Source organism: Oncorhynchus mykiss, chromosome 9, assembly GCF_013265735.2.
Source record: "Oncorhynchus mykiss isolate Arlee chromosome 9, USDA_OmykA_1.1, whole genome shotgun sequence".
NCBI lineage: Eukaryota > Metazoa > Chordata > Actinopteri > Salmoniformes > Salmonidae > Oncorhynchus > Oncorhynchus mykiss.
The window spans coordinates 48,271,098-48,559,455 of NC_048573.1; the positions used below are offsets into that span (position 1 = coordinate 48,271,098).

At 43.2% G+C, this 288,358-nt stretch overlaps 12 protein-coding genes and 1 non-coding gene across 25 annotated transcripts in view; 2 read left to right on the forward strand and 11 right to left on the reverse strand.

The window, feature by feature from the left end:
- The window catches only part of LOC110532251 (syntenin-1), a 12,954-nt gene extending 7,417 nt beyond the window's left edge, over positions 1-5,537 (reverse strand). The window contains exons 1-3 of the mRNA XM_021615979.2: positions 5,352-5,537; positions 796-847; positions 189-282 (exon numbers count right to left, since the gene is read on the reverse strand). Of these exons, the coding sequence (XP_021471654.2) occupies positions 189-282; positions 796-846 (145 nt within the window). The 5' untranslated portion in view covers position 847; positions 5,352-5,537. The remainder of the gene's footprint in view (positions 1-188; positions 283-795; positions 848-5,351) is intronic.
- A 1,704-nt stretch (positions 5,538-7,241) lies between these two features.
- Positions 7,242-15,356, reverse strand: LOC110532252 (peptidyl-prolyl cis-trans isomerase FKBP1A). The gene is made up of 5 exons (XM_021615980.2): positions 15,200-15,356; positions 15,031-15,078; positions 13,370-13,482; positions 9,814-9,980; positions 7,242-9,663 (listed from the first exon to the last, which is right to left on the reverse strand). The coding sequence occupies exons 1-4, from the start codon at positions 15,234-15,236 to the stop codon at positions 9,852-9,854; spliced, it is 327 nt and encodes a 108-aa protein (XP_021471655.1). The 5' UTR covers positions 15,237-15,356; the 3' UTR covers positions 7,242-9,663; positions 9,814-9,851.
- Positions 15,357-20,314: 4,958 nt separating this feature from the next.
- LOC110532253 (NSFL1 cofactor p47) lies at positions 20,315-29,226 on the reverse strand. 2 transcript variants are annotated; one of them, XM_021615982.2, is made up of 9 exons: positions 29,041-29,226; positions 28,212-28,318; positions 27,947-28,024; positions 22,943-23,108; positions 22,717-22,812; positions 22,485-22,594; positions 22,137-22,274; positions 21,343-21,513; positions 20,315-21,252 (listed from the first exon to the last, which is right to left on the reverse strand). In XM_021615982.2, exons 1-9 carry the CDS (start codon positions 29,140-29,142, stop codon positions 21,090-21,092), a joined length of 1,131 nt encoding a protein of 376 aa, XP_021471657.2. In that variant the 5' UTR covers positions 29,143-29,226; the 3' UTR covers positions 20,315-21,089. The 2 variants fall into 2 exon arrangements, with proteins under 2 accessions (XP_021471657.2, XP_021471656.2); XM_021615981.2 differs by having other exon boundaries at positions 22,485-22,597.
- Positions 29,227-71,507: 42,281 nt separating this feature from the next.
- Positions 71,508-91,098, reverse strand: LOC110532255 (protein FAM110B). Of its 7 annotated transcripts, none has more exons than XM_021615987.2 (4): positions 90,952-91,094; positions 82,779-82,966; positions 74,645-74,953; positions 71,508-74,488 (listed from the first exon to the last, which is right to left on the reverse strand). In XM_021615987.2, the coding sequence occupies exon 4, from the start codon at positions 74,478-74,480 to the stop codon at positions 73,098-73,100; it is 1,383 nt and encodes a 460-aa protein (XP_021471662.2). In that variant the 5' UTR covers positions 74,481-74,488; positions 74,645-74,953; positions 82,779-82,966; positions 90,952-91,094; the 3' UTR covers positions 71,508-73,097. The 7 variants fall into 7 exon arrangements, with proteins under 7 accessions (XP_021471662.2, XP_021471660.2, XP_021471661.2 ...); XM_021615985.2 differs by having other exon boundaries at positions 90,948-91,089; XM_021615986.2 differs by having other exon boundaries at positions 82,779-83,014; positions 90,948-91,079.
- A 24,571-nt stretch (positions 91,099-115,669) lies between these two features.
- On the forward strand, positions 115,670-123,002 carry LOC110532257. Its single transcript, XM_021615992.2, has 5 exons — positions 115,670-115,893; positions 120,044-120,146; positions 122,240-122,404; positions 122,487-122,618; positions 122,737-123,002. The coding sequence occupies exons 2-5, from the start codon at positions 120,044-120,046 to the stop codon at positions 122,868-122,870; spliced, it is 534 nt and encodes a 177-aa protein (XP_021471667.1). The 5' UTR covers positions 115,670-115,893; the 3' UTR covers positions 122,871-123,002.
- A 6,537-nt stretch (positions 123,003-129,539) lies between these two features.
- Positions 129,540-132,906, forward strand: LOC110532258. The gene is made up of 5 exons (XM_021615993.2): positions 129,540-131,060; positions 131,171-131,273; positions 131,758-131,922; positions 131,994-132,125; positions 132,330-132,906. The coding sequence occupies exons 2-5, from the start codon at positions 131,171-131,173 to the stop codon at positions 132,461-132,463; spliced, it is 534 nt and encodes a 177-aa protein (XP_021471668.1). The 5' UTR covers positions 129,540-131,060; the 3' UTR covers positions 132,464-132,906.
- Positions 132,907-132,908: 2 nt separating this feature from the next.
- On the reverse strand, positions 132,909-157,339 carry LOC110532256 (bcl-2-like protein 1). 3 transcript variants are annotated; one of them, XM_021615989.2, is made up of 3 exons: positions 157,031-157,339; positions 153,264-153,994; positions 132,909-135,767 (listed from the first exon to the last, which is right to left on the reverse strand). In XM_021615989.2, exons 2-3 carry the CDS (start codon positions 153,819-153,821, stop codon positions 135,624-135,626), a joined length of 702 nt encoding a protein of 233 aa, XP_021471664.1. In that variant the 5' UTR covers positions 153,822-153,994; positions 157,031-157,339; the 3' UTR covers positions 132,909-135,623. The 3 variants fall into 3 exon arrangements, with proteins under 3 accessions (XP_021471664.1, XP_021471666.1, XP_021471665.1); XM_021615991.2 differs by lacking the exon at positions 157,031-157,339 and adding an exon at positions 156,150-156,403; XM_021615990.2 differs by lacking the exon at positions 157,031-157,339 and adding an exon at positions 156,154-156,397.
- trnag-ucc lies at positions 146,092-146,163 on the reverse strand. Its single transcript has one exon. It is a non-coding gene; the product is annotated as a tRNA-Gly (tRNA).
- A 3,698-nt stretch (positions 157,340-161,037) lies between the features above and the next one.
- On the reverse strand, positions 161,038-197,631 carry arfgef2 (ADP-ribosylation factor guanine nucleotide-exchange factor 2 (brefeldin A-inhibited)). The gene is made up of 39 exons (XM_036988199.1): positions 197,280-197,631; positions 185,088-185,118; positions 184,712-184,835; positions 181,298-181,444; positions 180,685-180,864; positions 180,107-180,362; positions 179,797-179,994; positions 179,562-179,677; positions 179,242-179,375; positions 177,653-177,887; positions 177,408-177,507; positions 175,691-175,830; positions 175,456-175,564; positions 174,224-174,413; positions 172,504-172,615; positions 171,767-171,972; positions 171,472-171,556; positions 171,193-171,364; positions 170,652-170,803; positions 170,207-170,335; positions 169,859-170,017; positions 169,501-169,648; positions 168,585-168,681; positions 168,410-168,450; positions 168,148-168,317; positions 166,889-167,040; positions 166,550-166,722; positions 166,276-166,436; positions 165,955-166,085; positions 165,713-165,842; positions 165,419-165,554; positions 164,674-164,812; positions 164,307-164,364; positions 164,031-164,148; positions 163,722-163,861; positions 163,385-163,562; positions 163,131-163,269; positions 162,694-162,811; positions 161,038-161,676 (listed from the first exon to the last, which is right to left on the reverse strand). The coding sequence occupies exons 1-39, from the start codon at positions 197,443-197,445 to the stop codon at positions 161,512-161,514; spliced, it is 5,535 nt and encodes a 1,844-aa protein (XP_036844094.1). The 5' UTR covers positions 197,446-197,631; the 3' UTR covers positions 161,038-161,511.
- Positions 197,632-198,121: 490 nt separating this feature from the next.
- On the reverse strand, positions 198,122-235,795 carry LOC110532261 (partitioning defective 6 homolog beta). Its single transcript, XM_021615995.2, has 4 exons — positions 235,637-235,795; positions 235,403-235,538; positions 231,073-231,295; positions 198,122-201,960 (listed from the first exon to the last, which is right to left on the reverse strand). Exons 2-4 carry the CDS (start codon positions 235,463-235,465, stop codon positions 201,074-201,076), a joined length of 1,173 nt encoding a protein of 390 aa, XP_021471670.1. The 5' UTR covers positions 235,466-235,538; positions 235,637-235,795; the 3' UTR covers positions 198,122-201,073.
- A 4,731-nt stretch (positions 235,796-240,526) lies between these two features.
- adnpb (activity-dependent neuroprotector homeobox b) lies at positions 240,527-248,053 on the reverse strand. 3 transcript variants are annotated; one of them, XM_021615997.2, is made up of 4 exons: positions 247,904-248,053; positions 245,126-245,241; positions 244,706-244,798; positions 240,527-244,569 (listed from the first exon to the last, which is right to left on the reverse strand). In XM_021615997.2, the coding sequence occupies exons 2-4, from the start codon at positions 245,231-245,233 to the stop codon at positions 241,654-241,656; spliced, it is 3,117 nt and encodes a 1,038-aa protein (XP_021471672.1). In that variant the 5' UTR covers positions 245,234-245,241; positions 247,904-248,053; the 3' UTR covers positions 240,527-241,653. The 3 variants fall into 3 exon arrangements, with proteins under 3 accessions (XP_021471672.1, XP_021471673.1, XP_021471671.1); XM_021615998.2 differs by having other exon boundaries at positions 247,897-248,020; XM_021615996.2 differs by lacking the exon at positions 247,904-248,053 and adding an exon at positions 247,348-247,810.
- A 3,030-nt stretch (positions 248,054-251,083) lies between these two features.
- On the reverse strand, positions 251,084-258,394 carry dpm1 (dolichyl-phosphate mannosyltransferase subunit 1, catalytic). Of its 2 annotated transcripts, none has more exons than XM_021615999.2 (9): positions 258,218-258,394; positions 257,188-257,287; positions 257,052-257,085; positions 256,829-256,953; positions 256,580-256,605; positions 256,322-256,417; positions 253,175-253,243; positions 252,136-252,250; positions 251,084-251,657 (listed from the first exon to the last, which is right to left on the reverse strand). In XM_021615999.2, exons 1-9 carry the CDS (start codon positions 258,346-258,348, stop codon positions 251,553-251,555), a joined length of 801 nt encoding a protein of 266 aa, XP_021471674.1. In that variant the 5' UTR covers positions 258,349-258,394; the 3' UTR covers positions 251,084-251,552. The 2 variants fall into 2 exon arrangements, with proteins under 2 accessions (XP_021471674.1, XP_021471675.1); XM_021616000.2 differs by having other exon boundaries at positions 256,877-256,953; positions 258,218-258,392.
- A 5,060-nt stretch (positions 258,395-263,454) lies between these two features.
- The window catches only part of LOC110532264 (collagen alpha-1(XX) chain), a 36,066-nt gene continuing 11,162 nt past the window's right edge, over positions 263,455-288,358 (reverse strand). The window contains exons 2-41 of the mRNA XM_036988201.1: positions 282,548-282,664; positions 281,087-281,191; positions 279,017-279,160; positions 276,731-276,901; positions 275,602-275,811; positions 274,965-275,132; positions 274,360-274,644; positions 273,999-274,157; positions 273,718-273,887; positions 273,425-273,554; positions 273,110-273,255; positions 272,892-273,021; positions 271,701-271,840; positions 271,030-271,156; positions 270,763-270,902; positions 270,514-270,646; positions 270,250-270,395; positions 270,044-270,173; positions 269,810-269,926; positions 269,513-269,659; positions 269,103-269,159; positions 268,963-269,001; positions 268,739-268,877; positions 268,506-268,648; positions 267,968-268,077; positions 267,601-267,759; positions 267,438-267,515; positions 267,179-267,265; positions 266,981-267,034; positions 266,698-266,793; positions 266,414-266,467; positions 266,167-266,220; positions 265,970-266,023; positions 265,805-265,876; positions 265,545-265,580; positions 265,386-265,452; positions 265,093-265,281; positions 264,911-264,988; positions 264,635-264,796; positions 263,455-264,537 (exon numbers count right to left, since the gene is read on the reverse strand). Coding sequence (XP_036844096.1) covers positions 264,509-264,537; positions 264,635-264,796; positions 264,911-264,988; positions 265,093-265,281; positions 265,386-265,452; positions 265,545-265,580; positions 265,805-265,876; positions 265,970-266,023; positions 266,167-266,220; positions 266,414-266,467; positions 266,698-266,793; positions 266,981-267,034; positions 267,179-267,265; positions 267,438-267,515; positions 267,601-267,759; positions 267,968-268,077; positions 268,506-268,648; positions 268,739-268,877; positions 268,963-269,001; positions 269,103-269,159; positions 269,513-269,659; positions 269,810-269,926; positions 270,044-270,173; positions 270,250-270,395; positions 270,514-270,646; positions 270,763-270,902; positions 271,030-271,156; positions 271,701-271,840; positions 272,892-273,021; positions 273,110-273,255; positions 273,425-273,554; positions 273,718-273,887; positions 273,999-274,157; positions 274,360-274,644; positions 274,965-275,132; positions 275,602-275,811; positions 276,731-276,901; positions 279,017-279,160; positions 281,087-281,191; positions 282,548-282,644 — 4,752 coding nt within the window. The 5' untranslated portion in view covers positions 282,645-282,664 and the 3' untranslated portion in view covers positions 263,455-264,508. The remainder of the gene's footprint in view (positions 264,538-264,634; positions 264,797-264,910; positions 264,989-265,092; positions 265,282-265,385; positions 265,453-265,544; positions 265,581-265,804; positions 265,877-265,969; positions 266,024-266,166; positions 266,221-266,413; positions 266,468-266,697; positions 266,794-266,980; positions 267,035-267,178; positions 267,266-267,437; positions 267,516-267,600; positions 267,760-267,967; positions 268,078-268,505; positions 268,649-268,738; positions 268,878-268,962; positions 269,002-269,102; positions 269,160-269,512; positions 269,660-269,809; positions 269,927-270,043; positions 270,174-270,249; positions 270,396-270,513; positions 270,647-270,762; positions 270,903-271,029; positions 271,157-271,700; positions 271,841-272,891; positions 273,022-273,109; positions 273,256-273,424; positions 273,555-273,717; positions 273,888-273,998; positions 274,158-274,359; positions 274,645-274,964; positions 275,133-275,601; positions 275,812-276,730; positions 276,902-279,016; positions 279,161-281,086; positions 281,192-282,547; positions 282,665-288,358) is intronic.

The window sequence follows — 288,358 nt, forward strand, 5'->3', positions numbered from 1 at the left end:
GATCTAGGATCAGGTCCCGCTCTTATTATGATTTAAAAGACAAAACAGATGCTAAATAAGCACTCCTACTCTGAGATGCTTTGTGAATATGGGTCCTGGTCTGCAGGAAGGCAACAAACAGGGAATCTATAAAATAAGGTATGTGATCTTTAACGTGTGATACAGGCCTCACAGAGCCAGGGACCTACTTGTTGATGGCATCCCCAGGCCAGCAGCCTGTGGCTGGTAGGTCCCCTCAGCGATGGCTGGGGTAGCAGTGGTATGGGCAAATTGGGCTTGGGCCTAGGGAGAAAGACAGTAGAGCAGTGTATTAAGTTGTCATACTGAAACTCAATACAACTCTTACAGTATAAGAGGACTTCTCCCCCGGCTATCCATCCACACACACAAACAATACCATTAAGCTAGCAAATGCAAATCAGTACAAATCTTTGTAAGAACAGCCACTTCATTCTTCTTGGAAGTGAAAAAACAGGAAAGGTAATAACGTTGTCCCACCTTACAATAATATGCAGCTGGACTGATCCATTAGAACATTTATTTGGAAGACAAAACGTCACTAGTGAGTGTAATGGACCCTAGAACACCTTGGCGTAAACTTCAGAGTACTGCTCCAATTTGTCTTCCTCTCTTTTTAACAAAGAGCAAGGCCGATTTAATTAAAATGTTTATTTTGGTTTTAGTCTCCCGCTAGCTTCATTGTTATCAGGAAGAGAACTTGATCAGCCGAGAGGAGCTCAGAGTAGGCTACTTCAAAATGGTTGAATATTCTGTCTGATACTTGGTTTGCCTTACCTTCATGACCTTGTCCACCTTAAGATCCTCGAGAGATGGATACAGCGACATTCTGTGTGGGGAAAAAAACAAAATAAACTGTTTAAGTGTTGGCATGTGAGGAGTAAAAACTGCATCAATACAAATGGGAGCTCACCCATCAACTGCTAACACTTTGATGAGAATCAATAGATGAAATTTAGGGTGAGGACAGGTCCAGAGGGGGAAAGCCTATTTGAGATAACAGCCCGATGGAGTCTCGACCACACAGACAGAATTGTTGGGAGGGCACAGCAGTTGGTCTGTCTGTCGATAGACCGTGACCATACACAGCTCTGACCGTGTGACAGACATGGAATGGCATTGGGACTCCAGAACCATAAAGTTCTTAATGAGATTCCTGTTTTTCAATTAAGTGTTTCACCACTAATCCACCATGATCTGTTTCTGCCCATCCAGCACCCATTTATCATTGCACATCCTTTCATTATTGTGAGATGAAAAATAGAGAGAAAGGTAGCTAATGGCAACAGAAAGATGTGATGTAGGCTAAGGAGTAGATGGGTGGTCAGAAACCTCACAGCCTACAAGACCAAACAAACAAGTCAGAGAAAGCCTTATTATCCACATAGTTTCTAAATGGTTAGTTCTAGAACTAGCCCAGCTTGACAGTAGCCTATAAGCTAAGGCTAAAACAGTCAAAACATACACAGCAGGCAGAATGTGTCATCGTTCACACACAGCCATCCCTCAGGCACTTCCTTGGTTAGAAAACATGTTATGCAAGCCTCAGCCTGCTATCTGCCTTGTCCCCACTGAACGAGCACACTGCCAAAATATCTCAATGAGCCGCGTTTGATCTCTGGTCGTCTACAATCAAGAAAAAAAAACATTGACGGGCATAAAAAAAAGTTGATAGCAACTGTACTAAAACCAAGAAAGGTAAACTGAAACCTATTAGCAAACACTGAAAAATATGAGGAAGCTTGTTGTGGTATCTGCTTGGTATGTGAAAGGCCTGATGTGTGGTCTGGGATACAACATACTGAGAGTGAATAAAGACAAAGTACTTGCGCTCTCAAAGCTGGAAAACAAATAACACAGAAATGATCATGGAAAACCACCATCACATGGCTGAGGAAGACAGAGATAAACTAATGGATCTAGGCCTAATTGAATAGCGAGGGAAACAGGATGACAGTGCAAATTCCCTTTTACTAGAAGTGGTACAGCCAGAGGTAATGAGCAACTAAGAGCTCACTTATATTACACTCATTAGAAAGAAAGGAAAAGGTGGGACATGAAACTCAGAGAAAGAGGGAATGACATCATGACTGAGTACACACTTTCAGTATACAGAGTAAATAGAGATCAGCTGTAGCACAGGGCATAGCAGAAACTCAACAAACCCTGAGTTTAAAGCAGATACCATGCCCAAGAGTGCGAGCCCTGTCACTTATGAATGACTAATCATCACGCAACGCAACACACACACACACCTTGCCTTTAAGGACAAAGGCTTAACGCTGGGCCAACTGTGCGACGCCCTATGGGACTCCCAATCATGGCCTGATGTGATACAGCCTGGATTTGAACCAGTGTCTCCCGACCCATCCTGTCTCAGCCTCCAGTATTTATGCTGCAATAGTTTGTGTCGGGGGGCTAGGGTCAGTCTGTCATATCTGGAGGATTTCTCCTGTCTTATCCGGTGTCCTGTGTGAATTAAAGTATTCTCTCGCTCTCTCTGAGGACCTGAGCCCTAGGACCATGCCTCAGGACTACCTGGCCTGATGACTCCTTGCTGTCCCAAGTCCACCTGGTCGCGCTGCAGCTCCAGTTTCAACGGTTCCGTCTGCGGCTATGGAACCCTGACCTGTTCACTGGACGTGCTACCTTTTCCCAGACCGGCTGTTTTCAATTCTCTATAGACAAGAGGAGCGGTAGAGAAACTTTAAATGATCAGCTATGAAAAGCCAACTGACATTTACTCCTGAGGTGCTGACCTGTTGCACCCTCTACAACCACTGATTATTATTTGACCCTGCTGGTCATCTAAGAACATTTGAACATCTTGGCCATGTTCTGTTATAATCTCCACCCGGCACAGCCAGAAGAGGACTGGCCACCCCTCATAGCCTGGTTCCGCTCTAGGTTTCTTCCTAGGTTCCAGCCTTTCTTGGGAGTTTTTCCTAGCCACTGTGCCTTCTACACCTGCATTGCTTGCTGTTTGAGGTTTTAGTCTGGGTTTCTGTACAACACTTTGTGACACCACCTGATGTAAAAAGGGCTTTATAAATCAATTTAATTGATTGATTTACTATTGTGCTTTTCTGATGGTGTTGGTGTATGCGTACATTGAACAACTTATTCATGAGAATATGGTTGAGAAAGGAAAAGTCCAAAAAGTGCTGTTCCTTTGTCACTTCTCTATTACTGACAGTGACACCATATTTTGTGAAAAGATCACAAGATCTGCTGTATGCTAGGAACAGGAAATGGGAACTTAGAGGTAGGCAATGATACACTTACCATGACCACAGATCACACACGACTAAATGAAGAAAAAAAACGATGCAACACACAGCTTACTTAGAAGGAAAAAAAACACTCCTACACATGTATAAACCATATCCCACAACATTGATGCAAATTACACTTACTCCTACATGCATAACACTGCCAAATGAATACAACCAAATCCTTGTTCCACTAAAAGACCATTATACAAAAAGAACACAATTGTGAAAAGACATAACCCTACTAACTAGTTGACACTACTACACAGTAATACGGATAAAAATAAGCACAACAATGTGAACATTCAGCACAATCCCAGAGCCAATCTAAACATGCCGACCACAATTACATTACTGAGAAACTTCCTGCTCAGGCCCAGACTACACTACGCATCCCATTCACAGACGAGGGAGACAAACACTCCATTATGTCATTGAGCACCAAGGCACTTTCCAGGTTTTCATCTCAACTGTTCCTTTTATCTCCTTCACCCATTCAGAAACATGGCCTGGGTTATTCCCAGGTAAGCTTGGAAAATAACATTTATCCTCCTCAACTAGGATCTACAAGGTTTTTTTTTAGGACTGATGTGGGTGGAATTCCTTAACAAGAATAGACTAACTTTGAGACTCAAATAGGGACAGAAGAACAATGTGTTTCTGACAAAAAAATATCCTGAGTGATGCAACTTCCGTCGCTCTGCAGGAAATACCAACATCCATTTTTGTAAACTGGCTTTTGGTCTAGCCACTACCCCGATATGTCCAGCAGCAGCAACAATCAGAGGGGTAAATTTCAGCACTTCCTTGAGCCTGAACGAATTGGCAAGATACATGAGGAATGGTATCCCCTTGGCAACGTATTCTGGTCTATTGACATGGTTGAGAAAGGGAGCTGTGGTAATCATGGCTAGAGAGAGCAGGGATGGTGGGGGAGGAGGAAAACTATGACAATGATCACAAGGTCTGTTATAACTTATGTTTGAACTGTTATGTCCAGTGCACCACTATGGCAGCACTCACCCTCTTTTTCAACCAGTATATACCAAATCTTCTCCTTCAAAGCCCTACTGCACCATAGCATAAACATATCAATAAACCTGTTTCAGTGTCTAGAGGGTGAATGATATTATTCTAAAAACAGAAGGTAGACATTGTGCCAAACTTGAACCTATTATTAACCACATTTTCCTAAACCTGGTTACAGCTAGCTCTAGTTAGATCCCTGTAATATATGGATATGTATTTAGAGTTGAGCCAATGCGGTTTCTGGATGATACATTTCAACATTTTATGGCAGCCATGTTAGCTCCCCATTAACATTACATGGGGGATATTTAAACAATGCTATGGAACCAAATGTCTAGAATAATTACAATATTCAACATTCTAAAAGTTGTCCCAACTCTCTTAACGTTAATATGGCTCTGGAGCTAGGTTACAGCTCTACACACATCTCTAATGTGACATTTTACATTCTCCAGAATGTGTCAATAAATCAGATAATATCACGAGTAGGGGATTGAAACATTGAGTTGAACAGTTGTAAACATCCAGTTATCGTTAGCTAACTAGCTAGTTATCTAGTTTGTTAGCTAGCTAGTTAGCTACTTCACTGGCTAGGCTAACTTTAATAGCATTACTTAATATGACTAACAATTTGACACCATATAGACGGCACATATATTAGCTGGCTAGATAGCAAACGTGGTTAGTTAGTTAACTGTTATATGCTAGCTAAACTATAGGACTTAATCAGCTAAAAAAAAACAAAGTTGTGGCTAAACAGTAACTAGTAGTAACTAGCTAGGTTTGACAGTTAGCTAACTAAATCAACGTATCAAGACAACATTCTTTGTTCATCTAATCTTGGCTAACACGTCGCTGGTAAACTAACTTGGCTATACCAATCACAACCTTGCTTCGATAACAGGTAAAGTTAGATAGGTAGCTCGCTATATTATCCCTTATTCATGATTTAAATTCGATTGCAATTACATTAGCTAGCTAAATTAGATACGCTAGCTAACGGAAGATGTGGTTAGAAATATGTAAACTCACCTTAAACGTTTTGGTTGTCAATATATTAGAAAAATCTCCGAATATAGTTCCAATACACTTCTCCTTTTCTGCTGCGTACTTTGGACGACACCACTGCTGCTGAGAAGTGATATTCCTGAGCGATAGAGTGATATTCTGAGTCACCTCACCGCTCATTTCCTGGTCGACAAACGCAAGTCAATCACTTGTGACGTAAACCAATGACCGCCTAGCAGCTGCTGTTGATTTTGTCACAAGATTATTACTTACTCGACGCAATAGTTAGCTACATAATGAATGTATGATGAATATCTTTGCAAGTACAGCATGTTGAAATTGAGAAATCTGGGGAGGTTATAGACAGAATATGTGCAGGAACTATAAATGGGTGAAAAATATGAGCATAGGCTAGAAATCAGTGGTGTAAAGTAACTAGCTAAGCAAAAAATACATTTAAGTACTACTTAAGTAGTAAGTGGTAGTATCTGTACTTTACTTTACTATTTAGATTTTTGACAACATTAACTTTTACTCCACTATATTACTAAAGAATATATATACTTTTTTACACCCATGCCTTTTCCCTGACACCCAAAAGTACATGTTACATTCTGAACGCTTAGGCAGGACAGCAATATGGCTGTCCATAAAATAAAATAAAAACTAGAACATTGTGCCGTCTGGTTTTCTTAATTTAAGGAATTTCATGTATAGCATTGACTTTTACTCAAGTATGCCAATTGAGTACTTTTTCCACCACTGTACTTGAGTACATTTAAAACCAGATAGCCTACTTTTACTCAAGTAGTATTTTACTGGATGACTTTCACTTTAGTAATTTTATATTAAGGCATTTTTAATTTTACTCAAGTAGTATGACAACTGAGTAATGCACAGTGGGAAAATGATGCCACCCTCTATGGCTGTGTTTACACAGGCAGTCTAATTCTCATATTTTGCCAAGAATTGGTCTTTTGACCAATCAGATCAGAAATGTTGCCAGTAATTGGGCAAAAGATCAGAATTGGGCTGCCTGTGTAGCCGTAGGCTTGCTATGACTGATAGTTTATACAGGTAACTGCCAAAATAAATGAAACCCCAACATAAAGTGCCATAATAGAGCATTGGGTCACCAGGAGACACCAGTCTGTCTGTAACACCATTCTTCCACAAGAAATTACATAATTTGGTGTTTTGTTTATGGAAAACACTGTTTTAGGCACTGCTCCAGAATATACCAGAAATGTTCAATTGGGTTAAGATCTGTGCACGCACGCACTTTTAGCCATTTTAGGCATTTTTATACAAGACCCTAAGCATGATGGGACGTTAATTGCTTCATTAATAACTTTCAATATACTTTGTTTCCCTCATTTACTCAAGTGTTTCCTTTATTTTGGAAGTTACCTGTATATTTTATTCCCCTCAAACTCAACTCTGGACATTGAAGCCAATGCCACTGCTTGTTTGCATTGTCTCTCTCTATAGCAAAATAGACTAATTCAACACTGATACTTTAAAATTGTTTTATCCTTGATGCCAGATAATCCATTAATTGACTCAGGATAAATCAAATGTATGCATACCCATATATCAGCGCAACAGTATAGTCTACCACCAATGTCCCACTTTTTCCTGACAACCAGATACCCAATATCCCTCTATGCCCTACCATTGACATCACAGAGACCTAAAGGGGGAAATATATATATAGTTTTTCCCAAAGCAGCTTAGAGATCACTGTTGCAACGGCACATTTTTTTTATTTCATCATTGGTTTTGCCTGCGTATGTAACTCGGCACACAAATAGACAATACATAGGAGGACCATTTGTGCCACACACCTAGAAAGCTGTAACATCAAGAACAATGATGGCCAGCATCTGAAAAAGTGCTTTCTGAATAATAAAATTAACATTATTTCAACAGGCTTTATTTAATGTGATACAAAACATGGATGCCTCTGTCACCAGACTACAACAACACAGCATTTCATTTAGGCAGTGTGGTCAGTCTTACTAATGACACTGACAAAATAATTACTTTACATTACAGGTACAGTATAAGTAATTCAGATGCCAATTAAGTTGGCACTGGAAAAATATAATGGCAATTTGTGAAACAAAATAAGGTGACAATCGATTCAGGCATTTCACTTCTAAGAAAAGCATAATCACTACTCCAACTAATGAGAGTATACTACAGAGCCATTTTCTGTTGACCATCAAAGGTCACTTTCCCGACATATAAAAAAAAAAAACTAGCAGAACAGCTAATGCCGATGTCGGGACCTTGGAAAACTTAACAGCGGGTGAGTGATGACCATGAAAAACACACAAGACTGATGCTTATAGCTGTTTAAGATTAAGAAGTATATTATTTTTCTGCCTTTATCTAGCTTTATTTGTGATATTTTACCTTGCCTCCCTGACTCAGTATTCTTGCCTCCAAGCAATGTTGTAGATGATAACCATCTAGTTACATGTTAACTTGCACTAGATGTTAACTTGCACTACATGTCAACTTGCATTTGATCATATCCACTGCTAAGTAAACTAAGAGGTTTCTCTTCGAACTGCGCACGCCCGAGAACTGGATCAATACAGTTCCCCCATCTTTGCACTAATATGTTTAAAGCTCTCAGTGGGTTTAAAGATTTGACTTGGAAAGAAAAAGTGAGTCAAATGCAAGGCATTAACACCTATAGATCAGGATATTATTAACATGCAGACCAGGCTAGTTTGTGGTTGTGTGTCTGGTAAAGAGAGGCACACATAGGATACAAGAATTGTCTACTGTACTAGTTCCCCTGTGCAGAATGCTCACTAGCTCCTAATAAAATTAACAATCAAAATCAAAGAATCACTGTGAAAGGTCTGGATAAATTACGTATCAAACAAAGTTCTTATTTTAGGTATCCCACAACTCAATATTTTACTACACTTATCCCACTCAACATTACACTAAACCAAATCAATTAATATTTGTTATACTTTCAGCTGGGAGAGGTGTGGATGCAAATATGTGCTTTTCATATTCTTTTAATTTTGTTCCTCAGTCAAAAAAAAAGAGAAAATCCACTCAAAAACAAATCTAAGCATTTTCATAATCATGATATGCCCAGTGACACTTTGTTTCTTGAAAGTCCAATATCTTGAAACTTGACGTCCAAAACATTTTTGGGACTGAATCAACAATGGACTAAAAAAATAAATACCAAAAGATCGTTTAAGTGCATTTTCCCCTTTAAGATTTACTCAAGCACCAGCCCTCCATGTTAGTAATAGGTACTCTTACAAACAGATGAATGTCACTGCTAATATTTCATTGGTATTTTGTATTACTCATAACCATGCACAAACAGTAATTTGAGAAACAAAGAAAAGTAAAGCACAATTCAAAAATTCAAGAATAAGAACATCAAGATGTTTAAGGTTATGGCTCATAGGTGTTTAAGAGGGTGAATTGAAAGAAAAAAATAACTGAGTAACAAGGTTTCCATCCAACCTTTTTATGTTGGTTAGAAAATGTCACAGGCCTGGTGGAAACAGTACATTTTTCTGTGAACTTTCCAAATGTCGACAAAACAAAATACACTACACAAGGTGGGATCTTTATGTGTCAGTAAAATGTATTATGCGAGAAATGGCAATGGAATTGCTTTTATGCGCAAATATTGATAACTATCATCTCAAAGTCACGTGATGATATGTTGCGTGGTCCTCCCACTACGACTCGGGAAAGCATGCAGTTTATTAGGCTACAAATAAAATCAGTTATATTGAACTTCACAGGGTGGTGAAAGTGCACGGTGATTCTCTTGATGCTCCTTTCAATAAATATTGAGGGTCTAATTCTGGTGACATGATGATCGATGCTTGGCTGCTGTTTGAAAAATATATACATATAATCTAGCTCTTTTGTAGGCTATACCCACATTGTATCTGTAAACTGTTGGCTAGAGCACATGTGCCAATACCAGAGTGGGCACATTTACTATAATGCAACATTTGTGGAAAAAAACAGAGTTACAAATGCATGGAAACCCATTTTTTTCTTAAAAAAAAAAAGATTGGTATATGGGAAATTAGCTGCAACAGTAATTATGTGCACTACGTCATCACGCATCTCTGGTGAGTAAATCTAGATTTTAGAATATTCGCATGAAAATCTGTCACCAATTGGATGGAAACCTAGCTACTGACAAAAACACAGATTTTGTATACATGGATAAAACATTGACCAAAGTGTTGGAACTATAGACTCAAGCCTCTTATAGAATCAAGTGTAGACTCTCCTATCTTCTCTATATGTTTCCAAGGTAGGAAGTGACCTGCAAAGGCAGAGGAGAAAGGAATGAGATTGAAACCATTGCTAAAACCATACCAGATGTTTGCGTGGTTCAGTCCTGTATACTAGATGCATTTGTACTATTACCTCAACTGAGAATAACATAACAATTACAAAATCTTCAAGTACTTACAATATTTTTAAATAAAGAAAATAGGTAGTGGGGATGCTTCATTCAATGCTTAGTAGCTCAACATCAAAGAGGAGGGTGGCGTTGGGTGGGATGATCCCCGGGTGGCCCTTCGCCCCGTAAGCAAAGTCAGGCGAGCAGGTCAGCCTGGCCCTCTGACCGACACTCATCTTCAGGACAAGGGAGAGAGGACATAGGCAGAGATAAGCTTTGGTTCATTTGATTGAGAAACATTCATTGACACTGTTGACAACTTTTTGCTCAAATCTTATTAATTATGCATCACTTTTTGGTTGGACTTAAGCAGCAATTCACCCAAGCCCAGATGCTCACTGTTTGAATACTAAACAGAGGATTGTGTGTGGGAGGTGTTTGTCATGCTGTAAGTGTGGTGACTCTGGTGAAAATGCCAAAGGCTCTTGTGGAAGAGTGCCATTGCTGGGAGAATACCTATCCCTCACAACGAAGACTAATATGGGTACGTCTGAATCTGTTTCCCTAATCAACTTCCTGTCAAAAGCCCAGACGAAATGCTTTGAGGTACGCAAGGTCTCAGTCTCTCCCTCCTGTTGCACATATCTCCCTTTTAAATCTGTTGCAGCTATACATCACATGGCTGTAAAACAGAGGGCAGACTGTGTGCACTGCCCCATGGTGCATGAAACTACTTCAGTGTTTTATAGACCCCACCAAGCATGTCATTTGTTCAGATGACACTATGTATCAGTGGTGGAAAGATTACCCAATTGTCATACTTGAGTAAAAGTACTTTCATAGAAGTGAATCAAGTAAAAGTTAGTGTCCCAGTAAAAGTATTTGTTGTTAAATATAATTAAGTATCAAAAGTAAATGTAATTGCTAAAATATACTGTACTTGAGTATAAAAACAAAGAATTTCAAATTCCTTATATTAAGCAAACCAGGCAGCACCATTTTATTTACAAATAGCCAGGGGCACACTCCAATATAATTTACAAAACGAAGCATGTGTGTTTGAGTCCATCAGATCAGAGGGATGTTCTCTTGATGAGTGCGTGAATTTGACCATTTTCCTATCCTGCTAAGCATTCAAAATGTAACAAGTATGGAGGGAAAAAAGTGATTTTATTTTAGGAATGTAATGAAGAAAGTGAAGTTGTCAAAAATATAAATAGTAACAAAGATACCCCCCAAAAAAACGACTTAAGTAGTACTATCAAGTATGTTTACGCCACTGCTATGCATGAAAACCATCTTCCTACAGAAATGGAAGGCTGTACCTGGAACAGAGAAATTCATCAAGCAATTTCAAATGTGTTTCTTCTGGATAATCTATTCACACCCCTTTTCCACATTGCGTTGCAGCCTGAATTTAAAATTGATGACAATTTTTTTTTGTTACTGAGCCCCAACACACACACACACAGACAGAATACCCCATAATGTCAAAGTGGAGTTGTTTATAGAAATGTTTACAAATGTATTAAAAATGAAAACCTGAAATAAGTATTCAACCCCTTTGTTATGACAAGCCTAAATAAGTTCAGGAGTAAAAACTTGCTTATAAACAAGTCACAAAATGTGCATGGAGTCGCTGTGTGAAAGTGTTTATCATCTCTGTACCCCACACATATCTCTAAGGTCCCTCAGTCAAGCAGTGAATTTCAAACAAAGACCAGGGAGGTTTTCCAATGCATCGCAAAGAGCACCTATTGGTAGATGGTTAAAAAAAAGCTAACAAATATCCCTTTGAGCATAGTTAAGTTATTAATTACACTTTGGACGTACACCCAGTCACTACAAATATACAGGCGTCCTTCCTAACTCAGTGGCCAGAGAGGAACACCTCAGGGATTTCACAATGTGGCAAATTGGGACTTTAAAACAAACAGTTAGAGTTTAATGGCTGTGATAGTTCTCCTGAGGATGGATCAACATTGTAGTTACTCCAAACTACTATCCTAAAATGACAGAGTAAAAATAATGAAGCCTGTACAAAACAAATATTCCAAAACATGCATCCTGTTTGCAACAAGGCACTAAAGTAAAACTACAAGTAAAACTACAAAAAAGATTTGGTAAAGCAATTCACTTTTTGTCCTGAATACAAAGTGTTATGTTTGCGGCAAATCCAATACATTACTATCACTCTCCATATTTTCAAGGATAGTAGTGGCCGCATCATGTTATGGGTATGATTGTAATCGTTATGGACTGGGGAGTTTTTTCAGGATAAAAAATATATATATGGAATGGGGCTAAGGCAAAATCCTAGAGGAAAACCTGGTTCGGTCCGTTTTCCACCAGACACTGGGAGATTAATTCACTTTTCAGCAAGACAATAACCTAAAACACAAGGCCAAATCTACACTGGAGTTGCTTACCAAGACAGTGAATGTTCCTGAGTGGCGGAGTTACAGTTTTGATTGAAAACCTATGGCAAGAACTGAAACTGGTTGTCTAGCAATGATCTTGAAAATTAAAGAGAGCCGCACACTCTAGGAGCTCAGATGCAAAAATGTAATTACCAACGTTTCGACAGCCAAGCTGTCTTCATCAGGGTATAATCACAAACACTGCGGGATGACTCGTTAATGTAGTGTCAAAAGACACAGTAGTCTGTAATCACGACCAAGAGTGGCCTAATATCATTGGTTAATTATCAAATATTAAAATGGCATACAAAGAACAGCATGCAAACAACAAATGGATAGCATACGATCATAAATTAATTTGACTACAAAAGCTTACAAACAATTACAATGGCACAATAATCTTTTATTTTTATTTTACTAGGCAAGTCAGTTAAGAACAAATTCTTATTTTCAATGACGGCCTAGGAACAGTGGCAGAACGACAGATTTGTACCTTGTCATCCCGGGGGTTTGAACTTGGAACCTTCCGGTTACTAGTCCAACGTTCCAACCACTAGGCTGCCGCCCTGGCAGAATGACTTCAGATCAAATTCTACATTGAGACCGAAGGGAGCAAGGGTCTTTAAGTTGAAGATCCAGGCAGCCTCTCGTTTTAACAATAAATTATCAAGGTCACCCCCTCTGCTAGGGAGCAATGATCAACAACCAACAACCAATTTGACAGATCTTGACATTTAAAAAATAATTAAAATGTGCAAATATTGTACAATCCAGGTGTGCAAAACTCTTAGACTTACCCAGAAAGACTGACCACTGTAATCGCTGCCAAAGGTGAATCTAATATGTATATCAGGGGGTTGAATACTTATGTAAAATAAAGATTGTTTTATTTTTTATGATTTTTTTTTACAAAATGCTACATTTTTCACTTTGACAGAGTAGTGTGTACAGACAAAGACCATTAAATCAATTTTAATCCCACCTTGTAACATAAGATGTGGAAAAAGCTAAGGGGTGTGAATACTTTCTGAAGGCACCAAGTGACTGCATTGCAAATACATATGGGATTTTCTGTGTTACAGTATGTCTAAATGGAAACCTCTCAGTTACAAGGAGATGTAGTCATTTCAACACAAAACCCTTCTCATGTACTTCCTAGAATTAGAGGCAGACAGACACCAGAGACATCTGCACAGTACACCCACCTGCACGACTCCCTCGTCCCAGCCACGGATCACTTCCTGTTTTCCTATTTTAAACCTAAAGGGCTTGTCACTGTCACGGGATGAGTCAAACTTGCGTCCATCTGTCAGGGAGCCTGAACAGGAAGGAGGAGGAAATGAGAACAGAGCAGAAAGGATTTATTTTGACAGTCAGTAACAGAGGTCTGTCTATTACGTTTTAAAGCAATAACTTCAGGACTGCACTGGGGGTGCAATTCCTGTACTAAAACCAAAATGAACTTGAGCTTAAGCAGACAGACAAATACTGTCCCCCAATGGAGATCTATCATTGTTACAGTTGTAAATGTTTTTTTTTTTTAATTAATTTCTCTTTTTGACCTGAACTGTTGGAGTTCAGCACTTACAAATGTCACCGCACCCTGCAATCACATGCTCCTGAGTGGCGCAGCAGTCTAAGGCACTGCATCTCAGTGCAAGAGGCATCACTACAGTCCCTGGTTCAAATCCAGGCTGTATCTGGGAGTCCCATAGGGCAGTGCACAATTGCCCCAGCGTCCTCCAGGTTTGGCCAGGGTAGGCCGTCATTGTAAATAAGAGTTTGTTCTTAAGTGACTTGCCTAGTTAAATAAATAAAAACAAATCTGCGACTGACAATCTAATCAGGTCAGTAGAAGAGATTCCAAGTATTTCAGAAATAGCCCCTGCAGCTGTCTGAGGTGGGCAGAAAAAAAGACCTGCTATTAGGAATGGAATTCAACAACATTTTCAGTTGTATTTTGACTTAGGTTGCCACAGTAGATGAGTATCAGATGAGTCTACCTTTAACATAACATGAGGGTACAATTTATGAAAAATAAACGATGATTCAATAAAATGGGAACTCAAATTTACTATTGTTGCTATAGCAAAGTAGAACAGGTGTACTCTTGACGATTGCTTACACATTTTGCATTGGCATGAATCCGAGTATAATGTCAAAATTACATAATCCCATTTGTGTTACAATATCAGCTGCCAATTGAATAGTCTCAATCGTATGAGAACATGTCAAGTAGCAATGTCAATCTAACTGAAAAAAAATAATCCAACCCCTGTAGCTATTATCCTATTGGGTTTGTTAAATTGTTCCATTAAACTAATTAGTAAACAATTAAAACGAAACGAGTCACTCCAGACAGCGATAATCAGTTCTATCCAACTTCAACAAAAGCAGGAAATCTGACAAGGTTAAAATCGCTCAACGTCTTGTCTGTGTCGGACTTAACTCTGTGGTGGCTGACGTCTGAAGGCATTCAAGACAGACACATTAAATTGCTTTTACCATACTATAACCACCGATGGCGACAGGTGGCAACAACGTAACAAAGTAGTCGAGACTTCTTGTACGCGATGTTACAATGTTCCTATACAAGAAAGCAGCCTCCATGTACAGAAAGCTGTAATGCAACACATGAATGGATGGGTGGCCAGCTACAGTTCTACTTGCAATTGCATCCTAATGGAATTCCCTTGAATTAACAAAATATAGTATTCCTACACAGCCAATAGAGGCTGAGCCAAAAATGCATCCATCTGCCAAGACTACTGATACAACATGCGGCCTATCAAAATTATGAATGAATCAAAGAAACGATTGGAATTTGCAGTGGTGCATTCATGTCTCAGAAAATATCCAAACTCACCAACATAATGCACGACACACGTCTGTCCTTTTTTAGGGAAAGTCCTTCCTGTGGAAAAAAAGGCGCATAGAAAAACAGGATAACGGTTGAGAAGACGATTATTAATTCATTTGAAAGAACGGAAATCCACCATAAATCTGAAGCGAAGATATGCATAAAAACATTTTACCATCGCCAGGGGTTATTGTCTCAATTTCGACTCCCATTTGTTCGTTACACCCTGTCAAGAAACTCGCCTCCCGCAATATGGTACTTCAGTTGCTGTTCATAACTGTCTCCGTGCAGCGGCGTGACCCAGTGATGCCAACTCCTCAGTAAGGAAAGTAGCTATTGGCAGTCCCAAAAGTCGCTGAATGGCGTCATCGCCTAATTTGCATATTTTGCGTATAATTGTGATGCATGTTGTAGGACAGAGGAGTAAAGTCGTGGGAGAGACAAAAAAAGTTTGTAAAAACACCTTAAATATTTTTAGAACTACAAATAAACTTTCTTCTGTCGATTCTTGTTTTTTTTATGTCACAATTCCAACCCTTTATCTGGGCTTGGGTTCGGCAAACGTGACCCAAAAGAGACACTCTGGCGGAGTTACTTAGTTTTTTAGCTTAGTTTTCTTAATTTGGTTTGGTTTTTAACCTTATGGTTCATTTAGGAGCCTACAACAAGTCACAGTAAAAACATGAACATTTTTAACCATAACATTGTTAATGTAGAATGTATACAAAAACAAATCTAAATGGACCAAAAAGAGATAATAGAAAAAACTGTCAATTGCAATGTGAGACAATTATGCTAACTAGTCTGGCCCTAATTCAGGTTAATTTTTTAAAATATATTTTTTTATGTAAACCAGGGCGGGATCAGCCAGCGGCGGTTTCCAGCATGCGCGATTCATTTGTAGTCTGGAGGCGTGAGCATCTCCTGCTCTGACTGCAGCGCGAGGACTGGGCTGCCTGTTTGTGCTTTGGGACGGGGCCCACCGCAGCACTCGCTGCTCGTTGAGAAGAGTAAGAACGATACCTACTTTCACGTCAGTCTCCAATAACACAAGAAAAAGTAGCTAGATTTGTCGCTAGTCGCTTTTTTGAAAATATGTCGCTAGAGGGGTCTGAATACTCGCTAAATATAGCAACGAAGTCGCCAAGTTGGCAACACTGAGTCTACCATGTATGTGCACGTAGCCGTTACGGCGGAAAAAGTGGGGATTCTCGTCACCAATCGTTTTATAATGATTGACTCAAATTGTCCTTTGTAAAATGATTAAATATTGGTGTCCAGAAAAAAAATTCGGAGTATGCTAACAGTCCCGAAAGTTAAAACAGGGCATGTCCATTTCATATTGTCAGTGGCGACTGTAGCATGTACATCTTGGTGGGGCAAACTAAAAAAAATGTTTTAGATGCATGCCAGCAAAGTCACTACACTTCACAACACTAAACAATACACACATTTTACTATAAGTGACAAACTGTACACACAAACTGTTAGGGCCTACATAAAGCTGTCCCAACAGCAGAGTCCCAACACCTTACCACTGTCACACCTGGCAATCAGCAGAGTCTTGTTTGGCAGCAAAATAGTTCATTAAGCCTCATTTACTGCGTTTAAAAAAACCCCCATCTATGGCTGACTTGTTAAACAAATGTGCTTCTACTGACAATTGATGTACAAACTATGGCATTAGGGGATGACGAATGGATAAGAAGCGAGCTAGGAAAGCAGTAGTCATAACTATTTGTTCAGCACTTTTGAAATGTACGACAGAATTCAGAAAATGGGCCGTTCTTACAATATTCTCCCTGTTAACCAAGTCAGAACCGTAGAATAAAAAGGCGGCATATAAGCAGACAATGAAAGCTCTTACAATATTTGATGACATTTCTCTAGAACAGGCTATAGGCTACATGTGCACCACCAAGTCAGAACAATAGGATAAATAAGGAGAAAAGGGACCAAATTATTAGGGTGAGGCACATGAGCTACTAACAGTTATACTACACAATATACTAGAGGTCGACCGATTAGGACTAACGCCGATACCAATTATTGGAGGACCAAAAATAGCAGATAATCGGGCCGATTTTTATATACTCTGCTCAAAAAAAAAAGGGAACACTTAAACACAATGTAACTCCAAGTCAATCACACTTCTGTGAAATCAAACTGTCCACTTAGGAAGCAACACTGATTGACAATACATTTCACATGCTGTTGTGCAAATGGAAGACAACAGGTGGAAATTATAGGCAATTAGCAAGACACCCCCAATAAAGGAGTGGTTCTGCAGGTGGTGACCACAGACCACTTCTCAGTTCCTATGCTTCCTGGCTGATGTTTTGGTCACTATTGAATGCTGGCGGGGCTTTCACTCTAGTGGTAGCATGAGACGGAGTCTACAACCCACACAACTGGCTCAGGTAGTGCAGCTCATCCAGGATGGCACATCAATGCGAGCTGTGGCAAGAAGGTTTGCTGTGTCTGTCAGCATAGTGTCCAGAGCATGGAGGCGCTACCAGGAGACAGGCCAGTACATCAGGAGACGTGGAGGAGGCCGTAGGAGGGCAACAACCCAGCAGCAGGACTGATACCACCGCTTTTGTGCAAGGAGGAGCAGGAGGAGCACTGCCAGAGCCCTGCAAAATGACCTCCAGCAGGCCACAAATGTGCATGTGTCTGCTCAAACGGTCAGAAACAGAATCCATGAGGCTGGTATGAGGGCCCGACGTCCACAGGTGGGGGTTGTGCTTACAGCCCAACACCATGCAGGACATTTGGCATTTGCCAGAGAACACCAAGATTGGCAAATTCGCAGAGGTAGCGTGACTGCCATTAGGTACCGAGATGAGATCCTCAGAGCCCTTGTGAGACCATATGCTGGTGCGGTTGGCCCTGGGTTCCTCCTAATAAAAGACAATGCTAGACCTCATGTGGCTGGAGTGTGTCAGCAGTTCCTGCAAGAGGAAGGCATTGATGCTATGGACTGGCCCGCCCGTTCCCCAGACCTGAATCCAATTGAGCACATCTGGGACATCATATCTCGCTCCATCCACCAACGTTGCATCACAGACTGTCATCAGGAGCATGCCCAGGCATTGTAGGGAGGTCATACAGGCACGTGGAGGCCACACACACACTACTGAGCCTCATTTTGACTTGTTTTAAGGACATTACATCAAAGTTGGATCAGCCTGTAGTGTGGTTTTCCACTTTAATTTTGAGTGTGACTCCAAATCCAGACCTCCATGGGTTGATAAATTTGATTTCCATTGATCATTTGTGTGATTTTGTTGTCAGCACATTCAACTATGTAAAGAAAAAAGTATGTCATAAGAATATTTAATTCATTCAGATCTAGGATGTGTTATTTTAGTGTTCCCTTTATTTTTTTGAGCAGTGTATATATTTGTAATAATGACAATTACAACACTGAATGAACAATGAACAGTTTTATTTTAACTTAATGTAATACATAAATAATGAAACATGCTCAATTTGGTTTAAACAATGCAAAAACGCAGTGGTGGAGAAGTAAAAGTGCAATATGTGCCATATAAAAAGCTAACGTTTAAGTTCCTTGCTCAGAACATGAGAACATATGAAAGCTGGTGGTTCAATATTCCCAGTTAAGAAGTTTTAGGTTGTGTTATTATGACAGGTCGACTATTTCTCTCAATACCATTTGTATTTCATATACCTTTGACTATTGGATGATCTAATAGGCACTTTAGTATTGCCAGCCTAATCTCAGGAGTTGATAGGCTTGAAGTCATAAACAGTGCTGTGAAGCAAGCATTGCTAAGAGCTGCTGGCAAATGCAGTAAAGTTTGAAAGAATGCTTACAAGCCTGCTGCCGCCTACTGCAGCTCAGTCAGACTGCTCTATCAAATCATAATATAATAAAACACAGAAGTACAAGCCGTTGGTCATTAATATGGTCAAATCCAGAAACTATCATTTCGAAAACAAGACGTTTATTCTTTCAGTGAAATACGGAACCGTTCCGTATTTTATCGAACGGGTGGCAACCCTAAGTCTAAATATTGCTGTTACATTGCACAACCTTCAATGTTGTCATAATTATCTAAAATTCTGGCAAAATAGTTCGCAACAAGCCAGGCGGCCCAAACTGTTGCATATACCCTGAATCTGCATGCAGTGAACGCACACAATTTCCCTAGTTAATATTGCCTGCTAACATTAATTTCTTTTAACTAAATATGCAGGTTTAAAAACAATATACTTCTGTGTATTGATTTTAAAAGAAAGGCATTGATGTTTATGGTTAGGTACATTCGTGCAATGGTAGGCGTTTTCCCGCAAATGCGCTTTTGTTAAATCATCCCCCGTTTGGAGAAGGCTGTGATTCGAAGATAAATTAAAAGGCACTGCATGGATAATATGCAATGCAGGACAAGCTAGTTAACCTATTAATATCAACAACCATATGTAGTTAACTAGTGATTGTGAATATTGTTTTTTACAAGATAAGTTTAATGCTAGCTAGCAACTTACCTTGGCTCCTTGCTGCACTCGCTTTACAGGTGGTCAGCCTGCCACGCAGTTTCCTCGTGGAATGCATTGTAATTGGCCATAATCGCGTCCAAAAATGCCGATTACGAAAACTTGAAATCGGCCATGCCGATAAATCGGTCGACCTCTACAACATACACTTAGTATTACTGTCTTAGCTACAGTATACCTGGCATATTGCAGCATACAATACATTTTTGGACTCACCTTGTTGGGCTGTGCTCACTTGAACAGGAAGGTGGAGCGGGGGTCCATCGTGGGCAAACTTTGCCATCAAAGTGTGGCATTCTAAGTTTATGGTGCTTTCAAGACAACTGGGTCGAATCATGACGTTTAGGTTCTTCAGGTCGAAGCTCCAGAAAGAGGCCATGGTTCCTGACTTGGAATTCCGAGTTGGATGACCGTTCAAAACTTATTTTCCCAGTCGAAGCTAAAAAAAAGTTCCCAGTTTTCTTGGAACTCACTGAATTCTGAGATTTCAAAAAATAAAAACGTTTTAATGGGTCTACTCTATTAAAGCACTACAATATAGTGATAGACAAACAGCATTCCATATTCCAGCAGATTGGTTTGACCGACTAGGCTATGGTTCAAACCTAGGTCTCAAGCATACCAAGACCGTTAGCCCGCTGAGCAAAAGTCATTTGCTTGGGGAGCTAATGCAATTTAGTTACCAATTTCGCAGTCACGGGTCAATGAACCATCTCCAACACATTAGCATATCATCAGACTGCCTTGCTGAAAAACAAAGCACACATTTTTTTCAAGAATGGATTTAATATCAATTTGAAATCATATGTTCTGTAACTCTTCATAATAGAAAATAGCAAGACTAGGAATTCCATATACATCAAACAAATTTATTGAATTACCTTCCAGAGGTCCAAACAATCATTCCAACTGTCCTGTTTTTGTCCAAGGCTGCGAAGCGATCAGTGAGATCAACCTGCCACTAAAACCCATTGTCTACAAGTTATAAAGTGAGTTTCTGTTCAATCATTAGTTTGATAGTAAAGCAATAGCTATTACATGTTACGCATCTAAATCCCACTTCCTTAGTGTTGGGACTGTTTTGACGCTTTGTTGAGATTCTGAATATGATGGGAGCATAAGGCTACTGGCATACATTGGGTACATTTGCGGTTGGGTTGACCTGATGGTAACTTGTGGAAAAAGCCAAACTAACAGGCAAGAGTTGAGCCAGAGAGATAAGTGGAAGATAGAAAGTGATGAACAAAACAAATGACAGTATTATGAACATCTAAAGCAATCTCAAACTTAAGAAAGCTTTATTGTTACTGTGCGTGTTCACCTAATACTTTCTAAACAGCTTTTACCACCAAATCCACTGTTTCTTCTGCCTTGCTTTGAAGCCCTATCCGTTCCCCACATTTGCCCCTCAACTGCTGAAGAGGGAAAACGTATCACTATAGAACAAAAAAAAAAGGAATTAGAAGTCCATAAGTCCATGGTGTCTCGTCCCTCGGGGGGATCAAAGAGCTGTGAACCAGCCAGGCCACCAGGAGGCTCCATCACTTTAGCCGCTGCACAATGACTGCGTTGAGCAGGTTGGCATCCCGCAGCGTCTGGCTCTCGTCAGTCAGCTCCTTGTTGGGGAAGGTTGTTATGAGCACAAACTCTGTCGCGGCCATTAAAGGTCGAGCTCCCACCACAAACTGACGCACGTCCGACACCCTGTGGACAAGAGAAATAATGGATAGAATATTTAATGTTGTTTGTAATGGTGGGAGTAAGGCGCTGTAGAGCTTAATGGTTCAAACTGACCTGTGAGTGTGGTTGAACTTCTGCACCAGTCTCCCCCCGTCGGCCAGTCTGATCTGGATGTTGGTCACGGGCTGGGAGGCGTCCAGGTTCACAGAGGCGATGGCCTGGGCCTCACTGGTTACCTGGTCCAGGTCCCCCATACGCGGAGCAGACACCAGTTCAGGGGTGGCACTGAGGCGGGAAAGAGACATTTATTGTGATTACTGTGTTTTACAGTTACATATCTAGAAAACACAACAAAAAAACGTAATCAAATACTTAATCACATTGTGCCATAACTTCCTTTTCTACCCCCTTGTGGTAATAAGGTGTAACAGCCACCCTATTCAATCAATCACACTTATTTATAAAGCCCTTCTTACATCAGCTGATGTCAAAGTGCTGCACAGAAACCCAGCCTAAAACCCCAAACGGCAAGCAATGCAGATGTAAAAGCATTTAATCTGAGAATCTTTGGTCTGTACCCAAATCTAAAAACCAGTGATGAAAAGCAGGTTATTTCTTCCATGGCAGGTGGACAGACAGGCGAGTTAATACAATTTACATTACCCTTCTAGAACAGTATTTCCCAACTTTGGTCTTCCAGTACCCCCAACAGCACACACTTTTGTTGTAGCCCTGGACAAAAACACCTGATTCAACTTGCCAAGGGCTTGATGATAAATTGACAAGTAGAATCAGGTGTGCTTGTCAGGGGCCACAACAAGTTATATGTACTGTTGGGGGTACTGGAGGACCTGAGTTAGGAAACACTGTTCTAGGTGATGCATTCTTTCAGAATAGAACGAGCTCACCTGCCCAGTTTCTGTCCTTCCCCGCCGAAAGCCTTGAAGGTAACCTTGGGTTTGGAGAAGTCCTCATCCCGATGGTCCTCCATATCCAAGTTGACCTGACCCCCCCGGGAGCGCTGTCTCAACTCCAAAGGAATTTCCCTGAAAGGATGAATGACTTCTTATGACAATGCTTTAGCAATGAGGAAACATACTTCAGAGGGAAACGTGTCCCCCAGCTGTCCAGTGCTGATCAGAATGTGTATGCCATAAATTCATTTCTAACTTAGTAAATGGATTTAGGAACATGTGACATGAGCAGCCAAGCATATAAACCGTATGACAAGCAGACCGTATGGACAGTGTACTCACCCCCTACGGATCGACTCCAGGAAAATGGCATTGCCAGGATCACTGTAGTTTCTGAGTTCACCGTCGCCCAGGCTGAAACCTGTCTTCCACAGCTTCAGGACTACATGCACCTTCAGCACGTAGTAAAAAAAATAGGCTACATCAAGTATACTAATGTAAATGTACTCTTCCGAGATCAAATTTATACTAGCAATACAAAATATCTAAAATAAATTCACTGTCAAACACTAACATCCTGCTGGCTGTTAGCAGCTCTTCTCTCTCCAGCCACATAAACAGGCTCCTCCTCAGGCGCTGCACCAAGCCGGTAGCCACCGCCAATGAACGGCTAGAGGGAGGGTTAGAAGAGAAAAAGAGTAAGTAAAACATTGTATACCTTGATGATTTAAGGTCAATTCCAAAACACAGGGATAACAACACATAGGTGCAGGACACAATTACTGAGAAGCTTTTCTTACCCTGGCTCGACTAGGCTCTCCTGGGCCTCTCCCAGCCTTCTCCACAGGTACGGCCCCATGCTCCTTAGCCCCCTTGAAGAGGTCCTCCACCACCTCATTAGAGCTCTTCTTCTTGGGGGGGCCCACAATCTGCTGCCCACTGCGTTCAGAACCCCCAGCAAAGAACCTAGAGGGTAGCAAAGGAAGAATGTGGATACAACACAATCAGAATTTTGGATCAACATCAATGCTGTGATTCAAATAAATCTAATCTTATTTGTCACATGCTTCAAAAGCAACAGATGTAGGCTAACAGTGAAAGGCTTACTTATGGGCCTTCCCAACAAACCAGAGAAATAAAAAATAATAAGATGAGGAGTGAATGAGTAATGATAACTTGGGTACACGGGGTACCTGAACCAAGTTAAAGTGCAGGGATACAAGGTAATTGAGGTACATATTCGTAGGGATAAAGTGACAAGGCAACAGTATAAACAAACAATAGCAGCAGCGTATGTGATGAGTCAAGAGTTAGTGCAAATAGGGTCAATGCAGATAGTTAACCAATAATAAATAGTTAGTTAACCCAGACTAACTAGCAGTCTTATGGCTTGGGGGTAGAAGCTGCTCAGGATCCTGTTGGTTCCAGACTTGGTGCATCGGTACCGCTTACCATGCAGTCGCAGAGAGAACAGTCTATGACTTGGGTGTCTGGAGTCTTGACAGTTTTTAGAGCCTTCCTCTGACGCTGCCTGGCAGGTAGCTCAGCCCCAGTGACGTACTGGGCCATACGCACTAGACTCTGTAGCACCTTGCGGTTGGATGCCGAGCAGTTGCCATTTCAAGTGGTGATGCAGCCAGTCAAGATGCTCTCAAATGGTACAGCTGTATAACTTTGAGGATCTGAGGGCATATGCCTAATCTTTTCAGCCTCCTGAGGGGAAAGCGGCATTGTCAACTGTGTTGGTGTGTGTGTGGACCATGATAATTCCTTAGTGAGGAACTTTATGCTCGACACACTCCACTACAGCCCCTCGTTTCTTGGTCACCTCCCTGACCACGGCCCTTCTCGCCCGATTGCACAGTTTGGCCGGGTGGCCAGCTCTAGGAAGAGTCTTGTTGGTTCCAAACTTCTTCCATTTAAGAATGATGGAGACCCCTGTGTTCTTGGGGATCTTCAATGCTGCAGAAATGTTTTGGTTCCCTTCCTCAGATCTGTGCCTCGACACAATCCTGTCTCGGAGCTCTAGGGACAATTCCTTCGACCTCGTGGCTCGGTTTTTGCTCTGACATGCACTGTCAACTGTGGGTCCTTATGTAGACAGGTGTGTGCCTTTCCAAATCATGTCCAATCAAATGAATTTACCACAGGTGGACTCCAATCAAGTTGTAGAAACATCTCAAGGATGGTCTGAATATTTGTTAATAAGATATGTTTTAGTTTTAACTTCTTGCGACTCTCAAACCCGGATCCTGGAGCGTAATCATCGCCTCAAACTAATTAGCATAACGCAGCGGACATAAATATCCCTAGAAAATCTTCCTATTCATGAAAATCACAAATGAAATATTGAGACACAGCTTAGCCTTTTGTTAATCACACTGTCATCTCAGATTTTCAAAATATGCTTTACAGCCAACGCTAGACAAGCATTTGTGTAAGTTTATCATAGCCTAGCATAGCATTATGCCCTGCTAGCAGCAGGCAACATTTTCACGAAAATAAGAAAAGCAATCAAATTAAATCGTTTACCTTTGAAGAACTTCGGATGTTTTCACTCAGGAGACTCCCAGTTAGATAGAAAATGTTCATTTTTTCCAAAAATATTATCTTTGTAGGCGAAATAGCTCCCGTTTGTTCTTCACGTTTGGCTGAGAAATCGACCGAAAAATGCAGTCACTACAACGCAAACTCTTTTCCAAATTAGCTCCATAATAATCGATAGAAACACGGCAAACGTTGTTTAGAATCAATCCTCAAGGTGTTTTTCACATATCTATTCGATAATATATCCGTCAGGACAATTGGTTTCTCATTAGAAGCGATTGGAATAATGGCTACCTCAGTACTTTACGCAAGATTTTCTGCCGGAGCCATCATGTGACCACTTGCTCAATGTGGTCCCTTACGGCTATTCTTCAACATAAATACGTAAAAAGACACCACAATGCTGTAGACACCTTGGGGAATATGTAGAAAAAGTAAGCTCATTCGTAGCCCATTCACAGCCATATAAGGAGTCATTGGCATGCAGTGCTTTCAAGATATGGGGCACTTCCTGATTGGATTTTTATCTGGGTTTTGCCTGTAACATCAGTTCTGTTGCACTCACAGACAATATCTTTGCAGTTTTGGAAACGTCAGTGTTTTCTATCCAAAGCTGTCAATTATATGCAGAGTCGAGCATCTTGTCGTGACAAAATATCCCGTTTACAACGGGAACGTTTATCCAAAAATGAAATACCGAGTTCCAAGAGGTTTTAAAAGATTTGCTAAAATATTGAAACCTGTGTTTGCTTTGTCATTATGGGATAGTGTGTAGATTGATGAGGAAAAATATTTAGTTTAGTTTAGAATAAGGTTGTAACGTAACGATGTGTAAAACGTCAAGGGGTCTGAATACTTTCAGAATGCACTGTAGGTGTTCCTCTTGGCCAGGTGTGAGAGGGAAGTGTGGAGTGCATGTGCATAAGAGAATGCATCATCTGTGGATCTGTTGGGGCGGTATGCGAATTGGAGTGGGTCCAGGGTTTCTGGGATGTCGTTGTTGATGTGAGCCATTATCAGCCTTTTAAAGCATTTCATGGCTACAGATGTGAGTGCTACGTGCCGAGTCATTTAGACAGGTTACCTTGGCGAACTTTGGCACAGGGACTATGGTGGTCTGCTTGAAACATGTAAGTATTACATACTGGGCCAGGGAGAGGTTCATAATGTCAGTTTAGACACTTGCAGGTCAGCGCATGGTCCGAATACACGTCCTGGTAATCCGTCTGCCCCCGCGGCCTTGTGAATGTTAAACTGTTTAAAGGCCTTACTTACATCAGCTATAGAGAGCGAGATCAGTCATCCGGAACAGCTGGTGCTTTCATGAATGGTTCAGTGTTGCTTTCCTCGAAGCGAGCATAGAAGAAACTTAGCTCGTCTAGTATGCTCGCGTCACTGGGCAGCTATCGGCTGGGTTTCCCTTTGTAATCCGTGATTGTTTGCCAGCCCTGCCCCATCCGACAAGCATCAGAGCCCGTGTAGTAGGATTCAAGCTTAGTCATGTATTGATGGCTTGGAAGTCGTAGCGAGATTTATTTTATACGTGTCCGGAGTAGTGTCCTGCTCCTTGAAAGCGGCAGCTCTAGCCTTTCAGCTCAGTGTGGGTGTTGCCTGTAATCCATGGCTTCTGGATGGGATATGTACATGCGGTCACTGTGGGGATGACTTTGTTGATGCACTTAACTTTTTAGTGACGGGGCAGTATTCGGAAATTTGGATGAATGACGTGCACAAAGTAAACAGCCTGTTACTCAGGCCCAGAAGCTAGGATATGCATATACTTGGTAGCATTGGATAGAAAACACTTTCTAAAAAACGTCAGGCGAAAACCCGAGGAAAATCCATCCAGGAAGTGGGATTTTTTTTAATGTGAGTGGTTTTCCATTGAATGCCTATTGACTATGTAATTGGTTAGGGCCCAGATTGCAGTTCCTGTGGCTTCCACTAGATGTCAGTCTTTAGACATGGTTTCAGGCTTGTTTTCTGAAAAACGACAAAGAAAAATACCTTTGGTCAGGGGACTGGGGAAGCATGCAGTACTGGTTTGCACGCCCTTGTTTTTTTCCCCTTTCTATTGAATATGCTATTGTCCGGTTGAAATATTATCAATTATTTAGATAAGACACCCTGAGGATTAGTTATAAACATCGTTTGACATGTTTCAACGAACTTTACCGGTACTATTAGGATGTACTCGTCTGCACGTTTTGACCGCCTTTGAGCCAGTGGATTACTGAACAAAACGCACCAACAAAAGAGTTTTCGGGATATAAAAAGGACTTTATCAAACATAACAGCCATTTATTGTTTTCCTGGGAACACAATAAATGTGATTGCAACCAGATGAAGCTCTTCAAAGGTAAGTGATTTATTTTATTGCTATTTCTGACTTGCGTGACTCCTCTGCTTGGTTGGAAAATGTTTGTATGCTTGTGTGTGGGGCACTGTCAGATAATTGCATGTTTGCTTTCACCGTAAAGCCTTTTGAAATCTGACAAAGCGGCTGGATTAACAAGAAGTTAATCTTTCAACCGATGTATAACACTTGTATTTTCATTTGTTTATTATTACTATTTCTGTCATTTGAAATTGGCGCTCTGCAATTTCACCGGATGTTGTCGCGGTGGGTCGCTAGCGGCACACCTGCGCCAAACAGGTTAATGAAGGCGGTGACTGATGTGTCCTGAAACAGTCCTTGACTTAGCATCCACTTCATCGGATCACCTCCATATTGAGCACGTCACTGGTACTTCCTGTTTGAGTTTTGGCTTGTAAGCCGAGATCAGGATGATAGAGTTATGGTCAGATTTGGCAACGGGAGGGTGGGGAGACCTTTGTATGCGTTTGTGTGTGGAGTAAAGATGATCTAGAGTGTTTCACCTCTAGCTGCACAGTGACATGCTGGTAAAAATGAGGTAAGATGAATTTCAGTTTCCCTGCATTAAATTCACTAGCCACTAGAAGCGGCGCCTCTGGATGTGCACTCTCTCGTTTGCTTATGGCCCTATACAGCTCATTGAGTGCGGTCTTAGTGCCAGCATCGGTTTGTGATGGTAAATATACAGCTACTGTTGACACCCAGCAGAATCTGTTGTGGCAGAAAGCAATACCAGCCTAGAGAGAACTGAATAGAGAAACCAAAATAGTTTTGGTACATTCTGGAGGCACCCTATACTGTCCAAAATACACACAGCCTAGGCCTACATGCAATGTGAAATGCATACACGCTAAAGTCATTGAAGTAAAGACAGACTTACCTTTCCCCTTCCTCCTCGTCACTGTCATCTTCTTCCTCGTGCATCATATCCCTGAAGGAGGTCACTCTATTTTCACTCCTTTACACACACAAAAAACAATGAATGACAATAGGGTGAAACATTAATCATGTAACATGAAATGTTTCATAGAATAATAATTTAAAAAATGACAAAGGCAACACTGAAAGGATATGGGCATCCTGTTTTAATGGTACATAGAATGACAGTGTAACAATAGATTTACATAGGTCAGTTAGCTATGTACCTGCCAGGCCCTGTGGAACGAGGCACAGAGGATCCACCACTCTCTGGCTGAGGTAATGTCACTATGTCATCCTCAGCACCATCTTCAAAGAAACTGGCCAGGGCAAGCTAAGGAAAGAGACCAAGATTCCATGTCATTCAAACGTCAAGATCTCAATGTCTAGTCAGAGTCTAAAGCTGATTACTAGCTATCTAAAGTTGGCTAGTTAGAGCTTAATTGTGAACTTGCCGAATTAAGTAGTAACTACCTACTAGTAGTTAGCTGAGAGGGATGTTCTTATACATATTATACTTGCTAGCAATTAACGTTAGGATGGGAAACATCTGATACATTAGCCATCATCTCAGTGACTAGTTGGAATATGTTGTTAGGTAGTTGTGAGGTTGGCTTACTGCTGGACCATAATATATGCCAATCTGATAGTTAGCTAACGCGTTAGTTACAATAGTTAGCTAAATTAGCCCCCCTAGCTAATCTGCTAGCTAGCTTGTTAGCCAGATAACATTAGTTAGCTAGAACGCAGTGAGCCATTCATAAATGAAACGGATTTGTTAGCAAGTTAACATTAAACTCGCTACTAGGCAGTGGTAGTAAAACATTGGTATCTGTGTGAAACGGATTGGTAGATAACTAGATACCAGGGAATATGACCGCAATGGTCACTCGATCTATTGTTGTGAGAAAGAGTGACTTGCAGAAACTAGTACAGTAGCTAGCCTGCTAGTAAGTGTTAGCTAGCTAACTAGATACTGTCATTCATATGTTGTTGTGAGTGAACTTCAAATATCACATGTAGTACAACTGGTAGGTCGATGTGACCAGCATGTACCTGCAAATCCCAACCGGCAGACTCCAAGAAAAAACGGGCCCTCTCTTCATCAACATCAGTAACAGCAACGAACTCCCTCACCGAGGATTCTTGGTCCGCCATTTTGATATGCCCATTCAATGACTGTTCCGACTCCAGTTGAGGAATCACCTACCAACTTGGTTCCTATCTCAGCTAAATGCAGTAGGCTACAGGAGGGTAAGGCAAACAGGCCTACATGTGAACAATGTTTATGACGTGTTGTATTTTCCTGACAAAGTTAATACATTTTATTTGGAGGAATAATATTTCACATAGATTTGACATTTATATCTAAAATTGTATTATCTGTAGGCTATTACCATAGTTACTGCTTCCAGGCCTCACAAAGATGAGGTGAATAAAGCCTAGTAGAGGCTACTATTACCATAACAAATATAGCAGTATTTTCTGCCATAACAAAGGGGCAATCTGGGATTTGAATAATCAACAAAGCAGTCACTGCCGCTTGTTTTTCTAAACAGCTGAGGGGTTGGACTGGAGCACTAACTACTCTCAAATTCATTGACAGACCATGAATGGGATCAACATTTTAGTTTTAACCACGTTTTTTAAGTCTATATTGGTGTTTGTTTACAATCAAAGCAGGCTTATATTTTGGGTTCTGATGGGTATATCAGTTCTACTATTAAATACTTTTTTGGGCATTTATAAGTTATATTCTTCAAGAATTCCCCTGGACTATCTGATAAGATTTCTATTTGAATTGTTTCTTCGTCGCTAATAGAGCTCGCCAGTTTATAGTCCTAAAAAACAGAAATTAGTTACCTTTGTTTTGTTTAGTCATTCCTATGCGGAAAATGAATGGGGATAAACGGCGAAAATAAGGTCAGAGTTTAACACAGGCTTAGGAGATCTTATATGTTTTGTTTTATAAGATAATATCAGTCAGTTAGCATGACCTTTATGAATTATGAAGCCTTTTATGTGCTTTGTGTTTCATTTTATTACGGAAATGCATCAAAATTCACAAGTGACGTTAGCTGATGAAGATTCTCATAGATGAAACTGTATCGGATCTCCTAAGCCTGTTTTTACCACAGACCTTATTTTTAGCATTTATCCAAAAACTCTACAAAACTCCATTTACTTTCCCATAGGCTTTGTCCAAAGAACCATGGCAGAGTTAGTCCGTACAAAAATAAGCCTTCACTATTGCTCTCTATAAAGAGGGCATTTAAACACTAACCATCTAATATATGCACTGAGTATGCCAAACATTAGGAACGTCTTCCTAATATTGAGTTGCAACAGGACCTTGTGAAGATGCTAGAGGAAACAGGTACAAAATGATCTATATCCACAGTACAATGAGTCCTATATCAACATAACCTGAAAGGCCACTCAGCAAGGATGAAGCCACTGCTACAAAGCAGCCATAAAAAAAGCCAGACTACGGTTTGCAACTGCACATGGGGACAAAGATCGTACTTTTTGTAGAAATGTCCTCTGGTCTGATGAAACAAAAATAGAACTGTTTGGCCATAATGACCAACGTTATGTTTGGAGGAAAAATTAGGAGACTTGCAAGAAGAACACCATCCCAACCATGAAGCACGGGGGTGACAGCATCATGTTGTCGTTGTGCTTTGCTGCTGGAGGGACTGGTGCACTTCACGAAATAGATGGCAACACGAGGAAGGAAAATGATGTGGATATGTTGAAGCAACATCTCAAGACATCAGTCAGGAAGTTAAAGCTTGGTCGCGAATAGGTCTTCCAAATGGACAATGACCCCAAGCATACTTCTAAAGTTGTGGCAAAATGGCTAAAGGACAACAAAGTCAAGGTATTGGAGTGGCCATCACAAAGCCCTGACCTCAATCCTATAGAAAATTTGTGGGCAGAACTGAAAAAGCGTGTGCGAGCAAGGAGGCCTACAAACCTGACTCAGTTACACCAGTTCTGTCAGGAGGAATGGGCCAACATTCACTTGTGGAAGGCTACCTGAATCATTTAACCCAAGTTAAATTTAAAGGCATTGCTACCAAATACTAATTGAGTGTATGTAAACGTCTGACCCACTGGGAATGTGATGAAAGAAGTAAAAGCTGAAATAAATCATTCTCGCTACTATTATTCTGACATTTCACATTCTTAAAATAAAGTGGTGATCCTAACTGACCTAAGACAGGGAATTTTTACTCTGATTAAATGTCAGGAATTGTGAAAAACTGAGTTTTTAAATGTATTTTGCTAAGGTGTATGTAAACTTCCGACTTCAACTGTATGTGTTAATTAGTTTACGCACACTGTTTGTCTACTGTTGTGACTAAGATGAAGATCAGATAAAATTTTATGACTAATTTGTGCAGAATTTATTATTCTTGCTACTGTACAGTGATTGAAGTGGATTTAACTAGTGACATTAATAAGGGATCATAGACTGACCAGGTGAATCCAGTTGAAAGCTATGTCATGGAAAGCAGGTGTTCTTAATGTTTTGTATTATCAGTGTAGATTCATGAATTGACCATAGTGTGTGGCCATAAAAAACACTAATTTTCCTGTTTTCTTTTGCTCAGGTGTGAAAACAGCTTGGCCAGGGCATTTTTGTTTATGTTAAGATTTCAAATAGCATTTTAACAATTTAATTAAGACTAGCTTATCAAAACTATTAGCATAGTCAATATATCAATGTTTTCACTAATAAATAAATATAATACATTCTGGTTCCTTGATTCCTGGAGTTATGCCTCCAGTTCACCTAGAATCAAACTGATGTGCCGCACATAAGTAGACTAATTCATTGTCATATTGCGCCACTAGATGGCAACAAAATATACAAATTGGTTTAGACCTGGAGCACCTGCTACCTCACATTGGAAATACCGCTTGCAGCTTCAATTGCTGGTCTTCATAAAAATATTTTTAAAAGGTATTGTACATCCATACTCTCTTTCTAAGGGAGATGCTCTGTGACTCCTCACAAGGTCACACTGATTACACCTGTCATGTTGCTTACCTACTCCAGCAGCCATAAGTTAGCTCTGGACTGAAACTCCTCTGTGTGAAATGAAATGTACACAAAGAAAATCTATCACGTCACCACAGATCCCCGTTTCTGAAAACGATTATCCTAAACCAACATTCTAAAGAAAAAATATCTAATTTGTGATATAGCTCACCTTTGTTCCCAAACATCTATGTTCCAGACATGTAATACGTGACCTGTGTAATGCAAATGTAGTGTAATGAAAATCTGTTGATGTGTCCTTGAGCACAGCACTTAACCCTAATTGCTCCTGTAAGTCACTGAATAAGAGTGTCTGCTAAATGACAAATGTGTAACATCACAGAGCACCCACAGGGAGCCAGACAGCTAAGCAGGCTTTAGATAGGGAGCTTCTTAAAAGCAGGCTTTAGATGGGGAGCTTCTTAATTGTTTCTGGAGGGAAATAAAAAGATGGATTTTTAATGTGCTCGTAGCCGTTTGATCTTCAAGGCTAATTAAATGTAAAAAATCCTTGCTGTCACCAAGTAACTCTCAGCCCCCGTCCCTCAACATCCTTTATGCACAAACACACACACGCACGTGTACACACACACACACACACACACACACACACACACACAGAGAGACTGATTAAGTTGTTTTGCATACAGAAATAACTATTTAACATTTCAGGAGTGGTTTCAGTGACGACATTTTTTTGTTTTTCCCGCCTCAGTTTTTCTTATTGCCCAGGGTCTGAACAATGAGGCAACAGTGCATAGATACAGAGCAAGAGAGTGAGCGCCAGACCCCTGAGACATAAGGATTCATAGACCTATGATTCAAGAATAAGACAACAATGTGCACTGTAGAATTTTTCATTTAATAAATTGGTTTATTTAGAAGATCGCCTTGAGAGAGGAGAGTTTATGATGAGTGAGACTGTAGCAAAGGCAGACATGGAAGCAAATACCATTATCAGTGGTTGGGTTTATATTCCTGATTAACAGTAAGGCGATTGTACAACCTTTGATTTTGGTAGTATAATGTAATTAAGTAACGTTAAAAACAGCATGAGTGGCTTGTGGGAGTTGATACGGGCATCTGCCAAGCACCATAAACCAGAGAAAAAAGAGACAACACTCACAAAAGTGGTAAAACACTCACAGGAGTGGTGAATTTACCCTGCTCTCAATTCCTACCTCAGGCAATAGCACCATGTCGTAAAATAACCGTTGCGTCTTTTATGACTCCTGATAGTTTAAGACGGGTGGGTCCTCTTTCCTCCCTTCCTCCCTCTCTCTTCCTTCCACACCCTACTTGTCAGTTGATGGAAAAGGGGTGACCTTATGACCTGCGGGGCACATAGGATTTGTTTCAGAAACATAAAAACATTGTCAGTGGCGTAAAGTACTTAAGTAAAAATACTTTGAAGTACTAATTAAGTAGTTTTTTGGGGTATTTGTACTTTACTTTACTATTTTTTGGGGGGGGACAACTTTTAATTTTACTTCACTAGATTCCTAATGAAAATAATGTACTTTTTACTCCATACATTTTCCCTGACACCCAAAAGTACATTTTGAATGCTTAGCAGGACAGGAAAATGGTCCAATTCACGCACAAGAGAACATCCCCTGGTCATCCCTACTATGGCCTCTGATCTGGCAGACTCACTAAAGACACATGCTTTGTTTGTAAATTATGTCTGAGTGTTAGAGTGTTCCCCTGGCTATCCATAAATTATAAAAACAATCAAATCATGCCGTCTTGGTCTGCTTAATATAAGGAATTTGAAATTATTTATACTTTTACTTTTGATACTTAAGTACATTTTATCAATTACATTTACTTTTGATACTTAAGTATACAGTATTTAAAACCAAATACTTTTAGACTTTTGCTCAAGTAGTAATTTTACTGGGTGACGTTCACTTTTACTTGAGACATTTTCTATTAAGGTATCTTTACTTTTAATCAAGCTTGACTAATTGGATACTTTTTCCACCACTGAATATTTTTACAGACGTTCGAGTATGATTTAAACATTTGAAAGAGATTGAACTGTCTGCCCAGAACAATTTATCCACTGTGCTTGAATTTGTGTTTAATCATTTTCATCTCTCATTCTGAATCTCCATCCTTGTTGTGCATTCCCCATGTGTGTGGCTGTATGCAGATAAGGTCATTATATATCTCCCTGGTTTGGCACTGAGTGAGGAAAGATCTGTGGTAGGGAAAGCAAAAACAGTAGCATCCTCTGAAATTACTGTGATGTAAATCTTCAGCCCTAATGACCTAAATACGGAAGGGCTTGTCCCCCAAGTTATTCCCTGGGTTTTAACATTTTATTGTGCTGCTGCACGGGCTCAGACATAGAGATGGTGTGGTATCAACAGGAAGGAGTCAACTAAGGGGCTGGAGATGTGCTGGAGACACAGGAGATGAACTTATCTCCCTGTTTTGAGTGTCCCTTCCACTCTAGTTTAGACCCCCCCATTCCCCCCCCCCCCCCCCCCCCCCCCACACACACACACACACACACTGACCTTGCTCATTTGTAACTCTGACATTTTAATCAGTAAGTCAAAACTGCATGCAATGGCACCCCTCCATCCACACGCAGTCTCTTTCTTATCTTCCTCCCTCACTCCCTCTCCTATCTATCTACCTCCCTATCTACCTATCTTTTATCTACCTCCCTTCCTCACTCACTCCCTCTATATCTATCTACCTCCCTATCTACCTATCTTTTATCTACCTACCTTCCTCCCTCACTCCCTCTCCTATCTATCTTCCTACCTTCCTCCCTCACTCCCTCTCCTATCTATCTTCCTACCTACCTTCCTCCCTCACTCCCTCTATATCTACCCACCTCCTTATCTACCTATCTACCTTCCCACCGAACTACTCTACACCCGTAGAAAAAAAAGGCGCTATCTAGAACCTAAAAGGGTTATTTGGCTGTCCCCATAGGAGAACCCTTTGAAAAACATGTTGGGGTTCAAGGTACAAGAACCCATTTGGTTCCAGCTAGAACCGTTTTCGGTCCATGTAAAACCCCTTCAACACAGGGTTCTACATGAAACCCCAAAGGGTTCTCTTTTTGGGGACAGCTGAAGAACCCTTTCGGAACCACCAAAGTCTAATTAACTAACCTACCCGTCTGTTCTTCCTTCCTTCCGTCCATGCGTCTCCCCACCTCTCGGATAGCAGAGATGCACAACAGTCTATCTTCACACCAAACACGACATCACCAACACAATCTCACACCTGAGAGGAGGTCTGTTCTATTCTCATCTCCATGGCAGCAGGATATAACATGTCCTCTTGTATATCCTGGTTAGCAGAACTAGACCACATAGAATGGCTCTTTATAGAGATTCCAACCATATCACCTCTTGTTCTAAGGTTATAGGGCCATAAGGACAATGTACCCCTTGACTTTAGCTAGTTCTATGTCTCCTCATGATTTGATTAACAGACAATGAGAAACAGCCGATCCAGGCCCTCTGGGAGGTTTCAAGTGTTTGAGGGGATAGGAGGATCCATTCAATTCCAGTCAGACAGCCATAAATCTGAGACACTCAGCCCAGATTTAACACAAGTCACAGTGTTCATTTCACATTCTGCTCCCTCCAACAGCAGGGAAGGTCAAGCACTAGGCACACACCATTGTTCCTGAAGGACACACTGGCCTTCCATCACTGCCCTGTAAAGTTTAATTAAACATGGTGATTTACGGTGAAAGAGATGGACGAAAAACCACAATGATATGTTAGAAACAGAAAATTAATTCTGTTCTAAAAAACATATTATCCTCGAATTGAATTTCCTTTTAATCATTCAGAATTGTATGAACGGTGTTATTGGACCAATTAAACTGTATAAAGAACAGTTTCCATGTACAATATCTAGTCTGCTGCCCTTAATTGGTTCATGTGCATTTCTGGTTCAATTGTTCTGTATTTAAAATGCATTATAATTTACACACCCTCCCCCCTCAAAATAATCGCCTAATATGCTCATCTGGATTCATAGCCGCTCGTGGCATCTCAGAATAATATAATTATTTAACCATGTTCGGAAACAAAGGGAGTCAATTGGTGCTATAAAGCCTCGAGCTCTCCCTTGCACAAGCCAATGCCCTAGATCTCAGCTGACATTTGGCTGTCTTTATTGTCTAACTGTCTGTGTGCTGATATGCGTTTGGGGAAGGGGTCTGTATGGCAAAGCAGTGATGATAGTTCACCTGGGCCACATAGCAATGATGTCTGTCTTGCGTTTTTGTTTTGTTTCCCTGGCAAAAAAAATACATAATTGAGCTGAACTAATGAATATAGAGCAGATGATGGTGTGGCCCAAGGCTCACCTGTGTCTGTGTCCTCCTGCTACTCTCTGATAGCTCTGTTTTGGGATAATGATTTTCTTGGATCGATATCTGAGAAACGGATTTGGTCCTGTTGGCTTGTTGATGCTGGAAATACGGAGGCTAATTAAATATTAATGTCCCTCCTAGAAACGGTGCTCCATAGGAGAACCATTTGAAAAAACTTTTTTGGTTCCAGGTAGAACCCTTTTAGGTTCCATATAGAACACGTTCCACAGAGGGTACTACATGGAACTCAAAAGAGTTCTACCAGGAACACAAAAAGATTATCCTATGGGGACAGGAGAAGAATCAATTTAGTGGATTCGGCTATTTCAGCCACACCCGTTGCTGACAGGTGCATCAAATCGACCACACAGCCATGCAATCTCCATAGACAAACATTGGCAGTAGAATGGCCTTACTGAAGAGCTCAGTGGCTTTCGACATGGCACCATCATAGGATGCCACCTTTAGAACAAGTCAGTTTGTCAATTTTGTTCCCTGCTAGAGCTGCCCCGGTCAACTGTAAGTGCTGTTTTTGTGAAGTGGAAAAATCTAGGAGCAACAACGGCTCAGCCGTGAAGGGATAGGCCACACAAGCTCACAGAAAGGCACCGGCGAGTGCTTAGGTGCATAACGCGTAAGAATTGACTCCTCGTTTGTAACATTCACTACAGAGTTCCAAACCGCCTCTGGAAGCAACGTCAGCACAAGAACTGTTCGTCAGGAGCTTCATGAAATGGGTTTCCATGGCCGAGCAGCCCCATACAAGACTGCTACTTGCCTGAATGCATAGTGCCGACTGTAAAGTTTGGTGGAGGAGAAATAATGGTCTGGGGCTGCTTTTCATGGTTTGAGCCGAGGTTCCAGTTGAAGGGAAATCGTATGACTAAAACAAATCAATTCTAAAAGCTTTAACAAGAGCAAGGTATTGTGTTTCACTTGAAAACAGCATAACATTTTGTAAAAGCAGAATATTTCAGGTCATCCTAGACAATTCTGTGCTTCCAATTTTGTGTCAACATTTTGGGCAAGGCCCTTTCTTGTTTCAGCATTGCAATACCGCGGTGCATGAAGCGATGTCCATGCAGAAATTGTTTTTTGAGATCGGTGTGGAATAACATGACTGGTCTGCCCAGAACCCTGACCTCATCCCCTCAACACCTTTGGGATGAATTGGAACGCCAACTGAGAGCCAGGCTTAATCGCCCAAAACTCACTAAAGCTCTTGTGACTGTATGGAAGAGAAGTCCCTGCAGTAATTTTCCAACATCTAATGGAAATCCTTCTCAGAAGAGTGGAGGCTATTCTAGCAGCAAAGGCGGGACCAACTCCATATTAATGCCAATGATTCTGGAACGAGATGTTCGACGAGCAGGTGTCCATAAACGTTTGGTAATGTAGTGTGTGTGTGTGTGTGTGTGTGTGTGTATATATATACACACACACACACACACACACACACACACACACACACACACACACACACACACACAGTGGGGCAAAAAAAGTATTTAGTCAGCCACCAATTGTGCAAGTTCTCCCACTTAAAAAGATGAGAGAGGCCTGTAATTTATCATAGGTACACTTCAACTATGACATACAAAAGGAGGGAAAAAAATCCAGAAAATCACATTGTAGGATTTGTAATGAATTTATTTGCAAATTATGGTGCAAAATAAGTATTTGGTCAATAACAAAAGTTTATCTCAATACTTTGTTATATACTCTTTGTTGGCAATGACAGAGGTCAAACGTTTTCTGTAAGTCTTCACAAGGTTTTCACACACTGTTGCTGGTATTTTGGCCCATTCCTCCATGCAGATCTCCTCTAGAGCAGTGATGTTTTGGGGCTGTTGCTGGGCAACACAGACTTTCAACTCCCTCCAAAGATTTTCTATGGGATTGAGATCTGGAGACTGGCTAGGCCACTCCAGGACCTTGAAATGCTTCTTACGAAGCCACTCCTTCGTTGCCCGGGCGGTGTGTTTGGGATCATTGTCATGCTGAAAGACCCAGCCACGTTTCATCTTCAATGCCCTTGCTGATGGAAGGAGGTTTTCACTCAAAATCTCACGATACATGGCCCCATTCATTCTTTCCTTTACACGGATCAGTCGTCCTGGTCCCTTTGCAGAAAAACAGCCCCAAAGCATGATGTTTCCATCCACATGCTTCACAGTAGGTATGGTGTTCTTTGGATGCAACTCAGCATTCTTTGTCCTCCAAACACGACGAGTTGAGTTTTTACCAAAAAGTTCTATTTTGGTTTCATCTGACCATATGACATTCTCCCAATCTTCTTCTGGATCATCCAAATGCTCTCTAGCAAACTTCAGACGAGCCTGGACTTTACTGGCTTAAGCAGGGGGACACGTCTGGCACTGCAGGACTTGAGTCCCTGGCGGCATAGTGTGTTACTGATGGTAGGCTTTGTTACTTTGGTCCCAGCTCTCTGCAGGTCATTCACTAGGTCCCCCCCGTGTGGTTCTGGGATTTTTGCTCACCGTTCTTGTGATCATTTTGACCCCACGGGGTGAGATCTTGCCTGGAGCCCCAGATCGAGGGAGATTATCAGTGGTCTTGTATGTCTTCCATTTCCTAATAATTGCTCCCACAGTTGATTTCTTCAAACCAAGCTGCTTACCTATTGCAGATTCAGTCTTCCCAGCCTGGTGCAGGTCTACAATTTTGTTTCTGGTGTCCTTTGACAGCTTTTTGGTCTTGGCCATAGTGGAGTTTGGAGTGTGACTGTTTGAGGTTGTGGACAGGTGTATTTTATACTGATAACAAGTTCAAACCGGTGCCATTAATACAGGTAACGAGTGGAGGACAGAGGAGCCTCTTAAAGAAGAAGTTACAGGTCTGTGAGAGCCAGAAATCTTGCTTGTTTGTAGGTGACCAAATACTTATTTTCCACCATAATTTGCAAATAAATTAATTAAAAATCTACAATGTGATTTTCTGGATTTTTTTTTTCTTCTAATTTTGTCTGTCATAGTTGAAGTGTACCTATGATGAAAATTACAGGCCTCTCTCATCTTTTTAAGTGGGAGAACTTGCACAATTGGTGGCTGACTAAATACTTTTTTGCCCCACTGTATACAGTATGAAATGCTTGTAAATATAGTTCAGTATTCCATAGTAACATCTGACAAAAATATCTAAAGACACTGAAGCAGCAAACTTTGTGTGAAACTCGAAATTGAGTGCAGGTGCATCCTGTTTCCATTGATCATCCTTGAGACGTTTCTACAACTTTACCAAATTTACCTGTGGTAAATTCAATTGATTGGACATTATTTGGGCACACACCTGTCTATATAAGGACCCACAGTTGACAGTGCATGTCAGAGTAAAAACCAAGCCATGAGGTCAAAGGAATTGTCCCTAGGGCTCTGGGACAAGATTGTGTTGAGGCACAGATTTGGGCAAAGGTACCAAAACATTTCTGCAGCATTGAAGATCCCAAGAAACACAGTGGTCTCCATCATTATTAAATGGAAGAAGTTTGGAACCACAAACTCTTCCTAGAGCAGGCCGCCCGGCCAAACTGAGCCAAAAACTGAGCGGAACAGATATGACAGCTTGTTACACAAAAGAAAAGGGCTGGGTTTGAGTGAAAGAGCGGGAAGACTGAGGAACAAAGGGCGAAGCTGTGCTATCGTAAATACAGTATCTTGTGCATTCTAAATTACCGCCCATTTGCAAAAGGAAAATGCAATAAATATTTACTTTGTCTGTTCCTTCCTAACCTGCGTTTGCAGCTGCTGTTGCAAACTCAACGGCTAGTAGTGACTTCACTTCTGTAGTGAATAAGAGTTAAAAGTTCATACCATTCGCAACCAAAGCTCACGCTGATGTTGGCTTCGTTCTGTAGTTATTATCTGAACCATTCTGACATCGGACCATCGTCCTCACATCGTCGGAGCAGATGGTTCTGTTGCCGTCAAGGCTTTATATAGGAAGGTAGAGGAGGGCGTGTTTGAAAAGGTTTTATAGCCCATGTCCCTTCACAGGGGAGGGCCACTGATTGAGCAGTATGAAAACCCAAATCTTACATTTTAGAAGCTAAAATCACATTTCATCCCATCACGAATAATTTCATATTCAAACAGATAACTGATGTGTAGACTTTACACTGTAGAGTTTGTCATCTTATCATTGATGAGAATGTCTCAGATGACAACCAAACTTACATCATATTCATTAAGTACCACCACATATGTTCAATTGGTCGGATTACCAGAATATAGTTCATCCCCCCCCCCCCCCCCCCCCCCATCCTCCCCCCACCTTCTGATGTTCCCAGAATCTCTATGTTAACCAAGGTGTTTGCAAATGTAACATCAGTAGGGTAGAGAGAGGAAAAAGGGGGGAAGAGGTATTTATGACTGTCATAAACCAATCCCCAGGCCAATGTCATGACAGTAGAGTGGCCAGACGGAAGCCACTCCTCAGTAAAAGGCACATGACAGCCCATGATTAACAAGATTCTCTAGTCTGATAAAAACCTAGATTGAACTCTTTGGCCTGAATGCCAATTGTCATGTCTGGGGGAAACCTGGCACCATCCCTACGGTGAAACATGGTGGTGGCAGCATCATACTGTGGGGATGATTTTCAGCGGCAGGGATTGGGAGACTAGTCAGGATCAAGGCAAAGATGAACGGAGCGAAGTACAGCGAGATCCTTGATGAAAACCTGTTCCAGAGTGCTCAGGACCTCAGACTGGAGCGAAGGTTCACCTTCCAACAGGACAACGTCCATAAGCACACAGCAAAGACAACGCAGGAGTGGCTTCGGAACAAGTCTCTGAATGTCCTTGAGTGGCACAGCCAGAGCCCCAACCTGAACCCAATCAAACATCTCTGGAGAGACCTGAAAATAGCTGTGCAGCGACGCTCCCCATCCAACCTGACAGAGCTTGAGAGGATCTACAGAGAAGAATGGGAGAAACTCCCCAAATGCAGATGTACCAAGCTTGTAGTGTCATACCTAAGAAGACTCTTTGCTGTAATCACTGCCAAAGTTGCTTCAGCAAAGTACTGAGTAAAAGGTCTGAATGCTTATGTAAATGTGATATTTCAGTTTTGAAATATCACATTTTTAGCAAAATTGTCTATAAACCAGTTTTTGCTTTGTCATTATGGGCTATTGTGTGTAGATTGATGAGGGGGAAAAACACAATGTAATCCATTTTAGAATAAGGCTGTAATGTAACAAAATGTGGAAAAAGTCAATGGGTCTGAACACTTTCCCAATGCACTGTATGTGTGTGTGTATATGTGTGTGTGTGTATGTATGTATATATATATATATATATATATATATGTGTGTGTATATACCGGATAGGTGCAATGAAATATGTTGTTTTACAGGGTCAGCCATAGTAGTACGGCACCCCTGGAGCAAATTAGAGGTAAGTGCTTTGCTCAAGGGCACATTCACAAATGTTTCACCTTGTCAGCCCAGGTATTTTAACCAGCGACCTTCAGTTACTGGCCCAATGCTCTAACCCCTGGGTTACCTGCCGCCCAAAATAAAACTTTTGATTGTCACAGGTTCTTACAACGATTGTAGAACTGGCAATGAGTGGTGAGGAACTGTTTCATCTCTTAGGGAGGGGTGGTTGAGAATGAACAGAGAAAGATAAAGAAAGAGAGGGGGGGGGGGAAAGGAGTGGAACAGCAGCTACGTGACCAAAAGTGTAGCTTTCCCCATCACTGTCATGTAGATCACTGAGTCAACCCAGCAACTTAATCAATCCCTGATCAATACATCAGCAGGTGCAGGGTTTCATTCAAATGAGGTTTGTGGTTGAGAATGAGATCCACCCTCTGTACAAGGTACTCCCCATCTCAAAGGGATAACAACCTAATTCTTGTAGGTAGCACATGCAGATGAAAGGTGTTTTTGAGACTGTGGTTCCGGCTTGTTCCCATGAGCCCACCCCCTCTCATCAGCTTTTGATTCTCTTCCAGACAAAACAAGGCCTTGGATCTAATGCTATCTCTACGCTATCTCTGTTTTTCTGTCTTGTTTGGGCTTTTTTTTTCTCAATCTGCCAACCTTTATAATCTCTATCATCTTTCTCCCCCATCCCTCTCTTCCCCTCTGTGACTGATTGGGCACATCTTTGGCAGGTACTGTCTCTAGGCTCCCCTGACCTATTTCAACGACAGGAAATACATGTTTTGATGTAATTTCATCAATTCCGTAAGGCAGTGTCTTCTTCTGCTCCTTCTTAGCCTCCGTTTCCTTCCGTTTCTGATTTTCTGCTATTGCTCTAACAATTCCCCCAGTTTCATTATCTCCTCTGCCCTCTAGCTCTCAGATGTCTACTTTCCTTTTTCTCACCCAGTCAGTCTCAGCTTTTAATCCTTTTTCTCTGCATCTTCCTAACTTTCTTTTTTTGTTCTCTTTTCTATCTCTCTCTCTCTCTGTACCTCTCCTAATCTGTCTTTTTCCTCTCCTCTGGTGGGGTTTCCTCACGGCTCTTATAGCTCTATTTTTCTCTCCTTTATCAAACAGGAAGTGGCTCAAAGTGGCATCCTGTCCCACATACACCAGGCATGATAATACTCAAGAAAAAAGGTTGACAACTATTTATGAAATATTCAGCGGACACTGCCAAGAGCTCACTCTAACACGGATTCAATATTTAAGAGCCATGTGTTACAATTTTTTTGTAGAGTTGCACAACTCTACAAATATTGTCTGTTTATACTACTCTGTTGTGGCTGACCAAAGTTTGAATGTTTTATAGATTTTTGATAGGTCATGACGTGTTTTAAAATTCAATAGCCGAAAATTCAACAAAGACAACCTTATGGGAAAAATGTGGATTGATCAGGGAACTATTCTCTGTGCTGCTGCGTGAAATCAGACAGATGTACCATTCAACAAGAGGTAATTACTTTGCCCATTATCAATTCCATCTCTGTTCCCATAAACCAATATTTGTCAAATGCTGGGACCACACAGGCACGCACAGACCAGCTACAGGCTGAATCAAGCCCAATCAACACACTCTGGCAGCAGGAAATAAAGAGTGAGGAGAAAGAGAGACAAACAAAACAGAAATTAGGAGAGAGTACACCTATAAGTACACAGACAGAAAACAGAGACATTGTGAAAAGCAAAAATAAGGGAGCAGAAAAAATGTAGTGGTTCGCTGCTGATTCAACATGCATGGTATTTTGTGCCTAAGAGGAGTGCAGAAAGTAAAAAGGGTTGTGTGGGAGGAGGACTGTGGTTGATAAGGAGGAACAGAGACAGAAACCAGACCTCCTTCATCAGGTGGAGATAGTTGGAGACAGAAGGCTAGTCATGCCAAGGAACAAAACAAAGTCAGCCCATATCTAATGCAATTGGGATTCGTCTTTCCTTCCAGCTATTCTTACGTCAGAGTGACGCTGGCCAACAGGTGAGTCAGGTGACCCATGTCAGGATGAGTCTAAGGAGTGTGTGGGGGGGGGGGGCAGTTATGGTAAATGTTGACTAAGCAGGATATAGAACAAATCTATCACCTGGCTAAAGTGACGTTGGACTAAGAGAGAGAAGAAGAGATGAGTTGCCTGTGATGTAGTCAAATAAGTTCCGACCAGGAAAAAAAAATCCCACAGTGATTAAAATGACATTTGGTAGTCCTCCTTTGCCTTGGGAGATGAACATGATTACTGTAGCACAATCCTTTCATTCTGTCCCTCTAACACACACACACACACCCTACCTGGTGAAATTCCACACCGTCCCTCTTTTTCTGCCTCAGGTTACACTGCAGCATATGAATAGTCTTTCCAGTAAAAGCTGACGACAAAAACAAATTAAATGTGCACATTAAATTGCCCTCACTTCGCCAATAAGCAATAAACATTTCATAACTTGTCATGTGGATGTAGTCTGACAACATAGTACAGCTCAATGTCTGACTAATCTACAAGAGGAAACATACTAAATGTATTCCACAATAATGATTGAGCACTTTATCCATCGTTTCTTCATTATTGTTGTGTAGACTCAACATGATCTGTGTTGTGACCAGAGAGGAGTGCTTACTGGGACTGCACCAGCAGCAGACATACAAACACACACAGGAGGCGCATATACACACGGGACTGGTATCGCTGGACTATTATTTCAGCCTCTTTCTGTCTCTCTGTCAACACCTGACCACATGACCCCTGACCCCACAGCCAGCTTCCTGCTTCATGGATTAGAGCCCAAAAGGAGTCCATCTGACCCACAGCTTAAATTTCCCTGTGACATTATGAGATGGGGAGGGTATTAATTCTATTCTGATGTTCGACCCTGAGACGGGAACAGTATGTAAGTCTCTTTACAGTATCTTCTGTCATATCAAGGACCAACATTAAGAAATATGCAACACCAACTGAAAGATTTCTATAGAGGATGAGATGGAAAGCCTCCCTGATCTTTGTGGTTGAATTTGTATTTGAAGTTCACTGCTCGACTGAGGGACTTTACAGATAATTGTATGTGTGGGGTACAGAGATGAGGTAGTCATTCTAAAATCTTGTTAATCACTATAATTGCACACAGAGCGAGTCCATGCAACTTATTATGTGACTTGTTAGGGAAATGTTTACTTAATTTAGGCTTGCCATAACAAAGGTGTTGGATACTTATTGACTCAAGACATTTCAGCTTTTCATTTTTTGTTAATTTGTTAAAACAAAATCAAAAAAAATTCCACTTTGACATTATGAGGTAGTGTGTAGGCCAGTGACACAAAATCACTGTTGAATCTATTTCAAATTCAGGCTGTTATACTTTCTGAAGGCACTGCATTTCTATTTTCCTGGTGGGACAGGGCAGTGTGCAGTGGAATGGCAATTATGTGGTCCGTGGATCTGTTGGGGAGATATGCGAATTGTCGTGGTTCTTATGTGGAAGAACAGCTGAGATTACTGGTGGGAGAAGAGAAGGAGAGATTATGGTATTGGTTGACTGTGCAGCCGCCTGTTTGTCCTTCTGGCTAATAAGGGGTGCTAACCCCGCTGTACCAATCCTCTTACTGGCAACCCTATGTAATACTCACCACCCAGCACAGCACACAACAACAACAGCAACCAAAACTGGAGCATGAACACCTCCAGAAAAACCATAGTACTTAGTCAGCTCTGGTGAAATGCCTACATTTCCATCAGGAACACTCATGGTTTGGTTAGTGCTCTGACCACGTGACTGTGGGGTTGTACATAGTCTACAAAACTCCAGTGATTCACAAACGGGGATTTCTTTTTTGAATTTTTGTTTTTTTACATAGGCTCATTTTAATCAATAATAGCTGAATCATTGTTGTTTGAGGCGTATTAGTAATTCAATGACTCGCCCTATGCTGTCACTGATTGCTTATGATGTATGAATCAATGAGGGGGAACGGATGTTTATGTCTAATTCATGTAACTGTTTTCATAACTAACTCAGCCTCTGGTGCAGTTTGAAATAGCAGAGGCCCAACAGTATTTCAGAATATCTTCAGGAGCGGCAGCACAAGAAAAATAGACCATCTCCATTGCCTCGCAAAAAAAGGCACCTATTGGTAGATGGGTAAAATACAAAGTAGACATTGAATATCCCTTTGATCATGGTGAAGTTATTCATTACACTTTGATTGTTGTATCAATACACCTAGTCACTACAAAGATACATATGTCCTTCCTACCTCCATTGCCAGAGAGAAAGTAAAGGGATTTCACCATGAGACCATTGGTGACTTTATCCCATTAGTACCCATAGCAGCTGTTACCGGCCTTTCTTGAAATTACTGAACGGCCTTGTTTTTTTTAACTATAATACACTATATATATAAAAGACACCCCTTCAAATGAGTGGATTCAGCTTCTTCAGCCACACCCTTTGCTAACACGTATACAAAATAGACAGTGGTGTAAAGTACTAAAGTGAAAATACTTGAATGTACTACTTAAGTAGTTTTTTGGTGGGTATCTGTACTTTACTTTACTATTAATCTTTTTGACAACTTTTACTTTTACTTCACTACATTCCTGAAGAAAAGTATATGCTTTTTACTGCATACATTTCCCTGACAGCCAAAAGTACTCATTACATTTTGAATGCTTAGTAGGACAGGAACATTGTCCAATTCACACAATTATCAAGAGAACACCCCTGGTCATCTCTACGGCCTCTGATTAGGTGGACTCACTAAACACATGCTTCAATTGAAAATTAAGTCTGTGTTGGAGAGTGTCCCTGGCTATCTGTAAATAAAAAAACATGAAAATGGCACATTCTGGTTTGCTTAATATAAGGAATTTGAAATAATTTACACTTTAACTTTTTAGACGTAAGTATATCTTAACAATTATATTTACTATTGATACTTAAGTATATTTAAAACCAAATACTTTTAGAATTTTACTCAAGTAAAAGTCAAAAGTTTGGACACACCTACTCATTCCAAGATATTCTACATTGTAGTAACCAAACAAGTGTTAAACAAATGAAAAAATATATAATATAACAATTCAAAATATATTTTAGATTTTAGATTCTTCAACGTAGCCACCCTTTGCCTTGATGACAGCTTTGCAGCTTTGTTGATAAAGCCATCTGTATCATCAGGGCAGTAACTCGAGTCACTATCAGAGGCCTCATAATGGCATGTCCTTTTCATAGGAGTTGAGGGAGACTGCCAACAACGGAGGAGGTGTCACAAGGGTACCTTTTATTCTAAGGTCTTGCCTGAGAAGATGTGAAAATAGCAAGTGAACAGTGAATCAAATTATTTTTGGAGGTCGCTAAACCATTGCAATCATATTGCTGGACATGATACCCACCTTTGCTTCTTCTGGTAGGTCCTGACATCCGTTCATGACCAGGGGATCAGTCTGGCACCCAACTGTGCACTTTGTTTAACAGTAAAACAGGGTCAACAATTGTCATCATCCCACAATTATAAACATAGCTTGAGAAATAACATAATCTTGTTTGGAAGTTAACTTGATGCTTTACAGATGTAGACTGACTGACTCCAGAATGGATTAGATTCAGGCAAGTGACGCCATTACAGTATGCAACCAACTGTGACATGTTTTTCTATGGCCCTGGGTTGGTTTGAGTTTGTTGCTGCTAGTTAGTACACTGTTGTAGTCAGACATGAGTTAACTAGTACCACCATTGCTGCATCTAATATGTATTTGTGCCCTAGACATGGGTTGCACCTCAGAGGCTAATGTGACTGTTTCGTCTAAATGACACTAACTTACAGTGGCATGGAAATACGATGACATTGCTAAAGTAGGGAAATAATTAGTAGGAAACAACTTTGACATTTTAGGATGTCGTCAAATGGCATTGTTGCCAATGCTGTTACTAGCAAAGTTAGTTGGCTTAAGTTATACTGCATTTAAAGTCAATCATAGCAACAGCACAATCATGACTAAAGGTTTACCCTACGAAGTAGTTCCCTGGGGTGACTACCTCATGAAGCTGGTTGAGAGAATGCCAAGACAGTGCAAAGCTGTAATCAAGGCAAAGGGTGACTACTTTGAAGAATCAAAAAAATGTAATATATATATACAGTGCCTTGCGAAAGTATTCGGCCCCCTTGAACTTTGCGACCTTTTGCCACATTTCAGGCTTCAAACATAAAGATATAAAACTGTATTTTTTTGTGAAGAATCAACAACAAGTGGGACACAATCATGAAGTGGAACGACATTTATTGGATATTTCAAACTTTTTTAACAAATCAAAAACTGAAAAATTGGGCGAGCAAAATTATTCAGCCCCTTTACTTTCAGTGCAGCAAACTCTCTCCAGAAGTTCAGTGAGGATCTCTGAATGATCCAATGTTGACCTAAATGACTAATGATGATAAATACAATCCACCTGTGTGTAATCAAGTCTCCGTATAAATGCACCTGCACTGTGATAGTCTCAGAGGTCCGTTAAAAGCGCAGAGAGCATCATGAAGAACAAGGAACACACCAGGCAGGTCTGAGATACTGTTGTGAAGAAGTTTAAAGCCGGATTTGGATACAAAAAGATTTCCCAAGCTTTAAACATCCCAAGGAGCACTGTGCAAGCGATAATATTGAAATGGAAGGAGTATCAGACCACTGCAAATCTACCAAGACCTGGCCGTCCCTCTAAACTTTCAGCTCATACAAGGAGAAGACTGATCAGAGATGCAGCCAAGAGGCCCATGATCACTCTGGATGAAATGCGGAGATCTACAGCTGAGGTGGGAGATTCTGTCCATAGGACAACAATCAGTCGTATATTGCACAAATCTGGCCTTTATGGAAGAGTGGCAAGAAAGCCATTTCTTAAAGATATCCATAAAAAGTGTTGTTTAAAGTTTGCCACAAGCCACCTGGGAGACACACCAAATATGTGGAAGAAGGTGCTCTGGTCAGATGAAACCAAAATTGAACTTTTTGGCAACAATGCAAAACGTTATGTTTGGCGTAAAAGCAACACAGCTGAACACACCATCCCCACTGTCAAACATGGTGGTGGCAGCATCATGGTTTGGGCCTGCTTTTCTTCAGCAGGGACAGGGAAGATGGTTAAAATTGATGGGAAGATGGATGGAGCCAAATACAGGACCATTCTGGAAGAAAACCTGATGGAGTCTGCAAAAGACCTGAGACTGGGACGGAGATTTGTCTTCCAACAAGACAATGATCCAAAACATAAAGCAAAATCTACAATGGAATGGTTCAAAAATAAACATATCCAGGTGTTAGAATGGCCAAGTCAAAGTCCAGACCTGAATCCAATCGAGAATCTGTGGAAAGAACTGAAAACTGCTGTTCACAAATGCTCTCCATCCAACCTCACCTAGCTCGAGCTGTTTTGCAAGGAGGAATGGGAAAAAATTTCAGTCTCTCGATGTGCAAAACTGATAGAGACATACCCCAAGCGACTTACAGCTGTAATCGCAGCAAAAGGTGGCGCTACAAAGTATTAACTTAAGGGGGCTGAATAATTTTGCACGCCCAATTTTTCAGTTTTTGATTTGTTAAAAAAGTTTGAAATATCCAATAAATGTCGTTCCACTTCATGATTGTGTCCCACTTGTTGTTGATTCTTCACAAAAAAATACAGTTTTATATCTTTATGTTTGAAGCCTGAAATGTGGCAAAAGGTCGCAAAGTTCAAGGGGGCCGAATACTTTCGCAAGGCACTGTAACACTTTTATGATTACTACATGATTCCATATGTGTTATTTCATAGTTTTGATGTCTTTACTATTCTTCTACAATATAGAAAATAGTTTTAAAGAATATAGAAAAAAAACCTTGAATTAGTAGGTGTGTCCAAACTTTTGACTGGTACTATAAGTTAATAAAATCAATGATGAGAGTAGTCAGTTGAATCGATACCTGACACGGACATGGTGGTGCAGCGGGAAGATCAGAGTATCCTGAACCAAGAGGTTATGAGTTCAAATCACAGGTGATTATGTTGAATAATAATTACTGTTTAAGTGAACATGCACATTGTAAGCTCTATGTCAAATGTCTAAGTTAAAAGCACTGTGTGTGTGTCCCTAACCTTTGCCACTAGACAAAGAGCTATGAATGGATCAGTGGTTCACCAATCAGGGCCTTGATTGGCTTGGCAACAGGTGGGAAAACATTTCTTTCGGACCATCAGGCAATGTCCTGACAACTGATACACAGAAATGTTCCCGCAACATTCTCATGAAACGTGTCTAGAACATTAATATCTATATTCTGAGAACATGGCAACTGTGTTCTGTGTGTGTGTGTGTGTGTCTGGTAGGATGTTGTTGGAATATTCTCCTGACCTCAGACAACTGGACACATGAATGTTCTTGCAACGTTCCCATAAAATTGTTCTAGAACATTAATATCTTAGGTTCTGAGAACATGGCAACCATGTTCTATGTATGTTTGGGGGGACGTTGATAGAATATTCTCCTAACCCGCAAAAAACTGGGCACATGAATATTCTTGGAACGTTCCCATGAAACGTGTCTAGAACATGTATATCTTAAGTTCTAAGAACAGGGTAATGTTCTGGGTAAGTTCTATTTGACAATAAGTGAAGTCTCTTGGAACTTGTCCTTGCACATCATTCCTATGAAAACGGTAGTTTTTTTTAAGACTCTTAATAAAAGGAATGTTCTCTAAAGTTGTGGGAATGTTTGATGTTAGCTGGGAAGACTCATTCACAGGATCCCAGTTCACCTGACCTGGTTCCATCACATCAGCCAACCATATGCATGCAGAAACAATGCATTCACAGCATTTCCCCGTCTCCAGTTTTCAGACGCTACTCACAAGTTATGCCCTTCCCCCAACACACACATGCATGAGAAGACAGATTTTATCACGTGCTCTAGCTCTCACCCCATATAATCTACCCCCATTGTGTAGTCAGTCGCCTTTACATTTGAATTAAAAAAATAAACACTTTTTTTTCCACATTTTACAACATAATAAATTAATTAATGCAAATACAAATCTGTTTTCACATCAATACATGGCTTCATTATTAGGCTACTAAACAAGAGTTACATATTTAATAGTGTCCTTGGAAGTTTGTAGTAGCTTTCTTTTTCTTTTTAATTCCGTTTTGATTTGTTTAAAAATAATGTTCTTAGGGACTGGCCTTTACCATGCCCATATGAACCATAGTCTGTTTCTCTCCTCCCCTCCTCAGATCCCCTAGTCTGTTTCTCTCCTCGCCTCCTCAGATCTCCACTGCTTCCTTACCTTACATAAACCTTACATATTTCATATTTCTCTCTCTCTCTGATATTTTATATATATATATATATATATATATATATATATATATAAATATCAATCAGTAGCTTGAGCATTGGATTTAGGCTATTATTGCATGCTGTTATGTTCACATGTTAGAGAAAGCCCATAACTCTCAGACAGGCTGGGGGACGCTTAATGGTGTGACACCTTCATTAAAAGGGACATTAACAAAGCCATGTTATTACCCTCCAGATCCAGAAGCCTCGGGTGCATTTTGATTTCTTTTCCTCAACATTCAAGGCATTACATACCTGATAGTCAGCCATGATAAGGACAGTATAATTCAAATGTAAACCAATTAAATGTTGTCCTCTTCCCATTTCCTTGGTGACTCTTTACATTGAACACTGTGAGCCTAGAGTATATACAGTACCAGTCAAAAGTTTGGACACAACTACTCATTCAAGGGTTTTTCTTTATTTTTACTATTTTCTTGATTGTAGAAGAATAGTGAAGAAATCAATACTATGAAATAACACATATGTAACACACAATTTTTTAAAACAAATCAATATATATTTTATATTTGAGATTCTTCAAAGTATCCTCCCTTTGCCTTGATGACAGCTTTGAACACTCTTGACATTCTCTCAACCAGCTTTATGAGGTAGTCACCTGGAATTGATTTCAATGAACAGGTGTGCCTTGTTAAATGTTAATTTGTGGAATTTCTTTCCTTCTTAGTTTGTTTGAGCCAATCAGTTGTGTTGTGACAAGGTAGGGGTGGTATACAGAAGATAGCCCTATTTGGTAAAAGACCAAGTCCATATTATGGCAAGAACAGCTCAAATAAGCAAAGAGAAACGACAGTCCATAATTACTTTAAGACATGAAGGTCAGTCAATCCGGAAAATTTCAAGAACTTTGAAAGTTTCTTCAAGTGCAGTCACAAAAACCATCAAGCACTATGATGAAACTGGCTCTCATGAGGACCGCCACAGGAATGGAAGACTCATAGTTACATCTGCTGCAGAGGATAAGTTGCAGCCCAAATAAATGCTTCACAGAGTTCAAGTAACAGACACATCTCAACATCAACTGTTGATAGGAGACTGCATGAATCAGACTGTAACGGTTTTCTTGATGAGAAGGAGAGTCGGACCAAAATGCGGCGTGTCTATTGCAATCCATGTTTAATGAAGTAACACACTAAACACAAACACTACCAAAACAATAAACTTAACGAAAACCGAAACAGCCTATACTTGTGTAACCTAACAAAGAACAATGACATCAGGACACTAAGGACAATCACCCACGACAAACTCAAAGAATATGGCTGCCTAAATATGGTTCCCAATCAGAGACAACGATAAACACCTGCCTCTGATTGAGAACCACTTCAGACAGCCATAGACTTAGCTAGAACACCCCACTAGCTACAATCCCCATAAATACACACCACATACAAAAACCCATGCCACACCCTGGCCTGACCAAATAAATAAAGATAAACACAAAATACTTTGACCAGGGTGTGACAGAACCCCCCCCCCCCTAAGGTGCGGACTCCCGAACGCACCTCAAAACAATAGGGAGGGTCCGGGTGGGCGTCTGTCCATGGTGGCGGCTCCGGCGCGGGACGTGGACCCCACTCAATCAATGTCTTAGTCCCTTCTCCTCGCGTCCCTGGATAGTCCACCCTCGCCGCCGACCATGGCCTAGTAGTCCTCACCCAGAACCCCACTGGACTGAGGAGCAGATCGGGACTGAGGGGCAGCTCGGGACTGAGGCAGCTCGGGACTGAGAGGAAGCTCAGGAGTGAGAGGAAGCTCAGGAGTGAGAGGAAGCTCAGGCAGGTTGATGAATCTACCAGATCCAGGCTGGCTGGTGGTTTCGGCAGATCCTGGCTGACTGGCAGATCCTGGTCGACTGGCAGATCTGGAAGAGTCTGATCGACTGGCAGATCTGGAAGAGTCTGGTCGACTGGCAGATCTGGAAGAGTCTGGTCGACTGGCAGATCTGGAAGAGTCTGGTCGACTGCAGATCTGGAAGAGTCTGGTCGACTGGCAGATCTGGAAGAGTCTGGTCGACTGGCAGATCTGGAAGAGTCTGGTCGACTGGCAGATCTGGAAGAGTCTGGTCGACTGGCAGATCTGGAAGAGTCTGGTCGACTGGCAGATCTGGAAGAGTCTGGTCGACTGGCAGATCTGGAAGAGTCTGGTCAACTGGCAGATCTGGAAGAGTCTGGTCGACTGGCAGCTCTGGCTGCTCCATGCTGACTGGCTGCTCCATGATGACTGGCAGCTCTGGCTGCTCCATGCTGACTGGCTGCTCCATGCTGACTGGCAGCTCTGGCTGCTCCATGCTGACTGGCTGCTCCATGCTGACTGGCAGCTCTGGCTGCTCCATGCTGACTGGCTGCTCTGGCTGCTCCATGCTGACTGGCTGCTCCATGCTGACTGGCTGCTCCATGCTGACTGGCGGCCCTGGCTGCTCCATGCTGACTGGCGGCCCTAGCTGCTCCATGCTGACTGGCGGCCCTGGCTGCTCCATGCTGACTGGCGGCCCTGGCTGCTCCACACTAACTGGCAGCTCTGGCGGCTCCTTGCAGACTGGCAGCTCTGGCGGCTCCTTGCAGACTGGCAGCTCTGGCGGCTCCTTGCAGACTGGCAGCTCTGGCGGCTCCTTGCAGACTGGCAGCCCTGGCGGCTCCTTGCAGACTGGCAGCTCTGGCGGCTCCTTGCAGACTGGCAGCTCTGGCGGCTCCTTGCAGACTGGCAGCTCTGGCGGCTCCTTGCAGACTGGCAGCTCTGGCGGCTCCTTGCAGACTGGCAGCTCCTTGCAGACTGGCAGCTCCTTGCAGACTGGCAGCTCCTTGCAGACTGGCAGCTCCTTGCAGACTGGCAGCTCTATGCAGACTGGCAGCTCCATGCAGACTGGCAGCTCCTTGCAGACTGGCAGCTCCTTGCAGACTGGCAGCTCCTTGCAGACTGGCAGCTCTATGCAGACTGGCAGCTCCTTGCAGACTGGCAGCTCCTTGCAGACTGGCAGCTCCTTGCAGACTGGCAGCTCTATGCTAATTGGCAGCTCTATGCTAACTGGCAGCTCTATGCTAACTGGCAGTTCTGAACAGGCGGGAGACTCCAGCAGCGCTGTAGAGAAGGAAGGCTCTAACAGCGCTAAACAGGCGGGAGACTCCGACAGCGCTGGAGAGGAGGAGGGCTCCGACAGCGCTGGACAGGCGAGGCGCACTGTAGGCCTGATGCGTGGTGCTGGCACTGGTGGTACTGGGCCGAGGACACGCACAGGAAGCCTGGTGCGGGGAGCTGCTACCAGAGGGCTGGGGTGTGGAGGTGGTACTGGAAAAACCGGACCGTGCAGGCGCACTGGAGCTCTTGAGCACCGAGCCTGCCCAACCTTACCTGGTTGAATGCTCACGGTCGCCCTGCCAGTGCAGCGAGGTGGAATAGCCCGCACTGGGCTATGCAGGCGAACCGGAGACACCGAGCGCAAGGCTGGTGCCATGTAAGCCGGCCCAAGGAGACGCACTGGGGACCAGCTGCGTAGAGCCGGCTTCATGGCATTAGGCTCGACGCTCAATCTAGCCCGGCCGACACGCAGAGCTGGAATATACCGCACCGGGCTATGCACCCGCACTGGAGACACCGTGCGCACCACTGCATAACACGGTGCCTGTCCGGTCTCTCTAGCCCCCCGGTAAGCACAGGGAGTCTGCCCAGGTCTCCTACCTGGCGTAGCCATACTCCCTGTTAGCCCCCCCCCAAGAAATTTTTGGGGCTGCCTCTCGGGCTTCCTTGCCAGCCGTGTTCCCTCATATCGCCGGCTCCTCTCTCCGGCTGCCTCTGCTCTCCTAAGTGCCTCCACCTGTTCCCATGGGAGGCGATCTCTTCCAGCCAGTATCTCCTCCCAAGTGTAACAGCCCTTGCCATCTAAAACGTCCTCCCATGTCCATTCCTCTTTACGCTGCTGTTGCTGCCTGTTGACACGCTGCTTGGTCCGTTGGTGGTGGGTGATTCTGTAACGGTTTTCTGTATGTGAAGGAGAGTCGGACCAAAATGCAGCGTGTCTATTGCAATCCATGTTTAATGAAGAAAACACACTAAACACAAACACTACCAAAACAATAAACTTAACGAAAACCGAAACAGCCTATACTTGTGTAACCTAACAAAGAACAATGACATCAGGACACTAAGGACAATCACCCACGACAAACTCAAAGAATATGGCTGCCTAAATATGGTTCCCAATCAGAGACAACGATAAACACCTGCCTCTGATTGAGAACCACTTCAGACAGCCATAGACTTAGCTAGAACACCCCACTAGCTACAATCCCCATAAATACACACCACATACAAAAACCCATGCCACACCCTGGCCTGACCAAATAAATAAAGATAAACACAAAATACTTTGACCAGGGTGTGACAGAACCCCCCCCCCCTAAGGTGCGGACTCCCGAACGCACCTCAAAACAATAGGGAGGGTCCGGGTGGGCGTCTGTCCATGGTGGCGGCTCCTGCGCGGGACGTGGACCCCACTCAATCAATGTCTTAGTCCCTTCTCCTCGCGTCCCTGGATAGTCCACCCTCGCCGCCGACCATGGCCTAGTAGTCCTCACCCAGAACCCCACTGGACTGAGGAGCAGATCGGGACTGAGGGGCAGCTCGGGACTGAGGCAGCTCGGGACTGAGAGGAAGCTCAGGAGTGAGAGGAAGCTCAGGAGTGAGAGGAAGCTCAGGCAGGTTGATGAATCTACCAGATCCAGGCTGGCTGGTGGTTTCGGCAGATCCTGGCTGACTGGCAGATCCTGGTCGACTGGCAGATCTGGAAGAGTCTGGTCGACTGGCAGATCTGGAAGAGTCTGGTCGACTGGCAGATCTGGAAGAGTCTGGTCGACTGGCAGATCTGGAAGAGTCTGGTCGACTGGCAGATCTGGAAGAGTCTGGTCGACTGGCAGATCTGGAAGAGTCTGGTCGACTGGCAGATCTGGAAGAGTCTGGTCGACTGGCAGCTCTGGCTGCTCCATGCTGACTGGCTGCTCCATGATGACTGGCAGCTCTGGCTGCTCCATGCTGACTGGCTGCTCCATGCTGACTGGCAGCTCTGGCTGCTCCATGCTGACTGGCTGCTCCATGCTGACTGGCAGCTCTGGCTGCTCCATGCTGACTGGCTGCTCTGGCTGCTCCATGCTGACTGGCTGCTCCATGCTGACTGGCTGCTCCATGCTGACTGGCGGCCCTGGCTGCTCCATGCTGACTGGCGGCCCTGGCTGCTCCATGCTGACTGGCGGCCCTGGCTGCTCCACACTAACTGGCAGCTCTGGCGGCTCCTTGCAGACTGGCAGCTCTGGCGGCTCCTTGCAGACTGGCAGCTCTGGCGGCTCCTTGCAGACTGGCAGCTCTGGCGGCTCCTTGCAGACTGGCAGCTCTGGCGGCTCCTTGCAGACTGGCAGCTCCTTGCAGACTGGCAGCTCCTTGCAGACTGGCAGCTCTATGCAGACTGGCAGCTCCTTGCAGACTGGCAGCTCCTTGCAGACTGGCAGCTCCTTGCAGACTGGCAGCTCTATGCTAATTGGCAGCTCTATGCTAACTGGCAGCTCTATGCTAACTGGCAGTTCTGAACAGGCGGGAGACTCCAGCAGCGCTGTAGAGAAGGAAGGCTCTAACAGCGCTAAACAGGCGGGAGACTCCGACAGCGCTGGAGAGGAGGAGGGCTCCGACAGCGCTGGACAGGCGAGGCGCACTGTAGGCCTGATGCGTGGTGCTGGCACTGGTGGTACTGGGCCGAGGACACGCACAGGAAGCCTGGTGCGGGGAGCTGCTACCGGAGGGCTGGGGTGTGGAGGTGGTACTGGAAAAACCGGACCGTGCAGGCGCACTGGAGCTCTTGAGCACCGAGCCTGCCCAACCTTACCTGGTTGAATGCTCACGGTCGCCCTGCCAGTGCAGCGAGGTGGAATAGCCCGCACTGGGCTATGCAGGCGAACCGGAGACACCGAGCGCAAGGCTGGTGCCATGTAAGCCGGCCCAAGGAGACGCACTGGGGACCAGCTGCGTAGAGCCGGCTTCATGGCATTAGGCTCGACGCTCAATCTAGCCCGGCCGACACGCGGAGCTGGAATATACCGCACCGGGCTATGCACCCGCACTGGAGACACCGTGCGCACCACTGCATAACACGGTGCCTGTCCGGTCTCTCTAGCCCCCCGGTAAGCACAGGGAGTCTGCCCAGGTCTCCTACCTGGCGTAGCCATACTCCCTGTTAGCCCCCCCCCAATAAATTTTTGGGGCTGCCTCTCGGGCTTCCTTGCCAGCCGTGTTCCCTCATATCGCCGGCTCCTCTCTCCGGCTGCCTCTGCTCTCCTAAGTGCCTCCACCTGTTCCCATGGGAGGCGATCTCTTCCAGCCAGTATCTCCTCCCAAGTGTAACAGCCCTTGCCATCTAAAACGTCCTCCCATGTCCATTCCTCTTTACGCTGCTGTTGCTGCCTGTTGACACGCTGCTTGGTCCGTTGGTGGTGGGTGATTCTGTAACGGTTTTCTGTATGTGAAGGAGAGTCGGACCAAAATGCAGCGTGTCTATTGCAATCCATGTTTAATGAAGAAAACACACTAAACACAAACACTACCAAAACAATAAACTTAACGAAAACCGAAACAGCCTATACTTGTGTAACCTAACAAAGAACAATGACATCAGGACACTAAGGACAATCACCCACGACAAACTCAAAGAATATGGCTGCCTAAATATGGTTCCCAATCAGAGACAACGATAAACACCTGCCTCTGATTGAGAACCACTTCAGACAGCCATAGACTTAGCTAGAACACCCCACTAGCTACAATCCCCATAAATACACACCACATACAAAAACCCATGCCAAACCCTGGCCTGACCAAATAAATAAAGATAAACACAAAATACTTTGACCAGGGTGTGACACAGACCTTCATGGTCGAATTGCTGCAAAGAAACCACTACTAAAGGACAAAAATAATAAGAACAGACATGCTTGGGCCACGAAACACAATCAATGGACATTAGACTGGTGGAAATCTGTCCTTTGGTCTGATGAGTTCAAATTTGAGATTTTTGGTTCTAACTGCCATGTCTTTGTGAGACACAGAGTAGGTGAACAGATGATCTATGCATGTGTGGTTCCCACTGTGAAGCATGGAGGAGGAGGTGTGATTGTGTGGGGGTGCTTTGCTGGTGACTCTGTCAGTGATTTATTTAGAACTTGTGGCACACAACCAGCATGGCTAACACTGTGACGATACACCATCCCATTTGTTTTTCCAACAGGACAATTTCTTATTATTTTTTTTAATTTCACCTTTATTTAACCAGGTAAGTTCTCATTTACATCTATGACCTGGCCAAGATAAAGCAAAGCAGTGCGACAAAAACAACAACACAGAGTTACACATGGGATAAACAAACGTACAGTCAATAACACAATAGAAAAAATCTGCATACAGTGTGTGCAAATTAAGTAAGGAGGTAAGGCAATAAATAGGCCATAGCGGCGAAGTAATTACAATTTAGCAATTAACACTGTAGTGATAGATGTGCAGATGAGGATGTGCAAGTAGAATACTAGTGTGCAAAAGAGCAGAAAAACAAAAACAAATATGGGGATGAGGTAGGTAGGTAGGTAGTTGGATGGATGGGCTATTTACAGATGGGCTGAGTACAGCTGCAGCGATTGGTAAGCTGCTCTGACAGCTGACGCTTAACGTTTGTGAGGGAGATATACTGAAAGTCTCCAACTTCAGTGACCCAACACACCTCCAGGCTGTGTAAGGGCTATATGACCAAGAAGGAGCGTGATGGAGTCCTGCATCAGATGACCTGGCCTCCACAATCATCCGACCTCAACCCAATTGAGATGGTTTGGGATGAATTGGACTGCAGAGTGAAGGAAAAGCACCCAACAAGTGCTCAGCATATGTGGGAACTCATTCAAGACTGTTGGAAAAGCATTCCTCGTGAAGCTGATTGAGAGAATCTCAAGAGTGTGCGAAACTGTCATCAAGGCAAATGGTGGCTCCTTTGGAGGATGTAAAATATAAAATATATTTTGATTTGGTTGACACTTTTTTGGTTATGACATGATTCCATGTGTTTTTTCATAATTTTGAAGTCTTCATTATTATTCTACAATGCAGAAAATAGTAAAAATAAAGAAAAACCTTTGAATGAGTAGGTGTGTCCAAACATGACTGGTACTGTATGTTCAAGGTAAAGGAACAAGGCCAAGGAAAAGAGAGCACTAAAAGGCGCTGCATGGTCAATCAGGTGTCGACAATGGCCGTGCAGCATTTATGGTGATGGGTCCCGCAGAAGTGAGGTCATTCATATTTCTTGAGCTTTGCGTTAGCAGCGCAAAGATGTTGAGCAGAGCTGTTGTCAAGGAAGTTAGTTTATGTTCATACAGGACCTCCCGCCCTCACCTACTGTCAACCAATCATGTCAATGCGGAGTTATACTGAGCCCTCCGCAATGTTGCAAAATTTGAGAGACGCACGCCGATGCAGTACGGACCTCAATGTGGCCTCTGCCGGGCTTCCGGAGGCTCCGCATTTGCATCACATACCATCCATACTGCGCCTCCAACCACATTTTCGGATCAAGCACAAGTTGGCTCTTAGATTATATTTACTGAATGCAGACATACCATAATCATCAGGCTGTGTCATGTCCTTTCATGTCCCCTCGGACCAAATGATACAATTATGCACCCGGGCAAGCCATTATAAATTAATGTACTTGTTCCAGTTCTACCCCCAAACTTTTCTCTTGTAAAATCCTTTGCTTACGTTGGCAACCCAGTTTAGTGGCATTGCCGCAGACATGAGCTTTTCCTTTTCAAGATGCGTTGAGCTTCACAGCATGACATCCACATTATAGAGCAGCGAGATAAATTACTGCTGCTTATTCCAGTGGAAGAGTGAAGATGCGATATTAATTTGACTAAATCAGACATACTATATGAATAGATGTTTGCATAGTGTAGAAATATTTAAGGTCTATTATGTTCCATTGTTTTCTAGTAGGTGCTCCCACGTAACATACGACAGTTTACTATAGAAAACTATAGTACTTACTATAGAATTCTGTAATAAACTGTAGTATACTGTAGAATCATATACCTCACACTCTAGTATCCCTTTAACCATGTGTAGTACTTTAACATTTTGTAGTATACTGGAGACTTCTATACGACACACATATTGTGTAGTACTTACTATAGAATTTTGTAGTATACTGTAGAACATCATACTGCACACTGTTATCTCTTGATCATGTAGTGCTTACTTTAGAATGTTGTTCTATAATGTGTTTAATACTATACTACACACTGTAGAATCCCTCATATATGTAGTGTTTACTTTACTACTAACTGCTAGCTTTGTCGATGCTGTTTTGATTTGAACGTGAGGAGCTCATGCCAGGGATTTCCTCTGAAGTTCCCCCTCGATCGTGTAGTACTTATTATATAATTTTTTTGTAGAATACTATACTCCATATTGTAGTATCCCTTGATTGATTTTATATATACAATACAACCACAAATGCATTTGTACATTTCCATAACACAAAAAAAGTTTACAATTTATTTCCATTGTGGTCCTAGTTCAAACATCAAACATGTTACACATTTACAGCTAACCCACATTAAAAAAAGTATATAGGACACTATGGTCTAAATACTGTTGTATTACTATATTTATAAACTCTAGTATTCACTGTAGTGTTTTTGTGGACAAATCAAATCACATTTTATTGGTCACACACATTTTTAGCAGATGATAAATGCTTGTGTTCCTAGCTGCAACAGTGCAGTAGTATCTAACAATTCACAACAATACACACAAATCTAAAGTAAAAGAATGGAATTAAGAAAGATCTAAATATAAGGACGAGCAATGTCGGAGTGGCATTGACTAAAATACAGTAGAATATAATACGGTATATACTTCTGAGATGAGTAACTCAGAACAGTATATACACATTATTAAAGTGACCAGTGATTCCATGTCTGTGTTCAGTGGCTTGTGAAAGTATTCACCCCCTTGGCAATGGAATTCAAATAGATTTTTGGGGGGGTTGTATCATTTGATCTACACAACATACCTACCACTTTGAAGATGCAAAATATGTTTTATTGTGAAACAAACAAGAAATAAGACAAAAAACTGAAAACTTGAGCATGCATAACTATTCACCCCCCCCCCCCCCCCCCCCCCCCCTCTACTTTGTAGAGCTACCTTTTGCAGCAATTACAGCTGCAAGTCTCTTGGGGTATATCTCTGTAAGCTTGACACATTTAGCCACTGGGATTTTTGCCCATTCTTCAAGGCAAAACTGCTCCAGCTCCTTCAAGTTGGATGAGTTCCACTGGTGTACAGCAATCTTTAAGTCATGCCACAGATTTGAAAATTGGATTGAGGTCTGGGCTTTGACTAGGCCATTTCAAGACATTTAATGTTTCCCCTTAAACCACTTGAGTGTTGCTTCAGCAGTATGCTTAGGGTCATTGTCCTGCTGGAAGGTGAACCTTCGTCCCAGTCTCAAATCTCTAGAAGATTGAAACAGGTTTCCCTCAAAAATTTCCCTGTATTTAGCGCCATCCATCATTCCTTCTGTTCTGACCAGTTTCCCAGTCCCTGATGATGAAAAACATCCCCACAGCATGACGCTGCCACCACCATGCTTCACTGTGGGGACGGTGTTCTCAGGGTGATGAGAGGTGTTGGGTTTGCACCAGACACACCTTTTCAGTTATGCCCACATATTTTCTATTGGATTGAGGTCAGGGCTTTGTGATGACCCCTCCAATAGCTTGACTTTGTTGTCCTTAAGCCATTTTACCACAACTTTCGAAGTATGCTTGGTCATTGTCCATTTGGAAGACCCATTTGCAACCAAGCTTTAACTTCAAAAGCTGATGTCTTGAGATGTTGCTTCAATATATCCACATCATTTTCCTACCTCATGATGCCATCTATTTTGTGAAGAGCACCAGGCCCTCCTGCAGCAAAGCACCTCCACAACATGATGCTGCCACCCCCGTGCTTCACGGTTGGGATGGTGTTCTTCGGCTTGCAAGCCTCTCCCTTTTTCCTCCAGACATAACGATGGTCACTGTGGCCAAACAGTCTTCTTTTTGTTTCATCAGACCAGAGGACATTTCTTCAGAAAGTACGATCTTTGTCCCCATGTGCAGTTGCAAACCGTAGTCTGGCTTTTTTATGGAGGTTTTGTAGCAGTGGCTTCTTCCTTGCTGAGCAGCCTTTCAGTTTATGTCGATATAGGACTCGTTTTACTGTGGATATAGATACTTTTGTATCCGTTTCCTCCAGCATCTTCACAAGGTCCTTTGCTGTTGTTCTGGGATTGATTTGCACTTTTCGCACCAAAGTACGTTCATCTCTCGGAGACAGGGAAGTCAGGAACCAAAACACCTTCTTCAGGGAAGTCAGGAACCAATATACTCAGCCTGTTAGGAAAGCTAAGGCTATTTTTTTCAAACTGAAATTTGCTTCCTGTAGCACTAATTCCAAAAAGTTTTGGGACACTGTAAAGTCCATTGAGAATAAGAGCACGTCCTCCCAGCTGCCCACTGCACTGAGGATAGGAAACACTGTCACCACCGATAAATCTACGATAATCAATCATTTCAATAAGCACTGTTCCATGGCAGGCCATGCTTTCCACCTGGCTACCCCTACCCTGTCCAACATACCCCTACCCTGTCCAACATCTCAGCACACACCCCCCCCCCCCACACACAAATCTGGATCCCTACAAATCAGCTGGGCTAGACAATCTGGACCCTCTCGTTCTAAAATTATCCGCTGCAATTGTTGCAACCCCTATCACTAGCCTGTTCAACCTCTCTTTCGTATCGTCAGATATCCCCAAAGATTGGAAAGCTGCCACGGTCATCCCCCTCTTCAAAGGGGGAGACACTCTAGACCCAAACTGTTATAGACCTATATCCATCCTGCCCTGCCTTTCTAAAATCTTCAAAAGCCAAGTTAATAAACAGATCACCGACCATTTCGAATCCCACCGTACCTTATCCACTATGCAATCTGGTTTCCGAGCTGGTCATGGGTGCACCTCAGCCACGCTCAAGGTCCTAAACGATATCATACCGCCATCGATAAAAGACAGTACTGTGCAATCGTCTTCATCAACCTGGCCAAGGCTTTCGACTCTGTCAATCACCGCATTCTTATCGGCAGACTCAAGAGCCTTGGCTTCTCAAATGACTGCCTCGCCTGGTTTTCTCTGTATATATCAATGATGTCGCTCTTGCTGCTGGTGATTCTCTGATCCACCTCTACGCAGACGACACCATTCGGTATACATCTGGCCCTTCTTTGGACACCTCCAAACATGCTTCAACGCAATACAACACTCCTTCCGTGGCCTCCAACTGCTTTAAATGCTAGTAAAACTAAGTGCATGCACTTCAACCGATTGCTGCTCGCACCCTCACGCTCGACTAGCATCACTACTCTGGACGGTTCTGATCTAGAATATGTGGACAACTACAAATACCTAGGTGTCTGGTTGGACTGTAAACTCTCCTTCCAGACTCACAATAAGTTTGTTGAGAATGATCAAGGTGTGTTCTTGATGCAGACAGTATCATGACAGATCCCTGGCCTTGGTGTGTAAAAACATGACCCATCCCCCATTTAAAACAAACAATGGTGATACTGTATATTACTGTAATCCTCACTCACAGCAGGGCTCCACCTCCCTGGCACGGAGGGGCAGGACAGAGACTCTATGCCCATCAACTGGCACAGAGAAAGGGATGCTCGGATCCCATGGTGTGGGTGGAAGCCGTGGAGAGAGTCAGTGAACCACCGGCCAAGAATGGTATCTAAAAATTGAAAAATGGGCACCACATCTGAGATGGGATGAATCAACTAGCCAAGCTTGAACATTATCATAACACACTGAGGGTTCTCTGAGCTACCATATTGTATAACCCCAGCCCAGTGTAGAAGTTGTTCTCAGTACTAAGTTGCATATATGATGCATATGTATTTCAAGTGTTTATTCTAAAGCTAAGCACATGCAAATCAGGACATAACTCTGTGTGTGTGTGTGTGTGTGTGTGTGTGTGTGTGTGTGTGTGTGTGTGTGTGTGTGTGTGTGTGTGTGTGTGTGTGTGTGTGTGTGTGTGTGTGTGTGTGTGTGTGTGTGTGTGTGTGTGTGTGTGTGTGTGTGTGTGTGTGTGTGTGTGTGTGTGTGTGAACGAAAGAGACTTATACACACAAGCCTTCTATAGAAGAAGAAGGCAGACCAGCTTTAGAAGCAGTCTTACGGACATTAGCTGGAGCTGAAAGTGGGGTAGATTTTGCAGCTTTAATTACTAGAGGGATTTACCCCTGAAAGGCTCCTGCATGAATTGAAAAGAAGGAAACAAAGAAGAAAGAAAGAAACAAAGAAGTTGTTTGTTGATGTTGCTGTTACTGTATTATTAGTACTCGCTAGCACGTAGTACCCTGTGCATGTTGCTCTGTATGTCTGTCTGCTTGTCCTCTTCCTGTGTGTCTGTCATTTTTGTTTTTCTATTTCTCTGTTTCTCAGCATATCACAGTCCCCCAGTTTGTGTGAGTATCTGCCAGTGTCTCAGTGTTTATCAGACTCCAAGATGATATTCACTCACAGTTCAGAGTCCGACCAAGTGGGCAGCTGCTCACGCCTGTCTCAGTCCTGGGCACCAGCTGTGTTCCAACGGACCACTACCCTACTAGGACAACTGGCTCCAGCAAATCAATGGAGCTAACAAGCTAAGGCTCTCATCCAGCTGCAACTCTGCACACATGCTGTCCTCTCCATTGCCATTAATTATTCAACACACTCCAGTCTTTTTAATTCAGCTTTTTTCTATTTGATCCAGCATGGGGCGGCAGGTAGCCTAGTGGTTAGAGCGTCGGGCTAGTAACCGAAAGCTGACAAGGTAAAAATCTGTAATTCTGCCCCTGAACAAGACAGTTAACCTACTGTTCCTAGGCTTTCATTGTAAATAAGAATGTGTTCTTAACTGACTTGCCTAGTTAAATAAGAAAATATTCAGTGTTTATTGAAATCTGACCTCTGGAGCCTTGTTGTTCATCAACTCAGTCACTAAGGGCTCATTGGGAAATTACTATACTACTTCTCAGTAGTTGGTATTCAGATTTACCTTATGAAGGTTCGTAATGGCATTTGCAGGTGTGGTTCCCTTGCGCACGCTGAATAAATGTAATGCAACTGTTGAAAACCCTCCCACTTGCTGGCCAACAGATTTTCTCCTGGAGTTCTCATTCAATATGTTTTTCAGTACATTTATCTTAAGTAATCCCTTTAAATATGGTGTACCTTTAATTAGAATTTTGACGACAGACATTGAGCTACATTGAGAGAACGGGTTAAAAAATATAGGGATCAATGAAAGAATGTCATGTATGCATCTTCATCTCAATTTCAGCACCAACTGATTTTAAAATACTCTGATTTGTTAGATTATTTAGGAACATTTTAGGGTTAGGAAAGTATGTATGTATCATTTAAAAAAAACTGGTTTGGAGAGCCTTTACGCTCTAAATATATTGATTAATAAAAAATACAGTGGTTTGATTCATCCTGAAAGTTCTCATTCAATTTCAATCCATTAAATATTGTAAGGTGGAAAAAAGTGTAGGTGTTGAGCAATTGTCCTATGAATCTACTCTAATCCTCACTAATCATGGAACTGTGATGACAACGGTCCAGTCGTCTTGAACCATATTGATTGAAATAGGATACAAGTTGTTAACCTAATATGATCCACTAATGCTAGCGACCCTCAGGAATAATTAACACAGACCTGACAGAGGATGTAAGATACAAATTGAAGAGAACTAACACTAAAGTGACAGTTCTAAATGTATGTGGGTATTACTGATGGTGGCTCCCAATAGTGGCTAATATTTCCCATGATACAAATTGTAAAATAAAATGGAAAAAAGCCCAGGCATAGGCTATAATTAAAACATTATAAAGTACATACATCAACTCAGCATGTTCAGCCCTACAGAAGCTTTGATGTCCAAATTTCATCCATGCAAAAAAATTCAGGCATAAAGATAACGGCACACCTATTTATTGTCTATTTCACTGCGGAAAAGTTCATGTCATGTTGATATGATTTTCTGTTTGCTTCCATTTAACTGGTTTCACATTCCAGGGATCATAAGGGAAAATGATCTAAAACATTTGCTATGTGTATTTACAATCCCCTTCTCCAAACGGATTGCTCATTTACCTAGCTCTTATCAATAGCTCTTATCAGTTTAGAAATGACAGCGCATGGAGAATGCTGTTATTTTTAGCTATGGAACCGGCAGGTTTGCATGACCTTATTCATGGTTTCCTCGGGCATAAAAGTGCTGGAATTATGAGAGAATTAAGTAAAAATCTGAATACGGTTTATCTGTACACTGTTTTAAAAGGGTTCTTCAGCTGTCCCCATAGAAGCACCTTTTTTGGTCCAGGTAAAACCCTTTTTGGTTCCAGTTAAAGCAATTTTGGGATTCATGTAGAACCCTCTGTGGAAAGGGTTCTAGATGGAACCCCAAAACAGCTATACTTGGAACCAAAAATAGTTATTATATGGGGACAGCCGAAGAACCCTTTTAGGCCGTAGATAGCACCTTTCTACGGGTTCAGACACACCTTCATTTCTTTGATCTCCACCCAAACGAACAGTGCTATTCTCATGCTTCAGTTCAAGATCAGAATACGCATAAAGAGAGAAGTGCGCGCTTAACTCGGGTCGAAATCGGGGCATGATTGATCTATTGAGTCTGCTTTAAGTCAATTACCCCGTTGAAAGACATAGCGACACACACACTGACCTATATTTCAGTGCAATATCTTGGAATTATGGTTCAAGAGTATATCACATACATCATTTTTTTTTTCATGTGCTGTGACAGTCCATCTGTGCATATCTACAGTGCATTATAGTGCACTACAACACCATAATAAACTATGTGGTAATCATCACTATAAAATACAGTAGAGCATATTACATCATTATTGACATGCTTGTACTATGATTTGGGTGACCAACAGTACTGATAGGTTGGTCACTCCCAGCCTGTGTTAAAAAGACAAACCCTGTCCACCTTTGGCGAGAGAGTAGTTCATTACAGGACATAGAAGGTCAGGGTTTGCAATAACAACAGGGTGGGAGACTTCCTATCAAACTTGTGATGTCAGTCAAGGGATTTTTCAATGAAAGAGGTTAGGTAAACACAAGCAGCCCTGGAATTGCCCAACTCTGGCCTGAGGTACTCTCAATATTTGGCATCCGTCGTGGGAGGGTAAATCCGTTGTTTCCGTTAATTACGGCTCCTGGCCTGACATTGTTATTGTCAGACAGTGTAGGGTTGTGAGGCAGACAGGTGTGGTTGTGTTTGGCCATGTGCAGCAGACAGATCAAAGTGCAGAGGAAGACACATCTCATCTGATTGGCTGGCTGGCTTTCTCCTTATCTCTGTGATTTAATGCCTTTTACAGTACATATTTCCAAACTGAAAGTCTGAAAGTTTCCCAGAAAACAAAATGGAAAGACAAGCACCCGAACCGATAGACACATACACTCACTCATTGACCCTCACTGAAATAATAAAATACCTCCAATGACCTGATAAACAAAAGCTCATATGGTTTAGCAATTGAAGTGATAGGACCATTTTTCTCAAGTGATGCTCTACCAGCCCAACTAGTATTGTTTGAGTGTGTCTCCGGTGTTTTTTCTGCATTCACATGTTCGTTTACGAGCTTGATACATTATTAAAGGAGTTGCTTTGCACGCCTCCTAAAGTGACACGTTGGTGTCTCTGAATGCCCTGTAAGAGATCCGACAGAAACGGGTTTAGACATGGCTCTGCACTCCTGCCCTCCCACGCTATGACTTTACTGTTGCAAAACAGTAGCAAGCACAGACACCTTACTAATAACCTTGTTTGCCATCGTCATCTAAAGCATGGGAATCTTCCTTTCTGTTAGTGGGTTAGATAGGCTGACGTGTTATATTGTCAATATGCTTTACACAATCTATAAATATCCTGTTTCGCCGGCATCATCCGCCCTATATCCCCTGCCAGACTGGCACTCGTTCGTCCCTTTCAGCTGATCTAAAGATGGTTTCACAGTTTAGCTTTTAAAGATTATGGTTAGAAGTTGCTGATCTGACTGCAGCTAGAGCCATAGGGGCTCCAGTTGAGTATTGTACTGAACAGTACCATTTAGAGGCTGTATTTGTATGTACAGAAAAGGCTAGATATGCCTCCGCGTCAGTGTAGCAGGTAAGTTGTGATGTGATCCATGTGGAGTGCTGCAACATGCTAAGTTAAAAACCACACTGTCCCCTAGTTTTCCCACAGGATACAGCACCCAGAGCATGTACACACACACAGACCCCATCTGCCCCTTGTCCCTAATCAGCTTATCACTGTCTTGTCATCCTCCCTCCCTCCCACTGGTGGGTGAGTGTGTCAGGGCTTGACATACATTAGCAGAAGCCTTCTTATAGGAACTAGGGCTCAGGAAGTCTTCAGTTTACAACACAAACTCTCCCTGGCCCACCGTTTAACCCAGGCCTCATAGTCTAAAGTCAGACTCCACACACACATACACTCACCCACAGAACAGAGACATACACTCAGCAAACATGCAGTACACACTAAGACGGCAACATTTCCACGAGTGTGTGTGATTGTGAGAAAATGCAGATGTGTGTGTGTGTGTGTGTGTGTGTGTGTGTGTGTGTGTGTTTTTCCCCTTGCAGAGCACCAGAGCCCAGCGGATCTCTCAGCCAATATGGACATATGGCCTCCTCTATGCCTTCCTCACTCACTCTGCCTGAGAGCTAGCTGATCCCGTTTGTTTGTCTGTCAGTCTAATGGGAAACGACAGAGCATGGGATAACACAGGAAATATGCTTGAGTTTACTTCCTTCACGTCATAGGATCCTCTACTTTTGAAAAGCTGTTGAAGGAACATTTGAGAGGGGCCAATAAGGCATACTAAAAACACAATGGCAGTAGTCCCTGTTGTCCTTATACCCGTGTTCCTAACAACACTGGTCTTCCCAGACCAAGGGAGTCTGCTCCTTCTGTATAAGCCCTAAAACCCAGCATATTGGCATGCAGAAGGTGCACTCTCTCACCCATCCTTTCCTCCCCCACTCCTCTTCCTCTCTCTCTCCACTGAGGGCTGGACATGAATCACTGCTGACCAGAGTGACAGGTGGTTGGTGCCACTGGGCCTCATCCCAGCCTCAGGGACAATATTTATCACTTTGTTTATGGATCCATAGCACATTGCTGCCCCAATACCATCAACACTATAACCCTCCCCAAAGCTACTTAAACCTGCACCCTAAATCAGAACACATCCTTGGGTGAGGAGGTGATGTTGAAGTAACGTGCCATGGGACAGGGTTTGGCAGGCAGGGCCACTGTGGAATTCAGCAGCTGGGTAACAACCCGACTCGGCCCCCTCCCCATCTATTCCCTATCCATCCTCCTCTCTGTCAGTATGAAGGAGAAATGCTCCATTGAAGACAACTGGGTAAAGTAGGCAAATAAGCTTCCGTAAATGGAATGGAATCCCCTCTGTGGATTCTGATCTCGAACTTAAGCATGAGAATAGCTGATGCCGTATTCTGACCGTAACTTAATGCCCTAATAATTATACCACCTTTACGCTCAAGGAAACTATGAAAAAAATTATGAAAAATCAACTTTATTTTTCCGATAGAAATAACACCATTCTCCATGCACTGTCATTTACAAATTGATAAGAGCTAGGTAACTGAGTAATGCGTTTGGATAAGGGGATTGTAAAAATAAATGACAATTGTTTAGATCTATTTTACCTTCTGATCTCTGGAGACAAATGTGAAACCAGTCATATGGCAGCAAACTGAAGCATATAAACTTTCCCACAATAAAGTTTATGAAAATGCTGTGCCATTACGCATAATTTAAATTGTACGGCCTTAACTTGGAGGGATGAGCCCGCTCTTGAATGACTTAAATATACCCTGACTTCCTCTGTTTCCATCATGTTAAATATTAGCCAGTCAGTAGGCCTAATAACCACATATTTTACTGTTAGTTCCCTTCAGTTGGTACAGCCTACATAATCATTTCATTTACTTGGTTCTTCGGTAAATGCCTTCGCAGCCATGTGGTTGTTTCTGAGGATCATTAGTAATAGTTGATATTATAAAAAGACATGTAGGCTAATGAAATAATTATGGAGCAGAGCGCAGACCAAGCCATGACAGTTTGAAGCCAACGCACGGCGCAATATTTTGCTGTGTCTAAGTTCCATGGTTAGTGCAGGCAATAGGCAAGGCTACTATTGTACACTATTCTCCCCATTACATGTACACTAACCTTCCAACATTACCATGGGTTGAAGAACAATGCAGCATTTTTCAGAATGAATCAAACCATTTTTCTTTTGTGCGTAAAAGCCCTCCTAACCTGTTTATGATTCATAAATACTTTCCTAACCCTAATAAATCTACAAGATGAGAATATTTGTAAAACTACCAATTGGTGCTGAAACAACGACGAATATGTCAGTATTTCCATGGCTTTCTTTCATTGATCCCTAATATGATCCCTAACTGTTCTCTAAATATGTCCTATTGACTGTGTCGACCAAAGTCAAACTAAAAAAGGTACACGGTGTTTAAAAGGAATGGCTGAAGATAAAAATGTACTGAAAACACAGCAAGTGGGATGGTTTTCAACAGTTGAATTACATTTATTCAGCAAGGGAACCACGTCTGCAAAGGCCATGAAGCACCTGCATAAGGTAGGTCTAAACACCAACTAATGAGAAGTGCGTAGGAATGGAGAGCGCAAGAAAGGCTAAATGTTCTACGGCAGAATCGGGTCCCAACACTCTTCTGGACCTGTGCCATATCAGGAAGAAAATAGAACTGTAGCATGATGTACTAAATAAAGTTTTCCATTCTAAATAATGGATGAGAGACTATAGAAAAACATCAAATATATATTTTTTTTAACTTGTCAAAAGGGACATGGGAGTGCTGCTGTCAATTCATGCAAAACATTAGATTTGGGAACAGCTGTGGGTTTTCCTCTGGACCCGCATCACATTGAACATCTCAGAACTTAGCCTCTAAAAAACAGAGTCTATGTCCATATGCCGTCACAATGACCTTAAGACATTCAACTCGATGACAAACTCTACACCATTGAATATTTTGGTAAGCACTGAAAACAATCACTGACCAGGGAAATATATTTTTCCTAAAACTTTATTGACATGTTAAGAAAGACACCATGTTGCAAGTTGTAGCTTGACTCTTCTTTGGGCAGTCAGACACTGCTGACCTCAAAAGCACATCAACAGACCGTGGAGCTCAGTCCTAGACCTACACATCGTCTCACCACTGAGCCCTCCATCAGTCTCCGAGAGGAACAGGAAATCACATAAATAAACAGCCTCCCCTCTTTTCCCTTCACACAGAGCAGAGTGCCAGGGCTGGGGTCAATTCCATTCCAATCATTTGAAATGGAATTGACTCCAACCCTGCAGAGTGCATATTATCATTACACATACTTCAGAATTTAGTTACACACAACACTCACACTAATGTTGTGCGGGTGGCTGGTGCCTGGATTTTGTGTGCATATAATGTGTGAGTTTGTCTGTGTGTATGTTCACATAGATGCAACCAGATTGCACTTTTGTACAAAGCTTGAATGCTATGCACCAGTTGTTGAATAGTACAATTACAATAGTTTTGTAACAACTTCAAATTGCATTTTTAAAAGACATATTGGTCCATCTTCTCTGCAGGTTGCCGAGGACACGCAGAACCGAAGTCACCCCCTGTTTACTTTCAGAGAATTCCCTCTTTCCTACTCCAACCATCCTGATCCCCCTTCCATTGAGCAGTGTTCGACTTTCCTCACCTCCAATCCCAGACAGCACCCCTACCCATCCACACTACACTTACCACAAGACTCTCATCCGCACCCAGACATACTTCCTCAGTGAATAAACAGAAACACTAAACTGCACCAATGCTTGATTAGAGACCCTGCTCACCTGCAATACAGAGCTACAGACGTTACTCCGTCGTAGACCTGAAAACGTCTGTGTTTTCATTGTGTATTTGTGAGTACAGGTGATTGTGCTATGTTGAGATGACCCACAAATATATTGACTTTCACTTGCATGCTGGAATCAACATCAACGGTATTAATGAAGTCTTAGAGCGAAGGTAAAAAAATAAAAAAAGCTTTCATGTTTCACAGTATCAATGGGGTTCTAAGTCTTACTTGCTCTTCACACACACAGTCTATTCTTGCATCATCAGACTAGCTCCAACCCCAGTGCAGACACAAAAGGGCTCTGGGACCCTCTACACAGCATCCTTAGTACCTGTGTGACAGACAAACAGACAGCAGGGACCACAGCATCAGTGGTCTACACCCATCAACATCATCCTCAGCATTCAGTCATTTCTATCCCTGACATGATTGCTTTCAATGTTTGTTTGAGAAGTGTGATCGCTTGTCCTGCTCTTCTAGGGAAGCAGTCCTGACCTGCAGCCCAGATGAATTCATGTGCTCCAGAGTGCTCTCCGACTTTGAAAGATTGATGGTTCAAAAATAATGCCCCCCCCCTCCAAAAAAAAAAAACGTATATTCTAAAACACAAGGTAAGGCAACAGAATAACAATGTCCTCCTTGAAACAAAAATAAAAAACAATATATACCAAAGACCCCTCAATGGTCTGTGGGATTTATCAATATAAAAAAAAACAATGTGGAACAGGCCTGGGTATCATTCCAGAGCCTCCCTGTCCTGTCTCTTTCCTCTAAACATTGGACACAGCGTTGGAGTCCCGCGCCTGGCGGATCCCGTATAGCCACTTGATGACGCGAGCATTCCTCTCGATGACTGAGATTCCGTAGGGGACACGCTCCCCAGGTCGGGCAGGACCCTCATCCTCGTCCTCCCCCTGTTCCTGGGCCTGCTCACACTCAGAGCTGGGGGTGCTGACGCTGCGCATCTTGGACACAGACACAATGTCTGAGCTGGCCCTGGCGAAGCGCTCCACTCCCCCCATGCCCTCTACCTCCTCTGGGTGCAGCCCACAGTAGTTGAAGAAGCGCTCCAGGTCGGCTGTGGCTCGTGAGTACCGGTCGCTCAGGTCAGACTTGGAGCGGTGTAGGGAGGGGTGTTTACGAGCCGAGCCGGGCCGAGACCCCCTGGAACTGGCTGAGGACATGCGGGTGAAAGCAGGAGAGGCTGGGGGCATCATACCGGCCCCGAACACCATGGGGCTGGGAGGCAGGTAGGGTGGAGAAGAGGGGAGAGCCTGCATGGGGGTGAGGGACAGAGGTTTAGTCTGGGGCTGCTGTGGAGGAGGTGGTGGGGCCTGTGGCTGGGCTACCTGGGGCTGGGCAGTCTGTCTGGGCTTGATCGGAGGCCGGAGGTGGGTCCTCAGGGGCTTCCTCACCTCAGCCTGGGGCCTAACATCCACCCTGCGCACAGTCACTGAGTTTGGAGTGCTGTAGGGCACTGGCACCCCCACCCTGATGCCCCGTGCTGGGACAGGAGGTGGCAGGCGGCTGGGCTCGGCAGGGGAGGCCTGGCTGTTGTTGTTAAAGGGAGAGGTGGAAGAGGAGGATGTGGAGGAGGTGTTGCAGTTATTAACATGTTTAAAGTCGTTCAGGACTCGGTTGCTCCTCTCCTGGTCAGCTAAGAGTCTATTCCCCATGCTGTTCCCTCCTGATGAAGGAGAGGAGGCGGAGGGCGAGGAAGGGACGGGAGACGGGGAGCAGTGCAGGGGTCCATCACACACGTTGATGAGGTTGTTGAGGATATCCAGGTTAAGAGGGGGTCCCCTCCGCCACCCTACCCCTCCTGTGTTCTCTGAGTCAGCCGGCCGCCGCGGGACCTTGCGGGCCGGGGGGGCATTGATCCGACACTGCAGCATCATGCCCGGGGACAGCAGAGGCTTGCGGATGATGGGTGGTTTGACAGGCTCCTGCCTGGTGAGCACCACCTGCTGGCTCTTCACATACTTGGCCTTGTCCGCCTCCAGACGCTCCACCGCGCTCAGCTTACGGGCTCCAGGCTCCGCGGGCCGCCGGAAGTAGTCGGGTCCCTTGTTGAGGATGCGGAAAGGCATGGCTGAGGTGAAGGGGACCCCCACCAGGCACCCGTCCGAGGGCCGGAGGGTCTCTACAGGCATTTTGGGGTCTGAAAGAAAAGCAGAGAGAAAAGTAAAAGAGTGAGACAGTAATGGTCAACGTCCTTTTCGTGCTCACAACTGTCTCAAGCCAGAGAAAATAGGTGTTTTGCACGGCCCCTTTATCCCCCCCTCCTTCTCACCCAAGGACCAATTAACTTTTTTACCGGTTTATCTGCTACTGCTCTTACTTCTCCTTTTCTTCTTCCTTTCTTTACGTCGTCACTATCTGTCCTCTTCACTGAAAGGCTAATTGTGGAACAGGGTCACCATGGTTCACATTCCACATCAGTCGGGCTCAGTGACCCAACGGGGGCAGATCCTGGGGCTAGCTGCCGCTGGTTGGTAACTAGATCACACAGGCAGACTGACAGAGCAACTCAATCTCCTGATCCTTCTGTCCGTCCCGGAAAAGCAACAGATCTGGTAGTTCCACAGATTATCAGGGTTCCTGGAGTGAAGCTCCAGCAGGGCTCCTGGAGAGGAAAGAGAGAGAGAGGAAGACTGTCAGACTAACAGGAGAATCGCCCTGTAACGTTACTGCTCCACATTAACAAACGCACACTGGAGCACTCTTAAGCAAAAGGACAGCAGACCGGCCGGCTTTAATACGCCATCCGACTCCTCCCCTAAACACACTCACTGCCTCCGGCTGCTGAGTCCCAATGCAGCCAATCACAGGCCAGACAGGGAATCTCAGCAGGGCAGGGAGGGGTGGAGGTTGGGAGCTACGCTGCTATTGGCTTTAGTCAAAGGATTTTGACCAATTGCACCCCTCCCCCCACTGACAACAAAACAAACTGAATTTTCATTCAAATTAAATTATTTGAAAGGGAGAAGAAAAAAGGGGGAGAGGTGGGTAAAAAAGCTGCAATATTTTACATCAAACAGGGTCTTATTAAAACATTTCAACATCCTCAACTGCTCCACTTGTTCTGCTCTTTGTTCAACACTATAGCCATACAGTGAGAGAAAGTATGTGAAGAAATATAAGAGCAAAACTGTAAAGACATCAGCCGATCATGTTTCATATCCTCTCAATCTCAGGAGCATCACATCTTCCTGGTAAAGATTGGACTTTAAGTACTCTTAATACATGTGGAGAAAGAAGAGAATTGCTCCCTTGCTGTTCCCATGTCTATGCTCACAGCCGATGACAGCTGCTCTCGTCCACCAATTCTGTCTCCTCCTTTCTTGATCCCCAGTTTCAGAGGAATTGAAAAGCAATTCCGAATGTAATTTTTTTTCATTACAGTTACACCATCAAAGCCCCGGATTACATCACACTGAGCGTTACTGCTGGCTGGGCTCATCTCTTTCCCCTTATCACCACCATGATCATATTCCGCTGTACATTTTTTTATTAATCTTTTAATAGCCTTGCTGTCTCCCAGAGCTCATGTCCCCCCTCTCCAGCAGCATCAGAGAGAGAAAGCAGGACCGACAGGCATCAGCCCGTACTACTAACAACGCACACGCCTCCTTTCATCCTCTGCATGTGACAAACCAAAAGGAGAAATCTCCACCGAAATAGAGCATAGAATTCTAGTAGGAAATGCCTTGATATGCCACATCCTGCTATGAAATAATGTAAAATGTAGTATGACCCTGAGTCTACCAGTCAGCTACCAAAACTTAGGGGAATGGATAGATATGAACATAGGAATGGAATGGTTAGTGTACCGTACAGTGTGCAAACACTCAAAGGGTCTGTATAACAGGTGAGCCATAGGGAGCATGGAGAGAACAGAGAAATAACAGGAAGGACGTGACTGTAATCATGACAGTGGCACATAAAACAAGGTTGCATTGCCTTGTGCAGTTCAATCTCTTCTCACACACCTGTCTCGAAGAGGCAGGTCTTTTAATAGCTGGCACAGTTGCTCAGGCAGAGGGGTGAGGTGGCTGGCAGGCTCTCTGGTGTCTGTGCTAGACCCCGACCCAGTCATCATTCACATCCACACAGTTACTGTACAGCGCTTCAAACATGCAGGCGAGGCTGCAACCCTACAGGGCCACTGACATACACATGAGGGCAGGACACTGTCAAACACTCCAACACAGCAGCTGGTGGTCAAAGGCTAGACCAATCTCAGACAGACAGTACCCTTTCCAGAACCCACATTTTCATTCAGACAAGAGACTCAGTAACCCCCCTGACCTAAATCAACTGCCCAATTAACTACCACAAGCCTGCTAGTGTCTGGTTACCATTATTGTATGGTTACACATGCTGGATGTAATCACACAAACAAATTACTGTTCTGGTAATTATCATAAACCTCTCCTGTTCCTGGTGATAAGAGAGGGTAATAATTTTCTTCCTGGACGGTGCCACTGCCTACCGCCCATATAAAACCCACCCTAACAGATGGCATAATCCTGAAATCCACTCTCCATCCCCTCGCTTTGTTATCTGTGCCCACAGCCAGTGATACGGCTATGAATCCCAAATGCTGTGTATTAACAAGGAAGGCGTGTAAACACAACCTACCCATCTCTTCCTGAAGCACCAGCCATTGTCATTCAGAGGTAGATCCACAGTTGTTGCCGCATTTACAAATGAAGATTTACCCCAGTGTTTTACCCAAAAGGCTCAGACTTTTGTTTTCGTCACAGGCCAGCACCCGTGTCTCACTGGGTCATGGGTCCAGCGGAGCTGCACTAACTTGGAGCCCAGGCAAGGCCCATGGTACTTCGAAGCTGGCATCTACGTAACAATATGGCTAGATAAACTTTTAAAAAACGCCACAAAGGTTGTTGATTCTGGCCGCCACAAGTCTTTAGTGTCACACGCCTGATGGAAACACAATAACACTGGCGCTAACATTAACATAAAACACTGGCGACACCCTGGTGCGAGGGTAAAGGCGTTCCACATGCTTCCCAGAATCAGAATGAGATCTCCTTGGCAAAAAAGCCAATTAATGACAGACTTCTTGACTTTTCTTAGATTAATTGTGACTATTGAGGAATTGTCCTGGCTACAGCGTCTCAAAATGGACAAACAGTACTATTGCCGCTTTTTTCTCATTTTTTCAAGCGACGGTCTTTTAAGGGAGCATGTGAGCCCATCGTTCGGGTAGCCAGCCGAACTAAAGCAGTCTCATTGGAAAGGCACCAACACAGTGCAGGTCCATAACCTAACAATGCATTTTGGGTGTGGTTGTGTAAACGTCAATGTCATACTGGTTTTGGTTTTTGTATTGTTGTTTATCACTTGTTTTCTTTGGTGCAAATAAATTCAACTTTAACTAGTTCCTGCCCCAGGCTGAGGTGTGAACTGATCTAATAACTAGAGGCCCTCAGCAACCTGGCAACTGTACAGGGGGGGGGGGGGGGGGGGGGGGGTTCGGGGGAAAGAACGGGCCAGGAATACCTCCTGTCAGAAATAAAAACACCTCCAATTGCATGACATGCTGCCTGCCTGGCTGAACATTCAACTACATCACTCACTGTGGTTGGAATGACCACAAATGGAGAATGGAAATAGCTGTGCTCTCCCTAACCAGGCTCACAGCAATAGTCTACCTCTTTCGTTGAGTGTACCGTTTTTCATCCAGCTGATGATTAGTGGAGAATGCTATGCCTTATGAGAAAAGCACATGAAGCCACAGGTGCTCCATCTATCTGTGGTCAGCACCAACCCAGTGGCCTCTTGCTGAAAGGAAAAAGCAGCCCACAGAGTACATGGCAAGAGAGCCATGAGGGGTAATTACAAGGGAATTATGTGACTGGAAGCAATTTGCTTCTCCCATAATATCTATCATGTGACAGAGACGGAGACAGAGAGCAGGGGGTTTTAAGAGACAGTGAGGAAGAGGTCAGGACTGAACAGAGGAATTCCTGAAGAATACAGCCTTACAATTCATATGCTTCAGGATAAAGAGGGCTTCCGTCAGGCAGTGGTGCTATTGTAAAGGGTTAAAGTGGAAGACAGTAGCCTTGGAAAGCAGTTTCAAGTCAGGAGCCAAGCGGGCCTGCCAATCAGGAGTCAGTTGGTTTCCCTAGTAGCCCTGGCCTGCTGGACATTGACCTCAGAGTGAAGGACAACAACAGGGGTGCCACCTTCTACAGAAGAGTCACGACAGAAAGAGGGGGAAGCGAAGCTGCCATTGGCCGTGGTTTCTCAGGTAGGCTACATCACACATATAGAAGGAAGCAGTGACTCATTTCACAACAGGAAACGTGACCGAGATGGATATACAAACAAACACAGTGAGATGGTGTGACTGACTGTTTGTCCTGCTGGACTGAGAGGCTAGAGGACCCTGCAGAGCTGTGAACTCACCTCACTTTGCGGAGCTATGTATGCATTGGCCTTCTCCACTAATCTAACAGGCCAACTACAGAGCAAGGAAATGTATAAAATGTCAGACTTGATAACCTCACTCACAGCAAAAAGTAAAACCTGTAAAAAGACCAAAACCAAGATAGCTCTACTAAAAACAACCATTGGCAACCCAATGGATAGCACAGAGACTGTCACCACTAACCCCACCACCCACTGTGCTCCAGATTTATGGTCACCCAACAGTTCAGAGGTTATCAACCACTGTCTCCAGGGGGTGATTTAAGAGGTTTTACTGGAGTAAAGAAGATAAGTTTTCCCAGGAGAGGACTGCTGCTGCAACTCCACAGTATCAGCAAATCTCATGGGATCTAAAACCGGTAACCTTATGGCATAGGGTCAATGTATATATCCTCCACACACATGTTGAACTGCATTAAAAAGTTAGGCTAATGCAGATTGGGCTGAGAGATGGATGGCGAGAAACCACATACTAGAGAGTGTCCGTTAGGGTACAAGTACAGATGTTCTCTGTGCCTGCCAACACCCCCGCCCTAACAATCACACGCCCAGCAGGACAAAGTCAACAGAGAGTCAGATTAGAGCTAGTCATTGGAGCATAACTCCCCCTCTAAACCATCACTGTCTGTCTATGGCTTCAGGATACAAAATCCCATTCACAATTACATACACTGGAGATCCCAACTGACCGTCTACTCTACTGCCCCCCACCCCCCTCACACAGAAAGATGTCGCACGCAAACATGCACACACACAAAATACATCCTTCACACTTTCCCACTGACCCATCTCTCGCTAAACTGAGCAGTGTATAACCGTGTGTGGCCTAGGCTAAATGAAGAGGTAATGAAACAACAGCAGGTGGTACAGCGCTCCCTAGGGGAGCTAAGCTCTGTAGCGCAAACATACGGACAAAGACATCTGTAATTTGTCCACATTAGCCCACTAGGAAAAAAGAGAAAGGGGTTCAAAGAGAGTTCTGAAAGTAGGGCCTACCAGGAAAAACACTCATTAGTCATGTTGACAGAGGATTAGACAGTGTTCCATATAGCCCATATCACCCTAACAAATCAAAGTGTTCCAACTCAATCTCAATTGTCATCTCTCTATTATAAAATGTTCACAAGCATTCGTGTTTCTCTGAAAACCCTAGGGCTCAGTGTTCAGTCCCCTGCTGAGCAACCTTACGACCCTTGCGTCCCTCCTCATCATGACTAATCTTAATGTTAGATAACACAGTATAGAAAAGACAATTACACAGCCCTGGCCTTTACTGTGGTAGCTCAGCCTAAGGGGAAAGAGATAGGGAGTACAAATCCCCCCTCAGCAATGAATGTATTCCAAAATGCAGGCGCGGGCGCAATCACATAGACATGTCCCTAGCCAGCCAGCCAGTAATCACAGAGACGTGATGCTGGGGAAGAGAGTGGCCGGGCTGAGTCGTCGGCGGTGCCTCAGTGTTGGCTTTGCCAGAGAACCCCACAGACACGCTTCGCAGTCATCATCCAATGATTAACCCCTGGAATCCCAGGTTGTTTTGCCATATGCAGGCAGAAAGCCCAAAGTGCCCCTGAGAGAGTGGGGATGTTCTGTTTGTTTTAGCTGAGGGCCAGAGGAGATACGGCCACTATACACTAGCCTATACACACACAGGCTGACGGCAGAGACAAAACATTCCCCAGCCAACATGCGATTCTGACTTAAAGCTACATTACCCCAACTGCCCTACATGATTATCGTCACCATGGTTTTCAACATGCTCATTCTCAAATGCATTGTTGGCAAGAATGTGTTTACTCTTAAATTCTTCCACTGCCATACATACTTTCCCCCAATTAGGGAAAGAGATGATTGTCTTGAAGCAGAGCTGCCAACTTTTATAATCAAGGCCAGTATTTAGGTTAGGAAAATTCAAACAACCATGAGACCACAGGAGCCAGAGAGGATGGACAGCGGCTGTGTCTGATGGATAGAAGTCTCCATACGATAGGTTTTCACTACAGTCAGAAGTTTACATTCACTTTAGCCAAATACATTTAAACTCAGTTTCACAATTCCTGACAATTAATACTAGTAAAAATTCCCTGGCTTAGGTCAGTTAGGATCACCACTTCATTTTAAGAATGTGAAATGTCAGAATAAAAGTGGAGGGAGACTAAATTTCTGCTTATATTTCTTTCATCACATCCCCAGTGGGTCAGAAATGTACATACACTCAATTAGCATTTGGTAGCATTGCCTGTAAATTGTTTAACTTGGGTCGAACATTTTGGGTAGCCTTACACAAGCTTCCCACAATAAATTGGGTGAATTTTGGCTCATTCCTCCTGACAGAGCTGGTGTAACTGAGTCAGGTTAGTAGGCCTCCTAGCTTGCACACACTTTTTCAGTTCTGCCCACAAATGTACTATGGGATTGAGGTCAGGGGTTTGTGATGACCACTCCAATACCTTGACTTTGTTGTCCTTAAGCCATTTTGCCACAACTTTGGAAGTATGCTTGGGGGTTATTGTCCATTTCGAAGACCCATTTGCAACCAAGCTTTAACTTCCAAACTGATGTCTTGAGATGTTGCTTCAATATATCTACGTAATTTTCCTTCTCATGATGACATTTATTTTGAAGTGCACCAGGCCCTCCTGCAGCAAAGCACCACCACAACATGATGCTGCCACCTCCGTGCTTCACGGTTGGGATGGTGTTCTTCGGCTTGCAAGCGTCCCCCTTTTTCCTCCAAATATAACGATGGTCATTATGGCCAAACAGTTATATTTTTGTTTCATCAGACCAGAGGAGATTTCTCCAAAAAGTATGATCTTTGTCCCCATGTGCAGTTACAAACCGTAGTCTGGCTTTTTTAATTGCGGTTTTGGAGCAGTGGCTTCTTCCTTGCCGAGCGGCCTTTCAAGTTCTGTCGATATAGGACTTGTTTTACTGTGGATATAGATAATTTTCTATCTGTTTCCTCCGGCATCTTCACAAGATCCTTTGCTGTTGTTCTGGGATTGATTTGCACTTTTCACACCAAAGTACGTTCATCTCTAGGAGACAGAACGCGTCTCCTTGCTGAGCGGAATGACAGCTGCGTGGTCCCATGGTGTTTATACTTGCGTACTATTGTTTGTACAGATGAACGTGGTACCTTCAGGCGTATGGAAATTGCTCCCAAGGATGAACCAGACTTGTGGAGGTCTAGAATTTTTTTCCTGAAGTCTTGGCTGATTTCTTTTGATTTTCCCATGATGTCAAGCAAAGAGCCACTGAGTTTGAAGGTAGGCCTCAAAATACATCCACAGGTACACCTCCAATTGACTCAAATTATGTCAATCAGCCTAACATAATTTTCTGGAATTTCCCAAGCTGTTTAAAGGCACAGTCAACATGTTACCTTCTGACCCACTGGAATTGTGATACAGTGAATTATAAGTGAAATAATCTGTCTGTAAACAATTGTTGGAAAAATTACTTGTGTCATGCACGAAGTAGATGTCCTAACCGACTTGCCAAAACTATAGTTCGTTAACAAGAAATTTGTGGAGTGGTTGAAAAACTAGTTTTAATGACTCCAACCTAAGTGTATGTCAACTTCCGACTTCAACTGTATACTGCAAAATTACAAATTACATGCATCTAGTTACAAATGGAATGTGCTTCGGGTTAATATGAATATCATTTACATTCTGGAGTACAAAAGTTACTTCCCATGAGTCAAAGTTTGGTTACCTAAAATAACAGAACACCCAAGCCCCCTGGTGTAGAATCAAACAAACACAAACCACTTCTAAACACTCCGGCTGTTTGGTCAGCTCGTCCAGATAGTCCTACTTACTTGTGTGTCCACGAGTGGAATCCTCAGCGGAGTCTCAAAGATCTGGACAAGAACACTGGAGAATCAAGCCCTCTAGAATGAAAGCTGACTATGAGAATGTAGAGCATGCATCTGGGTCCTGAGTGAGTGTGTGTATGCGGAGTTCTGCTTGAACACAAACCTGTAGAGGCTGGTTCACTCCCTCACTGAAATACTCCTCCTCCTGCGCTCACTCCACCCTTTGCCTTGAATCAGGAACAGCCACTCTGGAGGCAGGAAGCAGCCAGGCAGGGCCTCTTCCTCAGTCACGTGAGATCCCTTACACTTTCTTCCCATTTAAAGGGTTAGCCGAGACACATTTTCCTTTACCTGTTACAGATGAGCAAAGGAATGGTCCCAGTGAAGGATTCCAGTAAACTGCGAAGCAAAATTTAAAGCATCATTTTTAACCATCATAAAATAATTTGTCCCTAACAAACCCATGAACAAATAATCTCTTAACCATTCTATGGACTTTCACTTTCCCCAGAGGTTATTCCAGCTGAAAAACACCTCTGGTCTGTTAGACAACGTGATATACCTCAGAGAAAGCTGGGTGAAAGACAAGAAAATCACATGCCGGTGTGGCTGAGGATATAGCTTGTCAGTAAGCCTGGTTGGCCTGTGTTACAGCAGCAGTCCTACTGGAAATACATGGAAAGGACTAGGCTGTGTTACCCAGCCCTGTGTGAGACTATATCCAAGTCCGTTCATATCAGCAGCTTGATGGCTTCCTGTAAGCAAGGCCCAGACTTTACAGTACTTCTCTTCTACGGTCCAAAACATGCACGTCTTGCTTATTTATGGCCAACCGATGTGTAGGGTGGGGTGCTATGGACAGGGCTCTGTGGGTAGAATTATGAAACTACCCTCTCATTTTCCTGACACAGCACAGTGAGAATCGCACTGGCCTTCCACTCAAAATCACGCTAGCTAGCTGTGTGTGTATGGTAAAGAACATCAACACTAAAATAGTGTAATATTTATGTCATGATTTAAAAACGTCCAGTTAATAACATTTTATCCCAGCAAATAATGTCCTCTCTCTCAGGGTCTCATAAAAAAAATAAAAAGAGCACAGCGAGACCAGTCCGATCAGAGAAATCTGTCTTGCCTCTCCCCGAGTATGTCATCTGCAGAACTCCAGCGACGATCGGTGTGGGATCCCTATGATCCCACACCGCCTAAAGCTGAACCCCCTGCAGACAGACCGTCAAGTTACCGTCTCTCCTCCTCCATCCTCTGCTGCGTTGAAACCGACACCACTCTGCCAGGGGAACAAGCTCAGCAGAGGAACTACTGAACATCAATAACAACTTCCAAAGTGTACCCAGTGGCTATGGTAATGTATCGCCATGGGAACCCAAGTGTAGTTGAGCGTACCCGACAACTGCTCCTGTTCCACCTGCGCTAGCCGCAAGGTAGGTGTCAGAGGATTTAACGGAGTGTATGATTGGTATTCTCCCGCTATAACAGCTACTGTATGGCTGACTGCTACATCAGATTCTCCATAACAATCCATGTTCTGCATTTTTTTTTTTAGTTGAGAGTGAAAAGGCATATGGGGGGTGCAGGTTCACTATTACAGCAGCATCAGCCCAGCTCCCACAACAGATAAGCCTGGCCTCAGGGCTCAGACACACACACACACACATTCCACAGGACAGACTGTAAGCCAGTCTGACGCGCTCACATTACTGTTCCATATTACACATCAGCATGCCCAAGCAGGCCCTAGCTCTAACTGTTGTGGAACACACACACACACACACACACACAACAGCTGTGGCAGTCATTGAATATTGGATTATGGTAGTTGACCAGCAAAATGGCTGTGGTCACCATATATATACACACACACACACACACAAAATGGCCCGGAGGCCGGACATCCCGCAACCTTGTTTAAATGGACAAAAAAAGTGCTTCTCTTTCAAAAACAAGGACATTTCTAAGTGACCCCAAACTTTTGAATGGTAGTGTGCACACACTCACTACATTCAGAAAGTATTCCAATCCCTTGACTTCTTCCACATTGTTACATTACAGCTTAATTCTAAAACGGATTAAATACTTCTTTCCCCTCAATCTAAACACAATACCCCATAACGATGAAGGGAAAAAAACAGGTTTGTAATAATTTTTTGGCAAATTTATTACAAATAAATAAAAGGAGAAATAATAAAAAGACCCTTTGCTATGAGACTCGAAATTGAGCTCAGGTGCATCCAGTTTCCATTGATCATCCTTGAGATGTTTCTACAACTTGGTTGGAGTCCCCCTGTGGTACATTCAATGAATTGGACATCATTTGGAAAGGCACCCACCTGTCTATATAAGGTCCCACAGTTGACAGTGCATGTCAGAGCAAAACCAAGCCATGAGGACGAAGGAATTGTCCGTAGACAGGATTGTCAAGGCAACAGATCTGGGGAAGGGTACAAAACAATTCTGCAGAATTGAAGGTCCCCAAGAACACAGTGGCCTTAAATGGGATTAGCTTGGAAGTACCAAGACCCTTCCTAGAGCTGGCCGCCCGGCCAAACTCTGTCGGGTGAGAAGGGCCTTAAGTCAGGGATGTGACCAAGAACCCGATGGTCACTCTGACAGAGCTCAAGAGTTCCTAGGTGGAGATGGGAGAACCTTCCAGAAGGACAAACTTCTCTGCAGCACTCCACCAAGCAGGCCTTTATGTTATAGTGGCCAGAGGGAAGCCACTCCTCAGTAAAAAGGCACATGACAGGCCGCTTGAGAGTTTGCCAAAAGGCACCTAAAGGACTCTCAGACCATGAGAAACAAGATTCTCTGGTCTGATGAAACCAAGATTGAACTCTTTGGCCTGATTGCCAAGCGTCAAGTCTGGAGGAAACCTAGCACCATCCCTACGGTGAAGTTCTTGGTAGCAACATCATGCTGTGGGGATGTTTTTCAGCGGAAGGGACTAGGAGACAATTCAGGAGAGGGTAAGATGAATGGAGCAAAGCACAAAGAGTTGGGCGAAGGTTCCCCTTCCAACAGGACAATTACCCTAAGCACACAGCCAAGACAACGCAGGAGTGGCTTCCGGACAAGTCTCTGAATTTCCTTGAGTGGCCCAGCCAGAGCCCGTACTTGAGACATCTCTGGAGAGACCTGAAAATAGCTGTGCAGTGACGCTCCCCATCCAACCTGACAGAGCCGGAGATGATCTGCAGAGAACAAATGGGAGAAACTGCCCAAATACAGATGGGTATGACGCTACAAGCTTGGCACAAGAAGATTCAAGGCTGTAATCGCTGCCAAAGGTGCTTCAACAAAGTACTGAGTAAAGGGTCTGAATACTTATGTAACATTTACATTTTTGTGATAAAAACCCATTTTTGTTTTGTCATTATGGGGTGTGTAGATTGATGTGGGGGGGGAAAAACAATGTAATACATTTTAGAATAAGAAAGCAACAAAATGTGGAAAAAGTGAGGGTCTGATTACTTTCCGAATGCACTGTATATACAGTACCAATCAAACGTTGACACCTCATTCAAAGGTTTTTCTTCATTCTTACTATGTTCTACATTGTAGAAAAGTGAAGACATCACAACTATGAACACATGGAATCATGTAGCAACCAAAATAAGCGTTAAACAATTACATTTTAGATTCTTCAAAGTAGCCACCCTTTGCCTTGATGACAGCTTTGCACTATTGGCATTCTCTCAACCAGCTTCACCTGGAATGCTTTTCCAACAGTCTTGAATGAGTTCCCACATATGCAGAGCACTTTTCGGCTGCTTTTCCTTCACACTGCGGTCCAAATCATCCCAAACCATCTCAATTGGGTTGAGGTCAGGTGATTGTGGAGGCCATGTCATCTGATGCAGCACTCCTTGGTCAATTAGCCCTTACACAGCCTGGGAGGTGTGTTGGGTCATTGTCCTGTTGAAAAACAAATGATAGGCCCACTAACCGCAAACGAGACGTGATGGCGTATCGCTGGAGAATGCTGTGGTAGCCATTGTTGGTCAATTTCTTCAACACATGATCAGGTCTATCTAATTATCAAACATACATATATGTAGTAGACGGGAAACATACTCTTTGTTTAAGTATTACAATTCTCCTTTAGTAATACAATTGTAGGCAGAAGTTGATACAGAGTACAGTATATGGTTATATAGGTTCTGAAAAGTGTCTAAGACATCCTGTAACTTATATAACCTCTCCAGTTCCCCTTTGCGTGACTTTCCCTGGCAACATTTTAATAAATATAACCTCCCCCTGACAGCAGCAACCATCTTGTCAGCAATTAAAAGCTCAGAAGTGGATTTGACTGAAACTTGACCTTTCATGACAAGTATAAGGTACAAGATGAACGAGTCTAAGCATCTTCTGAAAGGGGGCTGTTCTCATCAGGTCTGCAGCAGCCTTGTGTTCTCAGAAAACCAGTCGTATTCTCAGAACCTCAGCCACGGTGGGGCCCAGACGGTTTCCGCCTTCTGATAGTGTGTGAAGGGCACAACACTCAAAACAGGTGTTCTCACACACACACACACGTCTCCTGAGAGGAGACCATACAGTTTATCATGAAACAACTTATTAACCCTTTTTAAAAAAGGTATGAGGCCTTGGTTTAACCCCTTCACCATGCTAGTTAAGTGTGCCTTGAACTCTAAATTAATCACTGATAATGTCACCAGCAAAGCACCCCCACACCTCATCCTCCATGCTTCATGGTGGGAATCACTTATTCGGAGATCATCCAGTCACAAAGACACGGCGGTTGGAAACTAAAGTCTCAAATTTGGACTCATCAGACCAAAAGGACAGATTTCCTCCGGTCTAATGTCCATTGGTTGTGTTTCTTGGACCAAGCAAGTCTCATCTTATTGGTGTCCTTTAGTAGTGGTTTCTTTGCAGCAATTCAACCTTGAAGGCCTGATTGACACAGTCTACTCTGAACAGTTGATGTTGAGATGTGTCTGTTACTTGAACTCTGTGAAGCATTTATTTGGGCTGCAATTTCTGAGGCTGGTAAGTCTAATGAACTTATCCTCTGCAGCAGAGGTAACTTTCTCTCTTGTGGCGGTCCTCGTGAGAGCCAGTTTCATCATAGCACTTGATGGGTTTTTTTTGCGACTGCCTTTTCAAAGTCTTTCACATTTTCCAGATTGACTGACCTTCATGCCTTGAAGTAATGGACTGTTTTTCTTTGCTTATTTGAGCTGTTCTTGCCATAATATGAACTTTGTCTTTTACCAAATAGGGCTATCTTCTGTATACCAACCCTACCTTGTCATAACACAATTGGCTCAAATGCTTTAAAGAAGGAAAGAAATTCCACAAATTAACAAGGCACACCTGTTAATTGAAAAAAAAAAAACTGAAAAAAATTGTCATAACGGGAAATGTAAGTATTTACACCGAATAAAAACTGTCCCATGTTTCATGAGCGGAAATAAAAATGTTATAAATATCGCAGAAATGTTCCATACTCAAGAAAATATTATTTCTCTCAAATTGTGTACACTAATTTTACATCCCTGTTAGTGAGCATACCAAGATAATCCAAACGACAGGTGTGGCATATCAAAAAGTTGATTATACAGCATAATTATCACACAGGGGCATCTTGTGCTGGGGATGATAATGCACGGCCCCATGTCGCAAGGATCTGTACACAATTCCTGGAAGCTGAAAATATCCCAGTTCTTCCATGGCCTGCATACTCTACTCATCAGACATGTCACCCATTGAGCATGTTTGGGACACTCTGGATCGACGTGTACGACAGCGTGTTCCAGTTTCCACCAATATACAGCAACTTCGCACAGCCAATGAAGAGAATTGGGACAACATTCCACAGACCACAATCAACAGCCTGATCAACTCTATGTGAAGGAGATGTGTTGCGCTGCATGAGGCAAATTGTGGTCACACCAGATACTGACTAGATATCTGATCCACGCTCCTACCTTTTTTTAAAGGTATCTGTGACCAACAGATGCATATCTGTATTCCCAGTCATGTGAAATCCATAGATTAGGGCCAAATGAATCTATTTATATTGACTGATGTCCTTAGATTTTACTGAGTTACAGTTCATATATGAAATTGTTGCATGTTGCGTTTATATTTTTGTTCAGTATACCTGTGACTTGGCAGAAAAAAAGTGCATTCTTGCATTCCCCACAAAATAATCTTCAATCCATAACAGATTTTTATGCCTAGACTAATCGTTCAGTAGATAGTTGAGGGTGTTTTGTTATCACTGTTGCCATCTTATTCGCCCTTCAGAGTCAAAACTTTAGCCATCTTTTCGGCATGCCATAACTATTATACCTTCTGTTTGGCTTACCTTTGATACAAGAAAAGAGAGATGCAAAAAGAATCTCAAACTCCAAACAGAGTAGGGCGGTAGACAGACAATCTCCTCGGTCCTCAGCTCAGTGTCAAGGGCAGAGTCACCGACCCCATTCCAAAGTGTTCATAATTTAGGAGGGTGAGGGGCCATGCCTCTCTCCAAGCTGTAGCTAGGGAACCTATACTATACTCTCAGCCTGCCTGAGAATGTTGTATAGGAATCACTCAAACTGTATTGAATAGTGCAGCGTTGAAGTGTGGTGGGATGTTTTACGGGTGGCTTTTAAAACATGGTGTGTTTTAATCTGACAGTTTAGTAGTTAAAATGAAGTTGCATAATGCTGTGGTGAGTTGACTGGTGGATTACTTGGCTGCCAGCGCACTCTCATCACATGGTAGATGACGGAGTCAGCAGCCCTGACAACAACCAGACTCAGGCCAGCCTAACACAGTCAGCCACGGAGTGATATGCCTAACATCTTCACATAACTATTACCCCACCAGCAATGTAGGGGATTTCCTATTCAAGCCCACAAAATTACAAATCACCCACACTTTTTCTAATAGCCTACTCTGTCCCATTCATGCTATGTCAAGTGGGTCAGAGCACAGAGTTTGAAATCAGGTCTTTTTTAAATTAAGTCTGAGCTCATAGGCCAGAAGGTCAAAACGAGCAGGGTAATAACTGCACTAACCCAGATTGTTAGTCACATTTTGATATTGTGAAATCTGGTTGTTACCCCAAAGACATTTTACTCTGTGTGTGTAGTTACTCAAGGCCCTAACAGTGTGTGTGCGACAGTTATTGTAATAATACTGACATCTGCTACAGGCTTTAATCGGACAGGATTTAGGACAGACAGACCAGAAATGTGTGTGAAAACGATACTACTGCAGCTCCTAAAATGTATTATTTTTTCATGCCAAAAATGAAAACAAGGAAGCACACCAAACTCTTGGTTCCTTTAAAAAGCTACTGTGTGTAAAATGTTGTTCTATAATTTGAAAAATAAAGGCAACATGACTCTGGATGACAACATAATGAGTCATGTTTGTTTACACCATTAAAGCTATATTCCTAAAAAAGTTAAATCTGTTTCGCCCGCCCCCCTTGCCACGATATTAACAAGTACTGTGATGCTGGTATCGTCCCAGACCGACTAAAGAAAGAACACATATTTACTGCTGTTAAAACAACTGAGCGTGCAAATCCGATTTTGAAAGACTCTACCATAAATTAATTCTAAATAACAGCCATATAAATACACTGTTGCAACTTGTCTGTGTGTAGGCTACATTATGGCTTAATAAAGCTTTTCTATGGTTCATTGCTAAAGCTCGAAATCACTCTGGCACTTCCCGAAGAGTTAAAACATCAAAGGATCCCGAGAACGTTAACACAACACGTGTTGGTATCCAGTCTCACAACTATTGAGGACGTAGCCAGCAGGCTCCCTTTTAGGGAGGAGAACTTCAGCCCTTGCCTTGCACAGAAACCAGCGTGCAAATACACCAACGGGGACATTGAGAAGTAACGTTAGGCCTAGCCTAGTCCGCTTCCTTCCCGAAACCACCCCATTCATTTGACACCCACCTAATGTCCTGCATGGAGGGAACACCCAACACACCTATCTCAACAGTTTGAGGATAACAACTCACATAGAACACGCAACATAAAGTAATGTGTTAAATTAACGTACCTACAGGGTCCACTACTAATGCCAGACACACAAGTCACCTTTCCAGTCAACACAAGTTAGCCAGTTGGCTGACACAAAATTATTTTACGCCTTTCTCTAGTCCATTTGCTTGGAAAAAGGTGTGCAATCACAACATGATAATGAAACAATGTAAATAATATGGTTCTAAAACCCAATTTACTAGATAGACCCACTCTCATGCCCACAGTCTGTCATTCATTCTGGTTGTAGAAAGCTGAATTGGAATGCAATGAAATACTGTGTAGATAACTTACTCACTGTGTGTCTCCGAGTGCGTTATGACTAATCGTTTTCGATGCTTTATCAGACTCATATGATAACGCTGTAGGTAAGTATCCATCGTCGGGGTGGTTGTAGATCAAGTGCATAAGTATGGGAATTCAATATTGGCGCGGAAGATACCAACTCAAGCCCATTTAGTGGCAATATAAAAAAAGTCAGGTGTAATTTGTCTTCAATAATCAAAACCCTACAAATATCACACATATGTTTTTAAGAACAAATCCGATGGCATTGCTTTAGATTAGGACTAAATGTTGTAAATACGCTCAAGGCATGGGATCTTGTTCACCCCTCATTATGTCCCAATTTGGTATGCCCACAATCCGCCATTGGTCAGTTCCCAGTTTGGAAGATGCATTGTCGACTGCTTGGAGACCGCTCTGCGCAATAAAATTGAGTATTATTAAGTTTATTGGTTGCATACAGATTTGTGTTATCGCAGGTGCAGCCAAATGCTTGTGTTTCTAGCTTCAACAGTGCAGTAACACCTATAGCAATAATATAATTAAAATAAACAATACACAAATCCATAAATGGTTTTAAGGAAGAAAGAAATGAAGACATAATAGAATGAGCAATGTCAGAGACTGGAATAGATATATACCGTACCAGTCAAAAGTTTTGACACCTATTCATTTAAGGGGTTTTCTTTATTTTTACTATTTTCTACATTGTAGAATAATAGTGAAGAAATCAAAACTATGAAATTACACATATGGAATCATGTAGTAACCAAAAAAAAGTGTTAAACAAATCCAAATATATTTTACATTTTAGATTCTTCAAAGTAGCCATCCTTTGCCTTGATGACAGCTTTGCACACTCTTGGCATTCTCTCAACTAGCTTCATGAGGAATGCTTTTCCAACATAAGGAGTTCCTGCATATGCTGAGCACTTGTTGGCTGCTTTTCCTTCACTCTGCAGTCCAACTCATCCAAAACCATCTCAATTGGGTTGAGGGGTGATGGTGGAGGCCAGGTCATCTGATGCAGCACTCAATCACTCTTCTTCTTGGTCAAACAACCCTTACACAGCCTGGAAGTGTGTTGGGTCATTGTCCTGTTGAAAAACAAATGATAGTCCCACTATGCGAAAACCAGATGGGATGGTGTATCGCTGCAGAATGCTGTGGTAGCCATGCTGGTTAAGTGTGCCTTGAATTCTAAATAAATCACTGACAGTGTCACCAGCAAAGCACCATCACACCTCTTCCTCCATGCTTCACGGTGGGAACCACACATGCGGAGATCATCCGTTCACCTACTTTGCGTCTCAAAACAACGTCTGGGCATACTGCCAAATTGCAGCTACTGATAAGTGAGGATTTGTACAGTCAGCCACTTGCATGAACAAATAAATTGGTTTATAGAACAGCACATGAATATAACACAGAAATTAGTTATAAGAAAAACACAAACATGAACATTTCCCTTACAAGACCAAAGGACAGATTTCCTCCGGTCTAATGTCCATTGCTCGTGTTTCTTGGACCAAGCAGGTCTCATTGGTGTCCTTTAGTAGTGGTTTCTTTGCAGAAATTAGACCATGAAGGCCTGATTCACACAGTCCCCTCTGAACAGTTGATGTTGAGATGTGTCTGTTACTTAACCTCTCTGAAGCATTTATTTGGGCTGCAATTTCTGAGGCTGGTAAGTCTAATGAACTCATCCTCTACAGCGGTTAATGTTTTTTGTGACTGCTCTTGAAGGAACTTTTAAAGTTATTGACATTTTCCGGATTGACTGACCTTAAATGAAGCTGACGGATGATCTAATGTTTTGGCAACAAACTGCATTAATTAACTAATTCAAAATGACCTAAACTCAAATAAGAGAGCGTTGTGACCTTCATTACTTACCTGCGTACAGAAAGGATGGAACAGAGAAAATAACCCTTGCTTCTCTGTTCCTGTGGGAACAATAGATGTATTATTCTCAGCATGAATGTGTTTCTTGCTTCCGTTATTAGATTAGGAAGAGAAGCAAAAACATTTGGATGAGGGGGCCTAGAAGACCTTTGCACAACAAAGATGATGCAATTAGTATGTTTGCCACATCAAAGAGTAGACAGGATAAGGAATAGGGGAGTGTGTGTGTGTGTGTGTGTGTGTGTGTGTGTGTGTGTGTGTGTGTGTGTGTGTGTGTGTGTGTGTGTGTGTGTGTGCGTGTATACACCTCTGAGGAGAACTGCATCAGATACTTATGGATGTATCTGTATTATCTTATTGGCCTATTCTTGTTCAGAGTGGAATGGAATGAATAGCTGTATTCCCCTAAAAAAGGCCTGTAGTCTCTGCCCTATTGGAACATTTGCCATATTGCCCACGTTTGTAGCTTCAATTGATTATCTAGACAAAAAACAGGAAAACGATGGAGCGCCAAGTCTAGGACCAAAAGGCTCAGTCTAAATTGTAAGGAGGACAGCCAGAAAGGACATGCCCCTGAGAACCACCAAATACAAAGGACTGAGTCCCCAAGGTCCTTGGTCCTGACTCCTGGCTGCCAAACCCCCTTCATGATATAACACATATCACCCCCTCCAAAACCGGCACAAAACTAGACTCAATGCTCTCTGGACTTACACAGTAGATGAGGAAGTTGCATGTCTGGGGAAATACTGGGGATTTTAGGTCATTTAGAGAAGCAACACATACTGTAAAAGCATTGTTATTTTATGTCATCTGGATGGTTAAATCTATCACTGCTGTTTGTCCAGGATAGGGATGTACTGTACTTCCTCTCCAATAGAGTATAATTCAGTGACAGGCAGGGGCGTTGCGTTCTATGGAAAAATGAACAGCGTGGAACTAACCTTCCAGAGAGTTGCTTTATTTTCCAGAGAACGCATAGAGCCACAAGTTCATTATCCCTTTTATACCATGGCTATAACTGAACATATTTGCCCCTATACATGTGTTCATTTGCTTCTAGAAATGTGTTCAACATCCACTGGTGGCTAGCAAGTTTACCAGATAGAGACAGTGGTTGCCTCGGTAACCAAACAAAAATACTTGCCAGTTTAGTTAGCTAACCAAATCAGTCTTAGCTCACTATTATGAAAATCGAATTCAACAAGGGCAATGTTTTAAATTCCACTTTTGCTTTCAAAAGCAGTTGAAACATAGAACAAGTAAGAATTAACTAAAGCCATTGAATTCTACCATGCAAATGTACTGTGCGTTCTAGAATGTCCTTCAAACCAATCAGAAACGAATATTCAACAATGTCATGGTATAAATAATGTTGTGATCTTTTGTTGTTTTATCTAACCCTTAAAACACATGAACATTGGACCTTCTTTAGAAATATTTCAGAAATAGAGTGCTTGGTAAGGTTAAGAAGACACAGGACACAACAGAGCAACAACTGCTCTTATTTCCTTTACAGTAAAATATAATGCTCAAACTGAGGCAGATTCAACAAGTTAACTCACATCAGTTAATTCCTTTCTTGGGCAACACATAACGTCATCTATAAAAGGAAATCTCACAACAACGATATTGACATAAAGCATCACTATTTCCTTTCTTAGAGCGACACAACTACATCCAGCTATAAATGGAACTTTTTCCACACACACATCCAGTCAAGAACCAATAAAACACTTGGGGGCCTAGATATTGTTTACAATGCACCTAAGCCAGATGATTGTGTTTTCAATGACTTCCAGTTAACTGGAGGGAACCTGCTTCCCGGTTGACCTAGAGCCAAGCCGCTGCACATCAGAGAGGAGGAAATCCTTCAGGCACTGTGCGGACACCTCGTCATCACTTCCATCAACACGGCTGTTTCTTTAAACCCCCCAGCGTGTGACAAACATGTTTCTCACATACAATATTTTTAATTTTGATTCGAGAGAGCTGCTTTCGCATGAACCAGCACTCCTCGCATCTTACAAATACATAATTATTTGAGTGTTGTGATAATAAGATGTATGTATCTCTAGCTCATAATCTTGGGCACTTAACGATGGTTAGCAGTTTCCGGGATAACACACAAATTCCTCTTGCTCTATAGTATGAATGTGTAGATTTATGGCCTAAACAAAACAACATTTACAGTGGAAAAAGTTAATACATTTTGTATCACTGTCAACATACTTTCCTTTAGTACGAGATTCATCATATTTTAGACATCCCAGAAATCTGGTATCAAGATTTAATTGAATTGCGGCCCATGCTTTCTAACATGCTGACCAAACCTCTGGCGTGGTGTGCGCGAGTGTTGCAAAATAAATGTACACAAACATATTTTTCAATAATTTCATCAAATTGCTCACCAGCGTCTGCTTAGCCAGGCTCTAGAATAGAACTTGGTTCTATATTAGAACTTGGTTCTATTTTAACAAATGATGTGCTGCAAGTCCCGCCTCTCCCATCTACTCATTGGTTTTTAGGCACATACTAACCCACGTGGGTGATTGAAAGATGATTGAGGTTCACACTCCAGTCCAGTTGATGGTGGTAATGGTTCTAAAATATAAAATCTGCAGAAGAAGAAGAATGAATGAAATAGGTTTCCCCTTTAATTTGTGGATTAATTGTTGGAGCAGAGAACACACGATTTTGTGTGACTCAAAATGGATCAAAATTCTACAAAGGTCCAGCAAAAAAAGGACCATATGCATTTCAGGTAAAATGACAACCCAATGTTTATCTCCCAGGACAAATTAGTTAGCAACAGCAAGCTAGCTAAATGCCCTAGAATATTTCATGTGTATTTCGACCTGTCCCCAAATTCATATAGTTGGTTCACAGTTGGTTTTGGTATTTTAACCTGCGTGTCACGAACGAGCCAGTTTGGTCAGCATGTGAGTTTGTAAAGCACTCAATCAAGGATAATGGAAAAACAATTTACATGATGGGGAAACAGGTCTAGATGTGTACAAATAAAAAGGTGTTTTTCACAGCCCATTAGTTTTCCTTGGAAGTGAGAGGAAGTATGAATACTTTCCATTGTCGAGAATAGAGATATGACCTGGGCATGGTCCAAAACAAGTTTTGCCAGGCCTGGCAGAGGCCTACATAGGGTGGTAAAATGTTGGTAACTTTCCCAAAATTCCCTGGTTTAACAGAAATCCTGGTTGGAGGATTTCCTGTATATTCCCTTGTGATTCCAGGAATCTTCCAACCAAGATTTCTTGAAAACTGGGAAATTTGGGGAAAGTTACCAGAATTTTGCAACCCTAGGATTACACAAATCCTCCCGGCGATGCCCTGTTCCTTGGTAAGCTGTGGTGGGCTGCGGCTTTCCAGTCTGATCAGGTTTTCCAGTTATACTTCTATCAGCAGGCATCAGCAGACAACATCAGTCATAGGCATCAACTACATGACTAGAGTTACAAAATTCCAGTAACTTTTGAGAAATTCAGAGGTTTTCCAGAAATCCCGGTTGGAAGATACCGAATTTCCTTGCATATTATCTTACAATTCCGAGAACTGGGATTTCAGGAAAACCAGTGAATTTGGGGAGAGTTAACTGAATTTTGTAAACTTATACAGGACAGCCCTAAGCATAATCTCATCTGCCATAATGCAATCTGGAAAATCATAACGTAATGATACATATCTAATAGCACCTCTTTCGATGCGTGTCGCCTGTTGCTCCCTTTTCTATCTGTGTGTTGTTTTTATCTCTCCACTCCATCAGGCCTAAATCATCAAAGATATTTATACCTCTGCTTTCCTCGTGTTCTCAGGCTGTGTGGCCGGGTCTGAAGGCCAGGCCGGGACGCTGGTACTCTGTCACAGCAGACAGCTCCTCTCTCTGTGAGCTTCCGTCTGACTCACAACCCGGTTTCTCCTTTCTTCCCATAAGATATTTATAGTATGTACTATAAATGCAGGTTAAAAATAATGTCTTTGTTTTAATTATGTTTTTATTCAGTTATATAATCACAAGAAGTGACAACTGTTCCTGGATATCAATGATAATATTCTTGGAATTGGCCATTCTTGGAATCTAGCATAAATATTGCTGAGTTCTTGCAACACCCAACACTTCCCCTAACAACAAGGAGTCTAATGTAGCAGCAGCGAGTAGCAGCAGTGTAAAAACAAAGGGGTGGGGGGTGGGTCAATGTAAATTGTCCAGATGGTCGTTTGATTAATTGTTCAGCAGTCTTATGGCTTAGGGTAGAAGCTGTTAACGAGCCTTTTGGACCTAGACTTGGCACTCCGGTACCGCTTGCCATGCGGTAGCAGAGAGAAATTGTCTAAGATTCGGATGACTGAAGTCTTTGACAACTGGGCCGTACGCACTACCCTCTGTAGCGCCTAACGGACGGATGGCGAGCAGTTGAGTTACCAGGCAGTGATGCAACCGGTCAGGATGCTTTCGATGGTGCAGCTGTATAACTTTTTGAGGATCTGGGGACCCATACAAAATATGTTCAGTCTCCTGAGGGGGACAATGTGTTGTCGAGCCCTCGTCACAACTGTCTTGGTGTATTTGGACCATGATAGTTTGTTAGTGATGTGGACACCAAGGAACCTGAAACTCTCTAACTGCTCCTCTACAGCCCTGTCGATGTTAATGGGGGCCTGTTTGGCCCTCCTTTTCCTGTAGTCCACGATCAGCACCTTTGTCTTGCTCACATTGAGGGAGGTTGTTGTCCGTCTCTGACCTCCTTCCTATACGTTGTCTCATCGTTGTCGATGATCAGGCCTACCACTGTTGTGTCGTCAGCAAACTTAATGATGGTGTTAGTCATGCTTGGCTACGCAGTTATGGCTTGTTACGAATCCCTTTTGCCCAGCAGTCTAGGGGGGATGGTAACGAGACCCGTAACATAACTCATGCAAATTATAATAGTGAAAAAGTAAGAGTGAGAACGAAATAACCACAGACAACTAAATTACCGTCAAACACTCATGGTTTATTTGAAAACACACAGTAATGGGGGGAGCAGGAAAAGGGTCTGAGCTGGACCCAAGGAAAGAAATAATAAGTATCCAAAAACACCCCTAAGCTAGACTAGCCTACTTCACCAACAGCTAACTAACCAAAAATACAGTGGGTGGTCCGCCCAGTTCTAACTTGTGTTTTTATACAAAGTATTCCTACGGGTAATGTATGCCCATGGGCAACTTGTCTTGGTTCCCCCTTTTCCCACCATCAAACACCATTACGAAAACAATACTCACAGGTGGGGACAAAGTGATATGGAGGTGCTAAAACAAACAAGAGAACTACCGAGAGATTGTATGACATAGAGAGATTGACAGAGAGATTGAGCTCCAGAGGAAACATGGGACACGGTTTTTAAACCAAGGGAAAGGGGATGTGATAGGGTAATGGAAATAGGAGGTGTGTCTTCTGATTGATGATTGATTGGTGACTGATTGGGGAGTGATGATTGCCACCTGTGAGGAGAGAAGGAGAGAAAAGAAGACACAGGATACACACACACACCCAGGTATCCTGGGTGTGTGTGTGTACAGGATGGGTACAGGAGTACAGGATGGGACTAAGCACGCATCCCTGAGGGTCCCCTGTGTTGAAGATGAGCGTGGCAGATGTGTTGTTGCTTACCCTTACCTCCTGGGGGCGGACTGTCAGTAAGTCCAGGATCCAATTGCAGGGGGAGGTGTTTAGACCCAGGGTCCTTAGCTTAGTGATGAGCTTTGAGGACACTATTGTGTTGAACGCTAAGCTGTAGCCAATGAACAGCATTCTCACATAGGTGTTCCTTTTGTCCAGGTGGGAAAGGGCTGTGTGGAGTGCGATTGGGATTCTGTGATCTGTTGGGGCAGTATGCAAATCGGAGTGAATCTACGGTTTCTGGGTTGATCTGAGCCATGACCAGCCTTTTACAGCACTTCCTGGCTACGGATGTGAGCGCTATGGGGCGGTAGTCATTTAGGCAGGATACCTTCGCTTTATTGGGCACAGTGACTATGGTTGTCTGCTTGAAACATGTAGGTATTACAGACTCGGTCAGGGAGAATTTGAAAATATCAGTGAAGACACTAGGCCAATTGGTACACAGAGTACATGCACAGAGTACACATCCGGGTAATCCGTCTGGCCCCGCGACCTTGTGAATGTTGACCTATTTAAACGTCTTGCTCACTTGCTCACATCGGCTACGAAGAGCGTGATCACACACTCGTCCGGAACCGCTGGTTCTCATATGGATACTTCAGTGTTGCTTGCCTCGATGCGAGCATAAAAGGCATTTAGCCCGTCTGGTAGGCTCGCGTCACTGGGCAGTTCATGGCTGGATTTCCCTTTGTAGTCCGTAATAGTTTGCAAGCACCTGACATATCTGACGAGCTTCAGAGCCTGTGTAGTAGGATTCAATCTTAGTCCTGTATTGACACTTTCCCTGTTTGATGGTTCGTCTGAGAGCATAGCGGGATTTCTTATAAGCGTCCGGATTAGTGTCCCGCTCCTTGAAAGCGGCAGCTCCAGCCTTTAGCTCGGTGCAGATGTTGCCTGTCATCCATGGCTTCTGGTTGGGATATGTACATACGGTTACCGTGGGGACAACATCGCCGATGCACTTATTGATGAAGCCGGTGACTGAGGTGCTATACTCCTCAGTGCCATTAGATGAATCCTGCAACATATTCCAGTATGTGCTAGCAAAACAGTCCTGTACCGTAGCATCCGCATCATCTGACCACTTCCGTATTGAGCGAGTCACTGGTACTTCCTGCTTTAGATTTTGCTTATAAGCAGGAATCATGAAGATATAATTATGGTCAGATTTGCAAAATGGAGGGCGAGGGAGAGCTTTGTACGCATCTCTGTGTGTGGAGTAAAGGTGGTCTATAGTTTTTTTCCCTCTGGTTGCACATGTGACATTCTGGTAGAAATTAGGTAAAAACAGATTTAAGTTTGCCTGCATTAAAGTCCCTGGCCACTAGGTGTGGCGCTTCTGGATGAGCATTATCTTGTTTGCTTATGGCCTTGTACAGCTCGTTGAGTGCGGTGTTAGTGCCAACATCAATTTGTGGTGGTAAATAGATGGCTACGAATAATATAGATGAAAACTCTCTCGGTAGATAGTACCTCATGATAAACTGTAGACCACACTCTACCTCAGGCGAGCAATACCTCGAGACTTCTTGAATATTAGACATTGCGCACCAACTGTTATTGACAAATAGACACACACCCCCACCCCTCCTCTTACCAGACGCAGCTGCTCTGTCCTGCCGATGCACGGAAAACCCAGCCAGCTCTATATTATCCGTGTTGTCATTCAGCCACGATTTGGTGAAACATAAGATATTACAGTTTTAAATGTCCCATTGGTAGGATTATCTCGATCATAGATCATCCTGTTTGTTTTCCAGGGATTGCACGTTGGCCAATAGAATGGATGGTTGAGTTGGTTTACCCACTTGCCAAAGAATTCTCATAAGCACCCTGACATCCGCCCCCTGTATTTCCATAATTTCTTCAAGCGAATGACGGGGATTTGGGCCTGATCTTGGGGAAGCAGTACTTCCTTTGCGTTGGACTCATTAATAATTCTTGGTGCTTGGGGGCAGTATTTTCATTTTTGGAAAAAATACGTTCCCGTTTTAAACTGGTATTTTGTCAGGAAAAGATGCCAGAATATGCATATAATTGACAGCTTTCGATAGAAAACACTCTAACGTTTCCAAAACTGTAAAGATATGGTCTGTGAGTATAACCGAACTGATGTTGCAGGCGAAAGCCTGAGAAAAATCCAATCCGGAAGTGCCCCAGGTTTTGAAAGCGCTGCGTTCCAATGACTCCCTATTTGGCTGTGAATGTACCATCAAGAGCTTATGCTTTCTACGTATTCCCCAAGGTGTCTACAGCATTGTGACGTAGTTTTACGCATTTCTGTTGAAGAATAGCCGTAGGCGGCCACATTGCGTAAGTGGTCACATGGTGGCTCCGAGAGAGATTCTCGTGTAAAATACAGAGGTAGCCATTACTCCAATCGGTCCTAGTGAAAAACGAATTGTCCCGGCGGATATATTATCGAATAGATATTAGAAAAACACCTTGAGGATGGATTCTAAACAATGTTTGCAAATGTTTCTGTTGATATTATGGAGCTAATTTCGAATACTTTTCGGTTGTGGTGACCGCAATTTCCGGGCGATTTCTCAGCCAAACGTGAAGAACAAACGGAGCTGTTTCGCCTACAAAAATAATATTTGGGGAAAAAATGAACTTTGGCTATCTACCTGGGAGTCTCGTGAGTGAAAACATCCGAAGTTCATCAAAGGTAAACAATTTAATTTGATTGCTTTTCTGATTTCCATGACAAGGTTGCCTGCTGCTAGCAAGGCATAATGCTATGCTAGGCTATCGATAAACTTACACAAATGCTTGTCTAGCGTTGGCTGTAAAGCATATTTTGAAAATCTGAGATGACAGGGTGATTAACAAAGGGCTAAGCTGTGTCTCAATATATTTCATTTGTGATTTTCATGAATAGGAATATTTTCTAGGGATATTTATGTACGTTGCGTTATGCTAGTTTCAGGCGATGATTACGCTCCCGCATGCGGGTTTGGGAGTCACTAGAGGTTTTAAAGAAAAAATATTTGGCCAGTTCGAGGTGAGTAATCGCTGTTCTGATGTCCAGAAGCTCTTTTCGGTCATACGAGACAGTAGCAGCAACATTATGTACAAAATAAGTTACAAACAATGCAAAAAAATAAATAAAAATAGCACAGTTGGTTAGGAGCCCGTAAAAAGGCAGCCATCCCCTCTGGCGCCATCTGGTTGAGACCTTATTATTAATTTCCAGGTGAAAATACCTACAAAGAACAGATGAGTTTCTACTTTAGTCAACTTTATTGCAACATGTAAAAATACCTTACATTTCTTACATAATAATAAAGATTTAAAAAATGGGATTGTTTTTTCTTCAACTAACAATGGAAATCACCAACTCTGTCTCTGACTGACTTCATCGGTTTCTTTCTTGCAATCGTTTTCATATCTTGTGAGAATCTGTGGTAGTGAAAAAGAATGTATGCCAATTTAGCAAAGACACTACATGACCCCTAGTTATCATCATGTTTTCTATAGTTTAGGCATATAGCTAGCTAGGCCCAGCTAGCTACCTAGCAAGTTGTTGTGTTATCCAGCTAGCAATAATAGTGCTTGCTAACACTAATAAATTAGCTAATGTTTAGCTACATTGAAAGGAACTAGTGTTACTCATTGTGTGTTGACACAAGTGGCTAGCTAATTAGCTAGCTAGCTAGCTAATGTTAACATGCTGGGTGTGTCTCATGTAATACCATTGGGGAACGGATATCCTGAGAACAAGGTTCAGGGAAGATAAGACCATCGAGCCCAGCTAACGTTAGCGAGTAGCGACCATAACATATTTTCCTGTTTAGCTAGCTTGTCAAGGTTAGAAGACTAGCCAACTAGCTAGTGTGCTACCTAATCAAAAACAACTCAACCGATTACATGGGAAGTCTATTCTGTAGATGGTAACTAGCTAGCTAGCCTAATTGGTAGGCCCAACAAAGATGTCAGCTAACATTTTCTATCTAGCTAGCAAACATTAGCTAACTACCTATGCTAAATCATCCAGCAGAATTAATGTATCCAAACAAGCAAAACAAATGACTTTCTATTCTTTTTGACCTACAACACTTTGTTTCTTTCGTGTCTGGATTTTGCACACTGTTACATGACCTCAGTGTCAACACATGCGTGCACGTTCGAGGTCTTCTTTATTTCAAGCGTGTTGCGCAGATGGGCAGATCTCGACATGCCTTAATTCCTGGGATACATAAAAAAAATCCCAACCAAATGTGAGAATATTTCTCAACAGTCAAACCCTTGCAAGGTTGCATGATAGAATAAGAGCTTGTCAAATGACCCTTTTAAGTGCATTTATAAACCACTATTCAACCAAGATAAATAGGCTTACAATTTTTTGGGGGATGGTTAATGTAATTTATCCATTGTCAAATGCACTGTTAAATGATTTAACAATTGAAAGTATTTTTGTATGTGAACCCATGTTTTTGGCATTGGGCCTGGGTATCAGACTTCAGAGCCCTTTATTGCAGAGTTGTGTCAATGAGTGGTCAGTTTTCAGTTGGCTAACACTTATCACCTGATTTGTACAGGCAGAAAGAAGGTGCGTTGTGATGCTATCGGACATGTTGACATTTGTAACTAAGCATGGTAACAAGCATTTGTTGTTACACGCCTGTAAATACAGACTGCAATTACCACCAGTTATCAAATCAAATTTTATTTGTCACATACACATGGTTAGCAGATGTTAATGCGAGTGTAGCGAAATGCTTGTGCTTCTAGTTCCGACAATGCAGTAATAACCAACGAGTAATCTAACCTAACAATTCCACAACTACTACCTTATACACAAGTGTGAAGGGATAAAGAATATGTACATAAAGATATATGAATGAGTGATGGTACAAAACGGCATAGACAAGATGCAGTAGATGGTATCGAGTACAGTATATACATATGAGATGAGTAATGTAGTGTATGTAAACATTATATTAAGTGGCATTGTTTAAAGTGGCTAGTGCTAATTTTTTTTACATCAATTTCCATTATTAAAGTGAGCTGGAGTTGAGCAAGTATGTTGGCAGCAGCCACTCAATGTTAGTGGTGGTTGTTTAACAGTCTGATGGCCTTGAGATAGAAGCTGTTTTTCAGTCTCTCGGTCCCTACTTTGATGCACCTGTACTGACCTCGCCTTCTGGATGATAGCGGGGTGAACAGGCAGTGGCTCGGGTGGTTGTTGTCCTTGATGATCTTTGTGGCCTTCCTGTGACATCGGGTGGTGTAGGTGTCCTGGAGGGCAGGTAGTTTGCCCCGGGTGATATGTTGTGCAGACTTCACTACCCTCGGGAGAGCCTTACGGTTGTGGGCGGAGCAGTTGCTGTACCAGGCGGTGATACAGCCCGACACGATGCTCTCGATTGTGCATCTGTAGAAGTTTGTGAGTGCTTTTGGTGAGGTTGAAGTGGCGCTGTTGCGCCTTCTTCACCACACTGTCTGTGTGGGTGGACCAATTCAGTTTGTCCGTGATGTGTACGCTGAGAAATGTAAAACTTACATGCTATTACAGTGTAACTATTAATTATTAAAATTAATTACAATAGTTGTTACAGTGTAATTACATGTGTAATTGCACTGTAATAAGGACCTCTTAAAATTAAGTGTTGCCCACAAACCGATGGCAGATTGGCAGAGACTTGATACAAAACAGACAGACTTTCAGGCAAAACAGAGACAGTCCACACTAGAGCTGAAGAAACGTAATGAACTTGGTTTGGGTTTCTAAAACCTGAGCAGAGAAGAAAATGCCCCAGCAGCAGAGCATCCCAGAGAGCCTGACCATGAAGTTCTTTAGGGTTTTATAGCAGCAGAGCATCCCAGAGAACCTGACCATAAAGTTATTTAGGGTTTTATAGCAGCAGAGCATCCCAGAGAACCTGACCATAAAGTTCTTTAGGGTTTTATAGCAGCAGAGCATCCCAGAGAACCTGACCATAAAGTTATTTAGGGTTTTATAGCAGCAGAGCATCCCAGAGAACCTGACCATAAAGTTATTTAGGGTTTTATAGCAGCAGAGCATCCCAGAGAACCTGACCATAAAGTTATTTAGGGTTTTATAGCAGCAGAGCATCCCAAAGAACCTGACCATAAGGTTCTTTAGGGTTTTATAACAGCAGAGCATCCCTGAGAACCTGACCATAAAGTTATTTGGGGTTTTATAACAGCAGAGCATCCCAGAGAACCTGACCATAAAGTTCTTTAGGGTTTTATAACAGCAGAGCATCCCAGAGAACCTGACCATAAAGTTCTTTAGGGTTTTATAACAGCGGAGCACAGCACAGCTCCATTACCTTCCCACTCTTTAATATCCCCATGCTCTGCCCCTCCCCCTTCCACCCCAACATCTCGGTATCCCTCTTTCTCTCCCTGCCTGGGCTTGGGCCTGCCCTGGTCCCTAGGGGTCTTCACCACACAGCCCCAGTGGAGGGGGTCAGCAGATGCTAAGCTGCCAAGGCACACTCTGAATTAAATAGATTCACCCACCCACTCCCCCTATCATCACAGGGACCTGGGGAGGAAGGGGGAGGAGGAGGGGCTCAGAGACATAGGGCCTACAGAGACAAAGTCAAGGCTGCTGACTGCTGTTGTGTTGACATTATATCCACAGTCAAGGTACTTGAGTGTCTCTGTGTGTGTTTGAGACTTTGCACGTTGAGGGCTACTGATTTGTGTGCGTGTGTGTGTCTCTAATGGGGTAACAGACCAGCAGGCCTGCTCGTTTGTTGGCAGAGTAGGAGGCTGGGGGTAAAGGTCTTGTCAGTTTAGGGTCAGGTGATCACAGTTGCGACAGATGGAGATTTACAGCCGGTGCAGAGAGGTATGAAGATAGTTATGGATAAATATCTACATTGCTACAATCTATTCCTGTAATATGTCGAAGTTCTAAAAATATGTATTTAGTGCAGTAAAGCACAAAAACCCAGAAACCCATCAAATCCACAATTTCTATGAATTTCTGTAGAATTTGAGTCAGTGTTAGTTATCATATCTATAAGTTATCATATCTTTTAATGCATAAATGTCATTAAAACAGTGGCTTTGTAGATGATGAGAAGCCTACAAAGAGTGGTGATACATTTAAATCTACTTAGCTAAAGAGCAAGCCAGGGTGACTCAACATAGCATAAAACTGTGCCAAAGGTTAAAACAAAGTATTTGTTGTTGTTGTCCATCCCTCTCTTTTAGCCACACGCCCCTCAGTGCCTTCCTGCTATCCATCCACCTCCACTTTCCTTCTCTCACCAGACAACCAGCTGCTTCTCCACACCTCCATATGGGCAAAAGAAGTGCCCCAGGAGAGAAGGATGAGGGGATAGAGGGAGGGATCGGATGGGTGTGACTAGACGCCTCAGGTTCGGAGGTCAGACCTGCATTCACCGGGGTTCTTTGTGTTCTCTCTCTGTGAAGTCACTGAACCCCCACACACACACAGTAACACACTCCGGCCAGACACACACTCCCACAGACACTCATTACTGGGTCGATCAGCAGAGACAGGGTTCAGAACCCAGGGGACTGGGCCATGATCACAAAGGTGGCCCGAGAAGAAAAACGTCATGATCACCCCCTCCATCTTCACCAGAACACTTGCCCTACATCCCCCAATACTCTGTGTCTGAAGTGGCTGAAGCCATCATGCTGCAGTAAGGAACACAGTCGAGACTCGATGCACAAGGACCCTTAACCAAATTATGAATTATGGATCATAAAGGAATGAATAATAGATCAGAGATAATATATTTGTCCTGAAGCTGTGTAATTATGGCTGACACTTCACTATCAACGCCACTGAATCAGCACTGACAACAGTGAGGACAAGTTTGGATTGGATACTTGTTTATGACCTTTTAAGCCACTAGTTCAGCCAATTTCATAATATCTGCTGCACCTATACTTCACTAATCTTTGGAATTTACAGCAGAATACCAAAGGAGTGCGTATACAGAATATCATCAGCTCTATATGCTGACCTGAATAAAAAAACCTTAGCAACAGAAATGTATTGCTTTCATAAAGATTATTCTCATCACTCATGTCAATACTATTGCTTAAATCCACCGTTGACAGTCAAGGCACGCAAAGCTTAGAATGATTGACGAGAATAAATTACAAGAAAGAAAGAAAGAACTAGGCCACCCTGTGCAGCAGACAGACCCCATTGCACAGTCGAGGGGGCAGGGGGTTGTTCACAGGAAGGCCATGAAGTCAGTAGGCCTAATCCTGTACCAGACAACAGGGAAAAGGTCAGACTACAGAGATATGACTGCAGAGATGTGACTACATGTGTTAGAGGAAGCACATAGTTTACCAAACACAGGCAGAGGTGAGATAGGAGGGGGAAATTAAGATGAATATGTCTGAAAAACAGCATTTTAGGGGGTAAAGCAGAGGTGTCTGAATGGTGAGAAAAAGAGACTTGGTTCATGCGACTGTCTCCTGACTGCCCCACAGAACACAGTCCTACGGACCGAGAAGGCTGTCCCATTCATTTATTCATTGGAGAATTCACTATCCCAGTAACCAGTCTAATGTGTGAACAATTTCATATTTGAGATACATAATGAAGCAATAACATGCGACACATACAGTACCAGGGTCTTCCCATTCTAGCCCGAACCACCTTGGGCTGTTTGCAGCCTTTCCCAAGCTCCTGATCTCTCTCCAGGTCACCTGTCTCAAAGTGATCTAATGGCATTCCACAGAGAATTCTTGGCTATTTCCCAGACACACCTCTTCTCCTTTATGTTGTGTGTTGAGTGGGAGGTGCCAACATGTGACTATGAGTAGAGTGCTTTTTAACTCTTTGTTTGAGTGCATTTAAGTCAATGTGAGTGTACACCGTACTACACCGTAAATACATGAGTGGCTGACTTTATGTGCACGGTGGAATGCGATAAGCGAGTGTGTGTGAGTCAATGAGTGTATATTTTTTGTGTATTAATAGATTGTTGTATTTTGACACCCAGTACCAGTTCAGTAGGTTCAGAATCAAGCCCCTCTGACACAGAAAGTGTGCAAACAAATGAACACATGCATGGCACAAGCACACACACACACATACAGATACGCAAACGCCCTGGAGCAGTGGCCTTGTTTGCTTGTGAACAGACAAAGTTGAAAAAATATGCCATGTTCGTTAGCACAACAGAAGAGCAAGAGGAGTGTATATTGAGCATCTATTTTTATTTTTGCTACCCACACTTATTCTGTACATACAGCAACATACCAGTGACCCCCATCGCCGTTGCGGTGACATGCTGACCTAACTCATCAGTGTCTACAGGTGTGCAGGAAGACACTCAAAGAGCTGCTCCAATTCTGGACATAACCCAGTGATCATTCAACATTCCTGTCTCACTTTAGGGTAATCCATTACCACCAATTAAATTAAAGCTGATTCATTTCCACCATGTTTCCTTCTTTGAACCCATTGAAAAACAAAGAGTGACAGAATGGGTGGTTTGTCCTGTAGATTCATTGGGATAAAGATTCTCCAGACCCTCTGGTGCTTTCCCCCTGCATTGTGTCCCAGGTGATTATTCAGAGGCACAGGACACTCTCTGACACCCAAAGGAAGGGCCCTAACTCTAAGGCCATGCACAGAATAGACCTTACGCTGCCTTGGCAATGGACACAAGTCTGCAAAGACCAACTCGTCTGGAATACTCAAGACTGAAGAAAAAAATCCAACTGCCACGTTTTACTCACAAACTAATTTGATTTGGTGCACAAGTTATGTTGTTTTGAAGTTTATCTATTTTATTATGTATGATGTAATACAATGTAATGAGGATTTCATGAGTTAATTTAATGAATTAATAAAAATCAATGAAAAACAGTAGCCTAATCCGGTATGGCACAGCACTTGTCGCCAAATATTTTAGAGCCACATCAAGTAGAATGAAGGACGCTAGTCTTTCCCTCAGGCAAGATGCTTAACCCAATTTGCGTCATTAGGTAGATCATATGTAAAACTGCAACCTAGGTGACTTGCCCTGGGTAAGAATGACAACTGAGAATGTTATTGTGGTGCACCAGAGAAACAGACAACAGAGAAACCAACGCAACAAACAGTGATGAGGCACTAATCGAGGTCTTCACTAGACTCACAACAGTGGCTCCATGGCACATTCATCATTATCCAGGTCCACATCCCCCTGCACGCATCGATATCCCCTTAGAAAGGGGTTCCAGGGAAGGGAAGGCACAACCCGAAAAAGAGCACAAAGCAGCAGGGCAGAATATGGCAGCAGAGGGAGAACAAAAAATGAACCAGCCTCAGAATGCTTATGATGGGAATCTGACCCACTTACCCATCAGGCCACCGGGCTTCAGAGGGGACAGTCCTGTGCTGCCAGGGCCAGGGAGCCAACATGGGAACAAGCTCTACAGGAGAGACGAGACGACTCAGCTAGCCTGGGCATGTAGGGGCCACCATGACAGCCTCAGCTAGAGCCTGAGCCAGGTCTGCTCCCAGAGATAATGTACTGTATAGTCTGATGAAATCTCATGGATGACTGAGGCGGACCACACAGATGTGTGGAAGAAAATCTATAGCACTAGACCCATGATGTATTCTCCGTCTCTGGGATGCTGCTTACAGTGTTTTCCATCACCTTCTCCTGTATGCAGATAACAAATAACCTGTGGTAATTTGGTGCATGCTAGATTCAGTGTACATCACAGAATGTGTGATGATAAATTGTGACTTATTTTTATAAAGTACTGGAAATAGAGGAAGTCATTAACACATGGCCAGGTTGGTGTTGACAATTTCCTGATGTACACAGATACTCCACATTTTTAGTATCGGTATTCATTCTATAAAACTGGAAGTTGCCACAGAAACCAAATTCTGTAAGCAGGGTAAATAAAATAAAAGCAGTATTTTTAATGAATAAGGACGTTTCATAGATAATGGAGAACTTAGAGCGTTGCCCTTAGAGCAGCAGTCACTCCGCAGAGACATAAGTATCAGGAACCAGTGGGTTGAATATTTATCATCTCTTCACATTAGATGGATGTTGTAGTGAGTGCGGTTAAGGGATCTGCCTTTAGGGTGGATAGCAAGCGTGGCGTCTGTCGTTTGCTTGTGTGCCAGATTGACTTCAAACGGACAGTCAGGGGCTAATTCCTCCTTCAATCTTCATTTCTGCCTTTTTGTTGTTATAAAAAGAGACAAGAGAAACGTGAACAAAGAGAAAAAAATGCAGAATGGCATCCGTGTTTCCTCTGGAGAGAGAAAAGCTCAAATCTACAATTCTAATGGGGGAGGCAGTGAGAGGCAGGAGGTCACAAAAGGGGAGTGGGGGATGGACAATAGGGGAATCGAATGGGGGGTGGGGTGGATGTGTGCACCGTCACGGTTTATGCTTAGTTTCCATGAATGAATCAGGGGGACACGTGCCGCATGCGTGCATGCATGGGGGTGTGTTGGTGGGGGTCCATGGCCTGTGACGTTGATGTCAGCCCTCTGTTTTGTCCTCGCAGCTGTTGTTAATATCAACAGCCAACGTAACAGACATGTCATAAAGAAAAGCCCAAAACCCTCACCTCTACCATCACCACATTCACATCCTGTACCATAGAACAAGAGATTATTTCTGAACACGTGTGAGCATGTGACTATGATGAGTTGTGTGCGAGTGTATACCGAAAATATCTATTCTAAAAAGAAAACTCAAGTGGATTTTTAGCTCAAAGTTTAACCCTCCATGTGAGACTGAGACAGAGACACCAGTAAACCATCTACAGTACCTTCAGAAATGATTCACACCCCTTGACTTATTCCACATTTTGTTGTGTTACAGCCTGAACTCAAAATGGATTAAGTTGATTAGTTTCTCTCACCCATCTACACACAATATGTTACGGTTTTCTTCCTCCTCTTCCTCTGAAGAGGAGGTGTAGCAGGGATCAGACCAAAAGGCAGTTATTTCGATACATCTTTAATAAAAGATAAACACGAACAATACAAAACAATAAACACGAACAATACAAAACCATAAACAATACAAAACCATAAACAATACAAAACCATAAACAATACAAAACCATAAACAATACAATACAAAACCATAAACAATACAAAACCATAAACAGCCTCATCTGGTGCAAACAGAGACAGGAACAATCACCCACAAAACACTCAAAGAATATGGCTGCCTAAATATGGTTCCCAATCAGAGACAACGATAAACACCTGCCTCTGATTGAGAACCACTCCATGCAACCATAGACTTTTCTAGACAACCCCACTAACCACAATCCCACTAACCACAATCCCATAACCTACAACAAACCCCTAGACAAAACACGCCACAATAAATAACCCATGTCACACCCAGGCCTGACCAAAATAATAAAGAAAACACAAAATACTAAGACCAGGGCGTGACACAATACCCCATACTGACAGAGTGAAATGTATTGAAAATTAAATACAGAAATAACTAATTTACATAAGTGTTCACACCCCTGAGTCAATACTTTGTAAGAATAATCTTGGCAGTGATTACAGCTGTGAGTCTTTCTAGGTAAATCTCTAAGAGCTTTCCACACCCGGATTGTGCAACATTTTCGTCCATTATTCTTTTCAAAATTCTTCAAGGTCTTTCAAATTGGTTTTTGATCATTGCTAGACAACCATTTTTAGGTCTTGTCATAGATTTCCAAGTAGATTTAAGTCGAAACTGTAACTCGGAACATTCACTGCCTTCTTGGTAAGCAACTCCAATGTAGATTTGGTCTTGTGTTTTATGTTATTGTCCTGCTAAAAGGTGAATTAATCTCCCAGTTTCTTGTGGAAAGCAGACTGAACCAGGTTTTCCTCTAGGATTTTGCCTTTGCTTAGCTCCATTACGTTTATTTTTTATCCTGAAAAACTCCCCAGTCCTTAATGATTACAAGCATGCCCATAACATGATGCAGCCACCACATTTGAAAATATAGAGAGTGGTACTCAGTAATGTAATGCACTGGATATGCAGTTTAAATGTAGTGCCTTGTTGCAAACAGGATGCATGTTTTTGTAATATTTTTATTCTGTACAAGCTTCCTTCTTTTTACTTAGGTTAGTATTGTGGAATAACTGCAATGTTGTTGATCCATTCTCAGTTTCTCCTATCACAGCCATTAAACTCTGTAACTGTTTTAACGTCACCATTGGCCTCATGGTGAAATCTCTGAGCGGTTTCCTTCCTCTCTGGCAACTGTTAGAAAGGACGCCTGTATATTTGTATAGACTGGGTGTATTGATACACCATCCAAAGTGTAAATAAAAACTTCACCATGCACAAAGATACCCCCCCCCCCCCCCAATCTACCAATAGGTGCCCTTCTCACGGGGCATTGGAAAACCTCTCTGGTCTTTGTGGTTGAATCTGTGTTTGAAATTCCCTGCCTGACTGAGGGGTGTGCGTGGGGTACAGAGATACAGTTGAAGTCAGAAGTTTGCATACACCTTAGCCAAATACATTTAAACTCAGTTTTTCAGATTTACTGACATTTAATCCTAGAACAAATCCCTGTTTTAGGTCAGTTAGGACCTTTCGGGTAGCCTTACACAAACTACCCACAATAAATTGGGTGAATTCTGGCCCATTCCTCCTGACAGAGCTGGGGTAACTGAGTCAGGTTTGTAGGCCTCCTTGCTCGCACACGCTTTTTCATTTCTGCCCACAAATGTTCTATGGGATTGAGGTCAGGGCTTTGTGATGGCCACTCCAATACCTTGACTTTGTTGTCCTTAAGCCATTTTGCCACAACTTTGGAAGTATACTTGGGGTCATTGTCCATTTGGAAGACCCATTTGTGACCAAGCTTTAACTTCCTGACTGATGTCTTGAGATGTTGCTACAATATATCCACATCATTGTCCTTCATCATAATTTTCCTAGTGCAGCAAAGCACCCCCACGGAATGATGCTGCCACCCCCGTGATTCAAGGTTGGGATGGTGTTCTTCGGCTTGCAAGCCTCCCCCTTTTCCCTCCAAACATAACGATGGTCATTATGGCCAAACAGTTCTATTTTTGTTTTATCAAACCAGAGGAGATTGAAAAAAGTATGATCTTTGTCCCCATGTGCAGTTGCAAATCGTAGTCTGGCTATTTTAGAGCGGTTTTGGAGCAGGGGCTTCTTCCTTGCTGAGCGGCCTTTCAAGTTCTGTCGATATAAGACTCGTTTTACTGTGGACATTGATACTTTTCTACCTGTTTCCTTCAGCATCTTCACAAGGTCCTTTGCTGTTGTTCGGGGATTGCACTTTTCGCACCAAAGTACGTTCATCTCTAGGAGACAGAACGCGTCTCCTTCCTGAGCGGAATGACATCTGCGTGGTCCCATGGTGTTTATACTGGTGTACTATTGTTTGTACAGATGAACGTGGTACCTTCAGGCGTATGGAAATTGCTCCCAAGGATGAACCAGACTTGTGGAGGTCTACAATTTTTTTCTGAGGTCTTGGCTGATTTCTTTTGATTTTCTCATGATGTCAAGCAAAGAGCCACTGAGTTTGAAAGTAGGCCTTGAAATACATCCACAGGTATACCTCCAATTAACTCAAATGATGTCAATTAGCCTATCAGAAGCCTCTAAAGCCATGACATCATTTTCTGGAATTTCCCAAGCTGTTTAAAAGCACAGTCAACTTAGTGTATGTAAACTTCTGACCCACTGGAATGGTGATATAGTGAATTATAAGTGAAATCATCTGTGTCATGCACAAAGTAGATCTGCCAAAACTATAGTTTGTTAACAAGAAATTTGTGGAGTGGTTGAAAAATAAACACTAGTAGTGCACACAGAGTGAGTCTTTGCAACTTATTATGAGACTTGTTAAGCACATTTTTACTTGCAATAACAAAGGCGTCAAATACGTATTGACTCAAGACATTTCAGCTTCTAATTTGTAATTAATTTGTAAAAATGTAGAAAACACATAATTCCACTTTGACATTATGGGATATTGCATGCGCCAGTGACAAAAAAAATCTACATTTAATCAATTTTAAATTCAGGCTGTCACACTACAAAATGTGGAAAATGTAAAGGGGTGTGAATACTTTTTGAAGGCACTGTATAGTAGACAGGATCAGGCCTGTCACACACCTTGTTATATCCAATAAGGCGCTTGTGTTTCACCAATGGTCAAAATATAAAACTGATCATCCACTTCCGATTGAGAAAAACAACATTCTGACTAATTCCTAATAACTCATGGGACAGCCTCAGTTTATCCACCAAATCCATGAAAAAACACATCCCAGTAGCCTTATCTTTGTATCCAGGACTAGAGCTCTGCGAGGTCATGTTTTTTGGTCTCTGACAGCCTCCTGATAGACAAGTTAATACAATGCCAACAGATTAAATGTATCTATAGTCGGCATAGCCGACAATGCCACACCAATAATCCCTGGCAATACTGTTGATTCTAAGGATACATTCATGCTGCCATCTCGTGGCTAAATGTAGTAACCACAATTAAATTGCGGTACCATTGAGAAGTATAATAACTAGCATGAAGACTTAAGGCTGAACTTTTTCACTATTTATCCATTTTGTATTTCTAACAACCATTGGTCTGCAGCACACTCCTGTTAGTGAATAATCATGAACTATAAGTTGAAGCACATGAAAGCATGTACACATCACATCGACTGCATCTTCATTTCCGTCTACCATTGCAGTAAAAGCAAAACGTGTCCAGCGCTAGTGAAAGATCAGCAAGCAGATTGAGTGTAGTTACATAATACAAACCATCAACATATGAGACAACCAGTGAGAGGGTTACTCCAGAGCACAGGAGGCTGTTGAGGGGAGGACGGTTCATAATAATGACTGGAACGGAGTGAATGGAATAGTATCAAGCAGCGTATTTGACGTGTTCGATATCGTTCCATTTATTCTGCTCCAGCCATTACTATGAGCCCGTCCTCCCAAATTAAGCTGACACTGGTTGCTTGTGCTCCAGAGGTAAGGTGAACTCTGAGGGTTATGTAATGTACCAGCAAAAACACTGTTTATCAGTGAATCGGAGGACAGTTACAGTTTTACAGACTGTCTGAATCTCATTGGCCGGCTCTGCGTTGATGGGCTCTGAGTTAATTAAGCACTAAGACCCGAGGGGTTGTGGTATATGGCAGAAATACCACGGCTAAGGGCTGTTCTTAAGCGCGACGCAACGCGGAGTGCCTAATACAGCTCTTTGCCGTGGTATATTGGCCATATACCACAAACATCCGAGGTGCCTTATTGCTATTATAAACTGGTTACCAACATAATAAGAACAGTAAAAAATAAATGTTTGTCATACCCATGGTATACGGTCTGATATACCATGGCTGTCAGCACATCAGCATTCAGGGCTCAAACCACCCAGTTTCTATTATAGATTGTATTATTATTTCAAGAATCTGACTATATTTTGACTAGTATTTTTGTCATTAGTTTACATTGTTCTGCTAAAAGAGCAAAGTAAATTGTACTGCCAAAGATGGTATGGTTGCTGTAACATTGACCTTGACCAAAAAATACTTTAACAGCTGCTGTTCATGGTTGCTGGCTGAACAGCAACAGCATACAGTACTGTGCAGCCAGCCTGTCCTTAACTCACCCCTCTTGCCACTCCCCTCCTTTCCCCTCAGCGCCCTCAACCATTGGATGCCCTCCTGTGAATCACATACTAGCAGCCAAACAACTGCCAGGGGTAATACTGGCCCAGGTCCTGCATGGCTAAACCTAAATCAGGCCTGAACTTGATCCAATGTCGTCCCTCGTCTTTCCCTTATCACAAACTTTGACGGTTCGCATTTTCTCACTCTCTCTTGGTCACACTATTTCAGCCTTTCGCATGGCCTCTCTGTATCTCACTCTCTCTAGGGATGTTTTACTCTTCACTGTGAAAGCAACTCTTCTTTTAGATCCCTCCTTCTTGTATAAACTGACCCAAAGTTGACCTGTCTGCATTCCAATGGCTCCCTCTTTCTGTCACTGTGGAGTTTTCTGTGAAGGTGGAAAGGAGAAGATTATTAAAGAGAGTTTTCAGGAGCCTCAAATATAGGGTCTGTGAAATATGTTTTACACTGCAACCCTAGTCCTGGTCCAGTCTGCCAGTAGCATCACATGCTTTCTCAGATTGTTTACTTGCACTAGTTTAGTCTCTCTCGGTCTAAACTCTCACCCGCCTCCTCCCAGCCTCTATCCCTCCCCTTCTCTCACCCGCCTTTCCTGGTCAGTGTGATTGTTTGTTGGCGATAAGATCCAAGGGTGAGACACAGTGACAGTGAGCCAGAGCAAAGTGAAGAGGGGCTGCTCTTATTTCTCCGTCTTTTTTTCCTAAAGGTCCACTCTCAGGACAACTGTGAGTAGCTGAAGGCTTCCGAACTTCTGGGGTCTAACAGGACTGGCTATTTGGGTCAGGTAGGGGCGGGTGGGGCGGTCATTTAGACCCTTTACTTGAATCAGGAGCGGGCATGCAGAGTTAAGTGAACTCTAACACAGATTCTGCAGACAGACTTCTAGAATACAAAAAAGTTTTCAAATGCGCGACAGGCATGATCATTGGTAACATACCAACTCAGGCTGTTCTGGGAGGGAAAGTGAAAGGGATTGTGTTAATAGCATGCAGTGCTGTATTTGGTAACAAATAATTGGCATCTCTCTCAATGCCTTTTGAGATGATGCATTAGGGCATTGGGGCATATGTGTCAACTCAAGACTCCACAAGTTAAATTTGTAAACATCTCCACAACAGAAGACAGACACAACTCCATATTTGGACATCAATTCACACTGTACTCCTTGATAATATGTCTGCACAAGATAGTTTCTTTGTGCATTTTATAGAGAACAACACTCAAAAGTAATGTCAAACTCTTTTGCATAAAGGTCTCATAAAGTGGGTAATGTAATGGATGTGTCTGTTTGACAGTCCACCAAACTGTGTGTGGAGGTCATTAAGGACGTGGCGACATGGTTGCTGATGTTGACCAACTGCCAGTTTCCACCATTTTTATTGGCTTCAGTATGTGTGTGTGTGTGTGTGTGTGTGTGTGTGTGTGTGTGTGTGTGTGTGTGTGTGTGTGTGTGTGTGTGTGTGTGTGTGTGTGTGTGAAAGAGAGAGGGAGAGAGAGAGAGAGAGAGAGAGAGAGAGAGAGAGAGAGAGAGTGAGCAACAGTCACCTTGCCATTCATGCTAATAGAGCTTATCTGAATCTGAGAGAGAGAGATAGAGAGACCATATTAGACTCTGCAATACAAACAAATGAGCTTAGGGATATACTACGATGAAAGCCAGATCTACACAGGGTGTTCTAAAGCTAGCCAGATTCAGTTAGCTTCACATTCCAGCTCAGGCTTAACCCGTATTACGACAGTGGATAATGCTCGTCCGCTTGCCGCAAAAGATGCCCACATACTAAGTTTGGTTTGCTCCTGGAAGAACTCAACTAGGTGAAAGTCAAGCATACTCAAAGAACTTCGCTTGAAAAACACTCTTGAGACGCCGTAGCAACAACATAGCCAGAATGATCTAAATCTGAATTTAATTGTGATGTTTTTTTTGCCTAGGTCTTAGTCACGCAATTTTACATCGAACTTATTGTTTGTTGCAGTATTACTCAAGTGAGAAAAAGTGCATGAAAACTAGTTGTCTTGTTAAATGACAAGAAACCCTTAATTGAAGAATCCCATCCATAGTTCCCACTCCTAATAGAAGTAGTACTGTTGACCAATCACTGACGAAGGGGCCTAGACTTCAGCTACCGAATTTCGACTTGCCTCAAGAAAAACTGTTTTGACTGGGAAGCCTGCGAAAGGCTTAACTCGAACAGTCTTGTAACTGCATGTACATGTCACACATGGCTAGTCAAATGCCAAACTCTTCATTGAAACAATGCTGAAACATCAATCCACGGGCGAGTCAGAGACACATTTTAATTTGTGTTGAAATCAAAATGAAAGAAAAGTTATCTTGCAAATTCAGCAGGCTATGGTGTGAAATAGGCTATTAGAAGCGCTGTCTTTCTTTTATTACATATCGTTAATGCCTTCTTTGTACTTTGATGTGCTCTTAGGGATCGGGCCCTTTTTTCAATTTCCGCCTTCAATGACATACCCAAATCTAACAGCCAGTAGCTCAAGACCTGAAACAAGCATATGCATATTCTTGATACCATTTGAAAGGAAACACTTTGAAGTTTGGGGAAATGTGAAATTAATGTAGGAGAATATAACACATTAGATCTGGTAAAAGACAATACAAACCAAAAAACATCAGTTTAAAAAAAAATGGTTTCGTTCCATAGTCTCAAATAGAAGAGAAAGGCCGTACATTGAGATAGGATTCAAGTTGTAATTTAGATGTTGTCCACAAGATTGCAGCAGTGTGTGTGCAAAGTGTGCAGACTGATCCAGTAAAGAATTACATCACTACACAATATTTGTGTCAAGCCTGCCAGGAGTTTGCCCAAATGTGCCGAATTGGTAAATTAATACATTTTCAAGTTCATAACTATAGAGAATATACAAAAATGCTATGGTAATAAAAAAATTACATTTACACACTCCCAGGAATGTGTAGCGCCTGCCGTCCAGAGAGAGCAGGCGCTCCGCATCACGCGACTAGGGACAAGAACTGTGAATTGCTTTGCTCTCTGGAGCAGGTCGCTGTTGAAAGTAGTGATAACAGGGGTGGCATTAAGTGCTGAGGAGGGTGAACTGAAATTGAAGATTCCCGGTGTCTGTGACCCCCATTTTGGGCGACGCAGACCCGGTGGAGAGTGTGGTGAAACAGAGAAGATACTGTCTGTTCTGCTGAGTTTTGATGACAGCTTTTGTCCCGAACCAATTACAGTGTTTTAAATGCCGAGCTTATAGTCATGTTGCAGCAGTGTGTATGAGGGAGATTCCTAGATGTGAGAAGTGTGCAGGAGGGCATGAGACAAAGGAATGTGTAGTATCAGTGGAAAAAGTTGTGTGTGTTCACTGTGGTCCTGGAGATCAGAAGTGTCTGGTGAAAGAATGACAGGTTGAGGTTGCCAGGATCAGAGTAGTGCAGAAGGTGTCGTATGCTGAGGTAGTGAAGAGAGTAGTAGAGGAAGATGGGTCCAGGGTGAAGGATCCTAAGAGGATCCCTGTGAGTAAGCCAAGGCCAATAGAGAATGATAGGAATAATGTGCTTCAGTAAGGTTGGTTTATTAGCTTTAATAGCCTTAGTTTTCAGCTGTACCGAAAAAATTGAACATAAATCACAGAAAGTAGATGTTGTGGTGGCAGTTGCCGAGAATGACTTGGGTGTACAAGATTTTACTGCAGAAGATTTACAGGATGTGTTGAACGATAGTGTCCCATCCTCCCAGGCTGTTGGCATGCTGTAGTATCAGATAGGACTAAGTAGTGGAATAGTGGTGAGGTTTTAATGGGTGTAGGGTTAGTCGGTAGGGCAATTTTCTTCCCTTTTCCTCTTCCCTTCCCTTTTTGTGTCAGTGTTATTTTTTCTATAGTTTGCCACTCTTACAGTAGGTGGCGGCATGCACCTTTAACGCTTGTGTGCAGATGCCATAATACCATAGAAGAAGGTCAGCCTGTGCTTTTTGCCTGTAATGTCTTATGCCTATGGATTTGAAAGAACGTTTTATGTCACATGCGCCGAATACAACACCTTACGGTGAAATGCTTACCTATAAGCCCTTAACCAACATCGCAGTTAAGAAAAATAAAGAGTTTAGAAAATATATATGACTAAATAATAATAAAATAAAAAGTAACAATAAAATAACAATAACAGGACTATATACTGGGGGTACCAGTACCAAGTCAATGTGTGGTCAGGTACAGGTCAGTTGAAATAATTGAGGTAATATGTACATGTAGGTAGGGGTAAAGTGACTATGCATTGATAATAAACCGCGAGAAGCAGCAGCGTAAAAAAGGGGTGGGGGGGGTCAATGCAAATAGTCCGGGTAGCCATTTGATTAACTGTTCAGCAGTCTTATGGCTTTGGGGTAGAAGCTTTTGGATCTAGACTTGAAGCTCTGGTAATGCTTGTCGTGCCATAGCAGAGAGAAAAGTCTATGACTAGGGTGGCTGGAGTCTTTGAACATTTTTAGGGGCTTCCGCTGACACCGCCTGGTATAGAGGTCCTGGATGGCAGGAAGCTTGGCCCCAGTGATGTACGCACTACCCTCTGTAGCTCTTTGCAGTCGGATGCAGAGTAGTTGCCATATCAGGAGGTGATGCAACCATGCTCTCATTGGTGCAGCTGTATAACTTTTTGAGGATCTGAGGACTCACACCAAATCTTGCTCTGCTTTTGCAAATAGCCTTTGAAGTTCCTATTTCATCAGTAACCATTTTTTTTTATGTCATGGTCCAGAGGGGAAGTTTTGGGTTATTGTTAAAATACCTAGTCACCATGAGAGGGAGTCTCCAGAGTTACTGGTCAGTTAAGAGGAGATATATTTTGACGGGGGATAAATCTTGTTCTGTCTCTGTTCCTCACCTGTCTTTCAGATGCTTCACCTGACAACAGGACGTGTGGGGTGCTTGCTTTCCAAGCAAGCGGTGGTGGCACTGACGGGCAGTGGTGCAAGGATGTCAAGCCATGGCCACCACGGTACTATTCTTTGATCAGCTATTTTATTGCATTTACACATTTTCCCATGGTGCAGAGCAAAAAATACACCGTTTTATAATGCTATTCTACACATTTTGTCATGAGGCTAAGAGAAAATGTTACTATTTTAAAGGACATTTCCTGCAATTCTACACTTTTTGTCATGGACCAGATGTTTTTTTTCATTGGTGTTTAATATCTCATCTCAACATTTGTCCACATTTTGTCATGAATTTTGCAGCTTTAAAGCTTAATTCCTGCAATTCTACACATTTTGCTATCATATGCTATCTGGAGGCCCCCAGACCTCCAGTGGGGCCAGAAAAGGAATATGGGGGCCCCGTGGCACGTGCCTTGCGTGGCTGTTTCGTAATCCGTCCCTGCTTTACCACCCAGTGTAGTCTTCTTCTCTGAGGTCCATTATCTCACGTCAGATAGCATGATGGCCGTTTGCACTGATCTGATTTTGTTGAGGGACAAGCGCCACGTAGGAGTGACACCATCTGACGTAAGACAATGCTCTGAGGTCTATAAACCTCTAAACTAGAGGTCGACTGATTAATCGGAATGGCCGATTAATTAGGGCTGATTTCAAGTTTTCATAACAATCGGAAATCTGTATTTTTGGACCCCAATTTTTTTTGTTTTACACCTTTATTTAAATCTTTATTTAACTAGGCAAGTCAGTTAAGAACAACATTCTTATTTTCAATGACGGCCTAGGAACGGTGGGTTACCTGCCTTGTTCAGGGGCAGAACGACAGATTTTTACCTTGTCAGCTCAGGGGATTCAATCTTGCAACCTTACAGTTAACTAGTCCAACGCTCTAACCACCTGATTACATTGCACTCCACGAGGAGACTGCCTGTTACGCGAATGCAGTAAGCCAAGGTAAGTTGCTAGCTAGCATTAAACTTATCTTATAAAAAACAATCAATCAATCAATCATAATTACTGGGTAACTACACATGGTTGATGATATTACTAGTTTATCTAGCGTGTCCTGCGTTGCATATAATCGTTGTGGTGCTTATCGTTGCTCCAATGTGTACCTAACCATAAACATCAATGCCTTTCTTAAAATCAATACACAGAAGTATATATTTTTAAACCTGCATATTTAGCTAAAATAAATCCAGGTTAGCAGGCAATATTAACCAGGTGAAATTGTGTCACTTCTCTTGCGTTCATTGCACGCAGAGTCAGTGTATATGCAACAGTTTGGGCCGCCTAATTTGCCAGAATTGTACGTAATTATGACATAACATTGAAGGTTGTGCAATGTAACAGGAATATTTAGACTTGTGGATGCCACCCATTAGATAAAATACGGAACGGTTCCGTATTTCACTGAAAGAATAAACGTCTTGTTTTCGAGATGATAGTTTCCAGATTCGATCATATTAATGATCTAAGGCTCGTATTTCTGTTTGTTATCATGTTATAACTAAGTCTATGATTTGATAGAGCAGTCTGACTGAGCGATGGTAGGCAGCAGCAGGCTCGTAAGCATTCATTCAAACAGCACTTTCTTGTGTTTGCCTGCAGCTGTTTATGACTTCAAGCCTATCAACTCCCGAGATTAGGCTGGTGTAACCGATGTGAAATGGCTAGCTAGTTAGCGGGGTGCGCGATAATAGTGTTTCAAACATCACTCGCTCTGAGACTTGGAGTGGTTGTTTCCCTTGCTCTGTTCTCATGTTCTGAGCAAGGAACTTATACGTTAGCTTTCTTACATGGCACATATTGCACTTTTACTTTCTTCTCCAACACTTTGTTTTTGCATTATTTAAACCAAATTGAACGTTTCATTATTTATTTGAGGCTAAATTGATTTTATTGATTTATTATATTAAGTTAAAATAAGTGTTCATTCAGTATTGTTGTAATTGTCATTTTTACAAATAAATTTGTAAAAAATCAGCCGATTAATCGGTATCGTTTTTTTTGTTGGTCCCCCAATAATCGGTATCGGCGTTGAAAAATCATAATCAGTCGACCTCTACTCTAAACCCCACCTTACCACCACTCCCTTTACCTCAACCTCCCCTTCACTTGACTTATCTCGTGTCCTATATCTCATGTACTGTAGAGGTGTCCGACTCAGTGGACATGTCACAGCCAATGTACTGGGATCGTCTAGACACCCCTCTGCCAGACAGACCATGGAAGGATGTCCTCGATTCTACGGATAAGAGCCTGAAACAGAAGGAGAAGGGTCCCTGGACTGCGCTGTCCAAGGAGGAGAAAATCGCCTGTAAGCCACTCCCTCTCTCATTCCTTCTCTTGTCACAGCCTTTAATTCTGCTATTCTTAATAGTTCTCCTTCTGTATCCCAGTGTACCGGCTGAAGTTCAACCACACCTATCCTGAGATGAAGAGGCCGTCCCATGAGTGGAAGACGGTGATTGGTGGAATGTTCATCTTCTTTGGCATCACTGGTCTGGTGGTCTTTTGGCAGGGCCACTATGGTAAGATTTCTCATGGTTGATTGCTAAAATTGATAGACTTCCTAAAGCCATTTTCACATGGATGGGCGATTGTTCAGTCCTTAAACTTGCTGTTCTTTTTCTCTTGTGTGTCCCACAGTGTACCCACCCCAACCTCATACCTTTGGTGAGGAGTGGCAGGCTAAGCAGATCCAGAGGATGCTGGATATGCGGATCAACCCAATTGAGGGCTTCTCTGCCCAGTGGGACTACAAGAACAAACAATGGAAGTAAAGGAAGGGAATAGACCGCTGCTGGAAGGAGGAATGGTTCGACTTGACACCTTGAGCCTCTGTTCAGACATCATAACAGCAATCCAGCCATCTGAATCCATTCTCTTACTATTTAATAAATAACTAAAAACGGGTTGTTTCCTTCTCTCTCCATCTGAGAAAACAGTATAATATTATGGGCTGCTTGTCCTCAACCTAATTTCTGCTTTAGTGTTCCTGTGGTAGTGTCTAGTTTGGCCTTAAGTGACTATTGTGAGATGTGCCATTGCCTTGGTGGTCCTGACACATTCAACACTAACAAAGGAATTTCTACTCCAAAATGGTCCACCGTATTCAATGTATAAAACACAACAAAAATATTAAATCAATCCTTGTACCTTTGTTTTCACTCCCTAAAGTCAGTCCCAAAATTGCAGAGAATATTAGCATTTTCTGTAGAAAACTATTAAAAAGTCTAGGAGTGAAGATGGATGGCAAACAAGTTAAAGATCATGTATGGCCGGACGCTCTGAGCAGCTTTACTACAGGCAAGGGACACTATTAAATTAACATTTATGTGAATGTTCTCCTATGGGAACAAGTCATGAATTTTTTAGAGTTTCTCAATGAATGTCTTCTGGCCTTTCCCCTTATCCCTCCCAAAGCACCAAAATAAAATGTCAGTGTCCTCTCCATGTTCCAAATTGGTCGCTGCATGTAATTTAAGACATTACATTGGAATCGTAAGACATAGAAACAGACAATACACCATGGAGTTCCTTGTTTTTTCTCTAAAATCAAATCAAATTTTATTGGTCACATAAGAGAATTAGCAGATGTTATTGCAGGTGTAGGAAAATGATTGTGTTTCTAGCTCCAACAGTGCAGTAATAGCTAACAATTTCACAACACATCTAAAGTAAAGGAATGGAATTAAGAATACATAAATACTTGGACGAGCAATGTCGGAGCGGCATAGACTAAAATGAAGTAGAATAGAATACAGTATATACACATATGAGCTGAATAATGCAAAATATGTAAACATATAACATATAACGCAAAAAAAAAAAATGTACTTACAAATACACAATGCAAAGACGAAATTTAAGACCGTTTGAAGAGACTTTACACCAAATATCGTAACATTTTAAAGTAAATGTTACTAAGCGATGATACCATTTTAATTATTATTTAACCGACTTTAACCCAGTTTCAGCCGATAGTATTTTACAGTTCCAACACGTTTCTGCCGTCCTTCTACCGTTACACAGGTGTTCGCTGCGCGCTAGCTCTCGAAAACCCAGTTAGCTTTGCCCATGGCTGGCTGTGTGAACTCCAATTCCGACACTGTCTTAGAAAAGACAACAATCATCGCTGCGAAAAGCTTTTTGAAACATATGTCCCTTATCTTCCATATGAGCGAGAAATAATCTTGAAATAAAAAAAATACACTTACTGTAACGTTAGACTTACGCAGAACCACACGTTGTGTGCCTCCAGTTGACCAACTACACTTCCCCCCCAGATCAAAGTTTACATTGAGACCGAAGGGAGCAAGGGTCTTTAAATTAAAGATCCAGGCAGCCTCTCGTTTTAACAATAAATCGTAGAGGTCACCCCCTCTCCTAGGGAGGGTGACATGTTCGATGCCAATATAGCGTAGGGACGAAATAGAGTGATGTGCTTCCAAAAAGTGGGACGCAACTGGGTAAATTGAGTTTTTGGACCTAATGGTGCTTCGATGCTCCGAGATTCGTACTTTTAATTCGTTATTTGTTTTACCCACATTTTTACCACAAGGACAAGTTATAAGATAAATAACTGCATTAGTGGAGCACGTGATAACACCTTTGATTGGGATCTGTTTCCCTGTTTGGGGGTGTTTGAAGGATCTACCATTGCATTGAGCACAGCCATTACACTTGTAGTTTCCATCCAGTTGGGGCGCAAATAGACGTTGTGCAGGGATATCTTGGGGTGGTAAATCAGAGTTTACCAATTGATCTCAGATTTCTGCCTCGCGAGAATATGTCCAAAGGAGAGTCCGAAAACACATTACCAATACTGTCATCGGATCTTAGAATGTGCCAATGTTTGTGAACGATTCCTTTAATTTGCTCAGAGCACTTAGAATAGCGGGTAGTTAGAACGCAAGAATGCTTCTTTTTGAGAGACTGACCTTGAAAATGGTCATGTTTTGAATTTGCTCAATGGCAGTATTAATCTGACCATTTTTGTATTGTCTCCTTTGCCATTTGTAAATCCACTCACGACTCGTAGCTGCATAGTCCGTTTGTTTGTGTTGTTGGTATTGCTTTGTGTTGTTGGCTAGCTTAATGTTCTGGACGGTAGCGAGCTAGTACTCACTCGAGTGACTGCTAGCATCGTCATGGAAAGGGGCATGACTGAAGACATACAATATTATGTTATTCTAAGTAGTGAGAACACTAGGAAGCAGACTATTTTGAAAAGTAATCTTTAGACATGTGGTACTTATCTTAAATGTAGTTTTGTAATTTACTAAAACAAATTGCGTTTGAAAAAGGTCAAGTTTTCGCTGTGAGCCAATGGGGTAACCTAGGTAACCACAGGTTGTTTCCCCCACAGGTGAACAGGGTTGCGACATTCTATCTAATACCGACAGGGTCTATACTACACTGCTCAAAAAAATAAAGGGAACACTAAAATAACACATCCTAGATCTGAATGAATGAAATATTCTTATTAAATACTTTTTTCTTTACATAGTTGAATGTGCTGACAACAAAATCACACAAAAATGATCAATGGAAATCAAATTTATCAACCCATGGAGGTCTGGATTTGGAGTCACACTCAAAATTAAAGTGGAAAACCACACTACAGGCTGATCCAACTTTGATGGAATGTCCTTAAAACAAGTCAAAATGAGGCTCAGTAGTGTGTGTGGCCTCCACGTGCCTGTATGACCTCCCTACAACGCCTGGGCATCCTCCTGATGAGGTGGCGGATGGTCTCCTGAGGGATCTCCTCCCAGACCTGGACTAAGGCATCCGCCAACTCCTGGACAGTCTGTGGTGCAACGTGGCGTTGGTGGATGGAGCGAGACATGATGTCCCAGATGTGCTCAATTGGATTCAGGTCTGGGGAACGGGCGGGCCAGTCCATAGCATCAATGCCTTCCTCTTGCAGGAACTGCTGACACACTCCAGCCGCATGAGGTCTAGCATTGTCTTGCATTAGGAGGAACCCAGGGCCAACCGCACCAGCATATGGTCTCACAAGGGGTCTGAGGATCTCATCTCGGTACCTAATGGCAGTCAGGCTAACTCTGGCGAGCACATGGAGGGCTGTGCGTCTCCCCAAAGAAATGCCACCCCACACCATGACTGACCCACCGCCAAACCGGTCATGCTGGAGGATGTTGCAGGCAGCAGAACGTTCTCCACGGTGTCTCCAGACTCTGTCACGTCTGTCACATGTGCTCAGTGTGAACCTGCTTTCATCTGTGAAGAGCACAGGGCGCCAGTGGCGAATTTGCCAATCTTGGTGTTCTCTGGCAAATGCCAAACGTCCTGCACGGTGTTGGGCTGTAAGCACAACCCCCACCTGTGGACGTCGGGCCCTCATACCACCCTCATGGAGTCTGTTTCTGACCGTTTGAACAGACACATGCACATTTGTGGCATGCTGGAGGTCATTTTGCAGGGCTCTGGCAGTGCTCCTCCTGCCCCTCCTTGCACAAAGGCGCAGGTAGTGGTCCTGCTGCTGGGTTGTTGCCCTCCTACGGCCTCCTCCACGTCTCCTGATGTACTGGCCTGTCTCCTGGTAGCGCCTCCATGCTCTGGACACTACGCTGACAGACACAGCAAACCTTCTTGCCACAGCTCGCATTGATGTGCCATCCTGGATGAGCTGCACTACCTGAGCCACTTGTGTGGGTTGTAGACTCTGTCTCATGCTACCACTAGAGTGAAAGCACCGCCAGCATTCAAAAGTGACCAAAACATCAGCCAGGAAGCATAGGAACCGAGAAGTGGTCTGTGGTCACCACCTGCAGAACCACTCCTTTATTGGGGGTGTCTTGCTAATTGCCTATAATTTCCACCTGTTGTCTATTTCATTTGCACAACAGCATGTGACATTTATTGTCAATCAGTGTTGCTTCCTAAGTGGACAGTTTGATTTCACAGAAGTGTGATTGACTTGGAGTTACATTGTGTTGTTTAAGTGTTTCCTTTATTTTTTTGAGTAGTGTATTTAGCCTCGGAAGGACGTGGCCCATTATTTACCTTGTTACCTGGCAATAACCACAATGGTGTGTCAAACAATGCTCATGAATATAAACTCCCCGCCCACTCAGCCTGTTCTTTCAGGCTTCCTGATAGTGCGATGGTGGAAAATGTACGATTTATTCAATTCTGAGCATTTTAATAGTATAAAAATTTGATGGGTGATGTTTTGGTCATGCATTTTTTATTTATTGGAAAGTAGGACGGGCTCCTAACCAATTGTGCTATTTTATCGACCACATAGATAGTGTAACGACCCTGGGTTTATAAGCGCGGAAATCGACTGCTGTTTGAGCATGCTTTTGCGGCACAGTCGATAGCGCGCCGGACCTCGGGCTCGAAGGTCGAGGGTTCGAGACCTGCTCCCTGCTGTTTCTTTACAATAATATACAGTTGGCTGGTTTTTCTGTGCATCGGCAAGACAGAACAGCTACCTCCGGTAAGACAAGGGGTGGCAGACTGTGTCTATTTGTCCATTACAGCTGATGCGCAAAATCAAATACTAAGGAAGTCTCAAGGTTTTGCTCACCTGAGGTAGAGTATCTCATGATAAGCTGTAGACAACACTATTTACCAAGAGAATTTTCATCTATATGCTGGCACTAAGACCACACCCTAGACCCACAGCCAAAAGCAAACAAGAAAATGCTAGTGACTAGGAACTTTAATGCAGGGAAACTTAAATCCGTTTTACCTCATTTTTACCAGTGTGTTACATGTGAAAAAGAGAGAAAAAAAACTTTAGACCACCTTTACTCCACACGCAGAGACACATACAAAGCTCTCCCTTGCCCTCCATTTGGCAAATCTGACCATAATTATATCTTCCTGATTCCTGCTTACAAGCAAAATCTAAAGCAGGAAGTACCAGTGACTTGCTGAATAAGTAAGTGGTCAGATGACGCAGATGCTAAGCTACAGGACTGTTTTGCTACCACAGACTGGAATAAGTTCTGGGACTCATCTGATGGCACTGAGGAGTATACCACATCAGTCACCGGCTTCATCAATAAGTGCATCGATGACAAAGTCCCCACAGTGACCATACCCCAACCAGAAGCCATGGATTACAGGCAACATCCGCACGGAGCAAAAGGGTACAGCTGCCGCTTTCAAGGACCAGGACTCTAACCCAGACGCTTATAAGAAATCCTGCTATGCCCTTAGACAAACCATCAAACAGGCAAAGCGTAAATACAGGTCTAAGATTGAATCCTACTACACCGGCGGATGTGGCAGGGCTTGCAAACTATTAAGGACTACAAAGGGAAGCCCAGCCACGAGCTGCCAGTGACACAAGCCTACCAGACGAGCTAAATTACTTCCATGCGTGCTTCAATGCAAGCAACACTGAAGCATGCATGAGAGCACCAGCTGTTCCGGACGACTGTGTGATCATGCTCGCCATAGCCAATAAACTGGTCAACATTCACAAGGCCGCAGGGCCGGATGGATTACCAGGACGTGTACACCGAGCATGCGCTGACCAACTGGCAAGTGTCTGTAATACCTACATGTTTCAAGCAGAACACCATAGTCATTGTGCACAAAAACACCAAGGTAACCTGCCTAAATGACTACAGACCGGTAGCACTCACGTCTGTAGCCATGAAGTGCTTTGAAAGGCTGGTCATGGCTCACATCAACACCATCATCCCAGAAACCCTAGACCCACTCCAATTTGCATACTGCCCCAACAGATCCACAGATGACACAATCTCTACTGCACTCAACACTGCCCTTTCCCACCTGGACAAAAGGAACACCTACGTGAGAATGCTGTTCATTGACTACAGCTCAGTGTTCAACAACATAGTGTCCTCAAAACTCATCACGACGCTAAGGACCCTGGGACTAAACACCTCCCTCTGCAACTGGATCCTGGACTTCCTGACAGGCCACCCCCAGGTGGTAAGAGTAGGCAACAACACATCTGCCACGCTAATCCTCAACACAGGGGTCCCCTCTGGGGTGCGTGCTCAGTCCCCTCCTCCTGTGTTGGAGTCGTGGCCAAACACCATCATTAAGTTTGTCTACTACCGTTGTGTTGTCAGCAATCACTGACATCGATAAGCCTATAGGGAGGAAGTCAGAGACCTGGAAGTGTGGTGCCAGGACAACAACTTCTCCCTCAACGTGATCAAGACAAAGGAGATGATCGTGGACTAAAGGAAAAGGAGGGATTAGCACGCCCCTTTCTCATCGACAGGGCTGTAGTGGAGCAGGTTGAGAGCTTCAAGTTCCTTGGTGTTTACGCTGCTGCTACTTGATGTTTATTATCTAGGCAAAGTCACTTTACCCCTACCTACATGTACATATTACCTCGACTAACCTCTATCCCTGCACATTGACTCTGTACAGGTACCCCCTTTATATAGCCTCGGCATTGTTATCTTATTGTTGCTCTTTTATTTTTTACTTTGTTTATTTATGTGACAAATAACATTTTATTTTATTTTACTGTGCGGGACCTTTAATCCACTCAAACATCAGTAATACAAAACACAAACAAAAAACGCTCAGTCCTTCAAAATACACTCAGAGCCCTACTCAGATCTGGTGACATGAGAGGACGGAACTGCTGCTCCAGTCAGCAAGCCATACGTCCTTCATTCCCAAGAAGCGTTCAGCTGCAGATACAATGATTATTGATCTTTCCACTCCTGCAGTGCGGGTTATCGACATAGCAATAAATGCCAAACGATCTACTTTCTTCACAACACGGGTATCTGGATCCTGTATCTTGTGAACGGCACCCATATCACTAGACTGTGGTGTCTCCAGGACAACCAAACCACTAGAACATCTCTTATCCTAGCCATCTCTGCCTCCTTCACCCTTACAGAACATTCAGAGAAGTCATGTGCATGCTTCCCACCACAATTGCGACATCCAACGTCATCATCTTCCGCAGGAAAAATAATCAGTCAAGCCATGCTCTCTCCAAACACTTGACACAATGTCATGCCCAAATGGTTTGCAGTTGGAACACTGCAGTAACCTGGGGACAAATGCCCTCACATGGTAACTTACATATCCCATCTTGACATGTGTAGGGAGCGGCTCCACATCAAAAACTGTAACACAGACCTGCTCTTTATCTTCTTTTCATTGAACATAATCGTCAAGCCCCAACTACTTCAGAAATGTTCATTCTTCTCAGCCCCAACTTCCACAAATACTCCAGAAATAACACCCTTGATCGGTGCCCTGCTCTGAAAATCGAAAGAAGTCACGTCTTTCTCCTTGATTCTGTGAGGCGCAATACACGCTCCGTTTGTTTTACCAAAGAAATCTACAAAATTCAACTCCTGGTCCCCCTCACAGATTCTACAGAACCCATCACTTTCTTCACCATCTTGGCAACATCAAAGCAGATCTCCCAGGTACATCTTCCCATCCTCAAACTGCACTCCTACTACAAAACTGGTAAGTAGTTGTGACATGAGGAGTATGCTAACTAGACAGCGTTTTAACTGGGATTTTAGCTCTCTTTATCCATGCTTTAGCGACTGTAGTCCATCCAGTATTTTCAGCACCCTCATTGTCATCTTTGCTAGCGCCATCAAATTCTAAGTCAGTATCCACTTCTGCCGTTCTCTCTCACACTGACAGATCCCAACATCTACCGTTGGAGTCATGAAACCCACAATAACATCTGCTAAATAGATGTATGTGACCAATAACATTTCATTTTAATTGATTTGAGAAGGGTTAGCCTTGCACAGGTGAGAGTGATTAGTCAATCAGTGCATACTCTATAAACAGGTGTCAGAAGAAATTCTTAAACACTTTCTGAAGGTGAGTGTGTGGGCTGTAACTCAGTAGCCCATGGATTTGACTTGTTCTGTGATTGCAAGTTAGTCTTTGAAGTCCCTAAAGAAACTAGGCCTTTTCATCTCAACCTTTGTTTTTACGGCATTACGCAGAGAGGGAAGGTCCGGGTTATTGTTAAAGTACCTGGTCACTTTTGTACTGATCAGTTATGTGGAGACATATTTTATTGAGGGATAAATATTGTTCTGTCTCTTCCTCACCTGTCTTTCAGATGCTTCACCTGACAAAAGGATGTGTGGGGTGCTTGCTTTTCAGGCGAGCAGTTTTGGCACTGACCAACAGTGGTGCAAGGATGTCAAGCCATGACCACCACGGTAATCATTGACGTTGAACTGCATGCATAATTGTCTGCTGGAAAAATTGATTGAATACATTTGAAAAAATATATTACGTCATTACACAGCCCAGTTCAGGTCTCTCCAAACCTGTCCCTGGAGAGCTACCCTGGTGTAAGTTTTCACTCCAACCCCAGTTGTAACAAACTTGATACAGTTTATCAATCTGCTAATTATTAGAATCAGGTGTGCTCGATTAGGGTTGGTGAGCCCTGGTTTTGTGTAGACCTTTTCATTCAAGCTAGGCACATTTGAAATGGCATGGCTTGCTGTGCCATTGCATTTACGATCAGCAGATGGTAAATGGCATGGCTTGCTGTGCCATTGCATTTACGATCAGCAGATGGTGGTGTTGACTTTCAAGTACTGAATGGTGCTACAAGCACAAATACCTGTGGTCTTCACCGCAAACTCTCCCGCACGTACTTTATATCAACGATGTGTCCCATCTCCTGTACTGTAGAGGTCTCCAACAACTTGGACATGTCCCAGCCAATGTACTCGGATCGTCTGGACATCCCTCTGCCAGACAGACCATGGAAGGATGTCCTCGACTCTACGGATAAGAACCTGAAACAGAAGGAGAAGGGTCCCTGGACTGCGCTGTCCAAGGAGGAGAAAATTGCCTGTAAGCCCCTCATTCCTTATGTCAGAGCCTTTAATCCTGCTATTCTTAATATTTCTCCTTCTGTATCCCAGTGTACAGGCTGAAGTTCAACCTCACCTATCCTGAGATGAAGAGGCCGTCCCATGAGTGGAAAACTGTGATTGGTGGGATGTTCATAGTCTTTGGCATCACTGGTCTGGTGGTCTTTTGGCAGTGCCACTATGGTAAGACTTAATTAAAGGGTATTAACATTTGGCGCATGCTCTCCAGATGCCTCATTCCTTCAACCTTATGCCATGTCTAAACTATTTTATGTTACTGCATTTCTCATGGTTGATTGTGAAACTTCCTCAAGCCATTATCACATGGATGGGCAATTGTTCAGTCCTTAAACTTGCTGTTCTTTTTCTCCTTTGTGCGTCCCACAGTGTACCCACCCCAACCTCCTACCTTTGATGAGGAGTGGCAGGCTAAGCAGCTCCAGAGAATGCTGGATATGCGGACCAACCCAATCGAGGGCCTCTCTTCCCAGTGGGACTACAAGAACAAACAATGGAAGTAAAGGAAGGGAATAGACCGCTGCTGGAAGGAGGAATGGTTCGACTTGACACCTTGAGCCTCTGTTCAGCCGCCATAATGGCAATCCATCCATTCTCTTACGGTTTAAGTAATACATGACTAAACTGGTTTCCTTCTCTCTCCATCTGAGAAAATAACAGTATATTATGGGCTGCTTGTCCTCAACCTAATTTCTGCTTTAGTGTTCCTGTGGTCGTCTGTCTGTTTTGGCCGTAAGTGAATGTGTCAGGACCAACAACAAAGAAACAGCCTACATTTGTTTTATCCCCTTGCTGAAACTCTCTAGAGGAATTTCTACTCAAATGGTCAACTGTTCAAAGTATCACTGTGTACACATTAAATCCTTGTGCCTTTGTTTTCCTTTCCTAATATCAGTTAACATTGCAAAGAATGTTAGTTTTGTAGAAATAAAGTCAGTGTTCTCCATGTTCCAGATGGGTCTTTATTAGTTTCATGTAATCTACACATTACATTGGAATTGTGACAGACCATTCATGTTCCCTCCTTTAAGCCATAGGTATCAAATTCATTCCAGAGGGCTGAGTGTCTGAGTTTTTGCACTTCCCTCGTCCTTGATTGAGGCATTAAGCTCACTAATGAACTCTGCACACCTGGAGCATAATTGAAAGGAAAATCCTACAGACAATTGACCCGCCATGGAATGAGCTTGACACCTATCAAATGGGGAAATAACTATTTCAGCAGTTAAAACACAAATACAAAGGATACATTTAAACAGACAGCCCCAATTCAGAACATGTGATTGGAAAAAAATATAAATTAGGCTGCTTGTGTAAATGCAGCCATATACAAAGATGGAATTTCAGGCCATTGGAAGGGACACTATACTTTCCCCTAAATATCTTAAATAACATTTCAAAGTCACTTTTCTTAAATATGTTACTAAGCTATGATACTATTCTAAATCATTGTTTTAAATAACTAGTATACATAGTGTGTCAATGCGGTTTAGATTCCTTGTCCATTCCACACGCATGCACACAATCTCACATAAGTGGAGGGAACTTCTTCACATAACAAAAAGGTAACATTGGAGAAAGCCTGCAAGCAGCTTGTGGGGCACACTAGAAAAATATACTGTATTGGAATGTATCAAATCAGATCTGTGATGAAATGGTGTGTTCATGATCAGTTGGGGAACATTTATCTAAAAGTAGCATTTAGTCATAGGTAAAGTGAAAGCCTGATTATTTTTCAGTCAGACGAGCATCAAGACCCTAAGCAGGATAGCATACCTGAACACATGCTCCACATCAGACTCACCTAAATACCCTGTAGGGCACTATGTCAGAGGCTTTGTCTGATATAATAGAGGTTAATGGCAGGCAGATATGTTTCCTAATGAAACCAGTTATTCATTGCCACTAGAGAAAAGCAGACAACTGTGACATGTACTTTTAAATGTTCTGTCACCAATATTTTGCAGGAAATGCATAGAAAACATGGGCTGAATAAACTCAGAGCTTTGACAAAACACAGCATAGGAAAAATGGTTGCGCCTTCAGTCCAAACATAGCTCTGCTACACTTTTTAAATGAAATGTGGGAAAAACACTGCAAGTGTGAGAGCATCAATCCAGCTTTGAAACAGGAAACAGCTGCAAACAGGAGCCCCTGGCTGGTGTGAGTCTGGACTGTGTTTACAACTGTACCTGCTACACAAGAGGACCCCCTATGTCCCTAGGGCTCCGTTCCCTGAAGCAGAGATCGGTTAGAATGTGAGTATAGATGGGTTGCACCCATCTCGCCTCACCTAACTGTCAGCTCAGGAGCGTGACACCATAAAAATCGGCAGATGACAAACACCCTCCTGACTGTTTAAAGATGTTTGGAAACTAAGGAATGGTTTTCCCCTGTCTCTGACTAGGTTTGACAGGAGATGTGCTCTGAACAGCAGGTGGGCCTGTGTTGAGTGACGCACGCCCTCAGCTGCGGTGACAGGGAGAACAGAAATGAATGTGCCACTGTGTGGAAACGAAGGCACGGAGACAGAGGTGGCAGGTTGAATGGGTCCCGCCCTGAAGCTTGCCTGCCAACAGTTTCTCATGTCTCAAGAGCTATATGCACGTTAGAAGTCTAACGGCTCTGTTAACCCACTAAATAGCTTTTCTGCTTCATTCGACGATCTTATTAGCGAAACAAATCATTAGGCTGTGTTGCAAGTCGTAAATACTGAACAATCTTTTCCTCCATTATAATAAGAAAACAACCTTTGTACCAACAGCTGCTAGAATAAATACTCCTCTTCATCACTGGCTCTTGGTTTGTTGTGCACCTTGTGTTTTCTGTCTAGCCAGGGCGGTGTGTGTGTCAGGTACGCATTTACCACCATCAGGACAGGAAATTATCACGTGGGTTTTAATGGTTTTAAAAAAAAAAAACAATACACAAACCAATGAACACACATGGAAAACTATCACCTCATTCATTACAGGCCAATGCGCCTGACGTGGCGCACTAGAGTCAAGATCGAAAACTGTCTCAATCACTTGTTACACTTACAACTTGGAGATGAAAAAAAATATTTACAATTAACACATTGAGCTAGTGAGTGTGATATTGGCTGTCTTTTGGCTAGGTTGTTTGGAGTGCACTGCATCTACAAAGCAGCCATGTCAAAACTACACTGAGGTGGACAGATGTTGATTTTCAGTGCCATTTCCCCCCCTTTTACAGGTGGCAAGTTTTTTGGGGGTTAGAGACCATCAACAAGACTAACCTCAGAGATGGGGCTAGTAAATCCCCATCAGCACAGACTTGCCTATAGATGGAGCACATCATGCAAAATGAAAGTCAATTTGTAAAACCAAATGAATACAGCAAATTGGAGAAGACACAGGAAAGAGTAAAAAGGAAACTGAGGAACATTTGGTCCAAGACAGTTCTATCCGCCTCCATTTTCTTGTGTTTTAGGGTGTTGCAGGGAGGTGTTTGATGAGGGTAACATTATAGTGACCATCACTCTTTAATCTCAACAGTCAACAGTCAGAGAGACCTCAGTGCATTGTGGGATATAAGGTTAAACCGTAAACATGTCCTTTCTTGGCAAATAAAGGAGAAATACGAAAGTAAAAAAGTTCCTTCATTCCCCCCCCTACAAGATGGCGTCTGTGCTTGTCGATCTCACAGGCGTTTCTGAGCAATGAGTGACCCTACGATGACTCCTGTAACCAGTGTCATCCCCGCAAGCAACCACTTCTTAAAGCTCTCCTGAGACTTCCTGCTCTCAGCTGCAGCGTCCTTCCCAAAGATCTCTGCAAACCGGTCCTGGAGACAAGAGAGAGAGGGTGTTAGATTTTCAGTTTTAGATCCCCAACAGCCAATGGCTTTAGCTAATTTGACACATAAAAAAATACATTAGACAAAAATACTTCACAATTTACATTTTAAAAAACAGACTTACATTACTACATCTACCTTAACTAGGACAGATATAACAGGGTAGCAGTGTTGTGCTTTGTTTTGCTTGAGTAATTTGAGATGGGTTCCATGTGATCATAGCTCAATACAATACTGTGCATGGCCTTGAATTCATTCTGGATTTGGGGACTGTGAAGAGTCCCCTAGTGGCAAGTCTGGTGGGGTAAGTACACACACACACACACACACACACACACACACACACACACACACACAAAAATAAATAAAAAAAGGAAGTAACCCTTCAAATTAGTGGATTCTGCTATTTCAGTCACACCCGTTGCTGACAGGTGTATACAATTGAGTATACAGCCATGTCCTCTCCATAGACAAACATTGGCAGTAGAATGGCCTTACAGAAGAGCTGTGACTTTCAATGTGGCACTGTCATAGGATGCCACCTTTCCAACAAGTCAATTCGTCAAATTTCGTTTAAAGTTCGTGGTAGATCATTAGTAAAAATAGAACAGTAAAGCGCCAAGACCGCTGCCTTGCGGATTACCACACTTTATATTTTACATTAGAGAAGCTTCCATTAGTCACTGGACTTTATTCTGATAACTGTTCCAAATGTCTGAACTGAATTTGGTAAAAGGGCTTTTATGTACTCTGCGCCATCGTCTTGGAACACCTTACAAAAATACTTTTAAACTGGAAGAACTTGTCCCGATTGGTGTTTTTAAATCACTGATGAAGGATTGAGGCTGATTCCCTGACCTGTCAATGTTTTTAATTTGCTGTTTTATACTCTTGTGAATTCAATGGTTTTTACTAGATTTTACTTGTAGTTTTTCATGTTGTCTGTCTAATTTTTTTGTAATGACTCTGTGCTGCCCATCTTGGCCAGGGCGCTCTTGAAAAATAGATTTTAATCTCAATGAGCCCTTACTGGTTAAATAAAAGGTTAAATAAAAAAAAATTACTTCTTGGTGACATCCGGATGAAATGCATGCCCAAATTCAACTGCCTGCTACTCATCCCCAGAAGATAAGATATGCATATTATTAATAGATTTGGATAGAAAACACTCTGAAGTTTTAAAAAAAACTGTTTGAATCATGTCTGAGTATAACAGAACTTATTTAGCAGGCAAAACCCCGAGGACAAACCATTCAGATTTTTTTGTTTTTTGAGGTCACTCTTTGAGGTCACTTCAAATGGGGTTTCATTGGGAATCCTGATTTCTAAGGGACCTTCTTGCAGTTCCTATCGCTTCCACTGGATGTCAACAGTCTTTAGAAATTGGTTGAGGTTATTCCTTTGTGTAATGAAGAAGTACGGCCATCTTGAACGAGGGTCACTTGAAGTGTACTGTTAGATAGAGGCGCGTGACCAGAAAGCATGCTTCAGTTTGTTTTCTTCCTGTTTTGAACACAGATCATCCAGTCTTCAATTGTATTGATTATTTACGTAAAAAAAATACCCAAAGTTGTATTACAAAAGTAGTTTGAAATGTTTTGGCAAAGTTTACAGGTAACTTTTGAGATATTTTGTAGTCACGTTGAGCAAGTTGGAACCGGTGTTTTTCTGGATCAAACGCGCCAAAAAAAAAAAAAAAAGTCATTTTGGAGATATATATATATATAGACGGAATTATTCGAACAAAAAAAGGACCATATTGGAGTGCCAACAAAAGAAGCTCGTCAAAGGTAAGGCATGAATTATATTTTTATTTCAGCGTTTTGTGTCGCGCCTGTAGGGTTGAAATATGGTTCCTCTCTTTGTTTACTGAGGTGCTATCCTCAGATAATAGCATCGTTTGCTTTCGACGAAAAGCCTTTTTGAAATCTGACATGTTGGCTGGATTCACAACAAGTGTAGCTTTGTTGTGAATCCAGCCAACATGTCAGATTTCAAAAAGGCTTTTTGTCGAAAGCAAACAATGCTATTATCTGAGGATAGCACCTCAGTTAAATTACTATAAAATTCAAACTTATTTGAATTTGGCTCTCTGCATTTTCCCTGGCTTCTGGCCAGGTGGGACGCTACATATCCCAGAGAGGTTAAAGACACTGTTCTATTGGACAGAAAGCGCTCAACCTATTATATTGCAGAGAATGTAAAGCCATAACACATCCGTTTTTCCAATAACAGATTATTTTCAATAAGATCAAAGGCTGCACTGAAGCATTGGATCTGGTCAAATGATCAATTTGAGTGACAGCTAGCAAGATGCGCAATGATGTGGTGCCCATATGTGACGTAGTATGCAATTTTCAGGGACCACTGGCTCCTGAGTGCCATTTCCAGAACTACTACAAAAGTACTGGAGAGTCTCTTTAATAAGGTGCATGTCAAGAACTGGAAGAAACCTTGTTAATGCATCAAGTGCAGCGTCTGAAAGCTCATTACACACATCAGACCAAATCATTTAAACATCTTCAACATTGGAGTCACCACAAAACCTCTTGATCTCATACACTATTTTGAGACACAGCCTTTGGAACTTTGGCTTTTCTAAATATAGCAACTATGGGTCTGGATACAGCACTATAAAAAAGTTCTACAGCATTAGTAAAAATGTGATCAATACATGTAGAGGATGTAGTTCCTGTAGTATTTGTAAACACCCTGGTAGGTTGATTAATAACCTGAACCAGATTACAGGCACTGGCAATCAGTGAGAAGCTTCCTCTTGAGCAGACAGCTTGATGAAAACCAGTCTATATGCAGGTCATGTTAACATCATATACACTATCAAGCATTGCACACATTATCCAGATATTGACTGTTAGCACTTTTTATTTTATTTATTTATTCGTTATTTTACCAGGTAAGTTGACTGAGAACACGTTCTCATTTGCAGCAACGACCTGGGGAATAGTTACAGGGGAGAGGGGGATTAATGAGCCAATTGTAAACTGGGGATTATTAGGTGACCGTGATGGTTTGAGGGCCAGATTGGGAATTTAGCCAGGACTCCAGGGTTAACACCCCTACTCTTACGGTAAGTGCCATGTGATCTTTAATGACCTCAGAGAGTCAGGACACCGGTTTAACGTCCCATCCGAAAGACGGCACCCTACACAGGGCAGTGTCCCCAATCACTGCCCTGGGGCATTGGGATATTCCTTTAGACCAGAGGAAAGAGTGCCTCCTACTGGCCCTCCAACACCACTTCCAGCAGCATCTGGTCTCCCATCCAGGAACTGACCAGGACCAACCCTGCTTAGCTTCAGAAGCAAGCCAGCCAGTATGCCAGTATGCAGGGTGGCATGCACTTGGTAGCCTATAGCAAAATAAGAGGCTTTATATGAGGAAAGTGAACTTGCAACCATAACACTAACAGCATTAGACATGAGAGCCTCCCTAAAATCAACAGAATTAGGTGAAATTACACCCTTTACAATACAGTAATCTTAAAATCAGAGCCAAATCAGATTAGAAAGTAATCAGAATTAGTTGGCAAAGCTTAATAATGTGTGTCGAGACATTTTACAACCACACACAAAATCAATCCCCACCCCTCACACCCACAAGTGTCCCTACACCTCCAAGCTACAATAGTAAGGTACTAGCAAGAAGCAAATGGGCTGATGAGCAGGTGACATTTTCATCCATCATCGCTTCGATACGACATACGAAAATATAAAATGTCACCGGCACTTCCACTATCACAAAACCTCCCCATGCCATTAATTTGAACTCCAGTAACCCCCAAGTGAATAACTTTCCTTGTTGACAATTTCACCACCATCGTGTCATCCTTAGCCCACCCCTTCCAGTAATTCATTCGAGAACAACCCAGAACACTGACATAACATTCTGCAGTTCTGGCTACAGCCACAAGAGGGAACAAGCGCACATTGGATGATTCATCCGCTTGTGTCTGGCACGGATGTTATGGCTGGCTGGGGTGGGTGCTGTAGTGCAGTGAATAGTGGACGGTCTTGACTGGGCAGTAAAATATACTAAATCATTCTTAAACAAAACGGATTACTATAAATCAAATAGTTGACATAACTGAACATGCATATGGGGACTTAGAAGAGCCCAATCAGACACAGCCTCAAACAACGCAATCATTGGAGACATTCCAAACATGCTGATTTGATTAAAGATGTGTGGTGTGCGTCTGACACCCCGCTTCCTTCCGCTCTAACAGGGTGATACATCACTCCTCCTCCCTGCTGACTTCAACAATAAAGAAGAAAACTTAACAATGGAATATAGGAAGAGGGAAGCACAGAAACAGCAGGAAAGAGCCAAGACGGCCATGTTTGTGTGTATACATATGTAGTGGCAGGTAGCCTAGCGATTAAGAATGTTGGGCCAGTAAGCGAAAGGTCACTGGTTCGAAACCCGAGTCGACAAGGTGAAAACACTGTTGATGTGCCCTTGAGCATGGCACTTAAACCCAATGGCTCCTGTAAGTTGCTCTAGAAAAAAAAGTCTACTATAATGAATGCACGCATGTGTGGGAGTATGGTAAAGGGCTTCTGAAGAACCGAGAGATTGATTTCTTAGGAGAGGCCGTTTCGGAGAAAAAGGAGTGGGTGCGGTGACATGTCGGGGGCAGATAACAGAGCAATAGAGACGGAGAATCATTTATCAGGCACAGAGAGTTAACCAAACGCTAAAAATGACCAGTCTTGAGGACCTTCAGCTAGCACTGCCAGACAGACAATACTGCAGGGCTACAGATACAAACATACTCCCATGAATACTGTCAATTACACCCAAAGTGTTCACATTCATCACTGCACACTGCACACTTGACTAATTGATTCCGGTGGAAACACTTGTGAAAAAAACAACCAGGGCCAGACTAAGTTACTGTAGGCGTGTCGTGTGTCTGTGTGCGACTAGATTCTAAAAGGAATGTCAACATGTAACTAGCACAGGACCCAGCAGCACTTCACAAGAGGTGAAGCCATGGAGAGTATCGCTCCCTGTGAGAACTCCTTGAAGAGGTATGGGAGGAATGTTGTGGGTGTAGAGAATAAAGATTGCAGTTTGTGATTACGATAAGGCATGTTAGAGTACAGAGACTATTAGTGACAGGTGGAATCGAACGTCATTTCTTTCATGAAACATACTAGATTTCACTTCACCTCTCCCGAATAGCTACTTGTCCCTTTCTCCCTATTTTTCTACCATACCATCTATGCATCTTTGTTTGTCTTGCACAATGGAGCAATAGTACCACACTGCTCCCTGCCATCCATCATCATGGCAGCAACATACTCAACCCTGTAGTCATCAGTGCTTATCGATCTCTGAAGCGCATTGTACCTGCCCAGGCATGCCTGTAACACACACACACAATTGAATCTATATAGGCCTACTGTATAAACACTTTCCTAGTGAACTGGGTTTTGAAAAGGCCTACATGTTAAATTACAGGCAGTAAATCACACTGACACATTGTTATATTTATGTGTACGTGTTTGACTGGTTCAGTCTCAGTCACTACTGCAAGGTAGCTAAGCCTAAACTTGCTTGCTCTCTCCATAAAGACTTTTCCACCTATTCCCCAGAGATGTTAGGTGCTAAGCAGCACCTGTTCCCCAGAGATGCTATGTGCTAAGCAGCAGCCATTCTAAAATGTGTTTTCCAACTTCAGGTTCTCTCGGTGTTTTTCAACCATTAGCTGAAGAAAGAAAAAGGGGGGCGGGGGGGGGGAAAGATTGAGAAGGGTTTGTGGGACAGAGGAAAAGCAAGATTTCATTTGAATGTTGCCATGGTTACCAGAGAGCAGCTGATCGGTGTGCTCAGATCTGATAGATTGCCCAAGACTAGATTCCTGAGAGGACAGAACATTAAGGCAATCAACACCGGCCCCTGAGTTTGTAATCGGTTACTTCACTGTTGCACCACCATCATGACCTGTAACCATGTCTCCATGGTGAAACACTGTCCACTAGATTAGTCAGAATACTTAAATTGTTTTAATGAAATTGGTTACTTTAGAGACTTGAAGCAATATTTGGACTCTAAACCGAAGTGTTTCTCTCCATAATAGAGCAATAAATTCACCAGAGAAAGGCTGAATTGGCCAGAGCCTCTCAAACAACTCAGCAGCAGCTGATCTGGTCAGGTCTCTTTCAATAGAAGTGTCAGTCTGGCAAGCAGAAGGGATAAACGGCAGCAGGACATGGTTGCTAAAGAATTAAAACAATGCTAAAGGGGAGCGTTCCATTCAAATGCAGAAAGTAACCCAGAAGGTTCAACTACTTCTGTGAACTCCAGAATACTGGCATGGCCCTGGGAGGCCTCTGAATAGAAAAAAAAAGCTTTAAACCAGCCCAACGAAAGACCATGGAGGGTTGCAAAACCTATTGGTCACACTGGCCGGATGTCCTGTCAAATGCTGCATTCTTCAGTGATGGGGCTGGAGATCTGAATTGAAACCACTACTTGAGTAATGAGTACATCACCTCATAAGAAGGACATGTTTTGAATTTCCTCTGACCTTTGACGAGTCATAACGAACGAAGTCTCTCTGTGACCCAGTTGTGTGACCGTAGACAGGGTGCTGGTTACAATCAAGAGCTGAGGGGGGATTTTAACATAAGAGGATGACAGTGTAAAGAAGAAGCCGTCACTAGACTGGCTATAGTCTAGTCCAAAGCGATTCCTGCTCAACTCTTCCTGCTTATTGCAACACACAGGACATGTTGTGCTTCTGGTGCAAAAGTACAATTCCATATCACATCAGAGTTGTTTTTTGAGTAACCGTGGCGTTTTAGGACATTTGAGGTTATCTTGCTTCTGGCCAAATATGGTGAACGGAATATGCTCATATTGACCACAGTTTGACCCTTTATCTGCCATCATGTGATGCTGCATTGACGCATACAGGGCTAAACTAGACTAGAGTTGAGGCACCGCTCCCATCCTCAGAAAACAACTCACCATGGCTGTCGGCAGATCATCATAATTAGCTATGAGGACTGGCAGACAGTCATCCTCCAGAGAGTGTGAGAGTCGGGCTTTGTGCCAAACCATGGGGCACTGCAGTGGGGGGGGGGGGGGGGGGGGGGGGGGGTTAATAAACCAGGCAAGTCCCCGGGGGTAGGTTCTGTTCTGCCTTTAACTTTGCCTGCTCAAGGAGAACACCATCTAGCTATAAAGACTGGTGTCTGATTAAACACAAGAGTCCACACTAAGCAACTCTGCCATTCATGCCCCTTTAATTAAAACACCCACGCAAGGGTGAAGTTAGAGACAACAATACTTTAGCTAGGATGTGGTCTGGTAAGGAGGTAAATAGGGATCAAGGAACTTGAACCCAGATGAGGTCCTATGGTGACATCCCAGGTGGCTGTTACAGTTACTGCAGGTTCTACACATGACGGAGCTGGCATTGAGGGTCTGACCCCTTTCTCTTCTTCTAATGGGTTTCTGTATCTATGTCCCTGCTGATCCATCCGGAGGTGAATCCATGAATTAAAGAGGAGATTAATGAGTCAGGACATTCAGGCTCAGACACCAATCTGTTCCCCTTCTCACTGGGTCTCACCAGCAGCGCAGCCCCCATTCTGTCACCACTGCACTCTGTACAGTCTAGGAAAAAAAGGGACCACAGCCGCCACACAGAGAAATTTGTCACCAGCAGTGCCACAAACTTGAACCCCCCCCCCCCAAAAAAAACTCACCCTCACTAACACCCCTTACAAAAAGCGGCAAAGACCTACCATCTGTCTGAGAGAGAAAAAGAGGGGGAGAAAAGAAGAGAACATGAGTGTATGCCAGAGGAAGAGATTAATGAGATAGTGAGGGGAGCAGTGAGGGGAGCAATAAGGGCAGGAGCGGAAAGAAAAGAAAATAAATCATTCTACAATATGGCTTTGTTGTTATTACCTTGTTATTCGACTGGTTGGCAATGATCATGATGATAATAGTCAGCTTTATCATCATTACAGTGCCATCAGATTCTGTCATAGTTGCTGGGCACCATTATCACCATCTGTCAGTTTCATACATCACAGCTACCACACTAATCCCATAATCTGATATCAGTTATGAGAAGAGAGCGAGAGAAGAACATGCTAAAGAGAGGGGTTAGATGTAGCCTATACAGTCAAATAAAGCAGCAAATAATTGAAATAGCAAAAGACAGATACTCAGAGGGACAGAGAGGCAGATATTCAGAGAGGCAGAGAAAGGGAGAAAATGAGGGAAGGAGAGAGAATGAGGGAGGGGGGAAAAGAATTGCTCATGACCTGATTTTCCACACTAAGCCTGCTCAGAACTGGAGCAGAGAGAGCAGCAGCCAAGCAGGCCCGATGTTTCCACCAAGAGTGCACCAAAAAACAGACTACTGCTGCTCTAGTTCTATACAACTAACACACAGAAGACATTCATGGTGTCGCTGAGTCATTCTGGCCCCATCTCAGGTAGCTAACTAACGCTACTCAAAAAGTCCTGGTTGTATGTCTCCAGGGCCCAGCAGTAGCAACAGTAATGCATCTGCTGCCTGTAGCCCTATTAGCATGACGGTTGTACAGTAGGTTACATGATGCCCCAGACTCCGACTGCCAAACGCAGAAGACCTAGCCACCACCACCCTGCTGCACACAGACTGAGCCAGATCAGCACAGCTGGATGTCTGGAGCGCCATGCAGAATCAGATGCATGCAGCCATATTTAGAGCACAGTGATGGCTCATTGCTCAGTGTGGTGATGCTAAGCTTGATGGCGAGCTGTGTTGCAGCACTACTGGCTCACTTGGTGTACTTAAGGTCAGTCTTCCACATCGCTGGCTGATAGAAGCTATACATTGCCACCAGAAAGTATTTATACCCCTTGACTTATTCCACATGTTGTGGTACAGCCTGAATTCAAAATTGATTTCTACAACAAGCATAATGACAGATAAATCATGTTTTTAGAAAGTTCGGCAAATGTATTGAAAATGAAATACAGAAGTCTTATTTACATTACTTATTTACACCCGGAGTCAATACTTTGTAGAAGCACCTTTGGCAGCGATTACAGCTGTGAGTCTCTGGGTAAGTCTAACAGCTTTCCACACCTGGATTGTGCAACAATTGCTAATTTTTTTCAAAATTCTTCAAGCTATTTCAATTTGGTTGTTGATCATTGATAGACAACCACTTTCAGGTCTTGCCTGAAAGTGATTTTCAAAAAGATTTCAGTAAAAACTTTAACTCAGCCACCCAAGAAGATTCAATGTTGTCTTGTTAAGCAACCCCAGTGTAGATTTGGCCTTGTTTTAGGTTATTGTCCTGCTGACAGGTGAATTAATCTCCCATTGTCTTATGGAAAGCATACTGAACAAGGTTTAGGATTTTGCCTGTGCTTAGCTCTATTCAGTTTATTTATCCTGAAAAACTCTCCAGACCGGCACGATTACAAACAAGCATACCCATAACATGATGCAGCCACCACTATGCTCCTGTGCGCCAATCTAAGTTGCATAATAAAATAAATGACCATCAAAATCCACCAGTTTTAGCTAGAAATCTTTTTTTTTTTGCAAGGCTGCATCTCAAATCCACCAAGGTGGCCGAGCTACAGCGGTGTTTGTCAGACCATGATAAATCCTGAGAAAAAAAAAAGGTAGCGTCCAAACGTTTGGGGCTACAAACTAATATGACTACTATGGAAAGATGAGATGCTCACAAACACGATGGGTTGTTCCGTTTGGTCTACGACCCCCAAAAGTGTCACAGGTCGCATCGGAAGTTGGTATCACTGATGTGCCAACTGTCTGTAGCATTCGAACTGTTTGAGCTACAAACTAATATGACCCCACAATGGAAATGGGAGATTCTCACAAACATAGTGTTCTCCTTTTTGCTCTAAATGGAGGTGTGGAGGTAGTTGTTTGCTCTTTAAAAAATGAATTGATCTCATTTTGCACTTTATTAATTTGTAAAAACTCGTCATCATTTTGCTGTCGCGACTGAAGAAGACAGAATGTGAAAGACACAGCAGATGAACTACAGAAGATTTGAACTGAAGCATGGTCGCCGACTATCACCTCTTGGGCGCAGGACAAGGTGGCTGAATGGTTTTGGCGATGGGACTGCAAATCTATTTAGATATGCACTTGTTGGTTCAACGTCGCACAACATTTATTATTTTAGATAACCTGCAGAATGTAGGAGCAATTTTGACTTCCAAGTACAACGATAATGATTCAAATGTAATACACTTGAAATGACATCCAGCCCCTAAAACAAATGAATTCCTCAGGCTCTGCATTGGCCGGGAATCGAACCTGGGTCAACTGCTTGGAAGGCAGCTATGCTCACCACTATACCACCAATGCTATGTGCAGCTCAGTAGCAACATTGAGACATCGACTCATAATTTGACCGTCATTTTGGTGGAAAGTGATAATTCACTTTCACGGTTTAGGTGTATGATTATGGCTTAGGTTGCGAGAGGTCCCTGGTTAAAAAATCTATCATTTTAATCACTACAGGTTACCTTCAGATTAGTCCCGTGACACTTGTTGGGAACGTCGGGCAAAACGGAGAACATTGCGACAAGTGGGGTCACATTAGTTTGTAGCCCAAGATTTTGGATTCTACAAACAGAACTTGGCACATAGACGGTTGTGACTTCAGACGAGTCTCCTGACACTTGTGGGGGATGTAGAGAAAAATTTAGAATACCACCGTGTTCGTGAGGGTCTCCTCATTGCAGAGAGTGGTCATATGAAGGTTTTTGTAGGTCAAACGGTTCGGAAGCTAGAGATGTTTTTGTGAGAAGACCGATTATAGGTATTGTCTCATGGTTTGTCAAAAACCGATCTAGGTCCACCATCTTTCACTGCAGATATGGAGGGGTAACATAATTGTGGAAAAAGTCAAGGGGTGTGCATTCTTTCTAAAAGGCACTGTAAAGCGAGGGGAGTTGCCGCTAAATGGACGGCACAATTAGGCAAGACCTCATTACGCAGACACAAACTAACACATACGAAGTCAGACCAGAGATCCACTGTTGTCAACACAACCATCTGCACGGAATGTATTGACCCTTTGACATTTTCCACATTATTACGTTACAGCCTTGTTCTAAAATTTTATTTTTTTCTCATCAATCTACCCACAATGACAAAGTAAAAACAGGTTTTTAAAAATATTTGCAAATGAGTTCAAAATAAAAAACAGAAATACCTTATTTACATAACTATTCAGACCCTTTGCTATTAGACTCGAAATTGACCTCAGGTGCAGCCTGTTTCCATTGATCATCCTTGATGTTTCGACAACTTGATTGGAGTCCACCTGCAGTAAATTCAATTGATTGGACATGATTTGCAAAGGCACATACCTGTCTATATAAAAGGTCCCACAGTTGACAGTGCATGTCAGAGTAAAAACCAAGCCTCGAGGTCGAAGGAATTGTCCTTAGAGCTCAGAGACACAGATCTGGGGAAGGGTACCAAAAACATTTCTGCAACATTGAAGGTCCTCAAGAACAGTGGCCTCCATCATTCTTAAACGGAATAAGTTTGGAACCACCAAGACTTTTCCTAGAGCTGGCCGCCCGGCCAAACTGAGCAATCGGGGGAGAAGGGCCATGGTCAGGGAGGTGACCTAGAACCCGATGGTCACTGACAGAGCTCCAGAGTTCCTCTGTGGAGATGGTAGAACCTTCCAGAAGGACAACCATCTTTGCAGCACTCCAATCAGGCCTTTATGGTAGTGGCCAGACCGAAGCCACTCCTCAGTAAAAAAAAGGCACATGATATTGGAATTTGCCAAAAGGTACCTAACGACTCTCAGACCATGAGAAACAAGATTCTCTGGTCTGATGAAACCCAGATTTACCGCTTTGGCCTGAATGCCAAGTGTCATGTCTGGAGGAAACCTGGCACCATCCCTACAGTGAAGCATGGGGCGGCAGGGTAGCCTAGTGGTTAGAGCGTTGGACTAGTAACCGGAAGGTTGCAAGTTCAAATCCCAGAGCTGACTAGGTACAAATCTGTCGTTCTGCCCCTGAACAGGCAGTTAACCCACTGTTCCTAGGCCGTCATTGAAAATAAGAATTTGTTCTTAACTGACTTGCCTAGGTAAAAAAATAAATGGCGGTGACAGCATCATGTTATGGGGATGTTTTTCAGTGACAGGGACTGGGAGACTAGTCAGGGTCGAGGGAAAGATATACGGAGCAAAGTACAGAGAAATCCTTGATGAAAACCTGCTCCAGAGCACTCAGGACCTCAAACTGGGGTGAAGATTCACCTTCCAACAGCCAAGACAACACAGGAGTGGCTTCAGGACAAGTCTCAGAATGACCTTGAATGGGCCAGCCATAGCCCGGACCTGAAACCGATCGAAAATCTCTGGAGAGCTGAACAGCTGTGCAGCGACGCTCCCCATCCAACCTGACAGCTTGAGAGGCTCTACAGAGAAGAATGGAAAAAACGCCCCAAATATGGGTGTGCCAAGCTTGTCGCGTCATACTCAAAGCTGTAGTCGCTGTCAAAGGTGCTTCAATAAAGTACTGAGTACTTACGTAAATGTTAAAGTTATTACACATTTATAAAAATCTGCCTTTGCTTTGTCATTATTGTGTAGATTGATGAGGGAAAAAAACAATTTAATACATTTTAGAATAAGGCTGTAACGTAACAAAATGTGAAAGAAAACAAGGGGTCTGATTACTTTCCCAATGCACTGGATCCCTAGACACTGATAAGTGTCTTGTACCCTGGCTGCATCCTGCAATCCCATCCAGTCTGTAGCATACAGGTGATGGTGGCTGGATCCCCGTCCAACCCCGGAGGAGGTTGGACGGGGATCCAGCCTCTGTATGAAGGTGAGTTGAGCGGAGCCCCCCCCATCCGCTCCCCCTACAATCCCGGTGCAATGGATTGGCCCAGTCTCTCCTCCTCCCCTCAGCATCAAACCTACTGCCTTAGACTGATGGTTCTGTGACAAGGTTGAGGGAGACGGAATCACACCATCTGTTTACTGCCATTTTCACTCAGTCACTGACACACCATCACTCACACTGAACATCAACACAAAATACATGGATGGAAGACTGAACACACAAGGAAACAATTTATACTCAACATAAAACACACAGGCTTGGGAAAAATAAGTGTGTACACAGATAATGGGGGTTGTTGTTTTTGAGCACACAATACTGTTACCATTGAACAACTACAAACAAGGCTGTGAGTATTCTGTGCACTGTGGTTAGAGAAACAGAGACAAAGTCCAGATCTACAATCTATTGATGACAATGACTGTCACTATGCGTTTACATAGAGCATAGTGACAGTCATTATGACTGCACGTCACACTTTACCTGTGTGTGTGTGGGGGGGAGGCTTTATCAGAGGCTTCATCTATCAGGGGAGAGGTGGGGGAGGATACAGTCAGCTGTGATTGGTGATCAAGTCAAACGGATCGAAAGAAATGAATGGATGATCAGTAAACAAACAGAAGAACATGATGGTGAGCGGGACATAAGAACACATGACCCTGGCGTGTTGTTGCCCTCGCCTGTCCTCCCTGAAACGTCTGCTAGTGTGTGGTGGTTGGGAAAGGAAGACAAGGGATGGAGGGAGGGAGGGTTGATAGGTCCCAGGGGTACGATCTCCTTGTCCTTTCGGGCAGTCAGACACTGGCAGGGAATAGGCGTGTTGTCTGTATCTGGGTATCCTATGTGCATTGGTAATGAGCACGTGTGTTTTATTTAAAATGCCACTGGAGCAAATATGTGCTGCCTATAAAATGCCAACAGAAGGACAATGGCAAGAGCTCAGCTGTTCCAGAGTATATAAATAGGATATGAATACAGTCTGATGTAAGAGTAAAATATGGCTTGTATGATGTCATGTGTTAGGTAAAGGCTATGGTTGAGGTAAAGCACTTTCACAGGAGATTCATGAAGACCTCCGAGACAAAGGAGAAACGCATGAAATTGAATAGTTTCTCTATTTGCGTCCTCCCCCTCTTCCCAGTCCCAACTATCATTCTCAGAGCTGCTCTCTCCCACTGACATTCCAAATGAGTTATCCATTACAAGTCTGCCAGAGCAAGGTCCGAGAATAGCCCCCCTCCAAACAATATTTTTATTGTTATTGAATCCTTGGGGCAGAGAAATTTGCAGTAGTATAGATAATCTTGTGCTATTTTACACATTTTGCCATGAGTCAGATACATTTTAGAGCTAATCTACACATTGTCATAATACATTTCCTGTAATAAAATAAAGAGAATGTGTTCATTTGCTATATGGGGGCCTGTCTTTCAGGTGTACCCCTGCAGGGGGGTGTGCTACGCTAGTGTGGTCAGAACAAAGCATTTACCGAGCACATCCAGATACTATTTACCCATAATTGGTAATAACCCAAACCCCCTCTGGCATTCGCTCTCCCAACAACCCGCACTTCCCTCCCTCCCTACATTGCCTGCCTACCCCACCACCTCTCCATCCCTCCTGTACAGGCAATATAGCAGTAGGCTACATTACATACACGTGTTTAGCAGATGTTATTGCAGGTGTAGCAAAATGATTGTGTTTCTAGCTCCAACAGTGCAGTAATATCTAACACACAATCTCAAGTAAAGGAAAGGAATGAAGAACATATAAATATTTGGACGAGCAATGTCAGAGCGGCATAGACTAAGATACAGTAGAATAGAATACAGTATATGAGATGATTAATGCAAAATATGTAACATTATTAAAGTGACTATTGTTCCGTTATTAAAGTGACCAGTGATTTCAAGTCTATGTATATAGGGCAGCAACCTCTAAGGTGCAGGATTGAGTAACCGGGTGGAAGCCGGCTAGTGATGGCTAGTAAACAGTCCGATGGCCTTGATAGAAGCTGTTTTTCAATCTCTCGGTCCCAGCTTGTTGTTGTTCTCTTGCTAGAACAAAAGACATACCGGCTGCGTTCACCCGAGCATGCTGTTCTATTTGTTGAATCGCCCTCCTCGTCAGTGGCCGACAACTTGACTGAGCTAATCAGAGCGCACAAACCTCCACGTGGGGGAGCCGACAGGAGTGACAAGAGGGCATTTTCCCACCTGCTTTTCATCAGAATTGTTCGAACTAAAACTGAATACCGCCCAAACCTACTAGCTAACGTTCGCTAAACAGTTTGCGTCGCCATTTGCCAGTCAGAACATCACTAGCTGTTCCATTGACTCTCGGCCGCGGTTTCATTCAAAAACAAATCATGTTACTAGCTACACTAGTAATCTAGTGGTGGCCATCTGCTAGTCTCAATATGGGCTTACTAGAAATTCTAGCTAGCTAGCAACAACATTAGCGCAGCTTGCTAGTTCGCCATCTACAGCAGGTACCAGCCAAACAGCTAAGGTACTGCCAACTTGTGGTCTGGAGTATTTTAACGAGGCTGATTGGCATACGATCTGTGCTATCATAGAACAAAAAGTTGACTGCCGACACTCCGGGCAGAGGTGCTAAGTACCTCACTGCAGTCAGTATCCTTGGTGTGTTTAAAGCTTAACACGTTTCCCTTTCACTCAATGAGGATTCCACCTCACTCCCTGTCCTTATTTCTCAATCTACTGACTCCTTCCATTCACTTTCAAAACCTCTTTCTTTCCTCTTAGTTCCCTTAATTTACACAAATAATTTTAAATGAGAGTCAGCAGGGACATTTGTGGTAACCAACCTTCTCAAATAGTATTGGAGTACCCGCTCTCTCTTATGACACAATCAGGTAATAGCTTCTCTATACATCCTACAGCTGCGTGTGTGTGTGTGTGTGTCTTTGTTCCTGAGGACAGGAACAAAGAGAATGTGTAGGTGGTTCAACAGGTTAGTGTGACAAGAGAAAAACCACATAAGAGAGTAAGATAGAAATAAGTAAATGAGTGGGCATTTGTTATCGGGAAATACAGGGTAATTTTTTTCCCTTCTCCCCCAGTAGTGCGGGGATGTCCCAGGTGCTACTCACAGAGACGAGTGTGTGTGTGTGTGCGTGTGAGATTGGTTTCTATGTCATGAAGAGAACACAGACAAATTCAAATCTCTCTTAGCTACTTTAGAGTAGTGTGCATTTTGTGACCAGTATGGAATGATGAATTGTGACTGTCCCTGTATAAGCGAGATCACATGAAGATAAACAGTATGTTAATGTATGCGTGTATGTACATAGGTGTATGGGTCTGAGTAATGCACGTTGTGATCACTTAGTATTGCATGGCTTGAAGGCAAAACAAACTGAAGTTCGGATGCGTGTGTGTGTCTACCAAACGACACACTTTGAGGAAATTACATCTGACTGAGGTGCTATTCCAACATCACAAGGAGAAGTGAAACCAAACTACTTGACTGGATCTGCTTGACTGAACACACTATTCCATTCAATATTCTGGCCATTCATGTCTTCAGCTCAGGGCAACATTCAACACCTGATGACAGCAAGAACAATGTTCAGATTAATTAAGGTGCTTGGGGGAAAGAGCTCAGGTGTAGAAAGGGACATGTGCTTGGGTGTTTTATCAGCATTAATTTCACAAACATTCATACAGCCTGGACTTTGTTTAAATAGAGAGCTTGAAAGTGATGAGTTACTATTCACTTTAAAAGCTTCTTGTGGTTTGAGGTATTTATTCTGGTGCTTGTAGGTGTGATGGCAGAATATGACAGATGCAGAGCTGTGTGTCAGTCATCTGCCTGTTTTAAAATGATTTAAAATCAATTTCAGCTCTGCAAGCAACAGAAGACACCATCCAATCTGATGGCCCCTACCAACACAATGTACCCAATCAAATGCCAGTTTTCATAAGACCTATCGTTTGAGACTGTTTCAACATTCTCTTCCCATTCCACACTCAATCATATGTCAGCCCACACAAAGAGAAAAGAGCTGATCTTAACAGTGTCCTCCTTCCATCCCATAACACACCCACCCACCAGGAACATGACAACCCCTCTCTTAGCTGACCCAAGAGAAAACACTGCTTTCATCTGCAGGCAGCTGGCACAGAACAGAGGAGAAAGTGAAAAACAACCAGGGGAAAACAAAGGGCGATCTGTAAAGCCTAGCCTAAGCCTATACTTCATCCCACCCATGAAGACTTCGATCTCAGCCATAAGAGCTCACTTCAATTCAGCTGCAAACTCAATGAAGCTGATCAATGGCAAACACACCCCCCCCCCCCCCCCCCCCCCCATCTTCTCTCTGGTTCTTTCTCCTTGGGTTCTCCTTGGCTGACAAAGCAGCCTCTCATATCAGAGGTCAGGCACCAGATACACACAGCTCACACAAACTGACATGATGCAACACACAGAGACAACGGGTGCTAATGTGCACAATCTGATCCTGTTATCAATGACCTCTGAAACTGATGCTTCAAAAACCCAGAGCTAAAAATTAACCCCTGCCCTATCCCCAAAACACATCTTTCAGTCATGACTCACCCATCCTCCTTGGCTCTGGATCCAGGGCTGAATGTGGTTGTCCAGGTATACAGTCATCCAGTCTGCAATCCGTCCCACTAGTGGGCTCATCTCCTTCTCCACACACTCTACACAGAGGGCCCCTCCGAAGGCAAACAGGCCCACCACACGTCCCCAGTTCACACCGTCACGGAAAACCTCATCCATCACGTTCTCGAAGCTCTGGTAGGCTGTGGCCGGCGTGATGTGCAGCTGGGAGGACAGGTCACTGAACGCTCTGGCATAACGCAGCTCAAACTCGTTGGCAGAGTCCCGCAATGCCTCTTTCACTGCGTCCAGGCCCATTGTCCGCTGAGGGGACGAGGGGGGAGACTGTCGCGGTGGAGTCCCAGGACTCGTCCCGTTCACTGTGCCGTTGGGGTGTGTCGTGACTGCCGCCCCCCCTTCCACCTGTCCCCCCTCATCCCCCTCAGTCCGACTGGGAGCTTCTGTGAGCCCAATGTGGTTGAAGGGGTAGTCTCTCTGTGATAGTTTATAGGTAATATAGTATACCACCAGTTCTCTGTTGTTGTAAGTCATAATTGGTTTCCTTGGGTTTCTTCTTTGCCCTCGGGTCTTGGTTTTACTTGCTAATGACACGCCCCTTCAGATCAGGCCTCTATTTTTTTTTCAAATCAGTGTCATTCTTTGTATTCAGAAAATGGATATCTTGAAGACAAAAAAAAAACAAGGCTGGTGTAATGGCTCAGACCCTGTGGTAAGAGAACAATGGAGATCTTAATGAACATAATTCATCACAATAAGCATAGGTGGGTTGGGGAGGAGGGAAGCTGTAGTGGGCAAATTTAGACCTCGACAGGTGGGGTCAAAGTGCATCGCTTTAATTGGGGATGAAACAGATGGCAATGTTTGTCATTACCTGCCTGCCCCCACAGACAACCTCCCTTTTCCCCATGGCTTTGGAACAGTCGTGACAGGGCATGGTGCTCTGACTTCCTACAGACTATTTTAAACAGCATTTATACCTTTATTTTACCAGGTAGGTTAATACACATTCTTATTTGCAAGAATAGCCAGTAATAAATAAATATATATATATTAGTATGAACACATAACAGTTAACCTAATGTTTCTGACTACAGGTTACTAAGTTAAGTATTAACAGTCATTAACTTATTTTCACAAGTAAACCTCAAACTAAGAACAAAAACAATTAAAAACATTTTTGTTGACAGGGTTGGAGAATAACCAATTACATGTAATCAGGTCCATATAACCTAATTAAACAAACAAACTAAACAGCTACATTACCAGCAAAACTACTGTATTCAGATAAAAGATACTTCAGAAAAACTAGATTACGTCTTGAATTACTTTAAAATTCAGAAAAGATGTGCGAGAATTCTCTCAATTACATTAAATTCAGTACTGAAAAAAGGTGCACGTTCAAGTTTGTTCCACCTGAGTGAATCTGACCACAAGTCAGAGACCACTATGATGACACACCAAATGTGTTCAATGGAGCCTTTTTGTTTTCTTCTAATGCCTCTTATGGGTAAAGCAGGGATTTTTCTGCCAATGAACACCTAAATCCATAGTGTAATTTTCAAGCTGGAAAGTGCGAACTCGTAATGACTACAACCTGATACAAAGTATGTAGAAAAAATAAATGGACCTATATATTTTTTTAAAATAATATAATCTTTCAGAATTAACAATCACCCAAATAAAAAGCTGGACAGAGAATTGGAAATTCCCAAAACAATGATTTTGTTATTTTTTTTGCAAAAAAATAAAAACAGCATTAGCCAAGCCAAAATGAATAGAATTGCAGAAAATTAGTTTTAAATTTAAATTCTCTTCTCAGCTCCATGGCAAAATGTGTAGAATTTCAGGAAATGGTCTTAAATACTAAGAAATGCCTCTACACGCCAAAATGGGGGACTCTAAAATCAAGCCACATTCACCAACTAAACCCATTTTTTATCCAGAAAAATGCCTGGAAAGTAATGCAAAAGTAACTGAAAGCAATCCGATTATTTGACCGAGTTCGGGTAATCTCAAAATTACATTACTGATCATTTTGGGACAGGTAACTAACTAGCGACTAGAACAGATTACATGTATAATGTAACCTAACCAAACCTGTTTGTAGATACCCTATTTCTTCATAAAACATTTGTGATTTCGTCATTACTTTGCGCATTCGTGTCAGTAAGACCACTGTTGGTCCGGAACCCTAACCTTTAACCATAAAACCTTAACCATTTTAAAATGTCATGTTCAATGGAGTAGTGACACCAGAAGGATCCCGGATAGCAAGGACCCCTGTTATAACCCTTCACAAAACAACACGTGGGAGAAACGAGGTGCATCTATCTTCCTCATACACACCTTACCTTTTCTAATTGTAATAATAGTGACATTTTGGACTATCTAGTACGGCTGGAGCGTTAAGTGACTATTTTATAAGTTGGAACTCCAAGCAAAAATTCATAATCGAAAATAAGAACACTAGAAATGACTAGTTAGTAGGTTACTTTGTTGCATTGGCTGTACTATTGAGCGTAATAACTTTACATAAGCCACCGCTAACCAGCACGTGTTGCTAAATTCTCCGAATTCCATGGAGCGTTTTAATGTAACTTTTATCAAATGACAGCCCGTCCATATAATTGAGGGCAAAGAATACTGAAAAATTTACTGACAAAGTAACCTTCCAACTTTATCAAAACATAACTACAGTAATTCGTTTGTATTGAGGTTTCATCAAAGTGTCACTTTATTTTCGTCTGATTTAGGAAGTGTTGATAAAAAGCCAGCTAACAGTACATATAACAACAGAACGAGCTAATGTTTTCATCACGTAGCTAGTCAGACGGTCTACAACGGACATTGTTATCTTACCTACCTACACCAAAAGTGGAATGTCTTCAACGGCAACACTTTACTGAGCTGCTTTAAAAAAATCCTATTGTACCAGTCCTGCTGTCAAAATCCGAGAAGGGAAATGAACTATTTCGATGTGGTATGAGTATCTATCTGTCTGTCGTGAATCCCCTGCTCTCGTGTGTGCGCCCAGACTTCTCAATCCAACACGTAACTAAGGCTGCGTTTAAACAGGCAGCCCGATTCTGATCTTTTGTTTTCACTAATTGGTCTTTTGAACAATCTAATCTGTGAAAAATATATTTTGTGAAAATATCTGATGTGATTGGTCAAACAAACAATTGTGTGGTTTAAAGATCATAATTATGTAAACGCAGCCAATCCCCATTTTCCACCAATCAACACTTATGTCGGAGACCTTTAACCACTGCACACACCCACAGGAATATGGCTTGTTGGGTAACATCGGCTATGGTTTTTACAATTTTAACATAAAAGGTAATTGGCTACATTTGCAATATGCCGAGGCAACCTAATAATTTTAAATGTCCCAGCTATAATTCGTCGCTAGTCATCTTGTATGACTATCTTGGGCTTGTCCTATCCTGAAATGTCTATTTTTGCTACTGAAACGGGTCTAAATTCACAATTTCTTTGCATAAGACCTAAGGAAATGTAGCTAGCTAGTTTAGCTCGCTTAGCTAAGCTTGTAACATAAATGTCATATTTCCTCTGACTAGCTAGCTAACGTCTTTCCCATTTAATTTGATGGTTAGCTCGTAGTGCAGTGCTTCTTTAGCTGACGTAAACATTTTCTCATACAATTTAGCTAGGAGGTAACGTTAGCTACTAAAAGCCGCACATTCAACCTGATTAGCTAACCAATACGAAACGCTTACTGTAGAAACTTGAATTGTTGGCACGAAATCCAAACATCAGCAAATAGGATCATATCCGACATTTCTGCTGGAGCAAGAGGAGCACTCGCAGACTGACTGGCTAGCTAACCAGCAGATCCGACCCGCTTGCTTACAACTGCACTAGGGTCTGACAGGCTTCCCATGTAGATTAAGAGCCAATTTATGCTTGATCCAAAAATGTGGTTGGAGGCGCTGTATGGATGGTGTGAAGCACTTGCAGAGCCTCCTGAGGCATGCAGAGGCAAAATTGAGCACCATACTGCATCACCCAAATTCTGTAACAATGTGGAGGGTTCCAGTATAGCTCTGCAATTTGATGGTAGATGGGGGCAGGAGGTTCTGTATAAACACAAACTCACTTAACTTCTTTCACAACATCTCTTCTGTGAAGTGCAAGAAGTATGAATGCCCTGACTTGTGCAGATGTTATATCACCGTAAATACTGCACGGCCAATGCAGACATCACCGAACTGCATGGCATGAGATTTGGCTTGGAAAATGTACCTCAATCCAGGGATGAAACATGCGCTGTACTCCAAATTATCCCAACTGTTACCCCGAGAAGATTGTTCTAGATTAAGACCGTTTTGTCATTCAGAGGAAGACTGACTCTAGTGCTGCTGTATAAGCAAGCGGATCGGATCTGCTGTTCTGGCAAGCTTGCTATCAATTTTTTGTTAACTAACATTACTGTAAAAAGTATTGGGCTAGGTTAGCTGGCTAAAGCTGACCTTACTAGATAGCCGTTCCGCACACAGTCATGAAATGATGCCTACTTCATCCAACTCCACGAAAAGCTGCCTGTGTGGAATAAACTAGCCAGCTGGCGAGCTATAGAGATGTAGGGAGTTTAGGAAGTTGATGTTAGCTAGCTAATGTTAAGTTAGCTACCACCGTACCAAAAGAGGGTCAATCCTCTTCGACCTAACATTTTCATAATCAAAAAACAACTCACCGATTCCTAACATACTGGGGGTTTACATGATAAATGAATGCACATCTCTTTCTTAAAAAACGTTTGAGTCTTTACATAAGTAAATGAAACATATAGATTTAGTTAATTTTTCTGTGGCTACACCCCAAACAAAGGATGTTACACATTTCCATGGTAACCTTTGTTACACCCAAATTGCATTCGACACATTCGGACGTTTGGGGGGTTTACAGCGCCACACTGGTGGTCATCTTTAGAAACGCATTGTCAAAAAGCCAGAAAAATCGCTACACTAACCTACAACAGTTGAGATTATTTCACACTTTCCATCCACTGAAACAAGCAACCCAAGTCAAAAGTGCTGCTATAGATCTGAATTCAAGGTTTATTGAATACTTCACCAAATGCTTGGAAGATTACATCACAATATGTATAGCACTTATATGTATAATTATTTTACAGTTTGTATTTCTCCCATATACTGTATATTTATATATAGATCCCCATTCTTTAGGGAAAAGTAGAATTCCATAGTTGGAAGGGGGAGGAATGCTTCTTAAAAATATTTAAATGCATTTCAAATAATTACATACATCCTTGCCTAAAAAAAAAAAAATGTAGACAGTATTAAACTACAAATGGTAAAGTGGATAGCTATACACCGACATGTTTAGGAGTAACGTTTGGTTTTGCTTCATTCTTTCTCCTGTCTGGTGTATTTTCACTGACAGGCTGAGAAAGTACTGGAAAGTTAATACATGAGAGGGCTCTGTTCAAACAGACTCAATAGGTGTAAAACAGAACAGGGAAAATAGAAAAATAGAACAGTTTAATGGGACAATAAAATCTCATCCTTGCTATATATCATGGGCTTTGCCTTGAAGACCTTTACAGGACAATAGATTCATTCTAGAAAATAGCAATTAATTAATTTTTGCACTCAGAACATTGGAACCCTCCAAGACTCCGTTTGGGGAGAAAACATAGGACATTTGAAAAAGAACAAGCCCCTCAACAAGCCCCTCAAATAAACTGGCATGTAATAATCACGATAAAATTATAAAAAAGAACAAATGAGTAAAATAGGGAATGTTAAAACAGGCCATAGTGATTCACACAATGTGATTAATGGGGAATGGTGGCAGGGGAACAACCCAACAAGTGCAGCCATAGGGCTTATCCATTAGGACTCACTCTGGAACCAGTGGAGCCCCAAACACAGCAAGCTATTCCCATCAATGCCCATCTCAGAGTGGGACACTCAATACAGGTTGTACTACAATACAAATAACACAGGAGGCCAAAAACCAACCACCAATAACATCAAATGAAGAAGACATTTTACATAACGAAAAGGGACAGTAATAGGGATGAGCCTTGGTATCAGGCCTATCAGTTACAATATTTTTGGATCAGATCAACAAGCGCATCACAATGGGAGACACTGAGGATACTTTGCTGTATTATCATTTGCTTATCGACACAGGTTTCCAATGAGCCTCTCTGCCAGTGGACTTTTCAGCATATTCAGTAATTCTTTATTTGCTTTAGCATTTGAATATGCATGTTTGTTCAGTCTTATAAACAGAAAGTAATCAAATCAACAAATGGGACAAACAAAATCAGGTACAGGATAGATATATATACACACACACAGTGCCTTCAGAAAGTATTCAGACCCCTTGACTTTTTCAACATTTTGTTACATTACAGCTTTATTCTATAATGGATATCAATCTACACACAATACCCCATAATGACAAAGTGAAAACAGGTTAAGGCATTTTTGCATTTATAATTTTTTTTAATACAAAAATTGAGCTCAGGTGCATCCTGTTTCCATTGATCATCCTTGAAGTTTCTACAGCTTGGAGTCCACCTGTGGTAAATTCAATTGATTGGACATTATTCAGAAAGGCACACACCTGTCTACATAAAGTTCCAAAGTTGACAGTGCATGTCAGCAAAAACCAAGCCAGGAGGTTGAAGGAATTGTCCGTAGAGCTCCGAGACAGGATTGTGTCGAGGCACAGATCTGGAAGGGTACAAAAACATTTCTGCAGCATTGAAGGTCCCCAAGAACACAGTGGCCTCCATCATTCTTAAATGAAAGAAGTTTGGAACCACCAAGACTCTTCCTAGAGCTGGCCGGCCTGAGCAATCTGGGGAGAAGGGGCTTCGTCAGGGAGGTGATCAAGAACCCGATGGTCACTCTGACAGAGCTCCAGAGTTCTTCTGTGGAGATGGGAGAACCTTCCAGAAGGATAACCATCTCTGTAGCAGTCCGTCCACCAATCAGGTCTTTATGGTAGAGTGGCCAGACGGAAGCAATTTCTCAGTAAAAGGCACATGACAGCCCGTTTGGAGTTTGCCAAAAGGCACCTAAAGACTCTCACACCATGAGAAACAAGATTATCTGGTCTGATGAAACCCAGATTTAACTCTTTGGCGTGAATGACAATTGTCACGTCTGGAGGAAACCTGGCACCATCCCTAAGCATGGTGGTGGCAGCATCTTGCTGTGGAGATGTTTTTCAGAGGCAGGGCCTGGGAGACTAGTCAGGCTCGAGGGAAAGATGAACGGAGCAAAGTCCAGAGAGATTCTTGATGAAAACCGTCTCCAGAGTGCTCAGGACCTCAGACTTGGGCAAATGTTCACCTTCCAACTGGACAACAACACTTAGCACACAGCCAAGACAACGCAGGCGTGGCTTCGGGACAAGTCTCTGAATGTTCTTGAGTGGCCTAGCCACAGCCCAGACTTGAACCCAAGCCGACATCTCTGGAGAGAACTGAAAATAGCTGTGCAGCAACGCTCCTCACCCAACCTGACTGAGTTTGAGAGGATCTGCAGAGAAAAATGGGAGAAACTCCCCAAATACAGGTATGCCACGCTTGTAGCATCATACCCAACACTCAACAAAGTACTGAGTAAAGGGTCTGAATACTTATGTAAATGTGATTGTTTAAAAAAAGATTTTTAATACATATGCAAAAATTTCTAAAAACCTTTTTGCTATGTCATTATGGGGTATTATTGTGTGTCAATGGATGAGGGGGAAAAATTATTTAATCCATTTTAGAATAACGATGTAACATAAAATGTAGGAAAAGTCAAGGGGTCTGAATACTATCTGAATGCACTGTGTGTGTGTGTGTGTATATATATATAAAATAGCATCAATAAATAAATTGTAGTTCATTTTCCATTACATTTGACATTTAACGTCAGAGTGTTGAGAAACAGTTAGTAGAGCGCTCTGTCCAGTCACAGTGCTTTTCTCCCAGCAGGGGCTCTAGAACTTCTAGGGGGAGTCAGTAGGGCACCGGAACTTATCACCAACACTCCAAGCCTTTCCTTTGCAGGAGATAAACAGGAACTGATGACTTTCAAAGCATCTGCCCCTGAGGGTAACAATCATTGCTTCGATCTCTTGCATTACTACACACTCCCCTACTTCTGATAGGGGAGCTCCCATACACCTCAGAGTCCCACCAGCCTCCCCGTTCCATCTCCAGACCCTCCTAGGGTGCCGGGGGCTGTGGCTGGCCCATCTCAGGAGCAGCGATGTGGAAGACGGAGCCGATGCGGAGGAAGAAACGGCGTAGGACGGCGCGGAGCTCTGGGATCAGGTCAAACTGCATCATCTCACACAGGTGCGGGTAGTAACAGGAGGCATGAGGCTTGAACTGAAGAGGGGGGGAAAGAGCAGGCTATTTAGCGTCAAACAGATATATGCTAATTAAGCTTCGAGTGGAGTGTGATGTCAAAGAGTGAATTGTTTGAAATATGGCCAAAGTTGAAAGTCAACATTGTTTGTTTAAATACGACCAGGTAAAACACCTGTAGGTGGGATTTGCAAAGGGGAAACATTTGTTAATCAAAGTCAGAATGACCCCTAAAGCTGCATTCTTCCTGTTCGTATCCGATTGATATACACACAGAAACTTGTTGGTACCTAAGCTAGTGTCCTTCCTTTTGTTACTCAAATTGACGTTTTAGTAATTTAGCAGTCGCTCTTATCCAGAGCACTTACAGGAGCAATTAGGGTTAAGTGCCTTGCTCAAGGGCACAGAGATTTTTCACCTAGTCGTCTCGGGGATTTGAACCAGCAACCTTTCGGTTACTGGTCCAACGCTCTTAACTGCAAGGCTACTTGCTGTCCCAAATCAACTTGAATATAATTCAAGAAGTAAGAACAATGCTAAGGTTAACTGATTGGACACCATATACAGGAAATCTGCACTGAACCCGAGTGTCTAATTCAGAGATCCTTAATGTAGCCGAGGTATCCCAAGGCCCCGGGGGCAGTCCCTGGTCTGCCTGCACACATCCGATGTCCTCTTTTACATACCCAGGTCATTACACAGACAAACTGTCAAATAATCTGTCTACTTCCTCTATCGAAGTCAAATTCATTGCCTAAGGGGAAAGGAGGCCAATGAAGGGCTGTCCTACAGCTCAATAATCAAACCATTTCCACTATTAGGTTACTCCAATTGGACATCAGGGGAAATGGACAGTCTTCTTTTCATCGCTTTTACTGACTTGGGGTAGATAGTTGAAATGGTGCTTGCAGACAGTCCCTCACAAACAGTTTTCATAGGGTAATATTACCATTTTAAAAAACAGATCAATCTTGTGGGGCAAACATTTCAGTCCATGTGTATGTAGTGTGTGTAACTTGTGAATAAATGAGTGTGTGCCTTGATGTCGGTCAGTCGAAGAGTCCTGGTGAGCAGCAGGAGGAGCAGGCTTGTCCAGGCCTCTCTGTGGCTCTCAGAGGTCAGGCTGATAAAGTAGGCCAGGGCCTCGCTGCACACGCTGAGGACAGGACAGGACACACAGGACCAACATTACCACATATCTCACTGCCAGAGGGGGAACACCCCCACAAACCATTGATGAAGAACCTATTACAGATGGGCCAATCAGGAAGACTAAGGATGACATGATGTAATCAAATTTACATTCAAGCTAGTCTTGTTGTTCAAGTAGCACAAGTAACTTTTACGTATTTAACAATAATAATAATACATGGTCTTTATATAGCACTTCTCAAAGACCCAAAGTCGCTTTACAATTGTAAAAAGCTTTCACAACATGATCCCTCCCCCTGTCTTTCCCTCTCCAGGACACTCACAGCAGCAGTCGTGTCTGGATGTCAGGCCAGGAGTCCTGGAGCTGGCGGTCACAGTACATACGGAACAGAATACGCAGGCTACAGGCCAGGCTACTGGTCTCCTGCTTTAGCAGATTGGGCTTCGACTTCCCCTTAAATCCTGAGACACAGACAGCCATATGAATGTAGATGGACATACCACAGAGATGACAAGAGAATCCTGTATCTCACATGACAGATCTGAACACACCAGACACACAGACAGTTGAACGCACCTGCTCTCCAGAGTGCAGTCCTCTGCTCGTTGTTAGAGTTGAAATCTCTGGCGAAGGTGTGTGACTCCAGCAGGCAGTCCAGCAGCTTGAAAAGGTGCTGGGAGGAGAGGTGTCTGTACATGCCTTGCTCCCCCTGCCCAGGGTCCCCTTCCTCTGCAGCCTCCTCCAGAGCATCCCTCTGGGAGAGACATAGCACAGAGTCTAGGTCAATCCTCCAACAACATACAGTACACCCAAAACACCCTACTAAGTTGATGCATAAATGCCCTGATTAAATGTGAATATGGGTCAAGACTTCAGTTTCGAGCCATTGTAGTTTAGCTCCATTATGACAAACCTGTGCAGCAGCCATATTTTCGGCATCTTCCTTCTTGCTGGTTGCCGGGTAGAAGACAATGTTGTCAATGGTCTGGATCAGCTCCAGCTGCACCACACACTTGATGAGCAGTCCAGCAAACAGCTTCTGGTCTGACACTCCTGCCACAGACACAGAGCACAGCGGCATCAGGAAGACAGATAGGAACCCACGAGAGACTGAGGTCAAATGTGGAAAAGTGGAACACGACAAGGAGGATGAGGTACGTATAAAAATAGAAATGTGAATTGAGGTGAGAGAGTCAAAAGGTTTCTGTAATTCGTTGCATACTGGCATGGGGTTTACCCTTCCAGGTCTCATCGCTGGCAGTGGACATTTGGCTCTGACCTCCTCTCTCTGACAGGGCTCTGTCATAGCTGCTCTGGGATTGGGTGTCAAAATCTACATCCTGTAGTATGTTTGAGAGAAAACAACTCATGATACAAACAAACGGCAAGATATTTATTTTCAAAAGTCAAATCACTGCCATATACTAATGTATGTCTATAGTCAGGCTCAAAAGCTTTAATTTGACTGTCTGAAGCTTCATAAATATTGTTTACCCACCATATGTTTCCCATCACCAGCCTCCTCTTCCTGACCAGCTGGTCGCCATGTCAACAGGCTGTAGAGAGGAGAAAAAAGAATGTGCACATCATCAGTCATGTGGTTTATTGGAGGAAGGGTTTCCTGTGTCCATGACTTACCATGGCCTGCTGAAAGTTCTGCTCATGACTACATCTGACATCAGACTTGTTCTTGCAATGCAACGCAAATACAAGATCAGCATTTCTTACTATAACAGTGCGTTTTCTGTCTATGTGTGCAAATAAATATTTAAAAACACATTGAGAATTACTGTTGGATGCCTGTTTATGGTGATGGGTTGCAAAAGTGAAAACAGGGTGACAAACAGGCCGGCAGCAGAACTCACGCGTGTGGGCTGGTGGTCTGGAAGATGTCCAGCATACAGGAGCAGGTGACGTTCCACACCTCTGGGCTAAACTTCTCCCCATTCAGGATGACCAGGTTCTCTAGGCAGTTAGTCCCTGACCGGGCCAACTGCTCATTATCTGGGGTAGTGGAGAGAAAATAGTGGTGTCATTCACCATTACGTCACCAAACTTCAAACTCCTGGTAAATGTTTCAAAGAATATTACAGTGAATACTGCTTGAATTGAATTAGTTAAGTGTGTGTGCGAGTCAGCTGCCGTTTCTCCCCTCTCTCTGGTGTGTGTGTGTGTCTGTATGAGTCAGCTGCCGTTTCTCCCCTCTCTCTGGTGTGTGTGTGTGTGTGAGTCAGCTGCCGTTTCTCCCCTCTCTCTGGTGTGTGTCTGTGTGAGTCAGCTGCTCTCTTTTCCCCCCTCTCTCTGGTGTGTGTCTGTGTGAGTCAGCTGCTCTCTTTTCTCCCCTCTCTCTGGTGTGTCTGTGTGAGTCAGCTGCTCTCTTTTCTCCCCTCTCTCTGGTGTGTGTGTCTGTGTGAGTCAGCTGCTCTCTTTTCTCCCCTCTCTCTGGTGTGTGTGTCTGTGTGAGTCAGATGCTCTCTTTCCCCCCCTCTCTCTGGTGTGTGTGTCTGTGTGAGTCAGATGCTCTCTTTCCCCCCCCTCTCTGGTGTGTGTGTCTGTGTGAGTCAGCTGCTCTCTTTTCCCCCCTCTCTCTGTGGGGAGTATAGGACCCACCTTGTCTGACACACCACTGCAGCTGAGTGAAGATGTCAGCCAGCAGGACCTCACTGAGAGGCTCATAGAACTGGGTGAAGACATCACAGATGGCGTACAGGGCGTGGTTACAGGTCGTGGTCATCCACTCGTGCTTCTACGATAAATCACAACACACAAAATACACACAGACGAGCAACACAACAAATCACGAGGTTGAGTGAGTGACTGGTGCAAAAGCCAGTGTTAATTACAGAAATGCCTACTCAAGACAGTCATTCAGTGGAACCAATGACAATCCCTACAGCCTCTCACCTCCGTCTGTTGCTCAGGGAGCTTCATATTGTCAAAGATGCGGAAGACGATGCGGAAAAGGTCGTGCCACCAGTGCTTTTCAAAGGTGTGTCCATAGCTCTTCATAATCTCAAACATCACAGTCAGACCCCTGTGGCAGAAAGACACACACGTCAAGCGTACATGAATGCCTATTGGGCTCAAAGCATTACATTTGTGGTGCCTCTACACATGTAGGGTGAGCTAAGGGTCAGATTCCTTACCTCGTCCTGATGTCCAGCTTGCAGCGGTTGATGATGCAGGACAGCTCAAAGAGGATGGGGAACCAGCCTCTCACCCACACCCGGTCCCCTGGGGCCACGTTCATGTCATCACTGGTGTACTCCCGCAGAGCCTGGGGACAGACAGGGAAGACCCATTAGAGGAACATTATCATGATGGACTGGCACCATCATGTACTTAACCATGATGCAAATAAAGAATCCACTCCAAAATGCTGTTCGGTTGCAGGCTTGATTAGAAAGCACTTTAGTACTTTGTGATCTAGGTTTGGGATGTGCTTTGGAATTCTGTGGGATGCCTACCTGCGGCCGTTCAGCCACATATTTAGCACAGTGGCGTATGAGCCGGATGGCCTCCATACTGGTGTCAGGGAAGGCAGCGTTGCACACAAACTCAGACAGACACTTCACTGCATCTTGGAAGGAGTCTATGGCTGCTGCAAAGTGCTGCTGAAACGTGATCACTGGAGAAGAGAAAGGAGAATTATTACACAGCAGTCCATTTCTCTACCGAGCTGGCCATGCCCTTTGAGACAAAACGATGGTTGAGCCCCAGTCCTAACGTGTCGGTACTCACTGACTATGTGGCCAGTAGTCTGGAAGGCCAGCTCCACAATGTTCTCGTCGTGATCCGAGGCGGCCTGGTGGAACACAGAGAAGATGTTCTTCCAGCCGGAGCGGATGTTGGCTGCCTGGGAGTTGACCATCTGGGCCACACAGCGGATCACCATGTCCCTGATAGTGGGAGATCTGTGGAGGAAAGAAAGAGTGGGACAAAGAGTCAAGCATTTGTGGTGAGTGTGAAGGCTGGATTTGGTTCTGTGCTGGCAGGGTTTTTCCACATCATATCCCCTAGATTGTTCCACCTCCTACTATCTCCCTTCCCCCTCTTTCCCCTGGTCCAGTCTCTCTCTACCTGTTCTTCTTCACGATGTGTTCAAATGGCCGCAGGAAGTCCTTCTGGAAGCGGAAGTTAGCCAGCTCTCCTTTCTCCAGGAACTTCATGGACAGCTGCCTCAGAGAGTCCACGGCAAAGATGGCCACGTCCTCGTTGGGGTTGCAGCCCACCTGGTGGAGGAGCAGACACATAGGCATAGATCCAGTCGGTACATAGCAGGGCACAATACTTTTTGTTTTTGCCACCCTTTTGACTTGGCTGTGAAAGTAAAAACGTACTTGCCACATCAGTGTGAGCTGAACATTCATTGCATGGTCACCTCACTCAAGTTCCAAAACGTCCTATTTTTTGGGGTGTCGAAAACCAGTATAGTGCATTCTCCTCATGATTCCTGTAATGAAAGTGTCTGCCGTTTCCCTGGGGCCTGCTGCTGTGATGAGCGAGCCACTCTCTCTCCCTCTCCCCCAATGTGGGCTCCAGGATAGAGAAAAAAGGCTTCTGATTGTAGAACTTTTATCTGATTTGGCTTTAAGATTCGAAGTGCGCGTGGGCCAATGCGAGTGCATAAGGTAGCAAGCTACAACTGCAAAGTCTTTTTAGGACATTCATTGGACATAGACTAATACATGACTACTAGCAGTAGGTATTATATTTAGTGTTCCTGATCTAGATAATGTGCTTGGAGTTTTCACTTCCTCATGTGGTGAATTAGCATATGATATTAGTGCACATAAAGATGAATCTCTATTGATCAACAAAATTCTGGAAATTCTGGAGGCCTATTTTAACAGTAAAATAAAACAATCGCCTATTGTCAACCCACAATTCATGACAGTCACTGGATTAGGTTGCACATCAAAATATCTTGAATCATTCATTCCTGCTTGGACATGTTAGATGAAACAACTGTTTTTGAATAGCCTACCATCTCAGTAGTCTATTACACAGTCTAAAGCACTGTGAATTACGTTATAAGGTGATTTACAAAAATGTATGATGTGTAACGCTGCAGAAAAAAAGAAATGACGTGACCAGACCAAATCATTGGCTGGTGATACCAACTGAAAAAGATAGTAGCACCATTACAGCCAGTGGAAAATGTTAGTCTGGAGCCCTTGATAGACGAAGTCTCTGCATAATCAGGTTAGATTAATAGATTTGGACGACTGCTGGACTAACAATTCTCAATGGACAATCTCAATTGAAAGTGTTTCTTAGTCCAGGAATATGCTTAATCTGGTTCCAGGACACCTTCCTTACTGAAGATAGGAGCTCACCTTGTTGAAGTGGTCTCCGATGACCTGCCAGATGCGTGACCACTGCAGACGGATACGGTTCATGTTGTAGTAGGAGATCTCTACTATCTTCTGCAGACTGAACATCCTCGGCTGGTGAGCAGAGGCCAGTTCATCCATGGAGACAGCACACAACCACCGCACAAAGTCCACTAGGAAAAGGACACAGGACAACATCAGAAACACACACACACACACACACACACACACACACACACACACACACACACAAACATCCACTTACCAACTGCATTTCCATCCAGCCTTGTGGAACCAGTGAAGATCCTGCAAACAAATACAGGTCAGATTTACAAGACAAGTACTTCCAGAAAGCACCATCCAGATACAGTCACATGGACATAAATGATTAAGAACAGATGTCTGCAGCCATGGATGTACGTTGAACGTGTATCTCTCACCTGTCTACAGCCACCACCACGCTCTGAGAGCTGGTCTCTCCCACGGACTCCTGGATATGAGCCATCTGCCTCCTGTCTGGACCTCCCACCAGGGTCCCTGCAACAGGAAACCCATTTCAGACACAACATTTAACATATTATGCCATTTAGCCAACACTTTAATCCAAAGTGACTTACAGTCAAGCGTGCATATATTTTACACACGGGTGATCCCGGCATTCGAACCCACTATACTGTCATTGCAAGCTCCATGCTCAAACCAACTAAGCTACAGAAGATATGGTGTCCAATCAAAAATGCATCTTTGACCAATGGGTAAAATGACATGTTGGGTAGATAATCCTCTAAGAAAACCAATGGTCCAAACCTCACGTCTCCATCATAATCCGTTCAAAAGTTATTGGACTTTTTAACCCTTGTAGGATGGACAGAATTAGGGTGACTAAATCAATGGAGGCCAGAGAATATAAATTGTTCAAAAATCAGTCAAATTGCATCACGCCAGCTAGAATGGATTCTGTGCAAGAATTAAGGCCAACTGGCTGACTGACTTTCGTCATCTTTATTCTCGAATCCGCAGGATATAAAACAATATAGAGGTAAGGAGGATATCGATTTTGAGACACGAAATATAGCATTTTCATATTTTAGTAGATAAGCTTTATTTTCATTTGAAATTCCAATACTTTAAAAAGTTCTCCTTTAATGATATGTTAGAGAAAGACCCCACTGAACGATTCAGAACATGAATATTCATACTTGTCTTGGTAAAATGTATTTCTATAACATAAGTAAGACAAATTTCACCCACTCTGGGCAGAGTTGGTGGACACCCTTTAGAGGACCACATCTTCACACACACACACACCATTTACACACTAACTGTCCCTGATTTTCAAAGCCCTGTGTGACCTACCCAGTCCCAGGGGCATGAACTCCTCTCCCCCGATTGGGAAACCCTTGATGCCAGCCTGACTGTCCCGGACCACTCCAGAGATGTAGCGTGTCTTCACCCCTGTGCCAATCAGCTGGGCCAACTCCAGCTGGCTGATACACCGCAGGATCTGCACAGAGAAACACAGGCCAAGGGTTAGAGGTCAGCCTCCATGTTCTTTTCATGACATCTCTACCAAGTCAAGTCCTATGCTCTCTTTCCACTGGATTTGTTTGCATAGAGACAGACGGATAGATGGGGTGGATTTCTGACTCACAGAAGAGATGAGAGGCAGGGTTGGGAAAGCCAAGTTGGCTTCATGGGAGAAGCCCTGACCTACCTCGTGCCAAGAGTTGCCCAGGTAGTTTCCGTCTGTGTGGGCCACAGTGATAAGGGTCTTGATGGTGTCGATGTTCTTCTGCTTCATCTCAGTGATGCTGGAGCTGGCTGTGAGCAGGGTGAACCGAGCCAAGGCTTGGACATACGCATCCCTCTCCAACTGCACAGCGCCGCGAAGACAGACAGATGAGTCATTCAAGGAAACAGACAAAACAGGCTAGGAGATTCAATTTCATGTTGAGCATAGAACCATGTTTGATGGGGGGGGGGGTTAACAAAATTAATCATAGTCCACGGATAGTAAAGGTGTTAGGATGATACATTGAATTATTTTGCTGTGGCCTCTGACCAGCATACTGAAGATACAGGTGATCCTGATGGCACAGCGGATCCCCTCCAGACACAGAGAGGCCACCTCCTGGTCATCACAGTCCTGCAGCCCCACGCTGAAGGCTGCCAGGAGAGGGGTCCACGCCAACTGCAACACACACGCAGAGCATTGGTCATAAAGCCACCTTCTTGTACACATTCAAAAGCATTACCCATCCCAGCCACTGCAGATGGTGGTGCAGTGGTCCTAATGAGGTGATACTATAATAGTATATGCCATTTAGTCCACTCTTTTATCCAAACAAACTTGCAGTCATGTGTGAGAAACTTGCAGTCATGCATGCATACATTTTACTTATGGGTGGTCCCGGGAATCGAACCCACTATCCGGGTGTTGCAAGCACCATGCTCTACCAACTGAGCTACAAAGGACATGGTCATTGCGAGGGTTGGCTCTGCAGTACCTTAAACATGGGCCGGACGTGTTCCAGGTGGGTGGCGCTGAAGAAGGGAGCCTGGGCGTGGCTCACAGCCTCCATCAGGGCCTTGGCTGTCTTGGCCATCTGTTCCATCTCTACGTTATACAGCAGACGACGCTGCTTCTCAGTGGCTACACCTGAAAAGAAAGAGAGTGCCTAGATTATCACATGACCAACACACTCTTCACGGTAACTTGTAGGCTTTACAATTCCCACTAAGCTGGGTGGTGTAGGGGTTCAGTTGATGCATAATACATACAGTTTTAGATCGTCTGTCACAGAGCCAGATGCATTTACATGACACTACCACATTCTACGGCAGACATGTGGGCTCACCACTCACATTAATAATACTTAACTTGTAAAGGGCATTTCCCACGCTCAATGATAATAACATTGGGAATATTTAAGCAATGCTTCATCAGTGAACGCCTAAGAGTGAGAACAATATTGCCAATTCTAAAAGTTGTCCCAACTCTAAATATATCTGTCTCTGGCTTGTATTACCCCTGTTATCTCGACTCACTGTGCTTGCTAGTCTTGGGTGTGATCGTGTGCTCCTTCCTGTCCTTCATGGCGATCTTCTTGCCAGCGATCTCATCGTATATGGAGGACAGGTACTCCTCAGGCAGGTCCTTACTGTCGTTGATACCACGGTTCATTTTGATGTACTGCTCCTTGGTCATTTTGTTCTTCACCTGAACAGGTCAAATAACGGTGGGGAACAACACTGAATACAAATAACTGGACGTGGGTGTATGGATAGATGAACAGGCTAAATAAACCGATTGGTTGGTGTTCTGACCTGTGGACTGTGCAGGTCGGTGGTGAGCATGATGATGGAGTAGGCCAATACGTAGGCCGTGTCTGCACTGGCAAACTCAGTCTGTCTGCAGGGGCAAGAGGTTAAGGCCAGTTGAGGTAACAAGGTGGTGCATCAGTAAACCACTGTGCATTACATATTGAATATTCAAAGAGGCTACACGTCCATGCAGTATCTATAATTGAGGATGTTCTCAACGACATGTTTCCAGAGCGTGTATGCAAACTCAACTCCTCCCCCTGCTGGTAGCAAACAGTCACTGACATGTCTCCCTTACCCCTGGTTACACTCCAGATATCGGGCAGCGAACTTCTCCATGAGCCTGTCAATTTTCTGGGCCTCTCCGGGGAGCCGGAAGCCCTCCAGGAAAGCCCTCAGAGCAGAGACAAAGTCCCGGCCACAGAAGTCCAGCTGGTCCACGTAGCTGTACATCACCTCCTTGTTGAAACGCACGTTCTCCCCCAGGTACTCCCCCACCTGGGTCTAGAGAGAAGAGAAAGGAGAGATGGGGAAATGGTGAAGAGCTGTGCCAGAGATAGGAAGCTCTAACAAACCCTTTTAGCTATGTATTTTATATAAATATAACCATGTAAGGTAGAACCAATTCTAATTTACAATGACAACCTGGCATCTACAATGAAGATCTGGCATCAACAGTGACAACCTGGCATTTACAATGAAGATCTGGCATCTACAATGAAGATCTGGCATCTACAATGAAGATCTGGCATCTACAATGAAGATCTGGCATCTACAATGAAGATCTGGCATTTACAATGAAGATCTGGCATCTACAATGACAACCCGGCATCTACAACGAAGATCTGGCATCTACAACGAAGACCTGGCATCTACAACGAAGACCTGGCATCTACAATGACAACCTTTTCTAGTACAAACTCGAGTCCGAACACATCACAATAACTTTCTGTTGTTGCATACTCTCTAGAGAGGCTACTAAATCAAACTCCTTCATGTTTGTACAGTGATACAAGGTTGTGATGAGGTGCTCACTGTGTCCAGGCGCTCCTCTTGGTGTAGAAACTGGGCAATGTCCTCTGCTGTGTTTCCCAGCATGCCTTGGTCTTGTAAGAACTGGACACCTCGCTTGGGCTTTTTGTTGAAACTTGAGAGATGGAGACAAATAATCTATAGCTACTACAGATATACTGTATAACTAGATAGGCAGTGTTCATTTTGGCAGCCATTTTAGATTTAGTGTAATAGTACCTTTTAGTCTTAGTCATATGTTAGTCATTTCATCCTTAGTTTTAGTTATATCAGTCGACTAGTCAGTGTATTTTTCCCCATGAAATAGTTCATATTTAACTTCCATCATGTCCACATTCAACTAGGCCTACTATCATTCATATAGCTGGCACACTGCTATTGTAGTAGATTGTAACCAATGCCAGCCATGATTTACCATATGGACAACAAAGCCATGGCTACAGATTAAACAATTTAGGCATACAGAGCTTTCCCCCCCAATCATAACCTTTGCAATGAGGGTAAATAACAGTGATTCCATTAAAAATGGGAGAATATACACTTTCCAACAATGTCAGAATTGTTAATGTGATACTGATATTCAGCAAATAGCACTAGCATTTCAAAACGGGGGAAAATACTGCACTGGCACTTGCCGACGGCGAGTGTGGCAAAACAGATGAAAAACAGCACAGACGGAAAAATAGAGCTTATGTGATCAAAGCAAAAATAGCCTATGTGAAAGTAAGAGAGTAAACATAATTGTTTCTAGTTGAGGTAGGCTACAATTGAAGTGTCCATGCTGTGCATCAACTTCAAAAGAGAGCGAGTGACTGAAGTGACCGCCCGGGAGCTGTGTGGGAGTCAGGCAGATCAGTTCAATAAGCCCGCGCAACTTAAACACGTTAAATCTGCCAATAAGAGGATTGCATTAAATATTCCGCATATAATTGGACAATACAGATGAAAAGGAGCTTCATGTCAAATTGAACTTGCATTAGTCTCATGTGGAATTCTCGTCTAGTCACATTTTCACAGTGGTATAAAGTACTTTAGTAAAAATACTTTAAAGTACTACTTAAGTAGTTTTTTTGGGTATATATTTGACAACTTTTACTTCACTATATTCCTAAAGAAAATAATGTACTTTTTACTCCACACATTTTCCCAGACACCCATGCTTATCAGGACAGGAAAATGATCTAATTCACACACTTATCAAGAGAACATCCCCGGTCATCCCTGCTGCCTCTGATCTGGCAGACTCACTAAAAACATGTTTTGTTTGTAAATTATGTCTGAATGTTGGAGCGTGCCCCTGGCTGTCCGTAAATAAATTAAAACTAGAAAAATGTGGCCGTCTGCTTTGCTTAATATAAGCAATTAAAAATGATGTATACTTGTACTTTTACTTTTGATACTTAAGTATATTTAAAACCAAATACTTTTACTCAAGTTGTTTTTTAACGGGTGATTTTCACTTTTACTTGAGTCATTTTCTATTAAGGTATCTTTACACAACTACATTTTTGTCACCTGAAATGAAAACTCATTTGTGACAGTTTTTTTCACGGCATCTCGTCTCAGTATCATCATTAGCTTTCGTCAGGAAAAATAGGTGCTTGACGAATATTTTTCGTCAGTTATTGTTGACAAAATTAACACTACCTCCCAGACTGATACTGTATATAGACAGAGTAAAATAAAGAAAGACAAAGGGAAGGACAAAGAGTGTGAGACTCACAGCTCAATGCCGTGCTCAATGACGTCCTTCTGTTGTTTGATGACCTCATACTGTTCTGGGTGGTCAGGCTGGGAGGACTGGACACTAGATGACATGGTGGAGTCCAGAGAACTGACGCTGTCTCTACGAGACGCCAGGTGGTCAGGAAGCTTCAGCTCCGGACCCTCACCATCTGACGGCCGCTCCTGGCCTGGGTCACACACAGCAGGGTCAAGATATACACTGTTTAGGCTGAGAGGTGCAGCTAGACACACACACACACACACCCACACCCGCTTCAGCACCATTGTCTACCTCCTTGCGCACTGCTGAGGAAAGAGAGAGCGAGGAGCCTTGGGTACTGTTGATTTTAAAGATGGAGGCCTAATGAAAGTAAGATAGTATGCCAATAGTGTAAGATAGTATGCCAATATTAATCTAAACTATTTCTTTAAATATGCAAGAGGGATATTTTTTCATTCAGTTGATATATTTTCGTTGGCTAAATTAAGTTTGAACTGACTGTGTCCTCCGTATTTAATTTGAGATAAGTAGGCCTGTTGTAATATAAATATCATTAGCTTATTGCAGTCATTTGTTGGGTACGGTAGGCACTAGGCTTTCTTGGTAATTGCTGTAATATAGCGTGTTGAAAACTTTGGTGAATGTTTAAACCAGTTTGAAAGTGTTTTGTTTCATTCTGTTGAGTCTTTTTCTTGTAACAAATTAAGTTCATACTGTAATGTTGCGTTTGCCGCAATATAATATCCTGCTTGTATTCCCTATAAACAACGGCTTGACTTACTTTTGATATGAATCTAATAAAGTTTAGAAACATTTGTGAAGGTGTGATGTGGCGATTAGCCTTTTGTACTGCAGGCCTATGAAGAACTGACTCCGACAGTTGAGGTTGAATGTTTTAAGCCTACCAGAGTAACTCGTATAATCTAACAATATAATGCTTATCTTTATAGCCTATACATGCAATGCCCTTTACAATAGGCTATACATTTTTGCATATGCTACACATCGAAACACAAGGTAGTGTTTTTATTATTTGTTAAAGGCTGTTTTTAAGGACACGTAAAATGTGGCTCATTTGGTCAACATCCCTCGTTTATTGATGGTGCGGACGGATGTCCTGAGTTACGCACGCAATGCCCGATAAATTTAAATCTTCCCAGTCATTTGTCCGGCACAACATTTTCCTAACAGAATCCCTGCCAGACACACACACTGCTCATTACACTCACCGAGGTTGGCCTGCAGGTTGGGGTTGACATACATGTCTCTGCTCCACTCCACCATGCATTTCAGAATGGACACTAAACACTCCAGACCCTTCTTACGCAGACTCAGCTCCTGCAATATATCTCATGTTAACAGGTCTGTCACATCATTTACAGAGCTCAAAAATACTTCCTACCCCAGAGAAACAGCTAAACGACAGACAAAATCCAAGCATGATGTCAATGTATTTGAGGTAACCTGTAGAGGGGTCATCCCCAGCTCCTGGCCACTCCTCCCCATGGCAATCTTAGATAGATCGTTCACCAGCCGCTCAAAGATGTTTGCAGCGTTGAGGTCACAGTCGTAGTTTACGTAGATATCCACCACACACTGAGCATCTGGGGGTGAAGGGTTTGAAGATGGGGGATAGAAGATAAACATTTGGTATATGTACATTACCGTTCAAAAGTTTGGGGTCACTTAGAAATGTCCTTGTTTTCCATGAAAACATACATGAAACGAGTTGCAAAATGAATAGGAAATATAGTCAAGACGTTGACAAGGTTATAAATCATAATTTTTAATTGAAATAATAATTGTGTCCTTCAAACTTTGCTTTTGTCAAAGAATCCTCCATTTGCAGAAATTACAGCCCTGCAGACCTTTGGCATTCTAGTTGTCAATTTGTTGAGGTAATCTGAAGAGATTTCCTCCCATGCTTCCTGAAGCACCTCCCACAAATTGGATTGGCTTGATGGGCACTTCTTACGTACCATATGGTCAAGCTACTCCCACAACAGCTCAATAAGGTTGAGATCCGGTGACTGTGCTGGCCACTCCATTATAGACAGAATACCAGCTGACTGCTTCTTCCCTAAATAGTTATTGCATAGTTTGGAGTTGTGCTTTGGGTCATTGTCCTGTTGTAGGAGGAAATTGGCTCCAATTAAGCGCCGTCCACAGGGTATGACATGGCGTTGCAAAATGGAGTGATAGCCTTCCTTCTTCAAGATCCCTTTTACCCTGTACAAATCTCCCACTTTACCACCACCAAAGCACCCCCAGACCATCACATTGCCTCCACCATGCTTGACAGATGGCGTCAAGCACTCCTCCAGCATCTTAAATGTTCTTCTTTGTGATCCGAACATCTCAAACTTAAACACTTTTCTCCAATCTTCCTCTGTCCAGTGTCTGTGTTCTTTTGCCCATCTTAATATTTTCTTTTTATTGGCCAGTCTGAGATATGGCTTTTACTTTGCAACTCTGCCTAGAAGGCCAGCGTCCCGGAGTCGCCTCTTCACTGTTGACAGTGAGACTGGTGTTTTGCAGGTACTATTTAATGAAGCTGCCAGTTGAGGACTTGTGCGGCATCTGTTTCTCCAACTAGACCCTCTAATGTACTTGTCCTCTTGCTCAGTTGTGCACCGGGGCCTCCCACTCCTCTTTCTATTCTGGTTAGGGCCAGTTTGCTCTGTTCTGTGAAGGGAGTAGTACACAGTGGTGTACATTTTGAGCCTATAATCTAACCCACAAATGCGAATGCTCCAGATACTCAACTAGTCTAAAGAAGGCCAGTTTTATTGCTTCCTTAATCAGGACAACAGTTTTCAGCTGTGCTAACATAATTGCAAAAGGGTTTTCTAATGATCAATTAGCCTTTTAAAATGATAAACTTGGATTAGCTAACACAACGTGCCATTGAAACACAGGAGTGATGGTTGCTGATAATGGGCCTCTGTACGCCTATGTAGACAGTCCATATCAAATCTGCCATTTCCAGCTACAATAGTCATTTACAACATTAACACTGTCTACACTGTACTTCTGATCAATTTGATGTTATTTTAATGAACAAAAAAATTGATTTTCTTTCAAAAACAAGGACATTTCTAAGTGACCCCAAACTTTTGAACGGTGCTGTACATAAACAGCAATGCACACTAAATGTCCATCAGGCTTGTGTGTGTTTTACCTGCACATATCCGTGTGAGGGTCTGAATGACCATCCACTTGTGTTCAAAGGAGCTGGACGATGTTTCCAGAATGGTCAGGAAAATCTCCCTGAAAAACACCTGGGAGAGGTAGAGACAGTGAGGGAACTAAAAGTGGTAAGTAGTTTCATCATTCATTTTTATTTTCCATTCTATGTTGCCTATTTTAAATTGAGTATAAAGACTCAAAATCACAGATAAAATATATAAATCCTGTATCACGAACCTCGATCTGCATCTTGAGGTGGACTTTAAAGTGGGAGAGAAGGGTGAGGAAGATGGCGAGGGAGAGCTCAAACACCTCGGGCACAGAGGACACCCCGTTTTTGGAGAGGGCCACACACAGGTACTGCTTGATGGCATTGACAAACATCTCGTGGGTACGGAAGACGGGCCCTGCCCCCTGGAGCACAGACAGCAGCAGCTGCAGAGACACCACTTTGGAGCGCAGCTCATGAGACCTGAGGAGAGGGGGAGAGAGTAAGGGGACAGAGAAGGAGTTCGACGGGGAGAAGAGAAAGACGGGAAAAGGCAATGAAGAGGGAAAAGGAGAGTTGGAGAAAGGAGAGATGACAAGGACATGGGAAAGAGGCAAAGAAAGGGAGTTTGTGGGAAGTGTAAATAAATATTTAACAGTTTAGTATATGAATGATTTGTACAGTTTATAGCCTTAGTACAATATAGTTATTTAGGTTTAAATTATAGCAAGTCACTGTCGAATATGTTTGGATGCAGTGATCAGGCTCAGCTTTCACTTGCCTATTCAGACTCCCAGCCTTAGGGTTTTAGATTACAGCAACTGAAGAAGCCCAGTCACGAATGTAAAACCCCCAGCTAACCTGGGTATACTGATCTTTAAAACGGTCTATATACCAAGTGGAAGCTATTTACAGTGCCTTGAGAAAGTATTCACACCCTTTGACTTGTTCCACATTTTGTTGTTACAGCCTGAATTGAAAATGGATTCAAGTTAAATGTTTTGTCACTGGCCTACACACAATACCCCACGATGTCAAAGTGGAATTATGTTTTCAGAATGTTTACAAATGAAAAAAAAAAGAAAATAAATTGTCATAAGTATTCAACCCCTTTGTTGTGGCAAGGCTAAACAAAATCAGGAGTAGAAATGTGCTTAACAAGTCACATAATACGTCGCAAGGACTCATTCTGTGTGCAATAATAGTGTTAACATGATTTTTGAATGACTACCTCATCTCTGTACCCCAAACATACAATTATCTGTAAGGTCCCTCAGTTGAGCAGTATATTTCAAACACAGATTCAACCACAAAGACCAGGGAGGTTTTCCAATGCCTCGCAAAGAAGGGCACTTATTGGTAGATCAGTAAAAATAATAAAAGCAGACATTGAATATCCCTCTGAGCATGGTGAAGTTATTAATTACACTTTAGATGGTGTATCAATACACACAGTCACTACAAAGATACAGGCGTTCTTCCTAAGTCAGTGGGAGACTAATTCTGGGAGACAAATTCACCTTTTAGCAGGGTTGACATACTTATCTAGTCAAGATAGTGTTGTATTTTTTTATAAATATTTTTCTTCCACTTTGACATGAGAGTATTTTGTATCAATCATTGACAAAAAAAAGACAAATTAATTTGAATCCCACTTTATAACAAAATGTGAAAAAAGTCCAGGGGTGTTAATACTTTCTGAAGGCCCTGTATATAGCATTGTGTAGAGAAAGCCAGGAGAAACTTGGACTTGGATTAGGTGATGAGAACAAGGGAGGAGTTGTGCGTTTGAACAGAGGGGAAACTGGGGCTGAAGGACTAGCGGATCATGTCTCACTTTGGGTCAGGGGGTCCGTCTGCCAGGGGCTTCATGGAGAGCTTGCAGAGGGAGCGGAAGACCAGGAAGGCATCTTTCTGCAGGATGTGGGAGAAACGAGCAGTGTTCTGGCCACCCTGCATAGACTCTGCATCCTAAAGACAGAGAGCAAATAACTAAACAGAACAGGCTTAAACTATACAACGCAATTGTCAATATATAACTAAACTACCAAAACTAATGTATAATGCATAGGGGCAAAAATAATCACAAATCACTGTTTTCTCCCATAAAACCTTTGATGTGACCCATCCTCATTCCACAGATAAGAGCTAACTCACCAGGATGTCTGTAGAAGACACTGAACCACGGTCATCCATAATGCCGTTCATTTGGTTCGTATTTGTCCTGGGTCTAGGGGGCACCACCTCTGTCTGCTCAGGGAGATGATCCCCTTCTGTGTGGAGAGGTGGAAAAGTCCAGTCAGATACAGGTGTGTAAATGACAGACCAAGACAAGCCCTGATTAACAAACTCTGTCCAATCACACCACCTATGGTTACAACCAATGCCTAACCTGGTGCGGTCTGGGGCTGTGGCTCTGGTTCAGGTGCTGGAGCCACTTCCTCACTCGTTGGTTGCTCTGTTGGCTTTGAATCGACTTCTGGTTTCTCATCCCCTCCTACTTCTGATTTCTCCCCCTGCCCCACCTCATGCCCTTCCTCGACTGGCTGTTTTACGGTTGTTGGGGTCTCCGAAACTGGATCTTCAAAAACTATTGATGAGAAAAGAACATGTGTCAAATAAATGATGATGTAGGCTTCAGAAATGTCATGCAATAATAGCACATGAGCGACGTTATGTATAAATATACTCAACGCCAATACCTGGAGGTGGTGTCTCCTCTGTAACAGCCACATCCTCCTCAGTCTTGCACTCCTCTGGTTGGCCATTGATGGAGGGTGTGTCTGGGGCCAGGGGCGTGGTATGGAGGTCTGGGGTGCTGGCCGCAGGAGATGGCGTCCCGCTTAAGTCTTGGGTGCGGTCTGACCGGGGAGAACCGCATATACGCCCAGGGGAAGTGGAAGGGTTCTGATGGGGCAAACACAGTCTATCCTTCTCCTGCTCGTGAGACTCCAGAGCCTGTATAGATGCAGGTCATGATCAATAAAACTAGTCAGAACACCAAACAGCATGTGAATAACAGCCAATGAACAAGTCGGCTAGGAGACAATCAGACAGTTAACAAACTGACAAATACACTTATGGAGAAATTATTGGGACACAAGGAAGGTCTCCATTTCCAGTCAATCAAGATTTATTTTCATCTCCATTACTCAATCAGCTTGCTTTAAGAGGATACAGACCAGGGTCTAAGACGGAGTCGATCGATTTGTTTAGATGACTGCATGTATGAACAAGTAAATATGAGAGTGAACTGGGCTGGTCTGGACAGTATACTGACCGCCTGTGTCTCCATGCGGGTGAAGATCACATTGAGCATCTGTGTGAGCGTGGCCTTGGCGGTGGTCTGGTTGATGAGGTTGCGGCTGGCCAGGTAGATGTTGTAACAGGTACGCACAGTCAGTAGAACAGTCCCCTCGTGGATCTCAATGTGAGGGGAGGTCACTGCAGTTAGGAGAGCCTGGAGGAGAACAGCAGGGGTCAGAACAGTCAGGGGAAATAGAAGAAAATCATGTCTTGCACTACCTTTGTGAATTCTAGATCATTCTAGATCGTTCAAATACGATAGGAAGACTGGTCAGTCCAATAAAACCTGTTGTCAACAGTGACAATACTGGTGGCTTGTATGAACAAGACAGACTTTGGACCCTCAACTTTGGAGTTCCACTATGGGAAACTTAAACTCTGGTTATGCATCACGCCTACTGTACAGCCATAAAAGACAGATTTACCACCGGATATACCTGTAGTATCACAGTGGGGAATGGAGGTGGGAAATAATGGGCAGCAATTTGTCCTGAGAGGCAACTAGGCTATATATGGTACATCGGTATAAATATGTAACTATAAATAAAGCAGAGGTTTAAGATGAATGGAGTCCCTGACAGACTCACCTTAATGATTTGCAGCTGCACCCCCTCGTCTGTCTGTGGGCCCTGGAAACAGTTACAGATGGTCTCCACCAGCCGGTCGATGAGCCTCTTCCCTGGAGCACTACTGTCAGGGGCGTTGCCTGTGATGTGGCCATACGCAATGAGCTTCTGCAACGAGGGGGAAAGGAGAGACGAGAGATTGTGGAGAATGTATGCATCTCTGATATTTAGGGGCACAACTCCGAGGAATTGCACAACAGGGGTAACAACATTTGAACTTCTCCACCCAGTGGCACTTACAAGTAGGGACTTACAATTACCTTCCACCCACAATTGAGTCCCAGCTCCCTCTCACAATTACAAATGTGTGTGTACTTTAATATGTCAACTTGAGGACCTGTAGGGCTGGAAATGGCCAGGGACGATACAATATCATCACGATACTTAGGTGCCAATACGATATGTATTTTCGATTCTCACGATTCTACATACATTTGGGGACCCGAGTGGAACAGTGGTCTAAGGCACTGCATCTCAGTGCTAAAGGCATCCCAACAGACCCTGGTTCGATCCCAGGCTGTATCACAACTGGCCGTGATCAGGAGTCACATAGGGCGGCGCACAGGCCCAGTGTCGTCCGGGTTAGGGGAAGGTTTGGCCGTCATTATAAAATAAGAATTTGTTCTGAACTGACTTGTCTAGTTGAATAACAAAATATATGTATTGCGATTCGATACTGTAGTTTTATTACGAAACCATGTTAAAACATATTTGATCAGTCATGGAAATAAAAGTGCTGAAAACAAAGTGTCTCCATATTTTAAAAGGAACAAGCTGTGAAGGGAAAACAGGTACAGCCAACTAGTGCAAAAATAATATTGTGACATTGTCAAAACGATACAATACGATATACAGTGCCTTCAGAGCCCTTGACTTTTCCTACATATAAGTTACAGCCTTACTCTAAAATGGATTAAATTAAAAAAAACATCCTCAGCCATCTACACATAATACCACACAGGTTTTTGGAAATGTTTTCAAATGTATAAAAAAAAAACAGAAATACCTTATTTACATAAGTAATCTGACCCTTTGCTATGAGATTAGAAATTGAGCTCAGGTGCATCCTGTTTCCATTGATCATCATTGAGATGTTTCTACAACTTGATTGGAGTCCACCTGTGATAAATTTAATTGATTGGACATGATTTGGAAAGGCTATATAAGGTTCCACAGCTGACAGTGCATGTCAGAGTAAAAACCAAGCCATGAGGTTGAAGGAATTGTCCCTAGAGCTCTGAGACACAGAAGGTCCCCAAGAACACATCATTCTTAAACGGAAGAAGTTTGGAAACACAAAGACTCTTCCTAGTGCTGGCCGCCCGACCAAACGGGGGAGAAGGGCCTTGGTCAAGTGGGTAACCAAGAACCCAATGATCACTGACAGAGCGCTAGAGTTCCTTTGTGGAGATGGGAGAATCTTACAGAAGGACAACCATCTCCGCAGCGCTACACCAATCAGGCCTTTATGGTAGAGTGGCCAGACTGAAACCACTCCTAAGTAAAAGGCACATGACAGCCCGCTTGGAGTTTGCCAAAAGGCACCTAAAGGACTCTCAGACCATGAGAAACATGATTCTCTGGTCTGATGAAACCAAGATTGAACTTTTTGGCCTGAATGCCAAGCGTCACGTCTGGAGGAAACCTGGCACCATCCCTATGGTGAAGCATGGATGTCGCAGCATCATACTGTGGGGATGTTTTTCAGCGGCAGGGACTGGGAGACTAGTCAGGATCGAGGCAAAGATGAACGGAGCAAAGTACAGAAAGATCCTTGATGAAAACCTGCTCAAGCACTCAGGACCTCAGACCTAGCCAGAGACCGGACTTGAACTGTGCTTTGGCAAAGTGGGTGGGGTTATATCCTTCCTGTTTGGCCCTGTCCGGGGGTGTCCTCGGATGGGGCCACAGTGTCTCCTGACCCCTCCTGTCTCAGCCTCCAGTATTTATGCTGCAGTAGTTTATGTGTCGGGGGGCTAGGGTCAGTTTGTTATATCTGGAGTACTTCTCCTGTCCTATTCGGTGTCCTGTGTGAATCTAAGTGTGCGTTCTCTAATTCTCTCCTTCTCTCTTTCTTTCTCTCTCTCGGAGGACCTGAGCCCTAGGACCATGCCCCAGGACTACCTGACATGATGACTCCTTGCTGTCCCCAGTCCACCTGACCGTGCTGCTGCTCCAGTTTCAACTGTTCTGCCTTATTATTATTCGACCATGCTGGTCATTTATGAACATTTGAACATCTTGGCCATGTTCTGTTATAATCTCCACCCAGCACAGCCAGAAGAGGACTGGCCACCCCACATAGCCTGGTTCCTCTCTAGGTTTCTTCCTAGGTTTTGGCCTTTCTAGGGAGTTTTTCCTAGCCACCGTGCTTCTACACCTGCATTGCTTGCTGTTTGGGGTTTTAGGCTGGGTTTCTGTACAGCACTTTGAGATATCAGCTGATGTACGAAGGGCTATATAAATACATTTGATTTGATTTGAACCCGATCGAACATCTCTGGAGAGACCTGAAAATAGCTGTGCAGCAACTCTCCCCATCCATCCTGACATAGCTTGAGAGGATGTGCAGAGAAGAATGGGAGAAACTCCCCAAAGACAGGTGTGCCTGGAACTCCCGGGTGGCGCAGTGGTTAAGGGCGCTGTGCCATCAGAGACTCTGGGTTCGCGCCCAGGCTCTAGTCATAACCGGCCGCGACCGGGAGGTCCGTGGGGCGACGCACAATTGGCCTAGCGTCGTCCGGGTTAGGGAGGGTTTGGCAGGAAGGGATGTCCTTGTCTCATCGCGCACCAGTGACTCCTGTAGCGGGCCGGGCGCAGTGCGCGCTAACCAAGGTTGCCAGTTGCATGGTGTTTCCTCCGACACATTGGTGCGGCTGGCTTCCGGGTTGGATGCGCGCTGTGTTAAGAAGCAGTGTGGCTTGGTTGGGTTGTGTATCGGAGGACGCATGACTTTAAACCTTAGTCTCTCTCGAGCCCGTACGGGAGTTGTAGCGATGAGACAAGATAGTAGCTACCACGAAATTGGGGAGAAAAAGGGGTAAAATTCAAAAAACAAAACTAAAAAAAGCCAGGTGTGCCAAGCTTGTAGCGTAACAACCAAAAAGACTCGAGGCTGGAATCGCTGCCAAAGGTGCTTCAACAAAGTCTGAATACTGTGTGATATTTCAGTATTTTTTAAAATAAATTAGCATAAAACATCTGAAAACCTGTTTTTGCTTTGTCATTATGGGGTATTGTGTGTAGATTGAGGGAGGGGGAAATATCAATATCAATTTTAGAATAAGGCCTAACAAGGGATCTGAATACTTTCCAAAGGCACTGTATCATCCAAAAGAATACCCCAATGTAACTTCTTCCCCCATCACTACATACCTGTAAGCAGTCCAACGAGGTGCTGACAATGCGTGGGGACTTAGATTGACAGGCAAGCTCAAAAGGAAGCACATATTTGTCAGCCTCAATGTAGTTTGCTCGGGGCGGGACCACTGTGCCATCTCTGTAGGCCAAAGGAAAGATAAATGACAACAGGAACTAAAGCCTTAATATTTATGCACTTTAAGTTGCTCTGGATAAGAAAGTCTGCAAAATGACTAAAATGTTAATGTAAAACAGATTAAATCATGCAGGCCTCAGGACATTACAAACATAATAAGCACTAATAACAGTGGTGACTGCTTAATAGGTGTTTCAAACCAATCGCCTGCCCCTGAAATACAAATACAAAAGAGGAAAAGGGGTTGGAACTTACTTTTGCTTCTCAAGCTCGATTTTAATTTCATCTGTGAAGACAAAAGGAACAAGATTAGTGCTGTCCGAACATTTACCTTAAAAAGTGACAACCAGCCGTTAGACAAAGTGCACCCTGCTTCAGTTGAAGTAAAATGCTGAGGGATGGGCCTGGAGAAATGTAACCCCTCAAATTGATAGACAGAGCTCTGGATGCAAGGACGGACCATCCAAGATATCAAAATGATAGTTGAAGGCATATTTTGATGTTTTTATTGTTTACAATTACAATGTTTACAAACATTGGCGTAAACCGGGTATATATTCTGGGTTCTGGTGGGGTACGCCAGTGTATATACACTACCGTTTAAAAGTTTGGGGTCACTTAGAAATATCACCGTTTTTGAAAGAAATGTTTTAAAAATTGTTCATTAAAATAACAAAATTGATCAGAAATACAGTATAGACAGTGTTAATGTTGTAAATGACTATTGTAGCTGGAAACGGCAGATTTTTTTTATGGAATATCTATGTAGGCGTACAGAGGCCCATTATCAGCAACCATCACTCCTGTGTTTCAATGGCACGTTCTGTTAGCTAATACAAGTTTATCATTTTAAAAAGGCTAATTGATCATTAGAAAACCCTTTTGCAATTATGTTAGCACAGCTGAAAACTGTTGTCCTGATTAAGGAAGCAATAAAACTGGCCTTCTTCAGACTAGTTGAGTATCTGGAGCACCAGTATTTGTGGGTTCGATTACAGGCTCAAAATGGCCAGAAACAAAGACCTTCCTCCTGAAACTCAGTCTATTCTTGTTCTGAGAAATTAAGGCTATTCAATGCCAGAAGTTACTAGCTTGAACACACCTCGCGACTCAGTTAGCCATTGTGTCTGGGACCGCGTGGGACCGCGGATTGTCCCGGGCTTGTGGCTGTCTAAACTTCTGCTGTTTGTTGTTTCAATCTTCCCCGTGACCTGCCCTGTCTGGAACTGCAAGGAGTAACAGCGTAACCTACGTTGTTACCATGACAAAGACAATCTGATGGGAGTACCGTTGAGGACAGTGGTGTCTATCACAGGTGACTAGTTAAATAAAGGTTACACTAAGAGCATAACATTTCTGCACCCTAATTTTCTAATTCTAGTCTATCCAATACCCAAACGGAGATTCAGTGAAAATAAAAATCTCATTGATTTATCAAGACCAGTCCCAATGCTTGTCTCGGAGCAGAACGAAATTACGCCAAAATCTTATTGCTTCAAATTCTATTGCTTCTAACTTAAATGCTTTTTAAATAAATAAGACCTACACCACTTTTAACAGCACATTACTCAACACTAGTGAGGCTCATTTCGCCTATGGTAGGCCTACAGTAAATCTACAAATATTTTTTTCAACTCTGCCAATAATTACATTTAGAGGATTGGAGGTTTCTAAGTTAATATCTAAAAGAGGCATCCAATCCTCTAAATAAAATGATTGGCGGCTTTATTTACAAAGTTCAAGAATTACCTTTCACGCTCACTCTAGGTTAAATGAAAACGAAATCTCAAATATTGTTACTTTTTAAACAAAGCGATTATGATTATTATTAATTAATTTAGAATATCTAAGAGGCTGTTATATCTAAGTTTTTTTTATAATTCTAAATTAATTAATAATAATATTTCTTGTTTAAAAAGTAACAATGATTTGGAGATTTCGTTTTCATTTAACCTAGAGTGCGAGAAAAAGGCAATTCTTGAACATGGGGTGAGACTCTCACTAATTTGTAAATAAAGCCAGTTTGTTATTTAGAATTCTTTATTTCTGGAGAAACCTAACTTGATTATTTAGCAGACATCACTTGCTTATAGCTGGCTTGATGAAAACGATGTCCATTTCGTCTGTTCTCTGGTCGCAATGTCATTTTTGTTTTTAGATAAACAGCTCGTTTTTGAATGGTTACTGTGCTAAGGGTGGAGTTTTGGGCGAGGTGAGGCAAGCTGTGACTTTCAGGTTACAATAGGCTATAAGCATACAGCAGATGGCCGATTGTCCTCACTTTGATTATGCTGTAACAATGTACTGTAGCACCATGACCAGGATCTCTATTCATTTATTAAGTGAGCAGATTAGTGCATTCAGGAGGAATGGAAAATCTACTGGAGACATTTCAAAAATACTGGTAGACTTGGGGATTTTGGTCACGGACAGTGCTTTTCGCAAACACCATCATCAGATGCCTGTTTTATGCCAAACCTGAAAGCAGAGGAAAATGAACAGGTACAGTAGGTGACAATACTGTAAAGTAGGCCTAATAATGCTAAAAATAATGCTTAAATAAATTGACTGCTGGTCTTTACTGTACGCTGCACATTTTTACATTGCATTTCCATCGACTCACTGATGAATGAAGATGATGAGCGATCGGCAAAGGCCATCTGGAATCTGCTGGCATCACGACACAACATCAACATCGCTCTATTTACAGTCAAAAGACAGCTGAAGAAACTTGCGTTGACTTATGGAAAGGCTCGGTAAGAAATGTTTATTTATTTATATATACACTACTTAAAATAATAAAGGGAACACTTAAACACAATGTAATTCCAAGTCAATCACACTTCTGTGAAATCAAACTGTCCACTTAGGAAGCAACACTGATTGACAATAAATTTCACATGCTGTTGTGCAAATAGAATAGACAACAGGTGGAAATTATAGGCAATTAGCAAGACAACCCCAATAAAGGAGTGGTTCTGCAGGTGGTGACCACAGACCACTTCTCAGTTCCTATGCTTCCTGGCTGATGTTTTGGTCACTTTTGAATGCTGGCGGTGCTTTCACTCTAGTGGTAGCATGAGACAGAGTCTACAACCCACACAAGTGGCTCAGGTAGTGCAGCTCATCCAGGATGGCACATCAATGCGAGCTGTGGCAAGAAGGTTTGCTGTGTCTGTCAGCGTAGTGTCCAGAGCATGGAGGCGCTACCAGGAGACAGGCCAGTACATCAGGAGACGTGGAGGAGGCCGTAGGAGGGCAACAACCCAGCAGCAGGACCGCTACCTCCGCCTTTGTGCAAGGAGGAGCACTGCCAGAGCCCTGCAAAATGACCTCCAGCAGGCCACAAATGTGCATGTCTGCTCAAACGGTCAGAAACAGACTCCATGAGGGTGGTATGAGGGCCCGACGTCCACAGGTGGGGGTTGTGCTTACAGCCCAACACCGTGCAGAACGTTTGGCATTTGCCAGAGAACACCAAGATTGGCAAATTCGCCACTGGCGCCCTGTGCTCTTCACAGATGAAAGCAGGTTCACACTGAGCACATGTGACAGACGTGACAGAGTCTGGAGACGCCGTGGAGAACGTTCTGCTGCCTGCAACATCCTCCAGCATGACCGGTTTGGCGGTGGGTCAGTCATGGTGTGGGGTGGCATTTCTTTGGGGGGCCGCACAGCCCTCCATGTGCTCGCCAGAGGTAGCCTGACTGCCATTAGGTACCGAGATGAGATCCTCAGACCCCTTGTGAGACCATATTCTGGTGCGGTTGGCCCTGGGTTCCTCCTAATGCAAGACAATGCTAGACCTCATGTGGCTGGAGTGTGTCAGCAGTTCCTGCAAGAGGAAGGCATTGATGCTATGGACTGGCCCGCCCGTTCCCCAGACCTGAATCCAATTGAGCACATCTGGGAAATCATGTCTCTCTCCATCCACCAACGCCACGTTGCACCACAGACTGTCCAGGAGTTGGCTGATGCTTTCGTCCAGGTCTGGGAGGAGATCCCTCAGGAGACCATCCGCCACCTCATCAGGAGCATGCCCAGGCGTTGTAGGGAGGTCATACAGGCACGTGGAGGCCACACACACTACTGAGCCTCATTGACTTGTTTTAAGGACATTACATCAAAGTTGGATCAGCCTGTAGTGTGGTTTTCCACTTTAATGTTGAGTGTGACTCCAAATCCAGACCTCCATGGGTTGAAATTTGATTTCCATCATCTTTCACTTATAATTCACTGTATCACAATTCCAGTGGTTCAGAAGTTTACATACACTAAGTTGACTGTGCCTTTAAACAGCTTGGGAAATTCCAGAAAATGATGTCATGGCTTTAGAAGCTTCTGATAGGCTAACTGTCATCATTTGAGTCAATTGGAGGTGTACCTGTGGATGTATTTCACGGTCTACCTTCAAACTCGGTGCCTCTTTGCTTGACATCATGGGAAAATCTAAAGAAATCAGCCAGACATCAGAAAAACAAATTACATACCTCCACAAGCCTGGATCATCATTGGAAGCAATTTCCAAATGTCTGAAGGTACAACGTTCATCTGTACAAACAATAGTACGCAAGTATAAACACCATGGGACCACACAGACATTATACCGCTCAGGAAGGAGACGCCTTCTGTCTCCTATTGATGAACGTACTTTGGTGTGAAAAGTGCAAATCAATCCCAGAACAACAGCAAAGGACCTTGTGAAGATGCTGGAAGAAAGGTACAAAAGTATCTATATCCACAGTAAAACGAGTCCGATATCAACAGAACCTGAAAGGCCACTCAGCAAGGAAGAATCTACTGCTTCAAAACCACCATAAAAAAGTCAGACTATGGTTTGCAACTGCACATGGGAACAAAGATTGTACTTTTTGGAGCAATGTCCTCTGGTCTGATGAATCAAAAATAGAACTGTTTGGCCATAATGACCATAGTTATGTTTGGAGGCTTGTAAGCTGAAGAACGCCATCCCAACCGTGAAGCACTGGGGTGGAAGCATCATGTTGTGGGGGTGCTTTGCTGCAGGAGGGCCTGGTGCACTTCAAAATAAATGTCATCATGAGAAGGAAAATTACGTAGATATATTGAAGCAACATCTCAAGACATCAGTCAGTAAGTTTAAGCTTGGTCGCAAATGTGTCTTCCAAATGGATAACTCATACCAAGAATACTTCCAAAGTTGTGGCAAAATGGCTAAAAGACAACTAAGTCTTGGAGTGGCCATCACAAAGCCCTGACCTCAATCCCATAGAAAATGTGTGGGCAGAACTGAAAAAGCGAGGCCTACAAACCTGACTCAGTTACACTAGCTCTGTCAGAAGGAATGGGCCAAAATACACCCAACTTATTGTGGGAAGCTTGTGGAAGGCTACCTGAAACATTTTACCCAAGTTAAACAATTTAAAGGCAATGCTACCAAATACTAATTGAGTGTATGTAAACTTCTGACCCACTGGGAATGTGATGAAAGGGGGGGTTCACACCTAGCTCGGCTATTAGATAATTCTTCAGTAAAGGTTGTAAAGTCTTTTGTTCAGCTAACAGCCCATCCTAGAAACATTGTTAGCAGAATTCACAACCTGCTACGCTTGTGAAAAACTAATAATAACTTTTTCCCTTTTCCACTTGTTAAAGATTCCAAATATTGGGGCCTCCTGGGTGGCGCAGTGGTTAAGGGCTATTATTAGTTTTTCACAAGCGTAGCAGGTTGTGAATTCTGCTAACAATGTTTCTAGGATGGGCTGTTAGCTGAACAAAAGACTTTACGACCTTTACTGAAGAATTATCTAATAGCCGAGCTAGGTGTGCCATCAGAGTCGCTGGGTTCGCTCCCAGGCTCTCTCGTAACCGGCCGCGACCGGGAGGTCCGTGGGGCGACGCACAATTGGCCTAGCGTCGCCCGGGTTAGGGAGGGCTTGGTCGGTAGGGGTGTCCTTGTCTCATCGCGCACCAGTGACTCCTGTGGCGGGCTGGGCGCAGTGTGCGCTAACCAAGGTGGCCAGGTGCACGGTGTTTCCTCCGGCGCATTGGTGCGGCTGGCTTCCGGGTTGGATGCGTGCTGTGTTAAGAAGCAGTGCGGCTTGGTTGGGTTGTGTATCGGAGGACGCATGACTTTCAACCTTCGTCTCTCCCGAGCCCGTACGGGAGTTGTAGCGATTCCAAATGTTAATGTTTTTAGCCACAGTCGGTCCCAACCCCAATTAATACATTTGGGCACAGTCGATGGACTTCAGGCCAGAATGTTGAGGGTTCGAAACCTGCTCCCTACTTGTTTCATTACATTATTATGTCGGGTCTCAGAGCAAATAGCCTGGATTCTTACTCCCATCTCATTCCTCGCCCTCTTCCACGCGTCATTCTGAGCTTGAATGGCTCGCTTGTGGGCGTGCTGGCAGGATATGGCAGCACCTTCGGTTGTGTGTCAAGAATTCAGCTTAGCAAGTTTGAATAAAGGTCTGGTTATTCAAAGGCAAATAGTAATATGCTCTAAACCGCTCTGGTGAAAAACTTTGCTGCCCTGGTTTCAATCGTCCACAAGGCTGGGAGAACCTCAGATGAAGGGAGTTAGATATGCATAGGAAGTGTAATGTACTGTTTTTCCCTTGTACATATGAATTAAAATCCAGCCTTTACTTAAATCATGTTTCTAGTCTATTGCATAGTTACAATGTGTAATCATTGATATCCCAGGAGTGGTAAACACTTGAAGTGTTTGTAATAAATACATGCAGACACAGTATCATTCAAATAATGGAGTTTGATACACCTGGTATATGACTGAAAAGAAACATGCTAAATAGCAATTTTTGTAAATGAACTTTATGACAAAAAAATATGCACAATGGCTTGTCTCTCTTTTTCAATTTTTGCATAAAATGACATACCAAATCAAACTGCTTGTAGCTCAGGCCCTGAAGAAAGGATATGCATATTCTTGGTACCATTTGAAAGGAAACCCTTTGAAGTTTGTGGAAATGTGATTTAAATGTAGGAGAATATAACACAATAGATCTGGTAGAAGAAAATACAAATATTTTTTTTTTTTTTTTAAATACCACCATCTTTGAAATGGAAGAGAAAAGTCCCAGTTCTAGCCATCGCTCTGGTTGTAATTCCGATGGTGTCCACAAGATGGCAGCAGTGTATGTGCAAAGTTTCAGACGGATAACTTGAAGTATGAGCGTTCTCCATGACATTTAGTGTGAAGTCACCCAGGAACATTTGGGCAAATCGTGAAGGAGACCGTTGCATTCATATTACATTTTTCTGCAAGAATATCATCAAATCTGTATACTTGGACTTTGATTTGAGCTTTTCCAGTATTCGTAGCCATATTATAAGTTCAACATTGCAAAACAACCAGTTTTCATAACTTCATAATTGAATATTCGTATAATTTTTGTCCAAAACGAAAAGGCATGCTGCCGTACAAGGTTAGTAGGTACATTTTACGACCGATACATATTTTCCGGATACTCTCGTAAAGCCAAGCTCATTGGCTATCTAGCTAGCTTTGTTTGTGCTTATTTGACAAAGGTAGAGTCGTTCAAGTGAACACCGCCCGCGTCATCGGCATGCCATGAAGGTGTCGCTCTCTGACCAAATATGGTGTCCTATAGGATATACTACACCCATAATGATATAGTGAAGTCTCGTTACGTTCTAGGATCTCTGAGAAATACATACGAATGCGATTTGACTGGTTGAATTAGATTTTCACAGATTCTTTTCTTTGCAGATTGAACGAGTGGAAATACAAAATCGATCATGCGTGCTATATGGACCTTTTTAGGATATGAGAAATGATTTTCTCTAACACAACGATTCATGTTAACTCCAGGACCCTTGGATGGGTGAAATGGATGAGTGGAAATCAGAGTATAAGTACACAATCACCTTCAGAGGTGAATTTATCAAACCTATCGCGGTGAAAACTTTTGTTGGGTGCTCTCCTCAAACAATAGCATGGCATTTTTTCACAGTAATAGCGACTATAAATTGGACAGTGCAGTTATATTAACAAGAATATAAGACTTATATGTACCGACATTTGTTGTTTCTCTAAAATCTGCACTGCATGATTTACAACTGACGGGACGTCACCAGTGACGGGTGGCATAACGTCAAATTCGTCATTGGAACCACTCAATATGATTGGTTATATAAAAACCTTGGGACCCAAAAGCATAATGAGTGCTCTAACTCCACTCTGCTGTGGTCTGGAGCAATGAAGCCGTGATGCTGGGTACCTCTAAGTCCCGCGGCGTATACTCACAACTTTTAAAGGAGGAATATATATATTTATTTATTTAACTGGGCAGGTCAGTTAAGAACAAATTCTTATTTACAATGACGGCCTACCCCAGCCAAACCTGGACGACGTTGGGCAATTGTGCGCCGCTCTATGGGACTCCCAATCACGGCCGGATGTGATACAGCCTGGATTCGAACTAGGGACTGTAGTGACGCCTCTTGCACTAAGAAGCAGTGCCTTAAACTGCTGCGCCGCTCAGGAGCCCCAGTGTGGTGTACCGTAGGGCAGCTCTCTAGGCCCTCCACTCTTTTCTATTTTTACCAATGACTTGCCATTGGCATTAAACAAAGCATGCGTGTCCATGTATGCTGATGATTCAGCCATACACGCGTCAGCAACCACTGCTTATGAAGTCACTGAAACCCTTAACAAAGAGTTGGTCTGTTTTGGAATGGGTGGCCAGTAATAAACTGGTCCCGAACATCTAAACCTAAGAGCATTGTATTTGGAAAAAATCCTTCCTTGAGTTCTGGACCTCAGCAGAATCTGGTCATGAATGGTGTGGCTGAAGAACAAGATGAAGACACAATTACTTGGTGTTATCGAAGTCTGTTAACTGTCATGGTCAAAATATATAGATTCAATGGTTATAAAGATGGGGAGAGGTCTGTCAGTAATAAAGAGATGCTCTGCTTTTTTTTTTTACACCTCACTCCACAAAGCAAATCCAGCAGGCTCTAGTTTATCTTAATTATTGTTCAGTCATATGGTCAAGTGCTGCAAAGAAAGACCTAGTTAAACTGCAGCTGGTCCAGAACAGAGTGGCACCTTTTGCTCTTCATTGTAATCAGAGGTCTAATATTAATACCATGCATGCCAGTAGGGTTGCAAAATTCCAGGAACTACCAATAAATTCACTGGTTTTCCAGAAATCCTGGTTGGAGAATTACAGATTTGCTGCTTAATTCTGGGAAATCTCCAACTGGGACTTCAGGAAAACAAGGAATTTATTGAAAGTTCCCAGAATTTTGCCACCTTACCTGCCAGTCTCTCTTGGTTAAGAGTTGAGAAAAGACTGACTGCGTCACTTCTTGTAACAATGTGTTGGAAATTCCAAATAGTTTGCAGTCAACTTATACACAGCACTGACACATACACACCCCCCCCCCCCCTCTCATGCCACCCCACAGTTTGCGACCCCACTGCAGTAGAGCACAGTACAGTAAAGAAAAGTAGTATAGTTCAGTAGATTCTGTACAATACTGTACAAGAGTAGAGTGGAATGTAATATACTCTATTGGACTGTACTCAACTTTCCTTGACTGTACTGTGATGTGCAAACTTGTGAAACATTGATGTCTATGAATGGTACAGATCTTGTTTGGGGGTGGAGTTTATTAGAATAATAGCCAGTGTGTAGAATAATACCCAAACATGTAAAGGAAGATATTACATTGTTCTACCTATTCAGGATAAATCACCATGAAGAGAATGACATTCATAAGAATGCATTTCTATATAGTACAGATCAAGGACCCATGATGACATTCTGTTACCGGGGTTTGATCCACTTCTGTTACTGTAGTTCAATAACTAAAATAGATCATATCGTAGCTGACACCACATTCTTTCTGCAGACATATCTACTCCGAATTAAGATTCAAATAAGAGTTTTTGGAGAACATGGTCACATAAAAAACATTGATATTTACTGTCATTCTGTTACCAAACTTTCCACCTGCACTGTTCCTCAAGCAAATGTGTTTTAGTAAAATGTCCAGTGGAAATTGTTAAAAGTAGACTTGAGCATGATTTGTTAAAAACTTTCCAATTAATGGTTTTTGGTTGGCATACATTGAAAAAAGAACAAGTGGGTCCCAGCGTCACTCTGTTATGGTGGAATTTCCCCCAGCTGACTTGCCTACATGTTCTGAAATACATTTTAACTTTTAGAAAGATAAGCTTGAAATAGGCATGGTATAATTGACTCAACAACCAAAACACGTACCTGTTTAGGTTTCCTAACGAACCAGAAAAATCAACAGTTCTTTCTGCTTGTTTGTCAAAGTTAGCTAGCCAACTCATTGTTCCTGCTTTGTACTATACCCCTCAGAAGTGTCTCCTCTGTGACTCAATTCATTTCAGTAGCATAGAAATGAGTGTCAACATACCCATTTATACAGTTACATTAGCAAAATCAAATCAAACGAACTTCAAACAATTGATATTATGGTGTTATGCGACCTGAAATTAAAGTAGGCCTACACTCCACCGCAAAACCCATAAACCTCTAGCTAATGACCAGACACAATCGTATCCCCTTGACATTGATCTGTCCAAAGTTGTGACACAAGGGCCTGTGCTCATAACAGCTCTGTCGAAACAGGCCTAAATGCACCACTCAATGTCACGATTTTGCTTATGTATTAGGCCTACGCATTAGCATACAAGGCCAGATGTGATCAAGGGCTGTATCACACACATCCAGACGACCAACTGCTGCTATACCCAAGGACTCCACATACTGATATTCTTGGCAACTGCTGACACACAAAGTTGTTCTCAAGGCAAGGCATACATAACAGCAGAACAGGGAGCATAGACTATGGACTTTGGAAATAGCCTACAGCAGTTGTAGTCTCAACTGCAGCTTGACCCTGTGCTCCTCTCAACTGTGTGCCTGTGTGCTCTCTCTGGGGGGGGGGGGGGGGGGGGTTGAATGCCCTGAATCTCTCAAGGCTCATCTGGGATCCAAAAACATTCCATTATCCGTGGAAGCAGCATTATAATTATTGCACCACTGGACACCTCCAGTCGCTCATCTCCCCTTTAAAATAAGTATAATCAGGATATACAACTTGTGCAATAGTCTAAATGTCACAACCTAGGACACATTACAGCGCAGTAAAGTGCAAATGAACAAACTATGGTGACAGAGAGTGTCTGTTGGAAGTGGAACCCCCCAAGGACATTTAGCCTAATTGCTCAATGGCATGTGTGCTTACACACACTAGGGAAAACCACAGTCCATTGGCCACTTAGTTTGTGAAAAAGAGCGGCTAATATTTGTCAGAGGAGGATAAGGATTCATTGTGGCATTCTTATTTTAGCATGTTATCAGATTAACAATGCTCATTATAACAAAGAACTTCAGCAATGAAGTGTAGCGGTGATAGGCAGGCAGGTTCACCTGAAATCTAAGTGGTGAATAGGAAGCCATTGCTTGTCTACCTGCCATGAATCATAAATAATGTACAGTGCAGGACCGGGTCAAAGCACAAACTTGTTTGCCTCTTATTTCCATCTCAAAATAAGTGAGGGAGAGACTAGACAATAGGCTTCAAAGTTCCCGGAAGTATGCCATCACTGAACTGGAATTTCTGGTAGCTTAAAACATCTAGCTAGAAATTCTTCTAGATTAGACCAATGAAGGGTTTACACACATCACTGGGTTAGACCCTGCTCAAGAACCTCGTGTTTTTTTTGGACAACAGCAACTATGCCGTTCTGAACTAGCAGTAAAAATGAACATTCAACTACAGTAAAATACACATGTGTATTCATTAACAGTAAAAATGTACAGCTGCCATGTCTCCAACATGTTTACCATTTAGCAGTATTGATATATATTAAAAAAAACACAGCACAAGAGCAATGCGTGGGAGTGTAAAACTATCCCTCCACTGCTCAGTGGAAAATAGACGTCAGAATATCCTGATTGAAGTAAATTGCCAGCTGACTGAAGGTGACAGTGCTACGTACTGTACAATGATTGGTCCAATGGCTAGGTAGCAAGCTAAGTCGTTAGCCAACTAGCTAGCTGTCAAAGTTGACATGGATGATATTGCAATCTGAAGACATAGCATATGACTGAATATAATAGCCTAGTGTTCACATGCAGTCAGATATATGACAAGGCTCCACGATCATTAACTAGTTTTCAAAGACAGGAAGCATTGAACATTATGCTGCGTTGTGTTGGTAGCTATCTAGCCACCAATCTGGCTAATCGAACTGGCTAGCAAGCTTGCTAACTTGACAGGAGGCCATTGAACGCCATAGCTAGCTCGCTAACAAACAAAATTAACTAGTTAGCACGGAAGGTCTAACGTTATGTAGCTAAAATATTACGTTGAAGAAATAACAACACTAAGGATGCAACGTCCACCAATAAAAATGTTTAACTCACGCACCAAGAGCCACTTGGCATGCTTTACGCAGCTGGCTGTGCTGGCTCCGCTTCACCTCCTTATCCGACAGGATTTTTTCCAGCGCCCTAGACAGAAACATGCTCTTGGTTTTTGTGCTTTCCGTCTGCTTCTGGTGTTGTTGTTGAGCAAGACGTTGTTGCTGTTGCATCTTTTGATAAAACTGCTGCTCTCTCAGGCCGGCATCTCTGGCCTGACCCTGCGTAGATGCAGGCGAGAGAAATGCTAACTAAACCAGGCTATCGGTGTGTCAATCCACCGAGATTGTTGGGGCTGCTACCTCAGCACTGAGTCGCCATGTTGTTTACACGTCACGTGATTCTAAACTGATTTTGACGCTTTGGCACCCTCCACTGGATCGAATGATCCCTTCAGTTTCCCAACAAAACCTTATATGCGTCATGCTGATACGGGTTTTACACATATTTCTTATAGATAATATTTTAGCCCCGACGTGACTCGTTAGTATTAAGTTTAATTGATTTGGATTCTTCTGAAAGCAGCAGTGTGGCCCAAAAATATCTGGGGTTTTCTAGTTAGGTAAAAAAAAAAAAAAGTATTGTTTTATAGAAACATGATGGAAAGGGAAAGGCTGATACCTCGTCCTTGGTACAACTGAATGCGTTACCAGCATCTTTGCTACTATGTTTCAACTGTGCCCAAGCCAATGGTCCCAAGTCTGGAACATGACAAGATATGATGGGAGCACTTGCACATGATATGATTCTCAGCATTTTGTTACTTTTGGCTCATTAAATATTTACATTTTTATTATTACAAAAAACAGCATTTTAAATTAAGAAAATAAACAAAACATATAGTCAATGATTGCTACATATTAGTTTATTTTTCCAGCTCATGGAATCAATAATTATACATGTGCATCTATTCATACATTTCTTTACTACTTTAAAACATTTTCATTAAATGTGATAAAAATGTACATCATATAGCATTGATAAGAAAATACTGAAAATATTCAGTACAAATCTATACCTTAGGATTTATCTAGCAAGCAAAGATCCTTGCTCATTATCTTTAAAAAAAAGTAACTGACAAAACAATAATTCCGAAGCCTGTTGTGTATTCTCTGAAATAGAGGGTTTCTCCAGGAATAAAAGAAGTCGCAGTATTGGGGGGGGGGGGGACTGTCATAGTGAGTTATAATCTACCCCCCTATACACTGCGTGTACAGAAAAACATTTTAATCAAACTACTTTTAATAGGACAAGAAGAAGTACCTACCAGGAATAGATGAGATCATGAACTTCAAACATGAATTAACATAGTGGATCAGTTACACAAATGAAAACATATGACTTCATTGCTATGCTGAAACATGATTACAAAATAAATAGCTGTGGTTACAATCCCAATGCCCTGTGTAGTTAAAACAAAAATAAATTAAACAGATTTCTAAAATTCGGCCATTCAAAATGTCACTCGTCATGCTTTGAATGTTACAGAACTGTTTGGAATGAGAGACAAAGTAAATCAACTCGTCAACACCGTGTGTACCATAACAGAGAATGGAGTAGTACCTCACAGTGTCAATGAGTCAGTATGATAGGGAGTGGAAGTTCAGTTCACATAACCTGCTCTGAGCAGATGTTTGATCACAGATCCAGTGTTTATGATTCTCATTAGGTATTTCTACAAGTAAGACAAGACTGCAGTCCAGCTCAATAGAGGGGGTTAGAGGGGAGTAAGGCAACTGTTCCCAGTACATTTAGTTTCCCCTAGCAAAAGCCAAAATCAATGAGAAATGATGCACATCAGTGCCCCATCTGCTCTCAAAGGAGTATGTTAGCTTCTATTACTGTTTACATGTTGAGTACAGCCTTAGTGTTAATTCCCAAATATACTTCACAACAGCTCAACGGCAACTAATCACACAGAGAATAGAACTACAATCTATCGGAATGAAGACGTTCTGCAGTACTCGCCTGATCAGTTTCACGTTAAGCATTTGTAGTTTGGTGCATAGCCGCGGGAAGTAGCTTGTGGGCAGGGGTGCTGCAGCACCTTCAGCACCCCAACTTCCCACAGCTATGGTTCGGTGAGAAACTGTCTCGTGTTTTGGGCAAATCTGTTGGATCGATGCTACCGGCATTCTAAAATCACCTTGCTGGTGTTGACCTTCCTGAACAACCACAGGTACAGACATCAGGTGACAGACATGTGACCAGGAACAGGTGAGAATACGCACTCCCCTCACCTGATCCAAGTTATTCAATGCGTAGCGCTAGACAAACTCCACCTTACTCAAACACAAGGTGCAAACACAGAGACTGGGTCGGGATGTGTGAGAGAGTATCAAAATAGTAACTTCTTCCTGCCGACTTGGTTCTTCAACAGTCCCATCCCTCCTCTCTTGGGGCATTAGTGTCCTAGCTCTAAGTTATGTAACATCAGTCACAGTCCAGTTATTCATGTGCAATCTATACCAGTATTACATTCTTTGAAATAGGGACAAATACTGTATATGAAGTGAGGGCACTGTTCAAACACGAATGATTCAGGCCACATCGAAGTGAACTTAGAGATGGAAAACTGTAAGAAAGTCCACCCTATCGGTTACATGTACTTCCACCCATACAAAACATGGACAGATGAAAAAAAGAGAGAACATGAGGAACATACTGAGATGAGTGAAGAGTCATGGTCAGAGAAATCAGAGAATCACATATACAATCACATACTGTCACGCTTTATAGACAAAGTGGGGAAATAGCCCTTGTCATGAGGAAAGAAAAGTTCAATAAAAAATAAAAACAAGAAAGATGGATCTTCCTCACCCCACACAACGACATCCTGGATTATTACCGACGACAGTAATGTAGAGATATGGTCCTTACCCATGGGTCCTTAGAATTCCAATATTGTATGTTGCGGTACACTTATTTTCCACTAAATAAAAATCATACAGTAAATTATTTGATTGAAATAAAAGAGAAAAAAAACAGCATTAAAACTTAGAGATTTTCGAAAGTCCAGTTGCTTCGCATATTTGCTTCTAGTTGGTTTTTAATGATTATCAACATTAAAAGCTTGTGGGGAAAAACATAGGAATAGTGGTTAAACCTGTTCGGATCCAAACAAAGAAGCCCATATTTGTTTTTTCCCCATCAGACTAAAATTAGAGTATTATTGCAGACCTCTGCTCTTTGTTGGTTACTATGGTAACAGGTAGGATGGAAGCCATTACTTCAGTTCCCACATGCTGTAATCACCTAGGAGAGGGTTGTTGTCATTTGCAAAGTGACCAGGCAAAAGCAGATTGTCAAATGAGCTCAAGACAGTCTCCTCTATCTAACAAGCCAGGGTAGAATAGCTAGGGAGAGGTCAGAGCATACATGTGTGCATTCATTTGCCCACTTCTTTCATTAAAATCAGTCCTTTCATAAAGTTCACAAAATTGAAAAAAAAAACAACCGAGAATACCATGTCATTCCTGCCATCAAGAGGAAGAATATAGAAACGGTCTCCCCCTCCCAAAATAGAAACAAGTGCTTTTTGTGGTTTTGAATCAGGAGTTTCCCCTTCCACACAAACACCATGTGTAATCAATGTGTCTGTCGGTCACAGTGTAGGGAGGGCTGTGGCGATACTATGGCACGCATGCGTAGGTCTTGGCGTTTGTGTTCTTTGTGTATGCATGAAGGTATCTGAATGTATGTGCAAGACTATGTTTTTGCATATAAGAGCGAGAGTAAAACTATTTAAGTATGAATGTGTGCGTGCTGTAATTATTGTGCAAGTATGAAGAGTGTATGTGTCTACAGTGTGATGAGTGTGCCGTCCTCCTCAAGGCTCCTTCCTTCTAGGCCCCTGTCGGGCGTGCTGACCGTGCTCAGTGAACCGGTGCTGGAGGCCAGGGCTCCGTTGGCTGTGGAGCGGAGGTTCAGGTGGGGCTCGTAGCGGGGCAGGGAGGGCATGCTGCAGCTGGCCGAGGCTGCCCGTGGGATGGGCAAGGCCTCCCCGTCTGCCTCGATCACCAGGTCCTCATCATCCTCATCACTTTCTAGCTCCTCTGGGTGGAAGTTCTGGATGATGTGTGCCGGGGTCGTCGCTATGGCAGCACCAGGGGTGAAATAGCCGTAGAAACTTGCGCCACTGTCGGAAGAGCGACCCGAACTTCCGGAAGCCGCCCCACCCCCACCCCCTCCGCCACTGCTCCGTATGATGTTGTTGCGCTGGTTGGCTGGCTTCACCGTCACAATGAGGTTGTGGCTGTTGGCGATCATCATGTCAGTCACCTGGTCCAGAGACTTGCCTTGAACCTCGATGCCGTTGACCTCGAGCACCTCGTCGTTGACGGCCAGCAGGCCAGTGCTCTCAGCTAGGCCCCCAGGCACCATGCGGGAGATGAAGATCCCAGGAACCTTCTCCAGACCCTGGGGTGTGACCCGGACGCTGGAGCCGTCGCGGATGTAGAAACCCAATGGTTTCTCCTGGCCATGCTTGTAGAGGCGCACCCGGCGGTGTGTCTCAGGGAGGATGTCCACGTCGATGATGGAGGAGACAGGCCTGAAGTCCCTGGGCAGGCTAATGATCACAGGGGGCTTCTTCCGGTTGGCATCAGGCCGCAGTAACACGGCAGCTAGGACAGTCTTCTTAGGACGGGTCAGAGAGTCCGTACCAAACGCAGAGTAGTCTGCTTCCTCTGCAAAAAGAGAGGGGGAAAACATAATATGTAATAGAACCAACCATATCAATATCACATCAGTGCAGACAGGATCCAATATCATCCCATAAATGCTTACTGACAATCATTATCATGGTGGAAGTATAATTCATTACTGACATTCTACTGCAGACTTTACTGTAGTTATGGAAAAGCGATTGTGTTTCTAAGCCCAATGCTTCCCTTATCTTAGAGCCACTCCCTCCTTTCACTAGACTTGTTTCAGTGCTTCCCTCCCTTCCCTGGTATTATTCCTCATGTGGAGTAAACGGAAGCATAGACTCCTGTCTCTATTTCATGAAAGGGCTTTCTGAATTCCTCAAAGGCTTACTCATGGCGACCGTGCTGCTGTGGGACATACCTGAGCATGGCTCAGAGCAGGGACAGGACTCTATACTAGATCAAAGGTCTGGGAGGACAGAGAGAATCAGGCAATGGCTCTAATGGTTAACTACCAGCACACAGATGCTGAACATTATCATAAACATTAACTCCCTCCTGTGTTGTGTGCCCCAGTCACTCTTTATCATCGCTCTGTCTTTTCTCTCTCCTGCTGGCTATATATACACACACAGTACCAGTCAAAAGTTTGGACACACCTACTCATGCAAGGGTTTTTCTTTATTGTAACCATTTTCTACATTGTAGAATAATAATAATCACCACTATGAAATAACATATGGAATCACGAAGTAACCCCCCCCCCCCCAAAAAAAAAGTGTTAAACAAATCAACATGTATTTTATATTTGAGATTTTTCAAAATAGCCACCGTTTGCCTTGATGACAGCTTTGCACACTTGGCATTCTCTCAACCAGCATCACCTGGAATGCTTTTCCAACAGTCTTGAAGGAGTTCCCACATTTGCTGACCACTTGTTGGCTGCTTTTACTTCACTCCGAGGACCAGCTCAATGTAGAAAAAAGTAGGTGTATCCAAACGTTTGACTGGTACTGTATATCCTAGAATGAAAGACCTGTTTCAGTACCCCATGGTGTTGTAACGTAGTGTACACTGAAGTTAGCTCAGGTGATGTGGATATACTGTAAGCATCATCTATAATGGTCCAGGGATAGTTGCGTTGTCACTATAGACTGTGTGGATCTGGGATAGGGTCTAGGCAGGTTGTAGATAAGGATTCCAGAACTCAGATTCTGACAGGTACTCCTTCCTCCCCTCCCCATATCAACAAGAAAAACAAAGGATCAATTGTACAGAGAAACGGTATCCCATTTCAATTCCCATGAGACATATTTATTACCAGGACGAATAACTGCAAAACAAATTATAGGTTTAAATATTCACAAAAACACACTGGGTATGTTGAGTTAAAATACATGAAGACACACAATAATCCAGACTCAATGTTTTTGAAGCATCCAGCTAATACGCTACATGACCAGAAGTATGTGGACACCTGCTTGTTGAACATCTCATTCCAAAATCATACGTATTATTTTTGGGTCCCCCCTTCGCTGCTACTGTATAAGAGCAGATATGTTCCAATGTTCAAGAGTGGAGCACTCTTCTGGGAAGGCTTTCCACTAAATGTTGGAACATATCTGCGGGGACTTGCTTCCATTCAGCCACAAGAGCGTTAGTGAGGTCGGGCACTGTTGTTGGGCGATTAGGCCTGGCTCGCAGTCGCCATTCCAATTCATTCCAACGGTTGCGGTCAGGGCTCTGTGCAGGCCAGTCATGTTCTTCCACACTGATCTCGACAAACCATTTCTGTATGGACGCCGCTTTGTGGACGGGGTCATTGTCATGTTGAAACAGGAAAGGGCCATCCACAAACTGTTGCCGCAAAGTTGGAAGCACATAATCGTATAGAATGTAATTGTACGCTTTAGCTACGCTGTAGCGAGCTTCACACCACTCCAGCAATAACTTGGCATTACGCATTGTGATCTTAGGCTTGTGTTTGGCTGCTCTGCCATGGAAAACCATTTCATGAAGCTTCCGACGAACAGTTATTATGCTTACACCTGTCAGCAACGGGTGTGGCCGAAATAGCCAAATCAACTAATTTGAAGGGGTGTCCACATACTTCTGTATATATAGTGTGTGTGTGATGTTCACACAGAGGTATGTTTACATCTACACACAGTAGGGCATTTCTAAAGGACAGGCACGCACAGGTCTGGCAGACTGGTCCCTACAGTGCAGTCAGCCATACCAGTGAATGTCTACATTTTTCTCCTCTTTCACACAGTCCCCCACAAATATCAAAGGGAAAGTCTAACAATGAGGTTATAGTCAAGGATATAGTGTAGAATAGGAGGCCCATGAGGGCCACTCATACAGCCTCAAAGACAAGCTGTTCTATAAGTCACATAAACAGCCACGCAGACCAACTGCCGCATAACAGGCCACACAACAAACCAGAGCTTACACACAAACACTGACACCCCTCCCCATTTGTTTTGTACACTGCTGCTACTCCCTGTTTATCATCTATACATAGTCACTTCATCCTTACTTTAGTTTATTTGGTACTGTTGGTTAAGGGCTTGTAAGTTAGCATTTCAAGGTAGGGTACACACTCGTTGTATTCGGCGTATGTGGTAAATAAAGTTAGATTTGATTGCTCCATCCCTTGAGTGTTTCTCTGACTCAACTGATGACAGTGAAAACCAATCCCTTCTCGTATCTCATTAAAGCAGCAAGCACGGCTTTCAGTCTAATTAGACAAACAAACATGACTTTTACACACACACAACCCTAATCCAAGAGTTGACCCCTCCTAAATTCTCTCTCCGACCCGCCACCTCTGTTTTCCTATGGTCGATAAAGTAAGCGGGTGTAAATAGTCAATACTATGGCGCTAAAGCCACATGGACCCACACTAATCATCTGTGACGCGCTTGGTGAGAGTCCCTTTGGGGGTCCCCCACTGTCATATGTCCCAGCACATTTCCCTAGGGCCGGGCTGCCGGGGTCACCGTCACACTCAGTGGCTTGAGTCAGTTTATGAGTTATCCTCATTATGTACAATGGTTGGAAGTCAGCAGACTAATAATTACGTAAACAATAAAAATAACACCAGCAGTGTAGATATGAGTTCACCTTTATGCTCCTTAAACACGTGACTCAAACTTCAGGAATGCAATGTAGTGAGCATAGTTCCTTCAGGAAGAATTCATACCTTGACTTATTCCACATTTTGTGGAATAAAATGACTGAATACAAAATGGACTCAATTGATTTTTTTCACCCATCTACACACAATATCCCATAATGACAAAGTGAAAACATGTTTATAAATGTTGGCAAATTTACTGAAAATGAGAAAAATCTAATTTACATACAATACCAGTCAAAAGTTAGGACACACCTACTCATTCAAGGGTTTTTCTTTATTTTTACTATTTTATACATTGTAGAATAATAGTGAAGACATCACAACTATGAAATAACACATGTGGAATCATGTAGTAACCAAAAAGTGTTAGATTTTATATTTTTGAAAGTAGCCACCCTGCGCTCTGAAGCAGGTTTTCATCAAGGATCTCTGTACTGTTCTCTGTTCATCACCATAGGGATGGTATCAGGTTATCTTGGCATTCAGGCCAAAGAGTTCAATCTTGGTTTCATCGACCAGAGAATCTTGTTTCTCATGGTCTGAGTCTTTTGGTACCTTTTTGGCAAACTCCAAGCGGGCTGTCATGTTCCTTTTACTGAGGAGTGGCTTCCGTCTGGCTTCTCTACCATAAAGGCCTGCTTGGTGGAGTGCTGCAGAGATGGTTGTCCTTCCAGAAGGTTCTCCCATCGCCACAGAGGAACTCTGTAGCTCTGTCAGAGTGACCATCGGGTTCTTGGTCACCTCCCTGACCAAGGCCCTTCTCCCCTGATTGCTCAGTTTGGCCAGGCGGCCAACACTAGGAAGAGTCTTGGTGGTGGTTCCAAACTTCTTCCATTTAAGAATAATGGAGGCCACGGTGTTCTTGCAGACAGTCAATACTGCAGGAATGTTTTGGTACCCTTCCCCATCTGTGCCGCGACACAATCCTGTCTCGGAGCTCTACGGACAATTCCTTCAACCTCATGGCTTGTTTTTTTGCTCTGACCTGCACTGTCAACTGTAGGACCTTACATAGACAGGCCTGTGCCTTTCCAAATCATGTCCTAACATTTGAATTCACACATTCACATCAAGGATGATCAATGGAAACAGGATGCACCGGAGCTCAATGTTGGTGTTTCATAGCAAAGGGTCTGAATACTTAAGTAAATAAGGTATGCATTTTTTTTATTTCTAATACATTTGCATACATTTCTAAAAACTTGTTTTTGTTACTGTATGTCATTATGGGGTATTGTGTGTAGACTGCTGAGGATTTTTTTTTTTTTTTTAAGTAATCCATTTTAGAATAAGGTTGTAACAAGGGGTCAGAATACTTTCTGAAGACACCGTAATATCTCATATTTCAGGACAAACAGTGAATTGCTTTTCCACATTATTTGCATTATTACTTTAGTACCTTGTTGCATACAGGATGCATGTTTAGGAATATTTTATATTCTCTATGGGCTTCCTTTTCGCTCTGTCAATTGTGGAGTAACTACAATGTTGATCCATCCTCAGTTTTCTCCTATCACAGCCATTAAATTCTTTAAGGTTTTAAAGTCACCATTGGCCTCATGGTGAAATCGCTGAGCAGTTTCCTTCCTCTTTGGCAACAGAGTTAGAAAGGACAGCTGTATCTTTGTAGTGACTGGGTGAATTGATACACCATCCAAAGTGCAATTAAAAACTTCACCATGCACAAAGGGATATTCAATGTCTTTTTTTTTTTTACCCATCTACCAATGGGTGCCCTTTTTTGCGGGGCATCGGAAAACGTCCTGGGTCTTTGTGGTTGAATCTGTGTTTACAATTCATTGCTCGACAGAGACCTTTGCATGTGATAACTATGTATGGGATACAGAGATGAGGTAGTCCTTCAAAAAATAATTAAACACTAGTATTACACACAAAGTGATTCCATGGAATTGATGTGACTTGTTAAGCACATTTTAACTCCTGTACCTATTTAGACTTGCCATAACAAAGGGGTTGAATACTTATTGAGTCGAGACATTACAGCTTTTCATTTTAAATTAATTTGTAAACAATTAAAAAACATAATTCCACTTTGACATTATTGGGTTTTGAGTGTTAATCAGTGACACAAAATCTACATTTAATCCATTTTAAATTCAGGCTGTAACACAAAAAAATGTGGAGAAAGTCAATGTGTGTGAATACTTAATGAAGGCTGTATGTTGGTAGTTTGAATGTGAAATGAATATTTAACAACATTTCAGGAGAAAACGAAGACCTCTTTTAGCATCCATAGAAAGTGAATTTCTTCGTAGCATCAACGTACACTACCAGTCAAAAGGTACTGTATATGTGTGAGTTAATAATTAAATCAAACCCATCAGTGGTAACTGTGTAGGAAGTAAATACAAACACTCAGGAGTTAGGTGAGGGTTCGGTACAAAGCTATTTGGTTTTATTTGTTTGTTTTTGAAGTCTGAATGCGAGTCATTTAGTGGAATCAATAGAGTTGTTAAACACCAGACCTGTGTAGGAGACATAGTCGGGGTCAATTAAATTTCAGTCATCAATTCTGGAAATAAAACGGGGGGAAAAAATGGATAATTGAAAAAAAATGGCACCCATTTTTAAAAACTTGAAATGACTGCAACCAACCCTGGCATACTGGATAAAATCCAATAGCTAGACCTTTTTCATGGGTCTATACCGCTAAGCTATTCAAAATATGCAATGATTATTATGATTTCCCACACACCGTTTAAATAGAGCCATTGGAGAGAGAATGGCAAACACAAGCCAAGATTAAAGAGTAACAGAGCAGTAGAGGGAGACATGATATTTAAACTCTCTCTTGCACACAAGTGTGTACTGTGAATGGAATGTGCTAATGCATCTCCAACCCCCACAGGGTCTGTTTAAAGTAGGGACTCTCCTCTCAGTTAAGGAGTTCCACCTCGAGTCACTAATATACCTAAACGATAGTCACAAACTCACTCGATCGATCTTTGGGGTCAAGGCCCGTCTTAGGATAGAAGTGCTGATCTAGAATCAGTTTAGCCTTTTAGATCATAATAAACAACATTATATGGACAGGTGGGACCTTGTCATAGACCAGCACTCCCACTCTGAGGCGCTTGATAAATACAGTGTTTAATCCTTATAAAAAGGTATCATCATCAGCTCCTGGCTGATGGCTCATCATGGATAGTCTGAGATATTTTGTCTACATCATACCGAAGTTATATTAACACATTGACTGTAGTACACGCACTGCTAAAACACTCTACCAGTGCTACTCCAACTTCCAGGATGCCTACAAGGCCCTCCCCCACACTCCCTTCGGCAAATCAGATCATGACTCCATTTTGCTCTTCCCTTCCTATTAGGCAGAAAATCAAACAGGAAGTACCCGTGCTCAGGTCTATTCAACACTGGTCTGACCAATTGGAATCCATGCTTGCAGCTGGTTTTGATCTCGCGGACTGGGATATGTTCCGGGTAGCCTCTGAGAATAACATTGACACGGTGACTGAATTCATCACGAACTGTATAGCGAATGTTGTTCCCACTGTGACTATTAAAACCTACCCAAATCAGAAACTGTGGATAGATGTCAGCATTTGCGCAAAACTGAAAGTGCGAACCACCACATTAAACCATGGCAAGGTGACTGGGAATATGGTAAAATACAAACAGTGTAGTGATTCCCTCCGTAAGGCAATCAAACAGGAAAAACCTCAGTACAGAGACAAAGTGAGGCAATTGAACGGCTCAAACAAGACGTATGTGGCAGGGTCTACAGACAATCATGGATTACAAAGGGAAAACCAGCCACGGGAAAACAAATGTCTTTCTCCCGGACAAGATAAACACCTTCTTCGCCCACACAGTGCCACCGACGCAACCTGCTCCCAAGTTCTGTGGTCTCTCCTTCTCAGTGGCCGACGTGAATAAGACATTCAAAACGGGTTAACCCTCGCAAGGCTGCCGGCCCAGACGGCATCCCTAGGCGCGTCCTCAGAGCATGCGCAGACCAGCTGGCCGGTGTGTTTACGGACATATTCAATCTCTCCCTATCCCAGTCTGATGTCCGCACTTGCTTCACAATGTCCACCATTGTTCATGTACCCAAGAAAGCAAAGGTAACTGAACTAAATTATTATCGCCCCGCCCCGTAGCAGTCACTTCTTTCATCATGAAGTGCTTTGAGAGGCTAGTTACGGACCATATCATCTCTACCTTACCAGACACCCTAGATTCACTTCAATTTGCATACCACCCCAATATATCCACAGACGATGCAATCGCCATCACACCGCCCTATCCCATCTGGACAAGAGGAATACCTATGTAAGAATGCTGTTCATGGACTATAGCTCAGCATTCAACACCATAATACCCCCTAAGCTCATCATTAAGCTCGAGGCCCTGGGTCTGAACCCCGCCCTGTGCAACTGGGTCCTTGACTTCCTGAAGGGCCACCCCCTGTTGTAGGAGGTAGGAAACAACACCTCCACTTCACTGATCCTCAACACAGGGGTCCCCTCCTGTACTCAATGTTCACCCAGACGACACAACAGTTGCAGACGACAACAGTTGTAGGCCTGATTACCAACCATTACAAGACAGCCTACAGAGAGGTCAGGGCCCTGGCGGAGTGGTGACAGGAAAATAACCTCTCCCTCAACAAAACAAAGGACCTGATCGTGGACTTCAGGAAACAGCAGAGGGAGCACGCCCCCATCCACATCGACGGGACAGTAGTGGAGAAGGTGAAAAGCTTCAAGTTCTCACTTCATCCTCAGGAGGCTGAAGAAATTCAGCTTGGCCCCTAAGACCCTCACAAACCTTTACAAATGCACAATTGAGAGCATCCTGTCAGGCTGCTTCACCGCCTGGTACGGCAACTGCACTGCCCGCAATAAGGCTCTCCAGAAGGTGGTCTACCCAACGCATCACTGGGGACACACTGCCTGCCCCCGATGTCATCGTGGACACCTACAGCACCCGATGTCACAGGAAGGCCAAAAATATCAAGGACATAGACCACCCGAGCCACTGGCTGTTCGCCCCACTATCATCCAGAAGGCGAAGTCAGTACAGGTGCATCAAAGCTGGGACCAAGACACTGAAAAACAGCTTCTATCAAGGCCACCAGAATGTTTAATAGCCATCACTAGCCGGCTTCCACCCGGTTACTCAATCCTGCACCTTAGAGGCTGCTGCCCTATATACATAGACTTGAAATCACTGGTCACTTTAAGAACAGAACACTAGTTACTTTAATAATTTTTTACTCACTCATTATGTATATACTGTATTCTATTCTACTGTATTTTAGTCAATGCCACTCCGACATTCCTCATCCTAATATTTATATATTTCTTAACTCCATTATTTTACTTTAGACTTGTATGTATTGTTAGATATTACTGCAATGTTGGAGCTAAGAACACAATTTTGGTAGACCCGCAATAACATCTGCTAAATATGTGTATGTGACCAATAAAATATGACTTAAATTTCCAAAAAGCTACTGCCACAATATCTATATCTGGTGACATGATCCCTGGCGGAGCCTCCGGACATCCTGTCTGTTGTTAGTCACAGACAGAGCAGAGGGCCATGTCAGTGTAATGTGACACCATGCTCAAGGTGACAATTTCCTTCACAGAGCAACAGGACTGTCAATCACCCATGACCGTGAGAGTACTGTGAGTTAAAGATGAAAACACAATCATCAGTCATCTAAATACAGATATTGAATTGAGTTTAACTGTACATGTGACCTGAACATTTACAAAATTACATGACTAGGTGTTGAACTCTAGGGAACACTGTTTTGCATCTGTTCTGAATGTTTCTCAACAAGAACTGTTCAAGAAACAGCCATATGTTGACGACAGGCCCTGATATCCCCAACATGGTGAGTACCATGGTGTTCCAGTCACAGAGCGATAAAACGGGGAGGGAGTGCGTGAGGGGGTGACTGAGGGGGTGAGTGCAGGAGGGGATAATGAATGATCATTAAAGAATTGGGGGGGGGGGGGGGAAAAAAACAATCCTGTGGTGTTTCTATTCTGGGTTCAGTGAACTTGCCTGGCTACCCAGACTCCAAACGCTACGCCCACAAAAGTTAGTTTCTTCTCCGCAATGAGCCTGGATCCGAAAACATCCGACCCTTGACCTAATGCGAACACATTCGGGGTCCGTCTGATTGGTCCAGAAACAGATGGGTTGGTCCAGGGCCAGAACACACGTGGGTGAAGGGTAAAGCGGAGGTTTGAAAATGTGTTATTGGCTTTGATACTCTGATTGGTTACAGACGATCCAAATCGCTGATGACTTTGTTTTGAACAGCCCTCGTCACCACAGACGATTTCAATGATGGCAGTCTCAGACTAAAGTATGTAGCAAACGACAGAGCAGCAAAATAATTTGGTGCGAGTCCTCAGGCTAACAGTTAACATACCTCCCTGGCACAGCCGAGATAAAAAGAGCCGTGTGCTGATAAGAGACTGGAGAGAAGGAATAGGAGAGAACAGCAGTGGAGACCATGACAGAGAGGGGGGAGGATAAGGAGAAAAGCAATGGGAAGAATAAGGGGAGAGAGCAAGAGGGGTAAAGCCAGGCCTTTTGTAAAGGGAAGTGGGGAGCAGAGACTAGTGTGTAGGTGTAACTTTTTTTAGCTGTAGATGGGAAAAGAGACTTGAGATGTAGAAGGGAGGCTTGACAAAATAAAACCCTGACTAAGCTGCATTGCTATCATTATATCATGGTCATACAATAACTAGGGGTTGTGCCGACATGGCCATACTCCTATTCATAATTAGGGTTACAAAGGGTCGAAAACTTTCCTGTAAATTTCAGGAATTTTCCATGAAAAGTTAAGCCAGGGAATTTGGGGAATTTTGCTTAAATTCATCAAAAAAAGTTTGCTTGAAACTGTACAAAAAAAATAAAAAATTAATGGAGAATAGAATACAGTATATACATAATGAGTACACAAGGCAATTTTAGGTCTTGTGGCATAGTTTTATTACACTATCCCCAATTGAATGGAATTGCAACCCTCTGCATGCACGGTGCATTCTTCCATCACATGAACAGCTGACTCAAGATCTTGCACACTAATGAGAAGCTATTGAGCCCACACCACTATACTGTCTGAGCCAAGGACTACATGCTTTTTGGTAAGTATTGATTACAATACTGGGTGGGGTGAATATGACATACATGATTTTTTGTTAACTAGTAAATACAGCAAAGTGTGTATAAATAATTTAACTTAATTTCTGCTAGTTTGTTTTTGCTACCATGTTGGTTTTAGCTTGCCTGAGCCTGCTAACTGAGTGTTAATTCACCTGTTTCCATACATGTTTCAATTTAAAACATTTATCTTACAAAGGAGTTGATTCATCTACCTGCTTAACTATTTACAGTTGAAGTCGGAAGTTTGCATGCACCTTGGCCAAATACATTTGCACTCAGTTTCACAATTCCTGACATTTAATCCTAGTACAAATTCCCTGTTTTAGGTAAGTTTGGATCACCGCTTTATTTTAAGAATGTGAAATGTCAGAATAATAGTAGCGAGAATGATTCATTTCAACTTTTATTCCTTTCGTCACATTCCCTGTGGTTCAAAAGTTTACATACACTCAATTAGTATTTGGTAGCATTGCCTGTAAATTGTTTAACTTGGGTCAAACGTTTCAGGTAGCCTTCCACAAGCTTCCCACAATAAGTTGGGTGAATTTTGGCCCATTCCTCCTGACAGAACTGGTGTAACTGAGTCAGGTTTGTAGGCCTCCTTGCTCGCACACGCTTTTTCAGTTCTGCCCACAAATTTTCTATAGGATTGAGGTCAGGGCTTTGTGATGGCCACTTTGTTGTCCGTAAGCCATTTTGCCGCAACTTTGGAAGTATGCTTGGAGTCATTGTCCATTTGGAAGACTTATTTGCAACCAAGCTTTAACTTCCTGACTGCTGTATTGAAATATTGCTTCAATACATCTACATAATTTACATTACTCAAGATGCCATCTATTTTGTGAAGTGCACCAGTCCCTCCTGCAGCAAAGCACCCCCACAACATGCTGCTGCCACCCCAGTGCTTCACGGTTGGGATGGTGTTCTTTGGCTTGCAAGCATCCCGCTTTTTCCTCCAAACATAACAATGGTCATTATGGCCAAACAGTTCTATTTCTGTTTCATTAGAACAGAGGACATTTCTCCAAAAAGTACGATCTTTGTCCCCATGTGCAGTTGAAAACCGTAGTCTGGCTTTTTTAAAAGGCGGTTTTGGAGCAGTGGCTTCTTCCTTGCTGAGCGGCCTTTCAGGTTATGTCGATATATGACTCACTTTACTGTGGATAGAGACTTTTGTGACTGTTTCTTCTAGCATCTTCACAAGGTCCTTTGCTGTTGTTCTGGGATTGATATGCACTTTTTGCACCAAAGTACATTCATCTCTAGGAGACAGAACGGGTCTCCTTCCTGGGCTGTATGGCGGCTGCGTGGTCCCATGGTGTTTGTACAGATGAACGTGGTACCGTCAGGCGTTTAGAAATTGCTCCCAAGGATGAACCAGACTTGTGAAGGTCTACATAATTTTTTTCTGAGGTCTTGGCTGATTTCTTGTGATTTTCCTATGTCAAGCAAAGAGGCACCGAGTTTGAAGGTAGGCCTTGAAATAAATCCACAGGTCCACCTCCAATTGACTCAAATGATGTCAATTAGCCTATCAGAAGCTTCTAAAGCCATGACATTTTCTGGAATTTTCCAAGCTGTTTAAAGGCACAATCAACTTCGTGTATATAAACTTCTGACCCACTGGAATTGTGATACAGTGAATTATAAGTGAAATAATCTGTCTATCAACAACTGTTGTCCTAACCGACTTGCCAAAACTATAGTTTTTTAACAAGAAATGTGTGGAGTGGTTGAAAACAAGTTTTAATGACTCCAACCTAAGTGTATGTAAACTTCTGACTTCAACTGTATCTGTACACGGAATTGTGCTGTTTTTTCCTCATTTTTTCCCCCATCTTTACAGGAAAATGTCACAGGCACTATCTGATGTGTGGAGACATTTCACTGCAGCTAATGTAGAAGGAAAAGCTGTGTACATTTGAAAATACTGTGACAAATCATATGTGAAGAATGCAACAAAGATGCAGAATCATCTGGCCAAGTGCATAAAGTTCCCTCAGCGCTCACAACAAGCAACCTGTGACAAAAGTCCCTCTACTTTTATTCGAGATGAAAATGATTTATCAGACACCTTATCGATGGTAACAGCTCATGGTCCTCTTGGAATCAGAAATTATTTTTGACTCAATGGAGGAACGTAGTCATAAATGCTGATGAATGTCTTGCTCAAGCTGTGTATGCAACTGGTTCACCTCTGATGCTCACAGGCAATGTTTATTGGAAGAGATTTCTGAATGTTCTTCGCACAGCATACACCCCTCCAACCAGACATGCTTGATCTACTCATTTGCTGGATGCAGAGTTCAAGTGAAGGACAAGCAAATCATAGAGAAAGCAGACTGTATTGCAATCATCTCTGATGGGTGGTCGAATGTTTGTGGGAATCATCTCCACCTCTCTACCAGTATTCGACAAGAGCACAGACACAAGGGACAACAGACACACCAGTCTCTGAAGATGAGCTGAAGGCAGTCATCAATGACCTTGGACCACAGAAGGTATTTGCACTGATGACAGACAACACTGCGAACATGAAGGCTGCTTGGTCTATTGGCTATGCCGCTCATGTATTGAATCTGCTCCTCAAGGACATCTTGGCAATGAAAATAATGGTTACAATATAAGAGAGCCAAGGAAATGGTTAGGTATGTGAAGGGTCATCAAGCTATAGCAGCAATCTACCTCACAAAGCAGTGAGAAGAATAAGAGCACCACATTGAAGCTGCCCAGAAACACCTGTCGGGGTGGTGTTGTCATCATGTTTGACCGTCTCCTGGAGGGGAAGGAGTCTTTCCAAGAAATGGCCATATCACGGTCTCTGGATATGGACAGCCCCATCAAGAGGATCCTCCTGGATGATGTATTTTGGGAGAGTGTGGTAAGCAGCCGGAAACTCCTGAAACCTATTAGCAGTAGCCATTGCACGGATTGAGGGAGACAATGCCATCCTGTCTGATGTTCAGACTCTGCTTGCAGATGTAAGAGAAGAAATCTGTACTGCCCTGCCCACTTCACTGTTGCTCCAAGCAGAGGAAACTGCAGTTCTGAAATGCATCAAAAAGCGTGAAGACCCATACATACTGCAGCGTACGTTGGACCCAAAGTATGCTGGCAAGAGCATCCTGTCTAGTGCAGAGATCAACAAGGCCTATGGTGTCATCACTACCGTGTCTTGCCACCTTGGTCTGGATGAGGGCAAGGTTCTTAGCAGTCTGGCGACGTACACTTCCAAGCAAGGGCTTTGGGATGGAGATGCAATATGGCAGTCGTGCCAACATATCTCATCAGCCACCTGGTGGAAGGAACTTTGTAGAGCTGAGGCTCATTCCCCTGTTGCCTCCATCATCCTCCAAATCCCACCAACATCAGCCACCTCAGCGCAACTGGTCCTTGTTTGGGAACACACACACCAAAGCATGCAACAGGCTGACCAAGACCAGGGTTGAAAAATTGGTGGCCATCCGGGCAAATTTGAGGTTTTTAAGCCTGACAACGAGCCATCCTCAACAAGGTTGGAAAGTGACAGTGGAGATGAGGCCTCAGTCTGATGTTCAAGTGGTGGACATTGAAGAGGTCCAGGGAGAAGACATGGAAGTCTGAGAGGAAGACAACCAAAGCTTTAGTTTCCAGACTATCATTTTACACATGTATGTTGAAAACGTTGTTGGGAGATGCGATGGATCAGTGGGGATCATTCAATATTCCCTTTATTTTGTTGTTCAGTGAAATCATCCCACGTGAAGAGTCAACTAATTTAATTACATTTTAATTCGTAACTAAATCGTTTTTTTTTCTATTGGAATGATTTAATCATTTGCAATTGTCTACTTATGATAAGGTAAAAGGTTTGTGTTTGTCTCCATATGATATGGTAAATATATCCAACGCAAAAAAACATCTACATTTTAAAAGGAATTCATATTCATTCACATATATTCCCACCTCTGAATATTCCCCAAAATGTGCAACCCCATTCGTAATCGTATCTGTAAATTGACAGTTGATACTCGTGATCGGGAAAAAAATGAAATGTTTTAATATGTCCAAGTAGATTTTGCCAAAATCTCTACCTCCCTGCAAGTCTCCAGACCAAACAGGCTGCAGATTAGGAGCCGCGGGGGGGGGGGGGGGGGGGGGGGGGGGGGGGGGGGGTCTGACCTGTGTCTATGTGTCCTCAACTTGCAGTGGTTGCTATGAGTCAGAATGCACGTCCGCATTTTATATTTTTTTCCCTACCCTCACTCTGTTTGTTAGATATTAAGACCCATTGATTGCTTGATAGCAAACGTCCTGGACATTTGATTGCATCTTAGTAGCAGGCTAACAGGAGACAGCAGCAGTCAATGATCAGACCGAATAAGAGAAGTGAAAGTGATTGGGTGAATTTATGAAATAAGTGGACAGAGAAATACAGCTTCACTTTCCAATCAGAGAAGCAAGATACAGCCCGCCCATCTCTTTACAGACAGGCAAACTAGCCAGTTGAGTTTAGACCACGTAGCACCTCACTTGACTGACGTGTGAATTTTATTTTATATAAACTTGTCAAGTCAAGAAATATGCATTTCGATCACGGATTTGAAAAAAAAAAGTAGGATCATAATCGTATCCAGAATATTGCCCATATCCGTTACAATACTAGTTTTGTCCGACTAGTCGGCACACCTCTAACAAGAACACACCCAGCATATTGGCCAAAAGTTCAAGCAATTTATCACTCATCAACTGTTTACACTAGGAATTTCTTCAGTAGTGGTGGCAGAGTTCTTCTTGGGGCATACTTCTGACTCAGCCTCTCCCAGTCTCTCCCTGCCTCTCACAGTCTCTCCTTCTCCCTCCGTCCCTTACATCCACACTGGCTTGGTTCTCTCTATCCTGCCTCTCTCGGTTGTCTGACTGACTTCTGCTGGTGATGCTGGACCATGCCTGTGCTGTATTTCAGTTTCCTGCTGCAGCCTGCTACACGCAGCCTCCATGGCGAGAGGGGTGAGGACAGAGGGGAAGGAGGAGCAGGCACATGGGCTAGTGTGGCTCAGAACACATTTCTCTCTCTCACACCACATCTCTCGGTCTGATCCTCCTTGGGTTTATCAAAGACAGGGAGCTCGGCTGTCACTTTAATCTAGGCTCTGAAGAGGAAATGTTAGTGTATAGTCAGATATACATTGTATAGGGCATTGTCTGTAACTAGAGCTGGGCAATAGAGACAAATTCCCCTGTCACATCATGGATAACAATAGGACCGTGTAAATTAGAATTTATGCATATGAATAAGCCTTAATTATATTGGACATGTTCGGGTGGCACAACAACAGGCTCCATTTGAGATATTAGCAGGCAAATGAGTGTTACCCTGGGAGGCTGTAGTATGTGGAGAAGCCGTGTAAATATCAAGGAATTATGAAATCCAAAGATATGAATGTTGGAGATATGCCTATTGTGATCAGGATAACACCCAGCCCTACAAACAGATAGTGTCCGTTTGGAGGAAATCTACCTTCTCTAAATGCTAGTACAGTACTACAATACATAAAAGCACTGTCCTTTGACCAACATGGCAAACAATACCACCTGTACTTTCCCGCCAATTCAGTCCCTCATCTCTTGCGTCATTTTGTTTATCTTTCTCTCCCCCCGTCATCTCCCTCTCCACTGTCCCGCAGTAGTTAGTACTTGTTCCCTCCCTCCCTAGCGGGGTGGTCCAGCTAACTCTTGTCCCATGGCTCCACTCTTGTGTACGGTATGCTGTCCTGTTCAATCTGCCCAGCAGTGGTGATCAGAGGCTAGCCACATTCCACTCAATGAAGCCCCCTCCTCTTCCAGCTCCCCATCCCCCATCTAAGGCCTCACTCTGCCTCCATCCACACTGCATTCTTCACTCACTTGTTCACTGCTCTTCTTTTTGATCTCTCATTACTTTTCTCTGTCTCCATGCTCTGCCTACTCTGTCACCCTTAAACTCAGTTATCATGCTTCATTGATTGCTTTACTGTGTGGGTAGACTATCATGTACGCAAACACTATGTAGTGTTGTTCTGAGTCATAGTTAATTACTTTGCCAGTCATTGCTCGAGCAGCACAGTAATTCCACTCGCCCTCATAAAAACCCTTGTGCTTTTTATAATCGAAACTATAGCGATGATGACATCAGTTGAACAAAACACACCCATCTTCCCTGAGTAACTGGGTTCCATCAGTATGGAAACCTGGACAGTCTCATGCTGTGAGGACAGGACAGAAGGTGAAGCGAGGGTGGAGTGTTCTGCTCTGTATGACAGACACAGATAAACAATGAATTCTATCACAACAACCGTGTTCCACTTGTCTGACAAACCCATTCCAGTGACAAGTCATACCAAAGCTTACCTACTGTATTTGAGAGTGGTGTCCCCTACAGAGGTCTGCATTTATTAATGATAATGATGGTGGAGGTAACCACACTGAGGCCAGGAGGTTCAAACAGTTGTGGTCACTGGTGGACACACATTGGGCTCTATATTAACAAACTTAACTCAATGGTACATTTTAGTGCTGGTAATAGCGCGAAAGGTCACACTACAATATTTTAGCAATTTTTTACAGTGGGAATTATGGGTGCAATAGCTGGCGGTGGTGTGATAGTGATGTGTTTCGACTAATAAATAAGTTGTAGGTGGGATGAGGGCTTGACCATTCACATGGCTTTATGCATTGCATTTCTACAGAAATAAATAAATAAATACTACTAGGTTCCCCTTAAATGTATTGTAGGCGGTGTGCGAGGCACGTTCGCAGTAAGCAAGATATCAAAGGTGGATGGGCTATGGCATTATAGGACTGAATCATTTGAATATGTTTGTAGGACCTTTGTTAACTGGACAAGAGGCGCTTTGGAAATTGGTATGGATAAGCTACAAGCAAAATAGAGTATGCAGGTAGGGCCTATGAATTGTGAATAATGCATAAGCCTCAGAAGAAGACATTTGAGAAACCTTTTATGGATAGGCTACTTGGCTAATACATGGCCTGGATAAGCAAGACACCCGACGCATTGCTGTTGAACCAGCTTCCGTTATAGTAGGGTAAGGGTAGCCTACTAAGGGCTTGGTTTTTAATCTAATGAAACGGAAAACAAGCAATTGCTACAGGAAAATAACTTCAATGTTTCTAAATACCAGGGTCACCTGCATCATCTCATCTCTCATTCCATGATGTGCATGTAGCCTGCATGAAGGGGGTTTTACACACATCCAAAATAACAGGAACTGGCTAAGATAATGTACATAGATAAAAAGGGGATGTCTGCTCACTGTTTTGCTGCTCCCAAACTTGATCTTTTCATAAAGCTTTGGTGATTAAGATATATTTCAAAGCGGTCTCACGAGCCAACCCTTTTCTTGACAATCTTGGGTACATGGCAAATGCATTGCAAGTTGTTGGGATGAGTCTTATCGCTATGTTTTGCATCAAGGACTTCTACTAGCTGGGCTTAGCTGCAAAGTCAAAATTCTCTATATTGTAAAAATGTATGAAAACAAGTGGGGTTTTTTTGGTCTTAATTTTAAGGTTTAAAAAGTTAGGGTTAGGCATTAGGGTTAGCAATATGGTTACGGGTAGATTTGATATCAGATTTTATGACAGTAGTTGTGCAAGCTAGTGACCACTCTGCAGAGCCTCCTCCAGAACAAGATTAATGATGAAAAACGCTAACCTGCGGGCAAGACCAAAAAAAACAAAAAGCCTTCTTTGAGGGGAGGGAACGCAATGCTTTGTTTTTAATCAACAACAAAAAGCAAAAAAAATAAAATGTTGCTCCATGAGTACACAGGCACTATGCATCACAGCTGGTTGGTAGAGTTGTGAAGGTTTAAACACAATTGGGATCGTTAACGTTAAGTTACTGCTTTACTGAAGTTGAGACTTTGCAAGCCGTCTTTCGGACGGGACGTTAAACGGGCATCCCGAGTCTGTGGTCACTAAAGATCACGTGGCACTTACTATAAGAGTAGGTGTGTTAAAACCTTTTACGACTAGGGGGCAGTATTTACATTTTTTGATAAAAAACGTTCCCGTTTTAAACAAGATATTTTGTCACGAAAAGATGCTCGACTATGCATATAATTGACAGCTTTGGATAGAAAACACTGACGTTTCCAAAACTGCAAAGATATTGTCTGAGTGCAACAGAACCGATGTTACAGGCGAAACCCAGATAAAAATCCAATCAGGAAGTGCCGCATTTTTTGAAACCGCCTCATGCCAATGACTCCTTATATGGCTGTGAATGAGCTACGAATGAGCTTACGTTTTCTACGTATTCCCCAAGGTGTCTACAGCATTGTGACATCTTTTTACGCATTTATGTTGAAGAATAGCTGTAAGGGACCACATTTAGCAAGTGGTCACATGATGTCTCCCGCAGAAGATCTTGCGTAAAATACTGAGGTAGCCATTTTTCCAATCGCTTCTTATGAGAAACCAATTGCCTCGACGGATATATTATCGAATATATATGTTAAAAACACCTTGAGGATAAATCCTAAACAACGTTTGCCGTGTTTCTGTCGATATTATGGAGTTAATTTTGAAAAGAGTTTGGCGTTGTAATGGTAGCATTTTCCGGTCGAATTCTCAGCCAAGCATGATGAACAAACGGGAGCTATTTCGCCTACAAAAATAATATTTTTGGAAAAAGGAACATTTGCTATCTAACTGGGAGTCTCCTGAGTGAAAGCATCCGAAGTTCTTCAAAGGTAAATTATTTAATTTGGTTGCTTTTCTTATTTTCGTGAAAATGTTGCCTGCTGCCAGCAGAGCTAGCATAGCATTATCCCATGATAAACTTACACAAATGCTTGTCTAGCGTTGGCTGTAATGCATATTTTGAAAATCTGAGATGACAGTGTTGTTAACAAAAGGCTAAGCTTGTGTTTAAATATATTTATTTCATTTCATTTGCGATTTTCATGAATAGGAAAAGTTACTAGGGGTATTTATGTCCGCTGCGTTATGCTAATTCGTTTGAGGCTATGATTACGCTCCCGGATCCGGGTTTGAGAGTCACAAGTTAACCCCAGTGTCCTGAATAATTCTCAAATCTGGCCTTCATAACATCATCCCCACATAATCATCCCCAGGTTCCAATTGGATCATTCATCCCCCCCCTCCTCTCCCCCTAACCTTTCCCCAGGTCATAGCTATCAATATGAATGTGTTCTCAGTCAACTTACCTGGTAAAATAAGGATTAAATTACATACATGTTTTTTTTTTAATCAAGGAATTGTGAACTGCAGCATTCCATTACGAAATACAGCTTTTGATTGGCAACACATAGGACTAGTGCATGGATCTGACTCCATCTGCCTGGTGGCAGACATGCCTAAACTGTGCCCTTCCCCTCTCTCGCTCGCTATGAAAGATACAAGTGTTTGTGTTCTCTGAAGTACGGCAACTAATCAGTCTCCTCCGTTCAAAAAAAATACTGAATCTTAGGAATTGATTCATAGTGGAAGATGTGTTTTCTTTCTACTAAAATGTCTTGGTATGTCAGTATTCAACAAACTTTAAAAAACTATTTTTTTAGGATAGAGTGGTCTGTGCACAGGCAGCTCGAGATTACTTGATTGACTGTTCTGGTCGTCAGTACCACTTCAAAAGCGGCATTCCTTTACAGACAAGTAAAATGCCTGTTCAATGGCGCTTCAAAACTATCTCCAGAGAAGGTCTGTTTAACAGAAAACCAATGCTTTTAAATGTTATGCAACACTGTTCATTTGTCACATTCCTACTGGATAGGCACCACTTCCGCTGTCAAAATCCATGCCATAACCAACAGCGTTGCCGCTAAATTTCCCCATTCGCACTGAATGAAGTTGTCACTTTTGTGCTCGTTTTTAAGGACACACCTCAAATATTGCCACCCCTCCCACCTCAGCACAAGTGAATTGATGTTAGACAGGTAAATTGCAGAATCTTACGAAAGGGGTGGAAAATACCAGAGTGCTAGTTTCTGCATGACTGAAATCGGCAACTGGCGTACGTTTGACACTTGCGCCGCTCCAGCGCCAGCCAAAAAGAGCATATTATCTAAATAGTGTTTAAGTGATGAACAGAGGAGTACAGCTCTCTTTCTCTGGCTGACCACCATAAAAACACTGTTACACTGACCTTAGCAAAAACAGTGTACCTGTATGACTACAGCCGTCCAGACATTGTGTAAGATTCAGGGCTGGGATTTGCCAGGGACTTCACGATACAATATTATTACGATACTTAGGTACCGATACGATATGTATTGCGATTATCACTATTCTATGTGTATTGCGATTTGATACTGTGATTTGATGTTCCAACATATTGCTCACCATATGTCTGCTGCAGAAGGACAAGAGAGTTTTGATCAGTCATGGAAATAAAAGTGCTGAAAACATGTTGGCTCACCATATAAAAAGATGGAGAACAAGCTACAGTATGAATGAAAAACTGTAGTTTTGGTGCAAGTACAACCAAAAGGCACAAAAATGATTGCTATATTGTCAAAACAATACATTGTCAGAAATTAAATCCCGATAGATCATTTTTTCCACCGTTTCTAGTAAGTGTTTTTTTCTTCTTCCATGTGTGTTTATATTAGGATCCTCATTATGTACCAGAAATCCACAAAAGGACAGCAAAACAAGAAGTTCACCTTCATGGGGACATTTCCCAGGTCTCCCACAAGGACAAAGACTTAGGTTAAGGGTTACACTTAGGTTTAGGAATAATAGGATTTTGATTGGAAAACATGTGAGTGAAAGAGAGAGAGAGAGAATCACTAGGTAATTAATCATTAATAGCTTTACATACTGAAATCAATCATTTGGACACAAACTCAAATAGGCCTAAGGAAGGCAAGCCACCACTGCCCAAGAATATATCATGTCCAAAAAGTTAACAACCCCCACATCTGAAGCCCACAAACGGCACATGGACATACAAAGAACATCTTTCATTCAGATTATTTGAATACCCTGCAAATTTAAAATGTGTGTTGCCAATACATTAACTCCACACATATTCCACAGAATCCCCATCAACATGTACAATATTCCACATAGCTCATCAAAACATCAATACAACGACAACTTTATTCTTAATCTGGATTTAAAGAAAAAAAGTCTGCCACTTGCTTAAAAAAGTCTAGTTTACTTCCACAATGACAAGGTCAGCCATGGCTGGAGGGAAAACATTCTGGCTAAACACATACAGCTCTTGTATAACCCCCATGAGTTCTTCTCAAACAAACTTACAGCCTAGAAAGAAGTCCCAAACTGCAGAGGGGGAGTAAAGACAGCAACAGGCAGCCAAAGAGCACAACCTGCTCTTTACATCCTAACACAGACTGAGCCCAGAGAAAGAGACAACGCTGATACAGCCATCGTCATTTGATATTAAGAACCCTACCATCATTTAGCCTAGCAGTCCAGAAACCATTAGTAAAAGAAGACAATACATAGACCCACGTCCATACAACTTCCGATGGCCATGCAGTAGTGTTGAGTATTAAGTGACATTTTTAAAACAACAAATTGACCAATATAGTTAAATTATTTGAATTCCATTTCGTTCAGCTCAATGACAAATTTCTCTAAAGATTCATCAGATCAATTCCAAACTGTGCGATGTAACCGTGCCAACAGGCCAAAATTCTACGTAGTTTAAGGGCAGAAAATTTGATAATTAACGACAACGGCCATAATCCATTGCGTGCCTACTTATCCAGTCTGTGTTTCTTTCACTCCTGCTATGTTAGGTTAGTGTGGGGCAGACATGGAAAGGGAGAGAAGAGACAAAAGAATGTGTGATCGACAGGGATGAAGAACAGTTGCTTCGCGAGGCATCTCTACCTGTAAATACACGATCTAAGCGATTCATAGTAGGTATTCAGCAGTCATGCCTTATTTACTTTGAAGAACTAGTAAAATAGTGATTTTGTCAGACAGCATAGGCAGCAGATCTATAGAGATGAGATAATGACTCCAGGTCAAATAAAACAAATACGACTAAAATATTTTATTAAAGGAATAAATAATGGTTAATAAGTGATAAGCTGGGAATTGTATTAATTGTTTTATTCTGTGTTACAGCATTTAACCCACGTTAAATGTAAAAACATTCAAATAATAAAAAGCACTAACCGCTCAGCACTACTAGGCAGTCAGAATGAACTGCTTCCTACACTCTTGGGTAAAGGCGGTGGGCAAAGATTTCAAGAGTGTGTGTGCGTGTGTTTGAGGGGTGAGTTGCTGCAGCCAAAGACGTTAGTGTCTAGCATGTAATTGAAACACAGGGCCCACACAGCGTGACACAGCGACCCCTGTAATCCCCTCCTGACAAAGACGCTTAGCATCTATAGGTCATATGGCACATCGAGACAGCTTAGACTCACCCCCCACAGCCCCAGTCTCTCTGGATTGACCAGATTGCACTGAACACTCAATTATGACAAAAAGGACTAAAGACGGAGTTCAACACCCATACTAAAAACAGCAATTATCACCTCATTGAAAAACTTACTGAATGGACACACACACAACTAGGCCTAATTCATTGTTCAACGACTATCAAAATGTACAAAATGCTATAGTACCATAGTGAGACAGTAGGCTAAATTAGGGCTGGGCAGTATTCCGTATTTTACTATATAAATGGTGTTGATGCACATACCAGTTTGGGTTTTTACTTTATCTTCTATAAACCATTTCAAATGTTAGGCTTGTTAAACACTACTTGAGTCGTCTCGCTCTCACCAAGCCTGCCCCATCATTCAAGGAGCACAGTTGTTGTTCTTGCTCGACCCCAAGGGGCCAGGATCTTATCAAATCCAGCCTTCACAGCCAAAGATATGAAAATGTTATATTCATCTAATGTCGGCCATGTTTTTGGATGACGTGATGTTGTTGCTGCTCTCACTGCTCCCTGTGCGCAACGAGTGCTAGTGAGCATGCAATGTTGGTCCGTATAAACCAGATGCAACCCGGATGTAGACGGCCCATGAATCGGTATTTGCGAACATCAGTAGATGACCTTAAACAGTCAGATATTTTGGACGCAGTCTCCAGTTCTTATTATACCTCAGTGGCTGGACCACGAGATCATTTGCTGATCGTTCCCTTTTCAGTCTGCATGATAAATGCAGCAGATGCAACAATATGTTGATGAAGTGGAGAAAGTCAAAGTTGCAGGTCTATTATGATATACTGAGAGAGCAACTTGTCACATATTAAGAAGGCAATTAAAAATGCCAGACGGGCTCCTTTTTATAACTTGATCACTATTAATAATTTGAGTGCTCTTCTCGACCATTGATGTCCTGATCAAATCCTACCCCTGCAAACCTGTGTGAACTTTCCTCCACATCTAAATGTGATGAGTTTGCGGCATATTTCAGAGATAAGATAACCAACATTAGGCTGGGTATCAGTCAAGCAAGACCTGATGAGAAGTTTGATGATATGTGCCCGAGCCTACCACACAAAGGCACTATGGATTTATTTTCGCTGATTGACACAGACATGCTCAGGAAAGAGATATCACAACTTAAGCCTTCTTTCTACCTGCCTTATTGATCCTATCCCCTCCACCTACTTCAAAAGTTTTTAATTGCATATCTGAAAAAGTGCAAGCCACTGTTAAATCGCTCTCTGTTCTCAGGCACTTTCCCCACTGCACTAAAAATGGTGAAACCCCTTCTGAAGAAAAGTAATTTAGATTCTTCAGCTCTTAGCAATTTGACAATCTCCAACCTTCCATTCTTAAGCAAAATTGATGTTCAAATAGCTAAAATATTTAAGTGCCAAGTGTATTTAAAAAATATATATATGGTTTTCGTGCCCACCACAGCACAGAGACAGCCTTAGTTAAAAGTGGTAAATTACCTTATAGCCAACACAGATGCCATACAGCTCTTTGTCCTCGTACTCTTAGATTTAAGTGCTGCATTTGACACGGTTGACCATGATGTTCTTCTGGACAGACTGGAGAGGTGGGTTGGCCTCTCCGGTCGAGTTCTAAATTGGTTTAGGACCTATTTAACAGGGTGAGAGTTTGTCAACCTTGGTGAACATAATTCACAGAAAATACATATCACATAGGGTGTTCCACAAGGTTCGACTTCAGGTCCGGTACAGTTCAGTTTACATATGTTACCCCTTTGGCAGCATTATTGGAAAGCACAGCATTGACTTTCCCTGATACGCAGACGATACACAACTTTACATTTCTATGTCACCAGAGGATTTTAGCTCCACAGATAAATTCTTATACTAGTGATTTAAATACATGGATGGCTCACAACTTCCGTCAGCTAAATCAAGACGAGACCAAGGTACTTATTGTTGGAGCCAAAGCCGAGAGAGAATCTAGACGCACATCTGAATTCACAGGCAATAAAAACAAGACACGAGGTAAAAAAAAAACCTAGGTGTAATTTTAGATTCTGAACAAAATTTGGGATCACACATTAGGAATGTGACCAAAATAACTTCTTACCAACTGAGGAACATTGCCACGGTTTGGCCGTTTCTCTCTCAGGCTGATACAGAGAGACTCATCCATGCTTTTATTACAAGCAGGCTTGACTACTGTAAGGCTCTCCTGACTGGTCTACCCAAGAAAGCCATTGATCAACTGCAAACCATACAGAATGCTGGACCAAGGGTACTGACCAAGACCAGGAGATCATATCACACCGGTTTTAAGTTCTCTGCACTGGCTGACGGAGTTGTAGAATTAATTTTAAGATTCTTCTATTGGTTGTTAAATCAATCCAGGATTGTGCACCCCTATACATGTCAGACATGCTTTCAAGTAAGTCCCTCAGCTCCTCTGGCATTGGACTTTTAACCATCCCAAAGCCTAGGCCCAAGAAGCATGGAGAGGCAGCCTTTGAGTTACTATGCACCCAGCCTCTGGAAAAGCCTGCCAGAGAACTTGGGGGCTGAAACTGTTGACCTTTTTTTTTTATTATTAAAGAGAGAACTTCAAACATCTTTAGCTTTGCTTTTCCTTAAGGTGATTTTTCAATTGTTCAGTTTGTGTCATTTAGATTTTATTTATCTTATGTTTGTTGTGTAGTAAATATTTCAGCTTTTATTTTCAGTTTCTTCATGGGAAGCACATTACGTTGCATTCCATGTCTGATATGTGCTGTATAAATAAAGCTCGATTTGATGACAACGATGCTGCTTTCCACTTCGTTTCTTAATATAAATCCACACACATTCTATATTTACACTATTAGTTTTTGTATCTTACAGTCTGCAAACAGCTAGTTTGTATATTCTTAGCAAGTTGTGGCTAAAATAAATCATATCAACGGCTAATGCTAACCGGTAGTTAGCTTGCTAGCCAGTCAGCTAGCTAATAAATGTACTGAGTCCGAGCAAATGTAGCTAGCTAATTCATCCTGATACCAGTGCTGGTGTAGGTCTAAATCAGCATGTTGTTTGGGCAACAGTATCAGAGAGGAATAAGAATAAGCGAAGCATGAATGTGTTAGCTACATGAAGTAAGAGAAAACATTTGTTTTGTCTAGAAGGGTACAGCTTGTCAAAATTGACTTTTTGTAGCAGGTTGAGGAAAAGTTAAGCAGGTTATGATAATTAACATGGAAGGTTAGGATAATTAAGTTAAGGTTAGAAAAAGGGTTGGCTAAAATGCAACAAAAAAAGCACAGAGATTTAGGAGATGGACGTAAGACTGTGGCATTACACACATGGAATCTAACAATGGAGTCGGAGAAGGAGGCTGACCGATTGTGTTTTTTTGTTTGTTTTTAACTTATTTATTAAATTTTTTACATAATGTTTCCTCTACCGTCTCTTATGACCGAAAATAACTTCTGGACAACAGGACTGCAACTACTCACCACGGACTGTCAGAATCCTTGTTTTCCCTTTAATGAGTCTGACGAGCTCAACGCGAATGATATACTGCTTTCTCGGGAACAGGCCCAGATCCCCGTGATTTGCATGAAGAGTCGGCGGAGAAAAAAGGGGCCAGAGGGCGGGCAGCCTTCTGAAAATTCGTAGGCGATCGACTAAACCCTCACTTCCTTCCATTCTGCTAGCAGACGAGCAATCTTTGGAGAATAAAAATCGACCTACGTGCAAGATTAAACTACCAACGGGACATTCAAAACTGTAATATATATATATATATATATATCTCTTATGCTTCACTGAGTAGTGGCTGAACGACGACACTATCAACATACAGCTGGCAGGTTTTACGCTAAACCGGCAGGATAGAACAGTGGCAGCTGGTAAGACAAGGGGCAGCGGAATTGGTATTTGTTAATTAACAGCTGGTGCACGATATCTAAGGAAGTATTGAGCTATTGCTCACCTGAGGTAGAGTATCTCAAGATAAGCTGTGGAGCACACTATCTACCTAGAAAGTATCTGTATTTTTCATAGCTGTTCACATACCACCACAGACGGAGGCTGGCACTAAGACAGCATTGAATGAGCTGTATTCCGCCATAAGCAAACAAGAAAAGGCTCACCCAGAGGCGCCACTCCTAGTAGCCGGGGACTTTAATGCAGGGAAACTTAAATCCTTAATACCAAATATCTATCAGCATGTTAAAAGTGCAACCAAAGGGGGGGGGGGAATACTCTGGACCACCTTTACTCCACAAACAGATGCATACAAACTCCCCCTTGCCCTCCATTTGGCAAATCTGACCATTATTATATCCTCCTGATTCCTGCTTCCAAGCAAAAATTAAAGTAGGAAGCACCAGTGACTATATCAATAAAAAAAAGTGGTCAGATGAAGCAGATGCTAAGCTACAGGACTGTTTCGCTAGCACAGACGGAATATGTTCCGGGATTCCTCTGATGGCACTGAGGAGTACACCACATCAGTCATTGGCTTCATCAATAAGTGCATCAATGACGTCGTCCCCACAGTGACCGTATGTACATATCCCAACCAGAAGCCATGGATTACAGGCAACATCCGCACTGAGCTAAGGGCTAGAGCTTCCGTTTTCGGGACTCTAAACCAGACACTTATAAGAAATCCCGCTATGCCCTCCAACGAACCATCAAACAGGCACAGCGTCAATACAGGACTAAGATCGAATCGTACTACAAACTACTTTGTAGTTGCAAACTATTACAGACTACAAAGGGAAGCACAGCCGAGAGCTGCCTAGTGACACGAGCCTACCAGATAACCTAAACTACTTCTATGCTCGCTGTGAGGCAAATAACACTGAAAAATGCATGAGAGCACCAGCTGTTCCAGATGACTGTGTGATCCCGCTCTCCGCAGCAGATGTGAATAAAACCTTCGAACAGGTCAACATTCACAAGGCCTCAGGGCCAGACAGATTACCAGGACGTGTACTGTGAGCATGCGCTGACCAACTGGAAAGTGTCTTCACTGACATTTTCAACCTCTCCCTGTCTGTAATACCAACAAATTTTAAGCAGCCTGTGCCCAAGAACACTAAGGTAACCTGCATAAATAACTGCCAACCCGTAGCACTCACAACTGTAGCAATGAAATGCTTTGAAAGGCTGGTCATGGCTCACATCAGCACCATTATCCCAGAAACCCCTAGACCCACTCCAATGACAACAGTGGTAGACCTGATCACCGACAACAACAAGGCAGCCTATAGGGATGAGGTCAGAGACCTGGCAGTGTGGTGCCAGGACAACAACCTCTCCCTCAATGTGATCAAGACAAAGGAGATGTTTGTGGACTATAGGAAAAAGAGGACAGAGCACACCCCCATTCTCATCGACGGGGCTGCAGTGGAGCAGATTGAGAGCTTCAAGTTCCTTGGTGTCCACATCACCAACAAACTAGAATGGTCCAAACACACCAAGACAGTCGTGAAGAGGGCACAACAAAGCCTATTCCCCCTCAGGAAACTAAAAAGATTGGCATGGGTCCTCAGATCCTCAAAAGGTTCTATAGCTGCACCATCGAGAGCATCCTGGTTGCATCACTGGTTGCGTCACTGCCTGGTATGGCAACTGCTCGGCCTCCGACCACAAAGCACTATACAGAGGGTAGTGCGAACGGCCCAGTACATCACTGGGGCCAAGCTTCCTGCCATCCAAGTTGCTTGGTCCAAGAGTCTTCTAAACAGCCTCTACCCCCAAGCCACAAGACTCCTGAACAGGTAATCAAATGGCTACCCAGAATATTTGCATTGCCTGCCCCCCCCCCCCCCCCGGCCCGCTGCTACTCTCGGTTATCAGCTATGCATAGTCAGTTTAATAACTCAACCTATATATACACACATATTACCTCAACTAACCAATACCCCCGCACATTGACACTGTACCCCCCTGTATATAGTCTCGCTAATGTTACTTTACTGCTGCTCTTTAATAACTTGTTACTTTTATTTCTTATCCGTATTTTTTTAAACAGCATTGTTGGTTAGGGGCTCGTAAGTAAGCATTCCACTGTAACCTCTTGTATTCAGCACATGTGACTAATAAAATTAGATTTGAATCTCACATGACAGAGCTTGTTTTTTTTATATCAAGTAAACAATTCACTACAATCACCATAGAAGAAGTTCAAGTAGCAGTAAAAAGTTACAAAAAAAACATTGAAAAATAATCCTTCCCTCTGCCCCATGATGACCTGCCCCTGGCTCTGTGCGATCCTTCTCTACACGGTATAGCCAGAAGAGGAATGGCCACCCCTCGGAGCCTGGTTCCTTTCTAGGTTTCTTCCTATGTTCCTACCTTCAAGGCAGTGTTTCGTAGACACTGTGCTCCTGCCCCAGCATTGCTTGCTTTTGGATGTAAAATAAATTTGATTGATCCTTTCTTACCTTTCCTCTGCAGGAAGAGCCGTAGCAGCGGGCTAGCCACAGAGATGGCCTTGTGGTAGTTGTCATTGTTGTTTATTGGCAACAGGTCGCCGTGGACGTCGGCGTAACCCACCAGCAGGTCCACATTGGGTATCCGGTGCACGTGCTGCAGGAGTCCATAGAACTCATCAAATCTGCCCGGCTTCGACCGGTCCAGGGAGAACCGACGGAATTCGGCCCCAAACTGGGACATATAGGAATGTGAACAGACAGACAGAGACAGACCACAGTTAAAAGATTGGATAGGAGTTAGGATAATGACCTTGGTGTTTGCAGAAAGAATTTTGCAGCAAACAGTTTTGACAAAGCAGAAAAACATTACACAGTGGTTGGAATAAGTTAAATCTACCCTTTACAAAAATATGAGGTCCTGGGCTGGCGTGGTTACATGTGGTCTGCTGTTGTGAGGCCGGTTGGACGCATTATATATTTAAAAAAAATCTAAAACGACATGAGGCGGCTTATGGTAGAGAAATTAACATTAAATTCTGGCAACAGCTCTGGTGGACATTCTTGCAGTCAGCATGCCAATTACACTCTCCCTCAAAACTTTAGACATCTGTGGCATTGTGTTGTGACAAAACTGGACATTTTAGAGTGGCCTTTCGTCCCCGCACAACATGTACCTGTGTAATGATTATGCAGTTTAAATTGGCTTCTTCATATGCCACACCCGTCAGGTAGATGGATTATCTTGGTAAAGGAGAAACGCTCACTACTAGGGGTGTACACAAATTTGTGCACAGAATTTGAGAAATAAGCTATTTGTGAGGACGGAACATTTCTGGAATATCTTATTTCAGCTCATGAAACATGGGACCAACACTTTACATGTTGAGTTCCAATTTTTGTCCTGTTTCAGTAACATAAAAAAATCCCCAGCAAAATCGGTCAGTTTAATAAGCACGGCTGCATCTCAATCCACCTCATCCGCTTATATCGACCTTTCGCATCTGCGGTGGAAGGTGGCCGAGCTACAGAGGTGTTCGTCAGACCATGAGACATCCCTAAAAAATGGTGGTGTTCTCTCCACGACCACTACAAGTGTCACAGGACTCGTCTAAAGGTAAGTTATACAAACAAATGGTAGTACAGTGCTTCAGAAAGTATTCAGACCACTTCAGTTCTTCCACATTACAGCCTTATTCTAATATTCTTTATTCCCTCGTCAAACTACACACAACACCCGAGAATTACAAAGCGAAAACAGGTTTAGACATTTTAGCAAATGTAATAAAAATAACACAGAATTACTTTACTTACATAACTATTCAGACCCTTTGCTATGAGACTCGAAATAGAGCTCAGGTGCATCCTGTTTCCATTGATCATCCTTGAGATGTTTATTCAACTTGATTGGAGTCCACCTGTGATAAATTAAATTGATTGTCCATGATTTGGAAAGGCACACACCTGTCTATAGAAGGTCTCACAGTTGACCGTGCATGTCAGAGCAAAAACCAAGCCATGAGGTCGAAGGAATTGTCCGTAGAGCTCCGAGACAGGATTATGTCGAGGCATAGATGTGGGAAAGGGTACCAAAACATTTCTGCAGCATTCAAGGTCCCTAAGTGGCCTCCATTATTCTTAAATGGAATAAGTTTGGAACCACCAAGGCTCTTCCTAGAGCTGGCTGCCCGGCCAAACTGAGCAATCGGGGGACAAGGGCCTTGGTCAGGGAGGTGACCAAGAACCCAATGGTCACTGACAGAGCTCCAGAGTAGAGTTCCTCTATGGTAGTGACCAGACGGAAGCCACTCCTCAGTAAAAATGCACATGCCAGCCCGCTTGGAGTTGGCCAAACGTCACCTAAAGACCATCACCATGAGAAACCAGATTCTCTGGTCTGATGATACCAAGATTGAACGTTTTGGTCTGAATGCCAAGCATCACGTCTGGACAAAACCTGGCACCCATCCTACAGTGAATCACGGTGGTTGCAGCATCATGCTGTGGGGATGTTTTTCAGCGGCAGGGACTGGAAGACCAGTCAGGATCGAGGGAAAGATGAACCTGCTCCAGAGTGCTCAGGACCTCAGACTGGGGTGAAGGTTCACCTTCATCAGGACAACGACCCTAAGTATACAGCCACGACATTGCAGGAGTGGCTTTGGGACAAGTCTCTAAATTTCCTGAATTTTCCAGACTTGAACCCGTTCAAAACATCTCTGGAGAGACCTGAAAATAGCTGTGTAGACGCTCCCCATCAAACCTGACAGAGCTTGAGAGAATCTGTAGAGAGAAATGGGATTAACTCCCCAAGTACAGGTGTGCCAAGATTGTAGCGTCATACCCAAGAAGACTCGAGGTTGTAATCGCTACCTAAGGTGCTTCAACAAAGTACTGAGTAAAGGGTCTGAATAATTATGCATACATTTCTAAAAACCTGTTTTAGCTTTGTCATTATGGGGTATTGTGTGTACATTGAGGGAATTTTTTAAATCAATTTTAGAATAAAGCTGTTACGTAACAACGTGGAAAAAGTCAAGGGCTCTGAATACTTTCCGAATGCACCGTATACAGGTAGTTTTGTGCAAACAAACAAAGGGGTTAAATATATGTGTCCAAAAAAACTACAATATTTCCTGAGCTCTTATACCTCATTGATATAGGACAGACACTTCAAGACCTTACGATGTATTATTGTTTGCCATTTATGAATGTGTTATTCAACGTGTTTCTATGGTTTATAAGAGTAAAGACAAAATTCAACCTTTTAACAAATAAATCTCAACCAATTGACTCATGACCACTATGTGATAGGTAGAGTCTTGAAGACCAGAGCATCACTCATTTAGTACAAATTCTGATTATGTGTCTTTGGCTTGTATGTGTGAAAATGAGTACAATCTGTGCATCAATTAAAATGTTCAAAATGCAGATGTGGGTGTGATTGTGCCTGTGTACGTCATAGCAGTCTATAATTATAGAAATAGGGACTCACACACCCATCTCTGTCACATCAATAGGAAAAATACTGATCTGAAATCTACCAAATCAATTACACTGGTCACAGTAACTCTTGTTGGTGGTACTCTATTAGTGAGAGCAGTTTACCACAAAACATGTTTTGTTCGACATGGTTGGAGCAATGCCTGTTGCCTAAGTGTAACATTGGAGTTGAAAGACAAGGGTTGGACCCTCCCGTCCCTTTTTTGCATTACGAAGGTGCCCCCAGCGACTAGCAGTGTTGTGGTTACTGCTGCACAGTGCGGGGGACTGAGTTTGTACGGTTGATTAGCACCCCATTGTCTAATCAGGCTGAAGACTACAAACACATTGGGATACTGGGGATTGGTACCACCTTGATCCTTTTCATGAGACTAATGTCTGTAGTCTTGACAATATCTCTTAACATGTGCTGATGAAAAAGTTCGTGTTTTGAATGGTTGAAGGGACCCCTGCATTATTATTACCACTACTACTACTACTATTATTTGACATTCCAATAGTGACACTGGATATTACATTTTGGGATGATCCCAATAATGGAAAATGTATATATTTAGAAGTATGAAATATATACCTAAACTGCGCAATTACTTTGTTTACTATTAGCAATCCTATGCGGAAGGAACCAAGATCCCTTATGCCTTTGGCACCTGCGCACGGCACTATAAACAGCTGAATGACTTGTCAGCGTTCTAGGCCAACAACCTTCATAAACGATTAGCAAACCTAATTAACAACCAGACAGTAGGCGGTGCAATCACAGATGTGTCTCAGATGCTTTTGAAGCTTGTTCAATATGCTTATTTTAGTTAGTTCATTGTAAACAAACATTCACCCAATCAGATCATATAAAAGTGTGTAACATTGTCCAAACTCACTCCACAGCAATATGTGGTTCGTTGACAAGTATTCGCTCATTACGTTGGTGGCTGGATAGTCACAACATTGCCTAATCTCCAAAGCTTTTGACAGGGTTCCGACCACGGCGTAATAATTTAATTCGTACAAATAAGACAATGTGTTAAAGCATCCATCCATGCATTAGATAACAACACATATCTTCCTCACACCAATCCACATTTGACACTTGTTCGTTCGCTGGACAGATCACTGGCTGGCCAACTAACGCGTTAGCTAGCAAGCAAACTGGTACAGCTAACGTTAGCTGGCGCAGACGAGACAATTGAATTACAACATAACTTGCTGACAAGCCACTTAGCAGGCTAATTTTGCCATCATTTGTAAGGAGCAAGCTATGAGCCTTCAATAACTCACACAATAGTTACATAGTAGCTGTTTTATACTGGCAATTAGCTAGCTAATATTGCAAGCAACGCACCTTGCTCTTCACCTCCACGGAGCTCAGAGTTCGGTTGCTCGGCACTCGGTGGTGCTTGTTCATCTTTCGCTAGCAGGACCGCCACAGCAGCACACACTTGCCCTCGCGGGGCTGCCCTCGTCTCCTTCGCACTCTCCTATATCCCAAATGATATCAACACAGGTATTCCAGTTATCTGTGTGTCCTCATAAGACACTTTAATTCCCTCGTTTGCGACAACGCCAGCCAACCAACCTGCTGTAATTTATCTTCTCATACTCGCCACACCGCCAGCTAACCACTTCATTGTCTGTCCTGTGTGACGCTTTCACGCACCCAGGAAACTGCACTCGTTCCCAACAGGCGCGTTCCCGCTAGTAAGAGTCAAGTACTACATATCTTGATCACTTTTTACCTGTAAAAAATGAATTAGCTTATATGACGTAACCAAAAAGTCAATCAATGTTTGTCTCTTGTCCACATAATAAAATCATCTTGTCTAACTGTTTTTCTGTTTGTCTGCATGTCCTATATTGTGAATAAATGCCTCCAGTGTATTTTATAATGGTAAAGTGTTTTTAGTACAAACAGAGTAGCTCTAAGAACTACAGGTGATATATTTCTTTCTATAAAGTAAATCAAAGATAAACATTCACAAATTCACCTTGGCCAAGGTGAGTTTGCTCCACTCCTTTCCCAAACTCCTAACTGTTTGTGTCTTATGAAATTGCGATATCTTGTGGTCATCTGGTGTTAGCGCAGACAATTGTCATCAAAATATTAAATTCAGCAATTTCAAATTTACGTAAAGTATGAAGCATCACATAATATGTATGGTTTATCTATTTGATGTCTTCAAATACTGTGATTTGACATATAATATCACATCTAACTAACATAATGTATTTATTGTTCCATTCAACCCACTTACTGCAATATGTTTCCATTTACCCCTGTTACAGTATTTCATTGGATTCTCTTTCAAATATGGTGTGCTCCACTGCCCCTGTCCCAAGATTCACAAGAAATTGGACAACTGTCATGATGATGAGACAATCGAGCCATCAATATGAACCCCCTATGAAGATGTTAAACTTTGTTAGAAATGGGAAAACCATGACAGCATTAAAGAGTGACTGCTCCTAAAAAGCAACCTTTTCATTTGAAAACAGCCTGTAACATTGATTATATGAGTCAGAAACATGTATTTTAGTGTCAAAATGTACTACAATGTGTAAATAGGAACATTTTGGTCATAAAGTAAGTCTCGTCAAAAACTGAGATTTGCCAGATGATAGGAAAAAAATGGTATGTCATGCAATGGGTTGCGAATTTAGAAAAAACAAGTCATGACGTCAGTGATCTTCATGTCGGAAAGTCCAAGCCCGAGAAAGAGGCCAGATTTCCCAAATTGGAATTCTGAGTAGATGACGTTCAAAAATATTTTTCCCAGTCGCAGCTAGTTATTTTTTTTTTTTTGAGTTCCCAGTTGTCCTGAACTCAAGGAGTCAGAGATTTCCGAGTTCCCGGTTGTGGCATTATTTCAATTCTGCCCACAGCTGGCAGGCAGCACCCAAGTAATCAGCAATTCTGAGCGCAGCTGCACACGACCCAGATCGTAATTCCCTTGGTCATTTGGTTTGACATTTGATATAGTTAGGGACCATCAGTAGCCTAAATTACACAATATGTATGGGCCAATATGAACAAATGTCAATAGTTCCACATGTCAATGACTTAAAAACCTCAAACCAATTTTAAATTGCAGAAATGCATATACAAATATAGAAAGCATTTAATATGACAACTAAAAGATATACAACATGAAAACATGGATTTTAACAATTTTTTGGAAGGAAAACTACACTCTACAAAAATATAAATGCGGCATGCAACAATTTAAAATATTTTAGTGAGGTACAGTACATATAAAGAAATTAATCAATTTAAATTAATTCATTAGGTCCTAATCTATGGATTTCCAATGACTGGGAATACAGATAACTTTTTTTTTATGTAGTGGCGTGGATCAAAACACCAGTCAGTATTTGGTGTAACCACCATTTGCCTCATGCGGCGTGACTCATGTCCTTCGCATAGAGTTAATCAGGCTGTTGATTGGGGCCTGTGGAATGTTTTCCCACTCCTCTTCAATGGCTGTGCGAAGTTGCTGGATATTGGCGGGAACTGGAACACGCTGTCGTACACGACGATCCAGAGCTTCCCAAACATGCTCAATGGGTGACATATCTGGTGAGTATGCAGGCCATGGAAGAACTGGGACAATTTCAGCTTCCAGGAATTGTGTACAGATCCTTGTGAGATGGGGCTGTGTATTATTATGCTGAAACATGAGGTGATGGCAGACAAATGGCACCCAATGCAATTTCTGTGCATTCAAATTGCCATCGATAAAATCCAACTGTGTCCGTTGTCCGTAGCTAACGCCTGCCCATAACATAGCCCCTCCTCCACCATGGCGCACTCTGTTCACAACTTTGACATCCGCAAACTGCTCGCCATATACGCTGTCTGCCATCTGCCCGGTACAGTTGATCCCGGGATTCATCCGTGAATAGCACACTTCTCCATAGTGCCAGTGGCCATCGAAGGTGAGCGTTTACCCACTGAAGTCAGTTACGACGCCAAACTGCAGTCAGGCCTAGACCCTGGTGAGGACAACGAGCAGGCAGATGAGCCTACTGCCAAATTCTCTAAAACGACGTTGGAGGAGGCTTATGGTAGAGAAATTAGCATTCTTGGTGGACATTCCTGCAGTCAACATGTCAATTGCACACTCCCTCAAAACTTGAGACATCTGTGACATTGTGTTGTGTGACAAAACGGCACGTTTCAGAGTGGCCTTTTATTGTCCCCAGCACAAGGCGCACCTGTGTAATGATCGTGCAGTTTACTTTTGTTGTTGTTGATATGCCACACCTGTCAGGTGGATAGGTTATCTTGGCAAAGGAGAAATGCTCAGTAACTGGGATGTGAAAAAAATCTATACACAAAATTTGAGACAAATAAGCTTTTTGAGCATATGGAAAATGGATCTTTATTTCAGCTCATGAAACATGGGACCAACACTTTACATTGTGTTTTTATATTTTTGTAAAGTGTATTTCACCCATATTGTAATTAATTATAGGTCAAATTTCATAGTAATCTGGAAAGATTGGACAGTTAATTTAAAGATCGACATTACTGTTCTAATTACATTAGTAGCCAGTTTATAACAGCATGAAGGCACCCCCAGATGTTTGTGGTACACGGCTAATATTCCACGGCTAATGGCTGTATCCAGGCACTCCGCGTTGTGCGTAAGAACCCTTAACCGTGGTATATTTGCCATACACCACACCTCCTCAGGCCTTATTGCTTAATTATACCAGGTCATTTAATGCTTGAAAACAACATTTTATGATTAAGATATTTGGCTACATTAGTGCCATTTCTTACCGATCTCTACAGCTTCCGTCCAAAAACAAATCCTTTGAAATTACATCAAAATATAGTGGAGGAGTTACTGGCAAGTGGCTAGCTTAGCTAACGAACTAGCTAAATCGGGGCAGGAATGACCAGGATGACACATCGATGAACCCCCAGATTTGAAAACTGAGAAAGAGGTGGAGTTGGACTGTTTTTCGTGCCCAAAGTCGACCGTTAAAGCTCATTTCCTGCAATTCTACACATTTTACCATTGTTTATAACGTGTTTTTTATTTTAAATAAATCGACCTGGGGGAATCGACCTCTTCTGAATATTGGTTGTACATGTCCCCCCATCCCGTGGCATTTTTGCCCTATGCTTTAATAACGTCAAAAATACCTCTGCTGACTGTCCCTAACCTTTGGTGCACTTGTCTCGATGCTTGCAGTGCTGTCTAACACTACAGACATTAGAGACAAAAGCGAGTCTCTAACTCCAGGGGGCGCCAGTCATAGCTCCATTTCCTCACCGCCTCACTCCCTTCCCCTCCCCCTCCCTCCCAGTCTCCCTTCCGTTCTCAGCTCCCCCCTTCTCTCACTCTCTCCTCCCTCTCTTTTTCTCTTTTGCTCCCTTTCTCTCCCCTTCCCTCTTGCTTCCCTCTCTCTCCCTTTCTCTCTCGGTCTCCCTTTCTCCCTCTCTGTCTTCATTCCTCACCTTCCTTCTCGCCTGTCTCCCTCCCTTTCTCACATCCTTCCCTTCCCCCCTCGCCTGCCTGTCTGCCTCCCTTTCTCCCCTCCGCTCCCTCCCCCCCCCCCCCCAGTCTCCCTTCCTCCCCCCTCTCTCGCTCAGTCTCCCTTCCCCCTCAATCTGCTTAGCGCTCATGCTGCTCACAGCACTGCAGATGAGGCCTCCACGTCCCCCAGTCTGCAAGGCCTCTCTTCCAGCCTCCCCCGCCTCCCTTCAGCCTCCCCCTGCCACTCCCTCCCTCCCTCCCTCCCTGCTGCTCCTCATACCAGCATAGCAACACTGAGCAAGCCAGCAAGGGAGAGGGTGCTCTCTCTCTTTAGAGGGGCAATTTCACTCCATTTTATATCCTTCGTACCAGGAGGCAAGTGACTGTCAGCCTATCTATGGTATGAAACATAAGCACAATACACCCCCGCATTTGTAACATAATGATTTCCTCATATATAAATGATCACGACAACACAATCAAACAAAGGTATTCAATAGGATTCAGTCATTGTGTTTTGGTTTGGCACCTGATTGATACACATAGGAGTAGATGGTGCGCCTCAACAATGGGTTAGCCTTATACACGCATTCTCTTCTGAGCCCAACTGTTGACTTCTCATCAACATCTCACCAATGGGTGCATTTAGTTCAGATACATCATTCTCCAGTCACTTTCACAGACTAGCATAGTTCACATAGCCAACATGTTTATTCTGTTCCAGATGAAATAAAACAATTCACAAAGCATTGGAACCCCATATATTACACACCTAAACCTTGTTTAGGATTCTCTATAAATACCTGCGATAACAGGATGTCACCACCAGTGACTGTCCTGCTTGTGGGTTTCATTTGGAACAGCTGACTTGTGGTGCTACTTCTTGAAACAACAGAACATAGTCTCTGTAAAGGGGTGTGTCACATGAAAGAGAATAAGACAAAGGAAATGGGGGGGAAAAAAGGCAAGATTAGGAGAACTGTGAGAAGCACAATATAGCACTTTATTGTTCATAAGTGAAAAATGTAAAACAAAAACAAATACACAAATTGAAGATCACAAATTAAAACCCACAGAAAAGTAATTAATAGCAAATGCTCTCTCGGTTTCACAGGCGACAGCAAACATCCATTCTCGGAGGAAAAATAAGTAAAAGGTAGGTACATGAAAAGAGACAAAGAAAGTACAATCTAGACTACAAACACTGGGCTACAGAGAACAGTTGAAATGCCCCTTTACTCTAACCAAGTGGGAGGATAAAGATATGAGAAACAGTTTTTTCAATAGAACCAAAGTTATTACTGCAAATAAAAAAGTACAATCAATCAATCGTCAGCAAAGACCGAAAAACTAAAGCAATCGATTATGTTCATTTAAATTTGCATTTATATATAGATATATTATTTAGCAAAAATGTAATGGTTTTATTAAAAAAATAAACAAAAACATACAGAAAATACCAGCCACCAAAGCGACATCTATTGTCTAGCGAACCAATGTAGAACATACGAGGCTAGCTTGTATACAGAAAGAATAGCTAATATTGTATGAGTAAATCTACAGCAACTTCTCTCCAAACATGTCTAAAAGACTGTACAAATATACATGAGCTATTCCTGCATGACTACATGAAACATTTGGGATAGTCTAGTTTTACTTCAAACCTTGTAACTTGTAATGACTCAAATGTTTTTGCCACACTGTAACTTGTGGCCAATTGGACAAGAATAAGTACTTATTTGAATTTTGTAGTAAAGTAAATAGAAGGCAACCCATTTCCTATCGTTTGGTGCATCTTCAGTGTTTTGTTTTTTCCCCCTGGAGGAAAAGTTTAATCTTTGTTCACAAATCTTAAGTCACTACTAACTACTTCTCACTGCAGAGCACCTTCAATTGGCTTTTGACTTGACCAAACGCCATTGGATGGCTTGTTGAAGTGAAAAGGGAAGAAGCTCTCCTTTACACTCTCCCCTTGTTGTCCCTCATGTCACCATTGACCATTTCCAGCTCTAGAGTTTTGGTGAGGCAGAGTTGTTGGCATGGATCAAATGTTAGTAATTTATCTGTGCGTATTATTTGTTTATGTGTGCCTGTGTGTGTCCATTAGTCAGACCTGCTGCTTGCCAAGTTGGACACTTGTTTTTCCACTTTCCGAGTGTCCCAGTTTGGCAATAGCTTCCTTCCCTTTAACCTGTCTCTCCGGCAACGCCGAGGAGCCATATCCATTCTCAACATGACCCTCTTCTTCCTCCTCTGACCCATCCTCCATATCCTCTAGGTCTGAGCTGGAGTGGGCTCCTGTCCCCAACACCTCTCCCTCTGCAGCCATCCTGTCATTACCTGTGGAATTCAGTTCTACTACTCCAGTTTCATCATCCTCTTCGTCACCATCATCCGTTTCATCCTCATTGCTGTCGGAGTCAATAGCGATGGGTTCTGAGAGATACTGAGGCCCTCTCTGTTTTAAGGTGCTTTCGATTATCTTGTTTTGGTCACTCTTGGCACCACCGTTGGGCTGGGTGGTGGCACTGGCCCCACTGTCAGACCCTGCTGGCGTACCGTCCTGGAGTGTAGTACCATGGTTAGCCGCAGCTCTCTCCTCTATGCGCAGGATGGCCTGCTCAGACCGCCCGATACACGTCCTAGACGTCCGCCTCTCTAATGCCTCTCCACTTTCTTTGCCCTCAGACAAGCACTCAGGGTCAAAGGTCAGTTCATGGCTGAGCCGACTGACCTCCCGCATGTTGAAGCCCAGCAACACCTTGGCCTTCTGGGTCTCACAGTCGCGCGTGCATATCCTCCTGCGGTTGGTGAAGTGGCTGGAGATGTCAGACTTCCACAACCACAGACTGGCGGCTAGCTTCTCCACCTCCCTACGCATTGGGTAGGGTTCACGGTTGAAGTACTGCGTCAGGAAGGCTTTCCGCGCCTCGTACGACTCATCCTCGTGGCCTTTGGGGTCAAGGACCAGGTTGACGGGATCGTCTGGATTCTCTACAAAAGCCGCAGAGCCCTCATGCTCTCCAGGCGGCAGCTTACGGCGCTTTGGGTCGTTAGGGTCACAGTTCTCAAAGCCAGCCCGTTTGAGGGCAGTGCCCTGAGCCTGGGAGACCCTGGGGGAGGGCGCAGGCCTGCTGTCTTGCCCGTTCTGGGTCTTTCCCACACCACGGCAGTGCACCAGGTGCAGTGTGATGGTGGAGGCAGTCATGTTGCTTGTGTACACACCCAAGCAGTGGATACATTTGTAGGTGAGTTTTTTCTCCACTGGGTGCACTGTTTGGATGACCTGGTGCCTCTCTCTCAAGTGGTGTGCCAGTGCATCAGAGATGGGGCCCTTGAGGATGGAGAAGCACAGCGGGCACAGAGTCTTGCCCACGTCTTTCTTGTATGGCACGGCCGCCTGAGGTGCACTCTTGGGAGGCGAACCATCTTCGGATTCGGAGGGCATCTTTGGGGGTTGGCTGGGCACTGTCCTCTTGCCAGTTTGTGTGGAAGAGGAGGCACTCTGGGCATGGAAGGCTACTGACTCCTCTGGTGCGTCTCTCATGTTGTAGGTGGTGACAATCAGCTGGACGTTCTTGGGGTTGCCCTGCTGCAGAGTGAGGTCAAAAGTCAGAGGAGAGTCAGTGCGTGGCCCCACCGTCTCGTCCGGGTGGGACTGTCGCATGTGTGCCACAATTTTCTCCACGTCGTTGAAGGTGGCGCGGCAGTGCGGGCAGGACAGGCCGTGGATCAGCATGTGGTTGAGGAGTGTGTCGCTGGGCAGGTAGCGGTTGCAGTACAGACACTTGCTGGTGAAGTTGTGGATCTTCATGATGTAGTTGGCTACTGCAGGGACCTTCTCTGCCTTGTGCTCCTTCTCAAAGTGTGAGCTGTACACATTCTCAGGGAACAGCTCGTTGCAGATAGTGCAGATCTTCCACTTCTGGGTGTAAGACGTGCCCAGGACTGAAGTGCCCCCCTTCCCCTTGGCCGTGACTGAGGCCACTGTGGTGGCAGCTGCCTGGACCCGGGAGTTCAGCTGGGTGGGCTTGAGTGTAGACGAGGAGGAACTCACCACTATGGGGCTCCGCAAGCCACCAGGGAGGTTCTGTTTGGCAGCCTGCGAATGCTGGGGCACAGAGACCTGTGCGTTGCCGGGTAGAGTGATTCTCACCTGCTGCCCGCCTATAGAGAAGGACTGAGTGGTCCCGCTCTTTAACCCAAAAGGCCCCTGTTTCAGGTGAGACCCAGACAGGAGTCCCGTTGAGCTTAGGCCTGACTTTGGGATGACGATCCTGCTGAGCTGCTGGGTGGGAAGGGAGCGGACTCCACCCACTGTGGTGGTCACCAGCTGACCTTTGGGTCCTACACCAATGACAGTCTTTTCCCCCGGCTTGGGGGATACCATGATGACAGGCTTGACCCGTGGCACCACCACGTTTGTGTGACCAATCATGGCAGTCACCTGGTAACCAATGCGCTCGTGGTCCTCAATAACATGCTGCACGAGTGCCTCATAGGTGCGTAGCACAAAGAGGCAGCGCTTGCAGTGGATGGTGTTGCTGTTAGCATTGACATTGGTGTTGCTGCTGCTGTCTGTGTTCCCTGTGCCCGCACCAGCACCGTTAGGTGTGGTCTTTTCCCCAGGCTTAATCAGGTAGGGTGCGGCCACATGCTGAAAGTGTTCTCTGTAGATGTGCTTGCGCACCACGTTGTAAAGCGGGTCCCTGTAGGTGCACTTCTTGCAGTAGTACACCGCCTGCTCGATGCTCTCTCCAGGCCTCTTGCCCAGCTGCATGCCATCCTTCAGTCCCTGCATGCCCCCAGGACCCTGTCGCACCACGTTGTTGGGCATGTGGAACAGCTTGATGTGCGTCTCCAGGGTCTTCTTGTTCCCATTGTAGGTGCAGTAGGGGCAGTTAAGCAGGATACGGCTCTCGAAGTCCTCACTGTGGACATTGCGGAAGTGGCTCTTGTACGCTGAGAAGAACTTGGAGGAGAAGGGGCAGCCAGAACAACAGAAAGGCTTTGATCTGTACTCCTGGGAAACAAATGGAAAAGAAGATGACAGCGGCGAGTTAGCTGTTGATGTTTATCAAATGTAAATACATTGTTTATTGAAAATAAGCAGACACAATAACAATACAATGAACTGTGGGTTTCAGTGAGTCACTCACCTGGGCTTTGGTCAATGAAGGATCCCACACACACACATCATCCCAGGTGGTGTGCTTGATGTAGAACTCATTAGGGACATAGTCTTTGTAGTCCTAAGGGGAGAGAATGACAATCACAATTAATATATACATCAATAAAAATCAAGTCAGATCGAGGTGATTTGCTAGGAGGGGTTTTAAAGGCCACAACCTTTGGGAATGTTATTATGGTTGTGGACTGGGCTTAATATAACATCAAACTGACTAAGTGACAGACATCATAAACATGAGAAATTTGACAACTCCTGCTTTGATGGCTGAAACAATGACTGATTGTTTAATGAGCTATTCATGAATGAGCTATTATTTCTTCATGTTTGAAAAACCAGTGTGGTCAAAGGCATGATGCTCGTTCACAGATAATAGAACAGTAGAACTCACCTCAATATGGTCTTTACAAAACTCCAGCCCGATGTCTCCCAGAACCCGCTTGACATTTCTTCTGGCTTTCCGTAAGCTGCCCAGGTTGTTGACCGGGAGCTGGAACATGCTGGCCACTTGGAGAAGGGAGGGACACAGGTGTGACTAATAGGTGAGGTCAGGTAGGTCAACATATGTACTAAGCATTGTTGTAAAGAGCAGAGTTCCACAGACCCAACACAAAAACCTTTGTGTTATCCTGGGTGACCAAAACACACATCCCAAAGAATTACACTAGAGTTACATTAACATAATCACTGGAGTGACTAGTGCACCTATGGGGGGAAAAAGGCCACACAAGAACCAGCTGTCTGTCAGTCACCTTTCGTCATAAATCCATCAATGGTTTTCCTCAGCAGCATTACTCATGTCTATCCATAATGGCCCTACTACCATCTTTATGTCTGTCTGGACTGATTGGTTTATTATATATTCCAGTCAACGCTAAACAATCAAAACACTGCAGAATGGATGCTCTACTCAGGTCAAAGGTCAGATTGGACAAGAAGCTTTAGTGACAAGCAGCATGAGACCAAACACTCTTCCCCTATCCAGTGATGTCATAGCTCTAGTTGTATGTTCCAGAAGATGCAACTATGGTACAGTGCTGCTGAGCTGAATGTCGTCTGGCTGCCCGTCTCCCTTGCTGGCTGGGCTTACTCCCATCGCTTGTAGATGGCGCTAGAGGACAGCTCTGCCTCCATTATGTAAGGCTTCCATTGCTCTGCCTGCCCCCTTTTTGCAGCCTCTCTGCAATCACGGAATGGCGCCTCCTATTGAGTCAGCAGCAGAGCCCAACATTTACAATATGTCTGCAGTGTATTTTGGGGGGAGGGGAGTGGGGGCTGGGTGGGTAGCTGGCAGAGAATAGCCACTCTACAGCTGAGGCAAGAGGAAGAGGAGGAGAGGAAGAGGACAAAAGGAGATGGCCTAATGGGTAAAATATAGACTCATGTAAAAAAATCTATAAGTGTGTTCTGTCCTCAAAGCAACAATGACGACATTCCCTCTGGTCACCATAAGATCCTCCAAACTCACATTGTTTACAAAAATAAAAGTTGATTGTATCAGTCATACCCTCTTTTAGCAAATTGCCACCGATGACCATACACACACCAAAAGGAAGAGACTTGGCATTTAAGTGGAACACTTATCTAAATTACCAAAAGGTTAAATCAGGATCACCACATTGTTTCTCCTGATGGCCCCCACACAGGGACCATGGGAACATATGGTTAAATCAATAGAGTACCAGTATACAACCAACCTCGAAGACTATGTTGACACCTTATATAAGTTGCTAGCAACATTATATCAGATAGCCATTATAATTGTGAGGTGAATAACGTGAGGTGAGTTTACTTAGCCATCTGACGTCACTTGTGTTACAACATTCAAAATCAAATGTGCGACCTGCAGATCACAACTCCTTGTCACCTATACACACGCTGTAGGCAAGTTGCTGAATGAGTCTGACTAACGTACCAGTTAGCTGCCAGCTAGATCATAACACCCCGGTTCAGTTATATTTTAAATAATGGGGGAAAAATACCATTACATTTGATAAAGGTCAAATGTGTCTATTAACTAGGAGAGTGACGTTAGAGGAGGGTACGAGCTATCGTCTCTCTTCTTCAATTTGGCCAAAATGATGCTTTGATTGAAGTCAATGATGAATATCGTATATGGCTTTCTGGTCGACCAATGAAAGAGGATAGAAATATTTCTTACACGATTAGCTACTACGTGAATTATACCTCATGGTTCTTTCTACACCTTAATAACGTCTGACTTGGTAATACTGTTACCAGAACGATAGCCGATTGCTTCCTCGCAGTCGCGAGTCACCCACCACAAAGGGAAGCGCAAGTAAAACACAGCGAGCTAGCAGCTGCTACAAGAGTACTAGAAAGGAGCCCCGCACCTCTTCAGTAGGTGCTGATTTTGAGCGCTACTCAGTGCCCAAGTTTAGCTGGCCAAAAGTGGTACAATGTAAACGACAACTTAAGATATACGGTAACATAACACTCCACGTAATATTGTTTAATTTGTTATCATCAATACATAAAGCTTAAGTCTACATTGTTCGCCGACCTTAGCTAGGAACGAATAGCGGCAACGCATCATCGTAGTTAACCCTCCTAGCTAGCGAGGTTGTATGAAAAGCGGAGTGACGAGTTTACCTGGTTTGAAATACGGTGGTCCCGTTGGCGTAAATGATTTCAATTACGAGAAACGGTGAGACAAATCGTTGGGCACTCTCACGTTCCCTCCTATGCCTCCAAATAAGCAGCCGGGAATAACCGCCTTGCCGTCTACTCTCCAAGCGGTCACACCACACCGCGAGGGAGCTCGACTCCTCTCACTATCCGACACAGAGTATCCTTCTCGGATGCCGGGGATGAAGTGCCGCTGGAACTCATTTAGCTAGATAAACATCGAAAATGCCCATTGCAGGAAAATATAAAGTAGCGCTGTTTTAAATATTACGACGTAGTTACACCTAATCCAAAACTGTGTAAACTCTGTGACTGTTTACTGATAATAATGCATACCCATCTCTTCCCTATAAAGACAATACACCCATCCTAGACTATAAACTGCCCTATCCAAAATGGCGCAATTGAAAGGGCGGAAGTGACATATGTTTGATTAGCATAAAAAGCTAATTGTGATATCAAAATGAGTCGAGATTTATAAAACTAAATTACTGTGTGGTAAACAAGTCTAACCTCTTACCGTGCAAGACAGGCCTCAGATTTTGGCCTCGGTCGTTCTTCAACGTCTGTCAAATTCTATGCCTGGGGGATTGGGGTAAACAAGCTCGATCTGCAATTACCAGATTGAACCAACAGGAGGCACCCTCTAGTTGAGCGTGAACGCATGCGTTAGGACTAGCTACAACGAGCGCCCTCCCCTGCAGAGGGTCGGATGTATACAGTGCCTCAGTACCAACACAGTGCCTTTGCACTTGCCCAATGTCAGAGTGCTATGAGAACAGTAGGTGGCGCTGTTCTATGCTGGCACTTAACTCACCGGGACTACTTTCCTCAGAGATTGGGCAGCTACCAAGCCTGAGAGCATATTATTCTCTGTCCATTTTAGCATGGGCCCCTTGGAGAGATTGGGGTGGGGGTGGATGGAGACCTCATCATGTCAATACTGGATTTCAATTGATGGGTGATAGCATGACATGGATAGTATAACATGGCCTCCTTGGAGGTCTCTCAGCTTTTTGCTGTGCATGGCTTGTCTTCCAAGTAGAGGTATTCTCGGATCCGGACCCGAACAGACCTGAGGACAATCAGACCCGGACGGACCCGATCATTATTTAAAAGGGGGACCTAGATCCGTACCCAAACGGGTCTGGGTCTAGATCAGACCCATTGGGGCAGCACGTAGCCCAGTGGTTAGAGCATTGGACTAGTAACCAAAAGGTTGCAAGATTGAATCCCCAAGCTGACAAGGTCCAAATCTGTTGTTCTGTCCCTGAACAAGGCAGTTAACCCACTGGGACATTGAAAATAAGAATTTGTTCTTAACTGACTTGTCTAGTTAAATAAAGGTAAAATAAATACAAATTGGACCTGAGTGACAAAAAAAATAATAATTATCAGCCAAGTTGCTCTTCTGGTTAATGAATAGGTCTTTATATGCTGGCTAGGCCTTCAATATGTCAATAAATTCACCTGATTAGCGTAAAATAAATATGCTACAAGCCAGTAGTCACCAACCTTTTCTAAATCAAGCTTTTATCCAAAGCTAGACCACCTTGAGTCAAAATGCAAGTCGAGACCTACCGCTCAGATTTGTTTTACAAACGTACAAACGTAAGCCTATGCAATATTAACCAATTAAAAACAGTCACGTAGCAATGAGGTTTGTGCAGTAGGCTATAGGCCCAATACATAATCAATGAATATTGGCTAAGCTTAAATTGCCCTTCCTTTTCAGACCATTTTGCAATTATATTTCTGGACTGATTGCCTGCATCTGATGGTCAGTCTGAGGGAAGGGAGGGAACAGCGGTGAGGCTGCCTCTCACCCGAATCACCGACACTGTCCCTTCGCTGTATTTGTCGAGTCTCTCTCTCTAGTCATTGTTTTAAAAGCTTTGAAATCTCACATCAACTTTGCTGTGCATTCGAGGCTTCATTTTACAGTCTTTGGAGCAAACTGTGTAGATACAGTGATCTGAGCTATGTTATTGGCCAGTGGTAGGCCTATTACTGCACTTGATTTGCTCTTTGCTGGGTAGGCGAAGTTCTACCTTCAGACACATGAAATGGTTCAAAATGGGAACACTTTGCCTTCCTGGCACTTGGGCTGCTGAATCAAGACTACCAACTGCCAACAGTGCAACAAAAAAAAAACAATAACAAGTAGGAACCAAGGCTTTACCGTTGGGGTTTTTAAAGAAATGTTTTGTGATTGACTAGGAATTCCATGGAGATCGGTTGGTGATCACCACTCTAGCCGTAGTCGGGTCTATCAGCTGTAATAACATATATTACCTTCAGAAAGTTCACACCCCTTTACTTTCCCCCACACTTTGTTGTGTTACAACCTGAATTTAAAATGTATTCAATTCAGATTTTGTGTCACTGGCCTACACACAATACCCCATAATATCAAAGTGGAATTACATTGACTTCAGAAAGTATTCATACCCTTTGACCATAGGAAGTAGTTTGAGGGTGGGGGTGCTGTTATATTTTTCCGGGGGGGTGCTAAGATTTATTTGTCAACTGCGCCACAGATGGCTATCTCGGTCTGCTAATAAAGGACTAGTAAAGGGTCAGTGCACTACTTTGGTGATTATTATTTTATGCTTAAATATATACAGTACCAGTCAAAAGTTTGGACACACCTACTCATTCAAGGGTTATTCTTTATTTTTACTATTTTCATTTCATTTACATTGTAGAATAATAGCGAAGACATCAAAAGTATGAAATAACATATGGAATCATGTAGTAACCAAAGAAGTGTAAAACAAATCAAAATATATTTTATATTTGAGATTCTTCAAAGTAGCCACCACTTGCCTTGATGACAGCTTTGTACAGGCTTGGCATTCTCTCAACCAGCTTCATGAGGTAGTCACCTGGAATAAATTTAAATTAACAGGTGTGCCTTGTTAAACGTTAATTTGTGGAATTTCTTTCTTTTTGAGACAATCAGTTGTGTTGTGACAAGGTAGGGTTGTTATACAGAAGAAAGCCCTATTTGGTAAAAGACCAAGTCCACCAGAGATTTTTGGTTCCAACCGCCTTGTCTTTGTGATACGCAGAGTGTGTGAATGGATGACCTCCGCATGTGTGGTTCCCACCGTGAAGCATGGAGGAGGTGGGATGGTGTGGGGGTGCTTTGTAGGTGTCACTGTCAGTGATTAATTTAGAATTCAAGGCACACTTAACCAGAATGGCTACCACAGCATTCTGCAGCGATATGCCATCCAATCTTGCGCTTAATGGGACTATCATTTGTTTTTCAACAGGACAATGACCCAACACACTTCCAGACTGTGTAAGGACTATTTGACCAAGGAGAGTGCTGTATCAGATGATCTGGCATACACAATCACCCGACCTCAACCAAATTGAGATGGTTTGGGATCAGTTGGACCGCAGAATGAAGGAAAAGCAGCCAACAAGTGCTCAGCATATGTGGGAACTCCTTAAAGGCTGTTGGAAAAGCATTCCTCGTTAAGCTGGTTGAGAGAAAAATATAGGAAAATGTAGAAAAACCCTTGAATCAGTAGGTTTTCTAAAACTTTTCACTGGTAGTGTAAACCCACCAAAATGTGAAAGTAATGAACAGAAAGGAGTTAATCAATCTACAATAATACATAGGAAGAAGCTTGACGCTTCAACATCTTTATGTATGATTGGAGATCCATCTGAAGCAGAGGCAGTGAAGAATTAATATTTTAATGTATTACTTTCTGTGCTTTTACTTGTCAATAATCAACTACTCATAGAAAGGAGCATAGTCTGTCCATTTCCCCTTCTCATTTTTATCAGTGACATAGTGCAGTTTAACAACACATTTTTCCATGGGCCAGAGAGAAAAATATGCCGTTTTATAGCTAATTTAATGCTATTCTATACATTTTGCCATGGGGTAGAGAAGATGTTGCAGTTTTAAAGCAAATTTCCTGTAATTCTAAACATTTTGCCATGGCTTATGAAGTGTTCACTTGCTATCTTCCCCAACCAAAATAAAAGTTTGTTTGATGCTCCCTAAAGCTTGGGGGCCCCAGCCTCGCGTGTGCTGTGGGGGTGCGTCTTACGCTACTGATTTTGATGTAGGTTCATTACTGCATTGAAGGCCATGACTGAAAAACTAAAAAGCAGTGCTGAGTCCAAACCTAGAGCATCATAAATCATGTTGTCGCGAAGAGAGTAAGCAGTCCTTTCAGGAACGACACTATTTCATTTCCTCCCAGTTTAGACTCCCCATAAACACGATCCACAAACGAAATTGGAACCTGTTTGGAAGAAGGAAAACTATAGTTAAAGGGATAGATTGGATTTTGGCAATGAAGAGTCAGATGAACTCCAGGATACCATTTGTATGTATCTGCCTCCAGTATGAAGAAAGTTAAGAGGTAGTGTACCCATATACTTCCAGTCATTGCGCTAACGCTAGTTAGCAATTGTACACTAGCAACATCCTTCAAACTGCACGCAGAGACATAAAAATAGTATCCACAAGTTAATCTGGCTGTGGGAAAGTAGATAAAACTCTCTTTAACTAAGCTACATACAACGTATTGACATGATTAACATATCTTAATTTATTTGGGTAAAAACATATACAACAGATGTATTCCCAGAGGATAGCATTTAAAAGTATTAATTAAAACACTGTGTCCAAATGTGGTCCTCGACGGTAAAAACAAATAAAACATCTCATGATTAAGAAACTAAACAAAATGACACAAAACCCACAAAAAAAGGCCTCACCTCTCCAATGGTGTAGTTCAGCTGTCTAGCACGGACAATCATCTCCATCTGAAAGACGTAGCCTCTGGACACACACCTCTCCACCAGACTCTCCAGTACCTCCTTCTTGTAAAGCCTGAGATCACCATGCATAAAAAACAAAACAGTGAGATAACACACACTGGCACACTAAGGAAGTTAAAGGAAGATGTACCAGTATGTAAGTACAGTTGAAGCTGGAAGTTTACATACACCTTAGCCAAATACATTTAAACTCAGTTTCACAATTTCTGACATTTAATCCCAGTAAAAATTCCCTGTCTTAGGTCAGTCAGGATCACCACTTGATTTTAAGAATGTGAAATGTCAGAATAATATTATAGATAATTATTTATCACATTCCCAGAGGGTCAGAAGTTTACATACACTCAATTAGTATTTGGTAGCATTGCCTTTAAATTGTTTAACTTGGGTCAAACGTTTCATGTAGCCTTCCACAGGCTTCCCACAATAAGTTGGGTGAATTTTGGCCCATTCCTCCTGACAAAGCTGGTGTAATGGAGTCAGGTTTGTTGGCCTCCTTGCTAGCACACGCTTTTTCAGTTCTGCCCACAAATTTTCTATATGATTGAGGTCAGGGCTTTGCGATGGCCACTCCAATACCTTGACTTTATTTCCCTTAAGCCATTTTGCCAATACTTTGGAAGTATGCTTGGGGTCATTGTCTATTTGGAAGACCCATTTGCGACCAAGCTTTAACTTCCTGACTGATGTCTTGAGATGAGATATATATATATATATATATATATAGAATCAACAACATAATTGTCCCCCCTCATGATGCCATCTATTTTGTGAAGTGCACCAGTCCCTCCTGCAGCAAAGTACCCCCACAACATGATGCTGCCACCCCCGTGCTAGCCATAAAATACATTTGTGGAGTGGTTGAAAAACAAGTTTTAATGACTTCAACCTAAGTGTATGTAAACTTCCGACTTCAACTGTAGGTGTGATTGCTGTGCCTGCTGTTCTTCACACCTATTTACATTTAGCCCCTTACCTGAAGCTGCCAGTCAGGTCTGATGCCCCAGGTCTCAGCAGCACCTGTGTGACATAGTTCGCTCCCCGACTGTTAGAGAGGGAGGGACACACACAGACGAGAGTTTAATACTTGCCTTCTGTATAAGCTGAATAAATGACGGCCAACAACCTACACTACCATTCAAAAGTTTGGGGTAAATTAGAAATGTCCTTGTTTTTGAAAGAAAAGCACATATTTTGTCCATTAAAATAACATCAAATTGATCAGAAATACAGTGTAGACATTGTTAATGTTGTAAATGACTATAGCAACTGGAAACGGCTGAATGGGATATTATCAGCAACCATCACTCCTGTGTTCCAATGGCACGTTGTGTTAGCTAAACCAAGTTTATCATTTTAAAATGCTAATTTATCATTAGAAAACCATTTTGCACAAGATCTGTCCTTCTTTAGACTAGTTGAGTATCTGGAGCATCAGCATTTGTGGGTTTGATTATCAAATCAAAGTTTATTTGTCACGTGCGCCAAATACAACAGGTGTAGTAGACCTTACAGTGAAATGCTTACTTACAGGCTCTAACCAACAGTGCAATTTCTAAGTTTAAAAAAGGTATTAGGTGAACAATATATAAAGTAAAGAAATGAAAACGGTAAAAAAGACAGTGAAAAATTACTGTAGCGAGGCTCTATGCAGTAGAGAGGCTATAACAGTAGCGAGGCTATATACATGCACTGGTTAGTTGAACTGATTGAGGTAGTATGTACATGTAGGTATGGTTAAAGTGACTATGCATATTTGATAAACAGAGAGTAGCAGCAGCGTAAAAGAGGGGTTGGGGGGAGGCACACAATGCAAATAGTCCTGGGTAGCCATTTGGTTACCTGTATAGGAGTCTTATGGCTTGGGGGTAAAAACTGTTGAGAAGCCTTTTGGTCTTAGACTTGGCATTCCGGTACCGCTTGCCATCCGGTAGTAGAGAGAACAGTCTATGATTAGGGTGGCTGGGGACTTGGACAATTTTTAGGGCCTTCCTCTGACACCGCCTGGTGTAGAGGTCCTGGATGGCAGGCAGCTAAGCCCCAGTGATGTACCGGGCCGTACGCACTACCCTCTGTAGTGCCTTGCGGTCGGAGGCCGAGCAGTTGCCATACCAGTCAGTGATGCAACCATGCTCTCGATGTTGCAGCTGTAGATCCTTTTGAGGATCTGAGGACCCATACCAAATCTTTTTAGTTTCCTGAGGGGGAATAAGCTTTGTCGTGCCCTCTTCACGACAATCTTGGTATGTTTGGACCATTCTAGTTTGTTGGTGATGTGGACACCAAGGTACTTAAACTCTCAAACTGTTCCATTATCAGCCCCGTCGATGAGAATGGGGGCGTGCTCGGTCCTCCTTTTGCTATAGTCCACAAACATCTCCTTTGTCTTGGTTACATTGATGGATAGGTTGTTATTCCGGCACCACCCGGCCAGGTCTCTGACCTCCTCCATATAGGCGGTCTCGTCGTTGTCGGTGATCAGGCCTACCACTGTTGTGTCGTCAGTAAACTTAATGATGGTGTTGGAGTCGTGCCTGGCCACGCAGTCGTGGGTGAACAGGGAGTACAGGAGGGGTCTGAGCACGCACCCCTGAGGGGCTCCAGTGTTGAGGATCAGCGTGGCATATGTGTTGCTACCTACCCTTACCACCTGGGAGCGTCCCGTCAGTAAGTCCAGGATCCAGTTGCAGAGGTAGGTGTTTAGTCCCAGGATCCTTAGCTTAGTGATGAGCTTTGAGGGCACTATGGTGTTGAACGCTGAGCTGTAGTCAATGAATTGCATTCTCACGTAGGTGTTCCTTTTGTCCAGGTGGGAAAGCGCAGTGTGGACTGCAATAGAGATTGCATCACTTGTGGATCTGTTGGGGCGGTATGCAAATTGGAGTGGGTCTAGGGTTTCTGGGATAATGGTGTTGATGTGAGCCATTACCAGCCTTTCAAAGCACTTGGTCAACATGGGTGTGGAAGTGAATGCTACGGGTCTGTAGTCATTTAGGCAAGTTGCCTTAGTGTTCTTGGGCACAGGGACTATGGTGGTCTGCTTGAAACATGTTGGTATTACAGACGTAATCAGGGACATGTTGAAACTGTCAGTGAAGAAACCTGCCAGTTGCTCAGCACATGCCCGGAGCACATCCTGGTAATCCGTCTGGCCCCGCAGCCTTGCGAATGTTTACCTGTTTAAAGATCTTACTCAAATCGGCTACGGAGAGTGTGATCACACAGTCATCCGGAACAGCTGATGCTCTCATGCATGCCTCAGTGTTGCTTGCCTCAAAGCGAGCATAGGAGTGATTTAGCTCGTCTGGTTGGCTTGTGTCACTGGGCAGCTGGCGGCTGTGCTCCCCTTTGTAGTCTGTAATAGTTTGCAAGCCCTGCCACATAAGACGAGCGTCGGAGCCGGTGTAGTACGATTCAATCTTAGCCCTGTATTGACGCTTTGCCTGTTTGCCGGAGTTCCTCTGTCCAGTGTGTGTTCTTTTGCCCATCTTAATCTTTTATTTTTATCGGCCAGTCTGAGATATGGCTATTTCTTTGCAACTCGGATCCCAGAGTCACCTCTTCACTGTTGACGTTGAGACTGGTGTTTTGCGGGTACTATTTAATGAAGCTGCAAGTTGAGAACTTGTGAGGAGTTTCTCAAACTAAATACTCTATTGTACTTGTCCTCTTGCCAGAATAGACTGACGAGTTTCAGAAGAAAGTTCTTTGTTTCTGGCCATTTTGAGCCTGTAATCGAACCCACAAATGCTGATGTTCCAGATACTCAACTAGTCCAAAGGCCCGTTTTATTGCTTCTTTAAATCAGCACAACAGTTTTCAGCTGTGCAAACATAATTGTAAAATGGTTTTCTAAAGATAAATTAGCCTTTTAAAATTATAAACTTGGATTAGCTAACACAGCATGCCATTGGAACACAGGAGTGATGGTTCCTGATAATGGGCCTCTGTACGCCTATGTAGATATTCCATAAAAAATCTGCCATTTCCAGCTACAATAGTCATTTACAACATAATGGACAAAAATGTTTATTTTCTTTTAAAACAAGGACATTTCTAAGTGACCCCAAACTTTTGAATGGTAGTGTAGATGTAGCAGACGGGAGTGTGCCCCTGCAGTCACCTGATGAGTTTCCTGCGCAGGTCCCATCCGTACACGCCCCCATCTCCTCTGTATCGGGTGCCTGACACAAGGTCATACCCGCCTTCTCTCTGTTTCCTTGGAGACAAACACATTCACATCAAATACTTTGTAACAGATGATCACATGGTAGAGATGTAGATTGCTAGCAGACATACTATGTTCTGAATTCTACGTTCTACATTTTCCCCCAAAATATACACATTCACATTTTGCGATGAATTAAAATAGTTGACTTACTTTATGAATTCTGGAATAAATTTAGGCTGCAAGGAAAGATAATTTTATGTATTTTAGGATGTATGCATCCAAAGGATTTCATAAAAGATTATCCTGGCAATGAAGCATTTTGATACAAATATCCAACCAAGCAATGTAACACCACAAGTAACCTCCTGATTAGAAAAAGGGACTAGAAAATAGTCTGTTCTTGGAAACATTTTTAAATTGTTATTATTGTATTACAGGGTCTGGTGCCATTATCCCAACCTGCTTCTCTGATACTGTATTGTCCAGAGATACAGGAGATCCACTCACATGATGGGAGAGGTCTGCATCCATTATGAAGACATAGTTCCCTCTGGCATGTTTAATGCCATGGATGTAGGCAGTTCCTGAATGCAGAATTAAAAGGACATCACCTGACATGTGTACCTGAGATAGTGTTCAATAACACTGTGTTCACTCTGATGAATGAGTATGTGACACTTACCTAACCCTAGTTTCTTTGCTCTTGGTCGAAGGAGCTGAAAAATAACCACAAAGAGCAGAGAGTGAATGAGTGTCTTGCTATGCCAGCAGGTACGTGAATGTTAAAGTAATCTATTAAATCTATTAAATTCACTTACTATCTTGTCCTCTCCGTATATCTTCTGCAGTTGTTCTGCCACCTCAAGTGTCCCATCTGGACTTCCATCATCAATGACAATAATCTCGTACTCGTATCCACTGTGAATAAGTAAAAAGGCGTTTCAACCCATCACACAACAAATGCTAATCTGACATTTGATGAAAACAGGGACTTTACAATGAGCTCTATCATAGTTCCAGTTACAGCTTGAATTTCAGTCAGTCTTTCAAATATGCAATATCTGTTCAAATGTTGTGAGTTATATGCTATATTCTTATAAAGGTACAATCTGCAAAATGTTATTGCAGTCTTTGATGTCTATGGAGTACAATGTTGCATGTTTACATCATTGCCTGGCCCACCCACAACTGCCTTTTGTTGTTATGAAGACCGCAGAGGTAAAACAGCTGAAATAAGCTCATAGAGGTATTTATATAAGTCATATTCCACACACACACACACACACACACACACACACACACACACACACACACAAAGAGGGTATGTCATTATCTGAAATAATCAATGAGCGACTGGTAATCACAACAACAGATGGGTGGGTATAATTTGTGATACGTTCCAACAGGAATTTGTTCCAAAAACTTAGTAAATACAAAGTTGTATAGCGGCAGAATAAGATACAGGGTAGGGAATGGGCTCTCTCATTAAGTTTTTCACTCACCACGTTTATTCCCGAAAAATGTCTGTCTGAAAAATGTCTGTTCTCACTCTGGTAGCCTATGGGCAAACATTAAGAATAAACTACGTGGTAAATTGATGCCTATTCGGCACCTAGTTAGCTAGGTGAATTGATCATGCTACTTAGGATGCGTTGTTTGTTGATAACCTTATATTTTAGAAGTTTTAGGAACCCATTCCTGTTGGAACGTTCCACAAATTATACCCACCCGCAACAGATTGCAAAAGTAAGCCATTGACGATCCCAATGAGGGCTGTCCCCTCTTGGCAAATCTGAATCACTGACATCTTGTCACACACTCCGGACAACATAATCTGAAATGATCTACCTTTCACCGAAGTATTTTACCAATAGCCACACAATAAGCGGTAGATTCTCTCGTTCATTGTAAGTGGGCAACAACACCGAGTATTTATCACCATCTCCCCGGCTTTGCTGTGAACCTTTCCGGCTTGCCATGTTGGTTGGAATGTTGTTGAGCCGGATGCGGGTGCGTTGTAAAATATTTACCCGTGCAACAAATTCTTCACTATTTGGTTCCTAATAATGTACATAGCACTAGGTGGCGCCACATACATTAGTTATAAATATATTTGACTGTACGGGATTTCTTCTTCTTCTTTGGCATTGGGTTGGCGGATCGCATCCAACGTTCAATGTGCATACATCACTACCTACTGTACTGGAGTGTGAGGCCAGTCACAGACTAACTACATTAAATGATCTTCATTAGTCATGTTCCTCTAACAAAGTGAAATGGAGCCCTAGACACAACTTCCTTCCCCCCACTACGCCACCCAAACCCCAAACCCATCCAGCCTCTCTAACCCTTTCACACAATCTCTCCCCATCTACATCATACAATTCACAAAATATCAACTGTTTCCTCCACTAAACACTCATCACACAGACCTGTTTCATGTCTCCCTATCATCCACAATGTGGCATTCAAACCTGTGTGCCCAAACTGTAGTCTACTCCACACAACTTCCTCTCGCCTACATCGCATGCTCCTTTACTCACCTATATCGACATGCAATATCATTGTCTCCCCTTACTACAAGCATCCCACTCCATTTGCCAAAGACTGAGCCTTTTTGGCCGGATCAAGGACTTGACTTCCCTGCGGCCCAGTTGACCTGAATATCTACCCCCTCTCTCCTCACTGCACTCTCAGCCACCACATCGACCTTCTCATTACCCTCCACACCCACATGAGCGGGAACCCTACAAAAGTTTACCACCACTACATCCTCTCCAACAGCACTATCATCTCCACAAACAAGTCTCTCCTATCCGACCTGCCCATCTTCACACTGCTCAACACTGCAGCCGAATCAGAGCTGATCACCACTCTGAGTGGTTTCACCTCCTCCACTGATCTCAAACCTAGAATCATGGCCATCAACTCTGCTGTATACACTAACACATAATCAGTTAACCGCTTACATGCACTAACATTGACATCTGGGACATACACCCCTGTGCCCATCCGACCACTGACTGGATCCTTTCAACCATCTGAATCCTTAAAAACGAATAAAAACGATTATCTATATATCTCTCTAAAAGACATCTCACGTCCTTACTCCATTCTCTCCTGCCCTCAATCATGTCCACACCTACATTTGTTTTGGAACAGCCAAGGAGGAACGTTCCCCAATGCGATTGCTGGCCCTATCTCTCTCTCCCCCAGTCCATATTCTACCACCTTCTGCCCGATTGTCCACTCGTATGCCCTCTGCTTAACCTCTCCTCGCTCCCAGCATTCCCCAGTTGGCGTGACCACAGGATGTCCTTCTGAACTCCCTTTCAACCTCACCCAGTACGCTAATGTTTGTCCCGCTTTATCCTCAGTGGCAGTTCCCCACTATCTACCTGCAATGCCTCAACAGGTGTTGTCCTGAAGGCACTACACACACAATCTCAGGGCCCTTGACTGTATCTTTTCCATAGTACCGTTTTGGCTGCCGACCCTTATACAAAGCAAACATAATCCAAAGATGACCTAATCACATCCCTCGGTTGCTCCTCTTTTCAGTTCGCTGCAGCTGGCGACTGGAACGAGCAGCAACAAACACTCAAACGGGACAGTTTCTTCTCAATCTCTTCATTCAAAGTCTCAATCATGGACACTCTTACTGACAGTTGTGGCTGCTTTGCGTGGTGTTGTCTCTACCTTTTTCCCCTTTGTGCTGTTGCCCAATAATATTTGTACCATGTTTTGTGCTGCTACCATGTTGTTGTCATGTTGTGTTGCTGCCATGCTGTGTTGTCATGTGTTGCTGCCTTGCTATGCTGTCATCTTAGGTCTCTCTTTATGTAGTGTTGTGTTGTCTCTCTTGTCGTGATGTGTGTTTTGTCCTATATTCATATATTTTTATTTTTAAACCCAGCCTCCGTCCCCGCAGGAGGCCTTCTGTCTTTTGGTAGGCCGTCATTGTAAATAAGAATTTGTTCATAACTGACTTGCCTAGTTAAATAAAGGTTCAATTAAATTAAAATCCATGTCTGGTACATATATAACAGTGTTTGTCTTTCCGACCACCAATCATATCCTGCCTCTGCCCTTATGAGGTTCAGCACCTTCCAGCACTTCATTTCAATATACTCAACATGGCTCTTCCACGTAGAGCCTCTCATCAAACCACATACCTAAATACTTAAACTCAGACACCCTACCTATATTCTGACTGTATATTTTCAGCCTAACATCTTTAACCTTCCTCCTAGAAAACACCATAAAGCAGGACTTGGACACAGACATCCTAAACCCTCATGTTTGAGTCCAATCTTCCACAACTCCCACACTTTCTTGCATCTCCATTACATATTCACATTCCCACCTCTCTTCCATAGAGCCCCATCATCAGCATACAAGGCCACACCCACTCCCTGTCCCACGTCCTCTAATATGTCATTTATCAGCAGGGTGAACAACATCTGACTAACCACACTTCCCTAGGGAGTACCATTGTCCACTTCTAACAGCATTGACAATTCTGACCCACCCAACACCCGTATGACTCGATCTAACAAGAAGTCCATGATCCAGTTATACAGACGTCCCCCAATGCACTCAGCTTGATCAACAACCCTTCCCTCCACATGGTATCATAAGCTTTCTCAATGTCAATGTCAAAATACACAACAGTCATCACCTATTTTATTGTCAGGGCCTTGGCTATCTCTGTACTAACTGTCACCAGGGCATCCATGCCCTGGCATCCATCCACCCACTCTGTGCTACGCTCATCAAACCCCTAACTTCCAAGAAATACATCATCCTACTCACTGTCATCTTTTCCATCAAGTTACACGTTGGATGTCAGTGCGATAGGCCTATAACTGTCCGCCCGGGATCTTTACCTGGTTTTACAAACGTCAACACCACCGTACGTTTCCACCCAGCTGGTATCCCCCCCAGTCATCCACACCTACCAAAAAACGACCCAAAAAAATGTATAAATCAATTAAATCAAAAGCTTATTTGTTACATTTTGTTTTTACAGATCTAATCACTACACAGGCTCAAGGGGAACCTGGGAGGGCGGATCTTCCGGCGCCAGTACCCCTTGTAAATCTTAATCTAAAATCCTGAAGTCCCAAAATAATTTCTGCCACAGCCACAATAATGTCCAGTTTCTTAGACTTCTTTGAGACTTCTGCTGTACAGTTTATAACTGTGGCAATGAACGCAACAAAATCCACCTTTTTAACACACAGGGTATATTTTGTCTGGAAGCAAACAAGTACTGCAGGCTGTGGTGTATCCACTAATACCTCTTCTCTAGCATCACTTATTTTCTCAATTCTTATAATTGCCTCCCCATAGGAGATTTGATTGACCACTAACTTTCGCCACCTCAATCTCCTTCACCCTTACAGGGCACTCCAGGAACTCAGGATCATGATCCCCATCTCAATCTCCTTCACCCTTACAGGGCACTCCAGGAACTCAGGATCATGATCCCCATCTCAATCTCCTTCACCCTTACAGGGCACTCCAGGAACTCAGGATCATGATTCCCATCTCAATCTCCTTCACCCTTACAGGGCACTCCAGGAACTCAGGATCATGATCCCCATCTCAATCTCCTTCACCCTTACAGGGCACTCCAGGAACTCAGGATCATGATCCCCATCTCAATCTCCTTCATCCTTACAGAGCACTCCAGGAACTCAGGATCATGATCCCCATCTCAATCTCCTTCATCCTTACAGAGCACTCCAGGAACTCAGGATCATGATCCCCATCTCAATCTCCTTCACCCTTACAGGACACTCCAGGAACTCAGGATCATGATCCCCATCTCAATCTCATTCACCCTTACAGGGCACTCCAGGAACTCAGGATCATGATCCCCATCTCAATCTCCTTCACCCTTACAGGGCACTCCAGGAACTCAGGATCATGATCCCCATCTCAATCTCCTTCATCCTTACAGAGCACTCCAGGAACTCAGGATCATGATCCCCATCTCAATCTCCTTCACCCTTACAGGGCACTCCAGGAACTCAGGATCATGATCCCCATCTCAATCTCCTTCACCCTTACAGAGCACTTCAGGAACTCAGGATTATGATCCCCACCACAATTGCAACAAAATAATGAATGAAAAACTCAGTGTAGGCTATAGATAAAAATTGCACAATAATTATACATTCAAGGATTTTTTTAAGATTTTATTTTTATTCAACCCGCTCAACTATATTTCTTGACCTTAAACCTGCCGTGACTGCGGGTTTTGAGTCAACCCTCGCATCACTACTTTGCATGACCATTGGGGTGAGGCTCGGACTTGGAGGTCAGTCTTCACTACACTTGCCACCGCAGGTAATTCATCCCCACTCTTGTCAGGGTTCAACATCCATCCGAGACAGCAGGGTACGGTTTGTCGGCCTACTTGGAGCCATTCTTCCTCACCTTCCCTCTACACTTGGCTCTTATTGTTCCTAGCTGTCCATAACCACTTCTATCCGTTCTCCACGCTCATGCCGCGCCTTCATCTGCTGTATTGCGGATGGCCTTCAGCCAATACCCAACTTCGGTTCCTTGGCCCAATTTACTAGTCTGGCTTTCTCTGGCCTCTCCATGCTGGTAAAACGTGGGCTACTCTGCATCCGAGCTCTTGCATAACATATAATTTACAAGGTATATTTAAGCAATAAGGCATTAGGGTGTGTGGTATATGGCAAATATACCACGGCTAACGCCTGTTCAAAGATGCATCGCGGAGTACCTGAATACAGCCCTTAGCCGTGGTACATTGGTCATATACCACAGACCCCCGAGGTGCCTTATTGCTATTATAAACTGGTTCCCAACATATTAACAGAAGTACAAATAAATGTTTTGTCACACCTGTGGTATGTCAGCCAATAAGCATTCAGGACTTGAACCATACAGTTTATAATGGATAATACAGATCATGCCAATATTCAATTCAATTCACCAGTAACAGTAGCCCATCTTCCATTGTCTTGCAGTATATTATCATCATCTCATTACAGTCAAGTGGTCCACTGTTTAGGGATTAAGAAAAAAAAAAGAGTTCAGGCAAGTTGACTTTTTTAGGTCATGATTTTATTACTCTCAATTGGCTTCCTGCTGTTTAAGTATTTAGACTACCATATTTATGTAGAAGCTGGTCTAATGCTGGTCTCTCATGCGCTCTCTCCCTCCCTCTCACACACACACACACACACACACACACACACACACACTTCGGAGTAGAAAAAAAGTAAAACACATCAAATGTTTTCAAGAACACATGGCAACATTTCAACTGCTAATGGCCGTTTAAACACATGAAGCAGGAATTGTAAACAGGGCTTTCCTGTGAGATAAAATACAACATGTAATACAGGAAATCTGCATGTTAGTGTATAATGAGAATAACAAGATTCAATTTATCATATACAGTATATCTATATATCTATAAAATAATTAAGACATTCTCACAGTGTATAATTTGTTTGAAACAAAATATAGTTTTTTTTTAATACAAAATTAACTCTTTGGATTAACATTTTGAGGCAGTTTAGGTATAAAAAATATAATAAAAGCTACAGATAGTAACCATATTTGAATTTATGCTTAACATGTAATATGTTACAGTGCATGAGTACAAAAACATGGACATAGTAAGGAGCAGATTTAACATTTTCAGTGCGAAGGTCATAACATACATCAGTTAACTATTACAGGCCTACTGTCTACCAAAATATCCACTACATAGCCTCCATTAAAACACAGGCCTTTACAATATGTTAGCGAGTTTATTAACAGGTAGACCTATTCAAATACTTAAAAATGTACTTTTCATCAGTTTTTATGTAAGTGGAAACACTTGATACATTTGTGTTTCATGAGAAGGAGAAGTGAAGAAGAGGCACCATGTCAACTTCCTTTTCCCCTTAATAGTGGCCCATGTGTCTCTGAGTCACTGACGAGCTCCAATGCACCAAACCTGCTCCACGGTGGTGCTTCGTCAGCTCCAGTCCCAGTCTGTCCATCAGGTCTAATGGCACATGTGCTCTATGGCCACTTAAAATGAAGGAGATGACAGGAGCTGGACCACCAATGTCACAAGAAAATTCAGCTTCCACTGTGTGCTCAAGGCTGGTATCCAAAATATGGGTCCTCTGAAAAATGACATGCAGTCAAAACAGTAAAATAGCATGGTAATATCTTCAATATGGAAATATTTACTGTAAATGGTCCTAGATATGGCTGTTGTACCTGCTTGTGTCTGAACACCTCTATGACAGCCACTGCTATCACAAACACCAGGGGGACCTATCTCTCCTGCCTGCCCGACTGCTCCTGCGATGCCCGGAGGTCCCGTCTGGCCATCCTCTCCTCTAGGGCCGGGACTGCCCAGCTTGGCCTCTCCTGGGAGACCTGCACAAACACAATCACAAAAAACCCTAATCACTAAGTTGACAGCAGCAATTAAACTTCTCAATTACCGTTTCTTGATTTTTCTGCTCATAGAGAGACAGCTGATGAGTGTACCTGCAAATCCTTTGATTCCCTGTGGTCCCTGGACATTGGGCCCTAAGCTGCCTTTCTCCCCGGGGGCACCTCTACGTCCTGAAGGAAAGAAGGAACCACTGATGAGACACTTATCACGTAATAAGTCTGACCAGGACTGAATATATACCACCACCTCCACCGTGTAAAACCCAAGGCCTCACCCTGCTCTCCTGGGTATCCAGACTTCCCTGGTTCCCCACTAGTTCCCAGTCTTCCCTGGTTCCCCCTCTGTCCTGGTGGGCCCTTTCCCCCTGGTATACCAGGCTCTCCTGGTGGACCCACTGGCTCCTCAATGGGCACAGGCTTACGGCTCATCTCATTCAGGAACAAATCCAGCTTCAGCACCTCGTCTGAAAAACAATTGTGAATAAGTCTACACAGATACACCCACAACCATGTGCACTCCCTCAAACATCACCTTACATTAACACAAGTACAGCATTGCAGTACTTACTGTGCACCAGTTGCTCACAGGCCTGTGTGACCAGCTGGAAGATCATTGCCATGGACTGAGGCTCTCCCTAAAACACAGAGCATGTCTGTCAATCAATGGGCCAAGAGAGCACAAACACATTTTCTTGCACAGAGACAAACTTGCATGATAAAAATGTACCTTCTCTCCCCTTTCACCTTTATTCCCAGGAAGACCCTGTTAATAGAAAGGGAAACTACGATGAGATAGTTGATAACCATTATCGCTACTAATACAATTTGGTTCTAATACAATTTGGTTCACCTCAGACAATGGATCATCACTTAATGAGTTAACATTGAGCATACTGAAATTGTGTGATGGCGTGATTGTTGTTTTCAACAGTATATTGGATGCAACAGTCCCAGGGTATGAAGTTCCGTTAGTGCCTCAGTACTTACGGTCGGCCCCACCCCCCCTAAAGGTCCCCTCTCTCCAACAACCCCTGGGTGTCCTGGCATACCCTGGAAACCCTGACAACACAGATGGGTGGATTAGGGGAGGAGCAATAGAGATCACTAGAAAAGCAATGACAAGTATACCTCCGCTTGACACCCCACTCTTACCCTAGGTCCAGTAATCCCTGGTCCGCCCATGTTCCCCTCAACTCCTCTGATGCCCTGAAAAACACCGGGGAGGCAAAGGTAAGGGTCAGAGCTGGCTTCAGACTGATACACATAACTAATAATACAAACACTTGGAGTCTTGAGCTCCAGGCATGGTTTGTGGAATGTGTTTGAATAAGGATTGAGATTGAGCTCACCTTGGGGCCTGGGGCTCCTTCGTTCCCTTGGGGTCCAGGAGGACCTGGTAAACCCTAGAGAAACACAGGGATGCGGATGGAGGAGGGGAGGAGATGATAGGGAAGGAGAAGGAAGGAAAGTGGAGGGATCAAATAAGAAAACCATAATGTAAACTACAGCACAGTGGATCAAATGTTGGAAGACAGGTAAAATCTAAATAATATCCTGTTCTGTTTATTCAATGGGAATGTTGTAAATCAGACTCACCTGCCCACCTGGCTTTCCCACCTCCCCCTTCACACCCCGAGCCCCTGGAGGTCCCTGTAAAGACAGAACGGGCACCGAGGTCAAAAGTGATACATATTGTTGTAATCACATAATGACACGGCACAGATCTGCAATATGCTGACATTGCACAATTGATCACAATAACATATGTTTCCAATTCAAAAAGGGCAAACATGATAGATGCATTTAAAAAGCAATGTAGAACTTTCTAAACATGGAGAGCAATAAGGATGCTCTAAAAGAATCATTTACAACCGACCCACCACTTTGCCCTGAACTGTCAATCCCCGAGGGCCACGATTTCCCAGGGGCCCAAGAACGCCTTCTGACCCCATTTTCCCTGAAGGGCCTATCTCACCCTGAGAAAAACAGTGGTGAACAGAGGTTAAAATATAAGAAAATCTGTCACCGTCACATTCTGACAAACATGATGATGTACAGTACATGTGAAAATAGACTATGGTGCAATACAGATGGGGTTCAGCTGTGTATAGTGAACTGTTCAAGCGCTTCTGTATCGGCTTCACAAGTGTCAAGACCTCTGACCTTTTGGCCCTCCTCTCCCTTTTCACCCTTTTCTCCACGAGGACCCGGTTTGCCCTAAAAAAAAACAGGGACAAGGATTGTTGCATAATAATCTTAGGATCGGTCATGAAATCATTGCAATTGCTAATCACTTCACTACATTACAGTTAATTGAATCCATTTATTCTGCTTTCATCATAACGTAACACTGTGACTCACAGGAGGACCCGTGACCCCAGGAGCTCCAGGTATGTCGGAGGTACAGGTGCAGGCATAGGCAGGTGCGGGGCAGCTCTCCTCATCCCTCTGAGATAGTCACACAGGCAGCATTACAGTCAATTAAGTTACCGTGATATTCAGGGCAGGACGCCAGAGGGCCTCCGCTTCTAATGCATTCATTAACTCCATATTCCTCTAGACGTCGGGATTTATTCATTTCTCCATGACCTTTAATAGAGAGTTACTGTGTGTCACTAACCAGGCCTGGCAAATCACAGCAGGTGTCCTCTAATGCCCAGGTGGTGTTGCACACAATCTCAAAGGACTGTAGCTGGAACTGGAGGAGGCAACAACAACAAAGAGTCTGGTTACTACAGTATATGTTATGTGTGGGTCAAAGTAACAGTTCTGTTCCAACTAACCGGGGCAGAGCCGCTGTGTGGTCCACGGGTCTTCATCAGTTTGCCCAGTGTCTCAAAACCATCAGTGGGCAGAGTCCCCAGTGGCCGTGCGGGCCTCTCACCCACATGCTGGCAGTCCACAGACAGGGATACGCTCACCTGGCTGATAGACAGGTGGATCTGCCAATCACAGGACAGAAGGGTGTGTTAGAACGACTTGTGCTGTATGTCACAACCATAGACAATATATTAGAGTTCTATATCCATGGTCACATTCTCTAATCACCATCTAAAACTCAGCATTGTCTTGATGTTGAACTGCCCCTCGTCCTCGTTTTCTCTCCCCCTTTCTTCCTTCTATTTATCAAATATTTTCTCTCTCGTTCACCTTGTGGAAGCTTCCGTAGAACAGCCTGTGGACCTGTGGCTGGTCGAAGGTGAGCTCCTGAACCTCCCCTCTGTAGTCCAGACTGAAGTACAGCAGCAGTTTGCTCACAGCTGGGGGGCACAGAGAGAGAAAGGAGAGAGAGAGAGAGTGAAGGGAGGGGAGATGAAAAACAGTTTTTTGGGGGAAATTATCCACCGTATGATGAGTAAACAATCTTTCCCCTAAAGTCAGACCGCGGAGTCCCTACCCCTTTGAAGAGTGTCATAAATAACTCAGTGCCCCTAACACCCCCCCCACACACACACAAAAAAAACTTGGCTCTTCCTACTGGCACTGATTTTGCTAATAAATACTTTGAGTGAAAATGTACTGTGATGTATTGTTGTCACACCTAGCAATCTTAACATGAATGCACTAATTGTAAGTCGCTAAGGATGACTGAAGCAAATTTAGTGAGATCCCTGAGCACAACAAACAGCAAAAACTACAAATCCCTCAAAATGGCAGTCCTCAACCCCATCCCTCTCCTCAGACTCACGGTCCAGCACCACGCCCATCTTGGGCTGGAAGTCGTTGTCGGTGAGTTGCCAGAGGGCAAAGGGCTCCCTGGGGGTGTCCTGTAGCAGACGGAAAGCTATACTGATGGTGTGCTCTGGAGAAAAGCCTGCTGGGTGGATGAATCTGTGGATGGGACAATATAGAGATAAGTGACCTGTCTGTGTGTGTGTGTGTATGTGTGCATGTGTGTGTTTGCCTATGTAAATATCTCACCCTGTGCTCTGAGTCAGTTGGATGTCTCTGTAGACAGTATAGGTGTGTAGAGTATTGAAGACAAAAGGCTCAGCAGCCACCCCCTCCACAGTTGAGTAAGCCCTCTGGGTCAGACCAAAAGCCTCCATCATATCGAACCCTGGTGCAGAAACACACACACAGACTCTCACACACCCATGCGTATATGACAAAAGCTCTTTACTTTACAAACATAATTTCCTTACCTTTTACAATGCTGTTTCTGATGGTCACCTCAGGGCATACTGTAACACAAGAGGGCAGTGTTTAATCACAAACAAAGGTATGTTACAGCACTGTCAATATTGCTCTGTTCTGTACAATTAACTATAATATAAAGAAGTACCTTCATTGCGAATTGGGTGCAGTCTGGGATGAATGGGGATTCTGGCTGGGGCCGATGCTGTCGGGATCAAAATCCAAATGCTCATTACTTCTATCTAGTTCTACTTTCATGAATGTGTAATGTTACATTGAGAGTGTTTCCCACCAAGAGGATTGTACCCCAGTGATCTGTTTACATCTACAATCAATCCCCGAGCTGACAAGGTAAACATCGGTCGTTCTGCCCCTGAGCAAGGCAGTTAACCCACTGTTCCCCGGGCGCCGAAGACGTGGATGTCGATTAAGGCAGCCCCCCGCACCTCTCTGATTCAGAGGGGTTGGGTTAAATGTGGAAGACACATTTCAGTTGAAGGCATTCAGTTGTACAACTGACAAGGTATCCCCCTTTCCCAATGCTGATGGTATACAGACCTGTGGGGTGGAGAATGGAGACTGCAGCTCCCTCTACAGTGTCGAGGCGGGAGTGCACACTGATGCGGTACACAGTCTCTGGCTCCAGCTCAGTGAAACAGTAGCTGCTGCTTGATGCATCCACTATCTCCTGCTTTGTCTGCTTGTCTGGGCTCCCAAACACAGTAGGGACATAGAGAAAAACATACGCCACACACAATATCCTTGTAAGAAACAGCGATGGATGGTAGCTCCAAAACCAAGATCCCTGACTACTACCTGTGTCACTTCGAGATGTGCTAGAAAAGGTCTCGTTACCTTTGAAAGACTGGATGGCAATGCGGTAACCGCTGACTGCTGAAACAGGCCTCCAAGACACGCAGATACTGGAGTGATCAGACCTCATCACACTGACACTGCTCACTCGCAGACTGACTGGAGGAACAGACATGGAGAGACAACTGACGGGATGTCTGCGTACACTAGAGCACGCGAGACCATGCATTCACAGGTGATAGACTATTAATGACAGTTGGTGTGTAAGTGACTCACTGGTCTTGCCCTGTGCGGAGGCGCTCCCTCCCTCTCGGTTGCGGTACTCCGCAGTGACCAGGATGCTGTAGCGTGTGTCAGGTAGCAGGGTCTGCAGCAATGTTCGTCTCTCGCTGCCTGAAACCAACACCTGCAGAGGCATTACACTGTAACAACCAACCTAACCTGTGTGTGTGTGTGTGTGTGTGTGTGTGTGTGTTACTCACAGTGCTCTCCTGTGTCTCTCCTCCCATCAGGGCGGTGTAGGAGACATGGTATTGCAGTACATGGGCGTTGGGAGGAACCCAGCTCACCAGGAGACTGACTGCAGTCTCCTCTGAGATGGACACACTGGAAGGGCCGCCACCTGACACTAGGACACATAAACGCGTGCTCTTTAAGCTGAGAACTACAACCTTTACATCCCAATATTACATATTGATGCGATTAACATCTCCAGGTCTGTGACAATGTGTGTATTTTGAACTCACAGGTGCTGTATCGTATAGCCACTGCCTCACTCTGTGCTCCATCGGCGTAGAGGGCAGACAGTGAAATCTGATACTCCTTATCGTCCTGCACCCCCTCCAATATGGCCCCCTCGCTGTCCCCATCCACCCTCAACTGAAACACACACAGCAAATGTAACACTAAAATCCATGCAACACAGCGTCGAATTGGCACTGAAATATGGCGCGTCTTACTAGATTTAACAGACAAGCCGAGGTTCCTCCACATACCTGTCTGAGGTCCCCTCCACTGAGTGAGATCCATTTAATCAGGTAGGAGACAACGTCATCGGCGGCTGACTCCCATCGAACTGTGATGTCACTTCCTGAGAAGTTTGTGACTCTGAGATCAGAGGGGGCTGGTACCCTCACTGACAGAGAGACACAGAGAGAGGGGCAGAGGGGAGGGAGAAACAACAATCTCTGTCATATGCACAGGTCATGTATGGATGTGGAAATGTGTGCGTGTGTGTGACGTGCTAGGTTTCATGATCTTACATGTGGTGACGTTGGCTGTGAGCGGGGAGGACAGGCCCTGCTCATACTGTGACTGCACCGACACCAAGTATCTAGACAGAGAGGACAGGTTCTGTAGCAGAACTGAGTTCACACCTGTCACCTCCACCTGGAGAGAAGAGAGGCGAGCGGGAAAGTGACAGATAGAGAGAAGGAGATACTAAATTAATGAATCAAGGTAATATCTTATAATAAAACATATTGCCTCCCGGGTGGCGCAGTGGTCTAAGGCACTGCATCGCAGTGCTAGCTGTGCCACCAAACTCTGGGTTTGAGCCCAGGCTCTGTCGCAGCCAGCCGCGACCGGGAGGTCCGTGGGGCGACGCACAATTGGCCTAGCGTCGTCCGGGTTAGAGAGGGTTTGGCCGGTAGAGATATCCTTGTCTCATCGCGCACTAGCGACTCCTGTGGCAGGCCGGGCGCAGTGCACGCTAACCAGGTTGCTAGGTGCACGGTGTTTCCTCCGACACATTGGTGCGGCTGGCTTCCGGGTTGGATGCGCGCTGTGTTAAGAAGCAGTGCGGCTTGGTTGGGTTGTGTTTCGGAGGACGCATGGCTTTCGACCTTCGTCTCTCCCGAGCCTGTACGGGATAATAAATAAAACATATTTATTGAGTAGTGTATGTTTTATTCCACAGTTAAATGGTGAGCACCTGTTTGACGTCACTGCCATGGTTGGTGCTGCAGGTGATTCTGTGACCGGGAACATCAACCACTCCAGGAACCCAGCTGACCCTGACCATGCTGTGGCTCACCTTGGGAAACTGCATACTGACGGGGGAGGGCAACGGGTCTACAGAGAAAGAGTAGAAAATATTTTAACTGTTTTATTTCACCAGGTAGGCCAGTTGAGAACAAGTTCTCATTTACAACTGCGACCTGGCCAAGATAAAGCAAAGCAGTGCGACACAAACAACAACAGAGTTACACATGGAGTAAACAAACACACAGTCAATAACACAATAGAGAAAAAGTATATATACAGTGTGTGCAAATGTGGTAGGATAAGGGAGGTAAGGCAATAAATAGGCCATAGTAGCGAAATAACTACAATTTAGCAATTAAACACTGGAGTGATAGAAGAATGTGCAAGTAGAGATACTGGGATACAAAGGAGCAAAAATAATAATAATAGTAAATAACAATATGGGGATGAGGAAGTTGGATGGGCTATTTACAGATGGGCTATGTACAGGTGCAGTGATCTGTGAGCTGCTCTGACAGCTGGTGCTTAACGCTAGTGAGGGTATGGGTGTCCAGCTTCAGTGATTTTTACAATTCGTTCCAGTCATTGGCAGCAGAGAACTGGAACGGAAGGCGGCCAAAGGAGGAATTGGCTTTGGGGGTGACCAGTGAGATATAGCTGCTGGAGTGCGTGCTATGAGTGGGTGCTGCTATGGTGACCAGTGAGCTGAGATAAGGCGGGGATTTACCTTGCAAAGACCTATAGATGACCTGGAGCCAGTGGGATTGGCAACGAATATGAAGCGAGAGCCAGCCAATGAGAGCATACAGTTCGCAGTGGTGGGTAGTGTATGGGGCTTTGGTGACAAAACGGATGGCACTGTGATAGACTGCATCCAATTTGCTGAGTAGAGTTTGAGGTTATTTTGCAAATTACATCGCCGAAGTCAAGGATCGGCAGGATAGTCAGTTTTACGAGGGCTTTACTTGGCTCATCGCGCTCTAGCAACTCCTTGAGGCGGAGTTGGGGAGTTGCAGTGATGCGACAAGATCGTAATTGGATATCACAAAATTTGGGGAGAAAAAAAAAATGGCACACAGAAAAATTAAATAAATGAATTAAATGTTAATTAATAAATAGGCAGTGATAACATCCTCACATGTGGTGGCGATGGCGGTGACAGGGTCACTGGGGTCCTCGTCATACAGGGCATACAGGGTGACAGAGTAGTCTGTCACTGGTATCAGACCACCCAGCATCACATCAGTCTGGTCTGCCCCAAACTTCACCTGGGACAGGGATTTAATACACAAAATGATCCAAACAAACACATCAACATATTACACAAGTCACTCTGCCATCCTCCAGTAACCTCACCTCCTTGGCATCGTCGGGCTCTCCGTGGCTGAGGGAGGAGTAGAGAACCATATACTGAGTGGCCCCCGCGGTGGCACCCCAACGCACCCTCAGACTGCTGGGGGACGAGGGTGTCACCTCCAGACCCTCCGGCATGGCCAGGGGCACTGATGATCCAGGAGAGGAGAGAAAGAGAGAAGGAGACGGTAGAGGGAATGTATCAGAAGTTATTTCCACGGTAGAGAGAATGCATCAGAAATTATTTCCATGGTTTCGTCGAGTTATTTGCATTAGTCCATGATATGTGAGAAATGTGGCAGATGGGTTCTGCCTTACATGTAGTGATGGTCCCTCTGAGGGCCAGACCAACGTTGTCATCGTAGACAGGAAAGATTGATATGTGGTAGTGGGTCTGGGAGGAGAGTCCACCCAGCAGAACACTGGAGACGGTCCCATTCACAACCACCTGAACACAGACGCCACACAGATCAAGTCACTCACAGCCAAAACCACCAAACAGCTACATGTTGACACAACTGATTTATTTCCATGACAAAAGATATTGAGTTTCATAACTGCAATGACTTGTAAATGCAGACATTCATGAGAACATTCTGTCCATCTCGGACCTCCTGTGGGCTCTGTCCCTCGGCGCTGTGGAACACCACTCTGTACTGCAGGACAGGTCGGGTAGGTCCAGTCCAACTCAGCTGCACCTCTCTGGGGCCCAGCTCAGAGAACTCCAGGTCTGTGGGGCTTGGGTAGTAGAGCACAGGGTCCTCTGTCGGCCTTTCGTTTCCTACACAGTAAACAGAGAATGAGGAAACTACTTGGTATTTCCTCACAGAAAGAGAGTTTCGTAAGAGTTTGTATAAACATACGGATGAATGTACTGAAATACTAAACTCACTCTTAGCAATGCTGCGCTCCTCTATCTTCCCACAGAGGATGTGCACCAGTCGGTCCACCAGTTTGCTGAGCAGGGGGAAGTCATTCACATTGTAGACGTTGATCTCCAGAGGCTCAGACGCCACCTGCCTCAGCTCTGATTCGTCTGCGTTCTTTACACCTGAAAGACAAAAGGCACAGTCCTTTTTTGACACGGCAATACATTCCTGAACAGACACACAAATTACTGACAAACACAACCAAGCATAAATGACATGCAAAAACAAACAAACAAAGACACAAACTACTGTACTTCCTGTACTCCCCATTATGCAAACTAAACCCTCAAGAGTAACAGGCTGCACCACCAGGGTAGATCTCACCTACAGCGATGATCTCCACGCCGGTGTTCTTCAGCCGGTTGGCTGCAGCGATGGCGTCATCCTGCGACTTCCCATCCGTCAGGAGGATCAGGATACGAGGGGTGTCCGGCCTCGCCCCCGACTCGTGTCTCAGGTTCTCCTCCAGGACATGCAGCAGAGCCTGGCCTGTGAAGGTGTTGCCGCCCTTGTATCTGAAGTTCCTGACGGCCTCCAGCAGTTGCTCTTTGGTAGTGAAGTTGTTGAGCTGCCACTCAGTGCGAGGGTCTCCACTGTACTGAGAAAGGGCTGGGAAAACGGAGGGGCAATAAACTGGTAATATCACTCCACACGACAGTTATTGGTGTCCCGGGAAGTAAAAACCTAACAGAGGAGAGTACTGTTATAGGTCGAGTATTTACAGCTGCAGAAACAGGAAAGGGGCCAAAACCACCAGGATTTAGATGAAAGAAAGTGCACGAAACAGAACCATTAAAATCAAAAGACATCTGCCTGGGGACGTCTTATATATGTGGCTTATTATTATATTCATTATGAGATCAAATCACACACCCTTTCATAAGAAAGCCAAAACGCTAATTCAGCAGAAAGAGTCTGCTGTGTCTCACCTATCTGCACCCTGTCTGGGCCGATATGGAAAGGCGTGACTAGACCCTCCAGGAAGTCCCTGACACGTCTGAAGTTGGTGCGTCCAATGCTCCAGGAGCCGTCCACCAACATGACCACGTCAGCGGCTGCTGTCGTGTCACACTCAAAGGCCTTCCGAGTGGACACCACTGGATTAACGAAGAAACGCTCTTAAAATCAAGAAAACTGGCTGATCCAAACTAAGGAAAATGCATTAGTAGTAGGTGTGTATGTGTGTGTTACAGAGGAATACAGGAGAGTGCAAGGACATTTCTGCTCCAGAGGCCCTATCATTATCCTGTCCTCTCTGTGCTCCCCTCCACAGGAAACGCTGTCATCAGATCGGAAATTGCCACTCACTGGAATATTTTGTTCTATGATTGCAGTGCTGAGGATGACAAAGTAACGCCAGAACTCCTCTTCTCTGACTTAACTTTATCCTTTAGCACTAGAAGAGTGTGCATACTATGGGCTCTAAATAAGGTTTTTCACTTAAAACACTGAAAATACATACAGGCTTTTTAAACAAAAACATTTTGCCTGGTACATCTTGAAGTAACAATAATAGTGTTTTTACAAACGGTTTGCTGTAGGTGGGATGGATGGGAGTTAGTGTACCTGTGACAGGCTGGGTGGGGATTGTCTTCCTGACTTTCTCCCTGTCAGAGTTCTCATCCTCTACTGGTTTCCCCTGAGTTGTCCCCTGCTCCTCCTTATTGTCCACCTTGGAGCGATCCTTCTCTTTCTTCCTCTTCCTCTTCTCTTTGGGAGCCTTCTCTGTCACCAACTCATTATTCTGGGTAGTTGTTTCTGGAGTAGTTGGAGGTTCTACAGATACACAATTTGACAGTTGGTAGTGTTAGAGAAACAACGTCTACGACACAAATTCCAACAGCATTATTATTTCAGGCCAACAGTTGATATATGATGACAAACATTCAGGAATAGGCCATAGTCATATCCCATCTCCAGTTCTTATGAGACATTGTTAAGATACAGGGAACCTGTAAAACCTCTTTGTACTCTCCCTTAGCCCACACCCCATGTCCACTCCCTGTTGCCTCTCAGCCATGTTTCTCTCCAGTGCAATCCATCTCCCATGCTGGACAGGGCAGCTTACAGCTGTGGCACTGCATCAGCACTCTCATTACAGACCTAGTGTGACAACGCAGGCGCCTCTCCAGGCTCCTACCCCCACCCTGCCAGTTAAACACACATAATGACAGAGCCCATGGCGAAACAGAAGAGAACACAATATCAACTATGGGGAGGATGTGAGGGGGTTGTGTTTTGTATTTTCTCTAAGTGCCACTGTTGCCACCCACAAACAAAGCAATTATCAGACCTGAACATATTTGATATGGTATGCATACCTTTTGCCAACAGCACTGTAGTGTGACGTATACAATTACGACAGTAAACAGGAAGTGAAATAACACTCGGAACATAAAATCCTGTAACAGCACATCACTTGCAGAACTGATTGAGGATGACCATTATATTAACTTCAGTGCTTATTGGCCAGAGTAAGGTTCCTGGGCATTGCTCTATGGCCGTCAAATTCAAATCTGGACCTAAAAAACATTATAATCAGTCTCTGAGCCCTGTAGGTAGGTTCAATTAATTATCAAGTATAACAGAAAAACAGTGGCACTCTCGACCTCGTAGGTTAAGATTTTAATAGCCCTGCTCTACAGTGTAAAATCCTTTGACCTAAAAGCCCTCCCTGGGTGAGAACACCCCCTACCTGTAGTGGTGGTGGTGGTGGTTGCCGGCTCATGGTAGACCACAGTGGGTACAGCTACCAGGGCCTCTATGGGGTCATCCAGTTCACCTGACCCTGACCCCCCTGGTAGGGCCTTCCGCCGCTGTTCACGACTGCCACTACGGACCAACTCTTCTTCTCGCAAGCCCTCAACTGGCAGGACAGAGAGAGGAGAGCAGAAGAACAGAAGAGTAGAAATAGAGCCATGGAGAGACAAATGAAGGAGGAAAAGATGGTGGAAGAGAAATGACAGCGGTGGTTGAACGGGAAGGAGAGGAAGAGGAGAAAGAGTCGGAATTGAGAAGGAAAGGAGAAATGTGGAGCAGCAGATGAGTAAATGAATCTAAAATAATTGTACATTCTAAAACATATCATTTTTATGCAGAGCTTGACAAAAATAAATGCCAGCACATGCACAGCACCGGGAAAAGGGCAAATGTTGCCTCGAGAAAACGGTAAGTGCGACAGAAAACGAGTATGACATTTCTATGGAAATAACAAGTGGGGCTGGGGGTTTGAGAAGAGGCCAGGAAGGAGCTCCCAGACTAGGATCCTCATTGAATGATAGCCAGACGTTTTCAAGTCAACACCAAAGTCTGACTTGTCCCAACGCGCTTCCATTGACACAGTAACCCACTATCACTAAAAGGCTGGCAACAATAAGAAATATTTTGATGGGCATTTTGTTCCTAAAACAGCTTTTTACATAAACCAGGTTTCCATCCAACCTTTTTATGAGACTAAAGTACATTGAATAAAAAAAATGTCATGACATTTGCCTGACAGAAACAGAATTTTTTTACATAAACTTTCCAAATGTCAACATAAACAAAATACACTAGACAAGGTGGGATCTTTTTGTGTCGGTGGAAACGCTTTTATACACAAATATTGAAATAATAACCATCATATCGAAGTAAACTTGGAAGTCACGCGATGACATGTGGTCCTGCCACTACGACTCGGGAAAGCATGCAATTTATTAGGCTACAGATGAAATAAATATGGGCACAACTTTCACTAGGACAGGGGGGGGGGACATGTCCCCCCACATTGTGAAATTGCATTTTTGTCCCCACCAGTTTATCATTGGAATGTGACACAAAACCAGGCAAAGGTTTGCGTTAGGACCCATTTAACTTGTATTTTTTCATTCGGTACATGGGAATTTAACAGCAAAAAGCATTTTATGTGGACTACATCATGCACACCCTTTAAACTGCAACAAGTCAATTTGATGGCAACATCTCTGGAGGGAAAATTAACATATTGTTTTTATGCAGATTCTAGAATATTTGCATGTAAATCTGTCGTCAATTAGATGGAAACCTAGCTTCTGTCTCCCTCCCGCAATAATCGCAACCTGTAATTGTACAAGAATACTCTTAAAATGTCTCAATTACAGACAGTCCCTTGTGAAAGAAAGGCTGATAGGTGTGTGTGTGTGTGGTTACATGGAATGATACGGAAGTGTTTGCACACATTAAAATGTCAGAGGCACACAGGTATTTAGAAATGCCCAAATAACTGGGGGGGAAAAAATGTACTGCTAATGTCTGAATGTGTTGGGTCTATAAAGGCTGCTTTTTTCAACCCACAGGCATAATGTGTTGTTACCTGACAGAGAATAACAGTTGCTTTGTAATGACCAGTTCACCAACCAGAGATAAAGTGAATTTGGTAAAGCCCCTCAATGCTTTGAGAATTCCTACAGTGGTGGGCATGAGACACAGGCCTACACTAGTGGGCATGAGACACAGGCCTACACTAGTGGGCATGAGGGCCTATGTCGTCACTCTTGATCTATGCATCTGTACAGCTCTCCCTTGCTGTGCCCTTCACTCTCTCCTTCTCCGTATAGTGGTCATCTTCCTCTAACATCAGTTACTCTTTCCTTCTCGCTCTCATTTCCCCATAACGGTCAAACATTGACCTAACCTCCCACTCTATCGAACACTCTCTCCCTCCAGTCCCCCCTTATTGTAAACTCTCCCTCTCTGGCTCGTTATCCATCTTCCTCCTGTCCTTCACACCCTTAATTTCATAGTCTCTGCTTCCTCTTCTATACTAATCCTACTCATTATTAATCTCCACCTTTCCAAACTCCCTCTGCCATTACATTCCTCCTAACATCATTTCATCTCCCTCTTTTAAGTCCTCTGCATTCAGTCCTCTGCATTCATTCATTCCCCCCCCCCCCCCCCCCCCCGTTCTTCCTCCTTGCCTCTCCTTCCTGTTCAACACTCCCTCTCCCCTGCCGTCTCTTACTGGTGAAGCGTCTCTTGGCGATGAGTTTCTCCTGTGTGCCGTTGAGCACTAGGACCTGGAGGGCGTATTCCTGGCTGGAGTCCAGACCTGCCACTGTGGCCCGGCCACGCGTGGTCGTCAGCATCAGCTCCGGCTGGGGTACCTCTGGAGGACAGAGACATCGAACACATCAGACAGTCTCTCAGATTCTTGCAGAAGTGAGAGAGCAACTGAGAGAGACATACATACAGCTGCTGTTACCACAACAAATGGTAGAAAGAGATAGTGAGCAGAAGAAGAAAAAAAACAATTTAAAAAAGATGTGCGTTTTCATAAAAAGGCAACAACTCGACAAGGAAGAGAGACGACTGTTCTATAAAAAGAATGTGTGAGTCATGACCCAGAAGGTGGTTGGATAAACCACAGCATATCTCCCTAAGCTATCAGGTGAGAGCCTCCACAGCCAGGTGTGTTCACGCTGCAGCAGCCAAAACATCAAAAAGATCAATTGTTCCTTGAGGCTTTGTTTACAACATCAACTGAGCCAGATATACTATACTCCTTTTCCCCCTCTTCTAGCCCACTGCCACATCTCTTCATCATCATCATCCCCATCTCTCCAAAATCCCTAATGTCTCCTTGTGCTTCTTCCATAGTGGTCCCCTCCGCTCCTGCTCTGTTCCCCCCTATCTCCTCATCTCCCTCTAGAGAGCTGCAGGGTAAACAGGCATGTCTCATGTCTGTTTCACTGTTAACCGTTTCTGAGTCTTACCATCACAGACCTGTCTGGACACAGCTATGACAGAGAACTGGAGATAAAATAAAAGATAACATGACAGTGAGAAACAAATGTGGAAGTGGGGGGGGGGGTGGACAGAGAGCTGACACAATGAGAAAATACTCGTGAAATAATGTTTCACACCTATTTATTGTATAACATGAGAATGCAAATAAAAGAGAGTTGTATAAGTAGAACAAAAGGAGAGACGTCAAGCTAACCAGAGTAGCAGGGCAGCCCTTGTACCCTGTGGCTCGGTCAGATTGACCAATGAACGGTTTCCAACTAAATTAGAGTGAGGAGGTGTTTACTAGCCAGTGGCCCGTGCTTTGATCAACTCTGGCTCCAGATGGCATAGAGTTAAGTGGGAGGGACAGCTTGGCAGCTTTATTGTGGAGAACAGGCAGCTGGGTGGGAAATTGTAGGGTTCTGGAAAATCATTCAATAACAGGCAAATAAAATAAATACAATGGGAAAAAAATTGAGGCACTTACCTATAGTTAATTCACTTTCATATGGGTAATAATATACTGCACATTAGTCCAGCACTAAAATTGCCTCTATATACTGTAAGTACAAGGCAGTTAACCCACTGTTCCTAGGCCATCATTGTAAATAAGAATTTGTTCTTAACCGACTTGCCTAGTTAAATAAATGTTTTAAAAAAATAACAAATAAAAAGTGGTCTTGGTTAAATATGTAATCCGTAGTATCGTAGGGGAAAACAGCACCACTGTCTGCCCCCCATGGCCGTTATTGATTTTGTTGACAAACCAGAGGTGGGGAGCATCGCTAATCAGTGTAAAAAAAAAAAAATGCTGTACATATGCTGCTGTACATATGCTGCTGTACATATGCTGCTGTACATATGCTGCTGTACATGTGCTGCTGTACATGTGCTGCTGTACATGTGCTGCTGTACATGTGCTGCTGTACATATGCTGCTGTACATATGCTGCTGTACATATGCTGCTGTACATATGCTGCTGTACATATGCTGCTGTACATATGCTGCTGTACATGTGCTGCTGTACATATGCTGCTGTACATATGCTGCTGTACATATGCTGCTGTACATATGCTGCTGTACATATGCTGCTGTACATATGCTGCTGTTCTAACGCGCGTGCAATGCCTTCAGAGGGAAAAAAACAGTTGTTAGTTGTTTGCAGTAACTTCTTTGTTGTTTTAATATCGCAAACAGACGTGACAGTTTCACCATTAAGGATTCCAGCTTTGAGTCATCGTGACCCAACATTGTCAACTCTTAGTTAGAATCAACCTCACAGTACACACCAGTACTGCTGGCTCACCTGAGATGGGCTTCACGCGGACCTTGTATCCCTGGACCGGCCCTTCAGCCTCCTTCCACTTCATCTGCAGCCGATCCTGAGACAGCACTGTCAGCTTCAGACGCCCTGCAGTGTAGCCAACACATATGCGCACCCACGTTAGGAATAGGTCCACATCTAACATCAAATCAATCATACAAATCAACAATCAGACTGCTATTCAGAAGTGTACCCGCCAGAGCAAAACAATCAACTTGTGATTGGAACAAAGGGTTTTTGTCTCACACAGACAAAAGCATTATCAACACGAGGCACTTGAAACATGAACATCTATGCAGTGATTACTTGTTGGTCTCTCACAACTGAGCTGTTTCTCTGCTGTGGAACTGATTCTGGGTACGAGTATAGCGGTGAACTTGGCAATGGGGGGTGGTGGTGGGCTGTTCTAAGATCAAAGAAATTCCCCCCCAAAATGAATTTATTAGTAGGTTCTAAACCTTTTTCAGACATCCAATCCTTCTTCCTCCTTCACTAATCAAATCAGTCTCTTGTTTTCGGGTCATCTACATAATTTCCAACGGAGGATTCCCAACAATCCTCTTCTTTCATGTGTCACTCTCTGTCCTCCTCTCTCCTCTCCAGCTGCCCCTGTCTGCTCAAAGCAGGCCTTGTGTTCTCCACTGGGATAGCAACAGGGACAGGAAATCCGTTTAAGGCCTGAGGTTGAAGGTCAGTTTGAAGGCACCTTATACACAACGTCATGGGGAAAACCGAAGACATTGTAGAGGAGTGCAGATATGAATCATAGCACTTACTGTTGATGCCTGACTTTAGGCACAGTCTTCATTCGGGGAGGTGGGGGCTGGGACAGGGGTAAGGGGCAAGGGTCTCTGTTCACATGGAAATGCTTTAGTAGTGTCCCACTGTCTCTGCATCTAGTTCTGGCAGAGGATCAGAGGGGATCTGGAGACTGGGGTCAATGCCCCGCACTCCCATGAATAACAACAACAGCCCAGAGATCAGTCATCACTGCACTGGGAGCTCTGAGGGAGTAATGTTGCATACTGATAATGAAACATAAAAAAAGGTGCACTGAAAAATCTGGCAAAATTAATTGTTTTGTTTAAACCTATGACTAATATCAGCCAATAATATTATCCAGTCATTATTATATTATATGATTATCGGACATAAACAGCTTAGTGTGTGTGTGTGTGTGTGTGTGTGTGTGTGTGTGTGTGTGGGCAACAAAAAGGAGTGAATGAGTTCACATTAGTGTCCTGAGAGTTTGTGTAATTGCTAACATGAGTCTGCATGTCAGACAGACATCTTACATGTCAGTCTAGAGAGGTTGCACAATGTCAGGGGATTTGTATGCTTCTACAGCTAGAGCAAACTATCCATTGAATACTATGGTCACATGGTACAAACATCATCTGATACATAGTAGTGATGATGTACTAGTAATGAAGTACATGGTACCTTGGCTATGGACTCCAGAGTTCATTAGCACCAGGAGAGTGACCAGGAAAGGCCCCATCAGCGCTGGGCAGCCTGGTCGTTGGCAGTGAAGAGGCATGATGACTAGAACATAGAAACCTGAAAAAGGAAGGCAAACAATGGTCATAGTTAATAGTATATAACGATTTGATTATTGCCAATATTGGTGAGTACTGTGCGTAGGTCAAAACCTGTGGGAGCACAAATGAGAGTTTGTCGAAAGCCATTTTGTCAAACTTTAATCTCGAAGAAACCCACATAAGCAAATGGATAAGGCAGGTAGTGTGACTAGGACAGGCACAATGACCGTATAACCAACAGTTATGGATGAAGACGGTCATTTAAAAAAAACAAGTCATAACTATAAAAAGAAAATATGCTGAATTTCTTTGGGAACAAACAGCTGACTGAAGATGGGTCGTCACTAGTTACTAGAAGTCGACCGATTAATTAGGGCCGATTTCAACTTTTCATAACAAATCGGAAATCGGTGTTTTTGGATGCCGACTTTATTTATTTTTTTACACCTTTATTTAACTAGTCAAGTCAGTTAAGAACACGTTCTTAGTTTCAATGACAGCCTAGGAACGGTGGGTTAACTGCCGTGTTCAGGGGCAGAACAACAGATTTTCACCTTGTCAGCTCAGGGATTCAATCTTGCAACCTTACCGTTAACTAGTCCAACGCTCTAACCACCTGCCTCTCATCACTCCACGAGGAGCCTGCCTGTTACGCGAATGCAGTAGAAGCCAAGGTAAGTTGCTAGCTAGCATTAAACTTATCTTATAAAAAACAATCAATCATAATCACTAGTTATAACTACACATGGTTGATGATATTCCTAGTTTAGTCTAGCATGTCCTGCGTTGCATATAATCAATCGATGCACGTTCGCTCATTGCGAACTAATTTGCCAGAATTTTACGTAATTATGACATAACATTGAAGGTTGTGCAATGTAACAGGAATATTTAGACTTATGGATGCCACCGTTAGATAAAATACGGAAAGGTTCCGTATTTCACTGAAATAATAAACGTTTTGTTTTCGAAATGATAGTTTCCGGATTCGACCTGATTAATGACCAAAGGCTCATATTTCTGTGTGTTATTATGTTATAATTAAGTCTATGATTTGATATTTGATAGAGCAGTCGGATTGAGCGGTGGTAGGCACCAGCAGGCTCGTAAGCATTCATTCAAACAATGCTTCAATGCTTCAAGCAATGCTTCAAGCATTGAGCTGTTTGACTTCAAGCCTATCAACTCCCGAGATTAGGCTGGTGTAACCTAAAACTTCTTACCTGGATATATTGAAGACTCATGTTAAAAGGAACCACCAGCTTTCATATGTTCTCATGTTCTGAGCAAAGAACTGAAACGTTAGCTTTCTTACATAGCACATATTGCACTTTTACTTTCTTCTCCAACACTTATTTTTTGCATTATTTAAACCAAATTGAACATGTTTCATTATTTATTTGAGGCTAAATTGATTTTAACTTAATATAATACATCAATAAAAATAAGTGTTCACTCAGTATTGTTGTAATTGTCATTATTACAAAATATATATATATATATATATATATATATTGGCCGATTAATCGGTATCGGATTTTTTTTGGTCATTCAATAAAAATCGGTATCGGCGTTGAAAAATCATAATCAGTCGACCTCCACTAGTTACCAAAGTCATAAATCCTGCCTATTTCTTAAAATCAGATTTGAAACCTAACCACACTTCTAACCTTAAATTAAGACCAAAAAGCACATTTTTGTTTTAATGATTATTTATGAGAGCCAATTTTGACTTTGTGGCTGCACCATCTAGTGGAATCCCCGAAGACGTGATGGTATCCTTCTGCTCGTTAGGATACATTCAAAGTAAGAATTTCAGATTAGTCCTGGGTACCGGGTAGTGCTGCGGTTGACCCCATTAAACACGGCCCTCCACAGACCTGGTTTGCGGCAGCAACATTGACTCGATAGTACCTAGCAAAAGTGCTAGACGACGTCCAACTGGTCGAGGCACACATTTTTAGCAAGGGGAACTCTCAGAGCAGGGGCCACAATGTAGCTACTCCTCTAGTAGAATGTGCCACCACAGGAGACAGCACAGAGCAGCCGGACAGCTGATACGCTATAGTAAGTGTCCACAATACAATGTGAGAGTCTCTTTCGGTGGAGTTCTGAAGATGAGCCTGTGAACATAACACATGAACAGCTTAGTCTGTGTAACGTACAGTTGAAGTCAGAAGTGTACATACACTTAGGTTGGAGTCATTAAAACTCGCTTTTCAACCACTCCACAAATTCTTGTTAAGAAACTATAGTTTTGGCAAGTTGGTTAGGACATCTACTATGTGCATGACACAATACATTTTTCCAACAATTGTTTACAGACAGATTATTTCACTTAATCACAAATCCAGTGGGTCAGAGGTTTACATACACTAAGTTGACTGTGCCATTAAACAGCTTGGAAAATTCCAGAAAATGTTTTCATGGCTTTAGAAGCTTCTGAGAGGCTAATTGACATCATTTGAGTCAATTGGAGGTGTACCTGTGGATGTATTTCAAGGCCTACCTTCAAACTCAGTTCCTCTTTGCTTGACATCATGGGAAAAATCAAAATAAATCAGCCAAGACCTCAGGAAAAAAAGCCTGAAGGTACCACGTTCATCTGTACAAACAATAGTACGCAAGTATAAACACCATGGGACCACGCAGCCGTCATACCGCTCAAGTTTACATACACTTTAGGTTGGAGTCAATAAAACTCGTTTTTCAACCACTCCACAAATGTCTTGTTAACAAACTATAGTTTTGACAGGTCGGTAAGGACATTACTTTTTTGAGAAATGTCCTCTGGTCTGATGAAACAAAAATAAAACTGTTTGGCCATAATGACCATCATTATGTTTGGAGGAAAAACGGGGAGGCTTGTGTAACCGATGTGAAAAGGCTAGCGGTGGTGCGCGCTAATAGCGTTTCAATCGGTGACGTCACTCGCTTGAAGTAGTGGTTCCCCTTGCTCTGCACTTCACAAAATAGATGGCATCATGAGAACGGAAAGTTATGTGGATATATCGAAACAACATCTCAAGACATCAGTCAGGAAGTTAAAGCTTGGTTGCAAATGGGTTTCCAAATGGACAATGACCCCAAGCATACTTCCAAATTTGTGGCAAAATGGCTTAAGGACAACAAAGTCAAGGTATTGTAGTGGCCATCACAAAGCCCTGACCTCAATCCTATAGAAAATGTGTGGGCAGAACTGAAAAAGCGTGTGCGAGCAAGGAGGCCTACAAACCTGACTCAGTTACACCAGCTCTGTCAGGAGGAATGGGCCAAAATTCTACAAACTTGTTGTGGGAAGCTTGTGTAAGGCTACCTGAAACGTTTGACCCAAGTTAAACAATTTAAGGCAATGCTACCAAATACTAATTGAGTGTATGTAAACTTCTGACCCACTGGTAATGTGATGAAAGAAATAAAAGCTGAAATAAATAATTCTCTCTACTATTATTCTGACATTTCAACATTTTTAAATAAAATGGTGATCCTAACTGACCTAAAACAGGGAATTTTTACTAGGATTAAAACTGAGTTTAAATGTATTTGGCTAAGGTGTATGTAAACGTCTGACTTCAACTGTAAGTGTCTAGTGTCCTCACTGGTTTCAGCACACTTGGGGAAAAACCCAGCGGACAAATGTAAGTGCCGGTTCACGTCTGTCAGACACGACCGAGTGGTTATGTAATAAAGAGTGGTTAGGCCGGAGGACCCTGCACCCACTCTGAAACATTCAGCGCTCACTGAAAGAGCATGAAGTTCACTAACCGTCTTAGTAGAGGTAAGAGCCAACAGGAATGCCACCTTCATGGAAAGGTGCTTCAAAGACACGAACCCCAGGAGCTTGAAGGGTGGCCTAGCAAGTACTGACAGCACCACATCAAGGTCCAAGTTTGGCACTGAACAGGCCTTAGTTAGACATCTGCATCCAGCTCCCTTAACAAATTTTGGAGAGCAATGGGTGGCCATCGCCATGGCACGCCAAAATTGTAGCCAAATACTCTCTCAAAGCAGATGCCGCTCGGCCTGCATCAATCAGTGATTGTAAAAAGTGTAAAACCGTTTGGACATTACATGACTCTGGGGCAACAGAATATGCCCCACCGCATTTGATGCATGTTGGTGGAGAAAGACCTGGCATTCTACAAAGTGTTCACCACATTGTCCTGAATGCCTAAACCCGGTTGTCAGTTGAATGGTGTTTCCTCCGACACATTGGTGCGGCTGGCTTCCGGGTTAAAGCGGGCGGGTGTTAAGTGCGGTAAGGCGGGTCATGTTTCAGAGGACGCATGACTCGACGTTCACCTCCTGAGCCCGCAGCGATGAGACAAGATCAAAATTGGGGAGAAAAAGGGGGTAAAATACCCAAACATTTTTTTTTTATTCTAGCGACACGTTCTAGCGACAAGCCTTTGGGGAGATAACATAAAGGGTTTAAGCAACTTTTCCCACTCAAGAGTGAGAGAAGCTGTCTGTCCAACACAAGTCACAGCAACGGCACACACACAGACAGAGAAGCACAAGGGGTGGGGGTGAAGGAAAATTGGTGGTGTGGCAGCGTTGCGGCAGCGTTGCGGCAATGGCAAAATGTCATTTAGTGACAAATCAAGGAGCCAATAGCGGATCTCACTGAAAAATTGTTGGCAACACTGAGCTAACGGTTGTTTCCCGCCGAACTGCGCATGTGCAGGCTGTCAATATAAGTTGAATATTTTTGGGCCAATTGTGCCCAGCCTCATGGGTCTTGAACCCGGGTCTGTAGTGACGCCTCTAGCACTGTGATGCAGTGACTAAGACCGCTGTGTAACTCAGGAGGCCTATGAAGTTGAATTTGACTAAAAATGTTATTTAAATATTTAAAAATTATTTAAGACAATGCCATAGAAAACACGTGGGGGAAAGAGCCATGAGGGAAAGATCCCAAGTCTCCTCATTGCCCACCAGCAAAATTTGTCTAGATTTAGGCTATTGTTTGTGTATTTTACACTATATTGAGGTAAACATCGGAGTATAATGCTTGTATGGATGTCAACCCCAACACATGTTCATGTCATCTTTACCATTCAACTACATTACAGTTAAAAACAACTGACTACCATTAACGATTTCTGTATGCTAGCTATGCTAACCAGTTTATACGAACGGGAGTTTGTATTTAGCAGTCACTTCTTCTAAACCTGAAAAGGGAAAACTTCTGCATGTTATGCTGCAAAAACACACCAAAATATAAAAATTGGCCTTACGTAAGCACAATGACAGATTCGACAAATATCCTACGTGGTGCGTAGGTAAAAATCAATGGGGAAGCCAAGACAATAAAAAGCCATATTACAATCTGTTGTGATATTTGCTCTATAACCCATTTGTTTATACGCCACCGTGATTTAAAATAAGGCCGTGACAACAGTCACACAGTGGCGGAATAAATTCAACTACACATACATTTTTCCCATCACAAAACCGGAGAGCCACATTGCTCTGGATAAGTCCACAAAACAAATACTGCACGTAACAAACAGTTGACCTGCAGCAAGGTCAAGAATGTTAAAGTACTCGACAGTTTACTCTACAGCTACTGATTTAGAACCACAGAGTTACCGCAAGTCAGCACAAAGACAACAGGAGCACTGCCTCTGCTCTTCCAGCACCATTTCAACTTAAACATAATCAAATCAACAAGGTAATATTTTGCTCAGTTTAATACACTGAAAACAAA

Bases quoted from the DNA above. Each gene is read 5' to 3' on its own strand.
- LOC110532253 (XM_021615981.2), bottom strand. From the start codon at position 29,142: ATGGCGGACCAAGAATCCTCGGTGAGGGAGTTCGTTGCTGTTACTGAT. The intron at 22,598-22,716 runs GTTAGTGTTTGA...TACTACGTGCTG, and splicing joins CTGCTAACAGCCAGCAGGAT to AAGGTGCATGTAGTCCTGAA. The intron at 22,275-22,484 runs GTGAGTACACTG...TCATCCTTTCAG, and splicing joins CTGGAGTCGATCCGTAGGGG to GGAAATTCCTTTGGAGTTGA.
- LOC110532258 (XM_021615993.2), top strand. From the start codon at position 131,171: ATGCTTCACCTGACAAAAGGATGTGTGGGGTGCTTGCTTTTCAGGCGA. The intron at 131,923-131,993 runs GTAAGCCCCTCA...TCTGTATCCCAG, and splicing joins CAAGGAGGAGAAAATTGCCT to TGTACAGGCTGAAGTTCAAC. The intron at 132,126-132,329 runs GTAAGACTTAAT...TGCGTCCCACAG, and splicing joins CTTTTGGCAGTGCCACTATG to TGTACCCACCCCAACCTCCT.
- LOC110532261 (XM_021615995.2), bottom strand. From the start codon at position 235,465: ATGAACAAGCACCACCGAGTGCCGAGCAACCGAACTCTGAGCTCCGTG. The intron at 231,296-235,402 runs GTGCGTTGCTTG...TATATGTCCCAG, and splicing joins CCGTGGAGGTGAAGAGCAAG to TTTGGGGCCGAATTCCGTCG. The intron at 201,961-231,072 runs GTAAGAAAGGAT...CTCTTTTTGCAG, and splicing joins GCTCTTCCTGCAGAGGAAAG to AGGAAGCAGACTACTCTGCG.
- adnpb (XM_021615997.2), bottom strand. From the start codon at position 245,233: ATGTTCCAGCTCCCGGTCAACAACCTGGGCAGCTTACGGAAAGCCAGA. The intron at 244,799-245,125 runs GTGAGTTCTACT...CTCTCCCCTTAG, and splicing joins TTTGTAAAGACCATATTGAG to GACTACAAAGACTATGTCCC. The intron at 244,570-244,705 runs GTGAGTGACTCA...TTTGTTTCCCAG, and splicing joins CTTCATTGACCAAAGCCCAG to GAGTACAGATCAAAGCCTTT.
- arfgef2 (XM_036988199.1), bottom strand. From the start codon at position 197,445: ATGCAACAGCAACAACGTCTTGCTCAACAACAACACCAGAAGCAGACG. The intron at 180,865-181,297 runs GTGAGTCTGTCA...GTTCTCCTCCAG, and splicing joins TGCAGCTGCAAATCATTAAG to GCTCTCCTAACTGCAGTGAC. The intron at 166,437-166,549 runs GTGAGTACCGAC...TCTCTTCTCCAG, and splicing joins GACTACTGGCCACATAGTCA to TGATCACGTTTCAGCAGCAC.
- LOC110532252 (XM_021615980.2), bottom strand. From the start codon at position 15,236: ATGGGAGTCGAAATTGAGACAATAACCCCTGGCGATG. The intron at 13,483-15,030 runs GTGAGTTTGGAT...CTTCCTGTTCAG, and splicing joins GTGTGTCGTGCATTATGTTG to GCTCCCTGACAGATGGACGC. The intron at 9,981-13,369 runs GTGGGTGTACTG...CTTGTCCTGAAG, and splicing joins GGGACGAGGGAGTCGTGCAG to ATGAGTGTCGGTCAGAGGGC.
- LOC110532256 (XM_021615989.2), bottom strand. From the start codon at position 153,821: ATGACTTACAACAACAGAGAACTGGTGGTATACTATATTACCTATAAA. The intron at 135,768-153,263 runs GTGAGTCATGAC...TCTTGTCTCCAG, and splicing joins TCCAGAGCCAAGGAGGATGG to GACCGGTTTGCAGAGATCTT.
- dpm1 (XM_021615999.2), bottom strand. From the start codon at position 258,348: ATGGCAAGCCGGAAAGGTTCACAGCAAAGCCGGGGAGATGGTGATAAA. The intron at 257,288-258,217 runs GTAGATCATTTC...ACTTATTCACAG, and splicing joins GTAAAATACTTCGGTGAAAG to TGGATACGAGTACGAGATTA. The intron at 256,418-256,579 runs GTAAGTCAACTA...TTTGTCTCCAAG, and splicing joins TTTATTCCAGAATTCATAAA to GAAACAGAGAGAAGGCGGGT.
- LOC110532257 (XM_021615992.2), top strand. From the start codon at position 120,044: ATGCTTCACCTGACAACAGGACGTGTGGGGTGCTTGCTTTCCAAGCAA. The intron at 120,147-122,239 runs GTACTATTCTTT...CATGTACTGTAG, and splicing joins GTCAAGCCATGGCCACCACG to AGGTGTCCGACTCAGTGGAC. The intron at 122,405-122,486 runs GTAAGCCACTCC...TCTGTATCCCAG, and splicing joins CAAGGAGGAGAAAATCGCCT to TGTACCGGCTGAAGTTCAAC.
- LOC110532255 (XM_021615983.2), bottom strand. From the start codon at position 74,480: ATGCCTGTAGAGACCCTCCGGCCCTCGGACGGGTGCCTGGTGGGGGTC.